Source organism: Poeciliopsis prolifica, unplaced genomic scaffold (genome assembly GCF_027474105.1).
Source record: "Poeciliopsis prolifica strain line A6 unplaced genomic scaffold, Auburn_PproV2 SCAFFOLD047, whole genome shotgun sequence".
NCBI classification, from domain to species: Eukaryota; Metazoa; Chordata; class Actinopteri; order Cyprinodontiformes; family Poeciliidae; genus Poeciliopsis; species Poeciliopsis prolifica.
In genome coordinates, this window is record NW_026562422.1 from 3,730,789 (window position 1) to 3,983,227 (window position 252,439).

General features: G+C 41.6%; 9 protein-coding genes, 2 long non-coding RNA genes and 18 gene segments (V, D, J or C); 5 read left to right on the plus strand and 24 right to left on the minus strand.

Moving 5' to 3' along the window:
• The first annotated feature begins 6,724 nt into the window (after window positions 1-6,724).
• Window positions 6,725-46,475, plus strand: galnt16 (UDP-N-acetyl-alpha-D-galactosamine:polypeptide N-acetylgalactosaminyltransferase 16). Of its 2 annotated transcripts, none has more exons than XM_055057139.1 (15): window positions 6,725-7,101; window positions 14,429-14,610; window positions 16,717-16,815; window positions 16,903-16,970; window positions 21,655-21,720; window positions 26,799-26,920; window positions 30,995-31,082; window positions 31,630-31,714; window positions 33,379-33,482; window positions 34,666-34,792; window positions 36,039-36,131; window positions 36,667-36,750; window positions 38,085-38,214; window positions 40,161-40,277; window positions 45,614-46,475. In XM_055057139.1, the coding sequence occupies exons 1-15, from the start codon at window positions 6,901-6,903 to the stop codon at window positions 45,755-45,757; spliced, it is 1,710 nt and encodes a 569-aa protein (XP_054913114.1). In that variant the 5' UTR covers window positions 6,725-6,900; the 3' UTR covers window positions 45,758-46,475. The 2 variants fall into 2 exon arrangements, with proteins under 2 accessions (XP_054913114.1, XP_054913115.1); XM_055057140.1 differs by having other exon boundaries at window positions 38,088-38,214.
• Window positions 46,476-51,270: 4,795 nt separating this feature from the next.
• On the plus strand, window positions 51,271-102,345 carry numb (NUMB endocytic adaptor protein). Of its 7 annotated transcripts, XM_055057037.1 has the most exons (12): window positions 51,273-51,564; window positions 73,196-73,324; window positions 80,321-80,457; window positions 86,137-86,211; window positions 91,466-91,498; window positions 92,183-92,257; window positions 94,017-94,157; window positions 94,317-94,521; window positions 95,454-95,753; window positions 98,294-98,437; window positions 98,764-98,910; window positions 100,850-102,345. In XM_055057037.1, the coding sequence occupies exons 3-12, from the start codon at window positions 80,332-80,334 to the stop codon at window positions 101,590-101,592; spliced, it is 1,989 nt and encodes a 662-aa protein (XP_054913012.1). In that variant the 5' UTR covers window positions 51,273-51,564; window positions 73,196-73,324; window positions 80,321-80,331; the 3' UTR covers window positions 101,593-102,345. The 7 variants fall into 7 exon arrangements, with proteins under 7 accessions (XP_054913016.1, XP_054913017.1, XP_054913012.1 ...); XM_055057035.1 differs by lacking the exon at window positions 73,196-73,324; XM_055057038.1 differs by lacking the exon at window positions 73,196-73,324 and having other exon boundaries at window positions 51,274-51,564; window positions 95,457-95,753.
• A 1,126-nt stretch (window positions 102,346-103,471) lies between these two features.
• Window positions 103,472-110,510, plus strand: exd2 (exonuclease 3'-5' domain containing 2). 3 transcript variants are annotated; one of them, XM_055057043.1, is made up of 10 exons: window positions 103,472-103,627; window positions 105,113-105,177; window positions 105,255-105,707; window positions 105,916-106,172; window positions 106,247-106,373; window positions 107,046-107,356; window positions 107,436-107,542; window positions 107,906-108,041; window positions 108,117-108,485; window positions 109,353-110,510. In XM_055057043.1, exons 3-10 carry the CDS (start codon window positions 105,297-105,299, stop codon window positions 109,567-109,569), a joined length of 1,935 nt encoding a protein of 644 aa, XP_054913018.1. In that variant the 5' UTR covers window positions 103,472-103,627; window positions 105,113-105,177; window positions 105,255-105,296; the 3' UTR covers window positions 109,570-110,510. The 3 variants fall into 3 exon arrangements, with proteins under 3 accessions (XP_054913018.1, XP_054913020.1, XP_054913019.1); XM_055057045.1 differs by having other exon boundaries at window positions 103,473-103,627; window positions 105,255-105,602; XM_055057044.1 differs by having other exon boundaries at window positions 103,474-103,627; window positions 105,255-105,692.
• A 63-nt stretch (window positions 110,511-110,573) lies between these two features.
• On the minus strand, window positions 110,574-125,040 carry si:ch211-168d23.3 (BRD4-interacting chromatin-remodeling complex-associated protein). The gene is made up of 14 exons (XM_055057034.1): window positions 124,955-125,040; window positions 123,845-124,020; window positions 121,231-121,276; window positions 120,972-121,014; window positions 120,611-120,676; window positions 118,934-120,463; window positions 118,182-118,442; window positions 116,777-117,338; window positions 115,989-116,107; window positions 115,815-115,876; window positions 115,599-115,747; window positions 115,333-115,427; window positions 115,079-115,181; window positions 110,574-114,310 (listed from the first exon to the last, which is right to left on the minus strand). Exons 3-14 carry the CDS (start codon window positions 121,269-121,271, stop codon window positions 113,610-113,612), a joined length of 3,732 nt encoding a protein of 1,243 aa, XP_054913009.1. The 5' UTR covers window positions 121,272-121,276; window positions 123,845-124,020; window positions 124,955-125,040; the 3' UTR covers window positions 110,574-113,609.
• A 909-nt stretch (window positions 125,041-125,949) lies between these two features.
• Window positions 125,950-128,658, minus strand: LOC129377345 (enhancer of rudimentary homolog). The gene is made up of 4 exons (XM_055057227.1): window positions 128,555-128,658; window positions 127,860-127,947; window positions 127,250-127,370; window positions 125,950-126,186 (listed from the first exon to the last, which is right to left on the minus strand). The coding sequence occupies exons 1-4, from the start codon at window positions 128,555-128,557 to the stop codon at window positions 126,084-126,086; spliced, it is 315 nt and encodes a 104-aa protein (XP_054913202.1). The 5' UTR covers window positions 128,558-128,658; the 3' UTR covers window positions 125,950-126,083.
• Window positions 128,659-129,467: 809 nt separating this feature from the next.
• psen1 (presenilin 1) lies at window positions 129,468-141,540 on the plus strand. 4 transcript variants are annotated; one of them, XM_055057376.1, is made up of 11 exons: window positions 129,468-129,591; window positions 131,343-131,427; window positions 133,737-134,056; window positions 135,024-135,165; window positions 135,662-135,729; window positions 135,838-136,058; window positions 136,729-136,827; window positions 137,562-137,654; window positions 137,733-137,909; window positions 139,559-139,677; window positions 139,913-141,540. In XM_055057376.1, the coding sequence occupies exons 2-11, from the start codon at window positions 131,392-131,394 to the stop codon at window positions 140,066-140,068; spliced, it is 1,431 nt and encodes a 476-aa protein (XP_054913351.1). In that variant the 5' UTR covers window positions 129,468-129,591; window positions 131,343-131,391; the 3' UTR covers window positions 140,069-141,540. The 4 variants fall into 4 exon arrangements, with proteins under 4 accessions (XP_054913351.1, XP_054913354.1, XP_054913353.1 ...); XM_055057379.1 differs by having other exon boundaries at window positions 133,740-134,056; XM_055057378.1 differs by having other exon boundaries at window positions 129,468-129,587.
• A 6,787-nt stretch (window positions 141,541-148,327) lies between these two features.
• Window positions 148,328-171,942, plus strand: paplna (papilin a, proteoglycan-like sulfated glycoprotein). 2 transcript variants are annotated; one of them, XM_055057213.1, is made up of 27 exons: window positions 148,328-148,574; window positions 150,703-150,765; window positions 151,757-151,860; window positions 154,346-154,406; window positions 154,534-154,636; window positions 154,778-154,908; window positions 156,896-157,019; window positions 158,385-158,465; window positions 158,816-158,988; window positions 159,092-159,215; window positions 159,300-159,426; window positions 161,388-161,592; window positions 161,713-161,889; window positions 162,106-162,256; window positions 163,080-163,160; window positions 163,779-163,977; window positions 164,221-164,305; window positions 164,403-164,526; window positions 165,213-165,621; window positions 167,593-167,751; window positions 167,829-167,956; window positions 168,774-168,828; window positions 168,948-169,094; window positions 169,686-169,813; window positions 170,021-170,129; window positions 170,773-170,945; window positions 171,366-171,942. In XM_055057213.1, exons 2-27 carry the CDS (start codon window positions 150,715-150,717, stop codon window positions 171,527-171,529), a joined length of 3,573 nt encoding a protein of 1,190 aa, XP_054913188.1. In that variant the 5' UTR covers window positions 148,328-148,574; window positions 150,703-150,714; the 3' UTR covers window positions 171,530-171,942. The 2 variants fall into 2 exon arrangements, with proteins under 2 accessions (XP_054913188.1, XP_054913189.1); XM_055057214.1 differs by lacking the exon at window positions 163,080-163,160.
• Window positions 171,943-174,203: 2,261 nt separating this feature from the next.
• Window positions 174,204-184,162, minus strand: LOC129377239 (M1-specific T cell receptor beta chain-like). Its single transcript, XM_055057054.1, has 7 exons — window positions 183,860-184,162; window positions 181,622-181,630; window positions 178,593-178,635; window positions 175,237-175,566; window positions 175,126-175,158; window positions 174,910-175,016; window positions 174,204-174,811 (listed from the first exon to the last, which is right to left on the minus strand). The coding sequence occupies exons 1-7, from the start codon at window positions 184,160-184,162 to the stop codon at window positions 174,785-174,787; spliced, it is 852 nt and encodes a 283-aa protein (XP_054913029.1). The 3' UTR covers window positions 174,204-174,784.
• A 1,631-nt stretch (window positions 184,163-185,793) lies between these two features.
• On the minus strand, window positions 185,794-186,342 carry LOC129377240 (immunoglobulin heavy variable 6-1-like). The segment is given in 2 exon segments: window positions 185,794-186,164; window positions 186,291-186,342. Coding segments are annotated over 2 exon segments (414 nt in total).
• Window positions 186,343-187,301: 959 nt separating this feature from the next.
• Window positions 187,302-187,676, minus strand: LOC129377376 (uncharacterized). Its single transcript, XR_008607904.1, has 2 exons — window positions 187,453-187,676; window positions 187,302-187,382 (listed from the first exon to the last, which is right to left on the minus strand). It is a non-coding gene; the product is annotated as an uncharacterized LOC129377376 (long non-coding RNA).
• Window positions 187,677-192,683: 5,007 nt separating this feature from the next.
• LOC129377375 (T cell receptor alpha variable 13-1-like) lies at window positions 192,684-193,216 on the minus strand. The segment is given in 2 exon segments: window positions 192,684-193,006; window positions 193,082-193,216. Coding segments are annotated over 2 exon segments (357 nt in total).
• A 3,200-nt stretch (window positions 193,217-196,416) lies between these two features.
• Window positions 196,417-197,060, minus strand: LOC129377241 (T cell receptor alpha variable 20-like). The segment is given in 2 exon segments: window positions 196,417-196,823; window positions 196,945-197,060. Coding segments are annotated over 2 exon segments (453 nt in total).
• A 1,308-nt stretch (window positions 197,061-198,368) lies between these two features.
• LOC129377242 (T cell receptor beta variable 18-like) lies at window positions 198,369-198,858 on the minus strand. The segment is given in 2 exon segments: window positions 198,369-198,703; window positions 198,787-198,858. Coding segments are annotated over 2 exon segments (393 nt in total).
• Window positions 198,859-203,009: 4,151 nt separating this feature from the next.
• On the minus strand, window positions 203,010-219,379 carry LOC129377391 (T cell receptor beta chain MC.7.G5-like). Its single transcript, XM_055057282.1, has 8 exons — window positions 218,878-219,379; window positions 218,556-218,722; window positions 216,080-216,218; window positions 207,013-207,075; window positions 204,171-204,521; window positions 204,051-204,080; window positions 203,851-203,957; window positions 203,010-203,268 (listed from the first exon to the last, which is right to left on the minus strand). The coding sequence occupies exons 1-8, from the start codon at window positions 218,921-218,923 to the stop codon at window positions 203,242-203,244; spliced, it is 930 nt and encodes a 309-aa protein (XP_054913257.1). The 5' UTR covers window positions 218,924-219,379; the 3' UTR covers window positions 203,010-203,241.
• LOC129377382 (T cell receptor beta variable 7-4-like) lies at window positions 208,314-208,908 on the minus strand. The segment is given in 2 exon segments: window positions 208,314-208,753; window positions 208,829-208,908. Coding segments are annotated over 2 exon segments (462 nt in total).
• On the minus strand, window positions 214,236-215,079 carry LOC129377389 (immunoglobulin kappa variable 1D-13-like). The segment is given in 2 exon segments: window positions 214,236-214,803; window positions 214,903-215,079. Coding segments are annotated over 2 exon segments (357 nt in total).
• LOC129377390 (T cell receptor beta variable 20-1-like) lies at window positions 215,249-217,188 on the minus strand. The segment is given in 3 exon segments: window positions 215,249-215,727; window positions 216,753-216,943; window positions 217,028-217,188. Coding segments are annotated over 3 exon segments (306 nt in total).
• A 330-nt stretch (window positions 219,380-219,709) lies between the features above and the next one.
• LOC129377378 (T cell receptor alpha variable 36/delta variable 7-like) lies at window positions 219,710-220,568 on the minus strand. The segment is given in 2 exon segments: window positions 219,710-220,288; window positions 220,451-220,568. Coding segments are annotated over 2 exon segments (510 nt in total).
• Window positions 220,569-222,250: 1,682 nt separating this feature from the next.
• LOC129377243 (T cell receptor beta variable 18-like) lies at window positions 222,251-223,843 on the minus strand. The segment is given in 3 exon segments: window positions 222,251-222,293; window positions 223,284-223,647; window positions 223,766-223,843. Coding segments are annotated over 3 exon segments (459 nt in total).
• A 358-nt stretch (window positions 223,844-224,201) lies between these two features.
• On the minus strand, window positions 224,202-224,736 carry LOC129377245 (immunoglobulin kappa variable 3-11-like). The segment is given in 2 exon segments: window positions 224,202-224,599; window positions 224,685-224,736. Coding segments are annotated over 2 exon segments (450 nt in total).
• Window positions 224,737-226,143: 1,407 nt separating this feature from the next.
• LOC129377246 (immunoglobulin kappa variable 3-11-like) lies at window positions 226,144-226,664 on the minus strand. The segment is given in 2 exon segments: window positions 226,144-226,460; window positions 226,586-226,664. Coding segments are annotated over 2 exon segments (363 nt in total).
• A 10-nt stretch (window positions 226,665-226,674) lies between these two features.
• LOC129377247 (immunoglobulin lambda variable 2-23-like) lies at window positions 226,675-227,810 on the minus strand. The segment is given in 3 exon segments: window positions 226,675-226,679; window positions 227,375-227,683; window positions 227,754-227,810. Coding segments are annotated over 3 exon segments (363 nt in total).
• A 675-nt stretch (window positions 227,811-228,485) lies between these two features.
• On the minus strand, window positions 228,486-229,070 carry LOC129377249 (T cell receptor alpha variable 23/delta variable 6-like). The segment is given in 2 exon segments: window positions 228,486-228,907; window positions 228,985-229,070. Coding segments are annotated over 2 exon segments (471 nt in total).
• A 1,399-nt stretch (window positions 229,071-230,469) lies between these two features.
• On the minus strand, window positions 230,470-231,453 carry LOC129377250 (T cell receptor beta variable 29-1-like). The segment is given in 2 exon segments: window positions 230,470-230,795; window positions 231,335-231,453. Coding segments are annotated over 2 exon segments (384 nt in total).
• Window positions 231,413-232,079, minus strand: LOC129377381 (Ig kappa chain V region BS-5-like). The segment is given in 2 exon segments: window positions 231,413-231,900; window positions 231,980-232,079. Coding segments are annotated over 2 exon segments (468 nt in total).
• A 1,432-nt stretch (window positions 232,080-233,511) lies between these two features.
• Window positions 233,512-234,394, minus strand: LOC129377386 (T cell receptor beta variable 29-1-like). The segment is given in 2 exon segments: window positions 233,512-234,191; window positions 234,288-234,394. Coding segments are annotated over 2 exon segments (378 nt in total).
• A 672-nt stretch (window positions 234,395-235,066) lies between these two features.
• On the minus strand, window positions 235,067-235,598 carry LOC129377384 (T cell receptor alpha variable 7-like). The segment is given in 2 exon segments: window positions 235,067-235,458; window positions 235,550-235,598. Coding segments are annotated over 2 exon segments (435 nt in total).
• Window positions 235,599-236,104: 506 nt separating this feature from the next.
• LOC129377388 (T cell receptor beta variable 29-1-like) lies at window positions 236,105-237,058 on the minus strand. The segment is given in 2 exon segments: window positions 236,105-236,523; window positions 236,998-237,058. Coding segments are annotated over 2 exon segments (378 nt in total).
• A 7,472-nt stretch (window positions 237,059-244,530) lies between these two features.
• LOC129377392 (uncharacterized) lies at window positions 244,531-250,484 on the minus strand. Its single transcript, XR_008607905.1, has 5 exons — window positions 250,319-250,484; window positions 248,942-250,070; window positions 248,773-248,841; window positions 246,560-246,657; window positions 244,531-245,140 (listed from the first exon to the last, which is right to left on the minus strand). It is a non-coding gene; the product is annotated as an uncharacterized LOC129377392 (long non-coding RNA).
• Window positions 250,485-252,439: the final 1,955 nt, after the last annotated feature.

The following is a 252,439-nucleotide window of genomic DNA, read 5'->3' on the forward strand; positions in this document are numbered from 1 at the left end:
GAATTATGTGAGCAATCAATAAAAAAAGGTGGTTATGGAAAATAATGAGGTGGGACTAGATTAAAAAACATTAAACGAGTTGGTTTAATTTTTATTAAACTATATATCAACAAAACATTTTCAATTCAAAATTATGAAATAAAAAGACGTATATAAGCTCAACAAATATTCTGAATTGTTTTAAATCTGTTTAATGTGTTATAACAGATTTATATTCAGTCATCAGATTGGTGCGGAGTGCTCTTAGCGTTTCAGGAACGTTAGCACTGTTGCTACATGTTTAGCATTGAGATGCACTTTTAAACCCAGACAGGCGAACTCCTTTCAGCGTAACTTGAACACAACAGTAGCGTTTTCCAGCGTCCCAGGACACCATGTTTTGTGCCCCTCCCCCCTTTAGCGACGGACCCTAAATCCTCGGTTGCTTGTGCGTCCGATTTAGCGACGTACCAGAAACAGCCATATATATGTTCCGGACAGAACAATTCTCCTAAAATAAAAATAATAAGGTAATATTGTCAATCATATTCAGTAAATTAGAACATATCGTCTTAGCGAATAAATATAATCTTAACTGACCACCTTAAGCTGCCACCCTCGCGACCCGACCCCGGATAAGCGGAAGAAAGTGGATGGATGGATCTCAACGGACCTAAAACAGGAAACCTTTATTGATATTATTATTATTATTAGATACAAGAGTAAATGTGATCATTTTTCCCTTTCCAGCTGGGGTGCATGCATTGCTCGATAAGAACGTTCTTACTGTTTGTTGTTGTCGACTCTTGAGCATCTTGTTTTTGTTAGCAGGGTGGATGTGAGTCAAGCTCTGCCTCATTACCTTCACACTGGGCCCAGAGGCTCTGATGAATTCCTCGCAGTCAGTATCTTGCACAACAGACTCTTGCAACACGTACAAGACTAAACTTGCACGCATCAAAGGCTGAGGATTATCGGCTCCTGCAAGATGTAGGATAAACTTTCCCCGATCATCACTCTGGTATTCCACTGACTCCTGTGACAGTGAGTGTCTCTGTGGGTGTCTTTGCTTCATAATTTAACCATCGCGATGAGATTTGAAGTGTGGGGTGTGAACAACCGGATCCATACAAAGCCTTGGGGAGAAAAATCTGCCGGTATAAATTTGAAAGTGTGCCACGCTTTTCACACTCTGTAGAATCACCTTTCGCTGCTCCAGGTCTTTGGAGATGCACTTCTACCAACTTTTAACATCTACAGAACAAAAGATAGCTTTTTACATGCGTCGCCCTCACTGTACATTTGATTTGCTTTTGTTTCGTCTGCGCCTTCTTGTCCAGGAAACGCACAGAGCTCATGAAAATATTGAACAGCTTCAGATTTCTGCTCCATTTTACAAACAAAATCCAGTTATTTCTACTTTCTGCATGATCTGGCAGTTGCTGTGCAACACTTTTCCCTTCAACCCACTTAAAGACAGAGGTCGGGGGGTTACGGTCAAAGCAGAAGGCCGCCGTCTTGTGACGATCTCTGCTCGAGTGTAGGCAGCAGAGTGCTCACACACACACCCACCTACACACACAGATATCTGCAAACCCTTTAAATGTCTCTGCGTTGCAGACTTGATGCTCTTTTTGGGTGTTTCTGGGCAAAGATTGACTACTGGAGGTTTGCACTTTTTTGTGTTGGTGTATAAGGAATGCTTGCACAAGTAACGAGTCATCTAACGCGTTGCTATTTCAAATCCAGTAGTCAAACTGCAGTTACTTAACGAAAGCACCGTGAATTACTATTTCCTTGGAATTTTACTTTATTTCCGCTACATCTTGTCGAGTGACAAGATGCAACAGTATCAGCAGCAACAGAAATGTAAACAATGGAGGGAGGAGGGAGATGCGCATTTTGTTGGTAGAAAACAGAAACTATTTTGAGTGTCTGTCGCCAAGTCCGATTATTACAAGCTGCTTTGAGCTTTTTTTTTTTTTTTTTTTAAGTCGCTTAAAATTTAATGAGTCGCGGGTTTCTCCTCTTTGGGCTCGTTTTTGAACCTGAAGTTGCTCATTTGGGCTTAGATGCTATCTACTGAACACTCCCAACCACTTGGTTTTGGAAGTGATGTGAGCCCAAAAAAAAAATCCTACCATCACAAACGTTGTCTCTGAAAAATGCCCCACCAAAGCATCCTCAGACCTCCACACACACACTCCTCCTGTCATCCCCTCAGCCATTAAGGGAGCCTCCTTGTCCGGGTCCGGAGGAGAGAAACGAGGCCACACCATCCAGAGTTCCCAACAAAGCTGCCAGTGCCGCCGCCTCACCACGACTGCTGTGCGCTTTTCCTCCTCGCCTCGTCGGAGCGTGTCGAGACTTTCTCCTTCCTGCTTTGGGGTGTCGCTGTCTTTCCCAAAGACGTCAGCGGAGCTGCGAGAGGCGCAGGCCTGTCCATACGGATGAAGACGAATGTCTGCCAGCCTTGGGGCCAGATGTGGCTCCGACCCCCTCGCGCCTCTTCCTCCTTTGTCGGCGCACGCAAGGCGTATTCGGGGCAGATCTCATCAGCTGACGGTCTCTCTGTGACAGGACCGAGAATAGATGGCTCATCGTCGGCGCAGTGAGATTCACCTCCGAGCCACGGAGATAAAAGGTGCGAGTACCACTGCCTGAGGCCTGCTAGACTTTTTTGAAAATGTTGTTTTGATTTACAAAGGTTATTTTCATGCCCATGATTAAATGAACAATGACAGGAACATGCTCGTGAGGAACAGAGGGCAGCGCACTGCGAAAGGCTTCCCACCCCTTGAGCCTTTCTCTGTTTGTCACGCTGCAGAATGAAATGTCAAACATTTCATTGGGATTCAATTGGAGAAGCAACCAAGAGATCCACGGCAACTTTGGAGGAGCTGCAACGCCAAATCTTGTCAGATTTCTACTTACAATCGTAAATTTTCTTTTCCCATTTGCTATATATTTATGTTCTGCTTTCGTTTTGCTCTACGGCATACATTTTCAATCAAATAGTTTGACATAAAAATATAAATACCGATATACGCTTCTGAAAAAAAATTGAGACCACTTGAATTGATCAGTTTCTCTGATTTGACTTTTTATAGGTTTATGTTTGAGTGAAATGAATGTTGTTCTTTTATTCTATGAACTACTGTCAACATGTCTCCGAAATTCCAAACAAAACTGTAGTATTTATTTGCAGAAAGTAAGAATGAAACAAAGAAACAGATGCGGTGCTTTCAGACCTCTAGTAATGCAAAGAAAACAAGTTCATATTCATTTAGAAACAACAATACTGAGGTTTTAAGTCGGGAAGAGTTCAGAAATCAATATTTGGTGGAACAACCACCAGGTTTTCAACGGGGTTCAGTGCAGTGGGCTCTTCCTTTTGTCCAGAAGACTTTATTTTTATGTCTTGATTGAAGATGAATAGTTAACCTTTCAATGCTCTATGGAAGTCCACGGGGATGGCCAGCGATTTTTAGGACTGGGCCACGGCCCCCCCTGGCCCTTCTCTTGGGGTCACCACTGATTTATGACTGTAAAGACATAAAACACAGCTTGTTGAACTATAATACCACTTACACAAACAGAGGAAAATAAACGTACATTAAGTCATTTTGAACAGGACACAGCTGGGGATTTCATTGTATTTTTTTTTTTTTTTTTTTTTTTACAGTCAATGATTTCATTTTACTCCATGTTTCCTTCCCCCTGCTGCTTCTGGATCATGTTTCTTCTTCCTTGCGCCTGTGACGATGAGAACTTGGCCCTCCTGACCCGTGATGCTGTGTCGGTGGGCCCAGCTGTGGGGAAGCTTCTCACTCAGTGTTTTTGCTCTTCGCTGGGTTTGGATGAGCTCACACTGTTAGCATGTTTCTTGTTGCAGAGGGAGAGCGAGAAGGGGGGGTAGCGGGATGAGAAACTGCAACTTTCTCGGTTCTGCCATGCCCCGGGGCTGTTATCACGCCTCCTCTGTTGTCTCTACTGGTGAGCAGGTTCACGTTTAAAGGTGGGGAGACTGTTTTTCTTCTCTTTTTTTTTTAAAGCCAGAGGTTGTAGTCCAGAATAAACTAACGGGTTAACGGTTCTCTTTCTCGTTATTTTAGTCGCAGTGCTTAATTTTCTCAGAGAGCTGGAAGCTGTTAATTAAAACGCATCGTTTAAAACGCACAAGCGGAATAATGAGGAGCAACACGTCCGCGGGAGAAAAGGCGCAGATTATATTTAGATTCTGCGGCCGGATTGACGGCTCGTAACCGGGATGACAGCTTTTGTCTTGCTTCTTCCCCAGATAATTTTGGCGTTTATTTGAGAAAAAAACAAATAAATAAGATTCAGTGGATCTGCCAGTAAATGAAGGGAAAAGTGAAGTTGAACTTTTCCTCTCCTTGTCCAGTTTCTCTGGTTTCCCGGCCCGGCTCCTCAAGGCGCACTGGCCTGCATGCTTCAGATGCTTCCCTGCTTTAGCACACCTGATTCCAGCTGAGGGCTGATTAACAGGCTTTTGCTTGAAGTGCAATCATGTGAATCAGGCGTGCTGCAGCAGGGAAACATCTAAAGCATGTTGAGCACCAGGGCTGAGAAACAGACGCTCTCTGATCCTCCACTTTTAGGTCTGAAGACTGAGATGTTGATCTGTGATGATTCAGCGACAGGTTCAGATCGTCATCCTGTTGAAAACCTCGTCAGAGCTCACTTGAAATTTCATTTTCTTACAAGTTAATGATGCCGTGCTCTGCAACTATTCGCTGTCGCTTTAAGAAGCTCCTCTTTCTGGAAGTCACCACAACGTCTTCAAACAACGTTTCCACCATCGTTGAACTGAGAAGTCGCTCCTACAAGAAGCTCAGCAGATGTGCCGTTCCACCGCCTGTTTGCTGATTGCTGCAGGCTAGTCTGAAGGAGCTGAGAGGCGGAAGCTTGTAAACTGCAGCTCGGAGGAGGAGCTGCGTCTCAAAGGCGGGGCTAGGTCCAACCAGGCGTTTTCCACAGCTGAGTGGTTGCTATGAGAGATTCAAGGATTTCTCAAACATGCATGAAAGAATGGAAGAAACACTCCAGGCATGTTTTTGATGAGGGAATAACGTTATAACACGATGTAAAGCTCAAAAAGTTGATTTTACGTGACGCCACCCCTTTCACAGTGCATGAGGTGAGTTTTCACACCAATCCCATCTCCACATCTGACCAGATCACACAGATTTAGAGTTAACAGCCATGAGCGCAGTAAACTGCACATGCTTACGTTTGTGATGGTAGAATAGACCAGGATTATTTTTTTCCTTTTTTCACATCACTTCCAAAACCAAATGATTGGCAGTGTACAGTAGATCGCATCTGATGGCTGCTATGGACACGCAGTGATCCTAAGAGGATATGCTTTGCTGAGATTGAGATTCTGAGATTTATTTGTTTTTTTAATTCCTCTACCAAAGTGCTCACTGTGTGCTGAAAAATGAGAACAGGTCCTCTGACATGTTTCAGTTGTTAGCTTTAAGAATAGTTGTGCAACTTGTGAGTTTTTGCTAAATAAGCGTACTTGAAATAATAATTTTTAAAAAAAGTAAACTAAATTGCATGTCACCAGCATCATGCTGCCACCACCATGCTCCACAAGTGTGTGTTCTGGGTGTGTCAGACATGCATTTTTTTAATTATGATTTTTAAATTCAGATTTATTGTAGTGATTTGGCTCCATTTGCTACGTGATCAATCAGAGATAGAGGAATACCTGTGAAACGGCGACAACAGAAACAGATTCCTGAGTTATTCAGCGACTTGAACTTCTCCATATTGTGTCACAAACACAAATATATTTCATTAGAATCTCACGTGAAACACAGAGTGGCATGCAATTAAAATCTGACACGATTCAAAGCATTTTTGTGCAAATAAAAAACTGAAAAGTGTGGTGTGGTTATTTACTCAGCGCCATTTTTCTCTGAGTGCCCCCAGCTGGAGTCCAGCAGTGTGTGAGGCTGGTACAGACCAGGGGCTGGTGGAGACGGTGTTGGGGAGCAAACGGCATGAGGTCCAACTCAGCCGACAGGACGGAGATAGAGTTATGAAGTTCAAAGATGTGAAAGATTTCCCAAGCTTTGAACGTCCGCAGCACCGTTCAGCCCATCATCTGGAAACGAAAGAGCCTGGCTGCACTGTGAACCCTCCAAGACAGACCACCCGCCTGAACGCACAAAGATTCAGATTAATCTCAGGAATTTTCTAGGGAAAGGTTGTTTTTTGTTTGTTTTTTTAGTTCAAAGGTCAATTTTTTTTCTTACTTTTTGAAATTTTCTGAGTTTTACTTATTTTATTTTGTTTACATTTTCTTTTTTCTACAAAATAAATTTATTTTATTTTATTTTTTTTTTGTGGAAACTGACTCAAATAAAGTAGTGACTCAAATCTGCTCTCATCTGTCCTTTGATTCTATTTGTCACCAAGGCGGTTCACGCCATTTATCGATCTTGGTGGATCGATAGAAAAAAAAGAGGTTCGTTTTATGATTAATCTCAAGAATTTACAAGAAAAAAAAAATCAAAGACCAAACATATCAGTTTGTCCCCCGATAAAGAAGAGAAGAGCAGCAGACGTCCTCCCCTTTCTTGTGCGCGCGCGACGGTGTTGCGTGTTTACAGGAGGGGTGTGTGCGCGTGGAGGGAGGGGAGAGTGTGTATGCGTGTGGAGGTGGGGGGGGGGGGGGGGGCGCTAGGACCGTGCGCTTTAGTCGGTGCGCAAATCCCGGCAGAGCGGCAGCAGCGTCTCCGGCGGACAGGAGCGACAGAGGCAGAGGCTGCGCGTCTCCTCTGCAGGTTCAACCCATCACCGGCGGGGGCGGCGGGCTGCACCCTGCGCCAGGCGGACCTGAACCAGCCGCGGGCTCGCCGACGGTGCCCTCCGTATGGGCTCACCATGCGCAGGATACGGGCCAACGCCATCGCCATACTGACCGTCGCCTGGATCCTCGGCACGTTTTATTACCTGTGGCAGGACAGCAAGCCCGCGTCGACGCCGTCGTCGTCCGCGTCGCAGGCTCGCGGCAGGGGCCACGGGCAGAAGCTGGTCCCCGGTCGGCTGGAGATCCACCGGGACGACAGGACCATCCCGCTGATTGTGAGTGAGGGGAGGGGAGGAGAGGAGCCTGTAATGAAAACGATGAGGAACGGCGCTGTGGCTGGAGGCGACGGGCTGCAGGGGAGTGTGTGCTGCATGTCGATCCGTGTGTGTGTGTGTATGTGAAACTTGGACTGATGGTGCGGCTCTCAGCGGGAATAAGGCTCAGCTCGGCTGACGTGTATGTGGAGCAGGAGCGGCGTCCTCCTCCAGTGCAGACAGCGTCTTTGTTGCAGAGGCTGCCCGCCGCTTTCTGAGGTTTCTCTGCCGCTTGTTCGCCAGAGGAGCCGCCGGGGACCCGCTACCCCAAGAACCTCGCTCCCTAAGCCCAATGCGTCACCAGCAAATGGCTGGGAGACAAATCGCCCTGGGAACTTTCCCCAGACACCTCCAGAAAGTTTTATGCTTGGCGCACAGATGGGGCCCAGTAATGATCATGATTATCATTATCACTAACCCTCCCACCCATAAACCAAGAACAGGATGTCAAGAGGTTGTTGTATAAAATCGGAGTCATTATTAGGGCTGGAACTAATGAATATTTTATTAATCGATCATTCCGCCGAGTAATCGGATCGAAAAATTGCCACATTTTGCAGATTTTGCTTTCAACCACTTAAGCTTGTTTTAGACAATATGAGGAATATACATAAAAAAATATCAAATAGCTCAGTTCATTTGTTTAAATGAGAAAATAAACACCTTACAACCTAAAAATGCCAGAACCTGATTCCTGCAGTTTGATCTTTTGTAGCAAGGATGCATACAGCTAAAAATCCTTCCAACTTTAGGGATGCAACAAACTCTTGTTTCAGTAATTAATTATTCTGACAATTAATCGATTAATCACATGTAAAAATTGTCACATTCTGCAGATTTTAAATTAGACTAATGAAGAAATGATTCAACTCCTTTTTTTAAAATAGGAAAATAAACATCTTTTTGATTAGACAGTAAATGCTGCTTTGCATGATATATAATTTTATTTTGCAGAATTTGAACCAATTAAAGCTAAACCAAAAGCCACTTGATGAATTCTGGGTGTGGGCCATGTTTATAGTTAAAATAATAATAATAATTCACTTCTAATGCAAAATTCATGTATAATTTTTTTTGTGCAGTTTTGCCTTAATAACTGCTTTTTTGAGTCTATATAATCCAGTTAACGATTAATCGGCAATTCTTTAAGTAATCGATTAATCACAATTCATCGTTTCAGCCCGACAGCACTGGCATGAGATCTGGGATCGTTTGAATGTGGGGGGTCAAAGGTGAGTTTCAGGCGTTCAAACCGGGTCTCTAGAAATAAATACAACAGACTTCGCCAGCCAGCGGCTAGCTAACGATCGTTTGTGGCACGCTGTGAGGTCAGAAAAGCTCTGTGTTGAAACGCTTGTGTCCAGCCGCCTCCTGTCTGCCGCCACAGACTCACCCTGGACTCTGAGGTTCTGCCAGCTCACATTGGACCGTGTGGCCTGACAGGCATCCTGCTGCATTTGGCGTTAAGAGACACAAGCGTGACTTTACAGCTGCAACAAGAAACTCAGAGTGACCGTGCAATGAAATATTCCACCGTTCAGTTCTAAATCCCAGCACGGTTTAAGCATACACAGAGTTCCTCCCGTCTGCTTTTTGCATCAGAGTTCGAATACGTGAGGCGAGGTTGCCGTGGCGAGTCGGAGGACGCACAACGCAATGCCCTCGTCCCTCCGGCGGACTTTCCGGGGCTCGTGCCGAACTCGGGTATCAGTTCTTATCAGATCGTTCTTTGACCTGAAAGTGAAGCTCCCTCTTTTGTAATAGCTGTTTTTGCGTGTGTGTGTGTGAGTGGGGTCGTTGGCCTGTCACCACAATGAGACGTCCCTGCTGTTTGTTTTGGTAATCTGACCTGACGCCTGCCTGCTGCCAGCTCCGGCCTGCTCTCTGGAGCAGAGCGGAGGCCTGCTGGGTGGCTCCGTCATAATTGAATCCTTGTTTTGTGTGGTGTTTTAAATTGACGCTTACTCTTCCTCTCTCTCTCCGCACGTTGGCGGTCCCGGAAGCACCTTGCAAAAAAACATTTTTCAAACCCTGAACGTAATGTCAGAACCGCCATGAACTGGGTTTAACGAACACACGTTTAAACGGCCAAGTTCTGAATTCAACTCAGAGTAAAACGTAAGACTTGAAAGTTGACGCTCACCGACGGTCGATGTTCGATCTGACTGAGCCATTTTGCAAAAAGGAATGGGGAAAATGTACCTGGCTTGACGCTCAAAGCAGGTAAAAACATCCTGAAGCAGAACCGTTTCGTATCGGGGCGAAGCCAGATCTGAGCTTTGGCCTCATACGAACTCTTCAGGTTTCATAAGCATCACAATAATGCAACACGTAGTTGATCCCGGCTCAGACGTTGCTAACATTTAACACATTTAACCCAGTTCTGTCATTAAGTTTTTACACGGTCACATGCCAAATGGAAAAAAAAAACCAACTTCTAGCCCAGCGTATCAATGTAACTACTGTACATAAAGCAGCAGCTTCATCCGAGCCTTTGCACAGGAATGCATGTGGAATATTAGATTAAAACTTAAGGAACCCAAACCTTCCTGACACACATAAAGCATTTGGCAGCGGCGACATCGTCTGAGGCCCGTAGGCGAGCCGAGGTCGGGCGTTTTGCGACGTGCCCGGCATTAACGGCCAGGCGACAGATGTGCAGGTCAGCGAGGCCGGTGATTACGGGGAATGCTGCAAATTTAATCAGAGGGAGTTCACATGCGACGTGTTACTCTAAGCTGAAGCACGGCGTTGGGGAAATTACGAGGGAAACGGGCGAGGAAAGTGGAGCCAGCTTTCACAAAATGATATCATTACCTGTAACGAATGCAGCTAATGAGCAAGCCGAAGAGAGGGAGACAGGGGAAGAAAGGCCAAGAACAGCCACTGCATTGGATTGCGGTGGAAATTAATCCTCCACACATTTTTCACATTGCAAAAAAGAAAGTCAAACTTCTGTGTCAACCTTTAGCTACTTTTGTAAACTGTGGAGCAGTTATTACTGTTGACCGACATTTAGTTTCATACGTCTTATATCGGGGCGAGACCTGGAGAAACTCCTGTTAGTTCACAAATCTAGAACAAAGTTGGAAAAGGTACCATCTACTTTAATGAATCAAACATGGAGAACCAACATCTATTAATCCAGAGAAACACCCACTTTATACGGACTACTGTCGGGTTTGAGTTTTTTTTGAAGGATTTCTACAGAATCAGAGTCTGTATGTGTTTCAGCTGCACTATTGTTAGTTTTTAAGTTTTGGTCGAAGGAATCAAACATCATTTATCTCGATAAATATTTTATCATGACAATTTCAATAAACCTCAGTTAACGACGTTCATAAAACCCAGAATCTGTTCGTGTTGACGTTGCTGTTATCCTCTGTCTGCCGTTTGCTCCAAGAAAGCATCAATAGAGTTGAAAATATGATTAAGTGCTGTTACAATTTTCATTTTGAGAATACAAATCTCACTTTCTGGCTTTAGCAGAAAACTAGCACTCAGTTGGCTGTGAGGCAACAAAGCAATGTTACAGTTTTAGAAGTGACCTGCAACAGAATTATCTCCTAATTGCCACATTTTCACAAACGTCAGTGAAATGCAACTCAAAATAATTCAAAGATAAAGAATGCAGTCTCAATATTTTCAGTGTCCTTCCGTCTGGCATGGAAGTGAAAAATGAAAACTGAAGCCACCGCAGCGAGATAATCTGACAGCCTGCAGAATATCTGGACCCGCTCATCTTCCAGACAAAAGCTCATTCTTAATTCACGAGACAAAGCCTCAAAACGTCTGCTGTTTCTTTTTTTTTTTCTATCTCTCTGTCATCTGCCTGGTTCAAAGAGTATCGATGATTAATAGGTTATCGTTTTTACAACTCATCTTTCTGTTTGAACGGCTGAAAAAGGGGCCATTTAAAAAAAACAACAAAAAAAAACTTTTTGCCTTTTCAGTTCCTGGTACCGGTTCCTGAGGGGTGATGGATTTGTCATCGATAGTGCCTCAGTTTGCTCCGAGCTCGGTTGGGTATTTCCAGCCGTGGTTCGCTTTGGGCTTTGTGAAGCTTTGTATCGGCCGTGCGCCGATTCTCTCCCGCTTCAGAGACGTTTTAACGGACCATGCACCAATTCGTACCAACCATACGCCGATTTCCACCTGTTTAGACAACATTTCATACCAAGCAGGCGTCGGTTTCATCCCCGTGATGAACGGAAAGCAGCGCATGGACCCGGTCCTCCTCACGTTCTCACTCCACAGAATGTTCTGAAAATATGTTCACCGGAATGCATGAAGTCTGAAAGCATGGCAGCAAAAAAAAAAAGAAAAAAAGGACAAATAAAACTCTACAGCCACTCCAGATCCAGCCTCATTTGGCTGCCCTAATGCAATAAAACAATAATTGGATTATTGCATCATTAGATGTGATTATAAATCCCACTGCAGACAACAAGACCCAAATACATAAGCAATAAAAGCCACTGAGTTCACTTGATGTTAACTAATCCTGCTGACGTCAGCAGGTGATTTCATTTTATCTGTCCATTGGTTACAATTATGGTCACGCATTCAGACAGTAACTGTACCACCTCATCACCTCTGCAGAGGTGGGAAATAAACCTTTGTGCGGCCGTTAAATGGTCAAATGGAAAACAGTGTTACGGCTGTTCCTGTTAAAGCCAGTTAGACTCATGTATGCATTTGTTCAGTGGTTGAAAACTGTTGGTGCTCTGATGGATCGGCCTCCATTTTGGGAGCGCGTCGATCCGCCGGTGCTTAGATGTGAATCTGCTGCTAGTCCTGGTGCTGAACCGTGACAGAGAGATGGGAAAAAAATGTTAAAAAAATGAAGGACTAATTGGGACTAATAGCTCTAAACTATTTATTTATATTTGAGACCTCATGTTCGGTTAAAATAGGTTTGTATTGCTTCAGTCGTATTGTTTATAGTTTTTCAACAGAATGAGATTGAAAGAGTTGCGCTGTGACCGTCTGACAGCCGACAGCAGCTGCGCAGTCACCGTTGGCGGTAACTACGGAGACAAATTAGCCTAACGGAAACAGGCCAATTTCAAAAAACTAAATTTTTGGTTCAAAGGTTCGTCAGACGTGATCAAAACACTTTTTTCACATGCACGAGTCACAGCCGGATGTTACTACAGGCGGAAACCACGAAGAAGCCGACGACAGGAAGTGGCAGCAGGATGATGGTTTGTTGTTGTTTCAGTCTGCAGCTCGCTCCACTGCGGCTCTCACAGCAACGGCCGTTCATGAAAAGGTTTCTAATTCCAACGTGTTGAATCTTTTCTGTAAAAGCACCAACTACAATTTTCACAAAATGTAGGCGGGGCTTGTCGCTCCGACACCTGACTAAAACGCTGACGTCACCTCTGATTGGCTGATGGAGAATGACGCTAGTGCCATGGCTGAATTATGAATATGTTCCACGTTTACATCCATTGCTGCCATGAGTTTTGATAACTTATCATGTGAACAAATGTATTTCTGTGTGATTTTAATCTAATTTCTTATCTAATGTAAACCCCACGATTACCAAATTATGTTTTTTTTTAAACATTAGCAGGATGTCGACAGAGATTTGTGCACATCCGTAGTGGAAGCGCAGCCAGCGTCGGTTATTTCAAAAATCGATATCGGCCAAAATCAGAATCGGCAGGTCAGGTGTTTTAGATATCGGTGATCGTACAGGACACTGCGATCGGTGCATCCTCAGTAAACACACGATAAATGTCCAGCAGCTACCAGCTGGTCTATATTCCCACAATCTGCTGATCATACAAATAACATTCATTTCTAGCAACCTGCAAGTCTAGCGATGTCACTGTCAGCGGTTCACTTTCCTCCAGCTCAGTTCTTTTTTTATTTTTCTTACTCTGTTGGGGTCACGCTGCCTCCCTGGGGAGGCTGGAAATGAGGTCAGTCTCACCTCAGCCTGTTCAGTACTTTTCCTAACCCCCTCCAGCAGCAGCCTGGATCCCTCTGCGTGTCCGTCATGCATCTGAACCTCTTCGACGACGGCGTCTCTCGTCTTCCTTTAAGGATCCGTCAGCTGCTGAAGCTCCTTGAGGGGAGAATCCATTTATTGCCGAGGATTTATGGACTGTATTCTGATCTGATGGAGGCTCGGACTGTGCTGCCCGGTTAGAATCGACGCGTCCGCCCTAATGGGAGGCTAACATTTACATTTTTGGCTGATGATGGTATTCGTAATGAATTAGAAGTCAACCCGATTGATTTATTTGTTGGCATCTTGCAAGAAGACATAAATAATCCCAGCTGCAAATGTGCCGGGAGTTTGCCAAGAGGCTGCGTTTGCCCTGGGAGAACTTCAGCAAAGTCACCCAGAAGAAACGACAAACACGTTTTGACGAGGATGGTTCTGACCCGGAGGGACAGCGCTGTTGACGCTTTTCTCTTTTTTTTTCAAACTTATTTTCTTTAATTCGCCCTCCAGGATGGATGACTTCGAAATAAACTTGAGGAAGAGCAGAGACAGTGACTGAAAGTCTGTTATTTCATTTCCGGTCCAGTGTTTTGTTCTCGTTGAAGTTTTTGCTTTTCACCGTTTCTGTGAAAAGCAAATAAATCTTTCTTTTTTTATTTTTATTTTTTAAATCCATCAAAAACAAAACTAAATGCCAGGTCAAGAACACAGTTTTGATCGGCTGCGTCTGACGAGGCTGTTTTCCTGTGGTTCAGCTGCTCCCGCTCTTCAGAAACACAAAGAACTGGAGCTCATAGCAACCATTAACACCAGTCAGGTACTCGGACTGGTTTGGAGGAAAAAGCCCCAAGCGGGCTTCCTTCAGAATATCCACACCAAATCCAAGTTCCCACACGTGGGCCTCGCAGCACAAGGAAGTTTTGTTGCTGTCTGGTGTTGGAGGTAACCGACCAGTTGAGAAGCTTTTAGGTCTAAATGATTTGAATTATATAATATTAACACGTTACACTTTTCAGATCAGACAGTTTACGTTCACAGCCTCAGTTCTGACTGAGTTTAGCCACTACATCAATGAACTCCAGTTCCTGATTACGTAACTTAAACTGAACAAATGCATGCCACACTTTTCAGATTTATATTTCTGACAACCTTAAATGCGTGTCCTTCCTGTTCACAAATTCACACCAATGCGTGGCAGTTTATCACACGTAATCCCAATAAAACACGCCGCGGCTTGCGCTTGCAGCAAACTGAACAGCCACAGGACTGCTGCCTCCGCTCTCCATCGTCTGTGGGCTCATGGACTCCGCTTTACCTCCTGTGTAGGTGACTCAGCCCCCCAGAGGCGAGCAGCAGAGCCAGCTGCTGGGCGGATTCGACGAGAAGGCTTACCTGGCCGCCAAGCAGCTCAAACCGGGGGACGACCCATACAGGGAGCATGCCTTTAACCTGCAGGAGAGCGACCGTCTGGGCAGCGAGCGAGCCATCCGGGACACCAGACACTACAGGTGAGTGACGGAGCGGCTGGAGTTTGGTCACCATCACTTGTGGTGCAGCAGCGATGAGAGTAAAAGTGACGATAAGAGATATGTATTTAATCTGAATTTATTGATGCAAATTTACTGAAGAAACGGTGGAGAAAAATACAAATAATTATTACTTTTGTTTTTTTTTTCAATCCCAACACAGACAATTTTTCTACTGAAGGGACAATATTATTTAAAAATCATCGTTTTTTTGTTTTAAAGCTTTACGTTATGATATAATGTTATTCCATCATCATAGACAAACGTGGAGTGTTGCCGTCATTCTTTCATGCATGTTCAAGAAATCCTTTAAACTGCCATGGCAACCATTCGACTGTGCAAAACGCCTGGGTGGACCTAGCCCCGCCTCCGAAGACGAAGCTCCTCCTCTGAGCTTCCGCCGCATTAATCCGACTATTCGTCTCAGCCCTACTGAACACGACATGTTTCTGAAGAACATGTTGTAAAATGACAAAGCTGGGAAAAGTAAAAAAACCTTTGAATGCTTCTGCAAGGCAGTGAAAGCCAAGAGTTACAGGCCAAGGATAGCAGTTTACTGACGTTAGCCTGACGGCTGGCTAACTCCAAACATCTACCCATTAGCTAAGGAAGGCGTAAGAAAAGCTCTCTGATTGGTTAATCGCCCCTAGGAATTGCTTACTCATAAACTGGACCCACGGTAGCTCAAATGAATGACTCACTCATTCCAAGGCATCCAGACTGATGTGTGCCTTTGAGCAACGCGCCGGATCTTTGTGGTTGTGTTTGCTGGACTTAATGGGCCTGGAAGTTTTCTCCGTTTTTCTCAAACATTCTTTCTGCTGCTGTAAACAACTTGCACTCGATTCCCGTGGGGGCGTGTTTATCGTTTTTTCCGTGTCGGGTTTGAGTTGGGCCCCAGCCCCGATTTATTTTAACCATCCGAGTAAAAGTCGTCCGCCGCGATCTCACTAAGAATCGCAACAATCGCGGTCGAGCGGCGAGTCAGAGGAATCGATTTCAGTCATTTCTGAGCAAATGACATCCTGAATCAGCAGGATGTTTTTGGGGCGGCTTGACATTTGAAGGAACAAATTGTTTACAAAACTTATAGGACATTTTTAAATTGTCATCTTTACATCTTTATTATGCATTAAGTGTTTTGTTTTTTCTTTTAATAAGAAGTTGTAGTAAGTTTGTGAAAAAAAAAAAGAAAACCCTTTGCCAGTTGCTTTTGTGGCATCTTCTCTCTTTTGCATTCTGTTGTTCACACACATTGGAGTCAGACTTTTTTATAAAAACATTGAATTTATAACAGAATTTATTTATTTTTTATTATTTCAAATGTGCTAGCAGAAATTCACCTTGAAAATTTCAAAATTTTCTTGCAAAGGCGATGGCCCAATCATCAAGCGGTTGGCTGGTTTTCTAGCAGTTAGCCAATTGACTAGAAGAGCAAACTGTTAAGACACACATCTGGCCCCGCCCAACACAGTGGGCGGGGCACAGTTGGGATCAATCAATCTAAATAAACACACAGGAAAAACTCAAATCCTTACAGCGAAATCTGATTGGCTGAAAGCTGCTCCACTCCATCCAGTGCTGACTGCTCATTTTTACAGGTGAGGGTGTTTGCACATTCTGATGATGATTTTTCTGAAAAGAATAAAACTCATACCTCCATATAATTGTTTTTTGGACTCTCACTCCCCGCCAGCCCATAACTTCCCCTTCCGACCCGAAATTGAAACACAATTGATATGAAACATTGAGACACATTTCAAAGGAGATAATTAATGGATCACCACATAATGAGTAAGGAGATGCTTCTTTTGCTGTAAAGGTTTTGAAAAAGTTAATATTTGTGTCTCCTGACTTGAACTTGTCAGAAGCAAAAGAGGAAAGCGGTCCCAAACCTGTGTGATTGTTGCCGGGCAACTGGATATTTTCATGTCGCTAATGGCAACAATGAGGCCACTTCTGCTAATCGCCACGGCTGGCTGAGACTCTGCTCAATATGCGTCTGCTCTGTGATCGCACGGGAAGCTGACCGCACGCGGCGGACTGAGCGCACAGACCTGACCTCTTCTTTTCATTCTGCCGTTGTAGATGCGCGTCTTTGACCTATGACGCGGAGCTTCCCTCCACAAGCATCATCATCACGTTCCACAATGAAGCTCGCTCCACTCTGCTTCGCACCATCAAAAGGTAAAGAGGCCGAACGCAGACGGACCCCGCGCCGCGCAAGACCGGTGTTTTCACTTTGACCTCCCTTCTCTTTGTGTTCTGTTTCAGTGTCCTGATGCGAAGCCCCCCGTCTCTCATTCAAGAAATAATCCTCGTAGATGACTTTAGCTCTGACCGTAAGCTTTGTCTTTGTTTTGTCTTTGTTGCTATTACTAGGGACACACTGCTCCGTTTTTTTCAATTCCGATACTGATATCTGAGGCTTGGTATCGGTTGATACCGATCCGATACGCAAAACCAGAGCAGAATTCACCTGAATTGCTCCTTTTTTATTAAACCCAGAAATAAATGTGTGGAATTACACATTCTTCTCGTAACGCTGCACCACTGAAACACACCGACAGATTCCCAGTGTTGGTCAAACATATGAGAACAACTTTCATTTGTTCAGTCGGTGCAATTAGGAGTAGAACAGCTAATGTGAAGGAAATGAAACTGACAAATACAATAAGTTGACTACCACGGTCAAACGTGTGATGATTAACTGCAAAAAACCTTTCAAATGTTTCAGAAAGTGCAATTAGGAAATCGAAATGTGTCGCAATGGAAACGACAAAGCATGAGATCAGAGCTGCAGAGAATCAGACTGCATAGATATGCCCTTATGCATCATGCACAATGTCACTAGATTTTGTTTTCTCAATATCTCTAGTTACTACTAGTTACTACAGTGATTTTGGCAACGCAGCCATTGATTCTATTTTTACGTTCCATCTATTAAAAGCAGCAATAACCAATAGTTTTACAATAACAGTGCACCGCTCAACTATTACATGACGGGTTTCAGTGATTCTTCATTTAGTTTGTCGTTTTGTGTCATTCAAACGCAGCATCGTCTTCTTCTTCGTGGTTTGCGGCAGCATCAGGTTGTTGATCACGTGACTCCAGAGACGCAAAGAAGTTGGTGTCAGAAAATGATGATGACATTTCAGCTTCATGTTTTCTGAAGCCGAGTTATCAGGGTTACATTTTCTTCCTATATTTTTTAGAGTTTTTTTTTCCTAAATTGCCATGTTTCTATTAAGCAAATAAATTTTTATGCAGCTACATGTCCATTGGATGTGCAGCAACTGTGCTGTAAAAAGAACAAGTAGCACTTGCTTCTATTTTTTAAATTTTTTTTTTTGCGTTCAGTAGCTCCACAAACTGTGCAAATAAGGGATAACCAGGTCTTAGCAATTATTCCTCTTTGACGGCATTAGGTAGATGAATTACATGAGCTCATGCTTCACACCGTCTGCTGGGCTTTCTGTAATTTCCACCACATGCATCTCGTGTCTCTGGGAACCGCACGTTGACCTAAATTCCCAGTGTGCTCAGACCCACAGAAGGACACACTTGAAAGTGCCAGAGCTGGCCAGACAGCTAAACAGTGGTGTCTCAGCGGATGTCTCAGCAGGAGCACTTTAAGCTCCCTAATGCCGTGATTTATTCTCCCCGTGGGCCGCCGGCCTACCTGCGCCCGTCCTGAACGCGCATTGCTCTCCGTATCCGAACCGGCCGAAAGACTTCCAAACTTCAAGCCCCCTCCCTGTTTTTAATTACAATTCCCAGTGTTGGGTATCACATGAAACGCTTTCCTGTAGTCCTTGGTTACAGTTTGAGGCTTTTAGTTTCGCCCCAGTCTGACTTTAAGCCAGTGAGCCTCTTTGAGGCACTCCTTTTTTTTTTCTTTCTTTTTTTTTTATTTTTATGGGTTTAACTGGAAAGATGGGAAAGCCCACTGAATGTTTCTCCACTTAGAGTTAAGGCAGTTGTGGCTGCATCAGGATTAAGCTGAAATAAACAACGATCACAAACAGCATCAATAACGACCAAAGATCAATCAATGATCATCTCAGAATTAAACCAATGGGTTTTTGTTCCGATTGATCGGTCTTTGCATTGTATCCAATACACTTTTGTGGTCTAATAATCTTTTCTTTCTCAATTCGACTTGTCTAATGCAAAAACAATCAGACAGAATGTTTTCGATGATTGTCATATTACTTTTTTAAGCAGTCTGCATACATTTCCTTTATATCAGAGGTTTGCGTATCGATCCGGAATATTGATAACATCGATACCAAACCTGTATCGGTATTGATAGAGTGGTAAGATTCCTACTTGAATTCAGTTTCAACTTGAAATTCTTTTTTTTTATGTTCATGTTGTATTTTATTTTATCAAGTCTGCCTCACACAATGTTCCGTTTGGATTTGCTGTCCGATGATCGTTTTTGGAGCTTTATTTATGTAGGACAAATTGACAGAAATCATATTAATGCTGACAAAGTATAAACGGCAAATTTTGCTCTGATATTGAACTGAATAATTAAAAGGACATACCACAAAACACTCAAAGAATTTTTATAGTATCTCAAGCCTAAATACAAATTAGTGGCATCATACTGGCCCTGTTATTAACTTGGTATCGAAACTATTCTAGTAAAGTGTTTCTTCTTGCCTTATACACCATTTTAGTTCATTTCAACTCAACCTGTAAGACGCATGTGAAAATGCAAAGTGACCCGTCAAAACACACACAGTAATTCTAAATAGCTGTCTGACGTCGAAAGTCGAGGTGCTCATCTTTTTCTGACGATTTCACCGCCATAAAACTCAAAAGGTTTTCCATGCGACCTTCACCCAGGCTTCACAGGGTTAATGAGCCCCTGGGTCACCAGAGAGCACCGGAGGTTTTCAGCCCTGGCAGTGAGAGTGTGAGCTTGTTGGTCAATAGATGGGAGCTGGCGGTCAGACGGGCGAAGAAGGTGGCGGAGCACGACGACGGTCAGCAACAGCATTACGGCCCGTCCTGGCCGAGGGTAATCCCATCAAGGCTCGCCTTAACTATGTGCACTTTGTCCTCAGTCAAGGACGCTGATCTTTACTCTGCGTGCAGACAAGCTCATTTGCGTCCAGTTTCACTGGGACAAGAATAGACTGCGCCAAGGTTGCTCAGGAAAAATAGCAGTTTACAGATCAAGCAAGAATATAAAACCATACGATTATTCAATACCTAGATCAAAGTTGAGAGTTGTTGAATTTGACAAGAAATGATTTTTACTCAGATGAGGAAAACCTCAACTCGTTTTAAGGTGAAATAATTATAAATCTATGAAAATTTGTGGATGATATGCAGAGGAAATAATTATAATTAAAATAGCGCCTAATTTAGTATATAAGCAATAAACAGGACAGGTGTTTTGTACAACCCGGAGTAAAATGATTACCTTTCTCTTGATTGCAATCAAAAATATTCCGTGGGAACTTTTCCAAGCAGTGAACATTTAATCTGCAAATCAGTTTAATTCAGTTTATTTACATTGCGGCAATTCACAACAGGCAAAAACAGTTTAAAAAGTCGTTTCAACTCCAACACAAATATGTAAAACGGTAGCAGAAACTAATGCTAAAGGCTTAAAAGGCCACCCTTCAAAATGGCCGTCGACCTGAAATTCAAGTGGCGAATGCGAAATACCAAAAGCATACGACATGAGGAGTTAGCATGCTAATTTCTCTGCTTCTCTCCACGCTTGAAATACTTTCACAGTAAGATGCTGCACTATCAGGTTTCCCACGTTGCAAGTTAGGAAAAAATTGGCTTTGCTAAATGTTGTACATGCAAAGTGTTATCACTGTGAATGTGACTAATCTGATTACAAATAAACCATCAGAAGTGCTAATAAGTCACAGATACTCCCACATTGACCTCCATGTTGGATTTTAATGTGAGGCCCCTCAGGATAGCCAATTAATTTAGGAAAAACAGATCTGTCTTTAATTACATGAGATAGCTTGACAGTAGATGTTACCCAACAACCTGATTTTGTCTCGTTTCTGCAGAAAACGTTATTTGTGACCGACCTATAATAGATTTTATTTCGGAAAACCTTTAAAGACACATATTTATCTCTTTACGTTCCACTATCCTGAACCATTTGTAGCGTACGATCCTCAAAAATGTGGTATGCAGTTGCAGCATGGCAATGTGCAAAAAGGTATAACTTGTATGCAGCATCGACGAAACAGACACAAGCACTCAAAAACGGACGCTCACACACACTTAATCTGTCTGAAATTCAACATCTGCTCTGTGGGTGTGACCCACGGCTTTCCTCTCATCTTCCCTGAGTGATTAGTTCTCCATATAGACATGTTTACACACACACACACACACCTGCTGTTCCACGCTCAATCTCTCACACACACGCCCGTCCCCTGCGACACGACCGTGTCCTGTAAATACAAACAAACGTGTTTGTACGAGCGACGTTGTTTAATCAAAGAGGATTACAAGTTGTCGAGCTACAGTCTGCGACCATAAGGCTGAGATGGGAGGGGGAGGTGTGTGTTTATGTGTGTGTATGTGTGTGAGTGGGTGAGAGGGGTGCCAGATCTACCCACAATCCCTCAGTGAGATCACACTCACTCTCCGCTCCTGATACTAATCCTCAAAAGGGCAGGAGTGTGCGTCGGCGCCCGTGTTTGCAAAGCCGCTCGTCTGCGGCGGCTTCTGTCCAGTCAGAGACGAGTTGAGTTTGTTTATGGAAAACAGCAGAGCGAGGCGAGTGATGCAGCAGGACGAAACTCTTCTGTTCGTGCACACGGTTATGTCTTTCTGGGCATCGAATTTTCACCAAGAATGAATGCTTTGCTGGTTGCGTGGCTTTGTGCGCTGTGCTTGTGGGACCGAGTGACTGACAGAGGCAATAAAGAGAGATGTGTTTTCCTCTGTGTGTGTTTGTGTGTGTGTGTGTGTGCGCATGTGTTTGGCCTCCAAACATAACATGTCATCTCCTCTGCTCTCCTCCTCCAGCTGAGGACTGCCAGCTGCTGTCCCAGATCCCCAAAGTGCGCTGCCTGAGGAACAGCAGGCGAGAGGGTGAGTGGGAAGACTGGGAAGACTGGGACGAGACTCCAAACTCTGCAAAAGGGTCCAGCGGGGAATGTACAGACAAGCTCATTTGGGAGCTGGTGGTCAGCAAAAACACAAAATATCATCAGATAAATTCGGTCCGGTTTCCCGTGCAAATATCGTAGCACGCCTTGAAATAACACAAGTGTGATATTTCAGGAAATAAAAGTAAATAATTACTGAATATCGATGAAAAAGTACTAGATTACCTCACTCACAACAAGATCATTTTCCCATGTTAGAAATTAAATAAATTGCCTGAAATAAATCAATAAAGCAAAGATAAGATGAGCCATACGAGACATACTTCAGAAAACAAAAGGAAGAAATATATAAAAACATGAGCTATAAATGAAATTGCCACAATTTAAGTGACAGCGTGAAAAATGTATGTTTTGTTAAAAACAAACAAACAATGGCTGTAAGGAGATTTTCGATGTGTTCGTCCTAGAAGATCAAAGCACATTCATGTGTAAATGATGCAGATCTAAATCCAAATGGATTCATGGCAAGACATAAAAACTGATGTTCGCGGACGTTCTCCACTTAATCTGACTAAACCTGAGCTAAAAACATGTCCGCCTTTAGGTGGACCAAGCCAGCAGAGATATACTTCAAAAACCTCAGTTTTTCATCAGCAGTGTGGAAAATGTTTCTGTTGATCCATGACAGCATATGACTGGAAAGTGAAAAAAAATAAAATAAAAGGACAACAGTTTTTTGTGTGTTTCTCATTTTGAGGCTGAAGCTACCGGCAGTGACCTCATGTTGTCGCACAGCCTCCTTTCTGTTTAAATAAGTGAAAAGCAACCTGGCTTTTGGTGTCATATGTACAGTACCGAGAGGTTCCAGGTCTCCTCTTACGTGTCCTGCTGCATTATGGGAGTCGCTCGGATGAATTAGTTGAGGTCAAACGTTAAAACCGCTGGAGCCAGGAGGAAAGTTTCTGGCTTTTTTCCTTCTTTTTCTGCCTGTGCTGCCTGCTCACAGCTAAACTGAGCATTTGTTTCGGCTTATGAAGCACATGCTGACGAAGCAGAAGCACGTCGGATTCGGGCCAGAGCGCCGTCCGACCGGCGGTCACGGCCGACCAGATCAAGCTTATCTTAAAGATTTCCTTTCCCGCCAGCTTTAAAAATCCGGGGCAGAGAGCTAAAGCTTCGAGCATGAGCTGAATCTTTCACAGCTCTTCTCCGATGAAAAATGTTCAAGGCAGATTACTGTTTTCACTTCCCCCCCATAACAGAAGAAGAAGAAGAAAAAAACATGGTTACGTCATCAGCCGGTGAATTGATTTGAGCTTTAAATAGCTTCACAGCTTCAGGCATCATTGAGTTTCTCTCGTTTAATGCGTCGCACTGTGTCAGAGGTCAGCGAGCGCTAACACAACAAGGCAGGCTTTTGTCAATGAGATACAAACCAGCTGCTGAGCACAAAATGAGTTTCACTTCTGGTGTTGGAGCTTAAAAAAAATGCTTTGATTTCGTTTCCATTTCAGCTCTCAAACTGTTGAAGCTGCTCCAACGTGATTAAGTTCTTGCTAACGTAGATCCTGCTGCGCGTTTTAGTCGTCTCTAGCAGAGGTTTCCTCCAGTGAGGCCCTGTTTAGCTTCATTCATCTCCCCCCTCTACTCTGACAACAGCTCGGCAATTATTGTATCGTTTAAAATTTATTGTGATACATTTTTTTTAATCATGATAATAATTTTGATTTGATTCCATTTAATTGTGTTTAAAAACCCAACAAACTGCACGTACTGTCGGGATCGTTAACTTGACTGTTTTTTCCCACTTTTCGCGAAGATGAAACAAAGTCACGATTTTCATTTTAATGATACAAATTACACTTCTTTGTGAATCACGTGTTTTTCAAGCAGCATTTGTGTTTATGGGGCTATAAATGCTAGATTCACAGCCAGACAGTTACCTAAAAAAGTAGCAATCAATAGTTCTTATTGGTCACTTTTGTCGTCATCATAATAGCGCCACGAAATATTGTGATAAAACCTGAAGTCCATTTCTCCTTAACCAGCTTCCCTGTCTCTGCTGCAGAAAGGTTATCCCCACAGCATGATACCGCCACCGCCATCGCTCATTACGGGAATGTTCAGGGAGCATTTTTTCATGTAGGCCAGAAAGTTTCCCTGCGCAATCATGTGCTTGTTCATGTCCGACTGCCTCATAAAATCTGAAATAACTCCACGGGGTAGAGAATCTGGTTAAGCAGCCGGTTTAACTCTGCACCATTGGACCAAGATGGGACTCATTATTTTGTAAAACCCTCATTAGTTTGAGTAAAAACCAAATCTGCCAACCTGCTGCGAGCCATGCTGAGCAAAGCTCCCTTTCAGAAACTTGTTTCTGTTTTTCTGCTTAAATGATAGCAAAAATAAAATTATGTGTCAATAGAAACAGTTAAAGAATCGTTTTGCTTTTAACTTGATGATGCAGAAAAACATTATACATTTATTTGACGAGTTCAAGATTTTACGAGCTTATAAAAGGATCACTAGTGAACTTCATGTGTGAGACGTGGACACACAGGAAGCGCACAGTATGTGAAGCGGGGACATTTTCATTTTGGGCCATATGAATGTTCTTAAAGGGCCGGTTGTGCCTGGATGTACAATACATGTAAAATCCTTTTTTTAAAACAAACAAACAAAAAAAACTGCTGAGATACAGCGGAGCAGCTGTATCTGCATTCCATAAGTACGTCTTAAAATCAAATAATGTTGAACAAATTTTCACATTTGTTCAATATTCCAGGATTTCACAATTGATTTTGCGATTTTTTTATTTTCAAAGTAGCACAAATTTTGAAATATTTGCCAGAAATCTTGCCTTTTTATGACAGTAAATGTGTCTTTTAGCGACTTGCCAAATCGATCACGGACTACAAATTGACAAATAAGGTTGAGAAAGAAGCACTGCCACCTGCAGGTGGGAGTTAGCAGTCACTTGAACCCGACATTTTTGACCATTCTTGCTTAAAAATTTGCAGTGAACTGTTAATTTAGTGGAAATTTCTCCAATGGAAAAAAAAAAAACCTGGAGCGACTGATCAATATAATTCCCCACTAAACAGATAAAAACAGCTTTGATTTGATTGATGAAATAATATTTAAGCCTATAGTTGTCCTTGAAGGTTTTATTTATGCGTCTCTCAAGGTCACATAAAAAGTTCTGGTGGTCCGGAGTTGGCCCGCGGGCCCTGAGTTTGGTGTAAAGCGTTTCAGTACTCAGGGAAGACGATCAGCGGCGCACCGCCTCCGGCCTCCCATGTATTGTGAATAACCAGTCAATGTAAACATGACAGCGGTTTAAAGGCGGTTTAAAGGGTCACAAACGTCACACAGGTCTTGGTGTCTCTCACACTTCAATCATCTGGGACTAATCCAGTCTGGATTTACTCTGAAAGTAGAGGCCAAGAGTTTTCCTATCGATAAGATATGAACTATTTACAGCCTTTTTACAAAACCTAACTGTACCGCTCTGCAGGGAATTCCACGTTAAAATAAATGACCATAATCAAAGATGCAGCTTTAATAATGTCTTGTTTTTAACATGACATCTTTTGAAATACATTCCCCCCTCCCCGCCAGCTTAAACGACATCTTGTTAACAATCCATTTATTTCACTGCCTTGGAAAAAAGGGGAGACATTCTGGTATTTAGCTCGGGCTAATCCAGTTAATCGCTTTCATGTCTAAAGGCTGTTTAATCTTCAGAGTTTGTGCCAGCTTATGTAATGCGTAAATATCACAGAAATGTTTTCATTTTTAATTTTTTTTTCTCCAGAAAGTCAATTAAGTTTAATAGGAACTGACATGAGGGGTTTTTTTAATTTTCTTTTTCAATAAGACGTGGTGGAGATGGTTGATTTGGAGGTCAGCAGTTCGAAAAAGCTGTTTTCTGAGAAAAACAATTTTCTGTCATCGTTCCTGGCGACCCAAATCTGCCGGGCGGCTTGAGTGGAGGACCTATGGAAAGAGGGAAGGGTCAAACTTTGTGCACTTTGCAAAACAAAGTGCCATCTGGAGGATTAAAAGCACAGTAGCTAGGTGAGGGTTTTGTTTATTCCGTATTTTGTCATACAGATACTTTCCCTACGCTCAAGTGTCACTCATGAAATATTCTCTGTGGGTTTTCTGAAAAACACATTTTGACCAGGGGGAGGAACTGATTTTCTGTCTTCAGCGTGAAGCCATCTGGATATTTCTTAACTTGGCGTCCATTTTCATCAACTAAACACGAGATCCATTCCTGCGACAATGAGTTGACACTGGAGAGAAAGTAAAAAGATGGGAAGAATTAAAGGTTCATTTTTTTTTTTTTTTTGTAATGGGGAATTTATACCAAACATCCTAAAGCTTACCCACGGAGATCCTCTGAAGACACTCGTCTAATTAACAAACAAAGTTTTAGGCTTTGTGACAAATTCGCTGAACACAACATGATTAATTAGCTCTGAAACCGCTAAAAAGGCTGCTAACATTTCCAACTTCTTTTTGATTCATTACAGACAAAAATTTTGAAGTTTAAAGAATAGGTCCATTAGCTTTGCTAGCTCAATAACTCAATAATCCTTTGGATGATTGGTTTTTCTCTTGGCTCTCTCTCTTTTTAAAAAGGTTGGATGATAAAAATCTGGTGCGTTTGTCTCGACCAGCTCCTTTCTGACCGGCTGTCTGTTTACAAAGACTCCAAAATTCGTTCAGTTTGTTTGTTTCTGTTTTGTCTCTTAATTTGGATATTTAAAACATCTTCAACTTCCAGTGCTTAATGTCCCTTAGAGTTTGTTGATCTTTGAGAGACTTGCGTTATTATACAATTAGTATTACTTGAAAATGAATTCAAAATGACGATATTATCATTTATCGCAATACTTTCTGGGACGCTATATCGTCCGACAATACTTGGCTTTGTGACAGCCCTGTGTGTGTGTTCAAGTTTGCTCGCCATGTTTTCCTCTGTGTTAATTATTAGTAACTTGCTGGAGAGTTTCTAACCTTTAAGTGTCTGCGTCATGTGTTTTCCGGCAGGCTTGATCCGATCACGAGTGAGAGGAGCCAACACGGCCTCTGCCACCATTCTGACCTTCTTGGACAGCCACTGCGAAGTCAACGCCGACTGGCTGCAGCCGATGATCCAGAGAGTCAAGGAGGTACAAAACCAGATTCGTTCGTTTCTGTTCGACGTTCTTTACACGCAGGATGAATTCACCGTCACTCTGCCCTCCCGCTGTGTCGTACTTTAGCTGCTTTTCAGGATAGATTTTTAACGGTTAAAATCTAACGGGCTGATCTCGCACATAGATGTCGATTTGTTTCTCAAAGTTTTAATTTATACCGTATTTTTCCGATGCTATTTATTTGCTACGTTTGTTTTCGCACCAGCCTTGCTTAGTCAGTTTCGTCAAACTCGAGTTTGTTTCCCAAGAAAGTCTGCTTCGTTTGGGGAGGTATGAATGCTGATGCGGACCAAAAAAAATGAACTCTGGTCTGCCTACAATCCTAGTTTTCGGTTCAGATAAAGTCAATTCTGGTGCAGTTGTATGTAAGCGCCGCTCCAAAAGCAGGAAGTGGACTACAGCGCATGGCATTCTGGGTAAATGCCACTTAAACAAACCCAAGTCTAATGCCAGCATAAGAAATCCTACAATCTGGTTGCATTTCTGTTTACATTTTTTAAAGAAGAAAGGTGCCCTTATGTCTTCTTCTGAGGTTTTTGTGTTGTTTTGTTTTGTAGTTTTTGGTATAGCGCCTCCACAGGTGAGGAGGGAAACAGGTTTTTCACTGTTTGTTTGACACAGTGCAGTGAGAAAGTAAATCCCACCAGCTGAAAATGTAACAAATGTTGCAGCTTTGGTCCCCAGTTGAACGCAGTCCACCAGACTGTCAGGAGTGAAAACACCCCAGGTGCAGTAAAGTGATGCTCAGACTTGCCAATGTTCCCTTTTGGAAGCTAACAGATGAAAAGAAGAAGCTAAATGTTAGAAATCTGGAAGCAAAAACCTTCCCAGCGTGAGCTTACTGTTTGTGCCGCGTTGCACTGCGCTCAGTCGGTGTTTACTCTTGCTGCTGGCAGCTCGCCGGCTCGTTTTGAGATCAAAACCAGCCTTTGTGAATGCAGCCGACAGATTCTTCCAATTCAATGCATCCTGCAAATGAAGTTATGCAGCCCACCAGGGACACTACCATCACATCCAAAGTAGACTACCCAGATTACACATTGAAATGCAAGACCAGCCACTTTCCATTAAGGAGTTGCGTTTTATTTTCGCTGTCATTTCAAATGTGACCCCTCAAGGACATTTGGTCTGCGAGTCGTTCCCTCTTCTACGCTTAGAAGAGGAAGTCATTTCGTCGTCTTGATGGAGAGCGATGTAACCATGGAGTGAGAACATCGTTGCTTACCTATGAGCTGGATAATTTAATATTCCTTTCAATTCTTTTCTCTCTGTGCATGGGTTATTACGGCCTTCTCCATTTATGGTCGAGGGAGATTGCTTCTCATATCCATCTCACAAGGCAATAAAACCAGTTACTTTTTACCGTATAATGTCAGAGAAGTTCAAAAAGCTGTATTTATTCGCCCTTCTTTGTGCCAAAACATGTCATTTTTACATAGATATATACTATATATTATAGATATATACTAATCTATTGATAGATTTGGCATTTTTTTCCTCATTAATGTATTTACCAGTTGGTTCTTGCATCATCTTCAATACTCAAAGTGTTTCTGCTGCAATATGAGGTCTTTCTGCGGCGTTTACACTTGTGTTAATGTCACGTTTGTGATTTACCTAAAGTTTTTTCCTCTTATTTCTTGAGGATACAAATGCACCGGAAACATATGTGCAAAATGCCAAACAGCTCAAACATGGGCTCCCCATCCCTTCTCTAAGACATAAACGGAAAATTTCCGAATGAAGGAAAGAAAAAAAAAAAAGAAATTAATCAGAACTATTTCGATTATGTTTGCGCCACGTCCACCAGGAAATGTGCTGGTGTTTTGGTTGTGTCTTTTTCATGTGCCGTCCCATCTCCGCCTCGCACAAACAAACACGGACAGGCATGGATCGGTTTCCAACCAGTTTCCACTCCGACACGTTTTCACCGAGACTCTGTAAAGTTGAACATATGTGCAATTTTAAATTGACATTTGTGACTGGTCACTGGTCTTATTTTGTGCACAAACTAGACCAGTGTGTATTTGGCAGTTTTATTGCGAGGGAACACAATATTTATTGGAGGGTAACACAAAGGAATCCATGTTTTTCATCATCTCTAAACAGATTAACTGCTTTCTAAACCAGCTGAAATGTGTTACTTTCCAGCTGGATAAATTCTCCACCTAACACGTCCACGTATTGCAGACCTTCGTGTGTCGTAGAAGCGCTTTTAAACACAAAACGCCTTTTGTTTTAAGTCACAGCATGGGTGCGTTCACATCGTTTGCTTTCGGTGAGCTCGTCTTGTGCTGTGAGCTGATCTGACTCATTCAGCTTTCGTTACGGACTCTCAGCTCGGCATCCATGAGAGCTCAGTGATAATTCACTACATCCTCATATTGACTCCATCTGGTCCTGAAGCCCATTTGTTCCCCTGAAATTACAGCTCCGGGTTTAGAGTGGGAGCCAACAGACATTGTTTGTCTCCGCATGGCGACCGCTGCTGATTAATAATTCACCACAATGACTCAAACGGCTTTAATTTAATTAAATGCCAGGAATTAATAATTGCCCACTTATGTTATGAAATTGTGGCAGTCTCTGCTTCCCGTAAATGAAGAGACTTAAGGCAGTGAAGAATCATTTTGAAGCTTAGTAGTAAATTTGCAGGCAGATTAGTTTTCATTAATGCTTTTCTTTGACTGTGTGCTTTGCACAGATTAAAAACTGATAAATTGTACAGCTGTATAATTTCATTTTTGATCCAGTTATCTTCCATACAGTGGTTTTATAAACCCGGTTTGGGGACAACTTGTGAAACAATTCCAGATATTTACATTTTTGCCTAAAAACAAAACTAGTAAGGACATTATTATTCAGAATTTGATAAGAAAGAGGAAGAATTGTAATATTTACACTTCAAATGTCCTGCTGGAATTATAAAATCTGCTCACGAACACGGTTATGGTTTTGTGTGGACGTATCAGGGTAGAGACAGTTCACGTCTTCATACAGAAAATATCCAGTTTTCAGATCTTTATTCCCCCCTTACCTCGCCATCCTCCCGTCGCCTAGACACTGTGACAAGCTGGCAAAAACGGAGCTTGAAAGCTATGCTAACAAAAGCCTAGCAGCGCGAGCGATGCCTTCGTTGAATTTTAATTGGTTGGAGTCCAGCAGGAGGCGGGAGGCGTTTCAACACGAACCACATCTGCATGCATGTTTATATGTCAAAGTTAGAAAATCAGGCATGATGTCACTAGAGTGTAATTAACAATCTAATTACATTTTTTTAAATTGATGGACAACACTACTAAAAACTTCTAAGTGTGTCTATAATAAGAGAGTGGACAATCAGGGTGCTTTTAACAAAAAATTAAAGTCGGCTCTACTGAGTTCCACATAATCTACCAAACTTTGCCGCCATAAAGTGAATTGGTTGGTCTTGTAATTGAGAAAGGCTCAGCTGATCCTCATGCTCACTACAGGTGGTTTCAGAGAAGCTGTGCGAAAGGAAAAAACATCAGCACTCCTCGGTACCAAGTGGTCCACTTCATGCACTGGGTTGCTTGTGACAGAACGAGGCGGACAGCTCGAATTGGGAGCAGCTGTTTGTTCGGAGTCGACGTTTAGCTGTTCAGTCAAACACACACCGACGCGGCCCACCTCTGCACAAACAACAGCGCGTGCACGTCGCCTTCACAAAGACTCGCAGAACCAGCAGGAGCCAGCGGTTCCCTCATCTGGCGCGTTTACTTTGGGGATCGGGTTGCCTTTGCAGCGGGAGGTGGTTTAACGCTTCACAGATGTGACTCCGAGAATAATAATAAAGTAAAATGTTTCAGTTTTGTTAACAAATCGCTGTGAAAACCAGTAAAAAAAAAAAAAAAGAACTTGACCTAATCCATTCCTGCTGTCCTCCTGGTACAGAGTATTGCCTCATAAGTTGGAAAATGAAAGCTTTGAGAATGTGTAGTTTGTGTGTTGCTGTCGAATGTAATATTTCTCTGGGTTCTGAGTCATCTCAGGAGCTCTCTGTGTCATTTCTGCTGTTTCTTCCAGGATCACACACGAGTGGTCAGCCCCATCATCGACGTGATCAGCTTGGATAACTTTGCCTACTTGGCTGCATCTGCTGACCTCAGAGGAGGTCAGAACCCAAAACAAGGCAACACGCACAAAGACGGCAGTACAGCGGCTTCTACCCTGTTTATGCTATATTACCAAAAGCATTGAATCAGAACTCGAAGTTGTAGAAATAAGGTGTCCCAGTCTCTTCTGGGACCACTTGTTTAAAATCTGGAATTGGCCCAAAACAAGGTCAACATGGTTAAGAGTGAGCAGTGTTGGTAAGTTGACCACAAACCTGAGAAGAGCTCTTTTGGAATACATTAGACCCCAAGCCAACATCAGTGTCTGACCTTACAGATACTCTACTGGAAGAATTGTTAAATACACCCAGAAAACCCACTTCCAAACAGTCTAGGTTCTTACCAGATTTGGTGCGCCAACATTCGGCTCTGATAGACATGGATGATGTTAAACACAATTTACCAGGTTGGATCAATTTGCTTCTGTTGTTACGATCGAGTCATCATGAGTTACAGGATGTGACTAAACACTGAATATTTTTCTCCTTTTATTTATTGATTTATTCTTCGCTTCCCTCTCCATTCATGCTGCCTCTTTCATGTCAGGGTTCGATTGGAGCCTCCACTTCAAATGGGAGCAGATTCCCATTGAGCAGAAAATGGCGAGAAGCGACCCGACGCAGCCCATAAGGTACCGCCGTCTCTGGTGTCTGCCTCTACGTTTTTAACTGATTCAAACCCAGAGATGCACCATGCACACGTTCAATCGTTTTAAACGGATTTACGTTTTGAAACTTCAGGTTTTTAAATATCAGATTTTGTTTTATTTTTTTATTTTTTTAACTTGATCGAAGTCGAAGGGCACAGCCAGTTTGTGAGGAGCTAATCTCCTTACTGATTTTTAAGGGTTAACTAGCATCAACCAAATTTAGCAGGTTGCTGCTCTGGAGCGTTCAACGCACTGGCAGGGAGGGGAAACCTCAGCAATTATCTTTGTGAAGAAAATGTCACCGTGGTAAAGTTTGTTAAAGCCATTTTGAGTCGCACTTTTCACAGTGAGAGAAAAATATATATGTTCTATTCAAGACGGCTGCCGATCTTTCCAGTAATTCCTGTCCCAGTTGCTATGAGGTCACTCTGTGCAACGCTCAGCAAAATATATAAATATATATAAAAAATACAAAACTGAAAAATTCCCCAAAAACTCCCAACACACATCTGAGTGTCAGAGGGTCATTTAACATGTTCATTTAGTTGGAACAAGCAGAACGTTTGTGGAAAGAGGTGATGCTTTAACGGCCCCGTGTTTGGTTAGCAGCAGTTTGGCAGCAGTCGTTTAATTTCTGCTGACGATTAGGGAGAGTTTTTTTTTTATTTCCTTTCTTTTTTGAAGCAGTCAAATGCTAACAAAGCGTAGAGAACGAAAGCAGCAGCGTGTCAGGGTGTGGGCCAAAATCCAAAATCCTCCACGATGACGCAACAGACTGGTAAGATCCTGCAGAGAGGGGCCACTTCCAGGCGTTGCTGCTGGAAGGGCTGCATTGTGGGTTCTTTATTGTAATTTAAATACAAAGAAATTACAATAATGCACGTTTTTTCAGACTGTGTCTGAATCACTTTGGCAATTATGTCTGGCCAAAATGTCAGTGCTCCACAAACGTTCAACAAAATACACCAGCATGTTTTGATTTTCCTGAGAGAGGATGTTTTGTTTTAAAGTTAGTTTTTAAAGTCACATTTTAAAAAAGTCATCCCATGCTTTGAGGATTTCACTGAACGGTGTTCAATCCACAAACACTAAAATCGAAAGACTGCAAACCTCAAGAAGTATTTTTTTGCATCACATGGATCACATGACCAATGACCAGATGTTGCCGCTGGTGCAACCCATGAAGAAGAAGACGACAGGAAGTAGTTGGAGCGGTTTAAATTTTTTTTTTTTTTAATTATTGTCTAATATCACAGGTGAATTAACTTATTCACCTGTGATATTAATTGCGATTCTTGTTTTATGGACCTACACACCTGCAGCTATCACCGCAGCAAAATGAGGTTCTAGAAAGTGTTGATTCAGGAAGGCTGAAAACAAATGCACACCACACTTTTCAGATTCACGTAAAATAGAAAATGCTTTTCTATTTGCTTTAAAGCATGGCACTATGTTCATAAAAAAACAAAAAAATCCCGCTAAAATACCGCAAAGATGTGGTCGTGATTTTTCTTTTTTTTTTTACAGCGTTGAAAAACATAAGTACCGTCAATATTTTTGTGAAGTTCTGTTTTGGTAGCGATTCCAAAACTCTTTGTTGACATTAATAAAGGTAAAAACTTGTCCTTGTCCTTCTGTTTCCACAGGACTCCAGTCATCGCTGGTGGGATCTTCGTCATGGACAAGAGCTGGTTCAACCATCTGGGCCAGTACGACACTCACATGGACATCTGGGGCGGGGAGAACTTTGGTGAGCATCGCTTCAGCCGTTGTTTGTTTTTTGTTTTTCTTTATGTGAATCTTTTCCAGTGTGCAGATTTAATTTTAGTGGACCTTTTTTTCCCTCTTTTTTGGAAAAACAAAAAAAGAAATAGCCGAGACCAAAGAACCAGGCAGAAGATTTTTACCAACCATTTTTTGGTCAAAAAGAGAAAATGATAAATTATCCAAATGGGAATTTTGAACTCATTTTATTATAATGCAATTAATCGATTTATGACTTATTACCTATACACTGAGTTATTATAGGCAGAAACAGGATGCTACATTTAAACTCGCAGAAAATATCATTACTTCAAAAGCGTCACTTTGACATGTATTGCTATGCATATAAATCAATACTTTGTTGCACAATCATTATTTTAAGCAGAACAGATTACAACTCAGCGAAATGTCTGCAGAAAGGTCAGAAATCTGTTGGGTTTATTTCTACACATAGGCTGCCACAATAACTAATTTTGCTGGACGATAAATTGCCCCAAAACTTATTGCGATAAATGATAACATTGATGTATTGAGACCATTTTCAAGCAATATAATAGTAATAATGTCGCAATAATGCACGGATACTTTCCTAAGGATCAACAACTATTAAGTTCTAGTGAACATTTAAACACTGGAACTGGCAGATATTTTAAATATCCAAAATAAATGGAGGAATACAGTAGAAATAACAGATTAAATGAATTATGAAGTCTCTGTGAACTAAATTGTTTTCCAAAAAAAAAATCTCTTTGAGATCAAAATACCAAGCTGAAGACTTTTGTCATCCAGTTTTTGGTAAAAGAAAAAAATGAGAGAAAAACATCAAGTCAAGCAAATGAAAATGATTTAGTTTCTTTTAATGCATCACGTGATTAATTGATTAATTGTTTACGGTGGCAGGCCTTGCTACATAATGAAGCATGCCTGCAACGCATAAAATGATGACCGAAAGAAAAAGGGGAAAATGCCTTTCAGTCTTGACTTGCCACCTCCACTCATTTGGATGCTGGTAAAAGACAAAAAGTATCAACTGAGATTAACTTCACAACGCTAAAAATCTGTCTTGCGTCTCGCTGGGGAATTCGGCCAGGGAGATTTCACCACGATGCAGTCTTTGGTTGTTGGGTGAGATGAATCAGATTGATAAAGCCGTGCCCGTCCTCACGCAGAGCTGTCGTTCCGGGTCTGGATGTGCGGAGGAAGCCTGGAGATCCTTCCCTGCAGCCGCGTGGGTCACGTGTTCAGGAAACGCCACCCGTACGACTTCCCAGAGGGCAACGCTCTTACCTACATCAAGTGAGTTGAGCGGGCTGGCTGTCTACCTGTAGCATCGCCTGAGAGCCGTCAAGGCGCTCAATTCTGTGATCCTCTCCCAAAGTATTGCACGACACATGGAGTGAGATGTGAATAGATACGTCCGCTGACACATCTGAATACTTTTGACACATTTTAAGTGCGTTTTCATGATGAATGAGCTGTAAAACCTGTTTATCCCTCATCTTGAATGTGTTGTTTTTGATAGCAATTGAAGGCAAAGAGGGAAAGACGGTAAATCTTTTGAGAGAAAACCGGTCTGTAAAAGGATAACTAAGTAAGACGAGAACGTTTCGATCTTTGAACATTGTGTCCAATTATTGGTTTTATTTGACTCCGAGTGCCGGTGTAATTTTGTCTAGTCTTGTTCTGTGCAACACAGTCAATCTAATGCAGTCAGACAATTTTTTATTTGAGCAAATGCTGAACCTTCACCAGCCAGTTGCTTTAAATATACAAAACCCTTTTATACATTTGCTGACCTGTCATACGTAATACGATGTCACTTCCACTCCGATCCTAAATAATTAATTGTCAGTCAGAGCAGGAACACTAGGAAATGTATAGAACAACAAATGACAATCTTTTAATAACTGTTCACACATTTACAGATAACACAGGAAAAAAAATACAATGTTTTTGTAACAAGAGTTTTATATTATCCATTTATATGTAATATAAACTCTTTAAACCAGAAACTTTAAATAGTCTAAAATCAGTTTTGGCGGGTCAAAACTTGACATATGTGAGAAATTTGCCACCTGACTCTGATTGGTGCATTCCTACTTCTGTTCTTCCTGCTCATTTCTCATCTGCTGCTAATATAAACCAAAAACCTGAGTTCTCAAAGTGAAACGGAGCAGACGACACCAACAATCAAGTCCGCATGGATGATTCTTAGTTTTTCACCATTTAGAGTTAATGTAAGCATGAAACATACATGGCCTCTGGACGCCCAGATCCACATGTTGGAAATGGACCACAAGATGTTTGTTCTGAAAGCGTCGTCCGAATTACACCGCTTGTTCTATGTTGCTGAAATGCCCGCAAATCTGACATCGTACAGCAAGATTTTCTCTCTGGTGAAGCCGGGGGGGTTTATAGTTTATTTATTTATTTATTTTACGTCCGGAAGCTCCCCTGTTCTACACTGTCATTAGAGCTGACTGCAGGAATCCAGCAGCACTCTAATCATGGCATCTAAGCAGGTGTGTCTGTGCCGACGCAGGAACACCAGACGGGCCGCCGAGGTGTGGATGGACGAGTATAAACAGTACTACTACTCGGCACGGCCGTCTGCTCAGGGCAAAGCCTTTGGCAGGTTTGTCTCTTGGAATCATTCCCCCTCAGTGTGTGTGCGTGTGTGTGTGTGTGTGTGTGTGTGTGTGTGTGTGTGTGTGTGTGTGTGTGTGTGTGTGGGTGTGTGTGTGTGCGTGTGTGTGGCACAGCGTGAACACAGCCGCCCAAAAATAGGACTGGTGATGTTTCACACAAGTCTAACACATTTTAGTCAGGCGAGCTACACTTTGAAAAAAGATGCTAACATGCTTTTTAAAAGGGCTGACTTAAATCTGATGTGCAATGAGCAATTATTTACTATATATATGTATGTATGAGCATGCGCATATTTTTCAGAGTAGTTACCAACCTCAGCTGTTTCTAAAGACAGACTGAAGAAAATCTTTCTCCATATTTGAGCGTAAACGTCTGATAATGTGAAGTCGTCTTGGTTGATTTGTATTTTTCTGTTTGCTGGTGCTTTCCCTCATGTCTCCCTGTCATTGACCATGATTTTCCTTGTTTCTTTTCTCTCTCTCTCTGTTTTTTTTTTTCCTGTCTCGCGTTTCATCTCGAAGCATTGCAGACCGCTTGACGCTGCGGCGGAAACTGAACTGCAAACCTTTCCGTTGGTACATGGAGAACGTCTACCCGGAGCTGAGGTGGGGTGATTTAGTAAAGGAAAGATTTCGTCTCGTCTGCATTTGTTTTTGCAGGTGGAAAATAACAACAACAACAAAAAAAGAACAAGAGTTGAACTAAAGTCTATGAGCTAAGTAGGAGTTAAATTCTGTTATTTTTTTAAAGACGTTTTCTGAGCTATGAGAAAAAACCCGCCTGGGACTAACAACCTTAGGATTTTCTCTGCTGAGAGACGTGAAACAAAAGAGAAAGGGAGAGGCTTTACTGATTTATTTAACATGTTAAGTTTCTTCTCAGTGTTTTTTGCTCTATTATATATTTCTTTCAAATATCTTGAGAACTCCAGCTAATGTCGGCAAACATACACCACAGCTCTGGAAGAGCCCACTGCACTGAACCCCGTTGAAAACCTCCTGGTTGTTCCACCAAATACCGATTTCTGAACTGCGTCTTTTTTCTTATTTTGACCATTTCTCATTCTATGCAAATACATATTCTATGTTTGCTTGGAATTTCGGAGACGTGTTGTCTGTAGGTCATGGAATAAAAGAAAAACGTTCATTTTGCTCAAACATGTACCGACAAAAAGGAAAATCACAGAAATTGATCATTTTAAATTGTCTCTTAATTTTCTCCAGAGCTGTATGTATTCATGACGGTTTTGAGCAGTTCTACCCCCACATAAATATAAATGGTTTCCTTTTTGCAGCAAAGAATCAACATTTACACGTCCTTGCAAACGAATTCAGTTTTTGTCACGGTAGAATGTATTTTGTTGGAATTTTATAGTGTGTTAAAGAATAAACATACTTAATTTTGCTTTAAAATCCTTCCAAAGGTTTTTTTTTCAGATTGTCACTGAAAGCCTAAGAGATGGTGTGAGCCAAATTGACCATGTATTTAATTTTGGGAGATAAAAAATCCAATACAGATGTAGCTGAATTTCCGTTGACGCAACTTTAATTCTGAGATCAAAAGCCTTTATTTTTACTGTCTGATATTTTAAAGATAATTGAGTAAGCCTGGAAAAAGTCATCATTTAACTCCAAAGATGTTAGCATCCCACCAAGTTCAAAATCAGTCACCGATTTCAGATGTGAACTTTTGAACTGATTCATGTCGGGATCTCGGAAGCTTATGCTGCTGACCTCTTCCCCACTGCATGTACTCCAAATGGCTGGACTCTGACAGAGTAACCGTATATGTCCAGAAGAGCTGGGCTGTAACAAGACACAATACTTACGGAGCGAAGCAATTACTCTGTACAGCTATCCATCACCGGAGTTGATCTGCTCTTTATTGTTTGTAATAAGACCGTTTCATCAGCCTTCCGACTCGCCGTCTCCGGTTCCAGCAGGGTCCCTGAGCAGGAAGCCGTGTCCAGTGTGCTGAAACAAGGCGGCATGTGTCTGGAGACCCGTGGGAGGGACGGCCTCGGACTGGCGGAGTGCCGCGGCGCCGGAACCAACAGGCCGCAGTCGCAGGTCAGGACACCGCGGATGCTTTATAAAAGTACTTTGTAGTTTTAGTTTCAGCTTCAAAGGGATAGAATAATTGACTTCTGTTCCCTCATCAAGAACAGACCTGGAGCGTTGCCGTGATTCTTTCATGCATGTTTGAGAAATCCTTTAATCTCCCACGGCAACCATTCAGCTGTGCAAAACGCCTAGGTGGACCTAGCTCCGCCTTCGAGGACATAGCTCCTCCTCAGAGCTGCAGTTTATAAGCTTCCGCCTCACAGAGCAGCTCTCTGACACAACTCCCCAACTCAGCTCCTTCAGACTAGCCAGCAGCAATTAGCAAACACCTGGTGGACCTGCACATCTGTTGAGCTCTTGATACTTCTCAGTTCAACACTGGTAAAAATGCTGTTAAACGGCTAATAGAGGAGCCATGTTGTGACAACTTCCTGAAGGCGGAGTTTCAGAAAAAGCAGAAGATTGTAAAGGGACAGCAAACCAGTTTTGACATGTTAAATTACAAAGTCAAATTTCTTTTAAGTCATGTTTGATATGTACAGCATTTTTATAACTAACATAGTTATAAAATGGCACTGTGTCTGGAAAAGACATAATACTGCCCGTTTAAAACAAAACATATGGTTCCAGTGAAATTATTTTCATTTTGATTATTTTTTCACACATTTTCAGGTCAAAATGTAGAACGTTGCTGCATCATCATTTGTGATTTTTCTGGGTCTCCTTAATTGATCCTGTTGGGCTGTTTTCTTTTGCCTGGTATTCCAAAACAAAATTTCAATTCTAGTCTCTTTGCATAAAAAATGTTACATTATCTGACACAGACAGATAAAATATTAGCTGTGTAGGTGTAATTCACTTTTATACTATGTCAAATCATATTACTAACAACAAAATACTGAAATACGTGCAATTTAAGCTAATTAATCACTCATTGAAGGTGTCTTTACTCATCTTTAAGCATTTAAAAAGATGCAGCATTCATTCATCTCAGATAATTCAGTTTGTTTCAAAAAACGGAGAGTAGCAGCACTGCTGAACCGTATTCATGTCAGTTCAGTTCGGCTGATTGATCTAAGGAACCTGCTGCGCTCAGAGTCAATATTTCCAGGACATTTCTGACACTATATTTGTCAAAGGTCTGCTTTGGGAGTGAGTCGGCTAAATCAGCCCTCCACGGGTCGCTAACGAAAGCTCTGGACCAAGAAACGTCCTCGCAGTTCTTTCACAATAAAAGATCCGATCCTATACATGCAGCACTGTAGCATACACAGCTTATGGATACATGCAGGGCGACATGTTATTTATCACAAGTCAACAACAATAGACATGTGATCAATGTCATTGGATTATATGGGTGATGGAATATTGATTAATTTCACTGAACTCCGATCCAGAACCACACGGCATTCTGGGGGATCGACCTCTCACAACTTTAGTGAGTTAGTTGATGCTAACTCGCTGATGCTAGTTGTTGCCAGGGAAATCTTTGGTTACCAAGCAACAACCTGTTGAGTTAACGTGCGCAGCAGCTCTTTCAGGTTTTGCTACTGTGCCTCAATTGCTTGAAAGTAAAAAAAAAAGCAAATCTGGGGAGTGTAAACTGTGGATTAAATAATATGTCAGATATTTGAAACAAAAAAAAAACGAATCAATAATTATTGATCTCAATAAATATATCGTTTTTCTGTCATATCATCTAGCCATACGGAACATTTTGACATAAACTCTTATAGGAAACTGACAGCAGCTTTAACTTCATATAAGGTCTCTACAGTACATTGGGAAATTTGTTAGTTTTTTTTTTAAACTTCAATTATTCTTGGAATTTAAAATGCAAACTTGAATGTCACCCTTAATGTTTTACTTTAAACGATCCGTTTGTGAGAAACACACACATTCCTCTCTGAACTCAAGCTGACATCGGCTCAACTGGTTTCTGGGTTTTGCAGAAGTGGGAGCTGGTGGAGCCGCTGATTCGGCAGCAGGACCTGTGCCTGGCTATTTCTGCCTTCACAGCGGGGTCAAAGGTCAAGATGGAACTCTGCAACTCCAAAGAGCCCAGACAGGTAAGGTGAAGAAATAACACGATGGGTTTTTCGCAACTTGCTCGGTGCGTATGGGCAGCAAGAGTTTTAAGATCTCATGTGTCATTCGGCATGCAAATGAAAGATAACTGTATAATTTTTGATAAAATTATGCCTGGAACCTCTTCTTCTTGAACAATATTTATACTAACCAAGTTTCAACTTATGCCCTAAATACTTGAATCTTGACTTAAACTCATGGTCTATTAGTCTTATGCAAAACCTCAAGTATTCTGGAGTAAAAACTATGGAGCAAATTTTACTGGACAGATCGTAACAACATTGGGCTGTTAGTCGGGTGTGAAAATAAAATGCTTCTTTCAGACCTGAGACTTGACTTGGACTTTCCCTTTAAAAATGTCACGTCTGGCTTCGGAGGAATGACTTGCGAACGTCTCTGGCGTTTTCCTCAAAAAACAATTTTACTGAGTTCGGTAGTTGTTTTATGCCGCCTAGTTGAGGACCTAAGTACTACATGTGGCAATTAATTACTTTGTCCTGTATTCCAACATGCATGCACCTGAATGAAAACAAGTTTTTATTGATGCCAAAGGTATTTTTTGTGAAATGGTTTCAGAAAGTGAAGTCGTTCTAGAAAACAAAACTGCCAATATTGGGTCAAAGATAATCTGCTGGACACAGCAGTGGTGTTAAAATGACAAACAACAATTAGATGAGAATTGGCTTCGATTAAACAAATTGTTCTGTCATCCAGTGGAAACTTCTGGAAACTTTCACAGGTGTTGAATTGCTCCGTTACAATACATATAGGCCGTCGCAAAGGAAGCCAGAACAAAATTTAAATCACTGTAAAGCCAGTTGTTAGTCACTACAAAACCGTTCATGACTAACATGAACACCAAGTCCAGCCAATGGTACAGAAATCAATTGTTCAACAGATTGTTTTTTTTTTTTTTGCCAAATGGACCAACTAAACAAAACGAAAAATAGAATTTTCTGACTATTTTCTGATCAGCAGGGAGTTTAAACCATGAAGGGGTTTTAGAAAAGAGGAGGTTTGAGATCAGACGTGGAGCTGCCAAAGGAACCGTGTTGAACCCAGTGACCTTATTTTGCTAATGCAGATCCTGGCAGAGTGATTTTATAAATGCGGCGGACGAACGAGAGCTCTTAAAAAGTCCAGCCCTTCCTTGCTCATTCCTTGTTCTCATTTCCTTCCTTTTTTTTTTCTAAATGTTGAATGTGAACTTCCACGAACAGAGAGTTTGATCTGTTTGTGATGGATAGACGACCTAACCGTGTGGGGGGGGTGGACGTCTCCGGACTCCCGCCAGGTCGTCTTCTTTGGTCCGTCTCGATCCTTTCACATGTTTTTGGGAACGTCTCCCCATCAGCAGTCAACCACTCAGTGCTGATGGAGACATTTGGCATCTTTGTCTCTTATTTCCTTGAAAGAAAAGGGGGGGAGGGAGAAAAATTCTACTCTCGACTGCACTGATCTTTTTTCTGTGCGCCAGCGGACATGTCATCCATCACCGGCATTACTCGGGCTTTTCGTAATCTCTCTCCTGGAAAACGGGCTGGAACGTTTTTGGCTTTTCTTTCTCGCTGTTAATAGTTTGTAGCCACTTTCTGGTTTTTTTTTTTGTTGTTTTTCTTGCAAGTACCAGTCCGTTCTGGGAGGTTTTCAGAAAATATTGTTTATTTCTGCTTTGCATAATGAAAGGCTGTGCATAAATGAAATTGTTATAATTAAATCCAGTGCTGTGTAAAAGTCAGTAGACACAGTCCCCTCCCTCCTCGTCTCTCTGCGTTTTGCTTCCAAGAAGTCACATTCTCTTGTAATCTATTGAAGTGGTTTTCCTCAATAGATCTCTGTGCTGTCTCAAGGTCAGTTCAAGTTTTTCCTTTACAAATTTTTTGCTACTCCTCCCCTGCATCTGACCCATTTCTTAGGAATATGCTTTTGTCTGTTAACCCTCCTGACACCGACCAATGAAGTAAACACTTCAGTAACTTGATAAAGTATTCATAACTCTTGAACCTTTTCACATTTTGTAATGCGAAACCGCAAACTTGAATGGTTTTTGTTTTTTCTGAGGATTTTTGACAGGCTAACTAAAAGGAGAGCGCAGTCATAAAGTAGAAGCAAAATGGTTTTCAGTGTTTTTGAAAAAGGTTTTCAAGCAGAAATTTGAAAAGTGCGGGGTGGCGGGGGGGTATCTGTGCTATAAGCCAGCACCGCAAATCTTCTTGGGTGTGTCTCAACTGGCTCTTAACATCCAGAAACTGACATTTTTGACCGTTCTTCTTCCGAAGTTATTACTCTGTAGAAAAAAAAGGGAGCATGTTTCCACTAAAAAAATGTTTCTAGAAAAACAGGAAAATTTCCAAGCTCCAAAAGCAAAAAAATCTGCAAGAAAAAAAACAGAAAAATGTTGAGCTAAGTTTTTTTCTAGAAAATTTCCATATCAAAATTTCTGAATTCTCTCTTGCAATTATTTTTATTTTTCCAACTCTGAACTCTGATGTTTTTTTCCCAGAGCGCTCCTAAGATTAATACCAAAATTTCTGTTTTTTTTTTTTTTTTTCTTAAAAATGTTTAACCTTTAAGGCTCAGAAATGTTCTTATGTTTTTATTTATTTATTGTTTTTTTTTTTTAAAGAAAATTTCTGAGATTAATCTCAAAAGTAGGCTTGAGTTACTTTGTCGGAATTGTTTGTCGAAATATTGCCTTTTTTTGGACTCTTTGCGCTCCAGTTAACGGTCAACCGATTACTACATTAGTCAGCGAGTAATTAATCACGATTAATTGCACTAATCGTAATTAATATGATTAATCATGGCTAGTATGACTAATTGTATTAAACAAGATTAGTTGAGATTAATACGATTAGTCGTTTCATCCCTCGTCATAACAGTTCTAACTAACTGAAGTCAAATCATCAAATCATTCAATAATAGACTTTTAAAAAAAATATATATTAGTATTGGTTTTGGTATCGGCAACCCTAGCCGTGACTTTGCTTGGTATTGGGTCGATACAGAATTTCCCAGTATCGCTCACCTCTATTACATAACATGTTATTCCACATGCTGCGTCCCCCAACCTGCACTGCATGTTCCATCATGTCACCAGAAGTCACAGCAGTGTCCCAGTTAAAGTTCATTTCCGTCTCTGGTTCTGCTGTCCAAACATGCCCGCCCCTTCAAGCGGGTCATCCCACCTCCCCGTCCGCCCCTGCAGCGCTACATATTTACTCTGACCGACGCCCAACCTCAAATCGGGGATTTTGAGGTTAACCCCTCGCTCGGCTGCAGGCGTCCTGCACGTGACTCCATAAACCTGTCCTTAACACTCTCGTGCCTCCAGTTCAGCGCCTCTATCCACTTATCGATTGAGCTAAAAACAGGAGGCAGACGCTGCGTCCGTTGTGGTCTGTGGGCGTGAGGAACAAACTGTCTCACTGCTGCTTCTGGCTAATTTTCCCCGTCCAACCTGCTTCGCCGCTTTACGTCCAGAAGCTTTAAGGGGGAGAAACAGATTCGTGAAAAACTGAATTGTGTGGAGTCGAAGGAAAGTAATCACTCAGGAGGCATTTTTAATGCGTTGGTTGGAGCCACTCTGAATATTATCAAAGACGTCTGGTAATGGTGAAAGCAATGGCATCGAGTCCCTTGTAAGGATGAGTAAAAACCTTAAAATAAATACATATTTTATTGAGTTATTTCACACCTTTAAAAAAATGACAGCCCATGTTGAGAAACAAATGTTGATTTGGGGGGCGGAAATAAATCACCAGCGGGAAAAGTATTAATAACCCTCCTACTGCTGAATTCACGTAGTTAAATGAAATGAGTTTATTATCATTCTTTTCTAATTATGATTGAGCACGATTTGCACCACATTCACCCAGTCACATTCACACAGCGGTACGCAGACCAAGGGGAAATTTGAGGTCCGCCTTTTAACAGGAGGAAGCAGGAATTGAACCCAGAACGTTGGGATTGCATGACACCTTGACTTCTGCTATAACCCACTGACCCAAGAGTCGCCACTAAAGCAATAAAAAGTCAATAACGGCCCACTGTGGAATGCTGTCGAGCATCGTGGCAGCATTGAGCCAAAGTGGACCGTAGAAATTACTGCCGTATTACACAAATTTAGAATTTGGAATACCAACTATCTTCAAATTCTTTCACCTAATCAGTGAAAAAGATTTACATACAGATCAATAAACGTTTAACTCTGGAACTGGAAGACATTTTAAATATCCAAAATAAGTAATAATAATAGTAATAATTTAAAAAACACACACAAAAAATAAAAGGAGTTGTGAACTGTCTGTGAACAAAATTGTCCTTCAAAAAATGGGCTAACTGAGCTGAATGGAAAGACAGAGAGAAAAGAGAAAAACGAGTCATGAAAATGATCAAGCTCCCTTTAATTCATCATAAAATTAACTTATTTATTGCTTATTATGACAGACCAATTTGTAGTTCTTTATCATGTTAATTTTGGGGTTTTACATGTATGTATTGATTGGGGTGGCCCACAATTTTTCCAGGGTTGGCCGTGGCCCCCCCAGGCCCACCCTTTTGGGTCGCGACTGCCTCCATAAAAATAAAAAATAAAATCAAGGACACGGTTTGATCCCAAACACTAGTTTTTGGAATAAAATATGCAGGCTAACATGAACCTTTTGGAACAATCCTGCCTTTAAGCTTATTGAATACCTACGAATAATGCTTAAGAGCTGAGTCTGTACCACTTAGCCAACTAATTTAGATGAGTTTGTCCAATTCTGATAAGAAAAATGCAGCCAGAATGATCCCAAAAACGTATTGGCGTCCCCTAAAAACCGCTTGCTCCTGAACATATAACCAGATATTGACTGTGGTATCTGTAATTAAGCTTTCTTGTACATGTTATGCATACTGTAAATGGAATAGTGAGAAGCAAGGCAAAACAAATAAGCAAATCACCACATCCCAAAATGACAATTAGTATCCACAGATGTCATCTAAAACAAACTGTCCCCTTCCTGCTGCTGCTGCTGCTGCTGCTGCTGCTGCTGCTGCTGCTGCTGCTGCTGCTGCTGGCGGCACAGCTGGATGCTCTGTGACTTTTCCACTCCGCAAATTGTTAGTCAGTAATTCACGCGATTACTCTAATCCAAGTCTGAGTCAGGCTGCATTACTCACTACTAACATGAACCTCCTGTGCTTACACACACACACATGCATTCACACGCACCATGGAAGACAAGTCAGGGAGGGTGCGTGTGCAGACTGAAACAGCTTTCTTTTTTTTGATTTGGTTTTGTTTTGTGTTTTTTTTCTCTCGTCTTTGCAGAAGTGGAAGCCGAAAGGCCCGGCTCTTCAGCACATGGTGAGCGGCCTCTGCCTGGACAGCCAGAGCACCAGCGGACCCCTGGTCATCGCGCAGTGTCGCCCCCAGGTGGCCGGACAGTCTTGGGAGCCGCAAGTTGTCGTCTGAGCATGGAAGATCTGGAGTTGCTGAGGGACAGAAGAAGTAAAAAGAGAAGAAGAAGAAGAAAAAAACTTCACTTTTCTGATGTCAACCTCCGACTGCTCATTTTTAAGGCCTTGCTGAGGGGGAAAAAAGAAGAAAACCACCAGAGGTCTTGTGTGTACAGTGTTCTCCGTCCTTTCCGGGATACTGCAGATCTATGTATTCTTATCTTTCCACTGAAAATGTTGCACATTTCACTTCTTTGTTTAAGTTTCAGCGATCTGCTTTCATTGGAAGCGATTTGACGAGTTCAAACCGTTACTGTAGCAAGTGCGCCGAGCTGCACCTTCGATCATAGTCGCTGCTTTCGTAAAGCGGGGCAGTTTTAGCTGTGTACATAGGCTCTACAACAATGAAATAAAGAAAATAAGGAAGAAAAACGGGAGCTTTTTATCGCTGATTAGCAAAGCACTGTCAGGACATTATTTATTGTTTTGCATGGACACACCCAAAGAATGTTTTATTTTTATTATTTTTTTTCTCTCTTTGGTTCTGTCTCTATTAAATAAAACAATAAAAAAATTCTGTAAATATCTGAAGCAGGTTATTGTTTTTTTGTGTAAAGTAATCTATATGTGGTTTTAAAATGAAAACGTGGCTAAAGAGACAGCAGCATTGGAGCCGTTTGTAAAATAAGTTCCTTTGCTGCATAATTATACTGTTAATATTAAAAAAAACAAAATCACAATCGTGTGCTGTATTTTTAATTTTTTTTATTAATTATTTTTTATTTTTTTGCAAGTACCACATCTAACATATTCTCGCTTTCCTCCATGTCTCTGTCTAAGACCGGCATCCCCACAGCATGATGCTGCCACCGCCATGTTCCGCTGTGCGGCTCCCCTCTTCAGCTTTCTTCCACGCATAAGCCGGACATTTCTGCAGTGTCCTGTTATGCCAGTACAATTTTAAGAAAACAAAAATGTTGCAATAAAGTGCAAAATTTCTTCCCAGTCATTTCATAAAGTGAAACGCACTAAATGACGCACGACTATTCTGAAATTTTAAAAAAACAGACGATATTTGGGGTGTTCCTGACTAGTGGGAGGAGCTGTGGATCAATGCAGCTCCTCCAGAGTCACCTTAGATTTGATTCAGGGGTGCTATGGCAGAGTGGGCTAGATACAGATAAACCCTCCCAACCATTTTAATTGGTGAAAACTTTCTGAAAAAAAAAAACAAGGAGAGGAACAAAAACTTTTTAAAGGTAACATTCTTGATAAGTACGTAAAGACTAAGACTGGCTTTGTGTTTGCTTTATCTGGTCTGATCAGTTAGCCTCAACAATGAACTACTTTGTTCCAAATTAGTCAATAGTTGCTTTTTCTCAAGATCTTGGAACAATTTTTGTGCGTTTATTGAGTTTGGGGGTTAATCTAATTTTTTTTTTCTTTTTACTGTTAAATATCAGAGCTTCCCAGATAATTAATGGAGTTATGTCTCCATTTTCTTTTGGTTCCACCAGGAGCAATGGCTGCCTCGCTCTGATTTATCCCCCTGTTTGTAATTTCAAAGCTCCTGCCGTCAATATTCAGAAGAATTGAGACACAGAGGGAGTTGGGTGCGGTTCAGGAACACATGTTGGTCCCGTGGCGCTTTATGCACATTGTTTCGGCTGCAGTGACCTGCTGACTTGGCGGGGAAACTCTTCTGTCACCGACTAATTCCTGGTGCTATACCAAATCAGCTGCAGCGAGTCCCAGACCGGTTCCTGGAGACAAGATGGCTGAAGCCTTGGAGACGTGCCCTGACCAAACAACCACTGTCATCAAATAAATAAATAAATATAAATTAAATTGTGAAGATGAAACAGCTGGTGAAGCGGGCGGCTCGATAAGATGATGAATGGCTGAGTTTATGAATTTGATTACACTCTTAATAACCGCTGCGCCGTGATCTGTCGTCTGGATGAGTAATGGCGGCAAGGTCAGGCTGAATTCATGGAAGGTTTGCCAGCTCCCAATTTGTTTTTTAGGGGAGCCAATACCAAATGATTTATTTGTTTATTTATCTAGCATGTTTCATTAAAGCGACGTGTGCTTCTATTAGAACGAAAAAGGAAAAAAAGCAAGCAAGAGTGAGGCCAAGACTCATTGAAAATGTCTCCTCGAGGCAATTAATCGCCTCTGACACGATTATCGAAACGGTGTTTTGATATTCAATGGAAACATTGTTATCAACTTTACAGGAATCAAAATTAAAATCATTGACCGAACTTCCAGTATTTTGATCATTTATGTTCTTCCTGCCACACACAAAAAAAGCCTTGGTTCTCAATTATGAGATGTAATCTTGAGTTAGCTTTGGAAGGATCATGTCAAATTAAGCCTGTGGAAATGAAGGAAGTCTACAAAAGCAATTCATCGTCTTTGGTCGAGCAAAAATAATCGACGGATGATCCAGCAGCTACAAGGATCCGATTCTGAAGAAACTATAACCATGTTATCATAGACTTATGGGTTATTGGCACATTTAAAGCAGAAGAAGAGGATGGTTGACTCTAATAGTACCTCGTTATCTCATTATAGCTGAGTTGTAATTGTGAGAAAGAGGTTTTGTTTTTATTTTCATCAGAGTAGCAGAAATGGGCTTCCATGGTGATAAGCTCCAAGTCTGTGGGGTTGGAAGTCCTCCATGCCATCACCGCAATCTCCCTCCAGCGACCCAAGTCAGAACCGCTACAGAACCATAATATCACTTACAGCCAGAAAACCCATTACAACAAAAATAATAATAAAACACAGACAAGAAAAGTAATTAAAGGATTATTATTATTATTATTATTATTTAATTGGACCTTTCCAGGATTGTTGCTATAGCCATATATAGTTGAGAAGCCATTCTGGATTAAATTAGTTGTGGCTCATCTGTTACCACTGAATGGTGGTTTTCCAGATAGTGGCATCTCTCTAGTAAAAGTATCCATGAACCTTTTTTATATAATTTTTTTTTTTTTTTTTTTTTTTTGATGTTCACTCATAAAAACAAATTTGAATTTTTTTTAATGATTTCTTGCTGAGGCTAATTTTTACAGTAAATTTCAATCCTTGTTGTTGAACTTACCATTGTTGACCACAAGAGGGCAGAATATCCTAATAAATAAAGTGTGTGTATGAGAGAGAGAGGCACGGCGCCTCTCTCTCTCATACACATCCGCACAAACTGTCATCACTTTGAAAACTCGGTGGATGGGCTTTTTCACACAAACCAAAATGCATACACTTTATTGAGATTAAGGCAATAATAAGGCAATAAAAAGAAGAGACAGTGTAGGTATTTCACAATGAGAAGTAGGATTTGCTGTTGAGGTATTTTGACACACATTTGCATGACAGTCAACATAACAGGCTTGACAACTTTGTTGCCTTGGTTTGTGTGTGTTTGTATCTCTCTCTCTCTCTTTCTCTGTGTGTGTGTCCTTTGTTCACTTTGTAACCTTTGCGGCCGCCAAATATGCTACACTGCAGCTTTGTAGACTTCAAAACTATGTGAGGAATGCTGATAAACTTGTGGCCTTTATGAGGGGCCAGTGTGTCACCATCATCACCATCAGGGCGGAGGGGTTGCACGCACACTGGGTAGAAGATGAGGACAATGCAAAAGGGGTGAGGGGTTTAACCTGGTTGAGAAAAAATATATAAAGTAAATAATTTAAAAAAATAGTTTAAAACCTCTGTCTGGAATTTGGAAGACTTGAGGGGACAGTTCCTGAAGTTTTGCGAATGAACTCACAATTTACATCAGGTGGATACATTTCATTTTCTTCTGCATTGATCAGGCTGGATTGCAGCACAGAAATATACCAACGTCATCATATGTCATCAATGAGCAATGATTGGTCTATTTAAAGCCTTAAACTAATGCTGTTTGTGAAACATGAATCAAGATCTAAGGAAAAAAAAAGAAGAAGCTTTGCATAACCATTTACAGTACATCTGGAAAGTATAATCACAGTGATTAGTAATCACAGCGCATCACTTTTTCCATATTTGGTGATGGTGTAGTCCTACTCAAAAATGAACTACATTATTTTTCTCTAAAGACAAAAGCAAAACCAAAAATGTACACAAAGGTTTTGCTGTACACCGCAATGAACAACTGCTCCTGTTTTGGGTTGTTTTCCCCCATCCTCGTATTCAGATTCTTTCAGATTCAGTCAGGGTTATGGCTGTGTCGATGTTCCGTTTACGTTTCATTGCAGTAGATGAGCGTCTTTCTCCAGGTGCTCATTTTATTCAGAATTCAAATGTTCGTAATGCCTATCTTGGCACCATGCCATAAAGCTCTGATTGGTGGTGAATATTAGCAAGAGTTGACCTTCCAGGTGGATCTTACATCTCCTCATGGAAACAGTAGTGTTAGGGTTAGGGAGTTTTTTTTGTGTGTGTGTCATCTCTCTGACAGAGGAATGTTGATTACTCTTCGATTACTCTGGTTGGTTGGATGTTCAGTGCCGGTGATTATTCTGGTACTCTTTATCAGCTTTGTGCTTTGACACAACTTCTTGGAAATCTACAGGCAGTTTCGCTTAACTTTGTTATTTGGTTTCTGCTCTCCTGACCATACGTTTTGATCTTTTTCTTGCTGAATGATGCAACGAAGATCCATTTTCAGTCGACCAGGAGAATCTGCATGATTTTTAAAATGGGAACGGGGACAGAAAAAGAAGTGCCGTGCACTCTAATAAGGTTCTTCGGGTGTTTGAGAGAGAAACACAGCAATACCGTCCCAGATCTTTTATCACACTCAAAATGGGGATTAAAGTGGGGTTTATTCAGCCTTTTCTTCCTCGCCACATGGAGTGCTTGTTACTGCAAAGTTACATTTTTGCCTCATCTAGAGGCAAAAATGCCTCTAGATGAGGCATGGTTCAGGTTAAATTTCCAGAAAGTTTCATGTTTGCGTTTGAACCCTCACCTACAGGCATGAAATTTGGAAGCGCCTAATTAGAATGACAATGGGCTTGTCAGGTTTAAGGTTGTAGATTCCCAAATATATGAGTGGATTTAGCTGTTTCTATGACGACCTTAAGAAGCTGCACTCATTTTTGCTATGCTTATACCACTTTACCTATTACTACTGAAGTGCTGACCCTTCCAACTTTCAATGGTCCCTTTTTGGGGGGCAGTAATATTTCCTTTCCTCTAACATGCCACGTTAAATAAAAACTTACATTTCTGTTTCCAAAGTTGAAGGCTTGCACTGCTGCATTGTCTTTTGAGACGATCCTCGTCTCAGGAGAAAAATATCAGAAATGCCCTGGTTTTTAATGAAAGATCATTTTTAAAACTATTATACAAAACAGGAATGGCTGACCGTGTGACATTGTTGTGTTTCAAAGCCCGGTCCACACCCCAACTTTGTGCAGGAAGAGTCAGATCAGTCACACAGACACGTCAGAGGAACGCATTAGTCACCTGAAAGAGCCCGCACTTCTTCCTGCAATCAGTCGTTTCCCAGCGTCTCCATCCTCATTGCACCACGGAGAGCGTGACCCAGCCTCCAGTACTACCGACTATCGATCACCTCAGAGCTGCGCGAGCGCGGTCCAATGAGGTCACGCGGAGGAGGGCCGTTGCTAAGGAGGAGGTTTGGTTGAGTCTCTGCGTAGCACCCATTCAGCGGCGGTGGCTGAAGCGATTGGACTGCGAGGGCTTCTCCGAGACTTTCTGTGGAATTTGAATTATTATTATTTTTTGGACTCGGCACGGCTCGCGGTTCATAGGTGACGGCTTCAGGGGACGGCTTGCAGGTCGCAGAGGTGGTCACAGGTAAGCGAAAGTAAAAATACGTAAAGAGTCCCGCCGGGACTATCATGCCCGGCGAAAGCTTGCGTTAGCTTCGCCGAGCTAAGCACCGCTAGCCTCTCTGAATGCGGCACACGCAGCTACTTTAGCTCCCGAATTTCAGGGCATTTGCTTCCCTTGCTCACTCGAGTGTTGGACAGAATGAGGTGGAGGGGGCAGAAAAGAAGAAGCTGTAAATATTTCCACTACTCTCGAAACGTGTTGTCGCCTGAAAGTGACCGGTGAAGGTGGCAGGTTTTTTTTTTTCGTTTTTTTTTTCGGTTGGTTCCATCCTCATTCTGGTAATTAGCCAACGACTCTCAAGTTACCTGAATAACTTCGAGAGGAAGAGGAGAGGGGGCGGGGGAGGAAGGTCTGTCAGTGCAAACGAATGGATGCGTCCTCGACTAAAATATGCGGTCACCCCAGCAGCGCATGAGCTGTCACGACTTGCTTTCACACACTGTCACACGGTTCGCTTGTGTGACGCCCGTCGTCCCAAACGTTGACCGGAAAAAACAACAACAAAACAACAACAAACAACAACACGGGGGTTTACGCGCTGCGAAGTTCGTGGAGCAGTAGGGTTCGGGTTGGGTGTTGCAGTCCGCCTCCTTCGTACCGAAACATACGTTTGAAAACGACACTGGCGAACCCGCCGGGCAGGCAGGCAGCTTTAAGTCGTGACTCATAGTCTTAACACGCGGGATGTATATATATTTATTTATTTTTTGTAAAGTGTGATAATGCGTCTGAGTGTATTGTGTGTGATATCTTGTTTTTGTGGGACGTCTTTGGTCAGATTACTGTCTGTTGGCTCACTTGATCGAGGTAAACACAGGAAGACAGCCAGACCGCTTTAAACGTCTTGTTTACTGAATGAACCCTGCTGGGGTTCTCTGAGTGTTTTAAACGTCACGCCCGGGAGTCTTGTGGCAGTGAAAGTGTTATTTATTTATTTATTTGTTTGTTTTCTGCTTGAAATGCACCGATCAGATATTTTGTTGCCAATATCTGAGGGTTTAAACCGCATGCAGGGATTTCAGGTCCCATTTTTAAAGTTCAACTGTTTAATTGATAGAATTTGTATAGGAAATCAAAATGTTGATTTTTCAAAATAATAATACTAAAAAACAACTAAATAAAACTGTTGCATATCTTTACAATATTGCAGGTAATGAATGAAGTGAATATAGGTAGGCCTATGACCGTAACTAATTTTGCAGGACGATAAATTGTCCCAGAAGTTATTGCGATAAATGATAATATTGTTGTGTTTCACGCTGTTTTCAAGTATAACAGCATAACAGTACAAGATCACATTCTCAAAGATCAATACACTTTAAATTCCAGTGAACATTCCACACTGGAACTGGAAGACATTTGCACAGAAACAAATAGATAAAATAAATTATGAAGTCTCTGTAAAATAAAATTGTTTTTAAAAGAAAGTTGCTGGTTGAGACCAAAGCACAAGACTGAAGAGTTTTGTCATCCAGTTTTTGGTAGAAAGAAAAGAGAAAAACAATAAATCAAGCAAATGGAGATGATTGAGTTTGTTTCATCTGTCATACAATTAGAAAACTTTTTTTTTTTGTATCAGATCATATCTGACCTCTGACGGTTTAAACTGCACATCACAAGCTGGGGCGATAAATCAGTTTTAGTGATTAATTTTACATTTTGTTTTTGAATATACAGTTTTAGGAAAATCAGATTTTGTTATTCACTTGTGCACTTTTGGGGTTTTAACTCTAGAGAACCACCATATTTCTTGAAAAGCATGTTTTCTGGCTTCTGTTTATTTTTTTGTGCTTCGAATTTAGATCAGCTCACAGAAGGAATAATTGAGATAACCAGCTTTTTTCACAATATCTTCAGTCATTTGTAAATTTTTATAAATGGGGGCGGGGAAAGTGAGAAGATTTTAAAAATTGTATTGTATTTTTCCGCCCCATCGCCCAGCCTTAGTGCATCCCCCGTCAGTAAACTACTTTATTCATGCTGAGGCTAGGAGGTAAAGAGTGCTGGTAGTTTTCAAACATCTTGAAAGTAGCTCACAGCTTATCTCATCCCAAAGAATGAGGGAGTCCAGCTTGGCTGCCTGCCACTAAACCCACTGTCTAAGTATGTCAGCTGTTGGAGGGATGAGGAGAAGTCTCTCTGTCCGCAGCTTTGTTTCTCTCTGCGGGAGAAACTCATCATTTTTTATTCTTTTTTTTATTTTATTTGGCTCCGTCCTCAGAGGAGAAGCTTCTTTTTGGCAGCGAGTTATGCATGTGAACTATGAGAAGTGATGCAGTACAGGTAGATAAACCTGCTGTTTAGTGACGACACAGTCGGAAGGCTTCGCTGGCTCTGTGTTTCCCGGTAGCAGGCCAGATTGTCGAGCCTCTGGTTGCATGTGTCGGAATCACTGTCGCTGTAAGCTTAGCTTCAGCGTTCGGCTCCGTGTTAGCTAAGTTATTATAAACAGGACACCAGAATAGTGCTTTTTCTTAAATTCTCTGCCTTTTTATGCTCATCACAACCTGATTAAAGAACATTCTGGTGAATTTTTGCTTCAGACAAAAATGTAAATAGTAGGAAACTTTTTTAGAGTGTCAGTGTCCCTTTAAATTGTCTTGTGTTACAACCAGACCTGTCCCAATAAACCAATCGCATAATAAATGAATACCAAAAACTGGTAGAAACTGGTGTTTTGTTCTCAACGTTTCTTTTGGCCTCAACCTTTTATTTTGATGGACGAGTTAGTTTAAAGAGATTTCATAAGTATTTGATTTATTTTGGATATTTAGAATGTTAAGTGTGAATGACAATTTAAAAATGTGTTATTGCATTATTTTGCCATTATCATTATATTGATTAAAAATGGTCTCAAAACAATAATACTATCATTTATCGCAATAACTTCTGGGCCAATTTATCATCCAATAAAATATGTCATTGCAACAGGCCAGTTACAACTACAGACCTCATCGTATCATAGTATGAAAAACAAACATAACCCATATGTTCCTGAAGAACTGGTTTGTGTGATGAACTATGTAGGATACTGCCATCTCTACTTCTTATGAATGGTCAGACGAGATTTCTTTTTGTGAGTTTGACAGGAACACTTCTGACTTCCGTCATCACAATGTCTCACAGAGTGTTATAATTTAGATTTCAGGCAAAAGTGGAAGTTGCATGTATTTTGCATGCACAGAATCTGTAACATTCCAGTCTACCAAATATCAGCTCTTCTTAGCTTCAATATATAGTTCATCTGTAATTTAAGCCACAGTCAAAACACACTCTGTTGACAAAAAGTTGAAGCGGCTGAAAGCAAAAACTGTATTTTGTTCCATTTTTTGTATGCATGTATACTATACATTTTTTGTATGCATGTATACTATACATTTTTTGTATGCATGTATATAATACACATTTGAAGGGTGTGAATATTTTTGCAGGGCACTTTTGCATGTTATGTTAACACAAGTAGTAATTTATCAGATGATGCTACTGCTGAAAAGTTTAAAATTAAGTTAATACTCCTTATGTATTATGTAAAGCAACTTTTTCAAGCTTTATTATGTTGTAATGTTATTCACTCATCAAAAACAAACAGTGTCGCTTTGATTCACTCCCTCACTCAACTCCTTCAGACTAGCCAGCAGCAATTAGCAAATACCTGGTGGAACTGTGCTCTAGCTGAGCTCATTATAGGAGCTACCTCTTAGTGAAATGCTGGAAAAAACATTGTTAAAGGGTTAAAAGAGGAACCATGTTGTGATGACTTTCTGAAGGCAGAGTTTCTGAAAGAGTAGGAGCTTCTTAAAGAGACAGAGGTTCAATTTCAAGTTGTTAAATTACAAAATCAAATCTCTTTCATGTTTAATACATGAAAAAAGTAAAGTGTCTGAAAATAGGTTCTGGAGCAGGTTTAATGTGTTTTGGTGATGAGTACTGTTGTGCCCCATCACAGATAAAAGTCATTGCTCCTTTTTGTTTATTTATTTATTTATTTAAAATATTTTTTCTCCCCACAAAATCAGTCTCCATAAAGTAGATCTATTTTTCAGGCAAACTGCGAACAAATCTAAATAAGCGTGCGTTATGATTGCCTTGGCTGATTTTCAGCATTAGGACTGGTAAAGGAAGATGTCGTAAAACAGAAGCTAAATGATGGGTTCTCTCTTTACAATGTTGTTATTACTGTCAACCATAGAGATTATGAAAAGGCAGTTCAGTACACCAATGGTTATGTCATGTGGTGATACTTTGAACTGCATCAATGGCCAAAGGTAGCTAGCTGTACCTTTTTTTTTTGTTTTCCATTTTTCTTGTTTCTCGTTCATGTTTAATGCATATAGCGTTCTAACAACAACTAAAGGTTACTTGATAGTGCCATTTTATAGCACGTGTCTGGAAAATATAGAATATTGCCCCTTTAAATATGTAAATATACTTTGCTGCTCTTATTTAATTTATTTGTACATAACTTTACTTATTCTTGTGTCATGTTCAATATACTCAAACTTTTTAGTCCTAAACTTACTTAATTTTTTTTAAGTAGGTCTAAAACAAAGCACAAATAAAATACTCTGAATTATTTAAGCAAAGAAAAGATTACTCAAGACCAACTTATAAAATCTATAGCACTTAGAAAAACTTTGGGAAAAAATCCTACTTCCTTTAAAAGCCCAACTAGCGCTTCAAAATCTCTGCATCCTCTAAAAAGCCTCCATCCCGTCCACTCATGCGAGGCGTGCGCATCTCCTCGGACTTAGCTGGCCTGGGACCGCGTCCAGCAGAGACACTCGCTGGCAAGTTTCTACCAGAGGGCAGCTCTCAGAGCCGCGATCTCAAATGTGCAGCTGACCCCATTTCAAAAGAAGTGTCTGAAAATAGGTTCTGGAGCAGCTTTAATGTGTTTTGGTGATGAGTACTGTAGTGTCCCGTCACAGATAAAAGTCATTGCTCCTTTTTGTTTGTTTATTTATTTTTTAAAAATATTTTTTCTCCGCACAAAATCAGTCTCCATAAAGTAGATCTATTTTTCAGGCAAACTGCGAATAAATCTAAATAAGCGTGCGTTATGATTGCCTTGACTGATTTTCAGCATTAGGACTGGTAAAGGAAGATGTCGTAAAACAGAAGCTAAATGATGGGTTCTCTCTTTACAATGTTGTTATTACTGTCAACCATAGAGATTATGAAAAGGCAGTTCAGTACACCAATGGTTATGTCATGTGGTGATACTTTGAACTGCATCAATGGCCAAAGGTAGCTAGCTGTACCTTTTTTTTTTTTTGTTTTCCTTATTTCTCCCCCTCTCTCCTGTCAACTAACTTTCATATCTTTAACTTAATTGCACAATTGCATACAAGCATGAAGTCTCTGCAACCATTTTCATGCTAATCAGACATGTTACAGCTACAGCTGCCTGATTGTTTTACTCCTGTGATTGCAGTTTCTTTAATTGTGCCGGTCGGGATAATAATTTTAGCTTTTAATTGGCACCAAAGGGGCTGTATCTTCTCCTTTTGCACTGCCTGTACTATCTCTGTATTAGCTAGAGCAAGCTGGGGGCAGAAAGGGGTTATCACTGTATGCGAGGAGTTGCCTTTCAGGTTTGTGCCGGTGCGACTCCTCCCTGGTTATGCTGTAAGGCTCAGGGACTCCTTTTGTCTTTGAAGGCCCCTATATAATGTGATACCCGAGCCTCCCGGACTGGAACAGCTCATGCTTTATTCAGCTCTCTGATCTCTGCCTTAATTATGGCCGACCCAGGATGAAATGACCAGTGGTTGGATCTCCTAGGGTGGGAACTTTGTGCCCAGCTTCCAGTTGCAGTCAAGACCGTAGATGTCTCTTTTAAAGTTGCGGCTCAGGTGGCTGCTCACCACACACGGACATCTGTGTGAATGTGAAACAACTCTCTTGTGACAAAAAATAGCACTAAATATTAGGAGTTTTCCTGTGCCAAACGTTTCCACACATTCAAATTATTCTGCAAATGTAAACCTGATTAATTGGTTTCTCTAAATTCTCCCTACGTGTGAATGTGAGTCTGTGTGTGTGTGTATGTCCAGGTTGTTTGTCCTGTCTGTCTCTGTGTTGCCCTGCGACAGACTGGGGACCTGTCAAGGGTGACCCCGCATCTCACCCAGAACGTTAGCTGGAGATAGACACCAGCACCTCCGGACTCCACTAGGAGTCCATTATTGGTCAGGCTTACCATGACCAATGATGGAGAGCCTAGTCGGTAGAGTACATGAACATACTTTTCAGAAGGCTTACCCTAATGCATTTCAAATTACATTTTGTAGATCTCTTATGACATCTGATTTGTGATTTGAGTTACAGAAAATAGACACCTCTGTAATATATAAAATATTGAGATGCACCTGAACTTGTACATAATAGGTGAGAAGGTGAACTATATGGCCAATTTAAATAAGTACATTTCTGCATTCTGCTGTTAAATTTTTTTTCACTTAGTGTTGGCAGTAGTAAGGTGGGTGTAATTGCTTGCTGTGAAACTAATTGTCATGCACGGACATGTTTTGACAGAATCTGTCCAGAGCATAAGCGGCAGCGGTACCGTTCCCCAACACAGTGTGCGCGTCCTCCAGCCCTCCAGCTACTTCCTGTTCAGCTACGTGTGATGTGTAGTACCTTGAGGCCACCTGCTGTCGTCATGCTAGACAAATGTCATGGTTACCTTGGCACCAGTTTCCACCACAGAGCAGTCTAGACAGTTTAGAAATGAACAACAAAAAATATAAGGACCAAGTGACACATCAGTATGTTCAGTTCACAGTGTCCACAATTGAAGTAAAAAGACATGATGGTGACTTAAAGGTATTTACAGAAATAGCAAAGTTATGACTTTTTATTGATTTGTAGTGCAGTTACAAACACATTTATTGTTTTCAATGTGTAATTAATCCACAGTTTTATAAACTTAATCTCTGATCGCAATATGTTTTTTGAGGTGTAGTTCCAATGTGTTTTATTTGGATTTCATTTGATAGACCTCTGTTGAGTTGTGCATAGTTCAGAAGTGCGAGGGGGAAATTTTTGAGGGGAAACAAGATGACCTTGCATGTGAGAAACATATCACATGCAAAAAATCTATGAGAGGCTGGACAGATTAAGCTCACAGTGGGACATGGTGGCATCATGTTTGGGAACAGAGAGGTTTGTGAACGTTAATGGGAAGATTCACGGAGCTGAATACGGGAGAAAATGTGCAGAGCCTCACGCTTATATATATTATAAATTATAAGTGTAAGTGAAAATCTGTAGCAAGGAAATACAGTACAGATGCACCTCCTGCACTCCTCCTGCGGTTGAGCTTTTTTGTGTTGGATTATTACATTAAAGGTGCCTCCACACCAGCCCTGCTTATACTGCTTTCATCAAACTTTGACTAGAAAGTGGTTCTAATGCCAAAAAAATTCATTTATCAATTGTGGTGTTCCCATTAAATAAATCACATTTGAATAATTTTGTTCGTGAAGTGAGCCATTGAAAAACATGCAGTGCCGACATCCTTCTACCACTTCCTGCTGTCTTCTTCATCTTTTCCGCTAGTAGTACCATCCAGGTTGTTGATCACAATTCATGTGGAAGTTGCTCTTATGTGTTGAGAGGTTTTCGTGTCGTTTCCTTCAGTAGTTCTTGGTGCAGTGTCACCACAGGAGAGGAGGGGAACAGGTTTTTCAGTTAGTTTAGTTTGTTTGACCAGTCCAACCAAGTCTGCTGGATTATCAGACGTGAAAACACTCGAAATCTCAACAATGAACTCTCAGGTTTTTGGTGGTAATGTAACAAGGTGTTGGGGTGTCGCTTTAGAGTGATTTCTGTAGATATAGGCGAGAGAAATAAGAATGAACATTTGCAAGTATATATTTTATTACTATTCTTGGTGTCACATCATGTTTAATGTTGCCATCCAAGAAGATGACTGTTCCAGCAGCCCTTCACATTGTGAGTTTCAAACAGAATTAATATTCTGCAGTGCATTTGTATCTCTACTCCTCTGCCTTTTAAAAATGAATTCTTTATCCCACTGGAAGGAGTTTCCAGGGAAGCTCCTTCTCGCTCTCGTGGGCCAATGTTTACCGGCGCTCGTTGCGTAACCGACACGAGTCAGATTCGTATTCCTTTGGCTGCAGTTTATCTGTTAGATAACCAGGTCATGAGTAGGCAAGAAGACCCAGTGATGAGAATATCGAGTTTGAAGGTTTTAATGAAATCATTTTCTGATTACGATGGTGGATTTGTGGCGGTGAGATGGAGCATTCTGGGTTACGGCGGAGGGAGGACCTGCACGGCAACTGGCGCTGAAGCTTTGCCCAATCAATGATGAAAGTTCCCCTCTGCCACAAAGAGTCAATTATTAATGAGCTAAATATCATGTTGTGCCTTGAGTAAGAGGGGTGTTTTTTTCTTTTTTCCTTGTTTATGAATCACTGCTGCTCCTTTTGCATTTAGACAAACGGCAAAATGAGAGAAGATGAAACAGTTTAGATTCCTCTCTGTACATAAAGCAATTCAGAAAAAGTGAATTTAACTTTTTATTTCAGAAGATATTAGAAAGGATATCGGGAAAAAAAAAGTTTTCTGTTTGCATCAGTAAGCAACTAGTTTAGGTTTGGTGACGGGTGTCTGCTTGTGTTGTTACAATACGAGACATGTCGAACAGCAAGTTCACACACGGCACAGCCTCGCAACCGTTCCTCAACAGCGAGCGGCCTGCAGAGAGGGAACGTCTGGCTCGAGAGATGGCCACTGTGCTGAGTCGACAGGAGGAGGACAATGCCGGCTTGTCGGCTCGGCTGCCTTTGTGCCGCATTTCAGACAGGCCCACCATCGGCTTTTGGCTCCGCCGACATGTTGACTGGGCCCTCGCCTGGTGGTTGCTGACCCATTGTGCCCTAGGTGCCTGCAGCTCGTCAGGGCTCCGAAGGCCGCCGATTATCCCACAGTAATTGGTGCCTGGGCCCTGACTGATCAAAGGTGTCCAGCTGATTGTGGGGCCCTGGTAATTTTCCATTCTCTGATGCTCTGCAGTCGTTGCCTATTTGCCTGTTCGCCTGACCCACTTACTTGCCTGGCTGCTCGTACTGTATCTGGATAAAGAGGGTTGATACTTGCCAGGATAATTAAGCCTATTTTTATATTTTCTTATCACTAAAAAAAAATAGATAACTATTATTATCCAGCAAAACAACATGGAGTTTAAGAACAGTAAAAATGTCAAGTCTTGTTTCAGTTAGGCTTAAGTACTAGAGCCTTGGAGAGAGCCCAGCAGCCATGTGACTTGGCAAAGTTTTTATTAACTTGTACACCTAGGTCATGTGCTTTTTAGGCTTTTTATTAGTCAGGACTTTGCTCTTTGTCTGGTTTAACTTTATTAGTTTATCTCTGCCTCTCTTCATGAAGGTATGTAGCATCCCATCAAATTTAAACTTAGATAAGCTACTAATGGATCAGATATACACAGGGGTCATTTCAAATCTCCTGGATCGTAAAGCTCCGATCTGCCAACTTTTGGTCAATTTCTTTTGCAACACTTATAAGAACAAGTATATCCTTTTTCATGTTTTGGCAAAAAAAAAAATGTTGAGATTTTTTTAAAATCTCAACAATATTTATAAAAAGTTTTAAATGAAACAATGATGTTTCAGGAAAGATAGCAATAAGTTTCAAAATTTTCAGTTTTTTTTCTGCATCAACTAAAAAATCCAAAAACAAAAAATCCAATTAGGTTATGAGGCAGCAATATTTATCCAAATAAAACGCAACAAAAGAAAATGTTTTTTTTAATTTTTTTTAAATCAAAATTGTTTATGGGATAACAAATAACTTATGAAAGAGAACAGTTGATGTTATGCAACTCTGCACTTAACCAGAACCTTAATATGTCAAAACAAAGCAAGATTTTAAATTGTCTTTAGCGGCTCATATTAGCATTTAACACAATTTGCAAATATTCTATTTATAACTATCACTCATCTGTAGATTTAGCAGACCATCCCTTTCTCATTTTGTAACCTTGTTATCTCAGCTGTAACATTTTTAGTTTTATTTGAATTCATAAGTTGTGGCAGCCGACATGCGTCTCTAGAAGTCAGCTTAATTTCTAGAAGCTTCTTACGGCTTCTGTCTCGCTCGGTTCATTTCAAAACGGTGCACTAACTCTGAAACTAGCTGAGTCTTCCTCACCGAGTTAAAAGCAGCCACATCAGAGATTTGTTGTCGGTGCATCCTAGACATGGTGCATTCACTGTCGGTGGGGAGAAAACGGGATATATTTTATTTACAGTTCATCACCAATTAGGACCTGATCAGAGTGAAATTGGTTACCGGCCAATTGTATTATTTTGAAGAAGTGTCCAATATTTTTGAGGAGAAACTACTGGATCAGCTGAAAGCAAAGGCGAATATATGCTAAGTTGCATATATTAGCCTAATAACTGCTAAGAATGACTTAACTGAGCCTTCTAATGCATCAGTGTTTAAATCTATGTAGAATCAACAAACCGCATATATAATGATGTATTTTATCTCTGAGTTAAATACAAATCAGTGTTGTCTTTTCTTGGGACATCTATAGAACATTATTTTCTTCTATGACCAGTGTTTGCTACATTTGACTGTTGAAGTGGCGTTAACACACTTTCTTCAGCAGATAGCTTGAGTTTTCTGGGTTGCGGCGGGTAATAGTAGATACAGGGTTCATTTGTATCTACTTGAAATTCTTGAATATCCTTGAATTTCAATAAGTTGTTTTAAAGGTTTGGGAAGTGCTTGTATGAAGACCTTGAAAGTGATTGATATTCAAACTGCACAGTTTTAGAATAAAATGCAGTCTGGCGTTTGTTGGATTAAAAGACGAAATGTGAAATTTTGCAGTGGGAGAAGTGTGCGAACCCCGCTAAGTAAGGCTCATCACCATCAGTTTCTGAAAGCATCCTCTTTGCTTCACACTTGCTTTATCTTTACTGAGAAATCTGCTAGGTAAATAACTTGACAGATTTGCTCAGTCTGCTGTGTGTCTGGGTATTCAGTAGCCATTTTTTGACAAATATATCCAGCTAGAGCACAGAGGGAGCTAGACTCAGGTATGTGCAAAGAATCCCTCATGTGTGCAGCTCGACAGCTGTGCTGAATTTTACATTCGACCCTTTTCAATTGGCTTCTTGACATCAATGTAACCTGCTTTTTATTGTGGGGATTCCTGCTGCTTTTGTGGGCTATCTCTTCCTTCCTTCTTTTCAGCAGACCATGACAGGCAGCTTTTACAGGTGATAAAAGGTTACTGTGTGGTTTTAATTGTACTTTCTCAGCCAGGTTAGAGGGCAGGTGTAGAGAGGAGAAAGGTATTTGGCCTTGACGCGTATACTGGGAGCACGCGTGCGTTTCTGTGAGTCATAGTCTTGTCGGACAGCCAATGTGGCAACCGCATGTCTGTTCGCTCAGCAGGAAGTTCCTGTTCCACTCCGTCCTCTAGTCACTCATGCTGCTAGACTAAATCTGCCACTGATACACAAACATGCACACACAAGGTGAGCGCCACCAACCCATGGTACAGTGTTGCTGTTTAGACAGAAATCTATATCACTGTCAGCACTCTGATGCAGTTGTTTCTATGTGGCATTTATCCTTTTCCTTCCCCCAATTTTGTAGTTGTAATCTGTCTTTATACAATAATGCAGTGCTTTACATAATTGTGAAAACATTTCAAACAAAAACATTAACATGTTTTATTGGAATTTGATGCCATTGACCAACACAACATAAATAGCTACATAGCTATTTATAGATCATGAAACTGCCTTTACCCATGATCAGGTAAAGGTAGTCAGAATCCATTCAACTGGCCAAATATGTTTTTGCCCAACAAAATTTGAATTCAAAACACTTAAAATATCCTAGCTTAAATTACCGTCATGCAAGCAATGAATTTGCAGCAATGTTTACAATCTGATATTTTGTGCAGCTCTAGAACATCAGAGGAAACTAAGGTTATGGATAAAGTAGAGGCGTTGTTTAAAACATGGTTAGGTTCTGCAGCAAAACCCCAGGCTTTGAACATCTCACTTTGCTGTTTGGCAAAAGTGTGTGGCAGAAAAACTGAAACGCTAACACCGTCCTCCCAGTGAGACATGATGGTGGCAGAAGCATGGTGTAGGTATAGTACAGCTGGTCATGGTTAATAGGAAAGTGGATTGAGCTAATTACTGGATGAGAGCGTTTTAGTTAGAACTGATTTGTTAAATGTTAATTCAAACTGGCTGACATGAACCAAGAATTAAATATTTACCATCTCAAGCCACGAGGAAAGCTAAACCTGGGCTGAAGGAAGATGGCCAGAGCTGAAGCAATGACTCCACAGTTGGGTGCTTAAATATCACTGTCAGGCTTTTGAAAGGCACTGTTACGTCTCTTATTCCTGGTACTTATCAAGGAGGTGATCTCTGCAGGTGGGCATTCTTGGTGCCACCTCTTTGTCATCCTGGACTTACCTCAGGCATTTCCGCTTCACTGCACACTTCATCGGCTACGGTAGAAAAATTTGATGAAGTAGCACAGATTGTCAGAACACCAGCAGAGCAGAAGCATTCCTGACCAAGCTGATAAAGCTCGGACATCGGTGTGTCAGAAACCGCCATGTCACTGGAACCTTTCATCAACATGGATGAAGTCAACCACTCGTTTGAAAATTTCTAAATAAAGTTGACTCATACTCCGGAGCAACTTACAGTCCGGAAAATACGGTAATTAAGTGTTAAAAAACAATGATTGACAATAAACCAGGACTCACATTTTTCCTTCACTGACTTATCAAATTCTTTTAACTCTATCATCGTTATTGATCCCCCTTCTTCACTTTTCCGTTTGTGTGTTTTTCCTCCTCTGCATCTCTGTGTGTACAAACTTATCTGAATCTCATTCAAACATTAGGATGTTTATCTGATTTATTAAAACGAATCAAAATGAACAGGAAAAAAAGGTTCCCAGCAGAGTTTTGGAGGGTAAATTTCCCCCCAGAAGCAATCTCTAGCCAGTGATGGGGAAGTCACTGAAGAATGACAGGCCTTTATCTCAACGTGAAGACCATTAACCTGCACACTGACACCATTCCTCACTGCGATGCGTCCAGCGCCTGACGCATGCTCACCCAGCCAGCTCAAATGATCTTTCCCGACACACAAACTAAAACGTGGAAACAAATTCAGAATGCAAATGTTTATCTCAATCAATTATGATAAAAAAGAAAATGTATTGACCTATTCTTTTTTTCTTTTGTTTCCCTCTCTGCTTTGCAAATCTGATGTAAATTATAATGAAATAAATTATGCTGCCTGGTCAGAGGAACCACATAAACGCTAAATTTTTATTAGCTTTTGTAGAAGTCGTAGCCACAGCAGTTATACTTTTCAGTTGACGCCATCGCAGGCAGGATCAACCAGTCATGTCTGTGCAGTGAAATTCCCCTCGGTTTGGTTCAGGAGATTATTTGGGGAATGCATTAATTCGTCTCTAATCACTGAATCATTTCTTTTTCTTTGTGGTTTTGCTTTGATGCCCAAATGAACACTACTTTATGGTTTATGATCACATAAATGTTCTTATTTACTGATCATTTATCTTCAGTCGATGGGCAATTCATTTCACTTTAACCTCTCTGTACCCTCTCCAGGAAGATGAACTTCCTGGAGAAGTGCATTTAAATGCATTTTTAGTCAACGCATTTTCACAGGAAATTAGTTTGAAAATGAATCTACTAAAAGCTTAGTTTCAACTCAAATTCAACAGTTTTATTTTGGCTGAGGAATCTCTTTTATTCACTATGGTACCCTATCTTTATCTTTACCACTAACTGATGAGTTGTTTAACAATCTGGATGTTCGTTATGTGACCTTTATATTCAGATGCAGGAGGTTTATGGTTGCCTGACTGTCGGTGGTAACGAGTGATGTTTCAAACAAACTGGTCTCTCTGCAGTGTCGGTGTTAAATCAGAAGCGACGGGGCTGCTGTCGGTGGCTCGAAGGGAACCGTGGGAGCTTAGATGAAGGATCGCTAAAGCACAACACATCTGTATAAAATTTACCACAGATTGCTTTAATCAGGTTGTGTTATCGCTGATCATCCTGTGCAGTTTATGTTTTTTGTGAGTTAGTGGCTTAGCAGGAGTGTACTTAGTTGTCATGGTTAGGTAGGCTTTTCAGTGTCAAACTTAGACATTTTGGGATGGAACGTTTATGTATTTTATAAATTTTCTAGGAACATGACTTCATTGTTGTGAAATAAAAATATTTTGTAGTTGTCCTCTTAACCTAAAAAGTTTGTAATACATAAAAACTCAAAAATTCAATCTCTTACATTTTTCTCCTTCGGTGATTGTTACTTTTTTCCACCTCTGCAATGCTTTCCGAGCCGATTATACTGGTAGGTTATAGCAGACCCGAGCCTATAAACAAAACAGTCCTTAAGTCTGATTAGCAGCCCACAAAACGTTTGGTTTGAGGCAAACTACCTCAAAGTTTTCATATGCCATTGTACACGAGTTATTTGCTGAAACAAACATGATTGGCTCGCAGTTTACTGTGTACTCTGTCAGCAGGAGCTAACATTACTAGCAGCAGCTGACCAAAAGGAATTGGAAGACAATGACTGAGTGTTAGACAGTCACAATCACAAATTTCACTGGACAATTAATTGTTCCAGAAATGATTGCAATAAACCCTAACGTTTTTAGACCGTTTTTAAGTAACATTGTATTATAATTAAATAATACAATTTTGTCCTCTCAAAGATTAATAAATAGTTTTATAGAAACACATTACACTTGAACTGGAAGATATTTTAAATATCCAAAAAATAAATGGTAAAAAAAAAAACACACTGCAACTGAAACTATAAATAAAATGGATTAGGAAGTTCCTGTAATCAAAATAGCCCTATGAATCAGAAAGGAAGTTATTGAGCTTTTTTTTAAATAATCATAAAATGAATTGATGTATTGCGACAGGCTTAAAGTGACAATGAAGCGTCTAAGAGTCTTTGTAAAATTTGAGAAAATGTTTTCATGCCAACGCTTTCTAACTAGAACTTGATTTCAATGATGTCCAGGTGAAATGGCTGACTGTTACTTATGATAGCACCGAGCATATGCCATCTTCCTGGAATGTACTGCAACATGGCAACATCCTTGAGACAATACTTAAATTTATAAAAACTAAGTTGCCAACATTAATTTTGCTTTGTTGATTTTACAACAGAATTTGATGTTTCTCAAATAAAAGTTTTTGTTACAGGGTAATTGTGAATTCCTTTAACACCTCCTCACTACTATTAAAAATGGCTAACTTTGCGTGTTTCTACAGTAATAACGTCCACAAGAAAGAGTGTCCTTAATAACCACCTAGCACTTAGATATAGTGCATTCACAGGTCAGAAAAGATTGTCAATAACTTGAGTTGTTGCAGTTCAAAGCAGTAGGGAGTGGCTAAATGCTATTAAATGCGAGCAAAAATATCTAAACACATAATATGACAAGAAAGTAATGAAATAACGTCACATTAACTTGATGTCTAAGTGTTTGTAAGGGAAAGTTTGGCATTATGAAGTCGATGTAGAATAAGTATGTTTGTGTTAAATTGCTCACTGTATTTGAGCATGGCAGCAGTTTAGCTTGTTTTAAGGATTGGCTTGTAAGGGAACGTTGACATTTGTGACTTTGACCAAAGTTCTCATAATAGTAGAGTTCCCACCTCCTCACGTGCGGTGTCAGCTTGCATCAGTTGTTTTGACCCAGATGGGGGTATTTTCCGTGTTTTTGATCGCTACTGCTTGGACTGGATTGGTTTATTTAACATCTTAGACCACAATGCTTCCTCTGAAACTTGTATAAATATCTTTCAGCCTGTACTCTCATAGCAAGGCTGCCATATGAGGGAGTAATGGATCACATATTAATAGCACCTGGTGAATATGTAACTGGCGGTGTTTCTTCAGGTCACTGCTGTGTGCAGAGGAAATGCTCTGTGTGCACAATTCAGCCTGGTTTCTTCTGATTCTTTCTCTTTTTTGGCTGTTTTTAGAAAGCTTTTGTTTGGTTTTTCCTCTGCTTGCTAGTGCTGCTTCTTTAATTTATATGGGAAATGCAACTTATTTGGGGAGAAAAATGAAAATCCGGTCTTTGTGAGATGCTTTTTCACTCACATTTCTTTAAAATTCTCACAAAAAGTTTAGCATTTTTTACATTTTGGAGGAAACAATGCTGTCAGCAGCTCCAGTCCAGGTATTGTCTAATTGCAAGGTGGCCATAGTGCCAGTAAAGCAAAAACATTTTCAAGATCCCTTGATGGGTACTGATTTTTTTTTTATTTTATTGGCATGTCAATTTTGTTTCTTTTCTCTCTTCAGTTATTACATCAATAAATATATGCCTTTTTCTGTCTGTGAACTCTCCCACCAATAGTGTGTACTTTGAACATCAGATAAAGGTTATGGTCATTTGCTTTCATGCATAGTTAAGGGTCACCATGGATTACCTTGATTTCCTTTTGGATTCAAAATGACTTCCTCTAATGAAATAATGGTGGTAAATATAGTTACGAAATGTGCCATAGTTTTTAAGTCAATTGAAATCCGCCCAGATTTCCTTAATTTTGGAAAATTGGTGATAGGCTTGAAAGCGAGCCACCGTTCCTTTTGCTCTGTGATACTGACTTCACTTTCACCAAGTTGATCTTCTTTTTCAAAGATCTTCTGCTTCGTTTCTATTGCAAACCTTGTTGATATTTTCCTAATTTACTTGATAAGTCATTGAAAAACATCCCACATTAACAACATCAACATCCAGTTGTTGCTCGCATGCCTTGTGATGTGTAAAAAGTATCTCCATTGCAGTTTTACAAAATACACCAATTTTAGAACATCTGAAAAAGCAACTCATCCAGCGCAGAAAATTGTGACTGTGAAACATGAGTTTTTATCAAAATTGTCATGTTTCCATTACAAACTTTTATGTTTGTAATTCCAATTTGTGCCCTTAACCAGTGGTGGGCAATCCTGGTCCTCGAGGGCCGGTGTCCTGAATCACCTCCGACTGCAGTCAAGTTCTCCAGAGTCGTGCTAATAATCTCATCATTTGACTCAGTATGCAGTTGAAGTTGCAGGAGACCGGACCTCAAGGCCTGCAGTTGCCCACCCCTGCCTTATACGGTCAATGGGAACACGGCTAAAAGAACGGCTTAAAGAAAAGGATATCTGTTTCCATTCAACCAGCAAAGAAAGTAAGATCCATCTGGTTGGGTACGACACTGAGGCATGAATCACACAATTACCTTTCGGCTCCATGAAGATATTTTTCCACGGTTGCCACATGAGTTAGTATCTATTGTATTTCCAATAAATAGAAAGGAGAATCGATGGACTCGGATGCTGGGAACACTACATCAAACTGCTTCTGGCTGACCGTTGCTTTTAGTCCCCTACTTCTCCGAACGGCACAACGGCGGTGTTTACACCTTCTTCTAGTAATTGAAACACCTCTCCATTTGAGGTCTTCCCTGGTGAGATTCTTTGGATCTATTGGGTGAAAACAAGGATTAGAAATCTTGAAGATGACTTGTCGACATCCTGTGTCAGGAAACATCACAGATCGTGATTGATCTGTGAATCACAACCGGGGTACCCCTGTTGGGAGATGATACAGTGACGAGTGGTTTGTGAGGATTCTACCCTGGATGAATCCTCATCTTCTTGATGATTATGAGCTTCTGCTGCTAACTCTAAGTGAAGTGTTAGCTGGTCAAGTTGCTCTTCTTCTGGACTGATCACTGCACCTAGAGAGAGACAGTTACACATTGATGTGTAACTGTAAGATCCGGTCCACATGTTTTATTCATTTGTCTGTCTTTAGCTTAGGAAAAATGGTCACTGTGTCATTCTGAGGGCAAAGAACAGATTAACCCTGTAATTATTTAGTGTCGGACAGTGAGCTTGTCAGCAGGTCAAACAGTGGCTAACACTCCTATTCCCTCCATTTCCTTCCTCTGTCGCATTCCATCCATCTACACCATGGCCTTATCACTTGCTCTCTTGTAGTTGAGGATTTAGCTTGGCCTGATTCAGAGAATAGATGTTCTACCCGGCCTGGGTCAGTACTTTAAGTATTACAAAGAAGAATAGGAAATTATTATTTATTTAAAAAACACTGTCTATTTGAGGTCATTCTTATACGTGATCTTGAGCCAAAAAATTGAACAAACTTCGTCCAAATAGATAAGTTGTGCAGAATCTTTACACCTTTTGTCTTTCTGCTCTACATAGAGCGATACAAATTAAACAAGATTTGATTAGCTGATTGGGTACAACCTGAAGTCAACTGTATCAGACATGCTGCTTGTAGTTTGTCAGCAGCAGTTTTACTGTCTTAAATTAAATAAATTCACGTATCTAAAATTAAGGCCTTACAATGACTTAAATTCAATTCAGAAAAGTAAGTTGGCCTTAAATACAATGATCACTGGCCTTAAACTCTTAAACTTTGTCTTGGCAGGACTGCTTAATTGTATTTTCTACATTCTCTTTTCGTCAGGCAAAAGCTGGAGTCACACAGACATCTTCCTTGCATTCTGTTTCGCAATACTAATACCTTTGCTACGTAGCTCGCTAGCTTTCTTTTTGCGTCTGTTATGAGTAAATGCATAATTATCACCAGTTGACTGGATGAAGTTTGTATATGTCATTTGAAATACAGATATTAAATTCAATTGTTAATCTTTGTAGAAAAATTGTAAAAAGTTTTATTTTTGAGTTGCTGAAATAGCGTAGCGTTGAGTTGCTGAGGGTGTCTGCTGAAACCTGCAGACACACTATGATTATTTTATCGATTATTCTGACGATTAATCGGACAAATAAAACAGCACTTTCTACTGATTTTTCATTTAACCACTTAAACTTATTTTATACATTAAAAATATGCCAAAAATGCATATGAACAATTCAGTACATTTGTCTAAATAAGAAAATAAACATTTTATTGCTTACTATGTCATAAGATATATTACTTTATAAAGTAAATAAAGTGTTTATTCACTTTGCTTAAGTAAATAAATACTAAAACTTTTAAGTATTTATTTCTTTTCTGCTTCACTTGACATCAGTAAAATCTGAAAATTTCAATGAACCTGCAATTAATAACTGGATCACAAAAACTCCTTAATAGGAGAATTATACAGAATTTAAATCAGGTGAAAATAAAACTATAGCACTTGAAGAGTTCTGTGTAGAACATAGTCAAAGGCAAAGAAGGTTTTTTGTTTTAAATCTAAAATACAAAATATACTTTTGGTTCAGTTTTGGCTTAATTACTTAACTGACTTTTTTAAAAAATTATTATTATTTCAGCAAATAGCCTTTTTTGAGCCGCAATGTTGTTATCAATTAATTGATTACAAAATTTCTTGATGATTATTTCAATAATTGATTAATCACAGTCGCCTCAGCCCTAATATCTTGACATAATCAACCCATATCTACATTTAACAGTTAATAATACTAACATCTTTTCCCTCACGTGTTTATCTGGCTTTCAGAGAGAGCGATTGTTTCCGTTAGCGTGCGTATTCAGCCGATCGAACCAGTCTGCAGACGAGCTCTGTACCTGACAAAAAGTGAGGTACAGAGCTTTTCACTGCAGTCTGCTGTGCAGAGCATGGTGAAAAGTGTGCTGATCATCAAAGCAGAGCGCGAGTGTGCTGAGCCCGGAGCTCAGTGATCGGCTGCTGATGACTTCCAATTATTTCCTCACAGTCTGCAATAAAGGGTGGGATTTTTTAATTTAGCATTTTTCTACTGATTAGTTTACAGCAGGGAAAATAAATATTTATACTGGTAATCTTTCATGTTTCCCACTTGAGTACACCTCAAATGTGAAAGGCAGAATCTAGAAACAAAATCGGGAAATCAAACTGATTTTAAAATACATAATTAGCATTTTGTTGCATGAAATGAGTACCTCTAAGACAATACGAAAACAGAACTTAACGTGCCGTTGCAAAGCTCAGACAGATTCCCCGCTGCTTGTTGGACTGTTGTTAAATTGAATGAAGAAGGCTCCAGAATACAAAGATATTTAGGATTTAAAAATGGCTTTGACTTGCATAACATCAACACCGCATGATCTCCTTACATACATTTGCATAAATGCATTATGTTTATAGAAATGTCTTCAAATGCCTAAAAAGATGTCTTTGCATGCGCCCACATATTAGGATGCATTTTCAAATGTGTGTTGTATAAACATTCAATAAGATGCAAAGGAAGAATTGATTCAAGTGGCGCAGTGCCTGCATAGCAGATCCGTTTCTGAGCTAGCGTTCAGTTATTTCGGCTTCTAGTCATGCCGCTATCGCCACTTCTTTCTACACTGTCAGAGGAAATGTGGGACTTTTTGATTTTATTCAGATCATTCCAATATCAGGGATCTCACTGTGTTAGAAAAAAAGACCCAAATCATTGAAGTTTAGCTTTTGCAGTAAATGCTTCTGTTCACAGTAATATCGGTTTACTTCTCATGAAGACATCATGTCATCTCTGGGGTATTGAATGGCCTCAATTTAGGTCAGTCTTCCCCCAAGTGTCGATGTGTATGACAGTAATTAATTTTGTGGTTTAATGTGACCCAGAACAGTTCATTTTGAGGAGTGACTTTGCTAATTAAGTGAGCCATTGGATCTCTCATGTCTGAACCTGGAATCTCAATACTGTACTATTTATAAGTGAGTGTAGAGTAGCGCCGTTTTTGTGTATCTGCTTCCCTAATTCGTCATGTTTTGTCACCACAGACTTATCGAACCAAAACCACATTGTTCTATCTAGAGCTGCGGCTAATGATTTTGCTAGCTGACTAATTTGTGAATATTTTTCAAAGTAGCTAATTAGTCAATGGTTATTTTTAATCAACTTCTGCTTCGTGTGGGTGCATCCTCTCTTACTAAGTGCGTTTGTCAGGTCAAAAAAAAAAACCCTGCTAAGAATAGCTGCTTAATGCTGAATAATTCAGGTTTGACCAATTTGATTCTGACATTTTAAATTAGAGCTCAATTGGGTTGGTCCAGACTTTTTAACCTTTTTAATTCAAATTCAGAATCACATGGTAACTTCCTGTTTGAAGTTTATTGATCTTGCCATTAGCATCATATCACTTAAAAAAATGGTCTCAAAACGACAATATTACCATTTAACGCAATAACTGCTGGATCAGTTTATCGTCCTGCAAAATGTATTATTGTGTCAGACCTAGATATTTCATGTAATAATAAACAAGCTCTCTGTCTCAGTTTTGTTCCATTTCCCAGAGGAGACATCCATCGATCAATTTTGATTTGATGCATTTTTAGTGCAACAGGCACAAGCCATGTCTATAGCAAGGAATAACTTCCTGCTCCTGTCAAATTAAGCTGCTGTCCATGCAGGTCGTCACCTTTTGTTCACCCATCCACAGTTGGAGCACATTGTGATATGAGATACTTTATTAGTTTTTGACCCCAAATGGTGGGATTCTTATTACCCTTTGCTTATGTGTCCCTTGTTAGCTTTGCGAAGCCGGGATTCAACATATCCCCCTCACCCACCTCCAGCTCTTCCTTCTTCTACATTACAAAACTCAAAGCACACAGCGCGTCCAGACATATTTGATCTCCACAGTACCGGCAACAACCAGGGTAAGTCCACCCTATGATTGGAGGATGTACAATATCACTGTTGATCTTTAGGCTATAAACGCACACAGAACAGAATTTTCTGAATTTCCAAAGTGGGATAAACGGTATCGGCTGACAAAAGCTGTGGGAAAAGTGGAGAAAGGAGATTGTCGGATTGTTTTGTGTTGAACTGCCCCTCTTTCTCTCACTCTAACGCTCCCTCCCACTTGTAGCCTCTCACTCCCTCCTTACTTTGAAGCCCAACTGCTTTACTCATCCCTGGGATCCTTCTGTGGGGATTAATCAGTTTTCCTGGAGAGATTATTCAAATACTATTACATCTGCAGCCGACTGCACCACAGCCCTCCCTCCTTCCTTCGCTCCTTCCTTCCAGGCACATCACAGACGAAAGGGAGTCGACAAAAGTCTTACTCCAGCTATTTTATTTGTATATTCTGTTAGTTCTCTTTCTCTGTGTTTCTCTCTCTCTCTCTCTTTTTTAAGTATTGTAATAATTTTCTGGTTTCAAAAAGCATTGCACAAGGTGAGACCTGATAGAACTTTCCACCTTCTCCCGTTTACTCCGGAGTTGTGTATGTTCCCATGATTACAGAGTGGGTATAAATGGTTCTTATGTAATTGTTCTCATTAGTGGTAACAGTGGAGAAGCCAAGGGTTCTCACAGCACCAACATACTGGAGCTCTGACAGATCCATCAGGGTACCGATCCCTTCTTCTACCTCCCCACACGACCGCTTGACTCCAGCCCAATGCCTTTTAACCTTTCTGTTAGCCCTTTGTTCTGTTTTAATTTTCAAGTTTTAAAATGTGACTTTTGATGCTTGAGATCATTTATTTTGGGAAACAAACTCCAACCGATTGTTCCAAATTGAGACTGAAAACACAAATTTAAACAGACATGTTTAAGCAATTAATTTGATAATGAGCAATTAATTGATTGATCTTGTGAGAAATATTTTTGAAGGGCAATTTTGCTTAGAGGCTTCATAATCCATTTTGTTTTTTAGGTTTGGTTGTGTTTTACTTTGGATATTTAAAATGATTTCCAATTCCAATGTGGAGTTTTTGACAGAAAATTAAAGTTTATTAGTGGTTGAGAGAGTGAACTTACATTCTTTAAAATGGTCTCAAAATAACAATATTATCATTTATCCCACTCGTTTCTGGGACAATTTATTGTCTGGCAAATTTATTGTGACAGACCTATTGTCAGTGTTTAGTCTATTGTTGGGAACAAAACAATTTAGGACAGTTAAAAAAATCCATTTTGTCTTACGAAAATCTTCATAAACCTTCAACTTTTTCAAGTTTTACTCATAATTTCACCAACTAAATTTGATGTAAGTAGAGGAGCAGAAAGTTGAGCGTAATTTAAGTGGAAGAGCTGATGTATTTTCTGGACCAGCTATCGACAAAGTACTGGATACGAACTTATTCATAAACTTGACACATTTGAACTTTTTTTTCTTCGAGAAAGATGTCGATTGCGCATCATGTTATAATTGAACAACCTTTCTGTAATCCGTGGAAGCCGTTTTTATTTCGCTGCACTAGCCGACACTTTTAGTGTCTGTTGAGTTCTCCTTGTGGTTTGTAGCTTTTGCAACGCCACGGCGCTTCTCAGAAATGCACACAAGACAAGCTGATTTCTTGTATTTCTCCACTTCAAATGGTCTGTGGAGGACGTATCAACGGTTGTTTCAGTGCCATTTCTATGTAGTAATAACAGTATGGTATTTTTTTGATTTGCGTATCTAAAAACATATGACAGTAGGTGGTATAAATACCAAAAAATCTAAACATACCTACTTTTCTAGCTCTCTGTGGTTTCGTTCATCAGCTTCCATTTTTGTAATCTGCAGTTATTAACTACATCTTGCCTCATTTCTCTTCTCTTTTTATTTTCCTGCCATTTTGTTTTTCTTTTAAGTGCTCTCCTGCTTTTCAATTTTCACCACGTTGCTTTTTTTTTTTTTTTAGCTTTTTAGGTAATCAAGGAGCTAATTGTACCAAATATGATTCAAGCCTGCTATTGTGCAGCACTAACACACACTGTACTCCACTTCTTTGTGGCATGTCCTTTTGATTTTCTCTTCATTTAACAAAAAACACTGTTTTCTGTAAGTCTTTCATATAAAATCTTGATGGAATGCAGCAGCTTTTAACCACAAAACTGTACCTCATACTGAAAAATCCCTGGAGAAACCACCTGACAGAGTGATGCAGTAATGCAGATTTATTACACAGTGCCATTGTTTGACATTAGACTGTGAACATATGTTGCACCTTGTTGACCTCCTGGTTTGTTTTCACAGTTCAATCCCTGACTCTTAGTGTTGACACAGACGTCACAGACGTCAGATTGAGTAGTTGCTAAGCACTAAGGACCAAAACTGGTTCATAGTGCTGAGTTTTGTATACGCCTGTTTATAATGTTTAGTAGAAAAAAGTGATACAAATCTATTCAACTCATTTTGTAATTATTGTAGAACACACACACACACACACACACACATATATATATATATATATATATATTTTTTTTTTTTTTTTTTTTTTTTTTTTTTACATTTTTTGACTCCTCTTTCTATCCTGTGTATTTATATACTGTGTTATTATGGTCACATCCTCTAAAAACTCTTCCAAGTGAAGAAAAAGAATCACTCAATAGAACGACTCTATGACACCATATTGGGGCCGTTGTAGATCGGGAGGGGGGGAGTACATTTCTGTCCAAAAACTTATGAAATTTCAGTATAATGTTTTTTTTTAATGGTTTCTTTGCTACAGTTGATAAAGTGCACAGAATTGGAATTTCTTAATATATGTTAGGCCAAAAATAAAGGCTTATTTTGTTAATCAAAAATGTACAAAATTATTAGATTTTATGCATTTCTTTATGTGGAGCATTATATAAAACAAAATAAGAAAAATCTGCAGACTGTGCCAGTTTTTTAAACTCATTAATTGACAGACTAATTAATTACTGAAATAGTCATTATCCGTAGCCCTAGTTCTCTATTTCCTTGTTAATTACGTATTTTTTATCTGGGCTAACCGGAAGAAGAAATGCTGACTCTCAACATTCAAATATAAGCTTTAAATACTTTTCAGGTTCATAATTATCAATCATAGGATTCACTCATGAGCTGCCTTTGTGTGTAAAAACATTGAGCACAAGTGAGTAATGAAAGGTTCATTATCAGAGGCTTGAATTGAAGCCCTTTGTTGGGTTTCGCTCCTCGCTGTGTGTCAGAAACTTCTGGCTCAGATCACTGGTGAATGTGGATCCTTTACGGCTCAGTGCTCACTTTGTGCCCTTACCCTCTTGACCTCTTTCATGGAACAGTAGGATCATCGAGTTGGATTAAGAGTAGCAGAGTCATAAAACTCTGCAGCCGGAGTTGGATTTTGCCCTTTCCAGACACGTAGCATTCTGACATCTCAAGGTGTATGCAAACGCATGTTGAGTTCTAGTTTCTTATTTGCATAGGCTAGGCTAGGTCAAGCACCAGCGTACTTCGCAGATGCATACTTTGCAAAAGAGTGTGGTCTTTTCCCACCCACAGGAACAAACAGCCTGTTTTCACCCAGATTCCCTCTCTATCTAATATCTCTTTTGCAGACAAGATTCTTTGGAGTGTGTGTGTGTGGTGTGTGTGTGTGTGTGTGTGTGTGTGTGTGTGTGTGTGTGTGTGTGTGTGTGTGCGCGTGTGTGTGTGTGTAGGATGGAAACTGGCAGTAAGGTGCTAAGAAATCTGGAAGACGAGTTAGGTCAGTAGCTCTGTTTTACCACACACCATAATTCTGGGGAATTAATAAGCAAATATGTTTTTTTTCCCCATGTGTTTTAGTCTTTCTTTAACTGTGTGTTTGATTTCTGTTTTGTATTGTGCTAATATTGAGCCGATCCCATCCCGATCAGAATCATGCATATTTTTATTCCTTATTTTGTAGTGTGGAATGTTAGAAAAGGCTTAACTCTGTTGGATTACTCTAATAGTCCACAAAAAAATTGTCAACAGTAAGTATGAGAACTGATCCATTGTTATTAACCAATGGTTCATTCAGCATGTGGGATACGAGTGCTACTGGATGGAAATCCTGGACTGGACTACAACCTGGAGTGGAATGCTCCTACTGAAATACTTATATCAGAGATTTTAGATGAGGACTGATATGACACTCTTTTTTTTTGACAGAAATTGGACTGGGACTCCTGTAAATGAAAGATTTACAAAACAAAATATCTATGAGTCAAAGCATATATTTCTAAGCCTTATTTGATCAAAGAAAGTGTTTCAAAGTACATACTGCTGGTTGATTTGTTGTATGATGGAAGTACTTCATTTTCATATTTTTAATCGATACGAGGGCAGAAAAATCACATTTTCGATATTTCACCTGTCAATCACTAAACAGTCGATTAGGGAAATATTGATGGTTTAGCATTGAGGCCACTGCTTATGGCTAACCCAGGTTTCGTCTCATTCTTACTGAGTTAAAACAACAATGAGTCAGAACATATTTCCCAGAGCTTGCTCTGTGTAATATCTCATTTGGTTTTCAGATGACTGCGAGTGTTTTCATGTCTTCATGGTAACAGATGCATTAATTTTGTTAAGCCAGAGACTCGACGCAGACGGATCTGTTTTCCTCCAGTCTGCAGTGTGGAATCATGCAGTCTGTCACATGCACTGCACTGAGCCCAAACATGATATGACCTAAATAAATGAGTTTAATAGAGGAGAGCAGGAGTGAGCCATGGAGCAATATTTATCCCCCTTGCGTGTCGTCTTGTTTTCAAACGCAATACCCGCCTGCAGGCTACCACTTTTCCAATATGCTCATTGAAGGTTAAGCGTTTGTATGTTACTTGGAGCTGTACTGTCACTCCATTTTTCCTTCTAAGCACCTGCTTTGGTGTCCATTTTCCTGCCTAATTTTCAGGTCCATGCTTAGAACATTTTCACTTTTGTCATGTTGCCACTTCAAATTTGTATGTATTTTGGGGGGATTTTGTTTGTTATACCAATACAAAGTATATATACTATGGTGAAAGAATTGGTATACATAGTTGACCTCTTTTTTACTTATTTTCTTTTCCAAATTAAAATTAGAAAACCGTGTTGTGCATTTATATTTAGCTGCCCTAAGTCAACTTCTCTGTCCTGGCAGAAGAAAAGCTTCCCCGCTCTGAACTGCTGACACCACATTTCACACCATTTTTTTTTTCCTAAAATGACTTCTTATGACTCTTTTCTAAAGGCCAAAGTTGTGGAGTGAACTGCTAATAGGCAAATATATACATTCTTACAGTTCCTATAATTGCCATAGGTTACCTTGTGTGTAGACTGTTGGCCATATTTTATCTCCGTTTTGTGATGATGGATTGAGCATCGCTAAAGAAACGTTTCACATGGAATCCAAATCAAATTCGCTGAACTTTGTCATTGTGTAGCGACTAGATGTTCAGAAAAAGTTTCAATCAGAATAAATTTTTGCTTCGCAGGACAAAAAAAATAACCTTGATCGTTAGAAAAATAAGTTGTTTTTTTTCCCCTTCCTCCCAATGCCTCCTGGGTGTCATCACAAAATCTTAGATTACATATTTCAAATGAATTAACTGCGTTGCATTTTGACTCAAGTTGTACATGAATAATGTGTGAGACTCACTTCCATAGCAACTCCGATTCTACTGTCTTCCTGTCACAACAAGAGGTTTTGTGGCGTGGAGACTGTGTGCTTTGGCGTGATCGAACCAGGAAGGCTTTGTTGATGTTCTGCCTGCAGAACTGGAGCCTGGCATGGACAGATAGGAAGAAAACCTCAACCTGAAGCTCACTGTCTGCTCCCAGTCACTGCAGGACACGTTTCATTATGCAAGCAGTCAACCAGAGAGTGTGTGTGTGTGTGCGCGCAGGTGTAATTCTGCTGCTCATTCTTGCTGGTGTGTGTTCGTGGACGGTCGGCTCTCCGGGATTACAGACCTTAATTCCCGACCGATCCTCATCAGTTCAGAAGTCGGCGGGTACAACTCGTTAGTCCAGCAGTTTGCTGTGTCCGTGTGTTGGAAGGGGGATTTCACTGCCGAGTGACTTTTGATTCCCCCCAGTTTTCTCGCTGACCTGGGAGATTTGAGCCAGGCTTGATGGATGAACCTCTCACTTCTAATTTGGATCAGCAACTTTTAATTGGGCCTCTGCTTTTCTTGTGTAACTTAATCCATGCTCAAAGAAGAGAATAAGTCCACATGGCAGTACTGTCACTTTAATTAAATGTGCTGGGGTTTTGTTTTTGTTTTCTGTTTTTTTTCATTTATTTTATTGTTTGAATCTCATTGAAGATCACAGTTATTCTCAGAGAACATTCCTTATTTTGCTTATTTATTAATGTAATAAAGGTAGAACAAAATTAAGGATGCATTTAAACTTTCTTTTTTGACACACCATTGTTGAGCAGGAGAGCTAACAAAGGTCAAAGTGAAACCAGGATGTGCGTTCACAAACTGTGTTCAAGTAGTAAATGTGCTCTGCTCTTCTCTGTAGGTGTATTGTCTTCCAAATAAAGGTGTTGACCTATAAATTTATATTTAAACCAATTTTTTTAAACTGCTTCTTGAATCATATTTTCTGTATCTGGTGAAGTAATGAGTAAGCAAGGCTGCAGTTGATGCATGATTTCTTTTAGTTGTCTGATTTCTCATCGTTTTTTCTCGATTAGTTCAGTAGTCAGAGATTATTTTACCTAAAACATGGCATATAACCATTTATTTAATCTTAAATAAATATTCCTGGAACTTTGAATTTTACGCACAAACCTGTTTTTGTTTCAGTATAAACTGATGGAATTTGATAGAATATGGAACCTTATTAAATTATTAGAAATAAATGTTCTGTTTGTTCATGGACTTTTCCTCTTGTGTTAGATTATTATTATTTTCCTTCCAAGATGGTGGAATATTCTTTAAATTAATTCCCTTTCTGCCATTCACAGGGAGCGACGCGATGAATAAGCTACGGCAGAGCTTCCGGCGCAAGAAAGACATCTACGTGCCGGAGTCGAGCCGGCCTCACCAGTGGCAGACGGATGAGGAGGCGGTTCGCAGCGGCAGATGCAGCTTCGCAGTCAAGGTGACTCTCCTCCTTCCTCGTTACTCTCCCCTTTTGTAGCCGGAGTACAAACACACCTGAAATCACTCATTTTGCAAACCCTAAATCAGCGGCGCTGACCTTAAAGCGTGAGACAGCCGAACCTCAGAGCTTCTCCTCGGTGTCAGACTCCGCTGCAATTAATCAAAAGCTCTCGGAGGACGCGAGCGCAACTTCAATGTAGCTTGCAGCTCCGTTAAAGATGCACACAATGCTTCCTGATCTCTACAGCTTTTTACCAGAACCAGAATGAAGGTGCACTACGATATAAAAAGTTACGTTTGATCAATATTGGCAACAGTAGAAAGGCGGGTCTGTGCGAAAAGGGGTTCATCCATGTAGCAGCACTCTGACCTGCTCTTCTGCAATTGATGAAGTGGAGAGTTGGTCTTATTTTGGCAACAGAGTCTTCCACTTTTGCAAACAGAAGTGCAACGGTACGCTTCCTCTCATCGCATGGGGCCAAATGGTCACCTCATCTCAATAAAAGGGAGAACTGAAGACCTGGGTTTAGTGAGAGGGAGGTTTTTGGAGGGGTTTTTTTCCCACATAGCTGACATTTGTAGATTTTTATTTGATAAAGAGCTCTCTGATTTACTGCAGGGTTGAATTAATGATGACGTCTAAGGCCTTAGGGTTAAACTAAGACAATGTAGACATTTATGTAAACGCAGATTTGCATTTAGATCGTTTAAATCAGACATGCTGAATCGTTTCCTCTTTTTTTTTTGTTTGTTGATGACAAACAAATTTTGATGACAATTTTGTTTGTCATCAAAATTGTGGGAATTAAATCGAGCTTCAGCAGCCACAAGATTCCATGTATATTTTCAGCTTTAAAATCAAGGATTCCCTCAAAGTACATGAAGCAGGATTTATTTATGAGCAATTAGTGACGCACCAATCACGCTCCTCCAGGCAGATATTTGCAGTTTTGCTTGGCTGGACACAGAAAATGTTTGCAAATCCTTTGATAAGGGTTATAGTTTTAAATCCAACAGAAAACAAAAACATAATTGCAACTTTATCACAAGTTATGCATCACAGAATGCATCTCAACATCCAATCCTTGTTTAATTTGTGGATTGTTTTCAGTTATTTACGGTCTTGAACAGACATTACGCAGTGCAGTGATGGCAACATTTTCTGGTTTAGCTAAGACGTTTACATAAATAGAAAAGATTAAACAAGAACATTTCCTTTCTTCTGCTCTTCCTCTCATTATGGGACAATGCAACCTACCATGCTGCTCCTCTGTGTCCCTCCTCCCCTTCCTGTTTCCAGACTCCCTCTCTAGGTGCCTCAGAACGAGGCGAGTTGTGTGTAAGTTGTTGCTGTGAAATTATCACCAACTGCGGCGGCGTGTAGCACACCGAGAGCAGGAGAGGATGGTCGACTGCATGTGATTTTATTTAGGGGTAAAGGATTACGAAGACAAATTCATTCCACCTTTTTAATAACTGTATTAGTGAAGAGGTTAGAAGTATGTTTAGCAAATTTTTTAACTAATTTGAACTTCTGTTGAGTCGGTCTGTTTCATAAAATCCCTGAAAGTTGTGTTGAAGCTCATGAATTTAATAAGACAAAATGTGAAAAAGTTCAAGAAGTGTGAGTACTTCTGCAAGGCGCTGTGGTACACTCTTTATGGTCCTTTTTAAGGTGTCAGTGGATTTATGCTAAAATCAAATTAAGAGTAATTTGCAGCAGCGCTCTGTGAAACATGTAAAACCAGAGTGTTCACGCATCCTTAAGTCTTAAATTCAAGCATGTCTCAAATTCACTTGATATAACGCATGTTGGACTTAGAGACATTAATTACAAGTCTTTAAATTCCATTTAGTCTCAGTTTTTGTTTTTATTTGGGGATTTCCTGCTTCATTGCATTCTGTGACTCCAGGCAGTTGAGGCTACCAGTAACTAGGTAGTAAAGTACCCTTGCTAGCTTGCTAGCTTTTTTATCTCTATCATGGGAAAGTGAAAATATATTGCCAGCTTGTTGTCTTTTGTGCATTTCTTCCACAACATAAGATAACAGTCTTAAAAAATGTTAAAAGTGCAGAATTATGTGAATTAAACGTTTTTGAGCTTTACATCCTGTTACAATATTTCCTCATCAAAAACATACATAGAATGTTGCTTTGATTCTTTCATGCATCTCCAGGGCAACCATTCAGCTGTGCAAAGAGCCTGGGTGGACCTAGTCCTGCCTTCGAGGACGAAGCTCCTCCTTGAAGTTGCAATTTCCAAGCTTCCGCCTTACAGAGCAGCCTTCCCCCACCCCTTCAGACTAGCCAGCAGCAATTAGCAAACACCTGATGGAACTGTGCATTTTCTGAGCTCATCTCCTTGTGCAACACTGTTAAAAACATTGTTAAAGAGTTAATATGTGATGATTTTCCTAAAGGCGGAGTTCAGAAAGAGCAGGAGCTTCTTAAAGAGAAAGAGGCCTAATTTTAAGGCTTTAAATTAGACAAAATGTGTTTTTAGTCATATTTGATGAACTCAGCATTTTTATAACAAGGGAAGATAACAGTTTCTTGATTGTGCTATGTTAAATAACTGCTGCTTTAACATGCACAATGCTGCCCCTTTAAATTTGAGTTGGTGAAACCTGAAGAAAGCCCGAGAAAATTTTCTTTATGCCATTTAATATTTTTAAAAACCCTAATATACGGCATATTATTTACTGCCACTCCTTAAGCCGTCTCTGTGTTCTCTCATATCCGCTCCTCCCTCATCTCCCGGCTGATCCCCGTTTGGAGACACTACAGTTGCTTTCATGGTCCCAGCTACCCACGGCCGCCTCCTCACATCAGCTTTGTCCCAACATCCTACGTTTGTAGTCTGCATCCGCGTAGATCCGATGCATGTATAAATGCACACGCGTGTTCTAATATGCTTGACAGGGTGACTCACAGCTGTTACGTCACATTCTTAAAATAGCAGAGCCAGAGGGTGGGGTGACAAGCATGGGGCAGCAACACTTGCTGTGTGTGTGTGTGTGTGTGTGTGTGTGTGTGTGTGTGTGTGTGTGTGTGTGTGTGTGTGTGTGTGTGTGTGTGTGTGTGTGTGTGTGTGTGTGTGTGTGTGTGTGTGTGTGTGTGTGTGTGTGTGTGTGTGTGTGTAAGGAAAGGGTAAGGACTTCCTCTCTGGCCCAGAATGTACAATAGCTTCTGAAGAGGTCAGGGTTGTGAGTGGAGAGACACATAATGATGCTGTTTGGAGTCCAGGAGGAGAGAGAAGGAGATATTCAGGCTAGAGGCAATATTTGTTCTGTTCAGTTGCACTTTAACCCAGATTTGTGAATACATATACATATACTGTTGACAGAACACAGAGGCTCTTCTGCTTTGCCTTCATTTCATGGCGTTGTTGTTTCACCCTTGTCTCAAATGCATGCAATTAGAAGGGCCTTCTACTTTGCAGAGTGTGTGAATGTACAAATGCTGTGTTACTTTCAGTTTTGTGTGAAACTCAGCTCATGTGTGAAAGCTTTAGTGTCACCAGAGATGGGTTTATTATATTTGAAGCAACCCTCTTGGGTATCATGAGTCTGGGAGTGAAATATAGCTTTATCACTTGCCATATTACGCCTGAAGGATTATAGGATAACCAAAATACTTTGGAAAGGTTTGCAAGCATTATGCTAGTGTTTTTTTTTAATGAGTGTCTGTGGTCACACAGTCCAGAATCACAAAAAAAATAAAATAAAATGTTTATTACAGTAGATTTTCACTCCCTTTTCTGAGATTTCTCAGAAATCGAACTCTGATTTTTCATTTTGGTAAACTAGCGAAACTGAGTTTAAAAAGTTTAAAACTCAATCCCTATATTAAGAACAATACTTGAGACCATTTTTGGTACAATGGAAACAATTTTGGAAGGTACGAGGTTCTACCTTGTCAAGATCAAAATCTGTGATCAAGACTCTGGACTTGGTCTGAAAATTATAACTAGAAATGCAAACAATTAATTGACTTACAATTTATTGCCAATTAATAGTTTATTAGATTAAAGTAGGAGGTAATTAACTAAGAACATTCGCTTAGACCTTCTTTTAGTGTTGTAGTTTGGCCCCCATCCATCAGAAGGCATCCCTGGTCATCCTTAAACAGAGTCAATTAATAGAGAAACAAAGATGGCGGGTGCATCCCAGAACAGGACAGGGAAACAGTCCAAACAGACTCCGGTGTGGGATGCAAAATGCTCTTTATGTGGTTCTGCTTTGAAATTTAAACACTCGACTAGTTCCTTAAATTTAGTTTCAACTTAGTAGCGCTCGTTCAACTGAGCCGCATGACAGAGCAGCGCCAACTTCTCATTGAAAAATGACTGTGAATGCAAGAACGGTGTGATAGAAATGGAAAGGGTAACTCAGAAAAATTATAACCTGATTGCCAAAGACATGACGCCAAAAAGCACGGTTGATTTTGTTCCTGTTTTATTATGTTTTAGCTGGAGAATAAGCACCAGCACCTCCTGACCCCACTGGGGACAAGAGTGTAAGAGGATGGATGGATGGGAGGAAAGAAAATGTAGCCCTTGATAGTGTGAAAAGATGATCGGTCCATTTGATGCAAGAGTAAAAATGTCTGCTTATCAATTAGTCATTATAGTCTATCAATAAGATCAATTAACTTTAGTTTAAGTCGTTCATCGATAACTTGCATCCCTAATTTGAAGACATCTAAACGTTGACTATTTGGAAATTTTATTATCTTGGGGAACATTTAACCAAAATAAGATTAAAGAAATAATCCTATTTTGAATCTGGCAGAAAGAGCTGAAGATGATGGCACCAATGCATCTGAGCGAGAGCAGAGAATGACTAATAGACAACGCCTCAGTCAATGTGCTTTAACACATCGACAAAACGCTCTAATCTTTTCACAATCTAGTTTTGTCTTACTGCCCACTCTGATGTCAAACTTGTAATATTAAGTTTTCTTGGGAATAGACCTGAGACTGCTGTTTGGCAATACAATGTGGATTAACTGTGGTTATTGCTAAAGACAGTTGTAATTATAAAGTCTGTTTCTTTTTATTTATTTTTACAATAATAGTAAATCCGTTTATGAAAGCCGTTTCCTCCAATAATCTAAAAACATAAGTGATTGACCACCGTCAGCGGGAAAGTAATTTTTCAGTTGTGCTTTTACATTTTCTTGTAGCAAAATCTGACCTGCCAAAACATTGAACTCTAGTCCGTTTGCCTGGAAAGTTTGGGGAGGTGTGAATCCGCAATCCCAAAAAAATCCAGGGGGGAAAAAAACTGATAAGTCTCTCACTAACTGGTCTTTTACCAAAGACAAAGAGAAATCCTACAACTGCTAAAAGCTGACAACACTCGAATTTTGTTTTCATTTCATGAAGAAGGAAGTTGATATTACTTTTGTTTTGCTGTCGTTTCCTTTAGTAGCTCTTGGTGAAGCGACACCACAGGCGAAGAGGGAAATGCCCTTTTCAATTAGTTTGGTTCGTTTGACGCAATGCGCTGTGAACGCAAACCACAACATCGGAAAATGTTACAAATGTAACATTTTGTGGTCCTCAATAGTAAGGAGTCCACCGAACAATCAGTAAAATATAAAAATGAGTGTTTGTCACTAATAGAAAAGGTTGTTACAGTCTGAGTGAGCTTCTTTCCATCTCTTTCTGCAGTACTTGGGGCATGTGGAAGTGGAGGAATCGAGAGGCATGCACATCTGTGAGGACGCAGTGAAGCGGCTTAAGACGGTAGGTATTACAACACGACCTCTCTGTACCTCCAGGAATGTGGCTACTAAGCACCAGATATTCCATCTTCTCTCTTTTACTCTCTACTCAAACTCTTTCACCTTTTATGGCAGCTCTCTCTCTCTCCTATCAGTGTGTGTGTTCTTCCATTGTTTTATCTTGCTTACTTTTTCCCCCTATCCTGAAGAGGTTGAATTAGGTTCTCCACCCTTGCCTGCCGGCCGGCCCTTAAGCACTCCTCCTCCTCCCGTCCTCTCGATACGCTCGGTCTCGGCCGGAGCAGCGAGGTCGGCGTGTACTTCCTGCTCCCGTAGGACCCGGCAGAGTTGCGCAAAAAAAGGGAACAAATTCCAGAGAGGAGGGGGAAGAGGGAAGCAATTTCTTTTGCATGTCGTCAGTTGTTTGCCAGAGCTCCACCCAGGTCATAAACTCCCAGCCGGTGGATGAGACTGATTCTCTGAAGTCAGGGCCAAACCTGAGTTGGCAGGTTTGGCGGAGCTCTCCGTCTCTGTCTGCGCGATCGGGTCCCACCTAGACGCATTAACGGATTGCGTCTGAGTTTAAGCACCGGCCGGGAAAACTTTTTCGCCACATGTGCCGTCAAAGTTTCGGTTTTAGACTATACATTATCTGAAGCTCACTTCAGATAATGTATCCCTGTCATCTAGTTTGCTCCCCATCAGACTTAATTTATCCTGCAGCTGCGTGAAGAGTCTTTGAGTCCTGCTGCATTTTCTACTCAAGCTGCTGAAGACTTACTTGATCCTTGCCTCTTTTGCTAGTGCAATCACACTGATGATCGTGTTCATTCAGCAAACTGCCAAACACCAAGCATTCTCAGTCTATTCAAATTAAATAGATACGAGTTAAACATGCATGTAAAAGCAACCTTTATTAACATTTAAGCACCATTCTTCTTAAACTAAAGTTTAGTCAGCACCTCAAACTTGACGTCAGTGGCGTCACTAGATCTATTTTAGGGGGTCTAAAACCCCTTAAATATTCTAAAGCCTTGCTAAATAATTAGATTTTTTCTTTGTTGTTGTTATTATTGGTTTCTTTTGTTTTTGTTTTTACAAATAATACAGATAATGTGACCATTTAGTGAGTTTAAATAATCATAAAATATCAGTTTTAACAAAATATTAGGCTGAATACTCCATAAATGTTCTCAACCCCCACTAAATAACTTGGTGGTTTTTGTTATTATTAACAAAAAGAAAGCAACATAATGTCACCGGAATGAGTTTAAGTAATTACATAGAATATCATTGTAACCGATGGCCCAGACTATTGTAACTCAAAATGTGATCATATTTTGAGTTACAATAGTCTGGGCCATCGGTGTATCACCACAGGAAAATTATATTTATCTTAGCAACATTTGTTCGGAAGTTATCTCATTACATTGATTAACTGTTTGCAGTCTTTTTTTTTTAGAAATAGAGGTTTCTTTTACCCTTAACATTATTTCAAACATGGAACAGCAACTTCTCCATTTTCATTGCTTTCATGTTTGCTCACATCCTCTGTGTCTTCTCAGTGCTGGTCATTGGCAACAAATAAACACACTACTAAGAGTTGCTGAATTTCTCTTTTGTTTTTTTACAAGACTAATTTATAGATCACCTACTTCATTGGGCATTCCTCCAAATATGGAGATGCACCATATATTATAATTTTTTTCTCTTAAAGTTCCACTTGCAAAGTAATATTTGAAAGAAAAAAATCTCTAAATTAGATTCATTTTATTATAAGTATACAGTCACCAATCATTAATTACAATCATGCCTAAAATCACCTCTAACAAATGTAGGTTTACAGTAGTCATTTAATTTTACCAACATGTTATTGCTGACAGGAAGTACTATTGATGTTTAGGAATGAACCTGCGAAACTCCAGACTTGAATCTGATTAGCCTGTTTGTTTGCTCATCAAAATTATAATGGATAAATTTCATCTACACCTGATTTATTTATTTATTACATTTTTATTCCTTTTAAATCGCTCTTAGATGGGTCATCCTCACTCCGTCTCCTTATGCCAGACGGTTTTGTTAAAGCACGGCTGTCAGACCAAGGCCAGCCTTGAACAAATACAATTAGCAAATCCTTCCACGTCTTCACTAAGTCTTTAATAAACTGACTGTTACCAGGCGACACACGCAGTCGCTGCATTTCCTCTGAACTAACATTAACGTCGGACAGGAAGCTGGCTTCTGAACCTGAGCCTTGCTCGGTCCTAAACTTGCAGCTTGAAGCAGGCCGAGGCGAGCAGCAGGATCGCCTTCATTCAGGCTGCTTCACCGCTTCCAGTGAGGAAGAACAGTAGCGGTGAACCGAAGCACGCATGAATAAGTAGAAGTCGAAGCTGGAGTGGATGTGCCCGAGCGTTGAACCGAGCTGGAAGGAGTTGGCCGGGGAGCTGTCAGCTTGGCGATGTCGTCAGCAGCGTTCGGGAGCGTAATAAGGAGTTTTCTCACAGCTCTGTGATCCGTGACTCAGAGGGGAGGAGGAGGAGGAGGAGATGGAGATGGGGGCTGCACTGCGGCACCATCAACCTCCAAGCTGCCCTCTTCTGCTGTCATTATGACATCACTTCCTTTTGTTTGCCGACTGGGGCTGTGAGTTTTATCAGTTACTCAGCTCACAGTGACATGGATTTTGTTTTTCTTCCTTTTTGTCTGTGTGTGCTGCTGGGTGTACACCTTGAAGATGCTGACATGGTGAAAGATTCTTTCTAGTCATTCAGTCAGTAAATCAAGGTCTATGCGCTTTCAATGAAAAGTCCGCCATTTCTGAATTGAATGCTAAATTTGAAGAGGTCCTCGTCTGCTTTGATGTTAAAACATGTCCTGTGGTCAGGAACTCTGTCTTGTATGTTTGATTTCTACTGCTTGAGCAAAATTTTGTAAAGCGTGAAACGGTTTCACAAAGATCTTGCACAACAGGTGTTCAGCGGTTCTGTGTGTCCTGTCAGGGTTTGCGACTCTTCAGATGGGAGAAAGTCTCTTACTCAGCAATAGACCCGATCTGGGATGATAACCTTCCATAAAACCTTCAAACATTCGAAACTGAAAAGTAGCAATTATTTCTACTGCTGCCAACATAACAAGCGTTGATTACCACAGTTGTGACATTACAAATAAAATGCATTAGCTTTTGTAAGCCAACCTTCTGTGCACCTGTCAGAGTTGACCTACAGTAGATTGACTTTGGTGTTAGCCTGCTTTGTTCAAGCATTATTGTGATTCATATCATTGATGTGTATTGGATGAATTTCTCTTTCCTGTAGACTATTAAAAAGTGCAGCCAGCTGACCAACAGTGTGCAGCCACACTACCTAAAACTTTGCTTCACTTTACTGGTAAACGGCCCACACTTGTTCACCAGGTGGTTTTGTAAATCAATGTCTACAAAGTGGCTTTTCTGTCTAGATCATCTAATTTTTTTCAGACTTTGTTGACTCATTGTGACCTTTTTAAAAGTTTCTTCTCTCTTCCGCTTGGAAATGTTTTTGCTTATGATGGATTTATGAATGCTGATAAATGACCTTTTTCCGTGTGTTATACTTTCTGTCCTTTTCAAGCAGGTTTAAATTGCAGAGAAATGCCTCCAGATCCAACTTCCTCCTTTTCTCGAGATGTAGCGCTCTCTTTGTTCTAAACTCTGTTCCCCTAACCATATCCTACTAATACATTCACTGCTCGTCTTTGTGGCTCCCACAGAAACACCACATGCACTAGCAAGAGCTCAACTCACAACCAAATGCACGTCCATTTCTGGTTGACACGTTTAATCATGCGTCAACGTGAGCCGTCTGCACCGCGGCAGTGTAACAGGAGCCAAACGGCACTCCTTTTCAGAGTTTTGTGGGACGGAGAACAGCTCGCCGCAAGCATGTGAACGCAGAGAAGGGATTAAGGTCTGGTCTGGTTGGAGTGTTTGTTTTTTTTTTTTTCTTGTTTAAAGTGGTTGCTGCAGTTTGAACCCGAACCGCCTGACTCAGCAAACAGTCACAGGCTTGATCCAGAGGTCAGTCTTCCGTCTGCTGCAGTCTGTTTCTGTCTGCTGAACAACCGCAGACGGATCGGATCTGTGTCTGAGCATCAGAGGAGAAAGAACAAAAATTGGACTTGAGGTTATCTTTTCCCAACAGGCTAAGAGGTAGAGATGGATGACATGGGCTGCTGACAGGAATATGTTGTTTTTCCAGCTTGACAGGCTCTGACCAGAATTATTTGACAATGTTTTGTTTTTTATCTGTGTTTTAAGATCTTTCGCTTAAATGCGGTTTTAGAATCGTTTAGATATACTTTGGTTTTGTGGGGAACCTCAAGATCCCATTGATGATCATTAATAAACCCCCATTGGGGGTCTTTACCCCAACTTTGGAAACCAGAACTTTAGGAAATACATTCATTTCTGGGTATATTTAGTAAAGCTAAACATACCAAATTTCTAATATAACATGCTACGTTAAGTTCAAACTGTACACTCTACAACTGCATTCTTTTTAAAATAATGAGTCTTTTCAATGTGGAAGCTGAATCTACATTAAAGTTAGCTCTTTTCCCCCCACATTGAGTAAGACATTTCCAAATAAAATCAGATAAACATAAAAATGTATGAAGCAATTTTACTGTAAACTGTATTTATGTGACAGGTCGGCGGGTTATTCAGATTTTTGGCCGATCCCAACTATTTTTCTTTTTCTCTGGTTAAGTTGCTAAAGACTGTTTAAAATGTAGGTTGTCTTTGTTTTCACAATAGTAAAACTGTGTTTTAAAGCTCTCACCCAAAGAGTACGTCTTCTCTCATACCAATATAAATATGTTTTAAAAAACCACCAGCAAGCTATCTGTTTCCGTACTAAGTGGTGTCACTTCCTGCTGTCAGAAGGGTTCTGCGGTGAGCATTAACTCTTTTCGGGATTTTCCTTCACGGTTCTACTAACTCCAACAAAGTGTCCCTCTTCCACCCCACTCCCCCCCCCCTCAGTCCATCCATCCATAACTCTGAAGTGAATTTATGTGGCGCTAACTGAATAAAAGCATCACTCACCTCACTCATAACCCCAGCTTCAACTTCACCAAACCAAACAAGCTTCGAATCAAACCCCCTCAAAGCCCTCTAGTCAATTCTTAGACGACTTAGGTAACATTTTCATGCCTTGTTCTCCCCCCGACCCCCGTCTCCTCCAACCCTCTCACCCACCCTCCACCCTTTTTTTTTTATCCACATCCACTTCCAGGACAGGAAATTCTTCAAAGGATTCTTTGTGAAAGTAAGTTATTGCTTTGTGACTCTGAGTGTTTTTTTTTCCTCCTTTCCTTCTCACTAGCTTTATCATTTTCTCACACTTCACTCTTTGATCACACCTGATGGCTGGAAGAAGCACATGGACACATGGGGGAGCTGAGGGGTGGACAAACAACGATGCATGTTTCTGAGCAGGTGGGGTGGTTTAGGCTGGGGAGGGGCATCTTTAAGTCACCCATGTGTTTGTGTTTTTGGTATTAACAAGCGTGCCTTCTCTACCTTCAGCCCTTCTCCCATGAAGCAGCAATGGAACAGCGGATATTTCCCTTTTCATTGTTGCTGTTCTAACCAATGGGGTCATCACTACCTGCTGCATCAATCCACAGAATCTCGCACCAATCCCTCTTTGGTTTCTTGATCAAATTTATTTCATCCTGTGTGGCACAGATCTTTGAAAACACCTCTTGACTTTTTTTTTTTGTTTTGTTTTTTTTGTTTTGTTTTGTTTTTTTTTTTTTGCCTTTCTCACTAGTTGCTATCTCTTTTATTCACAGGTGTACTCTGTTTGTGTGCGTGTGTGTTTGTCCTAATATTTTTTATGAATAGGTGCAGAGGATTGTATTAAAAAAAACTAATCCTGTGGGATGTTGGAGAAGCTCTTGTTTTGTAACCCATTGCTTTGTGTGTGTGGGTGTGTGTGTGTTTGCAGGCTGGGAAGAAGGCAGTGCGAGCTGTGTTGTGGGTGTCGGCTGATGGTCTTCGTGTTGTTGATGACAAAACAAAGGTAAGCCAATAGAAAACCTCATAGGAGAAGCCTGGAGAAGCAACTCGAGACTTAATTCCACTCAAACAAAATCTCTGCCAAGGCTTCAAAAATTGCTGTTAACCAATGCTCTTCTTCCATATAAAGAAGAATCTGTAAACATTAAGGTACAAAACCTCCAAGAGACGAACCCTCCAAAAGACGCTGCAGCTGTAATCGCAGTGGGACGTTTTTCTGGATTTTACTGGCTCTGAGGGACTGAATACAAATCCACACTTTTCAAAAGATTTAGCAAAATGCTTTAAGGCCGTATATAATTTCACTGAAATCAATTCTGAAATTCATGTATGTAAAATCAAGGCCTGGAATTGTCTTACATTCATTTTAAAAAGTGCTAGTTGGCCTTAAATGTGTTAATCATAGGGCTGCATTTTGTTGTAGCCATTTAATTTCTTATATTTTATGTAGTTTGTTTTTCTCATGGGACTTTTTCTGTCAAGCTAAAGTTTGAGACATATTTATTGCGTTCTGTGACTCGAGGCGGTTGAGGTTACCAGGTTACCCTGTGAAAGCTAGCTAGCTATTGTTTACATCTGTTATGGGTAAGTGTCAATTTATTATCTTTTGTACATTTCTGTCAATATACAGGTCTTAAATTTTATTCATATTGATCTTAAAATGTATCAAATTTGATTTGGTGAAACTTTCAAAAACCCTATTAATTGTATTCTGTGTTTTGGTTTGTCACATAAAGCTTTGGTGAAATATAGGAATATCTGACATTTAAATGCTGTGGAAAAAGTTCAATATTTTTTAAGCTGGTCATCTTGTATAGAGTCATTACTTAATCTGGATCAGTAGGTTACAGAACCAGATTTTAGACGAGACTGATCAGCTTAGTTGGTCTTATGCAATGTTTACATTTTCTGAAGCACTGAGTTTTGTGTTTTCCTTACCTGTAAGCCGTAATCATCAAAACGGCAAGAGATAAAATCTTGAAATATATAACTCAATGTGTAATGCAAATGTGTTTTATGACTTTTGCCTTTTTCCTAATTTTCACATTTCTTTGAGGTGTAAACAAAACTTCCTTGTAAGTGGTAAAGTAACAAAATGTGAAAACATTCTAGGTGTATGTTTATGCTGTAAATATTGAATACACTGACTGTATCTATTAATTACAATAATAATTTTTAAAAAAATCTATGGTGAAAAGGCTCAATTGACCTCCAAAATGCCCTTTTTTGTCATTATGTACCCTGTGAACCTTTGTGTGGTACTAATGACTTGTTTATGTGGAATTAAATAAGAAGTCATACTGACACCTGCTGGAAGTATCTGGTAAAGACATTAAAAAATATCCTAGTTTTTTGGGCTCAGCTGTCTGAGTTGGGTATATAACTATATATTTGAGGGGACAATGTGAATGAAAGAATAAAAAGATAAAAATAAACTATATGCAATTTATAAAAACATGTATTATAGTTACAGTTAATCACAATTTTGACAGCTGTTGACATTGCTGGTCCAATTTGGTTTTTCAGAGAAACTGGAGTACTTGTAGTTGATCTTTCAAACATGTCAGGTATTAATAGGCATGTTTAATTTAAGATGTGTATTTTGCCTATATGTTTTTGTTTTGGAATTAGAAATAGTTGATGAGATGTAGTTGGATGAGAAAACACCGACTTAAAGACCAAAAAGAGCTCACGTTTTGATGTTGCTCCATTTCCCAGCTCTCAGCTTTGACCGTGCTAACGATAGAAACTGCTTTCCGCAGGACCTGATCCTGGATCAGACAATAGAGAAGGTTTCGTTCTGCGCTCCCGACAGGAACTTTGAGAGGGCGTTCTCTTACATCTGCAGGGACGGCACCACGCGACGCTGGATCTGCCACTGTTTCATGGCCATTAAAGACTCAGTAAGAACCAGCTCAGTTACGGCTGATGCTGTGCTTCACAGGAAGGCCTGCTCAAACGTCTATTCTCTGAGAGTTTGAGCCGTCGCCTTCAGAAATAAACGACGCGTGTTTCTGACTTTTTGCGGTGAGAATCTTCATCCTTTGTGTCGTCCCTGACAGGGAGAGCGACTCAGCCACGCTGTGGGCTGCGCGTTCGCTGCTTGTCTGGAGCGAAAACAGAAGCGGGAGAAGGAGTGCGGCGTCACGGCAACCTTTGATGCTAACAGAACCACTTTTACTCGGGAAGGCTCATTTCGTGTTACCACAGCAACGGAGGCTGCAGAGAGGGAAGAAGTCATGAGACAATTGCAGGATGCTAAGAAAGGTGCGTACTTTAATTTACTTTGGAGAGTTAGATTTTCAAACTCGTTATGAGTCTCTTAGTAGTTGGTGTGAGAGCTGTGTTGCTAGTTTTACTGTATCTTTCTGTCTCTATCTTCCTGTAGCTGCCTCTTTTTGTCTTTTTCTTTCTGTTCCTTTCTCTTTTGGTCTTTCTTTTCATTTCTTTATATCTGTCATTATGCCACTACTTTTTTTCTGTCTTTTAGGACACAAACTTACAAAAAACTTAGCATTGTAAACGTGTTCTTATACTCAGTTACATTCACTCATGCACTCACCATTCAAACCTGCATTTATTTAGTTCTAAAAATATCCAAAACCCTTTAGATTAAGACAGAGAAAAAAATCACTAGATAATATGTAAATAGAAACTGTAGTTAAGACATCCATCCAATACACCCATTAAGAAGCTCCGCCTTCAGACCCTATAATCCTCATATATGGCTCCCAGAGGTTCTCAAAGTCCCGTTGTTTACCCTTGGCGGTGTATGTTAGTTTTTCCAGTCTGAATGAATTTGCAATTTCTTTCTTCCAGAGTCCCAGGGAGGGACGTCCATGCTCCTCTAGTATAATGCAATAGATCTTCTGGCTTGAAGTTATCTGTAATCTATCAATTTAGTTTTAATCTGTGACCGTTTAAATTCCACTGGGTGCTAGAACACAGATTTTAACCTCTAATGGCACTTACACCTTAAACAATTCAGATAGACACCGAATAACATCCTTCCAAAACTTCTGGATTTCAAGACATTCCCAACTTTATGGATTCATAAAGTTGATTTCAATAGCAGCCTCTTGAAATAGCAGCCTCTTGAAAATAATAACTTGCCAGAAACTTTCCTCCGAGCTGTACCACCTGTAAAAGTCTCAGCTCTTCAGCAGGTTGTTGCCTCATTGTCTCCTTCTCTTTACCAGCAGAGTCAGACGTGACTGTTGTCGGGAACTCTGCCAACAGCGTGACAAACTCCTCGGTGCTCCAGCCAGGAAGCTCCCCGTCCCCCTCGTCCTCTCCGCCTCTCTCTGTAGCGGCGCTGGGGCCTCAGGTGATACCCCGCAGACACGCGCCGGCCGAGGCCCTCGCCCGCCAGGGCTCCTTCAGGGGCTTTCCGGCCCTCAGCCAGAAGACCTCCCCCTTTAAACGCCAGCTATCGCTACGCATGAACGAGCTGCCCTCCACCATGCAGCGAAAATCTGACTTCCCTATTAAAAACACAGGTGATGATTTAAATCACATTACTGAATGACCTTAGTGTTATAAAGTCTGTGCATTGTTTCTATATAGTGTTGGGTAAAAGGATTCGCTATGGAGCAAAGATACTTTAAAGCCTTTGAAAGTCCTGAAACGACTGGAATACACTGACTGATTAAGCTTATTAGTGGTTGGGAATTTAATTTGTAGCCTAAGATTTCTGGTTTCTCTGAGGTTTTAGTAGCAGGTCTTCAAAATGGGAAAGACATGAAAACATTGCTGTGAAGTAAGGCAGCTATGGGTCGGACTGCATCAGGAGAATTCCTACAAGTTACTGAAATATGAAAATTTGACCTCAACTCCAGTGAGGGCAATAATTACATTTCATCTTTGCCATCATGCACTCAGTGGGGGAAATGTTAGTGAAGTTAAAAAGCGTGCCATATTGAGGTCACCACGTCTCCACAGCAACTATCCCAATTTACAGGGAGGTATGGAGAAAAGGTAGAAAACGGCATCATGAACTCCTGGAGATTTTGATGAATAACTTCATTAATTCCTGTTATTCAATTAAGAAGGACTCGCTATACTACAAAGAATTATGTATTTACTAGCTTCTGATTTACATTTGAATAATAAATATCCGTCTTTTTGTTATTTTTTTTTTTAAGAATAGGGAAACAGTTGATCAGTATACAGTTAGGGCCAGAAATATTTGGACAGTAACACAATATTTGTGAGTTGGGCTCTGCATGCCACCGCATTGGATTTGAAATGAAACCGCTACAACAGAATTCAAGTGCAGATTGTAACGTTTAATTTAAAGGGTTGAACAAAAATATCTGATAGAAATGTAGGAATTGTACACATTTGTTTACAAACACTCCACATTTTAGGAGCTCAAAAGTAATTGGACATATAAACATAACCCAAACAAAAAAGTTTTTTCTCAATATTTTGTTGCGAATCCTTTGGAGGCAATCACTGCCTTAAGTCTGGAACCCATGGACATCACCAAACGCTGGGTTTCCTCCTTCTTAATGCTTTGCCAGGCCTTTACAGCCACAGCCTTCAGGTCTTGCTTGTTAGTGGGTCTTTCCGTCTGAAGTCTGGATTTGAGCAAGTGAAATGCATGCTCAATTGGGTTAAGATCTGGTGATTGACTTGGCCATTGCAGAATATTCCACCTTTTTGCTCTCATGAACTCCTGGGTAGCTTTGGCTGTATGCTTGGGGTCATTATCCATCTGTACTGTGAAGCGCCGTCCGATCAACTTTGCAGCATTTGGCTGAATCTGGGCTGACAGTATATCCCGGTACACTTCAGAATTCATCCGGATACTCTTGTCTGCTGTTATGTCATCAATAAACACAAGTGACCCAGTGCCATTGAAAGCCATGCATGCCCATGCCATCACGTTGCCTCCACCATGTTTTACAGAGGATGTGGTGTGCCTTGGATCATGTGCCGTTCCCTTTCTTCTCCAAACTTTTTTCTTCCCATCATTCTGGTACAGGTTGATCTTTGTCTCATCTGTCCATAGAATACTTTTCCAGAACTGGGCTGGCTTCTTGAGGTGTTTTGGGCAAATTTAACTCTGGCCTGTCTATTTTTGGAATTGATGAATGGTTTGCATCTACATGTGAACCCTTTGTATTTGCTTTTATGGAGTCTTCTCTTTACTGTTGACTTAGAGACAGATACACCTACTTCCCTGAGAGTGTTCTGGACCTCAGTTGATGTTGTGAACGGTTCTTCTTCACCAAAGAAAGTATGCGGCGATCATCCACCACTGTTGTCTTCCGTGGACGCCCAGGCCTTTTTGAGTTCCCAAGCTCACCAGTCAATTCCTTTTTCCTCAGAATGTACCAGACTGTTGATTTTGCTACTCCAAGCATGTCTGCTATCTCTCTGATGGATTTTTTCTTTTTTTCAGCTCAGGATGTTCTGCTTCACCTCAATTGAGAGCTCCTTTGACCGCATGTTGTCTGGTCACAGCAACAGCTTCCAAATGCAAAACCACACACCTGGAAACAACCCCAGACCTTTTAACTACTTACTTGATTACAGGTTAACGAGGGAAAGGCCTTTTGAGTTACTTGCAGCCTTTGGAGTCCATTGTCCAATTACTTTTGGTCCCTTGAAAAAGAGGAGGCTATGCATTACAGAGCTATGATTCCTAAACCCTTTCTTTGATGGGTGGGCTCTCATATTGCAGCTGGTAGTGTGCACTTTCAGCCCATACTATATATAAATTGTATTTCTGAACATATTTTTGTCAACAGCTAAAATAACAAAACCTGTGTCACTGTCCAAATATTTCTGGCCCTAACTGTATAATAAGTCAGGTGTCAAAATTTATGGCACATCATTAAACCCTTTTATGGATTCTTTTTATATTTAAGAAAGGACAAAAATACAGTGTTTTTATGTTCTTTATAAGCAAATACCTCCTTAAAAATTATCAATTTGAAACAAAAGCACAATTCACACCTAGACAAATGTGACATTCTTGTGTACCGGGATGAATTCTGTATTTGAACTCTCTGCATGCTCGTCCCTGCAGTCCCTGAGGTGGAAGGAGAAAACGACAGCATCAGTTCGCTGTGCACTCAGATCGCCAGTGCGTTCAGCGGGCCCCCTGAAGACCCCTTCTCTTCTGCTCCGATGCCCAAACTGGCATCCTCTCCTCAGTCCCCCGTGGCGCCAGGTAAAACCTGTTCCTGTCTGCTCTGGGGCACACACTCTGGACACACACTCCATTTTCAGTAGTTAAAATTATAAGTCAGATATAGACATTTTGTTTTGAGATCAGATTATAAACAAATTTAACTGGTTCCACACTTTTAAACTCCATTTTGCGTCTCCCTTTATATTTTAATGCCTGCCTCTCTGTTCGCTATAAAGTCTCTAACACTTGTGTTAAAGAAGCAATTAACACCTCAAGCTACCTATTAACAGCATGACAGCTTTGCACGTCTAAGGAAAGATCATCTTTCAGAGCTTGCGTCAGCGTTTTTCTCTTATTGGCTTTAGTGAATGGCACCATGCCTGCCTTCTCCATTGCTGCCACTGCCGCTGCTGCCGCCTCCAACCCCGCCGTCCTGCACCCCGCTCTGCCTACGCGAGAGACTAACCCCTGGGCCACAAACCCGCCGGGGCCCACCGCTCCAGCCCTCCCAGGTAAGCAGCTCCGCAGGGGAGACTTGAGATTTCTGTTCGCTGAGAGTGAAGTCCACGTCTGTCCTGGGTGTTTCGTTTCGTCACTCTTTTGATTTTGGAAAAAAAAAAAAAAATTTAAAAAGCGCCCTTTTTCTTAGTTTCACAAAAAGGTTTGTTTTTTTCAACACTCGCTTGAATCATCTCAGTCACTGGACAGTCTGTGCCTTACCAGAGGCATGAAACGGGAAATCGATCAAGTTTATTCTTATAGCATGCTTCAGCAACAGGGCAGTTTAGAGTGCTTTACCTCATGAACACACAAAAACATCATAAACATGACTTGCAGTCAACAACTGTGAAAGCCAGTACCAGGCGTTACATTTTGTCAAGTCCAACTGGGAGGTCTGGCTGTCAGCCTGGAATGACCGCCTGGAGGCACTCCAAGCTGGGATTGGAGGGATGGAGTGCTCCCATCCTCTGGTGGCGGTGGTAGACTAAAAAACAAACAAAAAAACACTTTTTTTTTTCTTTTTTGACAAATTTTAAATGTTTGCTCAATATTTGCATGACAGTTAGATGGAAACACAGCTACTGAATAGGATTGTTAAGTAGAGCGCGGCTTAAACACCAATATTAGGATATTTAGTGAGGGAAAAAAAGCTTCTGAGTTCAAACATTTCAAGTGTCTTTCACTTCTTAAACTCTTTTGCATTTTCCTCAAACATAAATAGATTTGGAGGTTTTTAGATAAGCCACGTGCATAATTGTGAAATGGCTGGAAAATTGTGCATGGCTTTGAAAAATTTAAAAATAGAAAATTTGGCATTCATCCATATTCAGACCCCTTTAATTTGATACCAGTAAATATATTCCAGTGCAACCAATTGCCTTTTTATTTCTCTGGAGTTTTACTGCAGCATGGTGTCCTATTGTCGCACACCAAATGGTAAGAAGTTTGGATCAGGACAAAAACCAGCTGTGGTGTTCTCTATCAGCTCAGTTACTTGAAAATAACATCCAAGTGCCTTCAGAATATATTTATAGACAACGGAGTTCAGGTCAGATGAAACCAGAGCAAAACTTTTCATGGTCTTTATGGAAAACACTTTATTTGGTGGAAACCTAACATTTAAACATGGATGAAGGCAAATGCAGGGAGAGAACACAATTTCAAAAACCAAGTATCATTTTCTTCACATTTTTGCACTAATTGGTGTTGCTTTATTAAAGGGGCAGTATTATGTACAATTGACTTCATTGAGCTTTTAATAATGTTACGATGTTATCCCCTTATCAAAAACAGATCTGAAGTGTTGCCTTGATTCGTTCATGCATGTTTGAGAATTTCTCTTAGTCTTCCATGGGAACCATTCAGGTGTGCAAAGTACCTGAGGGAACCGACACACAGGTCCTCCTTAGAGCTGCAGTCTCCCAGCTTCAGTTCTTCCATCTCTCAGAGCAGCCCTCCCCCTGCACCTCCAACACTGAGCTCCTTCAGACTAGCCAGCAGCAATTAGCAAACACCTGGTGGAACTGTTCACCTGTGGAGTTCATTATAGGACCAACTGCTCAGTGTAACGCTGGCAAACCTTTTGTTAAAAGGTTAATAGAGCAGCCATGTTGTGATGACTTCCTGAAGGCGGAGATTCAGAAAGAGCAGGAGTTTTTAAAGAGACAGAGGCCCAATTTTAAGGTGTTAAATTCTGAAGTTAATTTTGTTTCAAGTCATATTTGATATATAAAGCGTTTTGATAATGACTGAAAGAAACAACTATCCCCCACAAACCCTTTCTCCACCGACTGTGCCTGAAAAATACATTATATTGCCTCTTTAGATAAAAGAAATTATCCAGTGACAGAATTTGGAAAAACATCATGTGGTCAAGCTCTATTGCAGGGCATTGTTGATGTGCTAGAATCATCTTTGTCTCTTTTTTTTGTTTCTTCTTTCTTACATCAGGAGGAGATTGGACATCAGCGACGCCAGCGATGGTAGGCCCTCCCACTGCCTCTCCAGTCATGTCCGCCCACAAACGCACGCCATCAGAAGCCGACCGCTGGTTGGAAGAAGTCACCAAATCAGTCCGCGCGCCGCAGTCTAAACCGATCTCAGCAGGAGGCACGCCTCCCCCACAGCCATTCGCTGCCCCGGTGCATATGCCCATGGCTCCAGTCCCCGTCGTTCCCGCAGTGCCCTTTATGCCTTCCTTGCCCCCTTCCGTCCCCTTGGTGCCTCCCCGCCAAACTGCTTTCCAACCCCCAGCGGTGGCCTCTTACCCGGTATCCAACGGTCTGCCGTTCCCCCAGCCCAGCGTTCCAATGTTTGGCATAACTCCCTCGCAGATGGTGGCCAATGTGTTTGGCTCCGCCACCCAGCCACAGCCGTTTCCCATCCCGGCCGCCGCTGCCGCCATGCCACAGACTGGTGACGCTCAGGCCGTCAATAACATCTCCCCATACGCCAAACCCCCGGCACCCACCGAGGTTCACATCCAGCCCCCGAACGGCAGGGCCGCCTTCAACGGCGCCGACGGCTGGGCGGCCTCGTCTTCACAGTATGGCCAGCCTGCACCGGCACCGCAAGAAGACGCGTTCGAAGCCCAGTGGGCGGCGCTGGAGAACCGCCCGCACCAGCGCACCTCCCCGTCCCCCACAAACCCTTTCTCCACCGAGCTGCACAAGACTTTTGAGATCCAACTGTGAATGCAGTGCCATCAGAAAGCACCAGGTAGCTGGGGACGGACTCGACGAAGTCACCCCACCCCTTCCTGCTGACGTTTCATTGGACACCCACTGCAGGGGTGGTCGGGGCGAAAAAGCAAAACAAACCCTGTGCAGCGTCAACGGGGGAAAAAAAAAAAGTAAAACAAAACAGGTTGTTGTGAAGACATTCACGGCTCCTCAGGCATTTTCTTTGTATTATCTGTATTGTTTTGTTTGTGCTTGTGGAGCGCAAGGTTATCATTACCCTGTGGAGCGCAACTCTCTTCTGCCAGCTAGCTTTGCTCACCGAGGCCCTCTGCTGGCAGGCGAGCGACGCAGCACTGAGAGAACTCAACTTCCAGATGAGAAATCCTCCATAAAAGCCACCCAATCAGAAGACGAGAGCCACACAATGCCAAAATCTTTATTTTTATGCATCAAGTATATTTGAAATAGCTTTGGAATCTAACAGAAGAGTTGTAAGTAATCTTGCCAAAGGCACGGGATAGTTACAATGTTCATGTGTACAAGAAAAGATCATGTATATTATACATAAATATATATATATATATATCTAAAGAATCTATACTGTACACAAAGCTCACAGCAGTGCAAATTTTTAATGTGATGTAAAGAGATTTTTTTGTGAAGGGATAGCTGCTTTTTTGAGTGTGCATTTTTCCCCTAATTTTTAACAAAAAATCTTGATGCTGTTTGTTGCATCGCCTAACTGAATGGGGGAAAAAAAAACAATATCTCACCGTGAAATAGGGTATCTTTGCACCAACAATCAGCTTGAACTCGGCCATGGCAGTGGTGCCTATATGGTCTCTTGCTTGTCCTTAATGTTTGACGATTTGGGACAAACTAGTACCTTGTTTTGTAGCACCAATCTTGTTTTATATTATTCTTATTTAACAATCTGGTTTTACCACCTCCTGCTGGGGGATTTTTTTTAAGAAGTTGATTTTTTTTTTAGTTTTGTTTTATTATTTTTTCTGCACATGCACTAAGCCAGATCATTTGTGATTAACATGGGCTGGTCAATCATGATGCTGCGCTAGCTGATCCGGCCCGGTTTCCGTTAGCATGCTGTTAGCTCTGACGGGCAGCAGAACCCCCACTGGGAGGAAAAGATTTTTTTTTTCCATCCGCTCTATTTGATTTTCTCTTCTTTTTTCTTTTTTTTAATCAAACCTGCGAATACGATCAATTCTCTGATCTACTTTTCCATTTTGTAAGTATTTCATTTCTTTATTCCAGCTCTTTGGAGGAAAAAACTGAAGCTAATGGGGTTGAATAAATTTATGGTGATAAAAGAAAAAGCAGTCTGTGTTCCTGATTTATTCTCATTCAATGCCTGGTTAAAAGTATTTCTGCAAATGATTTTTTTTTTTTTTTTACATTTTGCCACATGATTTCTAACACAAAGTGGAGAAACAGGATACAAGCGTATTTCTTTTTTTTTTTCCACAAATAAACGTTTGAAAAGTGTGCATATGTTGCTGTGACTTTCAGTTTCCATTATGTTTTTGGCTTTTGGGACAGGTTCTACCATTTTGCTCTTCTGCAGTCTGTTTCCTAAATTTTGAACGATTTTAATTTTGAAGTTGCAATGGGAAAAAAACTAAATTCTGTAGTTAGTCCTTTTTTTCCCCCGGTGGTTCTAATCATCTTCCATACATGTTCAAATCCTGCCCTGAGAAAGTGCTGTCCTATGTTACAGCTAATGAAATTGTTCACATTTCATTTTTTATGCAATACATCTCAATGGTTCTGATGAAAGTCCGTTAATGTTTACTTAGTTTTACACTTGAGGCATAAAAATCAAGATATAACACGTTTGGCTCGAAGATAAAGACCTGGCAGCGGTTGTTTCGTTAGTCGCTCATCCATCCAGCAGGCGGCGGTAGCTGCCGCGCTGCTCCCCGTTGCAGCGACGCAGTTATAAATGCAACGCAGAAGAAATGGCTTGGCGCAGCAAACAACTTTACATGCATGTGGAAGGGGCGTCCTGCTGGCTAGAAACATAAAGGTGAGGCTGTCTTATCAATCGATTAGCCCAGCTGGCCTGTCGTGAAGCAACGCTCGCGCCGCCGCTGCCAGGCAAAGTGTCGCGAGCTGCTCTGGCTGAAGCTATTTGACTGGTTAGCTCTTATGCTAACTAGGTTAACGTATGTCGACTTGAAGGGAAAACGGCAAAACTATCAAAAGTAAACTGTAGTTTCTCTGACGTTTAACACGCGCACGCTTCAGACATGAGACCGTGTTGACTGCGCAGCTTTTCGGCACGTAGAGCGGTTGCTAGGAGGCTGCTTGTTTAGGTGTTAGCATCCGATTCAGCGCTGGAGTTAAAGGGCTATTTCACTGAAGTTAGGCACTTTAGATGAGCTCCGCTAAAACTCCACAAGCTTAGTGTGGTCTAATATAATGAAATGTTCAACATGGTTAACTATCCTTTATGACAATGTTTTATATATTTGGTGTGTAACTTAATGCGCGTCTTATCAGAATATTTAGACTACATTCGATGGAGTTTTGGACTTAATCTGTTTAAATCTTATACAAATGGCAAAAAAGATTTGTGTATGTATATATTTTTTTCATTGTCAAATGCTTGATTTAATTTGATACATTACAAAGGGGTATTTTCGTACTTTTTTTTGTTTGTTTAGCTTTTAGTCCATATGTCTGTACACTTGAAAGCAGCAGTTATCGATATGCTGCGCAGCTGAAGCAGTTCGATAAGACAAAACATGTTTAGCAATCTTCCACTCGATGTACATTTCATACACCAGCTGCTCAAAAATGGGACTTTTGTCTGGTTCTTGACTGGCACTGAACATGGTGGCAACATGTGGGATGATGATACTGCGCGATATTGCGGTGCAATAACATCGGCGAATTCTGCGATAACCGTGGTATTGTATATATTTAAAAAATCGTCAATTTCCTTTTTACTTTGAGTTCAAACATAAAGACACCAGATAAAAGGTAGTCTACATAAATTCTGGAGTTATGAAATGAGTTGCAACCATCTCAAACAGATTTAGTGGAAAAGTTGTTTTTTGCCATTCAGGGATTCAGTTGCAGTGTGGTCCTCATTTGACCTCTTCGCCTTATGTAAAACTATTTACGCTGCAATTTAAAGAAATACCTGTCGCCACACAGTGCAGTCATAGAGAGCCTCATGCATGTTTGGCTAACACTTATTGCAAACCAAGCTGTCTTTTGCGATTACGATAAATTTGCGATACATTTTGCTGCCTTCCTTTGGGTCAAATGAAGGATTTTTCTGATTGATTTTTGAGTTTTTCTGAGACGTTAAACGGTAAAGACCTGTGGGTCTTTGTTACCCCACATTCTGGGAAAAGGTTTTTTCATTTCCACATAACTGACTTTGCTGACTTTGATCCAGTTGCTCTGTGTGGAGTTTTGACGTCCGTTTTTGACCTTCGGTTTTTAAGGCTGCAATATGATGGGCAGTTTGTGAAAGGAGGACATTGTTTTCTTTCTGCAGAGATGCACCCAGTCAACTGAGAGAACGGAAACGAGAACTAAATGGGAACTCGCTGATAAGGGAGGGTAAGACTCTACAAACTGGTGTATGTTTGCTAATAGACCTGCTTACGAAACAAAACTCTGATTCTTTCTTGTCCTAGGCTCGAACTCTTCAGTCTGTTAAAAAATCAGGGAAGGTCAACATGTCTCCTCGAGGGCCTTTAACCACCGTCATAACAACCGTTGTGGGGGCAGCCTTAGGCGGGCTGCTGGTATGGCAGGTGTATCGAACGAAGCAGAAGAAGCCGTCTTCTGTCCGGGAGGCTAAGGAACCGACTGTCCCCCTGCATCCCGTCGAAAATGCTCCGGCGCACGCGGAGAGTCGACAAACCCAGCCGCCGCGCCTGGCTGTCGACGAGTTTAAAACGGCGGAGTGTCAGAACGAAAACGTGCCCCCCGCTGTCCGGATCCCGACGTGCGAGCAGCTGCTGGCGGTGAAACCGCTGACGGTGAGCTCCGAGGAGGACTGGCTGGAGACGTGGCCGCTGATGCAGAAGGAGCTGTCGGTGTTCCCGGTTCTGGGGCTCGACTGTGAATGGGTAAAGGCCCAACGCGTAAGAAATATGTTTTGCATGATTTTGACTTGATGGTAAAAAGGAAAGAAAAAATCCTCTTGATGGCACAGATAATTGTATTGCCGAAGTAGAAAGAAAGCAGATTGACGCCGATGGGATTTTTTATTTTTTTTCCCATAAATTCCTTGTTTCAAGTGGGCTTGTCTGATCTGACTCCACCCCCTTTTTTTTTTTTTAACCCCCGAAGGTGTCGGTGAAAGGCAGGACTTCGGCGGTGTCTCTGCTGCAGATGGCCACCTACTCGGGTCTGTGCGTCCTGGTGAGGCTGCTGACGTTCCGCCGCGGCCAGCAGCCGTTCCCGCTCAGCTTCGTGGAAGTTCTCAGGGATCCGCACGTTCTGAAAGTTGGAGTGGGTTGCTATGACGACGGGAAGCGTCTGACGCGCGACTACGGCCTGTCCCTGGCCGCCACCGTCGACCTGCGCCACCTCGCCTTCAGGGAAAGGTTTGTTCTGAGGCGAAGTCCTGTCGTCATGAATACCTGCGGATTGGATTGCAAACCCGTCTTCCCTCTTCCAGGCGATCGTCTGTCAGTAACGGCCTCAGTCTCAAGTCCTTGGCTGCAGATCTGTTAAACGTACCTCTGGATAAGTCTCTGGAGTTGCGCTGCAGCGACTGGGAAGCGGATCAGTTAACTCTAGAGCAGGTACGACGCCACCAATTTATTTAATGAAATGAGTCCACCAGAGTTTTGGACTTTATGTCCAGCAGTTGGTTAAGAGATGCTCCCATTGGGGTTTTCTGTTTTTTACTGTAAATCTGTCTGTTATTTATACTGGAAGAGGTGACATCAAAGTAAATGTGACAGACAGACATTGTAAAATTGATTCACTGTTTTTAAAAGGAGTGTATTATTGAAGAAAAGAAACATGCTAAATTGAGTTCTTTTTATTATTCCCTCATCAAAAACATACCTAGAGTGTTTCTTTGATTCTGTCAGTCATGTTTGAGAAATCACTAATTCTCTTTTGGCAGCCATTCTGCCACTCGGCTCCTGCAGACTAGCAGCAGCAGGAATCAGCAAACACCTGCTTTAACTGCTGAGCTCCTGTTGCTCACCGGTTGCGTTCATGTTAATCATAAGATTGGAACTGGGAAAATAAAGTTGCCTGATGGAAACGAGGCCATTTTGAAAAAACAAGGTTTTTGGTAAAAGTTTTTTTCAGCTGTATCGAAATTGGTGTATCTTACAAAAATGCATGAGAACTACATTTTTTACAATGTGCCAGCAAGACGTATTTCTACGTTTCGCTCACATTCGTGATTGAGAAACTCGTCTACCTTCTTCCCTGAACGCTCCCCCGGCTGCCTCCACCAGACGACGTACGCCGCCAGAGACGCTCAGATTTCCGTGGCGCTCTTCCTCCGTCTCCTCGGCCTCCCGACCGAAACCGGTCCCGCCCTCTCCAGCGGGAGCTCCTACTCGGAGCTGGCGTCCCGCTGCCAGGGCCTGGTGGACGTCCCCTTCAGGGGCCGCGGGGACGGAGACGACGGCAGCCCCGAACGCGAGCGGAGGCGGAGGACGCGGAAGCCGGCGACGAACGACAGCCCAGAGTCTGGAGATCAGCAAGTCCCAGACCCTCGGAAGAACAACCGGAGGAAAGCGCTGGGCGTCGGCTACTCCGCCAGGTGAGACGGAGACGAGGGTGACCTGGTTTCCCGTCCGTCGAGAAAAGAGGTTTAATTGTGTCGCCTCGGCTCGTTTCAGAAAGTCTCCGCTCTACGATAACTGCTTCCTGTACGCGCCTGATGGCCAGCCGCTCTGTACGTGCGACAAAAAGAAAGCCCTGTGGTACCTGGACAAAGGAATCGGAGGTAATGCAGGCTGGGCGATGACTCACATTTTTATTTGAAGACTTTCTTCTGGTAAAAATGGCATCTTTATCACTATATTCTCATATGAACCAAAATTCTCCTATCCTTCCCCTAATACTCAGTCGTTCAATTCAGATTATATTTAGAAAATATTTTTAAAAAGTGGCTTTTATTTCTGTGCTTTGTAGTTTCTTTTTTAGATTAGAAAGCTAGATGGGGGGACAGGGGATATTTACTGTAAAATCGGATCTGGTATTAAAAAAAAATCAGATTTCATTTCTAAGCCACCTTGGCTGGCCCTGGTTCAGGCTAATAGTCATAATAAATGAGTCACTGAGTAAAATGTTGCTGTTTGTGACGCAGAGCTGCAGAGTGAAGACCCCTTCATCGTGCGGCTGCTCTTCGAGCCGTCGGGGCGGCCCGACTCCCAGCAGGACTACTACCTGACCGCGAAGGAAAACCTCTGTGTCGTCTGTGGGAAAGCAGACTCCTACATCAGGTGCGAGTCGGTCCCGAGCAGCACTCGCTTCATATTCCAAATTTATCTTGATCTCCTCCCTCCCAAAAATGTCAGGAAAAACATCGTACCGCACGAGTACCGGCGACATTTCCCCACGGAGATGAAGGACCACAACTCCCACGACATCCTGCTGCTCTGCACCGGCTGCCACGCCGCCTCCAACGTGCACGACGGCTTCCTGAAGCAGCAGCTGGCCAACGAGTTCGACGCCCCTCAGGGCTGCGAGGAGGGCGTCCGGCTGCTGGAGGACCCGGACCGCCGGCGGGTGCGCTCGGCGGCCCGGGCGCTGCTCAGCGCCAAGGACGGGCTGCCGCAGCAGCGGCGGGACGAGCTGCAGCTGCTCATCAGGAGCTACATGGACATGAACGAGGAGCAGGAAGTGACCAATGAGGCGCTGCAGGAGGCCGCCGCCCTGGAGACCAGGTGAGCCCCCGCCGTTTGTCAACGTCTGGGGGGGCAGAGTTCAAGTCACAGAGCGACCGTGCAAACAAGTGTTGATCTTTTCCGCATCCTGTCTTAAGTTCCCGTGGATCACATCGTACGCCGACGACGCCGTGGTTTATGTTGAGCTTTCCGTGCCAGATCTCTGGATGTAGTAGAAGTTTCAGTGATTCTTTAAACAAAAAGTAAGAACCAGGTCTGGGTAATAAGGCTTAAAAATGCAATCTAAAAAAAAAAGCAACTTTTTTTCTGGTCAAAATCATCAGTGTCAGATTTAGTTACTTGAAAAACACGTTCCGAAATGCTGCACAAAACGCTAGTAAAATAAGTTGATGAGAAGAAAAGAGAAATATTACAGGACAGGAAATGATTGATTACTATTGTGAAGCTTCCAGCAGTGATGCGGTAGCTTTGAAGCTGAAAAAAATTGATTTACCGTAATCAACTGAATCTGTGAAATTTACGGTCAAATTCGTCTTTGAAGTCGAACATCGATTTGCGGTTAAATTTGACAAGAGCAAAAGTAAAAACTCAACTTCTGAACGCAACGTCTAAAAACCAGCCGCCGCTTTCAAACTTCACCCACATCTTTGTGTCTGTGGGAGAAATTTTGGTGGGAATCGCCATGGCAACCACTGCACACAGAGAACAAAACGGGGCAAAAAGTTTAAACTTAAGTTTACAGATTTTTAAAATTTTTTAAGCATGAATTGTTCAAGTTGTGGAACATTCAGGTAAAGAGAGAAACTGTCTTTAATTTAAATTAAATGAACTTCTTCCTTTCATTGTCATCAGTTTCTCTCTCTCTCTCTCTCTCTCTCTCTCTCTCTCTCTCTCTCCGTCCTGAAGGATCCTGAACGAGGCCTACGTTCCTCACGGCCTGAAGGTGGTGCGCGCCCACGCCCAGCGGGGCCTGCGGGGCCTCATGGAGCTGGAGCGGCGCTGGAGGCGGCACTTCCTGACCAGCATGCAGCCTCGCCACCTGCCCCCTCTCTGGTCCGTGGACCACAACCACGGCAAGTTCCTGCGCAAGTTCGGAGAGGACCTGCCCATCAAACTCCACTGAGCCGCGGCGCCACCACCTCCTCAGAGAGACGAGCCAAGAAACACAAAACAAACCAAAAAAAACCCAACAACCTGTGGTGAAGAAGTAACCCGGCAATTTGAAAAAACACTAACCTTTCAGCGTCTTGGTGGATGTCTTTTTTTTTTTATTCAATTTAATTTTTGAATAAAAAATTAAATTTTTTATTCAAAAAACTTCTTTTCATACCAAGTTATGAAAAGAAGTTATTAGATTTAAAAAAAAAGAAAAAAAAAACAATCATGATCTGATTTTTAGCTAAAAGCTGCTGCCTGCTCTTACTTCCCTCTCCTGTCGATAAGTGAATCTGTTTCCCCTCCATGCAGGCGAGCAGCAAAAAGAGCCAACCGGTTATGAGATTTCTCCTTTAGTCTATTGTCTGTTTTGGGTCAATAGAAGATTCCTTAAAACGCCTTGAAATCAAATGAATCGCTTTATTATTCTATTTTTTTTCTATCTGTCTGTACCAGGAGTTTGGTTTCCAGATGTTTTTTGGGGGGGCGGGGTTTGAATGTTTTTGAGCAGATCAAAGCTGGCATCCATCCAATCCGTCCTTCACGTCCCAGGCGTCTCCGTCCCGCCGCCGGGTCTCCGATTTGTCGGGCGTCTTCATGGCTCATGTTTTAGTGCGCCTCTTAACCCGACCCGGGCCGATCGGAGACTCGCCCGGGGGCGCGACCCTTCGTCGCTTCTCTTTCTCGTTTGTTTTTCAGCAGCGTCAGCACGACGTGGTTTCGTCCGCAAGTAAAAGAAAAAAACTTTTTTTCCCTGGACGTGACCGGGCGAACTTGAACCCCTCACCCCGTCTTAACAGGATCATGAATTATGTGAGGAAAATGTTTAAATCGCTCATAAGCGTCAAAGCTTGGGGCTTCTTTTTTTTTTTCTCTCCAAAAAGTGAAGAAATAAATGTTTGTAATAAACTGCTCAAATTCTCTGTTTTCCATTTTGCACACACATGAAAGAATAAAACAGTAGAAGAAGAGAAGACAGGCTTATTTCTTACAAAATCACAGTTTAATAAATAGTTTGTAAAAATGAGTACAAAAGTGGTCTTAACATTTCTTATATGAACGACTCGTTTCAGGTCAAAAGAGTCTTCAGTTGAACCTTTTTTTTTTTTCTTTTTTTTTCGTCAACATTTCTTTTATTTTTACAATCTAGTTCTGCTGAATTAAGGCCTCTTGATTTTGGCATCAGAACAATCTGCTAGTCGAATGTTTTTTGTTTTCCTCTCTTTTCCTTTTCTTGTCTGAAGTTAAGTGTGAAAGCGATGAGCTCCCCCTGGTTTCACAGTTCAGTCAGAAACGCTGAATAAAGCACATTCACAAAGAAATTAAAAACGGCTCAACATGCAGAATCCTTTTATCCGATGACCCGGACGGACGGACGCGTCTAAAGGGCAGCGTTTGACACTGCGACCAGAACAATGGCACACGAGGCTGCTTTCTTTAAAGGGGGATTCCGTCAACGGTGGAGTTTCTCCCAGAAGGAGAGGCCCGGAACTGTAACGGAGAACTTTGGGAAACATTTGACCCAAAACAAACAAACAAAGGAATTCCCCTTAAGGAAGCGTAGCAGTGACAGAGTGCAATCTGTTGTGAAAGACACTGACATCTTTACTGCATTTTTGCTGAAACCAATGGAGGTTGAGACACTATAAGACCCAGAACGTCTGTAATTTGTTTTTTAGCTTGATTTTGTCCTTAAGAGGGACCCATAAGGGATGCGAGGGGGAAATAATCGAACTTGATATTCGAACACGGCTACAGGCTGTCAAATGTACCAAGTGAATACAATAAAATTCCAGCTTGTACAACCTGGATTTTTTCACAATAATAAAAAAAAAACTACTCAAGGGATATGCTGACGTTTTTAAAGTCACTGTAGATTTTAGAGAGCTAAATTTAAAGCTCAAGCCGGCAGGGGAGTGACTGCAAACTGTCCGGCCGAGCAGACAGACGTGTCTGGCGGCTCTCCTGAGCGTCCAGCAACACCCGCACATTCAGTTCCAGCGCTAAATTACTGCATATTAAAACTTTTCGCTCAACGTGACAGAAGACCATTTGAACACGCACACGAGAAGAGACTCGCACAAATCAAAACGATGGTGGAAAAGCAATTCAGCCCCAAATTTCTGGATGTTTTCACCTTTTGGAAATACAAATGTGGGGGGAAGAGGATACGCTTGAGTGAAATTTCACATTTCAATTGCTTTAACTTAAAACAAAAGAGCAATAATTGTTGGGATTAATACGTCATCGCGGTTATAGATTGTAAGGTTAATGCCGTGCAGTCGTTATGAGATTTCTGTCGCAACTTTTAAAGTGAACGGAAAATCAGCATAAAGCTACAAGTTGTGCTTCTTATTTAGACATTTATTTATTTACTTACTTTTAGATCACATTGTCATAGCTAAGAATCTCTGTAAATCGAATAGCCGAATATTTGAACATACATTCTGACGATGTATTATTATTATTATTATTATTATTATTATTTCTTAACTGCAAAATGGAGACACACAAAAATGACTCCATACATGGCATCCAAATTTCTGAAGCGTGTTTTCGGTCCGTTTGTAAGCAGGACTGTTCTTTTGCGTTTTTCGCCCATATTTCGTGATGAGTTTGCGAAGATCGAATGCAACTGGATTCACATTTTCATAAGGGCCGATTAGATTGTCACAATAACAAAAGAAGCTGCAACAATAAATAAATAAATAGCTTAAATAAAGTTTTACGTGAAGCAGATGATTCGCTGTGTTTTTGGTCAAAAGGCTGATGGCCGAACGTTTCTTATGGTCATCGACGCCAATAAGTCAAACCTCGAGCCCTTGAGACGCATTAGAAATATCTTCTAAACAGCGAAGGCCTTTGTGACGATAAAGCATCTCTCACTTCTGCATTTCTGACTTGGGGCCCAGTTATTAAACGGGCTCCTTCCTCCTGGAACCTGGCGGCTCCCGGCGACCCTCACCTATTATTGCTCGCATGTTCACACACAGGCTACATACAGCAGGGCAAACTGTTCCAGCCTCCGAACGCAGATGCAAAGTTAGCCGTATTTCACAGTTCGACTCCCGATGGTGGTCCAAACTTTCCCAAAAAACAAAAAATGGCAACAAAACACGACTGCCTAATGTGTTTCACCAGGTTCTTTTTGTTTTTGTTTTTTTTCCCCATCTCCTATTTTAACGAGGACAGACTCCAGCTTGTGGGAAGAGACACGACGTGGACGTTTGCTGGTGTATTCAGGATGTAACAAGTCACAAAATCTTTGGAGTTTCATTCATTAAGCCAGGATGAAGGCGCGCGAGGGATTTCTATTTATTTATTTATTGTGTGTGTGTGTGTGTGTGTGTGTGTGTGTGTGTGTGTGTGTGTGTGTGTGTGTGTGTGTGTGTGTGTGTGTGGGTGTGTGTGTGTGTGTGTGTGTTCCATCCCGACGCACGGAGCCGATGCTTTCACGCGCGCGCGCAGCCTTCCGAACCCACGCGAACCAACCCAAACGAGGACGCACGCACACCTCACGCATTCGCTGCATTTCTCAATGCAAAACGCAATTGGCACAAAGTATCAAAATAAATACCCTGGAAGATTGGCACTATGCAAAAAAAATAAATAAAATAAATAAATAAAAAAAGAAAAAGGAAAAAAAAAAAAGCTTCACAATTTTCAAAGAAATCTTATAAAAAACTATTGAATAATCTCAGTCTACTCCATGTTTTATTATCCTCACTATTACTTATATACTATATGCTGATGAAGGTTACACCAGTGTCGTAAACCTCTGAAGGACTTAACTACCACTGAAACAATATAGCTCCTATTCAAATAGATTTTTTTTGTTTCCACAAACGTACATCAAAAATGAAGTATCTAACATCTATCCCACTATAGATAGTGCTGTTGTCTGGTGTGCATTTCTTCATAGAGCCTATTCTTTGTTTTCTTCCTTCACGCAATCAGTTCGAGCAACACCGCTGACAACATTTGTGTACTGACCCCTGCAGGGTGACCTCACAGGTGTCCCTCCAGGATGCTGGTGACAGGCTGGTCCAGCGAAGGGCCTGGCGCCGCCCTGCCCGGGGCCCCCGAGGGGCCCTGCAGGCGCTGGAGCTCCAGGATGCTGTCTATGGCACTCTGTAGATGTTCGCTGAGGATGTTGTCCTCCTGGAAAGGCAGGGACGCGGGGCTGAAGCGCTGCTCCGGCTGAGGGGACACATCCACCCGGTAGCATTTCAGCTTCGGAGCGCCGGTGTCTCTGGTGGCGATCTCCAAGCAAACGTCCTCCGGTTCCGCCGTCGGGAGGGGAATCGGAGGCTTTGCTTCGGAGTCGGGCACCGTCTGCGGGGCCTGTTCTGCGCCGTCGGGCATTTCGTCTCCGTACTGGGAACGCCGGGGAGCTCCGTTGGTTGCCTGGGGGTGACGTTCACTGACGCCTCCGCCGCCGTTCGTCAGCTGCCCCGTGTGGTCCCTCTTGAGTCCCGGATCGCAGGCTGAGTTGTGGATCACTTTGCGAGAGCCCGACTCCTGCTTGATAGTGAGTCTTAGAGCCCCGCGTGAGCTGGAACGGTAGGTCTTCAGTCCTGGGGGTCTCTCGGTCAGTCGTGCCCAGGCTGGCGGGGAGGACGGGCTAGAAGAGTGAGTGTGAGAGAAGCCAGAGGACTGGGGACTGTGAGGGGAAGACGCTGACGTCACCAAAGATGTCATAAACGTTTCTGGAAGGCAAAAAAAAGACGGGAGTGATTGAACATCGCAATCAGTTAGTTTCGGGTACGGTAGTGTTCGCCAGACCACATCCGCAAAGTCTTGGACTTGCTGGATTTGCGATTCTTTCTCAAGACCAAACCGTCAACATGTACCCGAGTTTGAAATTCTTGCTGTATTCAAATGCAACCAATAACAATATATCTTTTTTTTTTTTTACTTTTTGCAAATGCAGTACTACCTCCTGTCCCTCTACCTGCAGAGTGACCTGCATCCACCCAATCCCTGATTCTGGCTCAACTCCCGAACTTCATTCCTCACTCTACTGTGACAAACAGGACATGTGAAAATGTCTTCCAGTGGTTCCAATTCTACGTGAGATTTTAGGCTTACATCAACAATGTACTCTCAAAAACTTCAGAGCCGATCATCAGCCAGGCCTGACATTTAACAGCTTTCGAGTCCCCTTCACGCGTTCTGCTTCTTAATTACCAGAAAAACACCTTTGATTTCTCCTTAACTTCATGTTGAGGAAAATTACACTCTCATGTGTAATTTTCCCTCATCATGCAGCCCTCCTCATGCTCCCCACTGACACGTCTTAATTACTCATTCACACCTGGAGGAAATACGGAGGTTAAGTGCAGTGCCCTGAGGTACCACTCTGACTCTCTAGGAATTTTAATGTTCTCATACTAGTTGGACACTGTATCTTTTTTTTTCTTCGTCTCATTAAGACATTCCTTGGAATCTTACGAGCCCCTTGTGGGAACACTGACCTGGATCTTTGCGAGCCCGCCGTCTCTCCTCGGCCAACGTGAATCTCTCGGCCTGGAGGAAGAGACGCTCCAGCATCACCATCTCCGCCGACGGACTCTCCTGCTGTGGAGACCGCAGTTCGCATGTCAGCAATCGTGGCGGTACGGACTTGTCTACAACTCAAGATCTGAATAGTGTGGTGGAGTTCGTTGAAACCCTTTTACTGGTGTTGCGGCATCTTGTCGTGCTTGTCTGAGGTTGTGCTGCGTCTCACCTGGGTTTCCTTAACCAATAGCTGCCTGTATTTGTTGACCATGTCCTTGGTGCGTTTTAGCAGGAAACCAGATACGGAGTCAAACTCCTGATCCACTGTTGACAAAAGAAACATGTCATTTCCAGGTGAACGTGGAGTGTTCAGCGTTTTTACTGAAAGCAAGAAAAACAAAAAAAATGGAGAAAACGTCTCGAAATAATGACTAAAGAAATGACAAACGGTTACTTCTCGACATTTTCCGACTTTACAAATCAATGCTGGTGAACCTAAGCTGCAGTCGTCTTGCGTGGGCAGGTGACCGGCGCAGGTGTGGTACGGCAGCAGGCGTCTGACGGCGTCTTTCAGAGTGGCGAACGCCGGCCCCGTGGGCGGGTTCTGCACAGCCCCGCGGTCCAAACAGAGCTGCTGCTGGAATCTGCAGAAGACGACGAGATCTCAGCGTTGCCGTCCGCGACCGGCAGCTGGTTGGTGGAAGTTCTTACCTGTGTCGGCGCATTGCTGGTGTGAGCCTCTCCTCTCGCTGTAGTTCCAGATTACCTGCCGGCTGATCAGCACGTTTTCAGATTAAAACGACAACAACAACAAAAAACTCAGACTCAACTGAATGTGGAAGGATTGAGACTTTGCTGTATGTCGTGTCATATTAAGTGTTGCACCTTTGGGCCACTCTGCTGGTCGGGGCCACACTGGTTGGGAGGCCCCTGAACTCGATCTGCAGGAGAGGGTGGATGTATATTGAGAGTATAGCTCTTACTCTCCAAGGCAGCTGTGGGCTCTGGAAAACAACATGAGGACAAAGACGAACAAAGTCAGCGGAGAAATATATTTGTATACTTATGGCCTCCACGCCACCAGGGGGCTCCCGAGAGCACCAAGCTAGTGTGATAACATTGTTATATATACTTTTTAGTCTGTTGTTCCTGGACAACAGATTTAGTTAAAAGCAAAGGCTCAACAAACAAGGTTATAATAACTTCACTGCACAAATTTTGTGATTAAATACAAAACAAGAAAATAACAATGCAATTATTTTTATAAATAATTCAGCTGTTGGCTGGACAGAACCCCTCCTGCCCCCCCCCAAAAAACATCCTGTTAAATTGTTTACTGTAAATTAGCTGATGTTAATTTCAAATAGTTAAGATAATACAATGTAAGTACTACTCTGCATTTCAAAACCCAACTCTTTTGTACTTAGCGTGCTACTCCTGTATGGTTAAAATCAACAGCCATAATAACACTGACATGATGCAAGCTAATTACAAATGATGCTAATATAATAGCAAGTCTTCACACAGGAAAGCATCTGGTTTGGGGGACCCCAAATGAAAATCTACTTAGGGCCCCAAAACGTTTTGGGCCCTGACACTATTTCTGAGCACGCTATTTTTATCAATTAATTAATTAATTAATTTTTAATAGGAAAAGCTGCGGTTGAACTCACTGTTTTGTGTGTGCTGTTGGACAGCAGAGTCGTCTCCCTCTTTCGAGAGAAGAGCGGAAGCAGCTGCAGTCTGCTGCTGAGGCACCGGGACGCTGACACGCAGAGGGGACGGGCTGCGGGGGCCCGGGGTGCAGCTCGAAGACCGGGGCTGGGAAACGGGGGGCTGCACCTGTCCGGGAGGCTGGGGGACACTCTGGACACTCGCCTGGGTCTTCAGAAATAAGCTCTGCGGTACTTGGTACTGGACTGGAGCCTTCGGGTGGGGGTGGGGGGCCGACGTCTGAGGCCCAGCCGGAGGGGAGAGCGTCCCTGGAGCTGGTCTCGCGGCGTCCGGAGCCAGAGACGGGGAGCAGATCATCGTCGTGTCTTCCGGTTCCGAGGGACGCGGGGAAACTTCACAGCGCCGGCCAGAGGTCGCGTGAGTGTCCGGCTCAGACGCGGCTCCGCTCCGGGGTGGACTGTCTCCGCCGCTGCCGGCCGGGGAGGTGAGGGGCTCCATCGGAACCACTGGCAGAGATCCGACCAATAATTCAGACGGGATGGGAGAACCAAGAGCTTCCTGCTGACAGAACCAGACCAGAATCTAAGCCAACGTGTGACATAAGACACTAATACTTTGAACAAGTATTAGTGTTCCTTCTAATTTAGCTTATTATACACAACACAATTTCATTTTTATGTCATATTTTCATTTTTCTAATTTAATGACATTAGAAAAATTTTATATAAAACGTGTTGACAAAACACTTCAAGTGTTTTTGTTCGTTCAGGGGCTTGAAATCTTTGAAAATGCTTGAATTTCATTTCAGTGTCTTAAAGGTTGAAACATTTCCTGATTTCTCCATAAAGTCATTGAAACCACTTAATATTTAAACTGCACGGTTCTGAAACGCAAGTGCTAAATTTGACTAAACTCCAGAGAATGTATTTTTAGAGATTTTTCTTTTCATATTGTTTTTCACTGAATATTTTAGAGTTTAAACACTTTTTTGCGTGAGAATTTCTGACATTTTTGCCAATATTTTCTAAATTTGTCCTGCAAATTCTTTACATTGTTGTCATAATGTCTCTCTCTTATACCATCGTAAGAGACAGACATTTTGAAACACAAAGTGTTGCTGCATTTTGGTTCACCTGAAAATAACATTGCAAGACATTATAAACGAGCAGCGATAATTGTGTCCTGTTATATGACAATGATGTGATATAATAGTGATCTGAAACTGTATTTTAATTCATTTGTTCTGTTCTTATCTCCAAAGTGTAGTACTGGTAACGGCTTGAATATTACTGTGGAAAAACGAAGCCTGTTCTTAGGCACTTCTTTTTCTTCATGTGCTGCTTTGTGCTGGTCTGTCACACAGAATCCTCCCCACAAAACAAAATCCACAGGAGACGCGCTGACCTGTGGCATGTGTTGCATAAAGTCCTGGCTTTGACTCATCGAGTGGGTGACCTCTTCCACAACTTGGCTGAGGTCTGCTGAGGGCATCAGGAGCTTGGGCATCTCCACGGCTGGTTCAGGGGCGAGAGGAGGCTCAGGTGGAGGCTGTAAGACTGCAACCACCTGAGGAAGAGCATGAGGAAGAGGAGGAGCAGGGGGAGGGGACTGGAGCCCCGCAGAGCCGGGCTGCACCGAGACGTGCTGGACCACGTGTCCAAAGGGCTGCGGGAAAGACGCGGCAAAGTTAGGACCCAATTCTCTTCAGTTCAAATGCAGAATAAATGTCGGGGGAATGTTCCGATACGCTACTGATATCGCAGCTTTGAGAATTGGCCGATATCAATACCGACCCATTATGCTGTCACCATGAATCCTACATTATTTTGTAGTGTGGAACGTTAGAGAATGTCTAACCATGTGATATTACTCAGAGAGCAAACGTCAACAATAACAGGTATGAGAACAACTGAGCCATTTATTGCTAACTAGTGGGTCTGCATGCGGAATACAAACACTGGTGCACAGAAATGACGGGGCCTGAGGACTGGAGTGTGTCTAACGGCCTGCTTTAGATGCAGGCTGATGTAATGTGACGCTGGTTTTTTACATTTTTTTTAAAATCCGATATCAGGCTAATTTCTAATATCAATATTGGATTGGAACAGACCTGGGTAGCCGTAGTGAAACACTATGCATAGTCATGTTTATCTCACCTGTTGTAGCTGGTGGAAAGCCTCCTCTGAGCCGCTCCTCTCCTCCTGAACAGGCCTCTCAGGCAGCAGCACCACAGAGGCCCGCTGAAGGCTCAGCTGCCCCTCTGTCACTCCCGCCTGTGGAGCTGTGGCCTGAGCGGCGAACGGCAGTCCCTGAACAACCGAGGGGCCGTTGACAATCGAGATGGAAGTGAGATCCTGGGGAAGCACCCCGGAACTGTTGATCAGGGTGATGTGGTTCCCAAGAGCAGGACTGTGGACCAGGGTGGCTTGTTGCCCCTGCCCTCCTGCGGCGTAAGCTCCAGCCAGCTGTGCCGGCATCTGGAAGACGGTGGCAGGGGCCGGCTGCAGCTGCAGAGATCCTGAAAGCACAGTGGCCTGGCGGAGAGCGAGCTGCCCTGTTGGAGTGGCGAAGACCGGGCTGAAGTTCAGCTGTCTCTGGGGTACGGTTAGGATCTGAGAGCCGTCCACAAGCTGCCCGGTGGAGGCAGCCACGCCGTGAACGGAGGGGCCTTGATGACTGGGGGTCAGGAGAGGTTGCACTGTTCTGGCAGGCTGGGAGATTGTGACGGGACACTGGCCCGGAAGAAGAAACTGGTTCTGGCCTTGGAAGAGTCCCTGAGGCTGGAGCACGAATGAGCCGCCCTGGTTGACCAGCTGGAGGCTGACCGGCTTGGAGAGCTGCTGCGCCGGCTGCGGCTGTGGAGCTACGGTCTTTTGGCCCGGAGCTTGGGACAGTAAGATGTTGGACGAGGCGGTCGCCGGGACGAACGTCAGACCAGAGGTCGCTTTCTGCCCCGAGGGCTTGGGGCTGATTTGCACCAGCCTGGGCTGGATGCTGATGGGCAACTTGGGCTGGATGGGCAGCGGGGCACGCTGCAGGACGATGCCCGGCGCTGGCGCCGCTGCGGCTCTGAGGGCCGGGTTGATGAGGGGCCGGGCGGCGACGCCAGACACTGCCTTGTGGATGATCATGCTGGAGCCTTGAGCGGGACTCAGGGAGAAGGAACTGTCTGGAGACGGAGCAGGAAACACATTCCCAGGCAGGAGTCCCATCAGCTGAGCCGGAGCGGCCGGTTTTAGAGACGGGCAGCCCGGTCCCACTGCCAGCAGGGAGGGCTGAGGAGGCTCCACCGCAGCTTGGGTGTCTCTGGGCAACGTCGGGGCGACGGGCAATGTGACGGACTTGGGTATGAACGGCACCGCGGGTGGAGAGAGGAGAGGAGTGGGGGGACAGAGGGACAAAACGTCTCCTGCTTGCGCCAGTCCTGCTTCCAGGGCCATGGTCTGCTCGGTGATTTCAGCCTCCTGCAGACTCTGCTGGAGGATATCACAAGCCACCTCCGCCTCCCCCACTTCCTCCTCCTCCTTCGCCTCATATCCAGCCTCGGCAGGTGGCTGCACGGCCTCCGGGTCCTCTGCGCCCTCCGGAGAGGACAGCAGAGCCTCCTCCAAGAAGGACAGGTCCACACAGCCAGGTGGAGGCGTGTCCGTGCAGTCCCTGCCATCTCCCAGCAGAGAGACGGGACTCTGGAGGAAGAGACACAGACAGAAAGAGGGTTATTGTGCGATTAGTCAGCATTTAATAGCAGTCACGAAATGGAGAGAAAGCCATCGATCTCAAGGGGCATGATGCTGGTGGTTTTGTCGCTGCTCTCTGCGCGTACAGACACTCACCGGGGCATCTGTGAAGAGGGAGGGCTCCCCAGAGGAGGAGCTAATGAGCAGGTCTTCAGTCTGCAGCTGGCGAGACAAAAACGAGTCAATTTCAGGTTCGGTCGCCTTGATTGTTGGGGGTGGGGGTGAAATGATTCAGCTTTTCTTTCTGACTCTCTGTTAACCATCTGCCCTCTCACAAACACCTCCCAAATCTGGCTCTTCGTTAGCAAGACTGCTGCCGCTAAATACCAGTGCACACCACACTTTTCAGATTTCATTCTGAGAGAACGTTTGAGAGCCAGTTCTTCCACACACAATCCTAGAAGAGTTTGAGGGCTTGGCTGCAGGACTCCAGCAGTTTCTGTGAATCACTTCTTACCTCACTGGTTCCATGAAGGAAGTCATTCAGGGCTTGGGGGTCACTGCAACAAGAGAAGGAGAACAGAAGCACCGAAACGAATGAGATCTATGCGGACACTTGTCATTTTGATTCAGGATTTGCACGGGGAGTCAGTAATGCATTTCGTTGTAAAATGTAGCGTCTCTATTTGTGCTTTTTTTCCTGTGTTTGTTTGGAAAGGCAAAGCGAGCGAGCTGGTTGGCTGGCTGCAGGATGTAAGAACAAACTGGAAACTCACCACAAAACATCAAGTAGACAAGTCCCATCTTCATCCTCCATGTCAGCTGAGAGAAAGATGAAGAATCATTAACACAACATTGTTCTCAATGTTTGTCCAAACAGTACTTCTGACATCGGGGTGAAATGCATTTGATCCAGGCTGATGCCGCGACTCCGTCCACATTACCTGACGATCACACACTCGTCTCTTCGAAGCGCCCCGCCCGCCGCGTCTTGTGTAATTGTAAATTGAACATGGCTAACCAATTTCCTTCAGGCACAGAACATCCCCAGCTTGGGATTGAAAATAAGATGCAGAACAAAACAAAAAACGCCGGCGCTGCCGAGTTTTGTCTTTCGTAAAAGATGAATGTTCCGAATCATCATCATCATCAACAAAAAAATAAAAATGTGTTAAAATGAAAATCTGAGGAAATACAAAAACATTTTTTTAGATAATTATTTTGTTTATGAAGAGGAAAAAAGCTATCCAAACCTACATGTGCCACCCTTGAAAGAATTTAATTTATTTCATTTATTCCCTTTTTCTGATTCACATTGGCTGGACACACCCAGAACTGAATATAGTGGTATTTATTCTGGCTGCCACCGTTTCAATTCTAAGGACTGCTACATGTTAGCAAGTCCATTAATGTGGAATAATCCAGCTGTTCTGTAAACAAGGAGCATCGAGAACATCGAGGCCCAAAGCAGGGACATCGGGAAGGACGTACTGGAAAAGTTTAAAGCAGCTGAGCAGATCCAGTTCAGGGAGAAGGAGAGGCGACAAAAGTTGTGCGATAGACAGATTTGGCATTTATGGAAGAGCGGCGACCTGAACAAAGTCTCGTTTACAACTTTTTATGAGTCCTTTAAGTTGGGAGCGTCATCGAGCAGGGATGCGTTTCTGGCACGTCACATTGTTCCAACAAAATCTGATAAATGAAGGCCCCCCAGCAGGTGCTTTCTCTGCGCTAAAATGAATCATTTTCCTCACCAGGAACAATCAAAGCACCTGGGAAGATAGATGGAACCTAACACAGAGAGGAAAGCTAATACAAATAAGCAAAAGACCTGCAAAATCTTGCCTTACAGCAAGAAATTACTAAGAACGTGCGCCCAAAGCGGTGGAGCGGTGTGGATCAGAGCACGTCCACGCGTTAGAACGGCCCAGTCAAACTCCGGACATTGAATCCACTGGGGGAAATTGCTGCAACCCGCTGTTCGCAAATGCTCTCCGTTGAATCCTTTGGCTTTATTTGCAGGTGGTTCGATAAGAGTTTGACTAACTTCACACTTTTAAGGTGTAACATGAAAACGCTAAACGATTTAAAACACTGTAATGAAACATTGACAGGAGAAATTGTCTTGATGTATATCTTGTTCCTATTGTGGCGTCTTTGCATCAATTGTATCTTATTAATGCTATTAATAACACATGGGAAGAGTTTACCACTCACTGTGTCATTGTATGTGTAATTTATAATGTTCTAACATCGAAATCAAATTTTTATTGATAAAAACAGAAGAAAAAGTGCAAATATGTACTATATACTATATATATATATATAAAAATTTTCCCCTCTCACCCACCGCGGGTGGTTCTTATCCTCTGAGCTCGGGTCCTCTACCAGAGGCCTGGGAGCTTGAGGGTTCTGCAGTATCTTGGCTGTGCCAAGGACTGCACATTTCTGGACTGAGATGTCTGATGTTGTTCCTGGGATCTGTTGTAGCCACTGCTCCAGTTTGGGGGTTACTGCCCCGAGGGCCCCGATGACCACAGGCACCACTGTGGTCTTCACCTTCCAGGCCCTCTCCAGTTCTTCCCTGAGGCCCTGGTATTTTTTCCAGTTTCTCGTGCTCCTTTTTCCTGATGTTGCAATCGCTTGGTATTGCTACATCTACCTCAACGCTTTCCTCTGATGTTTATCCACTACGACAATGTCTGGTTGGTTCGCCATTACCATTCTGTCTGTCTGGATCTGGAAGTCCCACAGGATCTTATCTCTGGTGTTCTCCACCTTTGGGGGTGTTTCCCACTTTGATCTTGGGGTTTCCAGTCCATATTCTGCACAGATGTTTCTGTACACTATGCCTGCCACTTGGTTATGTCGTTCCATGTACGCTTTCCCTGCCAGTACCTTGCACCCTGCTGTTATGTGCTGGACTGTCTCAGGGGCCTCCTTGCACAACCTACACCTTGGGTCTTGTCTGGTGTGGTAGATCTGGGCCTCTATTGCTCTGGTGTTTAGGGCCTGTTCCTGGGCGGCCAGGATGAGGGCCTCTGTGCTGTCCTTGAGTCCAGCTTTTTCCAGCCATTGGTAGGATTTACTGATATCAGCCACTTGGGTTATTTGCTGGTGGTACATCCAGCAAATAATATAGGCTATATATATATATATATATATATATATATAAATGTGATCATGTGCGTTTTAAAAGGCAAACAATGGGGTTGTCTGGAGGAAAATCAGCAAGAAAATGTAAATAATTTCAGTGAAATGAACATATTTTGATTCCTGAATACTTTTCTACGTCACAGGGTTTGGAAAAACCCCCAACAACAATTGATTATCCCAACAATAACAACAAAAACAAAGTCTGCATGTGGAAAAAGGATTCACCAAACATACTTTACATGTGAGAGGCCCCATGCAGAGCGGTCGAGCTGAGTTCCGGTGGTGGCTTCATGGGAAGCTGTGGTCGCTCTTCGGCGTCTGGGGGCGGGCGGGCATCAGGCCGGGGCGGCGGCGGGACGGAGCCGAGACCTCTCTCTGCTGGGGCATCGCTGCGGGGGGAGGATGGGGAGCTGCATGTGAGCAGGGCACAGACAACACGGCACACGCCGCCGGGTCACTCCGGGTTAACACAAACGACGCACCTTCTTCGTCTCGGGAGAGAGGCGGACGTTTTCCGAATCGATGCGTGATTCATCGGTTTTCATCCAGATCCATAGCCCACAACAGCGTCATATTTCTGATTATTGATTACGCCCGAGGCTGATCGGGAGGAGGGAGGAGGAGAAGAAGACAGGAGCTATTGTTGTGGCAGATCAGAGCGGCTCAGCTGTAAATAGACGGCTCCCCCCGCGCCGTGGATGTGATTCGTCCTCTCCTCATGGCTGTGGGGGGGTGAGAAGAAAAAGGAGCAGCGATGTGGAGCATCTCCGCACAGCGCCAAGCCTGCTCTAAGTCCCTCTCCCTCTCCGACGATCGCGTTTGTTTACAAGCAGACAGCCGCATTAACACCCCGTCCAGGTACCGCAGCGCCCCGCGAAGCCTCCGGCGCGCCGACCCCGTCATCCCGAACCCCGCGGGCGGCAAGTTCCCCCCCCCCCCCCTCTACCCCCCAATTCTCCGGCCATAACCGGGACCCGGGATCCGCTGGTGTAGGTTACGTAAGGTGATGTGGGTTCATGTTAAATTTATGTCCGAGACGATGCAGGACGCCGAGCCCGCCGCTTCCTCCCCTTCATCATCACCGCCACCATTATCATCATCATTGTTATTATTATTATTGAAGACGCGCATATTAGCTCAGCGTGAGTCCACGGCAGCTGACGCCTGCTGTAAATCATATCGCGGTAACAAAAGATGCCTTGTGTTAAATATCTGCTCTCGCGGTCAGACCCGAGCGGCTCGCTTCTCGTCGGGTCGCTGGAGGAAATTCCGCTATTACAAGAATAACCGGGAGAGACGAAGAAGAAGCAGAAGCAGAAGAAGGAGAAGAAGAAACACCCTCACCCCTTCTTTGTGGTTTATTGTCCTGTCAAGCGGGCCTCTGCGCCATCGATTCTCACTCAGCGGTCTTTTCAGATGCTAAAAGGAGGAGAGGGGGGGTGGAGGCGGTGGAGGGGGGGTGGGGGTAGGACAGGGTGGGATGAAGGAGGGAGGAGGAGGAGTGTGGTAGGGGCGCCGGAGTGGGTGTGAGAAAACAGCCTGAGATCACAACACAAAGGTAGGGGGACAGGGGGCTAAAAAAAAAGAAAAAAAAAAGCACACGCGCGAGGAGGAGGAGGAGGAGAGGATCCAGCTTCGGTTGCGCGAGCGCAGGAGAAAGTGTGGCCGACTGCTGCGCCTCGTGAGGCGGACGCACGCGCTCCGGCGGTGCCGGTGAGTTCCTTCACGAGGCTCGAGGGTCTATTTTAGTTCGTTCATTTTTATTTCAATTTTTTTTTACATCGTCGTTTCCTTTTCTTCAATCCCCCTTTACGACGCAAAACTTAAAAACGCACACTGCCGCACGCGGAATGTGTGGAAAAGTGATTTCAAATGAGTCCACAGTTCACTTAGTACAAACTAGCGCTCACAAAATGTATTTCGCTGTCATTTCTAGGATGTATTAGATTTCAGCACACTTTAAGTGCATGCCAGTGTACTTTTCTGCTTTCAGGAAACTGCCTTAAAACACCGAGAATGAGTCGAATCAGAATCGATAGAAACAAAGGGAAAGGCTGTCAAGAATGTATAAAAAATATATTTAACTTGAACCATTTTAAGTATCAAGCATGAATTGAATTTTTTTTTGTAGGTAACATGCAGTAGTACTCTGCCCACATCTAATCCTGTTGCTGCATTTTGCCCTTTATTTTTGCTCCTTCCATGCAGCTTCCCTCTCTCTGTTGAAAAAACAAAACAAAAGCAAAAAAGCCTCCGCACAGCTTGATGCTGCCACCACCAAATGGGCCATGCGCGATGTGCCTATTGTTTGTATGCAAATTATTGAGCAGCATAAGAACTGGTGTTTAATAGGAATCTTTATTAATAAGTCAAACAAGGATATATAAAATACACTCCCCATGTGAAAAGAACTCCAAAAACACAACCTTTACACGCCCCTCCCCAACCCGCACCCCAGGTTTTCTCGTGGCCTTCACTTGGCTGCCTGCTGGGCTTGACGACGAAGCAGCACGTAGATCTTCTCTTTGATCCAGTCCTTGTTGTACGGTTGGTACGTCTGTGTGTCGGCGCGATACCTACGACGGAACGGCAGGTTTAGGTCTGTTTGCACCTGACTCCTCACAACAGGACGCCGCAGTTCATTTTGAAAACATACGACTGTTTTCATATTGACCAAAGTCTTCTTGTTCCCCAGAGGATGACCCTTTCCTAATTTTTAGAATAGAGCTTTAAAAGTTGCTCAAATGGTTACATTTGATAGGTGGACAGCTCTATGTCTCTATGAAGCTACTAAACTATGCAAATACAAATGCAGTTAACAAAAAAAAGGCATGTTAGGAGAGACCTTTCTTTTTCAATATCAAGTTACGGTGCTACTTTCTGTTGTGATAAAAACACTGTAAAGATCATACGTAAAAGAAATTTGACTGTTATTTAGCATCTAAAAATTGGTACTCTGTCTCTTTAAGAAACGCCTGCTCTTTCTGAAACTCCGCTTTCAGGAAGTCATCACAACATGCCTCCCCTATTACACCTTTATGAACGTTTTTTTGCACTGAGAAGTAGCTTGTATAATGAGCTTTGCAGATGCTCAGTTCCATCAGGCCTTTGCTAATTGCTCCTGGCTAGTCTGAAGGAGCTGAGTGGGGGAGTTGCAAGTCCGGGCTGCCATGTGAGGCAGAAGCTTGGGAACCGTGACTCTGAGGAGGAGCTACGTCCTCGAAGGTGAAGCTAAGGCCACCTAAAGAGAATTTTTGTGACTTTGTGAATGCTTCTATTTGGCTTATAAACTAAACAATTGAAATGATTCCAGTGTGGAACACATTGATCTCTTTCATGTTAAAATTCTGTTATAATCTTTTTGCAGCACTTGAAATATTTGTGAATTTTTCTGCCTTAAACCAAAGTCCTGTTTACTTCCCTAAATTCTTGAGTAAGTATCAGGAAATGTTCACACATCATCTCTACATCAGGGCTGTCCAAAGTCTGCCGTAATATTCAAGTTACTGGTTTTGTGTTAATTTTCAGACTAAGAATAACACTTAAAGGTAGCATCCAAAAATGTAAAAGCTTTGTTAGTGTGAAATGTACTTCTTTAAAGATTAACAATCAGGAAGGAATTATTTTCCATCGACTTACACCAAACAGCTGAGGTCGGCAAGGTCATCGATGAAGTCAAACAGTTGGCTGATATCGTATGTGATGGACGGACTGTTGGGGTTCATTCTCTTTAAATGCTCCTCATACATCTTGCAAACACCTGCAGGATACGAAAATACAATAAATTGCACTGCTATGGTAAGAATAGACACATAATGCGAGTTCAATGTGAACGAATGACAAGACATTTGTAGAAATGTCTTCTCAATCTTTTGATCACAGATTCTGACTGGAAAATTGATGAAAATGTGCTGCCGGTTGTGCATTGACCAACAATATTCCACTCCATGAACAAGTGTTTATACCAATGTTTTGATACAGACTTCGTCATTTCGATATAATAGTGCTGATGTTCAGGATAAAGAAAATTGTGTATTTGCTTTTTTGGTTCGTGACCCACGATAGAGCATAATATGTTGCGTACAGATTCACTCCATTCAACGTCCGCTGGCAAGAAATCTTTTGATGCGTTAATGGCGTTGAGGTTTTGGTTTGGCAAATGAAAAAAAAAAAGAAAAAAAAAAAACAAAAGAAATTTTGAAAGCTTCTTCTGCGATTCTGTAAGTGGGCAAATTGTTTTCCAACTTACCTTCCATACATTCATTGACTGATTCATAATCGGCGTACGTCCGACCCTCTGGCCTCTTCGTGGGCTGCACCAGCAGGATGGTGTGAGACTGAAATTCACATTTATGCTGTTACACAAAATCATTGTCTCATTCAAAGTACGCTTGTTTTCAAATAAACAAAATCTGCTTTATATATAATTGTGTGTGTGTGTGTCGTTTGCTTTGTGATGTTATAATCACAAAGCAAACGACACATTAAATAACATTTTAAGACCATTAAATAACATTTATGACATCAAACCGAGGTGTACGTTTATCTTTATGTGGTTTTGTCAATCTTAAGTTGTGTTGTGGCGGATACAGTGTATATATCTCACACCTGAAGTGACTGACTGTCTGCTGACTTCCACACTGTAACTCACATGTTTTCAAATGTTTCAAGTGTTTGAGGAAAATAAGGTAAAACAACGAATAACCACTGAAATATGTTGCTAAAGCTAAACTTGCACACACAAAAAAACGTTGTTTTATCGGTTAGCTTTGTTGTTGCGGCAGTTAAATACGTCTCGGATGTTTCACGCTAACGTTAGCTGCTGTATTTACCGTAAGTTTTTCGTTTAAGTCGCTGAAATTAATTGGACATAACGCGTCGGCTTCGGTTTTCACTGGAAGGTGTGAAACGTCATTTCAAGAACTAACCTAACGTTAAACATACCATGCTTTTGGTGGCTTTCGTAGGCTTTCGGGGATACCTGTTACGTTCGAGCGAGCTGACCTCTGGCACCGGAAGTACAATTAAATGACGGGAAACAGCATGAAAGAGAGGAGAATCCGGTGGAGCTCCGGCGGAAGCGGAAGCAGCTCCGCTGGTGGGCGGAAATACTCATCTTTCACCTCTGAGAAAGTTTATCCAATGTAGTAAAGGCATTGTTTTTGTGAAAGGCCTTGTAGATGTTAATGGAAAAAGTTTTAGAGCCTTCAACTTCTTTAATAAATATAACCTTAAAAGCACTGACTCACAATATAACAAAAATATGAAAAGCCACACCACAACCTTTTATCCACTTAATTAAGAATACTCTTTCAAATTTGACATTTACATTTTTTTTTCTAAAATGATGACATACATGTGATAAATAATTAATTAATAAATCAGGTCTTAAAATTAACTTTACTCAACTATAAATTTATTAAGTAATCCAGTTCTCTAAAGGTAAAAAAAAAAACCTCAATATAAAATAAGACACCAAATATACCCCAAATATACCCTGTTGTAGATTTTTAAAATGGTTTTAAATTGAAGTAGATGCATATGTATTCTGTAAAACAAATGAGAAAACATATGATAAAACCCATTTTCTTGTGCCTGTTGGTCTACTTTACACAACTGGTTGTCACTCAAAATTCTCAAATTTTAATTGTCACCAATACTACTTTACATTGAACGTTTAGAATAAAAAAATATTTAGGACTCATCCAATGTAATTCTCCTGTTGGGTATGTATATTCATAGCTTGAGGGAAGTTAATTGTGAAGTATCGAAGGAGCTGTTTCCGGTTTCCACTGGAGCTGTTTCCGCCTGCCGCCGGAGCTCCGCCCCTGCAGCTCGATGAGAGCCGAATCGACTCGAGCAGGAAGCGGACGGATGTTCTGGGAGGAAGGCAGGAACAACAAAAAGGAGGAGGAGTGACTGTCCGGGTTTCAAACCCGTTAAACACACTTTTTAAATAAAGTACGCAACATTCGCTGTAGGTAAGTGCGGGTTTTCATGGAGTATTGTTAAAGAACCGTGTTTAATTTGAGCTGTGGGGTTTTACCCGCTATTAGCCGCTTAGCTCCGCTGTGCCGTAAAGACAACACTGGCTAGCATTGACTAGCCAGTGTTGCGTTTACCTAATGGTAAAATGCCCATGTGAGCATTAAAACAGGCTTTACAGCTTTTATCTCAGGCTTTCTTCTCATCATCCAGCATGAGGAAATCGTTATTGATTTCGTAGCATCTCGGCAAAAATATTAATGGCGTGCATTTCTAGGGATTATTAATAATCACTGTTGCCACTAGTGGAAGTTATATGGGTATTCTTAATATACTAATGTATAATATTCAAAAATTTATTTAGGAGTTTAGGTCTTGTTTGGCAGGATAGGATTTTAGGATTTCAGACACTTAAATAACAAAAATCTAGACAAATATCATATTAAAGAAATGGCAAGAAGCCTGGAAAATAAAAACCCTTAAATTACATCAGCATTTAAAATAACAAAAGTTCTTAAAATTACCGACTTAATGTGAGGTAAGTCAAAAATCATTTTTGACATAATTTTTGGCACATCACTTTTAAATAAATCTTGCTGAAGCTTTTTACTTTGTGTTCTTTTGAGGTTGTCCAGAGTTTCAACAAACTTTCAATTAGTGAAATATGACTTTATGTCATTGTTTCTTTTCATAGTGTCAATTTTACCCTGGACTGCCAGTATGTGTTTGGTTACAAACATACGCATGACATTGAGGTTTTTCTTCTAAAACGAAGCCGTGAGCAGAGTCTGGTAGTCTGTTTTGTGCATGACACTTCCTCACAGTTGTTGTGACCCAATACTGGGAGGAAGTCTTGTCACATTTACCGTCTCCACTTGTGAACTTCTTATAACACGTGAACAAACAAACAAACAAACGAAAACCAGAGTGAGATTATGTGATTACATTAACTTGACTCATTTTTAAAGCCTTTATTTGATTTGTGAATTTGCATGGAATTAATGCCAAAATGCATAAATTAGAGTATTCATTTTCTACTGCAATAAAGATAAATTATTTTATGTAGAAAGCATTATTGTGGTATTCAGAGGCGGTCCCAGCTTTATTTGGAGTCTTGACCCTTCCATTGCAGGCACACTCAGTTTGTTTTATTATTTTACTTGAAAAAATGTGGAAGAACCTGGAATAGTGCTATAAACACACCTAGCAAGAAGCATACAAACTGTGTGCCAGGCAGTTAAAAGCATACAATGATACAAAAAATTTATTCTGTAGAAAATGCAATTAAAATAAGCTGCACCATCTGTCAAACATATCTTTCTGTGTGCTGCAGTTGCATTTTAACCAAAACACAAATTTCAACACATAACTGTTAAGGAACCTCTAAAAAAATATATCTTTTAATAAGACAATATACATTACCACACTTCAGGAAACATAAGAAACATTTTCTCAAATGTTTTTTTTTTTTTTTTTTAGTCCTACCTTATGTTAAAACAATTAGTTTTTAATCCAGAAGTAGGCCACAGATTTAACTGTTTTTTAATGTGGCCGCCCTTGAGGAGAAGCCGCCCTGGTCCGCCTCCCACATTTCCCATATTGGAAATCGCTACTGGTTGTGCTATTTTGCTCCTATTCTCCCAGGTCATTTGAAACTGTTTCAATCAGGCTCTTTCAGCAAAGAATGTACTCTTTATTTGTTTCTGGTGGTCTAATCATGATTGTGTTTCTTCTTCTCTTGCATCAGGGTGAAAGAGGACTGTTTGCATGTGAGGGCAAGTGTCGGCTGAGCCAACATGGCGAACAACGCAGAGGATGTTGAAAACAATATGGTCAGTATGAAGCCTCGGTCACAGCAGTTAGACGACTCTCGCTCTGTGGGGCAATAATTGCACCTCATATTTTATTTATTTTTTGGGTTTCAACATTTTCTGCGTCAAAGCACTGAGTCGGTTTGATGTCATGCAGAGTGGAGAAGTTTCTGTAACGTCAATAAAGCTCGATTGTTGTTTGGCCATTTTCTATTGCGACTGTATATGGTTCACATCTAAGTTCTAGACTACAGTGAGTTTATTAAACAATACATTATGGTGCTGTTCAATAGTATTCACAAAACTTTAGCTTTTTTATATTTTTTCACATTCCCATCCTAAAAACTGTATTTGTGTCCTGGACCTGGACTGCTGTGGTTACCAATCTGCTGTTGCTGTAAATACAGGTGTTTACTTCACAGCTGAAGGACGGAGTCGAAGGCTTCTATATCCTTGGCAGAACATTATTCACTCTAGATGTCAAACTGTAAAACATCACCTGATAGTATTACACTATCGTCATAATAATTATTAGACACATTATGACTATTTTTGCATACCATGTCATTTTTAGTAATAATTTCTGGCCAGATTTCTGATTCAATGTGGAAATGTCTCCCCACACCTGTTGGAGTTGCTGCTAAATGCTGTTTAATTTAACACCAGTTGACTCTGCGTCGTGCGTCCTTGGCCTTATTCCCAGGCCTGAGAAACAACAGACGATAGTTCACATAGCTCTCTCAGCGTTTTCACCTGATTTCTGGCAATGCCCCAGAAATCATTGCCAGAAATGATTTCTGGCAATGCCCCCTGCCGTGCTCTGTCTGGTCGAAGTGCTTCTTGCTCTCCCAGACCACAAGTATCAACTTGCCTCACGGTCTTGAATCTCAAAGACTTATTTTACCTGCATTCAGATGTTTTGGTGTTTTTTTTTTTGCTCAAGGGGCTTTACAGCAAGTCTGACATCACTTTTTAGCACCACTGCTGCACCCTGTTTGGTTCTGAAATGCCATAAATTTAGCGCTGAGGTCAGCGATTTATGTCTTGTGGTTATGAGAAGCCAGCGTCTCTCCGGTTTTCCCTAAAAGGTGAAGAAATGTACATCTAAATCTGCTTTCCTTCACAGTTTAGTCTTCATCCCGCTCGAACAATAATTCCCCCCGACTGTTGCGCAACAGCCGAGCCCGAAGCAGCAAGCTCTGCCTCTGCTTGCTGCCGCCGACGTTGCAACATGTTTAACTCGAGAAGAACTGCTCCTGTCAAACCTTTAACAGATTAACTTTGAAACCGGGTTCCCATTGAAAAAGGACAGGTGGCGCTCCTTCAGCTTCAACATCATCATTTTTGTCATGCCTGGAAATATTTTCAAACAGCCATTTTTGTCCTCCTTGGAAGTGAGGGAACATTTTTGAGGTTTTTTTTCAGCCAGCTGCAAGGCAGTATGCAGCGGTGGAGAAGGTAATGCACATGAAAACTCCCATCTACCCCGTGCTTCCTCTGAACTCGCATCAATACGAGTTTAAGCTCTAGAAACTTGGGATGCGCCGATTCCAATTTTCAGCAAAAGCAATTTTTTTCTGTGTGAAACTAAATGTAGCAAACAAAGAGAAAAGTTGCTAAATTGGGAAAAGTGGGGCGACTATTGTTAACCACGCATTACATCAATCAGATGTAAGGTGATTGACGACTTTTGCTGAGGTAGATAAGATCAGTTTTACATGCAAGTATCTCCCAAAGTTAAATAAATCGGGATCCCTAGTAAAAATCGCATGATCAGTTTCAGAAACCCTCCGTGTACTTTGACGATTAGTGGCCTTCGTCTGCTTTTTGGATGTTTTAAGTCGATTTGCAAATTTTCCTCACCTGTTAAAATAATAACAGAGGTTTTCGCTCACTGATTACTTGACAAAAAAAGTCTTGTGTGCCAGAATGAGTACAGCTTCCTGCTTCAGTCACTCAGTAACCGGAGCAGAACCGGGTGCAGTGTCGATGATTGCCCCTTCCTCCTCTGCTCTGTGTTCAACTGCAGCAGCAAACATCTTGTGCCAAATCTGCTTTAAGTGAAAGAATCTTTAAACCTTTGCGCTCAGCCGATGACTGAATCTGCTGGTAATTACAAGGAAAGAGAAGCAAAGCTCAGAGGTAGAATCTCCCAAACACAAAAGATGCAAAAGAACAACCTTCCCAACTCTTTAAGAGCTTCATTAAGAGCAGTGGGAATTCATCCATGTGGCCAGATGGATTATGGAAATGTGACATGTTGTATCCTTTTGAGTCTCGCATCCGAATCATCCAGTCCGACTAACGAGGTTCCTTCTGCTTTTTGCCAGAAGGACCAACAGCAGGCCAACACGAACCCAGAGGCCGTCCAGCAACCCCAGGAGGCTCCGGCGACAAGAGCCAGGTCCAGGGGAGGCTCTGGCGATGAGGGAGGGGGCGACAACTCCGGACCCGAGCCGAACGGCCAGCCCCCGGCCGCCCATCCTCCTCGAGTGGTGGAGAACGAAGAGGAGGAGGACGAGGAGATGACCTTGAAATACGGGGCCAAGCACGTCATCATGCTCTTTGTTCCCGTGACGCTGTGCATGGTGGTGGTGGTGGCGACCATAAAGTCCGTCAGCTTCTACACCAAGAACGACGGCCAGAGGCTGTGAGTGCTTTATGAGCCTTATCGGGCCCTGAACGAGGACGGAGCTGTGGACTCTGACCTCATTTAAAACCAGTCACACCTCTGCTTGATTTGGCGTGTAGTAGAACAGAACTACCACTAGGTGGAGGCATTGTGTTTTTCTTTTTTTTTTTTTTTTTTTTTATTCTGTCAGCAATTGACAGTATAACGGGTCATTTGGACCAAGCTTTGTTTCTAGGAAACAGTAAAAACATTGATCAGATATCTATGAGGAACTCTTTAATGTAAGAACTCCATTAGCAACGTGGTTAAACTTTTAACTCTTAAAAATATGTTTTCATGCTTGAAAGTGAATTTGGTCCATCATGTGTTTTAGAATATAACGTGTACTTTTAGGTATTTTTTTTGTATCAGTTGTGCCATATATAAGCTACTGCATGAAGATACAAACTCAAGGGAGAAGTGAAACACTTTTTTAAAGTTGAAAGATCGATTTGGGGCAAGTTGAGCTCAGTCATGATTCTGTCCTCCTGCTTTACCCCCCTCTCCAATTATTATATTTTTAAATAAACAACAATTTATCTGTAATTTACAACATGAAAAAAAAGTAATTTCACCGGTTGAATCGTGTACATCAAATAAAATACACTTGATGGAAAAAATTAGATTCATGTAGAAAAAAACCGGGGAAACGGAGAGCGTGTTTCATATTTCCTAAATATGAAAAGTGGTTGATCTGGCGATGATGGAGGGGCATTTGTGCTATAACGACTATAGTTTTCGCGATCAAATCTGTGTGTGTATATATATATATATATATATATATATATATATATATATATATATATATATATATATATATATATATATATATATATACCTTGTATATATATACAAGGTATATATATATACACACACACACACACACACACACACACACAAGTTTTTTTAGATACTTAAACAGCTTTGTATCCAACATCGTCTGCAGGATCTACACACCATTCCCTGAAGAGACGGACACCGTAGCACAGCGAGCCGTCAACTCCATCCTGAACGCCACCATCATGATCACTGTGATCATCGTCATGACTCTGGTGCTGGTGTTGTTGTACAAGTATCGCTGCTACAAGGTATGTTCATCTTCAATGACATAGTGCATAAATGTGGAGATTTTTTTCCCTTTCTAGTTCATGCTACCTTTGCTTTTGTTACCATTTTACATCTTACATTGCAAAAGAAAAGTCTGTCAAGATAATGGTACCCAACTAAACTGGTTCCTGAAAAATATGTTTTCATTTTCTAAATGAAAACATATTTCATTTAGGTCTATGGTTGACATATTTTGTCAACCATAGACTTCAGAGTATGCAGCTGCACCCATCTTTGCGCTTTTTCTTATTTTAGAAAGAAATATAATACTTATTTTAAAAAAATTCTGAGTGAAGCTACAATAAAGCATATTTTTGTGAAAACTTTCACAGATGTTTGATTAAATTGGTGAAAAAAAAACAAAACAAAAAAACAATTAAAACCTCCAGCTGGTGACAACACTGAAACAAACACGTAGATTAATCAAGCTGCTCTAGCCATGCTACATGCTAACCAGCCTCACGTTTCCTTTTTCAGGTGATCCAAGGCTGGCTGTTTCTCTCCTCCCTCCTCTTGCTCTTCTTCTTCTCCTTCATCTACCTCCAGTAAGTCTCACTAACGTACATTGAAATTCATTTTTCCGAATGTACCAATGGTTTTCCTTGCGTGCGGAGGAGTCTGCCACTCCCTGACATCCATGCTCTTTCCGTTAGGGAGGTTTTCAAAACCTACAACGTAGCCATGGACTACTTCACCCTGGCAATAGTAGTGTGGAACTTCGGCGTGGTTGGTATGATCTGCATTCACTGGAAAGGACCTCTGCGGCTCCAGCAGGCCTACCTCATCATGATTAGCGCCTTGATGGCACTGGTTTTCATCAAATACCTGCCAGAGTGGACCGCCTGGCTCATCCTGGCAGTCATATCCGTTTACGGTAAATCTTCTCGTCCATTTCCTAACCCTTTGAAAGCCCAGTGTTTTTTGTTTTTATTTCCCTTTTACCAACATCTTCAGTTCATACAGAGGCTGCCAGACATGTGGTTTTTATTTTAACCTCATAAACATGACATGTCGGGATACAGCTTACAATGTTTTTCCTTTGTGTTGACAAAAAGGAAAACACAAAGAATCAAACACGGTCTTTATCGTCATTGCACAGAAGCACAACGAAATTCATGCCAGTACGACTCATCCAAAGACAAACAACATAAGACATGGGTAGACGGTTGCCTGAGGCGGCCGCCATCATGGGACAAGCTGTCCTTTTGTTAGACGAGAAAAAAATAACTGGAGGGCAGATGAGGGCAAAAAAAATTGTATCTCTGCACATGAATAACAACGTATTGTCAACATAAAAACACAAAGCATGTGGAGTGGGAAAACAGGTCCCAGATTTGGCATATTTTGTCACACTACAACCACCAGTGTTTTGGTTTGTTTTCTGCCATCCCGCTCAAAATTTTCTCATGGCCGATGAGAAAATTTTGGGAAACTGGGCCAGTTTAGATCGTAGGAGCCAGAAAAGCTGCAGTTTCTTATTTGTTGTTGTCAGTGACACCTTATAAACATGATATTTCTGATTTTCTTGGTCTCTCCTATCACAGACCTGCTGGCTGTGCTCTGCCCCAAAGGACCACTGAGGATTCTTGTAGAAACGGCTCAGGAGAGAAACGAACCCATTTTTCCAGCTCTCATCTATTCTTGTAAGTCAGACAAGATAAGATCTTCAGTCTGTTTTGTTTTTTAGTTATCACACAGTAGAGACAACATTAAGGCTGAGATAAACTAGCTTGTTCATTATTTTGAAGAGTCTAGGAAAGCGTGTGTTTGATTTGATTGCTGAATAAATATGGAAAAATGTAATATGGAATGAAATTTGAGATTCCACATGTAGCATCTGAATCCATTAGTAAAACATAAAAATCAGGGTTTGTTGGAAAATGAAATGTTTTTCTATTGTGAATATATTTAGGCCGTAACCTGTATTTTCAGCTTAGCATATGACAACCAGTGATTTTTGTCATTTATCATACTGATTTTTAATTGCTAAAAATAAATAAAAAATGAGAAAACAACTACTTCACTGTTTTTTGGTGTAAAGGTACTTTAGTGTGTATTTAGAACTGGAGGTTTCTAACATTTTATCATTGCAATTCTCACGTATTACTAGTAAGAGTAATACTAGTCAATCAGGACACTTATTAAAATGTCCTGATTGAATCAATAACTGATCACAAACTGACTTAAAGAGTCAGTGCTTCATATGATTCACTTTATTTAGTATTATATATTTTATGTGATCTAAGTTTATCAAGGTGCCAAATAAAATGGCAAAATTAACCTTAACCACACAGCTGAAATGGAAGCTTCTTTTAGACTTTGTGTTTGATTTCTTTTTCTTTTTCTCTCTTTTTTTCCTCGTTCGCTTCTTCTCCAGCTACAATGGTATGGCTCGTCAACATGGCCGACACCGACAGGCCAAAGAGGAACTCCACAGAAGCGTCTCCACCTCAACAACAGACTCAGGACTGTGAGTAGGGATTCAGATGATTGAACAAGTTCAGTCCCAGACGATTTTTAATATTCCAAACTCATGGCTGTTCGCCAGCCGCCGTAGAGTCTCCGGCGCCGTCGAGTCCCTCGCAGGACGACGGCGGCTTCACCTCCTCCTGGGTCAGTCAGCAGGAGCACCGGTTGGGGCAGCTCCAGTCCACCGAGGAGACCAGGCGGGAGATCCAACAGATGCCGTCTGCGCGTCCGCCCGTGGAAGACGACGATGAGGAGAGTGAGTGCTTGAAATGGAGTCTTTTTATTTTCATTTAATCTTTATTTTACCAAGATAAAAAAGGCAAAAAAACAAAACATTGACTTTAAAAACTTGCCTGATTGGCTTTAAATGAGTGATATTGGATATAAAACTAAATATTTACATGAGTTCATGTGAGGCTCCAGAGTGTCTTCATTAACTTTAGCTACGTTTCCATTAAACGTATTATTGTGCAAATTGGAGTGTTTCTTCATGGAAACACGGCAATTAAGAAAACAAAATGTTTTTTGATAAACGGTTTGACAAACTGTTTTTGTCTGACAGTAGCTTAAAAGAAACAGGATCACAAAAAAGCGACAGGTGGCCATTTCCGTGCCTCTTTATCTAAAATGATAGATTCACTTTTGTGCAGATAGTTGGAATATTAATCAAATTTGCTAAATGATTACAACATAAAAGGTAAAGAAATTTGGGCATTTGGAACAAAAATCTAATAGATTGACAGCGTATAGGTAAACCTTTTGTTCATTGCGTCTTTAAATAACTTGGAATTACTTTTTTAACGTGGAAGCAAAAGGGCTGAGATGATTAATTGGCTTAATTGTAATTGTTTAAATTATGGTCAACTAATTTAATAATTAATTAGTTCTTAACTGGAGTAGATAGTCGCAACAAAAGGCCATTTGGTGAAATAAAACAACATATTCTGAAAATCAATTACACCAAAAAATACGTACGTTTTGCATTTAGGACAAAAAACACCTTTGTATGTAAATATGCTATAACCAAAATTTTTCCAAGTGTCACAGTTTTAGCTTCACTCGGTCCAGATTTACTAGCGAGATATTATGTTGTTGCTTTTAGGCAGTAAAATCAAAATGAATCCAGTTATTTGTTTGCATATTTTGCATATTGCATTTCTAATATTGTATAAAAAAAGGGTGAAGTGAGAAAATGAAAAATCTGCAGAGTAAAAAAAAAAAAATCAATTAATCGTCAGGACAATTGATTAATCATTAAAAATCGATTAATCGCCAGAATAATCAATCATTGAAATGCTTACCATCTCCTGTATAATGACGATGCAAAACTAGGCAGGTTTATTTCTGAAGCCCAAGTCTCACACATGGTCGTTCAAAGAGTTTAGAGGCGACCATTAGGCCCAAAAAGGAAAGTGTTCAAACATGGCTACCCTTGTATTCATAAACAGCCGTAATGGTTCATTATGAATTCTTTGGCTTTCCTCCACGGCTTTAACATGAACTTGAGCTTTGTAATCTTTACCCCATTAAATCGCAGATTCTTTTCTGCTTCGTCGCCTCTGTTTCCTTCTCGGCAAACATATAAAACATTTTTGGAAAGTTTCTTTACCCGTCTTCTCTCTCTCCGTGCCGCAGTCACTCCTCCTTTCGGTTGAAACAGATTAGAAAGTGATCATTTATGGCAATTGCTAGTTTTTATGTCCTTTATCCATCTGGACACGCGGTGCTCTTTCTAACTTAAATCTTCTGTAAATATGGGGTCGGAGCTCTTTATTTTTACTTTTTTTCCCCCACAGTAATTACAGCTGTGAAAAGCAGAGGGGTGGGTGTTTTCTGACTGAGCTTGGAAGCGTTTATAGTCGACTACACCCTAAAAAATGTGGCGACCTCCTCCTGTGTTCTCAGGGGGCGTCAAACTGGGGCTCGGGGACTTCATCTTCTACAGCATGCTGGTGGGGAAGGCCTCGGCCACGGCCAGCGGCGACTGGAACACCACACTGGCCTGCTTCGTAGCCATCCTCATCGTGAGTGCCCAGCCGCTTATTTTCACGTCAAGCGCACGCCACCGCAGTCTGCTCTTTCTTTTTCAGCGCCATATGTGTTCTTAATTTATGAAAACCGCTTGGCTTTTTTAAAAAAGAAAGAAAAAAAAAAAAAGAATCTGTTTGGTTGCAGAGATGAGTTTGTTTGGATCATAATCACAGAGTGTGCTATGTTCGTCTCTCCCCCCCGCACACACCCTCTCCATCCCCCCTGCAGGGTTTATGTCTGACTCTTCTCCTGCTCGCCATCTTCCGGAAAGCTCTCCCCGCTCTGCCCATCTCCATCTTCTTCGGCCTCGTCTTCTACTTCGCCACGGATAACCTGGTGCGGCCGTTCATGGATGAGCTGGCGCTGCACCAGTTTTACATTTAGCAGGACCGCGCGACCCCCGAGACGACCCTCAACCCGCCCAGCACGAGAGCGCTCCCCCACCCCCACACACGTACTCCTTTCACCTTCCCCTCTGCGGCCCGGAAGAACAAAGAACGACGCAGCCGTCCGTCATATAAACACTTCCTCACGATGCTGGAACACGACGACGGCTGCTCTTTAAGGTTTTACGTCCATTTTTTTTTTTTTTAAAGTGACATTTTTTCATCTTCTGCTTGGCCAGCAAAGGAGGCTCTTTAGTTTCCGTCTCTTTCATCAAGGGGCTTTACAGCAGGTGCCTTCCTCAGGGACACCTACACAGTCGCTGTTTCAAGAAGAGGGAATATTCTCTTTAAGATTATAGCAAAAAACCCTCTCTGGTCCATTTCAGCTCCAAACCTTTACAGCGCCTTTCATCAAAAATAACGAACGGATGGACGGCGCCGCCGACCAGTAGATAGTGACGTGTGATTTGAACGTGTACGAGACGTCAGAGCGCGCTTCGCTCACCGCTGTTAAAGAGCGAAATATTAATTGCGTCATTATCGTTTTGCTTTACTTAAGGAACAAAATTCAAACTTGACTGATTTTCACACCCGCGAAGGCGAAGCGCCTCATCGGACAAGAGTCTCCGACGACGAAAGCGCGGTGCGGGGGAGGGATCTGAGTTTTCCCGCGCGAGCCACCGAGCGATTCCGCTGGAGCACTCTGAGAGTTCAGTGCCTTGCTCGAGGGCATTTCAGTAGTTGTTGTTATAATTGTGTGACAGACATGTGCTTTGTTTGTTTTTTTTTGTTTTGTTTTTCTTTCCTCCCCCGAAATCTGTCCAGGGATTGTAACCTGTGATCATCCGGTCACAAACTCTAAACCTTTAGGCTACAGCTGCCCTCATGACGCTCGCCTGGTGCTGTTTGGAACTATGCTACATCAAACACTGAACTTTACTGCGTCACATGGATGCCGTTGGGATAAATTTTCTCCTTTAATTGTGCTGAGAAGAAAATGCGTTTTGCTTTGTTTTGGCTTTTCTTTTTTTTATCGGGGTAAGTGTTTAGACACCTAAAATTGTATGTCTGCAGCATTTGGTGCTGCTAAAAGACAGAATCTGATATTTTTGGAAAACTATTCCCACTTTCCTCCTGTATCATAAGGTGTTTCGGCCACAGAAAAAAAAAATCAAACCTAAAATACATAGTCTGGTTTAAATAAAAAAAAAGTGAATTATGAACTAATATTGAACATAAAGGAGGACCAGCTGCACTGATTGCTTCTTTTTTGCACCCAGGTTTTGTGCTTATGAAGAACCCCGGAGGGAACAAAATTGTAGTACTTGCTATGGACAGATTTTACTCCCGGTTTTTGTTAATTGGGAAACTCTTGGCTTACTTTAGTTTTCTTCACAGGCTTTTGTGTGTTATGCAGGTTGTTCCGATTCCAATTTTTTTTCTTTTTTTAATAAACAGTGAAACAGGAAATGTTTCCTTTTTAACGCTTGCAGAGTTTTGTTGTGCATTACACCACTGACTGGATACTAAGATATTATGTTAAACCATGTGGGGGGACAGTAGTGTGTCGTTTCATTAAAAGGGCTTTTATGACAGAAAAAGTTGCTAAAATATTCTCACCACATGCTGACGTACACAAAATCATCTGATAGATAGGTAATATCTATATTTTATGGTATTTGTTAAAATGAGTAACGATAAGAAGTCTTTTTAGTTAAAAGTATGGCTGTTACTGCCAAATATATATATATATATATATATTAAAACAGGTCTCTTTAGGGCACCACTTACATAAAGAGTTTCTGAAAAATAATTTCACATTCACAATCTTATGGTGGCAATAGTAGCCACAGCTACCGTACATAGCGACACTGGAGCTTTGAAAACCACCAGCAGCCAAGTTGGGTGAAGCACACAATGACCTGCAAACCACCATTTTGGTACAATCACCCAAGGCAAAACGGTGTCCAACCTTGTACCAGCAGGACGTACCTAATCCAGTGGTTGGTGAGTGATTTTTATTCAGCTATCATTTATTTCAGAGATTCATTCCTTGTTCTCCTTTAGCATCCAGACAGTTGGTCAGGCTGCGACACGACTCAGCGGCCTGTAGGCCAGTTTAATTGTCATATTGCACAGTTACAAAATGAAGTGACACTTGGAACTGATGCTGAGCAGATTATGTGGAAGATTGTGAAAATTCCTTGGTAATTTGTCACAGCAGCATTCCTCACTCACCTTCTCCTGTGCCGGTTGGCTGATGGGAGCGTTGGCCTTCTGCCTGTAGTGCTAGCCACTTTTGTCATCTCCATGGGAACTGTTTAGCCTCATTGGCCTGCACGCTGGCAGCTTAGGGCGGCTTACCCACAATGTTTGGGCTCATATTGTGACTGGCCTAACAAGTACTCAGCAATTCCTGTGTGGAACGTCAACTCTGAAGATACACGGTTCATTTCTAGACTCCTGGAATGCTTTGAAAGCATTGTAGCAAAATCCTCCCACTTCTTTCACTTTTAGCAGATGTTACGCATATTTGGTACGTTTTCATTCTTAATAAATGGCTAAAGAAAACCTTGTCAAGACTTTGCACTTCAGTCACAGTTGCGATGTCTCTACCAGGTGTGAACACAAAGCGACTGTAATCATTCTTTCCCGTCACTGCAAAGTAGCTTCTAGCTCAGTCAGATTCAACTATAAACACAAACTTTGACTGGACCATTCAAACAGAGTGGCTTGTCTGGGTCAGCGACTTGGTCCTGCCCCAAGTGGAGGAGTTCAAGTGTCTCTGCGTCTAGTTCACAAATTGGATTTTCCGGTTGATCTGTCGTGAAACAGGAAAGAGTCTGAGGATTTTAGTGAGTTTCCTCCAAAGGGTTTCTGGGCTCTCCCTTTGAAATAGGGTGAGACGTTCGGTTTTCCGGGAGGCACTCAGAGTCGCTGCTTCCACACATTGAGAAGAACCAGGTGAAGAGAATCTGGCATCTAGTTAGGATGCCTGATCCTGGAGGCATCCCTGCTGAGGATTTTGAGGACAGGGAGAAAATCAAGAAGAAAACCCAGTACACACGCTGGAGGGAGTATGTTTCCCAAGGAAGACCTTGGGATTTCTCCATATGAGCTGGCCCCAAAGAGAGGAACGTGTGGGCCCCTCTGTTTTGGTCTGCTGCCTTCGTGATCTGACCCTGGATTAAGCGGCTGATAATGGATGGCTGTATGTAACTCTTGTATGCATACAGTTGTCATCCTGCTGAAAGATAAACCTTCACCCCAGTCTCTCACATAAATACCCCATATTTATGTGCACCCGTTGTCCCCTTCAACTAAAACCATCTTCCCTGTTCCCACAGAAGAACAGAATCCAAACAGAATGTTCTGTTTGGATTATGTGGTATAACAGAGATGGGCAGCTCAAGACAATGGTGGCATTACAAGGTTTTCCACACATACACACACACAGACGCAGCTCTTTATAATGTCTCATTTCGGGCTCATTTTACCAGTTTGCAGACTTTTCTTACAAGCTATTCCAAACTATAAACAGATTTTCTGATGGCTTTCTTGCAGCAATGTCTTTGTTCTCGCACCTCTTCCATAAAGGCCATAGTTCCCCACTTGAGCTGTGGATTTTTGTTGCTCCCCCAGAGGTACCGCAGATCCATAAGCTGCTTCTTTGATGGCTGATGTCAGTTTAGGCGCATGGCCAAGTCTCGGTAGGTTTGCACACTTTAATTTTCTTTTCACTTCACAATTATCCGCTACCTTAAATGTTAGTCCATCGACTAAAAACCTGACACCCGACTCTTAATTTTGCTGCACGTGAAAGAAGTAAGATTGACAAATACAATGGGAGAAGGAAGACTTTTCAGCCGACGTCACATTTCTTTGTGGGCCTTTAAGCTCGTTTGAGACTTGAGGGAACTGAGGTAATCTGCCCATCGCTCTCATCCTCCATGGAGTGGACTTATGCACGAGATGCTGTCGCTGTGTGGAGCTCTTATGCGCGTTACGGGTTTCCAGGGATAACTCTGCTAAGGGGATTACCGAGCAGGGAGGGACGTCTGTTCCATGTGAGGCCTGCAGCCAACCTGCAGCGAGGATTAGGTTTTACCGATCACTGCAGACAGGCATTGAGCTCAGACACCTCAGAACAACCCCGGGGGAAAGCCTTTCCGAAAAGAACAAAAACACCTCCACGTAAAAAAAAAAAAAATTAAGATGTCTAAAGAAAAGCTGGAGAGCCTGGTGAAGCGCATGGAGGAGACTCTCTCGGAGATGGAGCAACTGAAGCTGCACTGTGGGAAGCAGAGCGAGGAGCTGAGCCAGCTGGTGGTGGAGCTCCGACGGGAGAACCAGGAGCTGATCGAGAAGTACAACCAGCTCACCGTGGAGATGAAGGAGGCCAAGGAGATCATAGAACAGCTGCAGGACACAAAGTACGCCTTTAACGCCAAGGAGCGGCAGGCGCAGAAGCTCAGCCGGCAGCTTTGAGGGCCGGCGCGCTCCGACAGAGGCTTTGACTGGCAGGGAATATGAAGTTGGCATGACGAAGACCGACAACGGAAAACAACTAGAGACGGAGGACGGGAGGAGGGGAACCCATGTTGCACAAGGTTTCAAAAGACTGGGTGGCCAAGGAAGCTAAACTGAGTGCAGCTGTTTTCTTTAACATGTAGACGGTTTTCTTTGACTCAGTGTAAGGATGGATGTAAAGCTTAGTAATTTGAACCTAAATCCTGTGGCTTAGTGCTGTTTTTAAACCTATGGCTAGACTTAACGACCTGAAATCAAAGCAGAAGTCTGGTTGTGGAAAGTGTAAACTCTGGTTAAAAAATGTTTTTTGTTTTTTTTTGTCACTGTCCAAAGCTTTGTACTCATTAGGCTTTGGTAATAAAAACACTATTCCTGGAACATATGATGCAAAACCTTGTAAAGATCTTAGTAAATGCCAACTTGGATTTTTTTTTTCTTTAAGTGGGTGGTCATCTATTTTTGGTCTTCTGCAGATCTGAGCACCAAAAATACCTGATTATCCGTCCTTCCCCTCAAGCATCTCGAGGTTTGAGACCGCAAGTCAACCACACTTTGCTGAAACGGAAGCCATGTGCAAAACAAAAACTGTAGACATGATTTCATGCAAATCGTTTGCGCAACATTCTGCTGTTGCGATCTTAAAATGAATTCTCATACATGTGCAATAAAGTTGAAAAGTAATTACCACGTATCTTTTTGGATGTACGCCTTTTGTCGTTTCGATCTTCGCCTACAAATGCATGAAATGGGTTCTAGTCTCACGTGGGGAAAAGCGTCAGATCCACGAATAACAAACTAGATCTGAAGCATCAAGTTTGGTCTCTCTGTCATCAAGATGTGAAGGTGGTTCTGCTGTATTTTTGTTGGAAACCCTTTAGCAGTCACACTGAGTGTGCTATGGGATTATCAGACGCATCTGTGCAACTGAATTAATCCCACACCCATGCCAATTTGCTCAACAGTCCAAATAAGGAGGGCATTATGCAGAGAAGTAGCCAGTAGGGCCGTCACAACTCTGGAGGAGCTGCAGAGATCTTAAGCTCAGGCGAGATTATCTGTTGACTGGACAGATATTCGTCACTCAACAGATCTGGCCAATTTTGAGAGGAAACTAGACGATGTCCGTTTGTCGCTCGCTAAAAAAACACAAATCACAACTTTATGACTTTTTGCCTACATACTCCAAGCAAAAGTAAAAAAAAAAAAAAAGGAAAATGAAAGAAAAGTAAAAAGCTAAAAATGCACACCCCATGGTTGGGGCATTGTTGTTTTGTGAGGATGCTTTTCTTCAACCTCAGCATGCATGGATCTACCTCTGTGGGAATTCTGGTTCACCTTTCAGCCTGAAAGTCACACCAAATACAACAAGATTGACTTTTAAAAGAATATTTGAGTGTTAAGATAACACACCTATTCAGTCACTAGACGTCCAAAAACAGTTCACCCCAAAAGACTTGAAGTTGCAACTAAAATAAAAGTTGGTTCTATAAAGTATTGAGTCAATAGGAGTGAGTACACAGTCATGATTCACCTCACATTTCTCAGTTAGTCGCTTGCTCTGACTTTTGAAATTTACTTTTTTTCCTTTGATACTTTGTTTCAATAATCATGTAATAATACCCCGATATTAATGTCAGAACCCTTGAGACGCGTCATTTACAAAAGCAGGGACTCACGAACTTTCACCCGATCGAGGCCGATCATGTAAAAATCTAACCCAGCCCGTTACTACGAGTCGCTCAGCTGAATCGAAAAGGGGCGAGGACTGAAGTAAAACTAAAATCTCGCATCGTGAGAAGCACATCTCACTTGTCAATGAGAGGTTTTAATTCGACAGTTTTCATTCGGCTTACCGATGTCTGCAGAGTCTCAGCAAGGCCACGCTGGCTCGCCACCGCCTCACCAATCCCTTGTACATTTATTTCTGAAAGTGTTCCAAGCGTAAACATATCGCAAACTAAAAAAAAAAAAAAATTGGTGAAAGATAAATACATATCAAACTCAACATGTAGTTACTTTTGAAGGCGTTCCTCAACAGATAATTTTAGATGATTGAGGTGTTGAAGGGGGGGGGGAGAAAAAAAAGCCTCACGACTAAAATGAAAGAAGACATTCTTCTAAAGAAATATTTTGGCAGATATATAAAGACGGCTTTGCTGATGTGGTTTCCCTTTAAAAGCTCCAAAATAAAAACATTTTTTCTTGTTTACATGTTGTCCTGACATGTTTTTTCAGATGGCCATGAAAATATCTATTATAAGCACCACTGGGTTGTGTGTTGCCTTTAACGAGTCGTTTTAAGTAACGTTTGAAAAAGCACTAGATGGAGAACACGTCTTGGCTTTGATTATTTATTGGTTCCCTTTTTCCTCCCAACAAACTAATGTAATCAGAAGGTTGCAGCCTGTAAATCAGTCAATATTGGTCGCAGCCTGCCTCCCCGAAAATGTTTGCCTTCCTTCCAGATTTCTTCTGCTTTTTCCATTTTTTTTATATCACACTTAAACAAAACCGATTGTCAGGCTGCACAATCTCAAAATGCTACTGGCGGTCGTGTCATCTGTCCTGTGTTTTTCCAGGTTCTGAACGTCTTGCCGTAATTGACAAACTCTCTGTGACAATTCACTGTCAGGTAATCAGTTCAAGGCCATAAACACAAACGGTGTTGTGGTGCGTAGTGAAGGAGCGCACGTCAGATTACATTTCATAGGAAGTTAATGGAGCAGCTTTCACTCAAAGCTGCAGAATGCAGCGTTGTTTTTTTACGTATTTGTAAAAAGAGTCACCATGTCGTGACACCTGCTCAAAAGCGACATATAAGAGCCAGAAGGAGAGCCTTGGCGCTGTCAATCCTGCTTGTGCACACGCTGCTCAATGTGCGAATTATGAATGAGAAACACCTTAGCATTACAGAAAAACTGTTTATTCTTCATCATCGGTGGCTGGCCTTAGCATTGTGGCAGGCTCCGTTAACGGGAAGCAACTGTTGTGCAGCGAGGAAGGGGCAGGATGAGAGCAAGGGGTACACAAGCCTGATTGGTAGCGCCAACACCCTCCTCCCAGCTTTGGTTGTTCTTGACGGAGTTGTGAGAAGGCAGAGAAGCTTAATTTTTTTTGTCTTTTTTTTTTTTTTTTTTACAGATCATCTGTCTCATACTATGCTGTCACGACAGACAATTGTAACAAGGGGTAGTAATGCGAACGTTGTAATTTGTAAAATTTGTTGGAGGTACATTTTAAATATTGATACATTTTTGGAGGAATAGCTGTAATATCAAACAACTTTTTGTTGTAATATTAAACAACCTTTTGTTTTTGTTGTGAAATATTACAACAAAAAGTTCTATCCATCTATCTAGACATATATCTGTACATAGGGGCTTGTTAATGATGACGTATTTAAAAATAAAACATGACCGTAAAAACGGTTCCGGGTTGTCAAGTTAACATTTGGGGCTCATTTGCGGCTGAACCTGTAACGGAGCCTTAGCATTAGACCCACATGGGGTTGCATGATTGCCCTGCTATTACATAACTCCTATTCACTGTTACCCCCCCTTCATGTCTGTGGCATACCTACGGAGAGCCAAACACAAAACGAAAGCTCGCGCTCACTGTTATTTGTGTAGTCTAAAATTACACAGTGGGCGTGAAACATCCCCGCGTCTGCCAGGAGGGGCTGTAATTGGGCCGCGAGGGCTGCGGGTTAAAAGGCGCGGAGCAGACGCCCCGCAAGGAGTTTCAAGCAGCGCCACTTTCTCCGCTTTACCTGCTGGCCTCCCGCCGGGACACGGAGGAGGAAAGAGGCGAGCAGCTTCCGGGCAGACATATCCCAGGACACCGCGACTCTCTCTCTTCTTTTCTTTTTTTTTTTTCTTCCCTCGGACGCCTCGAGCCAGCTCCCCCCTGCTGTCAGCTGAGCCGCGTCCACGCGACAAGACATCTTCCTTTAGAAATAAATAACACTGAACAGGGTGAGTGGATATTATTTTTACAATCCAAAATCTTTCAACACATCTTTAATTAGCATTTGTTGTTGTTGTTGATGTTGACGAAGTAACCCCCCCCCCCCCAGTAAACTCATAAGTTAATGACATCATGTCAGTTCAGGGGTTTAAAGGATGTAAATATGTAGCATAATAATAATAATAATAATAATAATAATAAGTACCCAGCAAATCTATTAATAAAGACTCCTTATTAAGTTCTGGCTAGCTTCAGACTTCTCAGCTGGTGCAAGACTCTGCTTGTCCTGCTGACTTAGAGCAGGATAATAGGTAATTTAGTTTGATAAAAGCGAGCAGGTAGTGACCTGAGGGCTCTGTGACCTGGTGCATTGATGACACATGAACCTTACAAGAAGTTTCAGTGATTCATCAGTCTAGCCGATCAGTGCCTCCAAGGGATTTTTTTTTGTTCAGGATCTTCAGTCAAACTGATGTAACTTTCCTCCTGGTCTCCAGGCTTCCTGCAAATTTAAGGAGCTGATTGTTTTGTGTGACCTTCCTCACCGTGTCACAGTGTGGATCCGGATGTGTTCGGACCCACTCTGGCCCGGTTTCGTCATGTTCGTTTGTTGTTGAAGTCTTTCTTTGAAGCAAATGGCCACACATTGACTGATTTCACTTTTTCTTGTGGAGAGGGGCACTGGAGCAGTGGTCCAACCAGTGGAGAGAGTTGAGGGTGTAATGGCCCTATAAATTTTCACTTTGGTTTTGATCATGGGCAAACACTCAGGATCAGCCATCCTTCACAAAAAGGTCGATGGGGGCGTTTGGTGGTCAAGTGGGGTTCAGCAGCCCCAGCTGATCCTCATTCCTCATCTCAGGAGAGGCAGTAAACTCTGTTCAGCCACAGATAAGCAAACAGTCCTTCCTGTTGCAACGAAGAAAAATAAGTTTAAGTCATTTAATCCGCTAAGCAATAGTGTGAGAAACAATGAACGAGAGTGTAGATGCGGCTTTGTTAAAAGTGTCTCAGTTCAACATGTGGACTGCTTTAATGAGCTCTTAATAGAAACGGTGGAACAAAGTCCATGTTGGCTAAATTCAATTTTGCTGATGAAGATGGCAAAAGTGAAACCCACACGGAATCACCAAAACTCCAAAAACAAGACAAAAAATGAGTGACAGGAGATAAAATACTACCAGTGATACTTGATTTCAATTTCTTCTGCCATCATCGTCTTTTGGCGCGGCAGTGATAGAGTAGGGGACTTAGAAGCCAGGTTTTGTTCTGCTGATTACTCTGTACATAATCAATCAGATGGAGAACAAAGTGTCTTCAGTCAGAGGCGTGGTTTCACACCGCTGTAGTACAGACTGCTACAGGAGCTCCTTCCTGCTCACAGTCATCAACCTCTTCATTATCTCTTTGAAAAACCATGGATAATATGAGTTACAACATTTGGTTTCCCTCCAGACTTGATAAAGTATTTATTTTTATTTTCATTTAATGAATCTTTCTATGCATTCATGTCTGATTTAATGTTTCACCTGGATGTAGGACACTGTGGACTAAAAACTAAACAAAAGCTAAAATGACTAATTGTAACCAAAATAAAAGACATTTGCAGCTTCGTCACCCTTCTTTAAAAGTGACCAGTTCCAAATATTTTGACCCGAATTGATTCATTTCACCGCCATGTGTTTTTGAAATCCTCTTATTTAGTTCTTATCAGATTGTTTTCAAACCTCTCCGGATGCAAAACAGACGCAACGTTCAAGATTTCTTAAATTTCTTTTGCAAATCCTAAAGGGAAGGATAAATATGGCGTAGCAACCGTAGAGTTGATTAGATTTAGATGTCCACTCGCCAAAAGTGCAGCTTCTCATCCAGTTCGGTGATCAAAGCTGCGATAGCGCCGCTGAACATGCTGATTTACACAGTTGGAAAGGGTTTGGGAAACGCTGCAGGGCAACCAAAGCTGTTTCAAGGACCTCATGCAGTCTCTTCTCTCTGGTTTCATTTTGAAGGAGTTGGACAGAGACTCATGTATTACGTCAATGTCTGGGATGCTTTAGTTGCTCTGGCGGACATGACAGACTAAGTAACTTTAAATCCTTTGTGTGTTTTTTTTTTCTTTTTTTTTTTTTTTGACAGGGTTCAGCGAAGATGCTACTTCCTCTGATAATCCTGCAGCTGCTTCTGGCTCCAGGATTCATGGTAAAGTGGTTCTGTTGTAAATAAAGGCTCAGTAAGACAGAGGAGGTTTGGATCCAAAGTAGCAACGTGTCCAAAACCAAAACTCCCTCTTTCACTGGTTACATTTAGAAATCTTCTAGTGTGGTATTCCTAATTTTGACACATTTTGTCCCAGTGTATGTTTTTAATATTTCATGTTGATGAACCAGCCAGGCCTGTCACAATAAATTGTTCCAGAAATTATCCCGATAAATTATAATATTGTTGTTTCGAGACCCTCTGTAATACAATGGCAGCATAACGTAGGTTTGCTTTCTCAAAAAACTAGTAAACTTTAATTTTGTAAAGAACACTTGACAGCGGAAAAGGAAGACATTTTACACATTATCCAAAATAAAACACAACAATCAAAAAACATTTCATGAAAAGGAAATGGAAAAAAAACCACTTACAGCAGAAAACATTAAATAAAATTTCTTATGAAGTCTGTGAACAAAACTAAACCTTTAAAAAGTATTAGTCGTCAGAATGGAAATGATCAAGCTCATTTTAATTTGTCATGCGATTGATTTACAATCAATGCAAAGCCACAGCTGCCAGGTGGAAGGAAAAGAATCAATGTCATTTTGTGATTTTAATAAATAAAAATGGTGTGGGATTAATATGTGATCATGTGGCTTGTTTTTCTTCTGTTTCTCTGCTATGCAATGCGTTTTGTTGGTTTCTCACCTAAAATCTCCATAAAAACACAATAAAGTTTATGGTTGACAGCTTTGATAGCTACTGTATGATTTATTCTGTACGGCACTGAATCGACCAAAGAGTACAATAGCAATAAATGCATTTTCAAGAATAAATAGGATTTTATTCAAGATCTTTTCTGTTGAATTTTAGTAAACCAAAAATCTGTTATGTAATTAATGCAAAATAAATAAATAAATAAAAAATAAGCTGCAGAAATGTTTTCATCTAGAATTAGTTGTAATAAATCCTTGTTTCTGAATGCATCCAGCTGCCCAATGTGGATTACTGGGACTCCTGGGGTCCTTATGGTGAGTGCAGTCGTAGCTGCGGCGGCGGTGTTACCATGAGAACAAGAACCTGCATCACCCAGAGGTAGGGCCTCTTTTTTTTAATCTTGTTTCTGAAGTCCCACATTGCAGTTTAGCTCTATTGAGATGCCCACAGTACTAAGGCCATCCTCAGTCAGTATTCTGATGGGAAGAGAGTGATGCATGAACTCAGCAGAGATGCTTGTCCTGAGTTGGGCGTTGGCTCCTGAGAAGGATCAGTTTGGCGTCAATATGCACTTTTGACTTGCACAAGTTTTCTCCTGAATGGGTCGTTTTTGGCCTTTAAGGTATCATTTTGATAATTTTAGGTCTTGTTTTCGTTTGTTTGTCAAACTGCTTCTCCTCATTCTCACTGCATCTGTATATGTTTGGTGTATTAATTCATGATGGGTGTTGTTGCCAGAGTGTCGTTTTCACAGCTTGTTATTGCTGGCACCCTGCCTCATCTAATCCCTAAAGACGTCGGTATTCATAAGATCAAGAATGTGCTTCTTCTCAGTAATTCACCCTACAAAACGACAAACACCACAGTATGTCTCTGTTAGAAAGACCCAGTCAAAGTTCAGAACTAGACCCTTCTGAGAAACCGTGTAACGGCTTGGAGATAAATGTTTGCTGACGCTCTCTCCATCCAATCTGATCTGTTTTGCAGAGAATAATGGAGAAAAATGTCGACTTTTAGATGTAATTGTCGAAGCACTCAACTCTGGTTCCCCAAAGCGTTGACTGAGCGGGTGGAGCGCAGACTCACGTCGCACTGCTCAGATGTTATTCATGCAAATTTTTTCAAACATAAATCAATCCGAATCACATTGTACGTAGTGTTGGCCTGCCGCCGCTTTGGGCCCCGCCGACGAGATATCAAGAGCGTTGATGCGTCTCAGCAATTGAGCAATCCGTTTGTGTGGGAATTTTTTGATAAAACCAACAATTTCACTGCTTCCCAACATGTCCGTGCAGCCAGTCAGTGAGTCAGACCGTCTGTTAAGTGAGTGACTCCCCTCTATAACTCAGTGATCACACAAAACAAGGTGCCCTGCCCATCTGCTCGCATCCCAAATGGACTTTGCCATATCTTGTCTGGCATGTTGGCCTGAATCACTCCTTTAAAAACAGTGATTTGGTACGTTGACTCATTATGTGCTCTATAACAGCTCCCGTTTTGCCATACGTTCATTTCAGGCTCGTCTGTGAAAACAAAACTTTTCCTCCACAATTTCAGTCGTCTATCATGTCTAAGTGAAAGGTCCCGTTTTGAGCCGCGCGAGTCGGATTTTGCATTCTTCAGTGAAAGGCTGTTCGGTATGGTTGTTTCGACGTGTCGTAGTCTTAGATCTGGCCTGCTGACAGGAGCGTGCCTTGTTCATGCCAGCCTGAGGGCAGGAACTTTAAAAAAAAAGGATAGGTGGCCTAATCATGCGCTCACTGCGCAGCGGGAATGGAGGCCTTGCAGATGATATTTAGAGCTGAAAGTAGCTATTTCTGCACTTTCAGACTGCTTGAACTCTGCTTTTATATGGCTTCTGCAGCTGGTCATTAACCCATTTGCCTTGCAGTGATAAATAAGAGAGTGCTACCAAAATTTGCCAAGCTAAGACAGAAAAATGGACTTGTATTAAGTTGGTAGTTATCTTGTGAGAACCTCTGAACTTTACGTTCCTTGGCTGATTCAAAGATCGCCTTTGTTTTGTTTTGTCTCTTAAGATTTGAACTTTCAACCCCCTGTCGCATCTGATTTTTAAAAATGTCTGTAAAACAACCTCAGAAACTCAGTTTTAGTTTTGGGACCACAAATCCCCAAACCAGTGGTTTGGGGATTTGTAACTTCCCTCTAAAGCTCAGTGATCACACATTGCGGTATGTGTGTGATATAGAGAAACATTTTTTCTATTTCAATATTTATTGAACATTGTGGCTTACAAATAGTGTACTCCAGTGGCATTAATAAAAATAATAATGTTAACGTTGATGCTAATAATGATATAATATCAGTAGTGAAATATATCAAGATAATTTTGAGTAATTAGTGTCGTTTAAATTGTTTGTTTGGACAATTTTTAATTCCACAGTCAAACTCTTCCATAGTTTCACTCCACAGATTAAAACAGAACAAACATTTTGTTGTTCTGATCTTACAAGTTTTGAATTAGAATTTTTTTCTGGGATGATAAAGTCCTTCTTTGAAAGAAAAAAACAAAAAGCTTTTATTTTTGATATGAATGTTTTTCCAAGGCACTGTGCATAATATCGGTCAGTGTGAATGACTTGCTATGTTTAAAAAAAACCCAAAACACATGGTACTGGTGCAGAGTCATAAATAAATTTACAATTCAGTGTGTTTAAAAAAAAAGTTTTAAGTCAATTCAGCGCTATTTTTCTGTATTGTATCGTATCGGCCGATACGAGGCCTCAGATATCTGCATCAGTATCAGAAGTGAAAAAAGCAAACCGGTGCCTCCTTATTATTAAGCAAACCATTTTCAAAGTATCCGATGGTCTTTCTTTTTTTTCACTTCCTATTCTCACAGGACAGATGGTGGACACAACTGTGTGGGACCAGACAAGTCTTATCGCATCTGCAACATCCAGGTGACCAAAGAAAACTGACAGGAGGACTGATAAAAAATTTAATATCGATATAATGTTATTTGAAGCAGAAATTATTTCTGGATAATTAACCTTCAGCCTCTCTGTTCCCCTTCGTTATTCCAATCAGGATTGTCCAGAGGGATCCAGGGACTTTCGGGAAGAGCAGTGTTCCCAGTTTGATGGGACTGACTTCCAGGGAAAACGCTACAAGTGGCTCCCATATTACGGAGGTTAGAGTTACTCTATTTGGGACATTATATTGAAATGAAAACGACAAATGTTAGATGATGCTGGACCGAATTTCTCAGTTGTGATGTGAAACTAAGTTCTCTATTTCTTCCTTCCTTCTGTTCTTTTTCTTTTTGTAACAGCGGAGAACCCCTGCGAGCTGAACTGCATGCCGAGAGGGGAAAACTTTTACTACCGCCACCGCAGCTCCGTCGCTGACGGTACTCCATGCCACCCGGGACGGAGGGATATTTGTGTGGGCGGAGTCTGCAAGGTAACTTCCTGTACAGATCAAACAGATGAGCAAATCAAAGAGGAAGACGGGAATCTTTTCTTCCCAATGTTAAACGTTATCTAAAAAAACATTGCTACAAAACTTCTGCGAACATTTTAATCAACTGAGAGCTATTCAAAATTATACAAACACCTTTCAATTTCAGAAATTACAAATGGATATCCACAGCTGGCCCAAAGCATCCACAAGTTAAGCAGCTTCTTAGGACCCCCACACCACCAGAGGGACCCCAAGAGCACAAAACCAGCTTGATAAAATACATATATATATTGAATAATACAAACTAAATGCCAGCCCACATGAAAAAATTATTTCTATATTAATTGTATGGCAGGTTAAAGCAAAATATCTGAAACAAAACGGTAAAGGGATTTTAGAAGTAATTAATTTTTTTGGGCTTTAAACTTTTTTTTTGTTTTTAAATATAAAAATGGAAATGTATTTCAGTTTAATTTCTTTATCTTTCAAAATAAAACATTTCATTTAGTACACATTAATTTATTCTACCTTTTTTGTTTTGCAGCGGAGAAAAAATAAAAGGTTGCTAATCCTCCATGTATCACATAAGCTCCATAAATACATTAAAGATTGGAGTTTAATGAGACAAAATGTGAAAATATTCTAAGAGATGCATACTTTTGATCAATTAAACACTACAAAAACAAAACTTTACCAAGTATTCTGCTGCCACTGGTGGGGAAACACAAGATATTAAACTTTCAGATTTAAACTTGTAAAGCCAAATGAAAATCTCTCATCATTTTCCTTCTAAATCAGAATTTTGCTCTCTTTCTTGTTTTTGTTTGTTTGTTTCTAAGAAGCAAAGCCCATCTGATGAGAGCCACATTTTTCTCTCAGCAGAGGTCATGTTCACGTCTATAGCTCACTTGTGATTAATGTCTTCAGCCAGAGGGGCATTTTAGCCAATAACAGTGAAGTGCTGCCTTCTCCAAACTATGCAGGAAGCTCAAGTTTCACGCTTAAAAACCCCCATTACTCTCTATAGTTTTTATCTTGCTAACAAAAAAACAAAAAAAAGGGTAACTGTATAATTCTTAAATAATAATTATGAAATAATTCACTATATAAAATATAAAATCCTGCTGGGGTTTAGAGATTTGACAAAAAAATCAAACAAACATCAAACTGTCTAATAGCGTCACAGTTGCTCCTCCGTGATGCTTTCAGTGAATTAGTCACAATTTCAGAGTCACCATCCTTCTCATAATTGGTTCAGTTACACTCACTTAGTTCATGGATTCGGGGACATTTTTGAGGTATTTGGCTTGTCGAAGGATCAAGAGTTTCTTCCCCATATTTGCGCCTTATTTTCGTAACCTAATCCGTAACAGCGCCCCCTATGTGAATCAAGGAAATACAGAAAGTATAATTTCTGATTTCTGGGGATGGCTTTTTTGGCTAATTGTTTTTCTTCAGTTCGCAGTGCAAAATACAAATTACAATTAAATTAACATTCACATTAACTCAGACATTTACTATTACTGCAAAATGTAAATTCATGAAAAGTGATAAAATGAAATAAAATTTCATTGAAATTTAAATTTAGAGGCATAGATTAACAAATGAAGTCACGGGCTTCACTCGATGTAATGGACCCATTCATAAAAACGTTTGAATGGAGACCACAGGGGACCCACTGGGGCCAATGTGTGCACTGGGCATGCAACTAAAACTGTGAAGGAGAAAAAAACCCCAAACTGCTAATGAATGTCTGTCATTTTACGCCTCATTAAAGCCCAGGAACGCATGTGACCGGCCGTCCTCAGTAGTGTTTGGACACATGCTGCATGTTCAAAGATGTGGGTCAAGTTGTCGGAATCCATTTTTCGGCCACTCGGTTACCTAATCTTTGGTAACTTTGGGCAAAGTTGAATCAGGCTAAGGTTACGACGTCCATTAAGTTGGTGTTAATTAATTAAGTTGGTGTTTTTTTTCCGTTTTTCAGCGCCTGGGCTGTGACAACATGCTGGAGTCTTCCCTGCAGGAAGACCCCTGCCTGCAGTGTGGGGGCAGCGGCCAGTCCTGCCACCTTGTCAAGAACACCTTCACCGCTCGCGACCTGCCGGCTGGTACGATGTTGGGATTTCTTATGCGAGCACTAATTTGCTTCGTGCATCAAAAATTTTGTGAAAATCTAAATTTGGGGGTCTTTGTTGCTCAAAAGCCAATCTGATTGTGTTATCACCTAATTGTAGCTTGTCCTGATTTGCCAGACCTTCTTCTCCATGTAAAACATATAACTAACTCAAACTTTCTGCCTATTTGCCCCCATGCCTAAAAAAAAAAAGACTTGTTGACTTGGGTGTACCCCGCCTGTCGCCCGGAACGTTAGCTGGAGATAGGCACCAGCACCTCCCACTAGGGGCAAGTGTCAACAGAAAATGGATGGATGGATGAACTTGTACGGCGAAAAGCTGCCCTGTCGACAAATATTTCCACCTGGTGTTTGGGTCTCCTACTTGAAAGAAATACCTCACTTCCGCATTAATTGAAGTGAGACCAGCTGATGACTAGCTGCTGCCTCTCCTGCTGTGTTTGTTTAAAGGTGCGGGGCGCTTGCTTGCTTGTTTGTTTCGGGCAGCTGTCATGCCGAGGTACATCTGGTTCCTCTGTGCCTTGAGAGTTCCCTTGGGTGGAAGGCCAGCGCGCGTTCGTTCACCCTGAAGGGCTCATGCAGAGCCTAAATACTGTTTTTGTAGATTTGCATGCGTAAGTAAGTACAGTTTAGTGGACTCACAGTCCAGTCACCCAGAGCCAGGTTGCTATTAAATTTAGCCCTGTCTGTATGACACAGAAAAGAAAAATGCAATGCAAACGCAAGTGAGGTTGAAGGCAGACAAAAAATTACAGTCTATTTCAATTGGATATTGTTTTCTATTTATGTCATGATAAGTACTTAAGCTAAAGCCTAGTCTGTGAACCCTGCTTGTTTAGGAGGCAGTAGCTGAAGCAACTGTTTGTGTGTGTTATAGATGGAATCCAAATCTAAACGTCCTTTTGTTATGTTTTATTTGGGGTTAATGTGAGGCCATGGCCAAAGAGTGAGGACAGAAGAATAAAGTGAGGAAGAGGTTAGGGATGAATAAGCTGAAGGTCAAATAACTCAGATTACTCTGTTTCCTCCCCACAGTTCTGTAAACTCAGTCAACCAGATGTATTTGTTGTACATTTTTGTCTCAATAACTTCTCAGACTGTGTTGTTCTTTCATCAAATTGTCTTTTTGGGAGTTTGTTCTCTCCCGTTAAAACTGATTCCTAAGTTAGTCGGCAGTTATTTCCGTAATCGATTAATCGCGATTAATTCAGTGAGTTATTTCAGACCTGTGCCGACTGGAATGAGAGGAAAAAGTGAATTTGTCTCTGAAAACATCTTCATGGTGAATTCTCTTCAACGTGTTTGCGTCTGAGTCCTCAGCTTGTGTTTCTCGTCCCAGGTTACAACCAGATGTTCATCATCCCCGTCGGAGCCACAACCATCAGCGTCAGAGAGACGACGGCCACGCGGAACTACCTGGGTCAGTCCGAGCTGACTTTTTGGAAAACAAGAGAAAAGGCAGTCATAGGAAATACTTCAAACCGTTTGATGCCATCCGGAAATTAATTCAAACAAGTCCTGCAAAATAACAATTATTTTAGTAACTGATAAATCTATTGATTTTTCTGACAATTTGTTGATTAATCAAATGAAACAAAAGACTCATTCTACATATTTTAAAAATGGAACCCCTTTAGCCTTTTTTTACTTAATATTAGAAATACATTAATCGATTACTAAATCAGTTGACAATTATTTCAAAAATTGATTAGTCATGATTAATTTGATTAATCTTTTCTAACTCAAACCTTTCTTGCTCTGCATGATCAGCCATCAAGAACCTGCGTGGCGAGTACTACCTCAATGGCCACTGGGTAATTGAGTTTTCCAGGGCGACACCCATTGCCGGGACCATGCTCTATTACCAAAGAGGCGCTGAGGGCGAAAACGTACCTGAAACCATCATCGGCCGCGGCCCTACCACTGAACCACTAGTTGTTGAGGTGATTTCTTTTTTTTTTTTCTCTTCCAGGAATTTTGTCGCCACCAATAGTCTTTAGTGATTGGTTGTTTGATCCTTATTTATGTGCTACTCGACCTTCTCAGCTGATCAGCCAGGAGCCTAACCTTGGCATCGAGTACGAGTATTACCTTCCAAATGGCCGTTCCAGGCAGGGCTACTACTGGAGCTTTGGATCATGGTCTCCTTGCAGCAAAGAGTGTGGATCAGGTCAGACAGGACACACAACTTAGATCGATTCCCGAGCTCAAATACTCTGAAAGGAAACAATTCATCCCTTTGGTTCTCCATCAGGCTATCAGTCCCGCTTGGTATTCTGCTCGATCGACAACGAAGCCTATCCCGACTATCTATGCGCTTCTCTGCCAAGGCCTCAGTCAAACCGCACCTGCAACCCCCATCCGTGCCCACAGACCCAAAGGTTAGTGGACTGAAAATATGCCAGGCACATTTCTGGCAGCGGATCCCAGATGAATTGTCATCCAGATTTCAACTACTAATTTCCAAGACAGCTTTTTGACTGTTTTTACTTTGTCACTATTATTATTACTACGGCTGTCTGAAAGGATGGCATACCTGTATCCACCACAGTTGTGGAGATCCTCCATCAGACCCAGGGTGCTCAGGTAACTCAGGGTCGGTAGTTGTAGCAACGTTCAAAGTGACTGCAAACCCAAGAGGGAGATGAAACTAGAGCTGGGCAATTATCGCATTGTATCATCATTTATTGTGGTAAATTTCTTATCATGATGATAGTTTTGATTTCTGGTTGTCATGATAAACTCCAATTAATGAAGCCTGAAGCTCCACAAAACTGTTCTGTCTGTATTGATAGTTTTACTATTATCTCCACTGCTTGTCAAATAAAAGCATAAACACCAATTAATCAGTATCATATTTCTTATCGTCACAAAATATTGTGATAAAACATCATAGCCCATATTGCCCTCCTCTAGATGAAACATCTCCTTTTTGGCAGTCTTATTAGTTAGTCTACATTTTCTTTGTAAATTTGAGATACCCTGGTTAATATTTGGCTTCAGCTCTACAAAATGTGCTGAATCAGCCAAAGCAGATTCATAAATCTCTCAACTATCCATTCAGAATCACACTATCTCTCTCTTCGCTCCTGTTTGCATGTAGTGCAAAAGCCTATTCCTGCATGTAGAGTAAGAACAAAGTTACAAAGTAGCATCTGTCCTGCTCAGAGATCCTCTTTCCCTTTGGATCTGCTTACTTTGCCTCTTGAGGAACATACAATGGAGATCTGACACCTCTGACCTTGTTACCCCCCCGGCCTGCAGCCTCCACAACTGATTTCAGAGCTGGACTGATTGCTACAATAAATCACGCAGCTTTTTGTCCTTGTCCATTAACGTAGCAATGTATTGTGAATTGTTCTTAGCTCATAGTTTGTCTTAAAGTGTTGCTGTTTTGTCTGTCTACGTAGAATAGAGCAATTTTTGTCAGTTTGCTAATTAATCCAACCCTGAGTTGAGTTAACGCGTCATACCGGGTTAGGTATTTAACCCAAACATTGGTCAAAGTGGCTGATAGACCTTTATTATGTAACAACACCTTTTGCTGGACGATAAATTGTTCCAGACGTTATTGCGATAAAACAATAATACTGTTATTTAGAGATTGTTTTTAAGCAATATAAAGGTAATGGCAAAAATAATAATGCAAAAACACATTCTAAAAGATAAGTAAACTTTAACATTTGATAGTACAACTGGAAGACGTTTAAATATCCAAAATAAATAAAGTGGGTTTTTAAGTCTTTGTAAACAAACGTGTCCTACAATAAAGGGCTAGTTGACACGAACGCACCAAACTGAAGACTCTTATCATTCAGTTATTAGTAGAAAGACAGAAAAAAAAGATAAACAATAAATCTTGCCAATGGAAATAATTGAGTTTGGTTTAATTTATTATTCAATTAATTAACTTATTGATTATTGTGACAGCCCTGGAGGTTGATGTTTGGAGTTAAAGCTAAACATTAGCTAAACATTGATGCAGATTTGTTAAAGCAGTCACTATTTCCTGACAGTTGAACATGGGGAAAAAAAATCGATTTCCTCTGCGTCCTCCCTGTGGCCCTACTGCCATCTGCAGAAATGCACCGTCGAGGTCAGAAACGGCCAATCAGATCTAGGAGGAGGCTCTTAGTGCTTATATCATGCTTGAATACGCACTGCTTATAGATAGATAGATTATAGATCAGTTTTGCATGAGAAAGTGCATTTTATAATCAATCTCGTATTTCTGCAATAGCTTTAGTTAAATCTCTTTTAGCAGTAGATCTCCAGTGTTTTAGTAGCTACACATGAGGAGTGACTGAGGCTAACTTGTCCATGTTTACGACGGCTTTCCCAGCTGGAGAACTGGGGAGTGGAACGCCTGCTCTGTGACCTGCGGTGGGGGCTCTCAGCTGCGCTCCGTGCACTGCATACTGCACGACGCGTCCGGCCCCCAGGTAGTGGAGGACTCCGTTTGTGCCGCCTACGCCGACGCACCTCCCTCTCTGCGGACCTGCAACATGCACAAATGCGCAGAGTACCGCGTGACCGGATGGAGCTCGGTGAGTAAAGGGGGAGCAAACAGCAGGACAGACCTTTAGAAATGAACATTTTTAAATAAGTTCTTTTGTCCGCAATATATATATTTTTTAAATATAGATGATTGATGTGTTGCTTTGCAGTGCTCAGTGAGCTGTGGGTCAGGCGAACAGACCAGGGAGGTCACCTGTGTGGGATCAGGTGGCACCATGTTAGAAGAAGCGTCCTGCAGGACTTTGCTCCGGCCGCCTTCCGTCCAGTCGTGTGAGATGCCTGCTTGTCCCAAACAGATCCATTGGCATGTGGGAGCATGGGGGCTGGTGAGTCGGATGCACACATTCTCATAGATATTGGTCGTCTGAAATTTAACTGTCTTGTAAAGTTATCAAATGCCAAATGAAATGCCAAATCGCGCAGTTTGGTTTTTCAAAAATGAATTTGCTTAATGGAAAGATTCCAATGTCAAAAAACTTTTTTCACAATCAAAGGTTTAGAATACTTTTTGCTAATTACAATCTGCGTTTGTCTTCCTGCAGTGCTCCAGAAGCTGTGGTTCTGGCTCACGAGAGCGCCAGGTGATCTGCTCGGATCAGGAGCGGAACCTCTATCATGTGGACCAATGCGACGCTCACCCCAAACCCTCCACAATGGAGCGCTGCAACACCCAGCCATGCTTCAGTCCACAGGGTAAGCGCCTCCAAAACGTCCAGATTGGACTTTTACACCAAAACACCTCAAATTCTGTCACATGCGGTCATTAGCATGTTGCATTATGTTGTTAATATCCATTTTACTTCCTGTTCCAAGGTGAATGCACAGTAGTATTTTCATAATCTCAGTTTTTTTCTGGAAGCGCAGTACTTTAATGGGCACGCGTTCGAGTGTAAGGCACGGCTTACACTCGTTTGCCGTGACTAATGGTTGGAACCATTAGTCAGCTTTGTAATAGGAAAACATGTGTTTCTTTCCTGTCTAAACATGATGTCAGCGCTTTGGTCTAACTGCTTTTTAAACTCCAGTCTATAAAACATACAAATTAATTCGTGTTAGAACAACTCCGCCGATCCAGGTGGATGAGCAATCTGGGGACATGTGCGCTGCTTCCCAGCTGTGGGCAATACTTCATGAGGAGAGCTGATGTTTATATGGACATGGTGCTGTTTTGGTCACTGCGAATTTGCCAAGAGTGATGCAGCAACTCACTTTGGGCGTTGCCAAATCACAGTGAGCCAGTGGGCCTCATTATGACCAGTTCTCCTATGACCAATCGTCATCATTTACTAGACGTAAACCAGGCATAACAGACATGTTGGTGATGATAAATCACTAAGATATGTCTGAATCTAAGTGTCAATGTTGGGGCTTTTTATGTTGATACTCGCCCTACTCATAAAATCATTTCAGTTTGCATAATCGTTGCTCTCTCAGGGTGACTAAAGGTTGTGTTTTCTAATAAAAAAATGGCCACACCTCAATTCCCCTGAATTGTTTTTTTTCTTGTTGTTTTCAGTCGTCCCCAGCATCCAGAACCCGCAAGGACACGACAGCGCTCAGAGTAGCTTCCAGCCATACGTGCCAGATTTTTCAACCGGTGACGATTCTTTTTTTTTTCTAAGATTTTCCGTTGTGCTCTCATGAATAAACTTTTTGAACCAAACAGAAAACTGTAAAAAATAAAAATAAAAAAATTGGTTTCTACCTTTAAAGTCAACATTTTCCATCTTGATTTAGAGTGATGGACAAATGTGGGATGTTTTAAATTTCAGCCCCACTGCCTCTTCATCTAATCCCTTTGTGCTGCTATGGCAACTGTCCCCAACTTTCCTCATGCTTTTGACGTCCCTCATCCACCCGTCCTCCCCCCGGCTCTAATTATCCAGGCCTGATTGGCATGTTTTCGGGACTCAGTGAGCGTTGTTGGCCTGATTAAAATATTTCAGAAGCGGTGAACTGTGCCGTTCCAACCATAGTGGTTCTGGAATGTTTTCCGCGATGCCATGCGCTGCCCCAGCGCTCGGGGAATTTGAAGTGTTTGTTTTTGTTTGTGCCTTTCACGTTGTTTCTGATCACTGGAACTGATTGCTGGGTTGTCACAAGCATTGTCGGATCTCATCAAGTACTGTGTGAGCCATTAGAGGGTGTAAACACGGTGAACTGTGTGGCGTCTTGTTTGCTTTTACATCGAAGACATTCTCTGGTCTGGTCTCAGCCCGCAGGCCAGAGACCAGAGACCCCACCCAGAGGAACACGGTGCGGGACCCTCACGACTTCTCCCCGGTCCTCCACTGCAGCCAGTCCAACTACGGGTGCTGCCCAGACGGACGGACCTCAGCCAGGGGCCCCCAGGGCCTGGGCTGCCCGCAGACTGCAGCTCCCACTCCTGCCCCGTCGTCCTGCGACCAGACAAGGTATGCGCCCTCAACCCACCGTGGTCACAACGTCGACGGAGTCCGTTTTTAGACTCGTTCTGTGGGTGTTACTTTTATGACTCCGTTACCACACTAACCACACAATGCATGGCAAAAACAAAATCCCCCATATACCACAATTGGTACAAATCTGTTTTTCTGCACATTTTTCTTTATTTTTGATATGGACATTCAGTGCTTCTTGCTCAATTGTTTGTGCTTGTTTCCTGTTTTATGTTTCAGTTATGGCTGCTGCCAGGATGGTGTGAGAGCTGCTCAGGGCCCCAACAGAGAGGGCTGCTTAGAGAATGTGGCCCCTGCGCCTACAGTAATCAAAAACCGTTTTACTTGTTAGCTTAAAAAAACCCACTGTTTGTTCTTAAAACACATTTATAAAAATGATAACAATTATCTCGTATCCTCAGGTCGCTTCTCTTCCAACTGAGAACGCCGTAGAGTGCCGCACCACCACTTACGGGTGCTGCTATGATCGCAAGACACCAGCAGGGGGCCCTAACGGCGAGGGCTGCCCCAACCCACCCAACCACAGTAAGAAGATAAAGAGTTGTTCTCGTAGAATGTATTTAATAGAAATTGTCTGATAGACGAACAGCAAGTCATGCATGAATCAACACATGGTCCTACAAATAAAAATCCATAATTGTATTTAGGCCCCCTTACTCGGATACCACTAAATAAAAGGCAGTGCAACCAAGTGACAAGTCAGTAAATTAGAATAAATTTGTGACTTAGAATCATAATAATTATAGATGTTCTATGAAGGCCCCTGTTTTCTTAAAGGGGAAGCATTAAGTAACATTTCCTTGATTCTTTCTTTCTCCCGAGGTAACCGTTAATCTGTACAAAACGCCCGGGTGGACCTAGCTCCGCCTTAGAACTGCAGTACTTTGAAATACTGCCAAGATGGTGGCGTGTCCTTTCTTGTTTTTCCACAGTTTTCACCACAGTTAATTATTTTTAAACAATTATGAGGTAAAACCTGAAATTGCTGCTGCAAAAGTTACTCAACATGTTGTTTCTAGGAAACCAAACAAGGCTGAGTTACCAAATTGCTCAGCTGATTGTCAGAGGTTTCCTCTGCCTACATTTTCCAGAATGTAGTGCGATTCTGGATCCAATTTCAGTGAAGTTATTGATTTCAGACACATTATCTACCGCATCAATTGCGATAGTTATTGATTAATAACTCTGTTATTTGTGGCTTGTTGTTGCAGTCGAGCGGTCCATCTGCTCCCTGCCTCGCGCCGCCGGCTCCTGCAGCAGCTGGGTGTCACGGTACCACTTTGACGTCGTCACCTCCAAGTGCGCCCACTTCTGGTACGGCGGTTGCCACGGCAACAGCAACAACTTCATGAGCCGGGCGGAGTGCCAGCGGGCGTGTCAGGTGCCGGCGCCCAGCCAGCCGCGGCCTCAGCCAGTCACGCCCGTCGGACGCTCGACGCCCGCGAGGGACTCTACTCTCCAAAGAACCGCGCCCAGAGGGTCGCCCGACATCCAGTCGCCCAGCGACTCCGGCAGACACGGCACTAGCGCCGCCAGACACGCCCACAGAGCTCGGGTGTATCTGAGGACGCGCCGGCCTTCGACTGGAGCGCGGGCTCAGATGACCGGGCCAGCTGCCAGGTAAGAAACCCGCACTCCGATCCCACCATCGCCGCTGGCTTCACAAAGCCGGTCGACAGCCTTCTAGACGCTGCTGAAGGAGCTCCAATTCACTTGGTGCTATAAAGCCAAGGAGTAAACGCAAGGAGATTGGAAGAAAGTTTCCAAAGTCACGTGTGGTTCTGAATTAGAATAAGGAAGTTTGTGTTTTATGCATGTGAAGGTCTAAATATCCTTTAAAATGTATTCTTGATCTCAAATAAAGGCCAACTATAAAGAGAAAAACGAAATTATATGAAAGTACTAATGATAATGTTAGTTATTTTAAGTGAAATTCAGAAGTCACTGTTGAAGTAAACATCAAACACACAAGAAAAATTAAAATAGTACGCAACGTTTGAGGCAAATATTAAAGTGGTAATTCTACCACTTTCTTATGTCTCTTTCTTATACGGATAAAGGGTTGGTGTGGATTTTTTTACTGTAGAAATATTAATGGTAATGGTTATTTTGCCAGTGATAGACTGATTTTTTGTTTTTATTTTGTTTAAAAATACGTAAAGAAAGTCACAGAACAATGGAAGTCTAACGGCTTGCGAGACAGACTGATATTGGTCATTCAAAGGCAAAATAAAAATTCTTCACATCCATACGATGCGATGTTATCTTAGCGAACAGTAAATGCCCACACTTTGAAATGAGTCTTGTTAATTCAGAGTTTTATGTTTATGCAGCTAAACTACCCCAAGTTATCAGGTGGATTAAAAACTTTAGGATAGCAAAACAAGACATTGGTTGGTTGTGGAAAAAGCAAGAACTAAATTCTAAATAGCTAAGATAAGCTGAAATGTTAGCTGTTAGTCTTCCATCTTTCTATTGATTTCGTCCCTTTTTGTGACATCTTTCTACTGTTTGATTAGATAGCATCTTCACAGAACATAATATAAAAAAAAATCCTTACCATCCCTTTAATTCCAGTTATCTAAACATCTCAGAAACACAACAGATATTTTTGTTAGAATAATGATGAACTGGCCTGTTTCTGCCTGGTATTAAATCCACTTACTCAGTGAACTGAGGCAGGAGTTCCCACAGATTATGTTGTTTGCAGATAATATTGTGATCTATATTCAGAGGGATACAGTATTGTAGAGATACTCTCCTGTTTTATATAAAGAAAATCAGTATATAAATCAACTGTACCTCCATTTTATGCACAATATACTCCTGCAAATCCTGTTTTGTACATTGTTTTATACCACTTTCCATTTTATGTGTTTGTGACGCTAATATAATCAGCACTCGCTCTTTCTAGCTGATCTTTAAAATCTACCTGCTGGGTTTTTTTTCTGCTTACACAGCGGCGCCTTATTTCTTGCTGTAGCCCGAAAGATATTGCGGGACAAAACTTTCTTTGACTCTACGTCTAAATGGACTGTTCAGGTGTTCGAGTCTTTGTTGATTCTTTGCTGTTTGTCTGATTTAATGTTGGTGTTTCTCTGTGTCTGCTAACTCACCGTGTCACTTGTTAGCACCTCTGGGCTCTGTTTGTTTGGACAAAAAAAAAAATCAAACTAATAAAGCTTTAATTGTGATACTGTCATCATATGTGTGTGTCATGGTGTCGTGTTTGGGGGCATTTGGGAGTTTCAGAAAGATTTTTGTGTTTGCGTTCATGTGGGGTGTCATAATTGTTGGTTTTAATGTGTTCAGATCTGTTGTCTTAGATTGTTGGACCGCAGTTCATGTCGTGGTGATTGTCATGTTGCATGGCTCCTTTCTGAACATCTTCTTTATGTTCATTCCCTTGCCTTTTTTGTTTCCTGACGCACCTGAAAAGCCAGGCCGGGGGCTCTCTTTATGCTTGCTTTGTCCACCAACAGTAGAGCATAAAGTGAATTTTGTTCTCTTCTCCTCAAACCTCTCTCTGCTTCCTTCATTTCTTCTCGTCCTTTCTGTCGTCCTTCCTCGTATCTCCTCATGTGCCCTCAGTTTGACCCTGGCAGGTGTTAGCATTGATAAGAGCGACCCAGACAAAGTGGAGGCCTTAGTCGGCCAGACGGTGGTGCTGCCCTGCAGAGTCAGCCCCCCGCCTTCGTCGACCGTCGTCGTGGAGTGGAGAAGAGATGGGATCCCCCTGTCGGCTCATAGGTCAGCTCCAGCACAGATTCAATGGATTCGTTTACGTCTCATTCTTCTGTGTCATGCTTTGTTTCTGATCTCCTCAGACATCACCAGCAGCCCAACGGCTCCCTGTTAGTCGGTCCTCTTACGACGTCAGACTCTGGCTGGTTCTTGTGCTTCGTCACTCGAGAACGGGAGAGAGATCACCGCTACATTTACCTGTCTGTCTCAGGTATTCAAGAATTTGACACAAACCTATGGCAGAGTATCAGAGCCAACAACAAAACATAATTATGAGAACAAAGTACTATATTACCTTGTAACAAAACAGGAAAAAGCCATGACAAGAATAAAGTCATAATATTAGGTGAATGAAATATCAATTTTATAATAACTAAAATTCAAGTGAGAAATACTGAGCACCTTGTGACCTTTTACTTTGGCATCGGTTTTACAAACAGGACATACTTCATATTTTAACACATCATCATCAAATTTGTATCAATAAAAAGACTTTGAAACTATTCTGCAAGCAACTAAAAAATCCGACTAGATGGGTAGGTCAAAGTTTTGCTCTCATTATAACAACTTTTTTTTAGTAATTTCACAACTTTTTCTGGTAACTTTATTTTTTACTTATATTATGACTTTATTCTCCTATTTTTTTCGTAAAGGTTTTATCGGCTCTGCCAGCCTTTATTAGTGAATGATTGGGAAGGTTGGAGGTAGTGAGGGACGGGGTAAAACGTGGCAAAGGTCATGAGGTGAAGTCGAGGACAAAGTCCTCCATATGGGGGTTGAGCTTTTACTCCTACGCCACCACGGCAGCCCTGTTTTTGTCATTTAGGAAAGGTTTGGTGGAGGTTCATATTCTACTGAAAACGACCTTTAATATAAATCCAGAATTGCAGTGGAGCATTTCAATTATACGTTACAGGTTTTAGAATTGCCCAGTCAAAGTCCAGGCCTTTGAATGTATTGTAGTGACGATATTCAAATGCGAGTTTGTTCAAGTGCTCATTCATCGTCAAAATGTGTGTTTTACACAGATGCCCCACCTCAGCCTTTCCCAACGTTGCTGCCTAAGGACGGTCCGAACCCCAGGTGAGAACATCCGAACTCAGAATCAGTGTCCCTCAGTGTTCTGCTGTACTTCTAATACCTCTCCAGTTTCACATTTGGCGTGTGAATGACAAGAGATCTCTTTCTGTACCGTTTCTCAGGTTCAGCATCGATCAGTCGAGCCCGTCGACAATAGAAATGCGAGCAGGTCAAGCCGTGAGCCTCCCCTGCACCATCGTCCCGGCTGCAGCTCTGCCGTCTGTCAGTATTCAGTGGACCAAAGATGGAAAAACCCTCAGTGACCCCAGGCATGTAGCATAGATCCGATATCTGGTCATTTTTAAGCAAGCTGTAGCGTTCTTACAAGTTCTCTGATTATCTCCACAGTTGTTCCTTTAAAAGCGATTTCCTATTTGTGCAGCCTCTAAAAAAATTGCACTCTAAATATAGTGAGTTAAAAGCTAAATGTATTTTTGTTTTTATGAAAAAAATTACGACTTGCAGATGAAGAAAGGGAATTATGGCAGCATCCTAATTATGGGGTTGATATAAAAGAAATCTGTTGCATGACAGTGAATTATCTGACCTCAGAAACTTGGACCAACTCGTAAGTAAAATACAGAATCTTGCCATAGATACATTAGGAAAAGAATATATTACAACCTGAAAGTAAAGGCGGTGAAGGTCATACTTAATTTTTGCAACCACATTTTTAGACTTGGTTACAATCTAAATGCATCAGAAATCACAAAAAAATCAAAACGTATTTGACAGATCAAATACGTTTCTTTTTATTTCTTCAATAAAAAGAAATTGAACCCAATTTCTTTTTTATTAATCTCACCAGCTTCAACAAGTTGGCAGCAAACAGATTTTCTGACTGATCGGTGTCGTTTCAGGATCAACAAGCATGCTGACGGCTCGCTGATGATCGGCCCTCTGAGGTCTGACGACTCCGGGGTTTACACATGTACAGCTGCCAGCCAGCAGCAGCTGGAGCAGAGGCAACTGCAGCTCAGGGTGCAGGGTAAAAATGTTCACATGTTCACATGCAGTTCTGACTTGCTGATCATACTCAAGCACCAAATGTGTGCAGTTTGGATTTTAAACACGCACCACCAGGAGGCAGGAGATGCCATTTGATACTCCAAACATTCTCAACCTTTTTAGGACATGTGTTTGTGAAGTTGATCTGAAAAGTTCTGTTTTTTTTCCTATTTATTATTATTTTTAGCCGACTTGAAGATTACCACGGCTCCCAACAACATCCAGGTGTCTGAAGGCAGCGCAGCTCTGCTGCCCTGCGTCGTGTCCGGAGACAACGTCAACATCGGCTGGTCCAGGTAAAAGTTGCCGTTGTTCTGCTGAAAAGTTGAATTTCTAAGTGGACCTGATTTTTAAAAAAATGCAAATTATCAACGGTTTTGCTGCAATTGAACCCTTTTTGTAATTGTTGACCAGTCTATATATGTGTACTGGTTTATAGACAGTTGACTTTTATTGATCATTTCTAAGCAGTAGCAAGTTTTGACCGTGTGGCTCACTACCCAGGGCGTCATGTCATGGGTGGAAGTTGCAGGTTACCTGTTGTTCTTTGCACAGTGTAAGGCAGCCATTTTGGTTTTGAAAGCTGGTATTGAAACTTTGCATTACATCATATTAAAGGGCCATTTCTCAGATTTTTCAGGCTCTAGACTAAATTTTTCTAACTCTGTCGTACTCGTCCAGGCTGAACTTGATAATTCACTGAAAAGAGATTCCCTAACAGATAGTTGGAACCTTTGCTCTGTTCTTTTCCTCTGAGTTTGTTAAAACAGGCCGTCGCTCAGGGTCTCTCTGGGTTTATTAGGTTGAAATGCCTCATGGCCATCACCCTAATATTAAGCTATCTCCATAAATTCACTATCAGATTCAAGCCTGGACTCTGGCAGCATCTCCCCAAGGATTTACTGTAAAAGGGCATTGAGCCTCCGCTTGTGTTGACAGGAACGGAGTGCTGGTGCGTCCGGACGGCCGCAGCATCCTGGTGTCGCCGGACGGCAGCCTGATCATCAATAACGTGAAGACCTCTGATGAGGGAACCTACACCTGTAACGCCTACACAGGGATTTATTCTGTGAGCGCCACGGCTGAAGTCAGGGTGATAAAAGACTCGCAAGGTGAGAATTAATGACTCTATTAATATGTTCCGTGATCTGATTTAGATTATATTCCAGTAGATGCTGATTTCCCTGTCAATCAAAGAGTAAATACAAAAATTATGTAAATTTTTGAAACAAATACATGATTATAGTACGTCAGAATAAATCAGAAATATTTAAAAACAAAGTATTTTACTTTTCATCTGTTTTAAACCTCGTACTAAGTGCCCGTCAGTTGAAAGTTTCTCAAAAGACAAACAAAAGAATAATATATTTAAATGAAAACTGTTCTTGCTGTGATTTTTTTTTTTATCCATAAAATTTGGCTGTTGCCTTTCGGTGAGAAGTTCTGACTTCAACCTATTTGTTAGAATCAAGCTGTTTAAATCTAATGATGTTGTGGATAATAGAATAATCCCACCGAATGTGCTGCTGCAGGTGCTGACGTGCCGCCAGGCTGCGTGGACCAGCCTGAACTCGCCAACTGCAAACTCATCGTCTACGCCCGCCTGTGCGACCATCAGTACTACTCCAGCTTCTGCTGCGCCAGCTGCGCCAGGCACGCGCCAAAGAACGGCAGGACCGGTCGGCATGTCTTTTGATACGCTGACCTTTCACCTTTGAACTTCTGCATTTGCCAAACGGAATCAAAAGGGGGGGACCGGACTGCACAGAATTATTTTTATTTTAGAAAAGACCCGACGAACGGGGACTTCTACAGGCAGCACTTTGCTCAGATTGCCTTCTGCATCAAGCAACCATGAAACTTTAACATGAAACATCCCATAATATGATCTGTGGAGATGAGGAGGCACTGAAAATAAGCTATCTACTCACTGGACTTATGCTTTCTCTGTTTTTTAGAGAACCTAATAACCTAATATAATGTAATTTTATTGTTCACTTCATTATGTTTCTTTTTTTTTGTAATCAAAATGTGTACAAATTCTTTATTCCTCATTGGTCTGTAGTGTTTTTATTGTATATTTTTATGTAAATAAACCTATTTTGCTAACCTCTGTGTAGCTTGAGTAGATGTTCCTGTTTTCACCACCTGGGGGCACTCTGCCCAACTCAACTGGTAATACTGGGCTTCAGTTTTTTATTGTGTCCAAATGTACAGAGTCTAAGATGTTTTCTTTTTCATTAGTGTGTAATGAAAGTCAGAAAAACCCGAAACCAACCAACCATGCAAATAGTGTCAAATTTTTTTTCTTTTTTTAGAATTTCTATTTGTAGTTTTTGTTCTGTGTAACGACAGAATGCGGGTTTCTCTGGAAACTCGGCTTTATTCAGCCGAGTTCTCTGCCAGCGTCTCTTCCAGAGAAAGTGATGGATCATCACAGTTATTATTGGTTGTTGCACACACGGTTTTTCAATAAATCAATAAATGAGGTAGGTGTAGTGCAAAAAAAAAACAAAACAAAACAAAAAAACACAATCTTGCCAAGTAATTTTGTCCAGTCTCCAGTGCAAATATCTTTAAACTTAAAACCAAGTCACAGAATCAATATTTAAACTGTGATAAAGCGAGCGGTTCGAGAGCTTGTGCTCCACATTCCCAGGTGTTTCGTGTTTCTGTTGCTAAAACATGTCAAACAGATGTTTTCTGTTTGTCTCTGACATGTTTTAAAGAAACACGGCCGAACAAAGCTAAGCGTGTTCTCTGGGCATTTAAACTCATGTTAAATGCTGTGAAGTAACACAAATCATTTACTGTCTGAGGTAAATTACAGGGAATCTGTTGTTGGGTAGTTTACATGACAAATCCCATGGAAACCAACACTCGGATGTGAAAAATCATTTCATTCCTTATAGCTTTTCTCTTTTATTTATTTATTTTTTGTGGCCTGATTTTTTTTTTGTTGTTTTTTTGTGACCTTTTCCACACGGATCTGGTGTTTTTATTTTATTATTTCATTTTTTTTTAAATAATTTTTTTCCCCTTTGAATCTTTTTTAAGGTTGCTGATCCTCCCAAAAGATATTATTAATAATATATTATTCTGCATGTCTGGCAGAAATCAGATGGAAGTGACTCAAAATGTCCCTAATTAGTTGCTTCATGACTTCACAGGAGCTTTTATATTTCCACACAGAGCCAGGCTAGTTAAGACATTTCACATCGAGTATGATGATCTGAAACAATGTAGGTGTAGTGCAAAAAAAACAACAACACAACCTTGCCAAGTAATTTGGTCCAGTTTCCAGTGCAAATATCTTTAAACTTGAAATAAAACAAAACTAACATTCAAGTGACTTTTCAGCAACATATAGGAACTTTTTTTTTAAGTCAAATATTTCTTAATAGCAAAGAAAAAGTACTTCACTTAAAACTGTTTCCCTTGTTAGAACAGGCCAATCTGAATCCTCAGCGTTAAAAGAATCATCAACTTAGTTTTGTCTCATTTCATGTGAACCAAAATATTTGCACTGGAAGCTGGATTAAAAATAATAAGGAAACAAACGCTGGCTCAAAGTTTAGTTTTTTGCAGCGTCTGACAGAGCAGCAGAAACAGAAGAAATTTTTTGAGAAATGACACTTTTTCCACACAACTAAACTCATTTCACTCGATCTCTGCAAAAACAAAACAAAACAGAAAAAAACTCTTTCAGCTCCAGATCACAGCAAACAGCTGCTGTTTGTCATTTAAACAGTTTTTAGCTTCAGTTGACACAGAAACTGAGCGTTTACCAGCTGTGTGTGTGTGTGTGTGTGTGTGTGGGTGTGTGTGTGTGTGTGTGTGTGTGTGTGTGGTGTGTGTGTGTGTGTTGGGTGTGTGTGTGCGGAGGTGTTGTTTTTGCACAGACGCAGGTGTGATGGCAGAGCCGGATGCGGCGGTAAAGGTTGAAGGTCGTTTCTCAGCAGAGAGAGGCGGCGCTGCAGGCCGCCACGCGACCGCATCCTGCTTCTCTGCTCAACGTCGACTTCCTGTTCTCGCGCTCTTCCTCTCAGCTTCGGCGTCTCGACCCGAGAGCGAGATGTTTCGCGCAGATGCGGGGATGAAAATGAGCTGGCTTTTTAGAAAGCAACTAAAAATACCTGACGCCGGCTCTGGAAGAAGTGATGGAGGAGCAAAGCGACGGTTGCTGTCAGCGTCACGTTCTCGTTTTCAGTCAAACTTTCTGCTCTCACGGCTGATTGAAAGCGCTCAGTCGTGCAACTTTGTGGTTTTCGTGTGCACAGAGAAACAAGTTTGGCTGTCAGAAAAAGACTTTTGAGTCGTTTCCCAAACGAAGCGCGGGGAGAAACAATGAGCGGCCATGACGTCAGGCGTGATTTAAAACACTTTTATTGAAGATCGTATGAAGAAATACAAGCACACACATTTATATCCAGAAAGTATCTGAAAAAATACAACAATGCACTGAGAAAATACAAAACTGCAATCTTACATTTTGATCTGGTTTCTATTGCAAATATCTTTTCAGGGAGAAAAGTCAAATGTAAGTTAGTTTTAAGTCGTAATATTGATGAAAAGATTCTGACTTATAACATGGAGAAAATGTTTTCTTAAAAGTTAAATAATCTGCCAATGGAGCTAGTTTATCACCAATAAAGGATTATTGATTTAAAATGATCTTATAACTCGATGAAAAATTATTTGTAAGTTACTTCAACATAGAATCAACAATCAAAAATTAACTGGGTTAATAAACATGAACCTACTTTATGCAGACAACGCAGTCAGTATTGAAGTTTCCTAAGATATTTTCAGTAGAAACCAGACTCAGAATATGTTTGATTGATTCTGTAGGATAACATGAAACAGCCAGAGATTATTCAATCTGTGCAGATTAACAGCAGATCAGGTTCGTTATGTACAAGGAGGAAGATTCTCAGCATCAGCTCTGCTCTCACTTGGTCGGCTTTTCACGTTTCCCCTGAAAAAGACAGAAAAATAAAATAAAATATCCTCCCTCAGCATCAGAAGATCACAGGACAGATAATCAGAACCAACAGGGACGTTTTCTGGACCGACCTTCAGCTTCCAGACCAGAAAGCAGACCAAGGCGGCGTAGAGGCAGCTCTTCACGATCAGGACGGTGTAGGACAGTTTGGCGTTCTGAGTGATCTTCACGTATTTCCCTGTAGGGAGATCAAGTGTTTACAGTGTGAGGAAAAAGAAAACATTCTAAGCCATCAATGTTCTGCCAGCTGTTTTCTGTGCTTCTAAGAGTGAAATGTTGCTGTTTACCTCGAGTCATGTCAGGGATGAGTGGAGGTTTTACTGCAGGAATAAAGCAAAGTCATTAGGAGAGCAGCTACAAGGAGCAGTTTAGGATACTTGTTTAAGAAATGAACGTACTTGTAAAAACATCATCTTTAATGATGTGTTTGGTGCCATCAAAGAAGTTGACGATGCATTTAAATTTAGTCTTCGCCTCAATCCAGTCTTTGTTGGAAACCGTCAGCCGGCTGGTGATTTTGTAATATTTGTCTTCTCTGGTGGCGGCGGCGTCAGTCGACACCTTACCAATATTGTCGCTCTCCCAGGTCATGTTGACATGATCTGGGTAGAAACCAGACGCCATACAGACCAGGGTCCTGCCCTTCACATTCCCTTCTTTGTCTTTACGTATTTCTTTTGAAGGTGGCAGAATTCTCACAGTCGGGGGAGTGACGTAAAGGTCATCTTCTAAAAGAAGAGAAAAAACAATTCATTGAGTCAAAACTCCGTCACCTGAATCTGTCCATCTGGACATGGGGATGTTTGGACGTTTCTTTGATGTTATCAAATTTAATTGTTAACAAACCTTCAAGAATCTAGTTTATAACGTGCAAAACCTGCACTGGTCATGGACCTAACCAGGGAATCCCACCAAGAAGTTCTTGTTCCTAAGACAATAATCAGTTTCGACCGTCTCCTCTGGCCTTGTGTGTTTAGAATAAGTGTGAAAAGTTGCACAAAGTTTGGACCAGAAAAAGATTATAGTTGATTAATGTACTTCACAACATGTGACAATCTCAAGACCAACAGTTGTTTATGTGGCCCCAAAAACCACTGATGGCTTCATAAGTCCAACTTGAATATAGGTTGTGTGCAAAAATAGAATTTCATCACTCAAATCAAATCAGCGTTTATTAGCATCGTCTCAAATTCCATCAATTAATTTTCAGAAATATGTCCTGCTTGGAGAGAAAGCTGTAATATTTGGACATTTTAACAGGTTTTATTAATACATTCAACCCTTTGAGGACATTTGTGGTCTTGATGGCGGATGAAATTAAAATGAATTTGATGCATCGTTGCTTTGTGTGATTATTGCACAAAGTGTGGCTGAACCGAACATGTTTTACTTTAATTATCAGGTTTTTCTTTTCTCATCTTTCCCTTAAATCAACCTCATCTGCCCAGAGTTTCACATAAATAGACTTTTACACTGAAACTGAAAACAAAGACAGTCTTTTCTAGTACTTACATTTATCCTACTAAATGTAACATCAATTAATAAGCAGCAAAAACATTCTATATGACTCGTCCTAGTTTTTACATTCCGGCGTTCTGATCGGAAACTTGACGTTACTTTCTGAATGTTTTGACTTTGATGTCCAATATTTATGTCTATTCTAAATCTTTAAAGGAAACATATAATATATTTTATGGACACAGAATTTTACAGACTATTGCCGGTCTAGTTGTTGGTGCAAACATTTTGGTGCACTTGAATAAGACAAAACTGGCTCACAAGTAGCTTTTAAGCTGAAAATAGGAGTTTGTTTTAAGTTTAAAAAATGTCTACGGAAAAGTCCAGATTATTTTACTTATGGGCAAAAATGTCTTGTCATAAATGGAACTAACACACTTTTTTTAAAAAAATTAATATTAAGGAACTTAAAACAATCTCTTAAATCTTACTGAAATGTTTGTCATAATTTAGTACATCTGAACTGAGAGAAAACAAAAGATATTTTCACCAGAAACTGGACCAAAATTACTTGGTAAAGTTTTTTCACCCTAAAGTTAAAAAGTGAGAATGTTTGGCTGTGCGGAGATAAAAGCAAGCAAGCAATTATAATATTTACGCCGTCAGCACATTAAATCCGTGGTTACCATAAACTTATTTGTTATTATTATTATTATTTTTTTAGATGCTCTTACCCAGGACTGTCAGCTTGGTTCCTTCTCCAAACTCAGCAGGGTACGAGCCGGAGCACAACGCTCAGTCGCAACAACAAAACCCGAGCTCAGACCTGCAGTTCTCTGTATCATAATGTTTCAACAACACAATAACTCCATCTTAATTGGTGATAGTGACCTGCTGTATAGGTTATAGTCACTAAAAGTTGAAAAAAAAAAAGTTTTTTTTGTTTCTCAACTTCAGTTCCCAAGATCAGATATTAGCTGATCTTCATTCTAAGAAATTACTCGACCTCAAAGCAGTGCGCCTCGCAGTAGTTTTCTAAAAGTACATTTTTGTAAAGAAATAAGCCGTTGATTTTTTTTGTTTTCTCACCTAAGACTGTGAGTTTGGTGCCTCTGCCAAAGTAAGCAGGTTCGTAGTTGGTCACACTGAGAAGCAGCTGCAGGAAAAGCTGCTGAACTCGACGAGCTCAACGCCAACCTGGACTGGTTTTAACCTCAGCTGAACCCATGCAGAGCAGCAAGAGAAAAACCCACTGAATCAGTTATTTTAAAAGTCCAAAGTTTTGGTTCACAACCTCTTTTGTGACGATATGTTTGAAAACATGAAGCAGAAACTCCACAAGCCTCTGAGCTGCGGCTCATTTTCTGCCCAGTAGTTTCCCTCAAAGTGAATTTTACGGTGCAATGATTCTCAAGAGTTTTTGTTTTCTTACCCAGGACTGTGAGTTTGGTGCCTCTGCCAAAGTAAGCAGGATCGTAGCTGCTCACACCAACAAACAGCTGCAGGAAAAGCTGCTGGGAGCCAACCGTCTCATTTTACTGGCCTTATTCCACTAAACCTGAAGCCTTCAGTCACACAAACTCACTACTGAGGCGACTGCACTGAAAACGACTCATCTCGAGTCCAGACTTTGGGTTTCTGCACTTTTTCAGACGCTCAATCAAATACTTCCTGTAAAGAATCAAACGTAGATTTCACCTGAGCTATTTCTTTCCTTTCCCGTTAACACTGGGTGTTCATTTCATTCCAAACAATCTGGGTTTTTCTTCTTTTCTTACCCAAAACGGTGAGTCTGGTGCCTCTGCCAAAGTAAGCAGGGTCGTACTGGTTCACACTGACAGACGGCTGCAGGAAAAGCTGCTGCTATTGAAAGCTAGAGGCAGCCTTTTAAATTAGAAAGTTGTTGGCGAAGTAGACAGACTGCTGGCTAAAACGCTCCAATATGGACAGATTTGTCCCGTTTCGCGGTCTTACCTAAAACGGTGAGTTTGGTTCCAGCTCCAAAGTAAGCGGGATTGTAGTTGTTCACACTGACAAACAGCTGCAGGAAAAGCTGCTGAAAGCTGCCACCGTCTCCAACCACTTTGACACACGAACTAAACAACGTCTGGAGCAAAACTAAACCAGAAACTACTTCTTTCACCTTCTCCTGTTAGCTTTTATTCCTTTTTTTACATTTATACTAGAGCTAAAGATGAAATACTTTTTTGTATATATATATAACATCCAAACCAATTGTCCATTACATCTGATCTTTCATGTTGATTTATTGTGAATATTTTTTTGAGTTTCTTACCTAAAACAGTGAGTTTGGTTCCAGCTCCAAAGTAAGCTTCAGACTGGGAGTCACAGTGTTTAACCCACTGACAGACTGATAATCTGGGCTTTGAGCCAAACCTGGTTTAACTTTGACCGGCGAACATTTGAGACGTCCCTCACACATTATGTCTTCTACGGTTCAGAAAAAGCTCAATCGATGCTCTCATGCTCCTTCCAGCTTCTACTTTAGTTTTTTTCTTACCTAAAACGGTGAGTTTGGTTCCAGCTCCAAAGTAAGCTTCGCTGCCGAAGGAGCACAGAGACTCCAGACTGCAACACAAACTGTCCGCTGCTACTAAACCTTCCCAGCTTCACTTATTTTCCTGGGACGTTTAAAACGTTTTCGGTCACCATCTCAACGTGTTTTTGAATTTTTGGCAACATTTTTGTCAAAGTTATTTGACCAGGCACAAGCACTGTGACACCTTTCACACCATTTTTTTGGGAGGATCTTTTAGCTGTAAACCAGATCATATTAGTTATTCATTTAGATTTAGATTTTTAAAACAGTCAGTTTGGTTCCTCCACCAAAGTAAGCTTCAGACGTACTGAGCATAGTGAGCAGGATCAGAGCTCAAAGCAGCCAGACAACCTGCTCTCCTGTTATGTCAGTTTTCACCGAGTTCAATTTTTCTTTTAAAACCAGCAAACATTTCACACAAAACCTCAGACTCACAGAAATGTTCCTTTTAGTGTCGCGAAATGACCTTATTTCTGACAGTTTTGGTTAATTGGTTAAAGTTGAACCTGTGTTTGTTTTTCAAGCGGATTTCTTACCTAAAACCGTTAACTTGGTCCCTGCTCCGAAGTAAGCTTCAGCTCCAGCACCAGAGTCACAGTGAGCACCATCGGTGCCCAAAACAACTTCAGCCTCTTCTGTCTTTGCCACATTGCATTTTATATTACTCCTGGCTGTTTTTCAGTCTTAAACTGCTCTTCATATTCGCCGCAACGCAAACGTTTGACCTTTCTTTTTCTTTTTTTTTTAAACTTGTATTTTATTTAAAATAAAGCTGAACTTTTCAACTTAGTGAAACAGCTTTCACTGCTTTCATGAGGATCAAATTTCAGAGTTTTACTCACCTAAAACAGTCAGTTTTGTTCCCTGGCCGAAGTAAGCTTCATAGTTGGCACAGAGGTTAAAGTTCAGAGCAAAAAGCACTGAGCTCAGGCAGCGAGCGGCTCAACTTTCACTGGAAATCTGTTTTACGTATGCTCTCATTTTTAAAGTTTTTTTTAAAGACATGTCCGAGTAACATTTATATTTTTGTATTTCTCACCTAAAACTGTTAACTTTGTTCCTCCTCCGAAGTAAGCTTCATAACCACCAGTGGCACAGTGAACACATCCGATGTGCAAAACACGACAACGTGCAGCTTTATATTTGCTTTACTTGTCCTATTATTAGTCGATTTTTCATCAGAGATAGTTAAAAGGTTGCAGATTGTAGCCAGAAGATCTGCTGCATCAGTTTGTCTCTCAAATTGACTTTCTATGGACTTTTACTCACCCAGAACAGTCAGCTTAGTTCCCTGGCCGAAATAAGCTTCTCTGTCATCACACAGCTTCAGCTTCGTATCAAAAAGTGCCGACTTTGACTGGAAACGCCTGCTTTCTAGCTGCTTATTCAAGCATCATTACGGCTTCAAATTTGGTTCGTTTTTGCAAACCGTACTCACCTAAAACTGTGAGTTTGGTTCCTTTTCCAAAGTAAGCTTCGTTGAGGTTGTCACAGTGCAGCAATACTCGACAGATAACTCTTCGACCGTAATATTTACGTGAAAATGACTCTAACACAACGTCAACCTCGAGGCGTTGTTGAGTGCAATCTGTTAGATTTGAGTATTGAAGCGAAATATTTACCCAAAACTGTGAGTTTGGTTCCTTTTCCAAAGTAAGCAGGATCTCCGTAGTTCACAGTGATTTGACTTCAGCTCAATAAGCCAAAACGTTTCATGTCACCAAATTTTACTCAAATCCAAGAATTAGTTTAGTTTAAATTGGATCAGATGAGCTGAACATGTGAAAAGTTAAACTTACCTAAAACTGTGAGTTTGGTTCCTTGGCCAAAGTAAGCTTCAGCATTGTCACAGTGCAGTGATATTGAACATGAACCTGTTTTTCTACCAGAATTAACTTTACAAAGACACATCGGTCTGTACAGACGTCCTAATCAAAGTATTGCTTATTAAAACTCTGTAATAAAGTGAAATATTTACCTAAAACTGTCAGTTTGGTTCCTTGGCCAAAGTAAGCAGGATTTCCAGAGTTCACAGTGTTTTGAGTTTGACTCAATATGTCAGAACATTTTATCTCAAAACAATTTTATTTTACTTCAATTTAAGAATTACTTTAGCTTGAATTCGACCTAAACCTGAACATGTCAGAAGTTTAAACTTACCTAAAACTGTGAGTTTGGTTCCTTTTCCAAAGTAAGCAGGTGTGTTGGTCACAGTGCTTCAACTTCAGGTTAATACATCTGAACTTTTAAAATGTAAGACTTTTTCTTTATTCCCACCTGACCTTTGTGTTCACTTTAAATCAGATCTAAACCTGAACATGTAAGAATCCAACTTACCTAAAACTGTGAGTTTGGTTCCTTTTCCAAAGTAAGCTTCGGTTCCAGTGTCACACTGAATCTCTCCTGGACCAAAAAGTCTCTAAACTTTCCAGAATCTTCTCCTTCAGACTGGCTGTAAAAGCCCAGATCATCAGGAAGGTCAAACCTGCAGGATGAGCTTCATAAGGTTTAAAGAAGTTGTGATTTCTGACCCTGAGGATCACACGACCCAATGGCTCCATGTGTAAACTCAAACATCTGCTAATAAAAGCTGTTTCTGCTTCACTTTCTACATATTAAAGAGTTTCTTAAGGCCTGGCTGAGCCTCCACCCTGCCCACCTCCACCTGCTTCCCGCTGCTGCTCTCTGACATCCACTCAGCCGTCCACATGATGGATGTTAGTGGCAGGAGGTTTTTGTACGGCGGCTCTATGGGATTGTATCACCGTGGCCCCCTGTCCCCACGGTGAAAAAGCATCACACAAAAACCTGCCTCCTCCGTCTCTCCCCATCCCCCCAGCCAGCCTCTCTGTATCTCAGCCTCCATCTGTGAGTCTCTGTGGGAGCAGCTGTGGAGGTCGGGCCCACTTGACGCTGGAGCCGCTCCAAGCTGCCTGCTGCTATTTCTGGGTCGACTAAGAAAAGAAGGCAGAGCAGAGGACAGGAAGCTGCTGGCTGCTTTTGTTTGTTTGGAGGTATAAACAGGAAGTGACACGTCAGTTGGTCACGACTCTGCAGCCAATCAGTCAGCAGAGAAAGAGAGAACATCCACTGATGTGTGTATTGAGTTTAAGGTTCTTATGTTAACAAAAGATAAAATTGGAACGATGACAATGAAACAGAAACTATGTTGAAAGTTGAAATTAGTTCTTCGATAAGAGCCTTTAACCTGTTAAGTCGATGTGTAGACACTGATCAGTGTCGACAGAAAGTTTGTTTGTCTTTTCTAAAATAGCTCAAACTCAGTCAGAACTCCCAGTTGGATTAGTCTCCGAACTTTGACTGGGCCATTCAGACACGAGAAAAAGCCACATAAGCATGTTTGGGGTTCTTCCTCCACAACGTTTCCTACCAGGGCCGAATTCATAAACTTGTGGCAAAACTTGTGGCAAGATACAAAAACTTCACATGTGTTTTTATTTTATTGCCATTCTTCTGTCAAGGCCTTTTATGTAGAGTGGACAGTTGTCACAGCAACGGATTCTCCCACCTGAGCTGTGGATAAGTTTTCACTGAAGGCCGAACTTCTTAAAATCTGTTTCAGTCACATCAATTGTTACTTCGCTGGCATCATTTTATTTGAAGTGTGCAAAATAAACAAAACGCCCAGAAGCGCTAAAGTCTGAGGACAAAAACCTGAATACACTTTGCATATTTAACTTCATTCATCCTGATGGAATCCATCTTTCTATCAGTAGATGTTGAAAATGTAACTCCACTGGAAGTTGAGTTTTTGTGAATCGATCCACTTGTATTTTTCACACGTGGCCAGTAGAGGTCAGTGTAAGATGAGAATTTTAACTTCCTCATCCTGTAGCAGCTCAAGACATGTAGATAAGTCACCTGAAATGCAGTTTTTTGGAAAAACTCATCTACATATTATTAGGCTGCAAAACTGAACTAATAACGTGTTTTCTTGTGTTTTCTTAAATTCTGCTGCAGCGGCGTCCAAAGTTTTTCCCTTTAGGGCCAAAAATGTCAAATTGAGAGGAGACCAGAGCCACATTTATTGCTCAACACAACAAATGTGTTATTATGCATTAAAGGAATAAATAGATAATCTGAATAAATTGAATAATCTAAATAGACAATATTTTAATAAAGTAGTCTTGGTAGAAAATGAATATGTAAATCATTGCTGATTTAAAAAATATGAACAGGGCCTTTGACAGTTGCTGTTTTAAATACTGATTTTATTTTTTCACAACTTTGGTAATTAAACAAAAACACTTTGTCTTGTACCTAAGAAAATATGTTTTAAGAAGATTTGATATGTAAAAAGAAAAATTAATAATTAATTGTGAATTGGCTACATTCATGGAAAGAGGGGTCAAACAGGGTCGACCACTTTGGACCTATAGTTTTGTAATTACTGTCATTTCCTGGAACACTTTGACCTCTTGGCTGTGATTGGTTCTTTTCCATCTAACACTAATTGGAGGAAAACTTCCATTGCAGTTGATTTCTATTTAGTAACTTTCTTTGCATATGAAAGACACATGAAATGTCACATCTTTTTGACCTTCTTGCTGTTCCATATGTGAGGAGGTGTGAAGGCCCACACACACACACACACACACACACACACACACACACACACACCCCCACACACACACACACACACACACACACACACACACACACACACACACACACCCACACACACGGCTGTCGGGTTTATTATACGCACACATGGGTTCATGGGAGACGGAGGTGACACAAAGGAAAGCAGGTTTACAGCAGAACTTTATGAAAAGCGAGGATGTTAACCGTTAACTGCGACACCCATACATGATTCTATGGGTTTCTAAAAGTTTGCTTTGCCTCAGGCCAGTAGTCTTCAAAATATACCTCGTGTCACACCGCTATGTTGATGTTTTTGCCAGTGTTCTCCCTCCGTAGCCTCGTCGCTGCCTCCTCCTGAGGTTGTTGTCAGGCGGCTGAGGCAGCCTGTAGCACTGTGCCAGACTGGAGGCGCAGTAGTACACAGCAGAGTCTGCAGCCTCAGGAGAGTGGATCTGCAGGGAGGTTCTGAGCACTTCTGGACGGGTCATGGTGTATTTGGTCTTGTTGAAAGGAGCTTCGATGGACGCGGTGTCTTGACCTGCAGAAAATGCGACCAGCTCCATTTTCCCACTGCCTGCCGGGTGTCTGTACCAGAACATGTAGTAGTTCTGACTGTTGTCCTGGTCGCACCGCAGGGTGACGCTCTGATCGCCGCCTCTGACCAGCACAGATGGAAGCTTCTGGAAGTTCACAGCAGACATGGAGAAATCTAGAAAACAAAATAAAAAAAACCCCAACAAAATATAAAAAAAAACACAATGAAATGTTTTTTGTTTTTTAATTAAATTAAATTCCTTTCTCCTAGAGTGATTTTCTTACCAGGGAAAAATAAAACTGCAATCAAAATCAAGTTCATTTCTGCACTAATTTTGCTGCTTTGACTTGTGAAATAAGAAGGTAACAGAAGATGATCTGACCTCCTCCTCTCCTCTCAAAGATCTGAGAGAGTTTCTCTCTGCAGCTGCTGGAGGCCGTCTTAAAGAGACAGTACTGAGATCTGTGAAGTGGGGTTCTGTTAAAAAGTTGACAAAATGAAACTTTTGCAGGGTCAATAAAAAAGTTCACCCCCTCTCTATTGCTTTTACAAATCAATAATTATTATTTTATTATCATAATTTTTTATTTATTTTTTTTATTTTATTTTTTACAAAAATACTAGATTATTTCTATAAACATCAAATTAAAAATTAATTTCTACAAATTGAAACATTTAACATAAAATAAGTGATTAAAAAATACCCACACCCAATTTGTGCTGGTCGTCTCACGTTGCCTAAATTGTTATATTTAACTCTGGTTCACTTTTTTCTACTATTTGTTGCATTTTCCTTTTTTATTTTGCCACTGTGTTGCAGATCGGATTGAAATGTCATCAAAACACACAGCAGTGTAAAAACACTGCAATGGTGTTGAATGTTTGTTAGAATTTAAATATATTGATCTTTTGGGATGTTTTCTTGTGTAATTATACTATTACAATCCTATTACTTGAAAATGATTTGACACGAACAACATTATTTTATCACAATAACCTGAGGGACAAATGAAAAACTGATTATGAACATAATTTGTATCTGCAAGAACATACACTTTTTTTTCTTTCTTTATTTTACAGATGATTCAACTTTTTTGTGAACTTCAACCACAAAAAAACATCCAAAAAAAACATTTAAAAATCTATATTTGGGATTAAAATGACTCGTTCTGTCTGTCATTTCAGAACTGGATCCAGTTGAAGTGAACAGAACCTTGCAGGTTTCTTTCAAAGAGCCTTAAGTCCCATCAATACTACAAGACTTTAGCGACTGATGGGAACTGAATACTTTGGTACCCAGATCCGTTTCCATGGTAATAGCTTTCCTCAGCAGATCTCTGCGTTCCTATTGGCCGTCAAACGGCGCTGTGTGATTGCGGCGCGTCCAAACCGAGCGGATTGTTGCTCAGAGGTGGAAGTGAAGCAGAACATGGAAGAGTTTGAGTCGATGATCATTTTGGTTAAATTGACTGAGCTTAACATTTGGGCGTTTTTATGGGAATGTGGATCTTTCTGATCAATTTGAGAAGTTATTTTGATCAGATTTCACATTTTATTGCTGGTCTGGGTCTTGACTAAAACACTGATAGTGTTACACAGATTTTTTTTCCTGGTCCTGCACTCATAATAAGAACGTATCACCCAGCCCCCCCATCCCCCAAGACACTTATTCATGTAGCCTACAATAGCAAAAAGCCTTCTTCCTGTTATATAGATATCTAAAGTCCATGTGAAACTGCAGTTCAACTTCCATTCAGGTGAAATTAGCTATTTTCACCATTTTTGTCACTTTCTCTGCTAGTCAGAGAAGCCACGGCTCCTTCCTGCCTGCGTACCACAGACCGTCTCCTTATTTGTATGACTGTCTGATCTGCATGCATCACTGTGACTAGCGGCACAGTAGTAGGTGCTGCTGTCATTCGGGAACAACTTTGGGATTTGAAGAGAGAACAGATTTTTCTGCGGTTCGATGGAAGACCGGTAGCGTCCCACAGTTTCTTCGTACTCTTTGAGGATGAACTCCACTTGGGCCCCGGGGCTCCTCTGCCGGTACCAGAGCATGGTTTGGCTGCTCATGCTGTCGCCTGCTCCCAACCTGCACTCGAACGTCACATCGTCTCCCGGCGAAGAGATTCGATGTAGAGACTGAAGGACTACAACGGAGAAACCTGCAGAGGATGTGCAGAGCAAAGTTTCAGATTGTTCTATTCACAGACAAACCGACGTAAACAAACTCGAAATAAATGCTTGGATCTCGGCAATCCTTGCCATTTGCACGTTTTTCAGAAATCTACCTGAGTGCATCAACAGTGACAGATAAAAGACAGTCGCAAACATGACAGCAACGGCCTGGGTTCGGGTGAATGGAGGAGGCGATGGAACAACGACTCTTATGAGAAACAAACCAGGAAGTCACATGATCACCTGTCGCTACAGGATGTGAATTATTCATTCACAAAATCTCCCATTACTTGAAGTCTCATGTCCTAAACTCGCATACTGTTTGTGATTTTTTCAACATGAGGAATATAAAGCTATGAAACATTCTGATCAGGCTTCGACCCACTTCTGCTGTCCTGACACCGGCTCCCTGTAGACTTTGAGACACTCGTGCTGGTTTATTAGTCACTAAACGACTCGGCAATAAAGCACATTAAAGACCTGCTGTTGTTGTATAAGCCTTCCAGAACTCTCAGGGCTTCTGGTTCTGGTTCTGGTTCTACTCTGCATTCCCAGAACCAAAACCAAACATGGAAAAGCACAAATCTGGAACAAACTTTTAGAAAACAGGAAAACAGCCGAAATGCTGAGTTCCTGTAAGTAAAGGCTAAAAATCCACCTTCTCAGCGCCGGCTTTGATTAGTGCTAAGTGAAACACTGATCAATATCTTTGATGTGTATTGGTGCGACAATTTAGATGATTGCATTTGTCAAAATGTAAGGTTTGTTGCTCGCTTCATCATTGAACTCATGGTTCAATGATGAAGTCACCTTGTCTTCACTTATGGCTGCTGGGCTGCGTCTAGATTCAGAGAGGAGATAACGTGAGGCCAGAGGTTGGAGGTTTTTGTTCAGGGCTGCTGGATGTTTGGCGCAGTGTGCTTCCCTTGCAGCGCAGAAGTAAGTCGCCGTGTGTTCGGCTTTCAGACCGACGATGGAAAGAGAGAGGTTCTTCTTGGCCGCCACCAAATCTCCACCTAACCTGAAGTGTTTCCTGAACTTTTCCTCCACGCTGTCGTTGCTGATCTTGTCATGGTGTCTCTAAGGTTTCGAACCCACATGCAAGGACACAATCAGGTAAGCGGTTAATGAACAATGATGATTTATTGAGTTTGAGGGAAAAGGAAAGAGGGATGGTTTCTGGAACGGGTCACCGGTTCGTCAGACTGTCAATGAGATGGTTCGGGTTAGTTAGCGGGTAGGAGAGACTCTCCGGATAAACAGATTGGATCTTACTTTGGAGGGTGTGAGTATGACGGCTGGCAGAGCACTGGAGAACTGGGCTGGTGGGAGGCCGGACAGGTAGAGCGATCAGAACGAGATTCGTCAAGGCCCAGGCCAAGGCACCTCCAGGTGGATCCAAGCTCGGTCAGGGAGTCCTGCTTTCCTGGAGAGGCGTCCGAGGCGACCGAGTAAATCTGGAGGCTAAGGGTTCCGGGGCAGACGGCCCACTCAGGGAATCAACAGGGACGGCGGGTTCACCTAATGTGAGAAAACAGAGGTTAAATCGACGTAGATCTCGGGGGGCCTATCATGTAACGATCGTTACCGAGGTAAAACAAAACACTCAGGCGGAGAGGAGTCGTTCCGCCGCTCCTATAAACACCCAGGCTGAGCCCTCCGAACAAGCTGCAGGTGTGTCGACGGGGTTGACATGGCACAACTCCAGGGGCTCTGCATCCTAGCGGCACCTGGTGGATGCCATGAGAAGCAGCAGGTGCTCCAGGGAGACACAACAAAAAAAAAGGAAAAACTAAAAGAAACAAAAACACAGACCCTGACAGTACCCCCCCCTCAATGGACGCCACCCGGCGGCCGAGCAGAAGAGGAGGGCTGGGAGTCCCAAAAGTCTCTAATGGGAGGGATCCAAAATAAACGATCCAGGCACCCAGGAGCGTTCCTCTGGACCATAACCCTCCCAGTCAACGAGGTACTGGAAACCCCGACCCCGCCGCCGGGAGGCGACGACCCGGCGGACGGAGAAGGCCGGATGGCCATCGACGATACGGGCGGAGGAGGGGGTTCGGCCGGAGGGCAAAGGTCACTAGAAAGGACAGGCTTAATCTGGGACACATGAAAGGTTGGGTGAATGCGCAGGGACGGAGGAAGACGAAGACGTACGGCAGATGGGCTGATAACTGACGACACCTCGAAAGGGCCTATGAACTTGGGAGACAACTTTTTGGACATCGCCTTGAGGGGATGTCGCGTGTAGACAACCACACCTTTTGACCTATGGTGTAATTAGGAGCAGGAGTCCTCCTGCGGTCCGCCAGGCGTTTATTGCGTGCAGTGGTGTTGGTGAGCGCATCTATGGTGTCTTTCCAGATCTTTCGACTTTTACGAATGTGGTGTTGAACAGAGGTAACAGAGATTGTCGTTTCATCAGAGGGCAGGAGTGGTGGCTGGTAACCCAGCACTATTTCAAAAGGAGAAAGACCTGTGGCTGCAGAGATGTGACTGTTGTGCGCATACTCAACCCAGGGAAGGTACTGGGCCCAGTCGTCAGGATTGGTGGAGGTCAGGCACCGCAGGGTAGCTTCTAGTTCTTGATTCATGCGCTCTGTCTGTCCGTTGGTTTGAGGATGGTAACCAGAAGTGAGCATCACCTTGGCCTCCAAGGCAGAACAGAATTGGCGCCAAACCTGAGAGACAAACTGGGGACCACGATCTGAGAGGATCTCCTGAGGAATGCCATGGAGTTTAAACACATGTTTAATCAGAAGCATGGCAGTCTGGGTGGCAGTAGGCAATCTACGGAGAGGAACAAGATGACAAGCCTTGGAGAAGCGATCGACGATGGTGAGAATGGTAGTCATACCTTTAGAGGTAGGTAGTCCAGTGACAAAGTCGACCGCGATGTGGGACCAGGGTCGTCGGGGTATGGGTAGTGGCTGAAGGAGGCCTGCAGGATGATGGTTCGACGACTTATTGCGGGAGCAGACCACACAGGCCGAGACGTACTCCTTCACGTCCTTGTGTACCGATTCCCACCAGAACCTCCGATTTATTAGCCCAATGGTGCGACTGATGCCAGGGTGGCCAGAAAACTTTGAAGCGTGTATCCACTGGAGGAAACGGGATCGAACCGATAAGGGTACGTACATTTTACCTGATGGACAGTGTTCAGGGCAGGTTCCTTTTGCTGTGCTTGGCGAATAAGGTCCTCGATCTCCCAGGTGACCACTCCCACTGTGCAGGTGGGGGGAAGGATAGGAGCCGGATCTTCTTCAGAGTCATCTGAGGAATAAACTCGAGAGAGCGCATCAGGCTTGACATTCTTGGAGCCTGGGCGATATGAAATAGACAGGTTAAAGCGAGAAAAAAATAAAGACCAACGCGACTGGCGTGGGTTGGACCTCCTAGCGGATTGGAGATAGGATAAGTTTTTGTGATCTGTCCAAACCAGAATGGGTTGTTCAGCTCCCTCAAGCCAATGTCGCCATTCTTCCAAGGCTAACTTGATCGCCAGGAGCTCTCTGTCCCCAACGTTGTAATTTCTTTCCGCCGGTGAGAGTCTGCGGGAGAAAAAGGCACAGGGATGAAGCTTATGGTCATGGTCGGTGGTCTGGGAGAGGACAGCTCCGACCCCTGTGTCGGAGGCATCAACTTCCACCACAAACTGCTTCTTGGGATCGGGCTGGACGAGTATGGGTGCATGAGCAAACCGGGACTTGAGTTCCGCGAAGGCAGCCTCTGCTTGAGGGGTCCAGGCAAATACCCTCTTGGTGGAGGTCAGAGCCGTTAGGGGAGATGCAGTTTGGCTATAGTTGCGTATGAATCTTCGATAGAAGTTAGCGAACCCCAAGAATCGTTGTAGTTGTTTACGGGTCTCAGGCTTGGGCCAGTCCAGTACTGCTTTTATCTTGTCCTCTGACGCTCTTACCTGTCCGCCCTCCAGTACGTATCCCAGGAAAGTTACTGATCGACGGTGAAACTCACATTTTTCGGCTTTTACGTATAGTTTGTTTTCAAGCAACCGCTGGAGAACCAAACGGACGTGTCTTCTGTGTTCAACGAGGGACTTGGAGTAGATCAGAATGTCGTCTAGGTAGACAAACACAAAAACGTTAATGAAATCTCTGAGGACATCGTTCACAAGTGTCTGAAAAAAGGCAGGGGCATTAGAGAGACCAAAAGGCATCACCAAATACTCATAGTGCCCCATAGGAGTCTTAAATGCCGTTTTCCACTCATCACCTTCTCTAATACGGAGAAGATGATAAGCGTTTCTGAGGTCTAGCTTCGTGAAAATGGTTGCGTCTTGCACAGGCTCGAAAGCTGAGGACAACAGTGGTAATGGATATTTGTTCTTTATTGTGATTTGATTTAGTCCCCTGTAATCTATGCAGGGCCGTAGGGACCCATCTTTTTTTTCCACAAAAAAAAACCCTGCACCTAATGGGGAAGAGGACGTGCAGATTATGCCGGCAGCGAGAGATTTGTTTATGTAGTCCTCCATTGTCTGTCGCTCACTTCTGGAAATGTTGTATAACCTGCTGTTGGGTAATGGAGCTCCTGGCAAAAGGTCAATGCTGCAGTCATACGGCCTGTGGGGTGGTAGAGATAACGCCTTGTCTTTGCTGAAAACCGTAGATAAATCATGGTACTCACTGGGAATGGAGGATATGTCAGGTGGATCGACCTCTGCCTGTTCAGTCAGGGAGGTCCTGCCCGGAACGGCGGAGAGAAGACAGGTGGAATGACACCTTGTGGACCAGGACTCGATCTTGGCTTCAGCCCAATTGATATGAGGGTTGTGTGCGTGTAACCAGTCGAATCCCAGAACTAAGGAGGAACTGGTAGCAGGGAAAACAAAAAATGCAATCTCTTCGGTGTGATTACCTGAGATCAATAGGCGTATGGACTTCGTACGGTGGGTGATTTGTGGTAGGTTCCCTCCGTCCAGGGCTGAAACACGGAGAGGGGTAGGCAGAGGTTCAACCTTGATGCCCAGTTGCTGGACTATTTCTGAGTTTATGAGGTTTTGTTCGCATCCCGAGTCAATGAGTGCTGACAGGGGAAAAGATTCGTTATTGCTAAGGAGGGTGACTGGAATGATGAGACGGGATTTAGTTGACTGTGATGATAACGCCGACAGTTCCCCCGTCTTTACTGCCGGACCTGCGGGTTTAAACGAATGGGACAGTTAGCGATAACATGGTTAGGCTCACCACAGTAGAGACAGAGCCGGGAACGCATCCGCTTCTGGCGTTCCTCTGGGGTTAGGCGTGTGTGTCCCAGTTGCATAGGTTCAGGTTCAGGGGCAGAGGTAGGGGAATCCTGAACTTCGGACCGGTTACTGTGTTGGGAAACACCTGGGGAAAAAACCCGGCTGGACCGCTCCCTCGCCCTGGAGCGGATTCGGTTATCCAATTTTATGGTTAGGTTGATGAATTCGTCTAGAGTCTCAGGTTCATCTAGAGTTGCCAGTTCATCTTTAATTCGCGCATGGAAAAATGCACTTTTAAGTGCAGGGGCATTCCAACCAGAAGCTGCGGCTTTGATTCTGAAATCAATGGCAAAATCAGCCACACTCCTCTGGCCCTGCTTCAAACCATGCAAATCACGGGAGGCTGAAGTCTTTTCAGTCTCCTGACAAAAAACTTGTTTCAACTCCCTTAGGAACTCAGGAAACGTACATCCATAATTCAAGGCGGATGTAAACCTGGCTTCGGCCCACTCTAGTGCTCGACCCGTCAACAGGGATAACATGTACGATATCTTTGAATCATCATGGGGAAAGCTCTGCGGTGAATGATTAAAGATTATATTACACTGGAGAATGAAACCTTTTACCTTCTTAATGTCTCCTTAATGTCTATCTATCTATCTATCTATCTATCTATCTATCTATCTATCTATCTATCTATCTATCTATCTATCTATCTATCTAGATTGCCAGTTTGTTGGTATCTGGACTGACAGAGATGAAAAAGTAAGAGATGTTTTTTGTGACAGTGTTCTGAAACATTCAGTAGATATATGCACAAAATAAAAATCAAAAACAAGTCATAGAAATCCCTCTGCTGTTGAGTGCTGTAATTGCACTGAATGATTTTTTTGGGCTGTAGAATTTTTTTTTTTCATGTATAGTTTTATAGATTGAGTAATATGCACACAATCCCAAGATTTTGGAAATTGATCCACTTCTTTATTGTGAATATTCTATTTCTTTTCTTCTTTTTTTGCTGCATTTATAGAGTGAGATGGTGAAGACGAGCCTTTGTTTCTAGGATGGAAGCTTTCACAAAACCTTGTAAATGAAAATTGCTTAAGGACCTCTGCCTGGTTGTCTTCCTGATTATTTAAATAGGACCAAATGCTAAAAAGAAAAAAAAAACAACTGTTGCCTTAGAAAACACCCTCATGCACACATCCACCACAAACAGGCTGCACGGAAGACTGGAAACCACGGATGATAAAACCATTGAACGGTTTTTGTACCATTCAGACGTGTCTCTTTGTCATTGTGCTTTACTTGCTGCACAGAAGTAGAAAGCACTGTGCTTCTCCTCTGCAGCACTGATCATAAGAGAGGCGTTTTTCAACGTGTTCACGCTCAGATCTCCAGAGATGTTGAAGTCCGTCTTGTGCGTCTCCTCCATGACGGCGTCTTTGTAGCTCAGGTACCCCAGCAGGTTCATGGCCGTGTCTCCAGCTGGGCGCTGATACCACAGCGTCACCCTGTAGTCGGTCTTATCATAGGTGCAGAAGATCTGCACTTTATAACCGGCGCGGGTGATGAGACTGGAGGGAGACTGATTGACCTCAACACACAGACTGACGCCTAAAAGTTAGAGACGATGTTTAGTGAAACGTCGTAAAATGTTAACTCACCTACATTGTGATAATTTTTGTTTACCTGCGAGGTAAGAAAGGATGAAGATAGGATTCATTGTACCTCTGTAAGTTAAGCATTTGCTGACAATCCACCAGCGCAGGGCAGACAGACAGACAGACAGACAAACAGACACCGTTTAGGTTTTTGCAGCTGGAATCGAACCAGCGATGAACGTGAATGTGCTGCTGATGGTGACGAGGATTTAACTGAGCCCTGCAGAGGAAAGGGAAGTGACGAAGAAATGCAAAGCCTCAACGCAGATGTCTGAAATCGAAGGTTTCATTTGAGTTTCAGCTGCTTTCTGTTCAAATAGTTCATTTTAAGCCTTGATTTTTTTTCTTTCCTTCCATTAAAATGGCAGATTTTAATGTTTGAAATTGGGATTTCATGATGGAACAACAAAAAGTGATACTGAAAGATGAAAAAAGCCACAGGACGTCCAACTAAAAGTTAACCAAAAAACCATGTGGGGGACAGAGTGAAATATAAATGAATGCGATCTGGTCAGGTGAGACCCGAACTGAACTTTTTTAGACTGCAAATACTTGGATGGCAGAAAACCTGTTTTTTCACACAGAAACATGGATTTTTTGTTTCTGTGTGAACAGCTGGTGACTTTACTGGAAGAAAACAGCTTAGAGACGTCAAAAGACTTGAAACCAAAGCAAAGGTTCACCTTCCAGCCTCAGGTGCAGCTACTGAGCCACAATGAGATGATTTGGATCACAGCATGTTCAAGTGTTGGTATGGCCTAGTCAAAGTCCTGACCGAGCATGAGCTGAGATGTGAACAACCTCAGAGCCTCACTTGTTTTTGTAAAGTAAAAACAAGTGAAGTCGCTATACGTATAAAGCTTGTCACTGTTTTTGCAGCAAACAGCTCTCCTTCAATTCATTACCTGATTACAAATGCAAGCCACACTTTTCAGATTTTTATGTGTACATTTTTTTTTCAACCCATAAAAAATTTACATCCACTTCACAATTTATATCACTAGTGTTTATTGCATCGATCCCTATTAATTAAATCGAATTAAATAAAAAGCACTAAATAAAAAAATACTTCATTTATCCGAAAGAAAAATAAAATATTTTAAATAATTTATTAATAAATTTATTTTAAAATAACATTTTTAAATTAAGGTTTCCTACAGCAATGGACCTCCTGTGTAAATCACTGGGCTAAGTGAGTAACACGGCTCCCTGCCCAGGGTGCTCTTACACTGCGGGGCGCCAAAACCACCAACAAAGAAAAAACCACTAACTGTGCAGCACTGACCAAGACTGACTGGTCAACACCTGTACGTGCATTAACCACAATAAAGCAGCAGGGTAGCTAGCAGAGCGGATTAACCAGCTGCTAAAAGATTATTGATCGACAGTAATATCCGATAATAATCATCATCTGAGCAGCAGTAGGACCAACAGTTGCTTTTCTGTTTGAAGCGATCAGATCATGTTATAGATTCTGTAAAACCCTCCAGTGGGTTTTGTAAAACCAATTTCTAAAACTGGTTTCTGTTTCTACCTGAAGCGAAACTCAAACACAATCTGTGACCAAACTTTAGAGACGACGAATCACTGATCATTTTTTGATTCCCAGCTCCCCCTAGTGGAGACTTTTACAAGTGCAGACGTGGGTTTCTGATGAACTCTGTCTTATTGGCAATCGGGTTTTTGTTCAGCTGTTGTGTTTCCTCACATCAATGTGTTTTGCTGACAGCACAGAAATAAACGCCGCTGTCTTCAGGCTGCAGGTCCTTCACAGTCAGAGCTCCGGTCTCTATGGTGTCTTTGACTGCCGAGTATTTGCTCTGTAGGTTCTCTCCGTAGTCTGGCTGCCCACTGAACGGCGTGTACACGACGAGGGTCATGGCCTCCCCTGGCCGCTGCCGGTACCAGTACATCTGGGTATAAGAAATGTCTTTTTTGTGGCTGCATTTCATCTCAGCCGATTCGGCCTTCAGCCTCCAGTTGATGACGGGATCCTGGATGACGTCCTGGCAGTGAACTGTCAAGAGAAGAAGAAGAAAAAATATTTTACTTAAAATAAAATCAAGTTAATTTACACTAAATTTCTTTATTAAAAGACTAAATTCTAAAAAAAAAAATCAATTAAATCCCTCTTAATTTACCTTGAATCCTCAGTGGAGGGAGTAGAAGGACGATGAAAACTTGCCACATCGTTTTTATTTTCAATGTTCAGAGTTTAGAATCTGTCATGTTGTGGTCCATCAGAGACGTGCTGAATATTTCTGGGAGGACAAATAACGTGTCGCCTCACAGAAGATCCTCCCCTTTTAGAGAGAGGAACTAGAGCTCCATCAAAACGAGTCGGTCCTGGCGGAAATCCGTCAAACATGAACCGAGCAGCAAAGGAAACGTTTTACTCACAAGAGTTCTGCATCATAACCTGCGTAGTTGTGTTCCACTCAACCTACGTGTAAATTAAAACCTATCCGTGCAAATTTCAACTAACTTGCAGGACGGTTTGCTCGGTTCGACAGACGGTGAGGTTTTTGCGCTGATGATCCGTGGCTGTGCAGCACAGAGGTAAAACCCACTGCTGCTCTCGTTCAGCCTCTTCATCATCAAAGTGCAGGTCTGGTCTCTGTCGGCGCTCCCCTGCATCTCCACGTCCACTCCAGGTTCTGGAAAGCTTTCGCCCAAACACCCATACCCCAGCAGCTGCAGCTGTTTGTCCTCCAGTCTCCTGTCCCAGAGGATCACGTTGTAGTTCTGGATCCTGTGAGAGCAGCTGATGCTGGCTGCCTCTCCTCGCTTCGCCAGAATCGTCCACGGAGTCTGGCCGACCTGCACAGCGCTGAAAGCGGTTATCAGGAGTTTGGCTCTCATTCTGTTGGTTATTGTTCTGCCGCGTTCTCAGCAGCTCAACCAGTTGCTCTACGTCTTTTCCTTTGAGGCAACAGCAAAAAAAAAAAAAAGAAAATCCGCTAGGAGGGCGTTAGACCAGACCTGAATATTATCGTATTTGTATTTGTCTTCATTTTGAAGATATAAAGAAACGTTTCTAGAGGTCATCAAAGGTCAACTAGCCCCTCCCTTACACACTTTGATGAAATCAAACAAAATTGGTGTCAAACATTTGTGCTACATTTACGTTTGTGCTGGAACAAAGCACAAACGTAGCCGAGTTGATTGACACCTGCTTTGTTTGATTTTATGAAAGAGGGGGGGCTGGTTGACCTTTTGACCTTTGAACTTTAATTAATATCTTCAAAGCCAAAGCAGCTACAGACAAAAAAATGTTGCTGCACAAACGTAGCACAAATGTTTGACACCAACTTTGTCTGATTTGAAGAAGGGGGGGGGGGGAGGGGGCGACTTCACTCAGGTTCACATTAGTGGTGACACGCGGCCTCGCCTCATCAAAGGAGGTAAAACAGCTGCGCAGGGAGCATGAGGAGGTTTATGCGTTGAGGAGCAGAGACATGCAGCACTGTGGTAGCGGGCGGCACAGAAGTAAACCGCGCTGCTGTCTGGGCCCAGTCCCGTAATGGTTATGGTGCATGTTTTGTCTCTGTTGGCGTCCCCGTCTATTGACACGTTCAGCTCCTTTTCTGGGAACGAAGAGGTTCCGTACATGTATCCCAGCAGCCGCAGCTCGCGGCCGTCCGTCTGTCTGTACCAGAGGATTTGGTCGTAGCTCTCAATGCTGTGGGAACAGCTGATGGCAAGTGTTTCGCCGTGGTCTTTGAAAGCGTGGTCTGGAGTTTGGGTGATTTTGTCGCTCAGGGAGGAACCTGTGGAAGAGGCGACGAGAAACAAGAAACGACCAGGAAGCAAGAGTTCAAATAAAAAAAAACTTTTATTCTTTAAAAAGGAAAAAAAAGTCAAAATTCATCCTCAAAATCAGCAGTTTACCTGAAACCAGTACGGCCTGCAGGCTGATGCAGCAGAGGAGGAACATTGCTGGTTCTGGTTGGGGCCACTTTGCCCTGAAGCTCTGTTGTAACCACAGAACTAAACTAAAATGGGAGGAGCCTCCACGCCTCCTCTTTCCAAAAGTCAAGCTGCTCTGATTTTGCATTTTTGCATTTAGAAAAACAAATACAACCAAGGTTTCCGCCCGGAAAACCATCGAATTCAGCCTCCATCGTTGATCTGTCGTACAAAGTATGACCGACTAACTTCAGGGCAGAGCCGCTCGTCGGCTTCTGGTACCAGAGAATCACGTTGTAAGAGCTGACTGAGTGGCTGCAGGTGATTGTTGCAGGACCCTGAAGAGTTCCCAATATTGCTGGTGGATCCTGCTGGACATCACCGCTCAGAGAACAATCTGTGTTGAAAAGAAAAAGAAAATTTAGAAAAATGGATGTGAAAATATACTTTTCTATGTAAACGTTTGTGGAGTCCAACCTACGGCAGCAGCAGAGCAGCAGCAGAGCGATGCTGCTGAGGTTTCTTCTCATGGCGTCTACAACTTCCTGTTTGTCTCCACACCAAGGAGACAAACCGAGATGCTCCACGCATTTTACAGGTTGCGATGGGCTGTGTGCTGAAGGCGGAGTTTCAGAAAGAACAGGAGCTTCTTAAAGAGACAGAGGCCCAATTTCAAAGCATTAATTGGCTAAATAATTTTTTTTGGTCATGTTTTAATATAGTGGCATTTTTATAACAAATGAAAGCAACATAGCTGCTTGGTAGTGCTACAAAATGGTTTTATGTGGCTAGAAAATACATAATACCTATGTACGTACGTAATATGTTACGTCTCCAAACAGACGACCTCCAAGTCAGTTTATTTTTATCCTGAGTCTTAATGTTTACCCAATTATATTTAAAGTAAGTATAGAGACTTGAAGTGTATTCATATAGAATTGAGGAAGATCCCATGGAAAATGTTTTATTATTATTAAAACTTGAAATTTCGAATTTGCATGTTTGATAAGTTCAGAATCAGACATGATTTTAACATGTTTTTGTTTTTTTAATAATACTGTCTAAATATAAAGTCAACTCTTTATATCCATTTAGTGATTATGTAAATTTCCGCACTTCAAAACACAATTTACCATCCTCATTTTTCTGGACTTCTCACCAAATTCACTTTGTTCATTGATTGAGTTTATAGAAGTAATAATAATAAAAGAAACATCTCACATTCAGCAGACGTTTCCAATGAGACGGAGACAGTATGAGTAAAAAACCAGATGACTCTTTTAGGGTGACTTAAACTCAGAGTGTAATGCGAGATCTTCTCTGGAGATGTGAACCATCGGATACAGGAGTGTGTCGCTCAGACTGTGTGGTTCCAGCTGAGGTGAGAAGAGCTCAGAGGTTTTTGCTCATCTCTCCCATGCGGTTCCATCACTGTGTTGACTCACAGCGCAAAAGTACAAGCCTTTGTCTTCTGCCTTCAGGCTCTTCACTGTGAACGATCCTCTCTCGGCTTCAGTCTTGGATGCTGAGAATTTGTCTTTACTGAAATCCCCGAAGTCGTGATCTTTCGAAGCCGTCGACGTGAACACGACGAGTTTCATTGTTTCTCCAGGCAGCTGTCGGTACCAATACATCTGGTAATAGCTAGCACCCTTGGTGTGGCTGCACTCCATCGTTGCATCTTGACCCACAGACTTCCACAGCATCGGGTTTTGGGAAACATCGCTCCCACCGACACCACCTGGGTTGAACAGAACTGAAACATCTCGCAAAAATGTGGATCGAAACTGAATTTATTTTTAATCCAAGTTTCTTTTTAATCACCTGATGTCCACAGGAGAAAGACGGAAAACGAGACGAGGATGTCTTGCTGCCTGATCATGGTGTGGAGCTGCAGTTATGAGCTGCAGGGAGGCGGACCCCGAGGCATTCACCTTGCAGCTCTGTGTGATGTGGATTTGTGGTTTGCTGTGACTCTTCAGTGCTGAATCTTCCATCCATTCTAATGACATTTGTGTCAGTTCAATGATGTGCAGATAAATAGAGAAAGTTGACTTTTAGCTATCATCTAAAAATTTGTTTTGAGAGTTTTTTCAGACTCAGAGTAAAAATAAGTTGCATATATAGGCATTACACAACTAAGCAGGATTTGTGGGCAAGTTAAAGTCCTTTAAAGGGGCAGTATTATTTATTGTTCAAAGAATGCAATTTTAAAGCATGATCAAGTAACTATTACCTTCATTTACAAAAAATTATATATATATATTTATATCACGTATGACTTAAAAGAAATTTGGCTTCATTATTATTGCTTTGAAGTTGGGCCTCTGTCTCTTTAAGAAGCTCCCTCTCTTTCTGAAACTCCACCTTTAGGAAGTCATCACAACATGGCTCCTCTATTAACCCTTCAACAGCGTTTATACCAGTGTTTTATAGAGAAATAGCTCCTCTACTGAGCTCAGCAGATCCTCTGTTCCACTAAGCAACCAAGTGTTTGCTAATTGCTTCTGGCTAGTCTGAAGGAGCCGAGTGGGGGAGTGGCATGGGAGGCCTGCTCTGGTAACACAGGCTTATCCCGAATCCAGACTGCTGCATTTGACCACACGCTACACGACATTAAACCCCCTCCATGTATTTCAAAAGAGCACTTTCTTCCAAAGAGGTCAAAGGGCAGGTGCGCTTTGCTGCCTTTGCTTCCAGAATTTGCAAAAAGGTACCTGTCAGGAGTAGAGTACCAAAGAATTTCCCAAGCTTCCATCGAAATAAAACTCTCACTCTGATAGATTCAGTGAGTATTTCCAGGCCATTGAGAACTTTAAGACAAGAAATGACGTTGCAAACTTAACAAACAAAAGCTCACCGAGTATTTTTCCCCTCCTTTATTCTAATGCAGATATCAATACACTTGGAATAAAACTAAATTAATCCACAAGAAATTCATCAGCAAGATATAGAAGCTCAATTTAAATGAATAATTCCTTAATATTAATTTTTAGAAAAATACTAACAGGTTTGTTACCCTTATCACAAGGGAAAATAAATGTCAAAATGTGTATTTTTTTTAAACTGCGAAACATCGAAGAATAACGTTGAAGCGAAAAAAACAAAAAACAAAAAGCACTTTTGGTCCCAGACTGTTTTTTTCAATTTTGGATTTAGAGGTTGAATACAGCTGAAATGAAAACACGTGATAGAAAGCAGCAGAGCTTTCATTGGTAAACAACCACATAATAAAATAGTATTCTTGGTGCTTGCAGATACTTTATTATCTGCTGATGCATTGAATTCCCTTTTTGTGAGTTTGTTCACATCTAAATCAAATAAGCTTCACCTAAAATCTGTTCAAGTTCAGAGATTTGCTGCTCTGATTGACAGCAGTATTGCAGGCTGTCCAGCAGAGGACGCCGGTTGTTCTCAATGGACGCTGATTCAAGGAAGTAGAGAAAATCAGAATGCATGGAACACCAGTTCACTTTATTTCCTGTTTTGTTTTTGTTGTTTTCTTCCTGAAAGCTGATCTGATTATTTTACACAAGCAACATCCGTCCAGTTAAAGTGCCGTTCTGCAAAAGTGAGGTTTAATAGTATTTTCAAAGATTGTTCCAATGGTTTTATTATGATGTGTCACCTGATCAAACTGATGGATTTGCTGCTTTTATACCATGTTAAGCCGCTAGGAGGGAATGTATCACATGCGTTAATTAAAAATAGATTTATGAAACAAATGTGATCTTTTTGAGCCATTAGTAAGTGAATTTATTTAAGCCACGCCGATGTTTCATAAGACTGTCTTTTTGTTGCTGTTGTTTTGAACAAATCGGCATTAGTTTCACCAAACTTTCATGATTTATTGTAGTTTGCTCCGTGTCCAACATGTGAAACGTCTCATTTCTGAAGCCGCAACAGGGTTCAAATTCAAAACTCTTTTATTGATCCCAAAGGGAAATTCAATTCAAAGTCCTTCAGCTCATTTGGAACTATTAAAATTTCAATCTGTTGTGTAAGCTTGGGATTAATTAAACTCTTAACTATATAACTGTATTATTTTAATCAGATGTGACAGACAGCAGCGATGTTATAAGAGCTCAGAATTACAATTGAGGCTCGTAACTATTTAAAATGTATGTTAGTCACATGCTGAAAAATGTCTTTTAATGCATGATGATGTCTATCAAACTACATAATGATTTATAATTATTATCTATACTAGCTTGCAGAAATATTAAAACCATTAGATTTTGTATTTTACAGGAGTTTACGCAACAGGCCGACACAAAATAAGACATTACAGTGAAATGGAAAGAAAAATGATATATGATTTAAAAGGTTTTGTACAAAAAACATGATTAGCATCCATCCTTAGCAAACGGTTTGCAGCTCCACACTTTCCTGCAGTCGCAGCTGCAAGGCTTCTCTTTACGCCCACTGTAACTTTAACCCATTTTTCTCAGAGACGGTTGGTGATCTATAAACATCGGTTCCCAAACTTGGACTTCGACTGAGAAATTCAAACACATAGATGTTGTTGTTTTAAAGTCACTGTCCAGCCGTTTTTCTCAGTGCTTTTGCATCCTGCAACATTTTCGAACCGGCTTTCCTGTCAGTGTGGAAGAAACTTTTCAGTTAGTTTCTGTGATGTATCAGGGGTTTGTATGCAAAGCAAAGATCAAATTTTAATTTCATCTGATCAGAGCAACTGAGCCAGTCCAAAAAAAAGATTTTTGTGTATGCTGTGCATGTTTTACAAATGTTACACTTCATATTATGTGACAAAAAGTGAAAAGGTTAAAGGGCGATGAATTATTTCGCATGGTATTTGAACAAAAATGATATTTTGCAATGGAATCTGTAATTTAATGAACAAAAATGTAACATGTATTGGTTGTTTTTCAAAATTCTTTTTACCATATGATGTTTTTATGTGGAGGGGTATGTTGCGACAGCTCTTAGTAGGAGGAGTATAATCAGACAACAGATGTCACAGAAAACCTGAGTCTGTTGCTGCCTCACACGTGTTTCCTGTTGTTTCTTTTTTCCGAACAAATGTGTTTTTGTTCAAGTAACAGATATTTCCTTCTCAGTTTGACTCGGAGCGAGAATAATTAAAATTTAAATGTTTGAGGATGATTCAAAGAAGATGCACTGTTAAAAAAAAGAAGAGTAAATAAATAAAACAAAACAACAGTTCTAAATATATGGTAAAACACCAAAACTCCACCGAAAAATTACTGGTAACTTTTTTTTCTAGTAGGCATTCTGCACACACAGTGAAAAAAAAAAAAAGAAGAAAAAAAAAAAAAATATATATATATATATATATATATATATATATATTTACAAATTACATGTAAGATAAATGAACTCATTTCAAGGTTTCACCCCAGATCACCTTAAGCAGCAGCTGCTGTGACACATATAGAGACACGTTTGGTTTTGAGCTTCAGTTGAGACAGAAATGCAGCCTGTGCCAGCTGTTTGCTCCAACACACACAGCGTGAGTGAGTGTGTGTGTGTGTGTGTGTGTGTGTGTGCGTGTGTGTGTGTGTGTGCGCGCGCGCGCGCGCGTGTGTGTGTGTGTGTGTGGGTGTGTGTGTGTGTGTGCGTAGGCGGTGCAGGTGCAGTCATAAAGCCGGAGGTTGCGGTAAAGGTCGAAGGTTGCGAGGCTTGTTTCTCAGCGGCTGCTCTGCCACCGCATCCTGTCGCTCTGCAGCAGCTCACATCAGAACCCTGACTTCCTGTTCTCACATGCAGAGCGCTCTCTCTGACAAAGAACGGAAACCATAGCAACCATCTCACCATATGCAAAAAAAAAAAAAAAACTGGAATATTTATATGTAACCTGAAGATAATGTAAGATATTTGTCCTTAAGTAGTCAAAAAGCTGATAACGTTTTTTGTTTTTTAACTAAGAATCTTATTATGACTCAGTTTCAGGTTCATGCCAAGAAAAAAAAAAAGATTTCTCGGAAAACAGACAAAATAACAACACCGTCTTTGGAACAAGTGATGAGAAGAGAGAGAATGAAATCATTGCAAAAACGAAAAAATTTGCTTGCGTGTCTTTATTGAGTAAATACATGAAAAGATCACATGGGAAGCGCTGAACAAAACACAGAGAGACTATTTGCCTTTCAACAAGAAAACCTGCATGTTTTTAATATTCAGATTGTTTGGGTCAGGTTGGACGTCTCCACCTGCCATTTTCACGCGTTTCATTTACAGAAGCTAAAAATAACAATAGAAAAAGAAAGAAGATGTTTCTCCTGAAGATGTCGGCTCTCACTGCTTCTGTTTTTTTGGTGAACTCTGCAAAAACAAACAGGAAAAAAAATGATCACAGTATCACACCAAAACCAAAAAACTCAGATTAGAATTTCAGAATCTGCGTCACAAGATGAGTTCCTACAGCGAGAGTCAAAATGGCCGTCGACTTCGAAATAAAAGTCTTGATTCTCTTTAGATTTTCTTTTAAAAGTTTATTTATTTTTTTACCTGATTTGAGATATAAAATATATTTGAAGCTCCAAATTTTGCCAGTTTTTTCTAGTTATCAGCTCTATGGTAAACTGTACTGATACTGCTGCCCTTCCACCAACCTGGTGGTTCCACTGTTCTCTTTATGTCATTAATTTATTTTGACCGTTTATACAAATCAAATCATACAACAGCTTTACATGAATACACTGAAATAGTGTTTATTTTACTCTCATCAGCAGTTAGTTATACTTGTGCTGTTTTTGTTCTTCTTGTTGCCTTTGCTGTCACTTTCCCACAGCTGCTTCCACGTCTGTCCTGCTGCTAATCTAACCTGGCTGCATCCGTTTCAAAATAACACCAGGAACAGATCATTTCAGGTTGTAGCTGGGAAGTTCAGATAAAGCTGCAGACCTGAAGCTTCCAGACCAGAAAGCAGACCAAGGCGGCGTAGAGGCAGCTCTTCAGGATCAGGGCGCTGTAGGAGAGTTTGGCGTTCTGGGTGATTTTCAAGTATCTCTCTGCAGGGAGATGAGGAAACGTTAGAGCTGTGAAGGCGAATGACCAACCTGTTGGCAAGCATAAACATACTTAAAGTGATTTGTATTTTTTACCTCGTGTCATCCCCGTGTCCGATTCATTTGCTGAAAGACAAAAAAGAAAGAAAATGACGATTACTAAACCTGAAGCATAAAAAGTTACTAAAGGAGGATTGTTTTCTGAAAATAACATACTGTAAATGGAATCTGTGTAGTTTGTGTAGCCCGTTCCATTAAAGAATGCGACGTAACAACTGAATTCATTGTCAGGATTGAACCAGGTCTTGGCGTCCATCCTCAGCCTGCTGGTGATGGAGTACAATCCTGAGGTTTCATTCTTGGTGGCGTTGGCGTCAGTCGCCACGCCATCAGTGATGTTCTGGTTGTTGCGCTGCCAGAACACGCTGACATGATCCGGGTAGAAACCAGACGCCACACACACCAGGGTCTTCCTCCTTTTGCCCTCTTCCTTCTTCTGGTCTCTGCACTCATCGGGCGAAGGTCGAAGGATTTTCACCTTTGGTTTAGTGACTTTCATTCCATCTTCTGTTTATTAAAAAAAGACGACATAAAAAGAGTTACTCTGATCTGCATGGTCAAAATCTGAAGCACTATCAGAAATCATGACTGAGTTTCTTTTTTATTAGTATTTTCTTCTCACCAAGAACTGTGAGTTTGGTTCCCTCTCCAAAATAAGCAGGATAAGAATCGGAGCACAGAACTCAGTCACAGGCAGAAAACCCAACAAACGATACATGAACCAGAACATTGACAGAGGCAGAATTTGTCTCCCTTCGATGTTTTATTTTCAGGTTTTGTTTTGACGTATCCCTTCACATCTTTGAAACTTTAAATACATCAAAACTGAAACGGATGCCGTTTTATTAAATGAGAAAACCTCTCTCTCTTTCTCTCTTTCTGCACTGAACTGAATTATTTTCTACCCATACAGAAATACAAAAAGGAAGAATTAAAAGTCAAACAATTTGATATCATTTGCACACTTTACATCCATCTTTTGGTCATTTCTCTTACCTAAAACAGTGAGTTTAGTTCCAGCTCCAAAGTAAGCAGGATCGTAGTAGTTCACACTGATAAACGGCTGCAGGAAAAACCTGCAGTCTTTAACCTCTTTTACACCCAAACAAACTCTTTATCACCAAAATCTATTTTTCCCTTTAGATCAGAGTATTTTCTAAGTGCCTTTGGAACTATTTGCCACTGAATTATAATTATTTATTTTTTTTACCAATACATTTGAGTTTCTTCCTTAAAGCAGTGAGTTTAGACCCAGTTAGACCCCAAGCTTCCCTAACCCTAACAAAACCTCTTCCTGCCAACTCTATAAATCCCTCCAAAACTTATATTTCTCTCATCTGAAGACTCTGATTTAATATAAGTTGCATTTTTTGGGGGGGGGGATTCTGAGAATTAGGAGCAACAATTTCATTTCTAAGCATCTCTGAATAAACTTTAACATGTTTTTTTTACCTAAACGGTTCATTTTGTTCCTCTGTGCTAAAAACTCATCAGCTGTGTGAATTCATAGCTTTATACTCTCCTTCATGAAACAAACGTAGCTTTTTGCTTTGCATCAAACAACTGGTCTGAATAATGTTGGTTTTGCATGAAAACATCTTTTTAGGATTTGAGGAGTTTCACTCACCGAGAACAGTCAGTCTGGTTCCCTGACCAAAGTAAGCTTCGTACTGACACAGTGTTCAAGCTTCATGGCAAAAAGCAGAGCTGAAACTTTCCTCAGCGCCGGATCAGCAGATTCTTTTCATTCCTATTACTTCCAGCCAAACAGATTTCTATACTCACTGTGATTCTTAAGTTTTCACCTTTTAATTGACCTTGTCCAGGATGGTTCTTACCTAAAACGGTTAACTTGGTTCCTGCGCCGAAGAAAGCTTCATAACCAGAGTCACAGTGTTGAGCGTCGGTACCCGAAACCGCTCAGGTCTCTTAACCTCGAGCTTTTATCTAAAGCTACGACGACCTCATTTTTATCAACTGGATACAAACCATCCAGCGAGCAGCATGCTTCTCTTTATTCCATCTCTTCTAACTTTGTTCTGTCAAATAATGTAATTTGAACAACAAAAACACAAAGTTTCAAATCATATTTACCCAGAACCGTTAACTTGGTTCCTGCTCCAAAGAAAGCTTCGTTGTAACCAGAGTCACAGTGAAGCAGATCAGTGCAGGATGTCACTTTGGAAACGGATTCAACTGTTTATCTCACCGACTAACATTTAAACCTCCCTTCAATCTGAGACATATATTTCTTCTATTACTACTTTCTGATCTTTGTTTTGAAAAGTAACGTTTCACTCACCCAGAACAGTCAGTTTGGTTCCCTGTCCGAAATAAGCTTCGTTGTTGGCACAGAGCTTCGGCTTGATGTCAAAAAGTGCCGAGTTGGACTTGAACTATGACTAACAACACTGTCACTATGCTAACGTTGTAGAAAAATTTGGATTTTAGTTGCTTTTCATGCATCTTTTACTCACCTAAAACTGTTAGTTTGGTTCCTTTTCCAAAGTAAGCTTCGTTGGCGTTGTCACAGTGAAGAGATACTGAACATGAACCTGTTTGCCTCTCACATTTAACTTAATAAAGCATCCCGAGGGTCTAGTCAAAGTATTATTCATTGAAACTCTGTGATGAAGTGAAACATTTACCTAAAACTGTCAGTTTGGTTCCTTGGCCAAAGTAAGCAGGATCTCTGTTGGTCACAGTGCTCTGAGTTCAGCTCAATATGTCAGAACTTAAACTGGACAGATTCATTCTTTACTGAACTGTTCAGTTTCACCATAACAAAGAGAACTGAACATGTCAGAAGTTAAACTTACCTAAAACTGTGAGTTTGGTTCCTTTTCCAAAGTAAGCAGGATCGGTGTAGGTCACAGTGCTTCAACTTCAGGTTAATACATCTGAACTTTTAAAATCTAAGACTTTTCTTTATTCCCACCTGACCTTTGTGTTCACTTTAAATTTGATCTAAACCTGAACATGTAAGAATCCAACTTACCTAAAACTGTGAGTTTGGTTCCTTTTCCAAAGTAAGCTTCGTTTCCAGTGTCACACTGAATCTCTCCTGGACCAAAAAGTCTCCAAACTTTCCAGAATCTTCTCCTTCAGACTGGCTGTAAAAGCCCAGATCATCAGGAAGGTCAAACCTGCAGGATGAGCTTCATAAGGTTTAAAGAAGTTGTGATTTCTGACCCTGAGGATCACACGATCCAATGGCTCCATGTGTAAACTCAAACATCTGCTAATAAAAGCTGTTTCTGCTTCACTTTCTACATATCAAAGTGTTTCTTAAGGCCTGGCTGAGCCTCCACCCTGCCCTCCACCTGCTTCCCGCTGCTGCTCTCTGAGATCCACTCAGCCGTCCACATGATGGATGTTAATGGCAGGAGGTTTTTTGTACGACGGCTCTATGGGATTGTATCACCGTGGCCCCCTGTCCCCACGGTGAAAAAGCATCACACAAAAACCTGCCTCCTCCGTCTCCCCCCCCCCCAGCCCCTCTCTGTATCTCAGCCTCCATCTGTGAGTCTCTGTGGGAGCAGCTGTGGAGGTCGGGCCCACTTGACGCTGGAGCCGCTCCAAGCTGCCTGCTGCTATTTCTGGGTCGACTAAGAAAAGAAGGCAGAGCAGAGGACAGGAAGCTGCTGGCTGCTTTTGTTTGTTTGGAGGTATAAACAGGAAGTGACACGTCAGCTGGTCACGACTCTGCAGCCAATCAGTCAGCAGAGAAAGAGAGAACATCCACTGATGTGTGTATTGAGTTTAAGGTTCTTATGTTAACAAAATATAAAATTGGAACGATGACAATGAAACAGAAACAATGTTTTCAGAGTCCGAACAAAACTTTCTCAACGTTGAAAGTTGAAATGAGTTCTTCTATTTTTAAAAACTTTGTGTGTGCGGCTCATCGTGAGGTGTGCTCTATAGTCCGGAAAATATGGCATATAGAAAAGATTCCCTGTGGCACAGACTGCTACAGGACTGCCAGCAGCCATCACAATCTACTCTTTGAAGTATCTTAAAGTACTATGAGTTATAGCCACATTTAATTCCTCTTTGGGATTAAAAAAGTATTTTTGAATCAAATCGAATGAGAAATTGTTTCAATATGGCATTCTAGTCTTGGTGCTTTGCTGTAATTACACATAAAGCCAGAAGAGGGCACTGTGAGATAATCTATTGATCTTAATCTCCTGTCAAACTGAGGAAACAATCAAAGCAAATGAAAAATGAAAGGACGTCTCAGGAGATTACTGAACCTTGGAGTTGACGCCTGCTGACTTATCTGATCTGCTTTGTGGTGCTGCAGAAACATGACGCTGTGCATCAAGGAACATGTTTTTTTTTGCCCTTCCTATTCTGAATCCACATTAATAGAAATGTTCTGCTGAGGTTTTTGCATTGCTCTCGATGCTTTTTGAAGCTCTGTGCTTTGCTGGAAGCGCAGTAATACACAGCCGAGTCTCCAGGATCGACCCTGTTGATCTGCAGCGTGGAGCTGAGCGTCGACGGACGGGACATGGAGTACTTGGTGTCCTTAAACGGAGCTTCGATAGTTGAAATGTCTTTACCGACGGAGTATGCCACCAACTCCATGCTGCTGCTGCTGCTTAGTTGCCTGTACCAGTACATGTTCAGGTGCTGACTGTCGTCTTGTTCACATTTCAAGTTCACAGCCTGTTGCCCGACTTTGGGCAATAAAGATGGAGGTTGATCAATTATAAGACCAATGGAAACGCCTGCAAAAACAAAGAAACAAAAATCATCATTACTTTGAAAAATCACAGACTCTTTGAGCTGTTAGATGTTCTTACCCGCGCAGATCATCACTGTGACCAAGACCAAATTGTTTGCTGGATTCATTATAGATACAAAATTGGATGCGACTGCTTCAGCTTCAGCCTCTGCTGCTCTGACTCTTCTTATTCCCTCCCAGAGAGACTTTATTGATCTCAACTGCTCAGCTGGAGACACCTGGTGGCCAACGAGCTGCAACTGCAGCGAAAGCTTTTCACCACAATCTCTGGGATGTTGGTTCAGAGACTTTCGTTACACTAAAATCAATTTGCTATCTTCATTAATTGGGGGTGTTAAGAAGTCAGAAATAGCGTGACAATCTGGATTCACAACATGAGATAGTTGTTACATCTCCAGAACAGAAGTTTGATCTTCTGCAGCTATTTGATTATTTGAGAATATACCTTGATCTTGCAATCCCAGTCCAAAATGTTCAGAGCTGGGATTTCATCGGACAGCACTGGCATCCGAGAAGATAAACAGACATTCAAAACATTCATTTATGAATGATTGTCCCGATCCGTTATCGGAAATTGGTCCGATATCAGCCAAAAAAAAAAAGAGGATTTAATTATATCAGGCTGCATTAAAATCTCAGTTACAAGCACTTCATCGTTTTCATACCTACTATTAACTATTGTCCTCTGAGTAATATCACTTGATTAAAGCAATCCAGACCACAAAATCACTGATAAAAGTATGTCTGATTCTGACTCAAGGCCAGATGCTGATATCACATCGGGTCCATATCAGTATCGGTCGACTCTCAAAGGTGGCAGCATTGATATTGTGTTGGAAGTGGAAAATTTGTCAGGACTTAAATTACATAATAACGTGAGAACTGCTTTGTGTATTTAGTCAGGTCATTGATGTTTTTTTGATGATCTGAAACACGTAAGTGTGACAAAATTTTAAACAAAAAAAAAAAAAAAACATAAAAAAAGCGAAATATGAGGTTATCTGTACGCCAAGTGAAGGTTGGCTAATACTGTGTCATGCAACACTTCTCCCTAAAAATATACAACAAAGCTTGAAGTTAGTTTACAACGTGGTGAGGAAAAGATCATCCTTTATCACATCCTGATGTGGGAAACCTGATGAGTGGAGCCACAGCTCCTTCCTGCCTCTGTCGCAGTCAGTCATGTATTTGTACGAGTGTTTGGTCTGAGTGCCTCACTGTGCCTGGCAGCGCAGTAGTAGGTGCTGCTGTCGTTCACTGTCAGGCCCGGAATGCTGAGAGAAAATTTGTTATTCGCGGCTTCATGTGACGAACGGTAGCGCCCGGCCGTCGATTCATATTCTGTGAGAAGGAGCTGGATTTCGGCCCCGGGGCGGTTCTGTCGGTACCAGAGCATGGTGTAGCTGATCATGGAGTACCCGGCGCCCACGCTGCACTCTAACGTCGCATCAGCATTCGAGGAAACGACCTGATCTGCAGACTGGAGCACCGTAACAGAGAAACCTGCAGCATACGGAGAGGAGAGTTTCAATGTGCTGCCATGTTCAGATATAGAAATGTATAAATGTATTTCAATTCTTCAGTGAAATCCAAACCTGCCACCCACCGGAGGACACCAACAGGGACAGAAAAACCCCCCTGAGAAGCATGTCACCGATGAGCGGCCCTGACCTGATCTGAGTGCAGCAGCTGCAGAGATCGACTGAACAAGAAGTCATGTGACCACGTGACAGGAAGTAAAATCTGTCCCTGTCAAAATATCAGCTCAGTACTTCAACAAATACTTCATCTTAACCAGCATGAACTGAAACATTTACTTAATGCACTTTTGCAAGTTTTCTTCTCCTACAAAATTTGAATCTTTTCTTCCAAGCAAAATGAAAATGAAGTTTCGTGAAGCAACATGCCACCGATGAAGTCGACTGTTGGATTTTAACCAATAATATTGGCGATAATTTGGATTCCTTTTGTTTTGGTGCAGTTTAATCAACATTTTGGAGTGGAAATGTGCAGCTTTAACAGCTGAAATTCAAACAAATCTCATATAGATACATTTTGAAGTGTGGTCAACAGAGATGAAGAGGAGAAGCTCATCTTTTCATCTTTTCAATCCACTAGAAACCTACAAATTATTTTCATTTGTTTGTGTTTTGAATGTCTTTGATTGCAGTTGAAGTGTTGAGTCAATGTAACGACTATTATTATTATTATTATTATTATTATTGCGTGTGTCTGTGTTTTAGAGTGTGTGAGTTACTAACTACTAAAAGAGATATTCGCAGCTTAAATCGAAAAAAAAACCCATTAAGTTGCAGAGTTTCAGTGAGTAAATCAGTCGTACATTAATGACACAGAGCATTTCAACCATTGTGTTTGGACAGGAAAGTGAGTTTTACCATCTATTTTCTAAGAGGCAGGCCCCAATAACAATGAACAAATGTAGCTTTTTATTTACTGATTTTAGGGTATTATTAATACTCAAGGCATGAGGTTTTTGTTGTTTTTTTTCCCCTCCAGCTTTCATTTGCTGTCACATGCCTCTGGTTTCCTGCTGGGCTGTGGTTGCTGTCTGGATTACTCTGGAGGTTTTTTGTACGGCAGAGTCTCTCTCTTTTAATACTGTGTGTTGACGTGCAGCCCCGAAATATTCTCCGCTATCTTCAGGGTGTCTCGTGTTCAGGAGTTGAAGATGAGCCATCTTCTCTCCATCTCCGCTGATCTGAAAGTGCTGTTTAAATTCCGACTCCATATTGACGTTTGTATAATAGATGTAGCCGATCAGCTTCAGGGCAGTGTCTCCCGGTGAGCGCTGGTACCAGAGGATCGTGTCGTAGCTCTGGATTGAATGAGTGAAGGTCAGGCTGACGTTGTCGTTCGATTGGACCAGAACGTCCGCCGGGAACTGAGACACCTGCTTGTCTTTGCTGAGGTAGACTCCTGAGAAAAGATTGATTTTTAGGAGTGAATTCAATCGACGGCACTTGCAAATCTACAAATTCACCTTGCTAGGTTAAAACTGTAAAACAAACTTTGATTAATAAACAAGCTATACCTTCAATCCAGAAGGCGATGGTGATGAAGACAAGCGATGGCTTCATGTTGAATGCCAGAAACCAGCTGTGTCTTTACCTTGACAGGAGAGACAGGAAGTGATGAGCTTTTTGTGTTGGACTGAACTCCAAAATACACCAAATACATCAAATACATCACACAGTGACTCCGCCTTCCAGTCGATCAGAACCTGGTCTTCTGCTGCTACGTTTTCAGCCCAATTCAAACCTGGTGACCAAGTAGAATCAAGCTGAGTAGATACAAGTGGAGAAGGAGCACGAATGGTCAGCAGGGAACCATAAGAGGTACAAGAACTTGTTTTTAAAAGGAAATGTATTGTTCACAATACCTGTGAGGGAACAGAGAATTAAAAATGAAATCATTTTGCTCCTTTTCTTAAAGTGATTTAGCTGAAATGATTATGAGAGGGATGAGAAACAGGAAGAGACTTGAGGAAATGACATCAGAGTCACATGACAGACCAGGAGCAGACGCTTTTATGGTTCCCACTTTATAATGAACGAAGTGTTACTTTAAATAGTGTTCCATATTTTTATCAAAAGCCTTTGTACGAAAACTTGAGGTTTAGAGCGCCCCCTGCTGGCGTAAACACGTGTAAACAGAAAATGAAACAAAGGTCAAAGGTAACAACCATAATAATTAGACATTGTAAAAGAAAAAACAATGAAAAAAGTATGAAATGGAAAGAAACTGGATGAGAAGAGAACAGAATCAGGAGGAGCTGTGGTGATGCACAAAATTGAAGCAAATAAATACATAAGCTGTGGCTGGAATGTTGTATGAAAAAACGCCGTTATTTGGTTTATATTATTTCTAGACGTGTTTGAGAAAAATGGACATTTGTTTATACTAAAAACTGCTTCTGACATTTGTTTCAAATCCTTATTGAACATAAAGCTTTCATTCGCAAAATTATTTTTTTAAAGTCACATAAATACAGTGATGTTGTTGTATATAAATGTTTGTATGTATTTGTGTGCGCAACGGGCAACAGCAGGTTTTCAGTCGGTGGTAAAAATGTTTAATTCCAACAACACGACTCAGATATTCAGTCTGTGTATTGAATCCTCCGTCTTCCCAACCACAGGAGCAGGTGCTGGAACGACGTTTAATCATTTGTCTATAAAAACCACAGATGATAAAACACAGCACAGTTTTTGTTAAGGTGCAGAAAGCATTTCTGTCATTGTGCTTCTCTTGCAGCACAGTAGTAAACGGCAGTGTGACTCTGATTCACGGTTTGGATCGTCAGGGATCCGTTCTTTGCCGTATCCCCTCCCAGATCTCCAAAGATCCCAAAGCCCTGTTTATACTCTTCTTCCATAGTCGCATCTTTGAAGTACAAATATCCGATGAGCTTCAAGGCCGTCTCTGCAGGTCTCCGTTGATACCAGAGAATCTGTCTGTAGTCGGTTTTTTCATGGGTGCAGAAAATGTGAACTTTATCACCAGCTGTTTTGATGAGTTCAGAGTGGGACTGATGGACCTCCAGCCCCAAACTGAGACCTGAGCACAGGAGAGAAGTTGGAGAGATATAACAACTGATTTCACCTCCAAAGGAAACAATCATTTAAGACCACGGTGTTCTGAAGCAAAATTACTTGCAAGACATGAGAAGACAAAAATCGGGATCATGTCTCCTCCTCAGTGTCAAGGAACTTCTTAGAAACGTCCCGCAGCACTCGGGTCGACTGTCGGGTGTGCAGCCAAAAGATTTCGACAGAGACAATCATCCTCAAGAGGAAATGGAAGTGACGTTGAAACGCCACCCCTTAAAGTCAAAAGACTCAAAGCTCAGCTTGCGAGCAGATTTCTGTTTAAAGTTTAATCTCAGATGCTCAGGATTTTTAGAAAACAGGCTCCAGTCAGTTAATCTGGACCGTAAGGAATTTCCAACCAGTCAAACTCCAGAGAGAGATGCATTTATGGTCTGTACCTGCTTGTCCTTGCAGAGTTGGAGGATGCCTGTCTCCAGCAGCCATTGGACGACAGTAGAGGTGAGAGTCTGACTGGCAACTCCGGCTGCGTCTCCATTACAAATGTGTGCAAAACTTTGTCGACATTCTGCTGATCTAAAAAAACAAACAAACAATTTCCCACTCTGGTCTTTGCATTAAATAAGAAACATAGTTAAGATGACGCGTACAGAAGTCTGTTCAGGCGACAAGTCATTATCATCATTATCCGACCACTTTCTGTTGTCTTCTTTGTCGTTTCTGCCAGCAGTAATGTCTGGTTGTTGATCATGTGACTTGTGTGTCTTGAAAAAATTGCAGCTTTACGAAATACACAAATTTTGAAGCTTCTTTGAAATTGTAGAATCATAATCAATGCTAGAGAATGCAGGGATTCAGGTGTGCAAACTTTTATTTTGAAGGGATAGTTGAGTTATAGTGTGTGATTGTGGTTGGGAGGCTCCTGATTCATGTGCAAACAATGCTGATTCTTTTCTAAAGCTGTTTTTATTTCTGTTCTGCTGTTTTTATTTTCTCTCTGAATAGGAAATCTAAATCTTCTGCTTTCACACATTTTTCAGGAGTTTTCTTTACAACCACAAACAGGTGTCAGTTTTCTACAATAACCACTGGTGATATAAAGACACAGCACAGTTTTTGTTAAGGTGCAGAGAGCATTTCTGTCATTGTGCTTCTCTTGCAGCACAGTAGTAAACAGCAGTGTGACTCTGATTCACGGTTTGGATCGTCAGGGATCCGTTCTTCGCTGTATCCCCTCCCAGATCTCCAGAGATCCCAAAGTTCTCTTTATACCCGTCTTCCATAGACGGCTTGTCGTAGTGCAAATATCCAATGAGCTTCATGGCCGTGTCTCCAGGCGACCGTTGATACCAGAGCATCACTCTGTAGTCGGTTTTTTTATGGGTGCAGAAAATGTGAACTTTATCACCGGTTCTTTTGAAGAGATCAAAGTGAGACTGATGGACCTCAAGCCCCAAACTGAGACCTGGGAGTGGGAGAGAAGATGCTGATTATTCTGGTCGGGGAAACAAATCCTTAATACTTGCTGTTCTGGGGTAAAAATAATAATAATAATAATAATTACCTGCAAGGAAAAACAAGGTAAAGATTGGGTTCATTTTTCTTGCTCAAGTGAACATTTGTTGTTTGGATGATTCTTGCAGCAGACTGAACTGTTGAGGGTGCAGCTGATGATGGAGTTTCAGAGGTGATGATGAATGACGTGACGGGGAGTCGGCCTGCAGCTCAACAGGAAGCGGAAGTGATGAGTCCCGCATCACCAAGTCAAAGGAGTCAATCAAAGTTCATCAAAATTCAAATCATAATGCTGACAGTTCTTGAACAAAGTACATTGAAATGTTTTTTTTTATGACACATTTTACAATGATAAAACTGAAAATGGTGGTTCAAATCCACCTTAAGCCCTTTCTATTGAGAGTCTGTGTTTGTAAAGGTAATTGTCTTTAGTATAGTTCAGGCTGCTCATTTATTGAGCCTCACTGCCACCTACTGGAGAGTCACAACAGTGCACAACGTCGGTTTCTGATGATCTCTGTTTTATTGGCAGTCGGGTTTTTGTTCAGCTGTTGTGTTTCCTCACATCACTGTGTTTTGCCGACGGCACAGAAATAAACGCCGCTGTCTTCAGGCTGCAGGTCCTTCACAGTCAGAGCTCCGGTCTCTGCTGTGTCTTTGACTGCCGAGTATTTGCTCTGCAGGTTCTCTCCGTAGTCTGCCTTCCCACCGAACATTGTGTACACGACGAGAGTCATGGCCTCCCCCGGCCGCTGCCGGTACCAGTACATCTGGTTATAAGAGATATCTTTTTTGTGGCTGCATTTCATCTCTGCGGACTTGGACATAAAGCTCCAGCTGATTGTTGGGTCCTGAGCGACGTCCTGGCAGAGAACTGTGAGGAGACAGAAGGACATTCAGCAACTCGTCAAGTGTTTGAATCAACAAACAAAAAAGCCCGATCTGATGCTTTGGGGTGATACCTCGCTTCTTTGATAGAAAGAGTAGAAATGTTATCATAACTTGAGATATCATTTTTGAATCACGTCTGTTGGCTCCCATTGGTGTGGTCTAAAAATGTTGCACTGAATTTCTGAGGGAGGTTAAACACTGTGTTGCTTCAAGAAGATCCTCCCCTTTTAGAGAGAGAGACAGCTCATTAGACTGAGCTATGTGACAGCGTGAGCCATAATAATAATAGAAACAAAGGGGAGGTTTTTGCACTGAGGAGCAGTAAGGTGTAGCACTGTGGTAGCGAGCGGCACAGAAGTAAACCCCGCTGCTGTTTGGGTGGAGAACTTCGAGCGTTAAGGTGCAGTTCTGGTCTTTTTCCGCGTTCCCACCCAGCTTCACACCCAGCCCGGCTTCGGGATTATACATGTTTTTGTACGTGTGTCCCAGGAACTGGAACTGGGTCGACTGTTTGTACCACAGGACCCGGTCGTAGGTCGGAATAGTGTGTGAGCATTGTAACACCAAAACGTTCCCATAACTTTATATTTGAGGATGCAATTTTTCAAATATCAAATCAAATACTTTCAACTGTTACCAAACATTTTTTCTTTAAACTCTTACTCGGATTTCTTGCAACTTTTCACTTTTATTTGAGTAAAATTAGGTTGAAGTAGTGCTACTTGTACTTGAGAACAATTGTTTTTGCTCCTCTACACGCTTCTGGCCTTTATTAGCTTTAACAGTGTTAGCTGGAGGTGATGAAGCAGCTGTAACAATCAGTAAGCTGCTGGCCTCAGATGAAAGAAACCTGCTGTTTGGAGGTTTTTGCACTGAGAAGCAGAGACGTGCAGCACTGTGCCGACTAGCAGCACAGAAGTAAACGCCGCTGCTGCTCGTGTCGACTCCCTCTATCGTTAAGATGCAGGTTTTCCCTTTAGTTGCTTCCCCCGTTATCTCCACACTCACTCCTGTCTCTGGCTTGCCGTCGTTGACGTTCATGTACCCCAGGAGCTGCATCTGGTGGTCCGTCGACTGTTTGTACCAGAAGATCCGGGTGTAGTCCTGAATTTCATGCCTGCAGCTGATTTGGGGTTTATCTCCGGTTTTGCAGAACTTTTCAGAAGGAGTCTGGTGGACTTGGTCACTTAGAGAAGAACCTGTTGATTTTATTTAGTTTTTCATTGATAAAACTGTAAATGTACACATAAAATCATAAGGATTGGAAGCAGAAATACAACTACCTGAAACAAGCAAAACGTGACAGATGAAGCAGACGATGAGGATCATGATGTTTACTTTTCTCGGTCAGTTTGATCCTAATAGCTCAAACGGTCTGGATCACAACAAACCTAGAAGACTGGTTCCAGTCTGAGACGGAGTGAGAGGACTTACTGTGGCTCCTCCTCTGTCACATAAGGAAACCAATCACCCATCAACAAGTCAAGTCAAAGTTATATGTGTTTAACATTTGAGCAAAAAGGCAGTTTAAGTCCTTTACACCATGAAATACAATCACCAGTTTTGAAACGAGCAATAAATGTTACATCTGGTCAAATGTCAATGTCAAAATTAAGAAAATATAGATCAAATATATGTTGACCAATGTTCTATTCATCATGACTCAAAAGCAACAAGTGTGTTAAAGCCTTGGTTTAAAGTTTTGTTTGTTTGTTTGTTTTGCAGTTTTCTGGAAGTTTGTTACAGATTTGTGGGGCATAGATGCTGAATGCTGCTTCTGACTCTAGGACTCAAAAACTAAACATATTGAACTCAACCAGCACATAATATGCTTATTTATTTTCTTTAAAAAAAACATCCTAAAACCACTTTCATCTGCACATAAGAGAACCTCCAGGGAAATAACTCGTCAATCTGAGATGAAACACCAAGTTACAGTTATTCTGGGTTTCTGTGGTTTGAGTCTGGAGACACACATGCAGGCCTGGTTGAGAGGTTTTTGTACTGACTGGTCTGTGGATTGTGTTACTGTGGCGACTGGCAGCGCAGAAGTAAAACCCGCTGCTGTTAGAGTCGAGCCTTTCTACTGTCAGCATGCACTCCTGGTTTGTGTCTGCGCTCCCGGCCATCTTTACGTCCAGCCCTTTCTCTGGGTAGGTGCTCGTGTAGAAGACGTATCCCAGCAGGAGCAGTCCACTGGATTGTTGCTTATACCAGAGGATCAGGTTGTAGTTTTGAACATTGTGCGAACAGCTGATGTTGGCCGTCCCTCCTGATCTCCTGAAGATGTTGGCAGGAGTCTGAAACACCTGCTGGCTCCGAGAGGAACCTGGAAAAGTTGAAAAAGAAGAAACTTGATACTGAAATGCACTGTTGGAATCAATTGATCGTATAGAGGTGTAGAAGTTAAAATCGTGAAATCACCTGGGAGCAGAACCCAGTTGAAATAAATGCTCAGGACGACAGCGATCAACATTTCTTTATTGTTTTGCGGTTCCTCTGTTTGAACACGCTACTGATTTTGGGTTTATCAAACCATCTTCAAGAAGGAGGAGCTTCGGTTCCTCCTCAGCGCCGAGGCAGTCTGTGACGACACAACGCCACCTCATGAAAGGAAACAACGCAGCTGCAAAAAGATTAATCTCGAGGTTTTTGTGCCGGGGAGCATTAATATGAAGCACTGTGGTATTTAGCAGCGCAGAAATAAACGGCGCTGCTGCTCACGTTCAGGTCCTCCAGAGTGCAGAGCTCGTGTTTGTTTGAGGAGCCATTGATTCTCACGTTGACTCCCGGCTCTGGAGTTCCAAACATCACGTTCATGTATCCCAGGAACTGCATCTGGCTGCGGCTTGAGTGTTTGTACCAGAGGATCCGATCGTAGCCATCGATAGAGTGTAAACAGTTGATGACGGCCGCCTCGCCTGGTTTGAGGAACATCTCAGCCGGAGTCTGATGGACCTGATCGCTGAGAGAAGCTCCTGTTGAAACGGTCCAAATGTAGAATATTACTGTTAAATTATGTAAACAATTTCCTTTAAAGAAACCACTTCAACCAGGTTGTTCAGCGTGGTCTTAAAATAAAGATAAAGTGCATAAAAACGCCTTTTTATATGAACAAAGTCGACAATCTTACCTAAAGCTGGAACAACTTTGGCCATTAACCAGAAGATGATGATCATTGTCTTTTCTTAAACTTAGAATGACAGTGATTTGGTGGTTTATCTTTGTTTGGTGACTGATTTCATTGGGGGTCCTCTTATATGCAGATGATATTGTGTTTCTACACTCATCATATGCTGGTCTGTTCAGTATGAGAGTCTGTAGAAACTCCCACAGGAGGAAAACAGTGACGTGTGTGAAGTACTTCCTTCTCTTCCAATACTCTCTCTGTATCTTTCTCTCTCTTTTTCTGTGTTTGAATATTCTTCATTCTTGCCAACAAAGAGAGGATGTTTGTGGAAGGTGATCTTTACTTTTTTTTCTTTTTAGTTCTGTATCAGTAAGATTTAAACCATATCCTTACAGTAAGGATATGGTTAGGAAGTGGAAATCAATAGTACAGGGATGAAAGTGTGTCTGTGTGTGTGGCTTTGTTTTCGATACAGTTTAAGGATAATTTTCTAGCAAGTACTATGTTTATCATTATGGGGGCCAAAGCCTGGGGTTAGAGTTATAATATAGGTTATATATAATCTTTAGTGTTACTTTCATACATATTTTACAGGAAACAGAGTAGCCTCTCTGCTGGAGTTTTAAAATTATACTTTCATGAGAAGATTTTTCAAATTTGCCGCAACACAGACTGCTACAGGAGATCTGTCCTGCCAACCCACATCTACATTAACTCTTTAAAGACTCTTGTGTTACCTTTATTTTATTTCTCTTTGGAATCAAAGTGTTGTTTAATTTGAAATTGAATTGAGCTGTTAGAAATTTTTATTAAAATATATAAATCTCTTCTCTTTCTCTATCAGCGTGAATTTACTTATAAAACTGATCCTGATACTCATGATTCCACATTGACTTTAGTTTTCTTGGTCAGACTTTATCTTTGCTGTTTTCTAATCTCACTCTCTGATTAAACTCTTAATCAAAATTGAAAACCTTTGAATGAACTGCAGCATAAAACCCAGTGAGGCGAATCGCGCCGTGTTCTCGCGGGTGCAGGATGAGATGAGCCGCGATACTGATTACAGAAACTCTGATGTCGGGTTTTTGCACTGGGCAGCAGTGAACCGCAGCACTGTGCTGACTAGCAGCGCAGAAGTAAACAGCACTGCTGCTCACGTTCAGCTCTTTGATTATCAGAGTGCAGTTCTGGTTTGCATTCGCGCTCCCCGCCATCTCCACGTTCATTCCCTTCTCTGGAAGCGGACTGGTTCCTGTAGTGTATCCCAGCAGCTGCATCTGATGCTCTGTCTGTTTGTACCAGAGGATCTGGTTGGAGGTCTGGATGCTGTGAGAACAGCTGATTCTGGCCGCTTCTCCGGTTTTCTGGAACATTTCGACTGGAGTCTGGACGACCTGGTCGCTCTGGGAGGAACCTGAAGAAGCAGACAACAGAAACAGCCGACAATGTCATTCTGATGAGCCGAATTTTAACTCTGAAAGGCAATCTAAAGAAGCAAAACTAATGAAAGAAACTGGCAACATTACTTTAGAAAGAAAATACATGGTTTTAATTGACTCTTCCTGTCATTTTTTACCTGAAATGAGTAAGATGTTTGAGCTTATCCAGCAGAGAATGAACAGCATCATCTTATCTCACTTTGAAAAACGGTTCTGCTTCTGTTTTCCTCTCTGCATATGAAGCCAGGAAAGTGGGCGTGGTCGCTTCGCCTCAAGCTTCTGCCAAATTGATAAAACTGAGACGACATCTGAGCCGATCAGCCGGAAGGGTAAAAGACACTCCATAAACTCTGAATTAGACAAATACAAAACTTTAAACAGGCAAAAAATATTGAAAATATTAATTCAGTTGAGTTTTCTGTTTGTTAATGGTTTTGTGCTTTTCCATCATATGGTAGCGATGCAGCATCTGCCATGAATAATCTCTGAAAACGTTCTTGCACTGTGTAAAAATATTGATTAAGTTCTTTGTGAAACTGTCAACAATAAAGCAAATAGTCTGCAGATCATTTTAAGTGGAACCGTGACTGTCTTAATGTTAAACACTGACATGTGCCTGTTGGTTATTTAATGTAATTTTGTGACATGTTTGCAAATGATGAAGATCATTTCATTTTGTTTGTGATAAGTTTCATTATTTATTCAGTCAAACTCTCACCTGTTTCTTGCAATGTGTTGATTATCCATGGAGTGAAACTGGTTGGGAAACACCGCCCCCTTGTGGACAAGATTATACTATCTGAAAAAGGTTTGTTTTTTTAAAAAGGTTGGAGGGTTAAAAATCAGAAGAACCTGAGCAAAATGAACTTGGCTAGAGGTAAATGAAGAGAAGCAAACATTATGGAGGATATTGATCATCACATTATGCATTTTTGAGAGTTGTAATGAAATAATTTTTTACAATAAACTTAGTGATTAGTTTTTAATCAGTCGGTTTATCTTCTCCCTCATGTTTCACCACTTTGATGGTGATTTGACTTTTAACACAAAACCAGATTTCAGACTCCTGCACTGAGAGTTGAGTCTTTAATTCAATTTTTATCTCAAATAATTTGGGGTAAAAGCAAGCTGGTATGTAAGATTTAAAAAACACTAAAACGTAGAAAAACTGATTCATTTGATCTCTATTATTATGTCTAATGTACTAAACATTGGAATATATATTTTTACATATAGTCTAAACACCTGTTGACGGCTGAAGTTGCAGGTGCAATAATCTGATAGCTGCTGGCATCAGATGAAAGAAATCTGCTGTTTGGAGGTTTTTGCACTGAGAAGCAGAGACGTGCAGCACTGTGCCGACTAGCAGCGCAGAAGTAAATGCCGCTGCTGCTCGTGTCGACTCCCTCTATCGTTAAGCTGCAGGTTTTCCCTTCGGTTGCTCCTCCGTCTATCTTCACTTTCACTCCAGTTTCTGGATAGCCGTCGTTCACGTTCATGTACCCCAGGAGCTGCATCTGGTGGCCCTCGGTTTGTTTGTACCAGAGAATCCGATCATAGTTGGTAACTTGATGTGAACATGTTATTACAGTAGCTTCTCCAGAGTTTTTCAGAACGTTTGCCGGTAGCTGAGTGACTCTGTCGCCGAGCGAAGAACCTGGAAAAAGATTAAACAGCGAGAAAGTTGCATTTGGCGTGCGACCGAGAGAGAGAGAAAAACTTCAATTAGGCATCCTGCAAAATTACAGAAAACATATTTCACCTGGAAGGAAAAATAAGCAACAGCTTATATAAAGTAGGAGGATCATTGTCAGAGTGGATCTCACAGCAGTGTAGGTGCGTGAGCTCAATCCACCTCACATCGCTCTGTGACTCTGAGGAAAGCGGCTGAAAGTTTCAAAGTGGGCTGTGTTTAAGTGCTGCTCTCCTTCTGAACGTCACTGGAATCCCAGCATCTCCTTAGTGAGGCTGTGCTGCCACCTATTGAAAATAAGAACGCGGACCGTCTGTCCTTCTGTTCATCATGGTGGCGACAGCGTCACGTTCTGGCACCAAAAACGTCGAGAGAAATTACTTTCCAGCATGATCCACATAAATCAACTTCATGCAATAAAAAGAAAAAGAAAATTGCTTTTCTAATGTCCAAACCAGAGTTCTGATTTAAATTCAACAGAAAAAAAAAAAAATCAGAGTTCGCCTGAAAAAGATTGTTTTAAACATAAAAAGATCCCCACAACATAGATTTGGGCCACTATTGTTAAATCGAGCTAACACTCATTTTAAAGACGACAGAAGATTAAAATTAAATCAGAAGTTGTTTCAACAAATTAATAAGTCAAGTCTATACACTCTTATGTAATATATATGGCATAAAATTGCATTACTTTAATAACATATTAACATTATAAACAGTGAAAAAAAATCTCCTGAGAGAAAATCAAAACATTTTTCTTGGGTAGAAATGAGAATCTATAGTGCAATAATAAAATAGCATTTCAAGATGGAATATAAAGCTGAAGTATCAATCTTACCATATTAGAATCGATCTGATACTGATACCTACTTGGTATCAGTAGGTACTTGCTGATATTTTGGATCGATCCACCCACATCTAGTATAAATATCACATAAAGACATTTTATGTGATATTTTATGATATTATCATATTTTATGTGATAAAAGAAAAGACAATCATCACATATGTGTAAAACGAAACCAACTAAATCTGTGACGAATGCTAGAACGCTGAAAAAGGCAAGGCATTTCCTGTCGGAGCAACCTTTTGAGATGTTTTAAATACCTACGTTGTCTGCAATCAGTATCTACAAAATGCACGTCGACCATTAGAGACCAGTGGACCTAAATGATGTTTTTGGACAGTGGGAGGAAGCTCCATTCTTCCACTTTGAGAATATGCAAACTCCTCGCAGAAAGACTCTAATAAAATGATTCAAAGTGGAGAGTTCACACAGGTGCAGCAGGATGGAAGGAGGTTTTTGCACAGAGCAGCAGTGATATTCAGCACTGTGGTAACTAGCAGCACAGTAGTAAACTGCACTGCTTTTCTCACTCAGCTCTTTGATTGTTAAAGTGCAGGTCTGTCCTTGATCTCCACTCCCATCCATATCCAGCTTAACATCGGTTCCAGGTTCAGGATTTGTGTTTTCTTTAAATCTGTACCCCAGCAGCTGCAGCTGTTTGTCCTCTAGTCTCTTGTACCAGAGGATCACTTCGTAGTTCTTTATATCGTGAGAGCAGCTGATTCTGGCTGCTTCTCCTCGCTTTGCCACAATGTTGAACGGAGTCTGATGAACCTGATCGCTGAGAGAAGATCCTACGAAGAACATGAACACTGATTACACAGGAACTGATCAAATATTATTTATCATCAGAAACACGTCTAATACGGAAATGAGAACAGAGCAAATGACTGCAGGAACAAAACTGTTTACCTGAAACCACAACAAGGATCTGAGCCATCATGACCAGCAGGATTAACATCATGCTGCTGCTTGTAGGTTGACTGTAATGTCGACTGTAGACACTGAAGGGGTTCAATGTTTCTGTGGCTCCGATTCTCGTAAAACCATTAATCAGCATCACTGACATGCCCTATGTGGGCGGAGTCACAGCGCCCCCTACATATTATTATGATTTTCTCCTATAAGATGCTGCTTTTTGTTATGGAAGGAGCTGACCAAGATTACCATAGTTAACTAAAACTAACAAAATGGCAACAACTGAAATAAATAAAAAGTATGAGAAAACTGAAACTACTGGTATGACTAATAAAAACTAAACTGAGTAATATTTAACAAGCAAACAAATTCTAAAAACTAACTAGAACTAACTGAATTAGACAAAGACTCCCAACAAAATAAAACTAATCTATAATGAAAAATCTGAAAGGATCAGAACCTCAGAGTTCACACAGCTGCACCTATGAGGAGGTTTTTGCACAGAGCAGCAGTGATATTCAGCACTGTGGTAGCGAGCAGCACAGAAGTAAACTGCGCTGCTGTCTGGGCCGAGCTCTGTGACGGTTAAAGTGCTGTTTTTGTCTCTGTTTGCGCTGCCGTCTATTTTCACATCGAGCTCCTTCTCTGGATATCCGTCGTCTCCCAGCATGTATCCCAGGAGCTTCATCCCATCAAACTCCGACTGTTTGTACCAGAGGATGCGGTCGTAGTCTGGGATGCTGTGAGAGCAGCTGATCTTAGCCATCTCTCCAGGGTTTTTGAACATGTCGGCTGGAATCTGGACGATTTGGTCACTTGGAGAGGAACCTGTGAGGGGACACGAAATCAAGTGTGAGGAGTTTTAATCCTTTTGAATTACAGACCAGAGGACATTCTGAATGACTTTTCATACCAGAAACAAGTGTGATGTGGAAGCTTAAGCAGCAGAGGATGAAGAGGATCATCTTGTCCCAGTCAGATTGTCTTTGGTTTTGTTGCTCTGGCTGCGTATGAAGTAATCCAGGTGGGTGGAGTCACTGTAGCTCCACTTCTTAGCATAAAGTATCACACCAGTGATTTATAAAAAAAAATTAATAAAAAAAAAAAGACTCACCTTTAGAGGTGAAAGGCATTCTGTCAATTCTTAGAGAGCAAATATTATCCTTAGTGTTAAAAATTCAGGTTAAATTCAGCTGTAAACTATAACCTGTTATCATAACTGTGTGATAGAAAACACTGCCACCTAGTGGACAAAAATAAAGCTTCACAGTGAAGCTGATGAACTGGACGTTCTGTAAAGTTAAAAACAGCAAAAATAAAAATTATAATAAAAATCTGAGGAAATTAGGAATACATTTCCTAATTTATTCACATTTTTTCTGAATGGAGTTAAATTTAAAATAATAATTATTTCTTTTTTTTCTCAGACAGACGTTATTGTTGTGCTCTTTAAAATAAAATAAAAAAATGAATTCACTTTTCTTTTAAAGAATAATGTGATATATTACTGTGCATTCACTTGCATGAGAAGTGCATTGCAATAGAAAGTGCCTGACAAAGTAAATTTGATTGAAGCATCAGAAATTCACAGGTCCCTTATTGACAATTAGAATTTTTTTTATTATGCTGAAATTCTTTCTATTTGCAGTTTTCTGTAAATGGGGAACAACGCATATTTAAAGTCTTTTGGTATTTTCAGCCCAAAACCTTCACACGTTGATGAACAACGAAACACGATAGTCATAAAAACAGTGGATTGAGAACTAAGCCTTGGGGTACACCTATTGTTTCAAAGGAACGCTATTGTTTTGTCACCTAAGACTAAAATTAATGAACTAACTGCTTTCCTCTGCTCAAATGATCATTTGAATTATATTCAGTAAAGAAGAAATTTGAAATCTTTGCAGAAAATATGGACAAAGCCAAACTCTTCGGTGTTTCATTGTTTATTTCAAAGTATCTCAGCGATCTGTTGGCTGCAACCTTCTGTAAAACACCCAATACTACAGGAAACAACTCACAGGACTTTAAGTATGGCAGGTCAGCTGCTTCTTATTTAAACATTCGCAGAACTCTGCCATTTTGCCCCCAATCTGTTGACAAAACCCACACTGATCATGGAATGTGGAAGAGCGACTTCAATTGCAAAGATAATTCTCAGTGTCCATCTTTTAAATGGGCTGCCAGTGGATCTGAGTGGACTGATGATTTTTGCAGTATCAGCTGTTGCTTTTATCAGATCATCATGAAGGAGGAGGAGCTTTGGTTCCTCAGATGACACGCCGCCATCTTTTGAGAGGCAGTGGCGCAGCTGCAAATAGGAGACATGCCATCAGAAAAGATTAATCTCGAGGTTTTTGTGCTGAGGAGCATTAATATGAAGCACTGTGGTATCTAGCGGCGCAGAAATAAACGGCGCTGCTGCTCACGCTCAGGTCTTCCACTGTCAGAGTGCTGATCTGGTCTTTGCTTGCGCTGCCACTGATTTTCACATCAACGTCCGGCTCTGGGTATCCGTTTGCAGCGTTGTTGTATCCCAGGAGCTGCATCCGGCCGCCCGTCGAGTGTTTGTACCAGAGGATCACATCGTAGTTGTCGATGGTGTGTCTGCAGCTGATGATGGCGTTTCCTCCGGGCTCATGGACCATCTCGGCTGGAGTCTGATGGACCAGATCGCTGAGAGAAGAGCCTGTTGAAACATGGGAAATGTCATGAGTGGAAATTGAATGAAGTGAAAACGCTCCTTCACCTAGAATGATTAAAGGAGTAGAATTAGAAAAACGAGGTTTTAAATGAACCAAAAGGTGATTTTACCAAAAACGTGAATCATGTTGAGCATTAAGCAGAAGACGACGATCATGTTGTTGAGTTTTCTGGATTATCAGTCCAGTTGAAGTGACTGTCTAACCTTCACGCAAGGAACATGAACAGTTGTTAACATCACACTTCCTCTTGTCGTCTAAACCAATCAACTCACTGAACACTTTTTAGCCTGTAGCCATATGCTGCCCTCTAGTGTCTCTTGAAGGCAACTAAAATATTTAGTTTTAGTCACGATTTAGCCATCAAAATAATTGGTCCAGCTTTATAATGTCGTTTTAGTCGATTAAATCTACTGTCAACAAAGTCAACAAAATTTTATGTAAAGTATAGATACTTTATGATCAATTGAATTAACACAACGTGAGTTGTGGTTTTAACCAGCTGTGAATGAATGTGCAACACATACAAAAACATCTTTAGATAAAATGGCACGCATTGGTATTAAGTTTTCTAAATACAAACTAATAATTATTAATTATTAAAATACTTATCTGACCCTCTGGATGGGAGTTTAGTGAAATTATTGAAGGTCCTATCAGATGTATTATCTATTGATATTACTGTCCATTGAGTTATATCTGAATTTTTTGTCCAGCCGTCCTCCAAAGCCATTCTAACAAACACAAGCTAGGCTTCTGTCCAGTATGGTAAAATGTCGCCTCCATAACAAACATCCTATTTGGACAAAATAGTCCCAGATAAAATGACTGAAAGTGGAGAGTTGACGCAGGTGCAGCAGGATGTGAGGTTTTTGCACCGAGCAGCAGTGATATTCAGCACTGTGGTAGCTAGCAGCACAGAAGTAAACTGCACTGCTTTTCTCACTCAGCTCTTTGATTGTCAAAGTGCAGGTCTGTCCTGTATTTGCATTTCCTCCTAATTCCATCTTCACATCTGTTCCAGGTTCAGGATTTTTGTTGTCGATGTACATGTACCCCAGCAGCTGCAGCTGTTTGTCCTCCAGTCTCTTGTACCAGAGGATTACATTGTAGCTCTGGATGTCATGAGAGCAGCTGATTGTGGCTGCTTCTCCTCTCTTTGCCAGAACGTTGAACGGAGTCTGATGAACCTGATCACTGAGAGAAGATCCTGTAGAGAAAAGTGACACGCAATGATAAAGTGTATGGGGAAGGGGGGAAGTGAAAAAATATATGATTACCTAAGACCAGCGCGACCTTGAGAGAAAGTGTGAACAGCTCTGTGATCATTCTGCTGTTGTGCTTGGAGCGTCTTGTCTTAGAAAAAAAAATCTGATCTGCAAATGAAGCAGATACCCTGTAGGAGGGCGGAGTCACAACAGATCCAAAATAATGGAAGAAAAAAAAGAAGTTTTTGTACTTCTAAGAGGAGGTCGGCAAACTGCAACCTGATGTTTTGTCACACACTTCTGGAGTGTTATTAGAATTTTGCATGATAAAACTTAAAAAAAATAATAATGATATGCATTTATAATTTGCCAGTCTGAAGTAGCACATTGCAGAAGACACTTTATAATCCCCAGTCAGGGGAGTTGAATGATGTTTGAGTCTTGAATGGCGAGTCAAACACAAAAATCAAAGATGGAGAAAATCCACAGAGCAAAATGTCCTTGTTTTTTTAGCTACACAGCAACTGTTGATTGCTGTGTAGCACATCACAACAAATTTGACTGTCTGAGTATAAAATTTAACAAGTTGCTTCAAAGGGCAAAATAAATGTTTTTCCGCCTATTTTTGTCTGTATGTAAAATTCATTAAACTTATTTGTGGAGTTATGTTCTAATAACTCAATGTACATTCTGTGGAATCATTTGTATTGGTTGACTGTATGAACAGAAAGAACAAGAACTGCTACGGAATGAGGGCATTTTGTGAGAAACATCGCCTCCTAGTGGACGGTACAGCTCCTCAGATCAGTCTCTCTTCTGAGGTTTTCCAGTATCTCTTGCTGCCATCAGCAGGTGAATGATGGCTCCTCTGGTATCAATGAGGGTTTTTGTTGGAGTCTGAGGCTTCATGCAGTGCTGTGCATCACTGGCAGCACAGAAATACACGGCGCTGTCCTCAGACTGCCTCAGCTTTGGAATGACGAGAGATGACAGACTACTGCCACTACCCGTCACATTGTAGAGGTTTAGAAACTGCTTTTCAACAGTTTGTGAACTGAAACGAGCGAAACCGAGGAGAGTCATGTCGCTTTTCCCAGGAGGCTGTTTGTACCACTGGATCATGTCAAAGTTGGTGTTTGAATGATTGCAGCTTATCTGGACTGATTCTCCTGGTTCTTTGATCAACGCAGTTGGAGTCTGATGAACGCTGTTTTTTGATTGGTCTGCTGACAACAAAAAACAAAAAACACACATTCAGATTCAGAGAATCTACTTCAAACACTGGTTAGTGATTTAAATATACCTGTAGAGCAGAAGTGCAGAGAGACCAAAACAATGAAGAGTTTGAACATGATCCTGGTCAGACAAATCTACAGCTGCAGTGATGCTGCCAGTCTGAGTAAAGCTGTGTACATGAAAAGAAGGAGGCGGGGTCAATACCATGTGGCGTCATGATCAACAAGACATCGACTTCCTGCAGGAGATCAACACAGGAGATGGACCTCTAGAAAATCCTTTATAGAAGACCAGACCAGTAACAATATGGAAGATCACAGCTCAGAAAAACAACTTAAACAATAAATATAAATTAGCTGATTTATTTATTGAGTTTTATATTCATGTCTCAATTAAAGAAAATCTACAGAAAGACATAGAAATATGTCTTTCTATGACCTGAACAGGATTCCATTGAGGGTTCAAGATTTTTCTAAAGAGCCCAAGGCCCCCCTTGCCCTCCTTTTGGGGTCACCACTGGTAGAGACAGTTTAATGCTGATATCTGATGATTTCCTGCTGTAGTTTGCTGCTCTCTGCAGCAGCTGTGTTCCTCTTCAGTGTGTGTTTGTGTGCTGGATTATCACAGAGGGTTTTTGTAGCAGGGAGACACAAATTGAGTCACTGTGTTTACTAGCTGCACAATAAAACATGCTGCTGTCTTCTGGCTGCAGTTTCTGCACTTCCAGCTCCGATTTCTTTGATCCGTCTCCACTTATTCTGAAGCGATCTGTGAATTCTTTCTCCAGTGTTGGGCTTGTGTTTGCAATATAACCAATTAATGTAAGAGCGGAGCCACCAATCGGCTTCTGGTACCACAGAATCACATAGTATCCACTGATTGAATGGCTGCAGCTGATTGTTGCAGGACTCTGAGGACTCGACAACATCGATGGTGGATCCTGATGCACATCCTTGCTCAGTGAAAGATCTGTGTTGAGGGGGAAAAAACAGCTATTTTAATAAATATTAACAAAGTTTGAATCTTGTAGATGGAATAGTGTTTAACCTACATGAGAAGCAGAGCAGCAGCAGCAGAGTGATGATGCTCATCATGTCTTTATCTTCCTCTCTGTCTCTGCAGCGACTGACGAGCTGAACTCATGTTAGAGGATCAACTATGAGAGGGGAGGAGACACAAACCAGGATCATTTCAAAAGCATGTGGTTTAGGGCGGAAACGAGGAATTTAATTAATTGTTGATTAATCAATTATTGGAATGGTTGTAATTTAATGGTTGAATAATTGTTCAAACACAGACCCAAAAAATGACATTACCCGACTGAACAACATAAAAAGACGAGTATTTCACATTTTTCTGTTGAAATAATCACTGCTATTGTATAAACAAACTTCTTTTTTTTTTCATTTTTAGAAGAATATTTATCAAAGATTAAATACTCAGCACTTTGTAAACATGCTGAGATGGCGCAGTTTGAATTGAGAGCGCCCCCTGCTGCTGATGACGAGTAACTTCACTGTGTCTGCAGCAGCTGGGTTTTTGTGCAGCTCTGTCACTCGGCCTCATCACTGTGTTGACTGACAGAACAGAAATACACTCCGCTGTCGTCAGGCTGCAGCTGCTTCACCATCAGAGATCCGCTCATCGCGTCCTTCCTGTCCGCTACAAACTTCTCCTTACTGAAGCCTTCTTCATACTGGAACGGAGGAGAAGTTGTTGTGAAAACTATTAGCTTCATGTTCTGACCCGGCAGCTGCTGGTACCAGTACATCTGGAAGTAAGAAGCGTCTTTATTGTGACTGCAGGTCATGGTGGTGGACTGACTCTGGTTGACCCACAGCAGAGAAGTCTGATTGACGACACTGCCATCTGTCATACCTGCACATATAAAGCACATATTGAATGAGCTGAAATTCTCAGCAGTTTAATCAGAGACAGATTCTCATATTACATGAACCGACCTTTAATCCACAGAGCAAAAAGAACCAAACTGTGTCTGATAGGAGTCATGTTCTCAGACTGAACATGCATGAGATCTGAGAGTCACTGCAGGATGTGACTCCGCCCACTGGGAGGATTTAGTTATGGGAGCAACCATGATTATTTTAGTAATCGATTATTCTGATGAGGAATCAATTAATTACCCCTAAATATGACACGTTATGTAGATGTTTTATTTAACGTCCTCTGCCTCTTTAATGCGTTTTTAGAAAAAAAAATCACAAAAGCAATTGTGAAATTGTGCACAACAGCTCAACAGATATTTTAAAACTAATGAGTTTTTCCTTTGCACATTATTTTAAAATCTCTCAATCCATCATCTTTGTCCTTGAAGGTCACAGGGAGATCTGGTGCAAATCTCCAGGAGCCACTATGTGAGACGCAGAATTACATCATAACCAACCACACATTGATACCTGAGGAAAACTGAGAGACCAACAAACAGAAGTCATGTGTAAGTCTTTCTTCATCCATGAAGACTTCATGCAGGGATTTTAGCTGCTTCAGATTGAGAGCATTATGTGAGAAACATCGCCTCCTAGTGGACAGAACAGCTCCACAGATCAGTCTCTCCTCTGAGGTTTTCCAGTATCTCTTGCTGCCATCAGCAGGTGAATGATGGCTCCTCTGGTATCAATGAGGGTTTTTGTTGGAGTCTGAGGCTTCATGCAGTGCTGTGCATCACTGGCAGCACAGAAATACACGGCGCTGTCCTCAGATTGCCTCAGCTTTGGAATGACGAGAGATGACAGACTCTGGCCGCTACCCGACACATTGTACAGGTTTTGGAACTGCATTTCAACAGTTGGTGCAGAATAATAAACGTAACCGAGGAGAGTCATGTCAGTTTTCCCAGGAGGCTGTTTGTACCACTGGATCATATAGAAATTGGTGTTTGAATGATTGCAGCTTATCTGGACTGATTCTCCTGGTTCTTTGATCAACGAAGCTGGAGTCTGATGAACGTTGTTTTTTGATTGGTCTGCTGACAAAAAATAAACAAAAAGCACATTCAGATCTAGAAAATCTGCTTCAAACACTGGTTAGTGATTTAAATATACCTGTAGAGCAGAAGTGCAGAGAGACCAAAACAATGAAGAGTTTGAACATGATCCTGGTTCAGACGAATCCAAAGCTGCGGTGATGCTGCCAGTCTGAGTAAAGCTGTGTACATGAAAAGAAGGAGGCGAGTCAATACCATCTGGCATCATGTTCAACAAGACATCGACTTCCTGCAGGAGATCAACACAGGAAGTGGACCTCCAGAAAGCTTTTATAGAAGACCAGACCAGTAACAATATTGAGGAGCAAAGCTAAGAAAAACAACTTAAATAAATATACATTAACGATCATTTATTTGTATTAAATAATCAGGTTTTTAAAACTTATTTTTATTTATAAGTTTTAAATATTTATTTATTGGGTTTTACATTTATTTCTTAATTTAAGAAAATGTCTAAATATTTTCTTCAATATTTTTCTAGAGGGCCCACGGCCCCCCATGTCCTCCTCTTGGGGTTGTCACTGGTAGAGACAGTTTAATGCTGATATCTGATGATTTCCTGCTGTAGTTTGCTGCTCTCTGCAGCAGCTGTGTTCCTCTTCAGTGTGTGTTTGTGTGCTGGATTATCACAGAGGGTTTTTGTAGCAGGGAGACACAAATTGAGTCACTGTGTTTACTAGCTGCACAGTAAAACATGCTGCTGTCTTCTGCCTGCAGTTTCTTCACTTCCAGCTCAGATTCCTTTGATCCGTCTCCACTTATTCTGAAGCGATCTGTGAATTCTTTCTCCACGACTGGATTGGTATAAAGAATATAGCCAATTAATTTAAGATCAGAACCAGCCGTGGGGTTCTGGTACCACAGTGTAGTATCATATCCACTGATGGAATGTTTGCAGGTGATTGTTGCAGAACTCTGTGGACTTCCTAGTATTGACGGTGGATGCTGATGCACATCTTTACTCAGTGTCAGATCTGCGATGAAATACAAAAATGGGTCAAAGTAAGACAGAGAGTTAAATTTGACTAAATTTAGAGTCAAACCCACCAGAGAAGCAGAGCAGCAGCAGCAAAGTGATGATGAGGATCATGATGTCTTTATCTTCCTCTTCGTCTCTTCAGTGACTGACGATCTGAACTCATGTTAGAGGTTAAAACCGAGGGGAGGAGACACAAACTGAGCTACAAACATCAAGATCACCTCACATTCTGGCCACATGCATTCATACAGCGTCTATCTGAGCTTATTCTTTTATAATAAATTTTTTAAAAAGTGTCAAGTGGCTGGGTATTTCAGAAAATGTTCTGATCCAAACCTTTTCTTCTGCAAGTGGATGAATTTTAAGGAACTGATAGTTGTTTGTTGAGATGGTTTGTGTAAAACTAAAATGTGACACAGAACACAAGCCGTTTTTGGTTCCAGTTTTGTGGAACAGAAGAACTTAAGCAACCCGGCAAAGTAGAATGAACTTAAATCATTCAACTCTATAAGATATACTTGTGGGTTAAAAGTCAATAGAGTAACATGCAAACATGCACCTTTCACAATACAGAAACAATTCATTTATTCATAAAAATAAACGGAACTCATGTCCAGATAAGAAAAACAATTCTGATAATCATTCAGAATTTCATTACTTTAGTTTCATTGTATTTCAAGTAATATAATCACCACCTACTATGAGGTTTGTTTGTGGTTTTAAAGTTATAATCTTTACTCAAACATCACCCCAATAGAAGTGATTTATTCATTGATTCAAATCCAACATCTTGTTGTATCAGTGTGTAGATTTATTGTTCTCCATGTATCTTTTCTCTTCTTTTTTCTTTATTGACAAAACAGCCCAATTTTATGACATAAACAGTCTACTCTGCTCTTTAGCTCCATCTACAGGTTAAATTAAAGAAGTTTTCTGTCGCTGTCTCTGGGTTTTTGTGCAGCCCTTCAACCGGCTGCATCACTGTGTTTACTGACAGAACAGAAATACACTCCTCCGTCTTCAGGCTGCAGCTGCTTCACCGTCAGAGACCCGGTGTAAGGGTCCTTCTTCTCCACTTCAAACTTCTCCTTGGTGAAGCCCTCTTCATACTTGGCAGCGCTGTACGCCGTGGTGAAAACTATCTGCTTCATGTTCTGATCCGGCACCTGCTGGTACCAGTACATCTGGTCGAAGTCAAAATTTTTGGAGTGACTGCAGTTGATGGTGGCGGACTGACCCTGGTAGGCCCACAGCAGAGGAGTCTGAGTGATATCACTGCCGCTAGTTCTACCTGCAGCGGTCAGATGTGGCATCATGTTACAGACAATCCCAACAAAAATCAAGACAAGCGGCGACGTGACGGCGGACGGTGACGTCCGCGACGTACCTCCAAGCCAGAGCAGAGCAGCAGAGAGCTTGATGAGAGCAGCTGGGATCATGACCGTGCTGTGAGCCGACAGAGTCCAGAGGGATGGAGCTCTGGCGTCACTAGAGATGGTGGTTTGGTTACTGTCAGACGGCGAGCAGACGTTTGCGTTCAGCTCCTCCCATTTTCAGTCACAAGACAGAAATGCTTTTTTTGGGGGGGGGAGGATATTCTGCATACAGGTATGGCTGTGACTACATGGCACAGCAGTAACAGCCCCACAAAAACAAAAACATTCCCATTGTAAAACATTTCTTTATCACGCCAGTGACATGAAGAAGTGTGATTTGTACCACTTTGATGTGCACAGCAGCAGCATTTAATCATATTTGAAAAATTTATGATATTCTTATAAACAGTGGAGAAAACACTGACAGTAACAATCCCAGCAATAGAGGGTTGCGGGGGGTTAAAAATTAATTGGAATTCATCATAACAATAAATCCAAATTATTATCGCAATAAATAATAAACGATATGGTGGATGCTAACCCCTACTACTAACTTGTAGCAAAAAAATAAAAAATCATCTTTGCGTGATGATACTCAGTCAACCAGCAGTGTCATGTTTGAAACTTAATGCTTCACGCAGCTCTGAGCTTCACGTTGCTTAAGATTATGATCTGAACAGGAACAGGATTATTAAATCTACTGGTCCAACTTTGTGCCCCAACAGTTGGCACAGGAAGAGTTTTTTTGTTTTGGGTTATTTTGCTGCCGTCTTTGATTTGCTGCTGTATTTCAGTGCTCTCTGCTGCAGCTGTGTGTGTTTGTGTGCTGGATTATCACAGAGGGTTTTTGTAGCAGACAGACACAAACTGAGTCACTGTGCCGACTAGCTGCACAGTAATACACGCTGCTGTCTTCTGGCTGCAGTTTATCCACACGGAGCTCAGATTCCTTGGTGTCGTCTCCACTTATGTTGAAGCGATCTTTGAATTCATCCTCGAGAATTACACTGGCGTAGTAGAGATGACCAATTAACTTGAGGGCGGAGTGACTGGTTGGGTTCTTGTACCACAGAATGTTATTGTATCCGATGATTGAATAGCTGCAGCTGATTGTTGCAGAACTCTGAGGAACTTTCAGCATCCATGGAGGATCCTGGTGTACGTCTTCGCTGAGAGACGCATCTGAATTAAAAGAAAAACAGATTAAGTTATGTATAGTTGAACAAAAGTATTAATTTGATTCATACAACGGCAAGGAAATAAAGCGCTCCACCCCAGAGGCAGAGCAGCAGCAGCAGAACGATGACACTGATCATGACGTCTTCGTCTTCCTCTCTGTCTCGGCTGTGACTGAACACGCTGAACTCATGTCAGAGGATCAAGGGGAGGAGACACAAAACGGGATCATCATGGCGACATCTGCTCCAAGGTGACTCCATGTCATGTGACCCACGACATGGTCTCTGCATATTTTGCAATGAGTGAAGAAAAACCTTCATTTTATTGTGAAGATGTTTCACAATAAAATCACAAGACATGCTTTTTAGCCCGTTGCATCCTGAAGGTGAAATTTTATTTGTTCAGCAATACAACTTATGTTATGAATTTCATTCTTAAAAAAGAAATAACTCCAGCACCAAATGAAGCAAAATCTGGAAAAAATAAAATAAATAAATAAATAAATAAAGCACAGGTTACAATCTTGCAAAAGACATTCATAATCTAATCAACTTGGTCAATTTTGTCACGTTGAATGTTATTAGCAGTAATGCATATTTGATAGCATATAGAGTCAAAATAAACCCATTTCAGTAACTTTTACCTGGAAGGTATCGGTGAGGTGCAGCCTGGTCTTTAGCGCCCTCTACCGTCAGCTCAAACCAATGTGGTTCCGTTCTCTGGGTTTTGTTCGGCTCTTTAACCGGCCGCGTCACTGTGTCTCACTGACGGAGCAGAAATACACTCCCGCGTCTTCAGGCGTCGCATTCTTCACCGTCAGGGATCCCGTCTCCGCATTCTTCTTCTGCGCTGGAAACTTGTCCTCTGCGAAGTCCGGCTCGTGCTCCGGCGTGCTGTACGCCGTGGTGAAAACCACGAGCTTCATGTTCCGACCCGGCAGCTGCTGGTACCAGTACATGAAGCGGAACGTGCTGCCCTTCGTGTGGCTGCACTGCATCGTGGCGTCCGCGCCCCGGTTCGTCCACAGCGTCGGAGTCTGGGACACCGGCTGGCCGCTGGCGGGGCGGCCTGGGCGGACAAACAGAGTCAACGTGAAGGAGCTACGGGGGCCCATTAGGGCCAGTGAAGATTGGGGGGGTTCAATAAATGATTTTGAAAATTAGCTTGAAAAACACTTGGAATTTGAGTTTGAAAAGTCACAAAATTTCAACTTTTGAAATCTCCAAAAGTCAAAAAATGACTTTTCAAAATGCAAAAAGTCCTCCTTTTTTCTTTCTCCAGCAAATTTGACTTTTGAATGTATGAATATATGAATAGCCATATAAAAATCTGAAAACAATTTCAGTATTTCTGAGTTGTTGTTTTTTTGGGGGGGATGTAAATCTAAAACAGCCCTAATACGCAATCTTAATTAAATTTTTCTTGCTTTCTATTATATTTTTTTCTTCGACAAAATGTAACCTAAAAAAAAACAAAAAACAGCGTAAACACAGAGCTCTGATCCAAGCTTGAAACCTAATTTAATGGATGATTTTTATTTACCTGGCAGCCAGAGCAGAAAGACCGAAAAAATGAAGAAGCCGCATGAAGCTCTGACCTCCATGTTTTGTGGTGATCAGAGTGTTTAGTAGTTATGAGCTGCAGGAGGGAGAGTCATGTATGACATCACTGTGTCACTGAATGACACAATTGTGTGTGTGTGTGTGTGTGTGTGTGTGTGTGTGTGTGTGTGTGTGTGTGTGTGTGTGTGTGTGTGTGTGTGTGTGTGTGTGCCATTTATTGCATTGGGAACTTGGTAATGGAGAGCCCTCTACAGAGCACAGAACCAACATGTTTCACATGCAACACGTAGAAAATACACACTACATGACTTGTTTGATCACCAAACTCACAATTTCAGATTTAATATTTTGACCTCAAAATGTTGAGATTTTTTTCAAATCAGAAAATCACACACGTTTCTTTCCAGATCACAACAGTATTAAGATTGACAACAGTGACGACTGGTTTGCATGATATTTAGGCGCAGGTCACATCTGTCCTTCAGGTGCAGCAAATTCTACTGTGTCACTTTTTATATCTACGAAAGTGCCTTAAAAAATAAAAATAAAATAATCAAAGTTCAGAGATTTTTAGCTGTGATTGACTGACAGCTAAATTGCCGGTTCAGCCAGCAGATGGCGCTCTCACCTGTTTCTGATCATGATTTTTTTTTTATTTAGCTCTAGAAAAATGATCTTTTATAGGATGCAGGTCAGTTACATCAGCAGTCCCAGCTCTTTGACATCGTGTTTTCATAAAATTCCAATATCAACGCGATCGAGATGCCTGTTGATGAATCTCACCATCTGTTAGTCAGAACATGAACATGTGGATTTTATGATTTCTTACTTTACTTTAGGTTATATTTTGAATACAGTAATAACGTACCAGAGTGGAGTCAGAGAGTTGTACTTTTATCTTAAAGCCCTTTTAAACATACATATGAGACTGAAAAATGGGTTGATTTACTATGATGTACAGCAATGTTTTTAATTTATATATATACCCAAAATTCACATTAGGACTCTCTACTTCATAGCAAAAGTGGAATTATGTTTTTTTTTATATGAATATATTAAATAATACAGTTATATTTAGTTAACAGCGTTTAATGCTCTTTAAGTCTCAACTTAATCTCCTCTTAGTTATTATTATTTATTTTTGGGGGGGTTTAAAAATTTAACTGATTTGAAGTTTGAGAACCAACTATGTGACGCAACACACAGTTTGTACCGCAAGGGGTCGCTAAACATGACAAATATTTCCAACTGCTGGCTGAAATGACTGTGTCCCTAAACTTGTTGGTAGCCAAAGGTAAAAATGTGTCACAACCCTATAAAATGATCTCATGTATTATTAAGCTTAAAGCCAGAAACCAAATGTTGGATCGGCTCAGAAATGGCGACTAACTTCCCAACAGTTTTCTGAACATCGACTGACATCACATTGTTTTTCACAGGTAGTTTTAAATTGGCTGAATGAGCAAAAGCTGAGGGATTTGTCTGACTACCCTGAAGATTTCTTCACTTTTCACAAAAGTGTAGCAGCGATAAACCACTGACAATTCTGACATTTAACAAAAAAAAAAAAAAAAAAAAAAAAAAAAGAAAAAGACCAGCTTCTCTGTTTGGATCAATAAAATGACTAAATTGACTTGTTGGATTTTTGTTTATTTCGCTTAAAATTTGTTCAACCTGATAAGTTGATTGAGAACAAAGTCTGATTTTCAGAAAACATGAAGACAATTTTAGTTTAAATGGATAACTTATTTCTCACAAAGGTACCAGTCAGGGATTTTTAGCAGCAGCTGTTTTTACACCAGTAAAGACATTTCCATGTTGCCACATTAAATAAAAACTTTTTTACTTGCGGATTTATGACAACATTAGAATTAAAAAATTTTAATTTGGGAATTTGTCTGTGTGCATCCTTTCATATACTTATTACAGAATGTGTGTGTGTGTGTGTGTGTGTGTGTGTGTGTGTGTGTGTGTGTGTGCGCGCGCGTGTGTGTGTGTGTGTGCGTGTGTGTGTGTGTGTGTGTGTGTGTGTGTGTGTGTGTGTGTGTGTGTGTGTGTGTGTGTGTGTGTTTAAGGAGAAGCAGAAATATGTTCAAAACACAGATGTTATCAACACTCAGGCTGGTTTTGCTTCACAGTTGCCGTTTCCTGTTTGTCTAACTGAGTGAACAAAAAATATTTTCAGAGAAATTGAACAAAACGAAGAACTTTGCATTAAAGTTAACTTCTCATTTTGTCTTTCTGTAAATTGTTTTTATATATGCGAAGAAGGTAACTAGTGCAAAAAGTTACCATTGCTATAAACATTCCTTCTTTATTATTATTATTATTATTTTTTTGGTTTTTGAGCAGGTACTTTTTGAGACCAAAAAATAAATGGAGCTTAAAAACATAAATACTCATAACTGCAAACGTTCTGCTCCAGATCACAGTAAGCAGCTGTTGCGTGTTGTCAGACGCACGTTTGGTTTTTAGCTTCAGTTGACACAGAAATGGAGGCGGCAGCAGCTGTTTGTGCTCGGATGAGGAGCGGTGGGGTTAGGGGGGGTGATGCAGGTGAGGTGGCAGAGCCGGATGCTGCGGTGAAGGCCAAAGGTTTCGCCTCGGTCGCTTCTCAGCAGAGAGGCGGCGCTGCCATGCGACCGCATCCTGCTGCTCTGCAGCAAGCTCTGCAGCAAGCTCTGACCTGCTCCTCTGCTCGGATCAGAACCCCCGACTTCCTGTTCCCCGACTTCCTGTTCTCACACGCAGAACGCTCACTGACAAAGAGCCAGAGGATGGAAACTGTGACAACCATCTCTGTTTGTTCACGTAAAGAGGATTAAATAAATAAATAAATACTACTATGAAAGTAAAGCCAAAATCATTCCATGTAATTTAAATTCAGCTTTTTTGTTTTTTTTAAACATTTTAAAAGATTGAAAATGGAAAAAAAAAAAAACTCATGGAAAACCCTATGACTCAAATCGGTGTTGAGTTGTTTCAACTTTGTGATTGAAAAAAATAAGAGTTTCCAGAAAACACATCTGAAATTGTAATAAGTGCTGAGAAGTGTGGAAAACGCAGAAAACAATGACAAAGATGCTAATTCTAATACGTAGTTTATACATCTTTATTGAGAAAGTTGTAAAATAAAATTTGAAAAAAAGCTTCACAAAAACCAGTGAGATGAAACATAAGCACTTTTACAGCTTGACAAGAATATATGTGGATGTTAAGTGGATTTAGAAGATTTTTCAGCTCTTCTAAAGTCAAGCCGAGGAATCTTTACAGAGCACTTCATCATCACAGTGGTAAAATTATGGCCCAAGTCATTTTTGTCAAGAAGAGTTGGTAGGTTTTTTTTTTGCCAAAAGATTATTAAAAAATAAAAATAAAAATGTTGACAATATGATGACAATCTCTGTTTTTCAGACTAATCACAATATTTAGAAGCGAATCATACAGCACACCACATCAAATCACATAAAGCACAAACACAGAGAGAAACTGTGTGTTCTGTGCTCCGGAGATTTTATTTACAGAGTTTACTTAAAGAGTTTCTCCTGAAGATTGTTACTTTGCTCAGGCGTCAGTTCGGCGCTCACTTCTTCTGATTTCTTGGTGAACTCTGCAAAACAACGAGAACAAAAAAACAAACAAACAAAAAAAAAAACATATTTAATCCCACATTGATACTGAGCTCCTGACATTCATCTCTTTAATATAAATGGAGAGGATAAAGCTGCAGACCTGAAGCTTCCAGACCAGAAAGCAGACCAAGGCGGCGTAGAGGCAGCTCTTCAGGATCAGGGCGCTGAAGGAGAGTTTGGCGTTCTGGGTGATTTTCAGGTATTTCTCTGTTGGGCAGATCGAGAAACATTAGAGCTGCGGAGGCTCCAGATTCACCTGTTTGAGCATAAAAATACATGGTGTTTTTTTTGTTTGTTAGTTTGATTTTTTACCTCGTGTCATTCCTTTGTCCGTTTCATTTGCTGAAAGACAGAAAAAGAAGGTGATACGATTACTAAACCTGAAGCATAAAAAGTCACTAAAGGAGGATTGTTTTCTGAAAGTAACATACTGTAAATGGATTCTGTGTAGTCTGCATAGCCCGTTCCATTAAAGAATATCACGTGACAACTGAATTCATTGCCAAGCTTGAGCCAGTTCTCGGCGTCCATCCTCAGCCTGCTGGTGATGGAGTAAAATCTTGAGTTTTTTTTCTTCGTGGCGTTGGCGTCAGTCGCCACGCCATCAGTGATGTTCAGGCCGTTGAACTGCCAGAACACGCTGACATGATCCGGGTAGAAACCAGACGCCACACACACCAGGGTCTTCCTCCTTATGCCCTTTTCGTTCTTCTGGTCTCTGCACTCATGGGGCGAAGGTCGAAGGATTTTCACCGTTGGTTCAGTGATATTCACTCCAGGTTCTGTTTGTTAAAAAAGACGACATAAAAAGACTTACTCTGATCTGCATGGTCAAAATCTGAAACGCTATCAGAAATCATGACTGAGTTTCTCTTTTATTAGTATTTTCTTCTCACCAAGAACTGTGAGTTTGGTTCCCTCTCCAAAATAAGCAGGATAAGAATCGGAGCACAGAACTCAGTCACAGGCAGAAAACCCAACATGAACCAGAACACGGACATTATAATTTTATTCTTGTTACCCTTTTTCTTTTCTTTTTAACAACAATTCACTTTGATTCTAACGTCGTTCTTTTGGGACAAATCATAAATCTGACATCTTTTAACCAACTCCCTGACTTCTTAACAATGACCGATCAAGAAGATGACGTATTATTTGATCAGAAAATGAATATTTCACATTTAGGCCCAATCAGGAGCTACAATTTTTTATTTTTATTATTATTTTTGTCTTACCTAAAACGGTGAGTTTGGTTCCAGCTCCAAAGTAAGCAGGATCAAAGTTGTTCACACTGACAAACAGCTGCAGGAAAAGCTGCTGAAAGCTGCCACCGTCTCCAACCACTTTGACACACGAACTAAACAACCTCTGGAGCAAAACTAAACCAGAAACTACTTCTTTCACCTTCTCCTGTTAGCTTTTATTCTTCTTTGTTTTTTTTACATCTGCTCTGGAGCTGATGATTAAATGATGTTATTGATTGTTCATTACATCTGATCTTTCATGTTGATTTATTGGGAACATTTTTTGGAGTTTCTTACCTAAAACGGTGAGTTTGGTTCCAGCTCCAAAGTAAGCTTCAGACTGGGAGTCACAGTGTTTAACCGACTGACAGACTGATAATCTGGGCTTTGAGCCAAACCTGGTTTATCTGAACGAACGTGGAGAACACCTGTCCCTTCCCGCACAAATGAACGTTGAGAAGTTCACCCTTTTTTACTCGGCAAGTCTAATTATTTACTTTAATTTCACCTTTTTTTTTTGTGTGTAATCATCGCAATATCAGTCAGGAACAAAATCACCGCCAGGTTGTCGGAGCGCTGGCTTCGTTTCTCCAAACTTTTCTTACCTAAAACGGTGAGTTTAGTTCCGGCTCCAAAGTAAGCTTGTTCGTAGGAGCACAGAGACTCTGAACGGCGACAAAACCTCTTCCTCCTGCCTCTCTGTGTCCCCCACATCCTTAAGTTAACTCTGCATTTGTCATTTCAAAACGAGCCAAAGAGCCGCTGTGACTGTTTTTGCAGTTTCTCCTCTGTTACTTGCAGATTCTCTTACCTAAAACCGTTAACTTTGTTCCTCCACCGAAGTGGGCTTCATAACCACCGGTGGCACAGCATGAAGATCACTGCTGGTAACGGCTGGTCACTCAGCTTCTACCTTCTCTTCTTTTGCTATTTACTCATTTTATATCTAAAGTGAATCCTGGTTTTAACCAGTGTACAGATATTTCAAGCTAGAGGGTTTTTATTCATCAATTAAGGCCATAAAATGAATCTTTGTTGGATTCGTTCCAACAAAAACAAGCAGAGCCTGCTTTCTTTCCAAAATAGCCCATTTTTCCCCACTCATAGTTATTTGAACCTGCTACTCACCTAAAACCGTGAGCTTGGTGCCACTTCCAAAGTAAGCTTCGCTAACACCAGAGTCACAGTGTGGCAGATCGACTCTGAAAACAAACTGAGCCGCTGCTTATCCTACACTTCTCCACTTTAAGGGTGTTTCATCTGAAACACTATTTCCTCTTTCTTTAACTCTAAAGCTTTACTTTTATAACATATTCATTACACTGACAAAACAAGACGTACTTTGAGCCACTAAAGTGAAGCTTTCTTGTTTCACTCACCCAGAACAGTCAGTTTGGTTCCCTGTCCGAAATAAGCTTCAAAGTTGGCACAGAGCTTCGGCTTGATGTCAAAATGCCGAGTTGGACTTCAGGTAGAACTACGAGACTCTCTGTGCTAATGTTGTCATAAAACCAGTGATTTTAGTTGCTTTTCATGCATCTTTTACTCACCTAAAACTGTGAGTTTTGTTCCTTTTCCAAAGTAAGCTTCGTTGAGGTTGTCACAGTGCAGCAATACTCGACAGATAACTCTTCAACCGTGATATTTACGTGAAAATGACTCTAACACAACGTGAACCTCAAGCCGTGGTTGAGTGCAATCTGTTAGATTTCAGTATTGAAGCAAAAATATTTACCCAAAACTGTGAGTTTTGTTCCTTTTCCAAAGTAAGCAGGATCTCCGTAGGTCACAGTGATTTGACTTCAGCTCAATAAGCCAAAACGTTTCATGTCACCAAATTTTACTCCAATCCAAGAATTAGTTTAGTTTAAATCTGATCAGATGAACTGAACATGTGAAAAGTTAAACTTACCTAAAACTGTGAGTTTGGTTCCTTGGCCAAAGTAAGCTTCAGCATTGTCACAGTGCAGTGATATTGAACATGAACCTGTTTTTCTACCAGAATTAACTTTACAAAGACACATCGGTCTGTACAGACGTCCTAATCAAAGTATTACTTGTTAAACTCTGTGATAAAGTGAAATATTTACCTAAAACTGTCAGTTTGGTTCCTTGGCCAAAGTAAGCAGGATTTCCAGAGTTCACAGTGTTTTGAGTTTGACTCAATATGTCAGAACATTTTATCTCAACACATTTTTATTTTACTTCAATTTAAGAATTACTTTAGCTTGAATTTGACCTAAACATGAACATGTCAGAAGTTAAACTTACCTAAAACTGTGAGTTTGGTTCCTTGGCCAAAGTAAGCAGGTTGAGTGTTGGTCACAGTGCTTCAACTTCAGGTTAATACGTCTGAACTTTTAAAATCTAAGACTTTTTCTTTATTCCCACCTGACCTTTGTGTTCACTTTAAATCAGATCTAAACCTGAACATGTAAGAATCCAACTTACCTAAAACTGTGAGTTTGGTTCCTTTTCCAAAGTAAGCAGGTTGAGTGTTGGTCACAGTGCTTCAACTTCAGGTTAATACATCTGAACTTTTAAAATGTAAGACTTTTTCTTTATTCCCACCTGACCTTTGTGTTCACTTTAAATTTGATCTAAACCTGAAAATGTGAGAATCCAACTTACCTAAAACTGTGAGCTTGGTTCCTTTTCCAAAGTAAGCTTCAGTTCCAGTGTCACACTGAATCTCTCCTGGACCAAAAAGTCTCCAAACTTTCCAGAATCTTCTCCTTCAGACTGGCTGTAAAAGCCCAGATCATCAGGAAGGTCAAACCTGCAGGATGAGCTTCATCAGGTTTAAAGAAGTTGTGATTTCTGACCCTGAGGATCACACGACCCAATGGCTCCATGTGTAAACTCAAACATCTGCTAATAAAAGCTGTTTCTGCTTCACTTTCTACATATCAAAGTGTTTCTTAAGGCCTGGCTGAGCCTCCACCCTGCCCACCTCCACCTGCTTCCCGCTGCTGCTCTCTGAGATCCACTCAGCCGTCCACATGATGGATGTTAATGGCAGGAGGTTTTTGTACGGCGGCTCTATGGGATTGTATCACCGTGGCCCCCTGTCCCCACGGTGAAAAAGCATCACACAAAAACCTGCCTCCTCCGTCTCTCCCCTCCCCCCAGCCAGCCTCTCTGTATCTCAGCCTCCATCTGTGAGTCTCTGTGGGAGCAGCTGTGGAGGTCGGGCCCACTTGACGCTGGAGCCGCTCCAAGCTGCCTGCTGCTATTTCTGGGTCGACTAAGAAAAGAAGGCAGAGCAGAGGACAGGAAGCTGCTGGCTGCTTTTGTTTGTTTGGAGGTATAAACAGGAAGTGACACGTCAGCTGGTCACGACTCTGCAGCCAATCAGTCAACAGAGAGAGAGAGAACAGGTTCACTGACAGATGTGTAACGATTTTAACTTCTGGAAATTTGAGGAAAAGTGATCTTACACCATCAGGACATAATACAGTCCTCAGTTATGAAAAAGGAAATAAACAATACATTTTGCCAAATGCCATCATTAAAGTTATCAAATAAATATGCATAAAATACATTGATCAATATTCCAGTTATTATGAATCAAGTGGTTTTTAGCCTTTATTTTAAGGAACTCAGTGTTTCGTAGTTTTTGTAGTTTTTTAGACGTGTGTTCCTGATTGGAGGACTCGTTGAAGATAAATGCAGCTTTTCCATGTTTGGTTCTGGTCAACAGAGCAGCTTTACCCTTACAATAATATCAACGATCGTTCATATTGTCATTAATTCATGCTTCATTCTTGAAATCTCCAAGGACATTTTGTTGTTCTTCCTTTATTTACACAGGAACATTTCTTGAGACTCGTCATCTTGGTCACAAGAGAGACCTGTTATGTTTTTTTTCAGTGTGTATATAGTCACACCATAAAAACGCGACGCCGCTAAATGATGAGAGCCGGTCCAATGTCATCCAGGGCCCCGGGCAGGATGTGGGAAGGGAACCCACTTCATGTCTAAAACCGTCAGCCCGATCAAAAATCACAAAACATTTGTTTTGTCCATGTTTGAGTTTTCTATTTATATATTTTACGCATTTATTAAACTTGTCATGCAGGTATATATGGAGAATAAATAATTCCTTTAGGACACAAAACACAGGACATTTCCCCAGATGTTCAAAATCAAAATATTATTTTCTAAATGTGAGATATGAGTCCTTTTTGGACAGCAGTGGTTTGACCTGGGAACTCTCCTGTCGAGGCCTTTTTTTCTCTTTTATTGCTCTGTCATGAACACTGCCATTTTATTTGTGTATCATTAGTTATTAGTATTAACCAGGAAAGTGCCATTGAGATTAAAAACTTCTTTTCCAAAGGCGTTCTGGCCAAGAGGCTCCAAAGTTTCAACAACAGCTGCAAGCAGTTACACAGTTACAGTAAAATGTTGTTTTAATAACTATTAAATAACTCGTCTTCTTTTGTAGCCTCCTGCCTGAGCTCATTTTGTCGTCAAGTTTCATATTTTCACTGTTTGTGCTTAATAACTTTGACTTTCTCTGCATTCTCAAAGCCTCTGAAATGGATTTGTGATCCTTTTCCAGACTGTTGCGCTTCAGAAGCTCAAAAATCTTTGAACAAGTTTTGAATTTTTTTTTTAGCTGGTAATCAGGTGCGAGTGGATCTCGTGAAATTAAACTCACCACTTGGTATTACTTATCCTCACATTGTGAATAGCTCGCGGCTATTTGGTGCGCTCCACACTCGTCCGTCTTCTCTAATGTCGTTCTTGTTTTGTGGCCTGAAAGAAATATGATTGGTTGTCCTGTTAATTCAATCAGCAGACTGTCAGTTTCCCCCCTTTCTGTAAAGCTAAACTGTCTTGACATTTTGGGGCAACCAGACCCACCATTCTGTAAGTTACACAGGGAAGACAGCACACATTAAAAATATATACATGCATGATAGATGCAATTTGTTTTGTTATAGTACTTCATTTAAGTGTAATCTCTCATGAACCCTCTAGAGGTCAGTGTGTGATCACATCTGACATGATATCATCGACAGAAAATCCAAAAATGAAATAGTATTTAACCCTCTCAGGCTCAAATTACTTGCAAAGACTAACTAATTAGCACTTAGTTGTTGCAAATCTGCAACATCTGCCTGGAGAGGGTCAAAGCTGAAACCTTTTAAAGGAAAACTGATGAGACTCTGTGAGGCACGCAGTGTTTCTGTGTGGCCAACCCTGCAAACACCTGCAGCCTAATCAGAGCAGATCAGCTTTGTGGTGTATTAGAAAGTTGCAAAAGGCGGCTGAGGGATTTCAACGCAGATGGAGGAAGCTGCAAAACAAGAGGAAGAATGTCATAAAAGCATGCTTTCCACACGGTGAATGCTAAAGGACTCAATAAATTTGATTGGAGTAAAGAAAAATGTACACAAGATTATCAGAACTATCATTGTTGTCGTCGTCATGGTGGATTTTAATTCATGTCTGCAGTAGAGCTGAACAGCTGATCCTGCAGCTCCTGGTGTTTCTCAGAATATCTCGATCGACTCCCTCCGTCTTTTCTGTGCAGCAAACGTCTCCTAGTGGAGCCTGAAAGGCAACTGCACCTCCACGTCCGAAAGGTCTGAGCAGTTCAAGGGAACTGCTGTCGAACACATTTTAAGCTTAAATTAAGTGTTGAATAGACTTGTAAACATTTTTCTGCCAATATCACTAGATATCACAGCAGATAAAATTTATTTATCCAATCAATTTCAATCAAAATTCCAAGATTGAAATTGAATTTCTAGGTGGAATCAAGGTGTTGAGGGGATCCGTCTTGGTAGTTTTAGGATTGCATGTTTGTTTTTTGCGGATGATGTGGTCCTACTGGTTACATCAGGTTGTGGTTTGCAGCTGAGTGTGAAGCGGCCGGGATGAGGATCAGTGATTTAAAATCCTAGGCCATGGTCTTGAGCCAGAAAAGGTTAGAGTGCCTTCTCCGGGTCGGGGGGAAAGGTCTGCCCCAAGTGTTCAAGTAACTCGAGATCTTGTTCACGAATGAGAAAGAAGGGAGCGGGAGATCGACAGGCGGATTGGCGCAGCGTCTGCCATGAAGCGGGCGCTGAACTGGTCCATCGTGATGAAGAGAGAGCTGAGTCAAAAAGCAAAGTTCTTGATTTACCAGTCGATCTACGTTCCTACCCTCATCTATGGTCATGAGCTTTGGGTCATGACTGAAAGAACGAGATCTCGGATACAAGCGGCAGAAATGGGTTTTCTCCGTAGGGTGTCTGGGCTCTCCCTTAGGGGTAGGGTGAGAGGCTTGGTCATTCGGGGGGGGATGACCCTCCTAGTGGAGGGTTAGGGTTAGGGTTAGGGTTAGGCTCCTCTCCACATCGAGAGGAGCCAGTTGAACTGGCTTGGGCATCTGGCACTCCAGTTTGAGCAAATTCCTTAAACTGCAATTTGCTCAACAGTACATAATTCAATTTTTGACTAATATGCTTTTTTTTAAAGGATTTTTTTTTTCTAAAATGAGTTTCCATTAAAATTAACCTAAAACTGGAGCCCCAGTTTGAGCAGAAGACAAAGTCGTACTGCATCAGCTAAAGCATAAAGACTTTGCTAACCAAACCAGCCACAACTCTTTCTTACACATCTGGGACCCAGAGCCACTATTTGTACGAGGTTGTTGTTCGTCTGCATCACTGTGATGGGCAGCGCAGTAGTAGGTGCTGGTGTCATTCACAAACAGCCCAGATATGCCAAGAGTGAAGTTGTTGCTGTCATGATGGACAAACGACCGGAAGCGTCCGACCTTCTCCTGGAACTCTTTCAGGATAAACTCAATCTGAGCTCCGCGACGCTTCTGGTGGTACCAGAACATGGTGTGATAACTCATGGACCTCTGTGCCAGCTTACACTCAAGCGCCACGTTGTCTCCTTGGTCAGAAATGACGTCTGCAGGCTGGAGGACGTCAACAGTGAGACCTGCAAAAGGTGAAATATTTCGTTTTAATCGCTACAGTGAAATGTAGGTCGAACACATCAGCCTGATTGTGAACGTTCTTCTCTGTGTCACTGAACTCACTTAAGTGTAAAAGCAGAGACAGATAAAAAGCTGTGATCAGCATGTTGTCTGAGGAGGAGCGCTGGGCTGAGTGAGGTAGAGCCGCTCTGTTCAGAAGAGAAGAAGAAGGTCACATGACCACATGTCGCCAGTCAGTGTCACCATTAACAATTCCTGGATTTCTAGTCCAGGGATTGGATTAACAATCCGGTTGTTAATCCAATTGGAGTTCACACTGGTCTGTAATTTATTGATGTATGAAATGTGACACAGATTTCTGTTGTTTTTGCTTCCTGTCAGACCATCGGACAATCATTCACATCAGCCAAAGATAAATTCTGTAAATAAGTGCAGTTTTGAACGTTCAATTTGATTCGCTAAAGGAATTATAAACTATTCAAGCCAATTATGTTTTCATATGAAAACATAATTCCTCCCTCAGTCATTTTCTGTGCAGCATGTAGAAAATTAGTTTGCTCAATTTGGAGTTTGGAGAAAACATATTTTTTGACAAAAGTTTTTGGCGCTGGGATGAGGTAGGTTTTTAATTTTTATTATCATTATTATTTTTGGCCGAATTGAAATTGGTTCATTTCACAAAAAATAAAAGTAAAAATTTGCCTCACAAATCACATGATCAACAACCGGATGTTGTCACTGGCGCAAACCACGAAGAGGAGCAGTAATAGATTGAGCATCATGCCGTGAGCAAACTTATTCTTGTGTGATTTTAACTGTGTTTCTTATGTAATGGCAATAGAAATCGGTACTCATCAGACAAAGGCAACCCAACTTGAAGCTTGAAACCAGTAGGACTTTTAGTCATGAGGTTTCAGTAAACCACATCACTGTGTACTGCCGGCGCAGAAATACACGGCGGAGTCTGAGGCAGAGGCGTTGTCGATGTTCAAGGCTCCTGTCAGCATGTCTCTTCTTGTCATCTTGAACCTGCTTTCAAAGGCTTTCTCATAGACCGCTTCACTCCCGACGAAGTTATATCCTATCAGCTCCAAAGCACCAGTGTCTGTCTGTTGGTACCAGAGCATAACATTGAGATCGCTGCCGTTGTGACGGCAGTGGAAATCCACTTTATCTGCCAAGTTGACTATTCTGGGGTCGCTTGGTTGAAATTGCACGTTCTTAGCTTGATCTGTGGGGGAAAATGGATGATTTGTTAGGTCTGACTGCAAATGTACGGAAGAGGATTACGGCCACTGAAAAAAGCCAGAACTTTTCCGAGAAAACGTCAAAATTCTAACTTTAATTTAAGAATTTTGAGATTTGTCAGATTTTTTCCAGTGACCCTTATCTTCTTCCGTAGAAATGTGTACACCTAAAAAGGAAAGACAAGAAGTAAAATAGAAAATGTCTTCATATTTGAAATTGATCATAACCTACACTGAGGCAGGATGAGGAGGAATAGGATCATCATTATTTGCGGCATCCTGCAGGTTTTTGCCGCCGCTCCCATCAGGACCTGTGAAAAGACGCGACTTTTAGAAGCGAGAAACGACTCTGCCTCCTGCACAGGAGGAAAACTCATCAGGGTTTTTAGTGAGGCAGTCCCAATGAACCACATCACTGTGTGCTGGCAGCGCAGAAATACACAGCCGAGTGGGACGGATCTGCTTTGAGGATCCTCAGGGCTCCTTCAACCGTGTTTTTTCTCGTCAGCTTGTACTCCTTCTCAAATTCGCCCTCGTAGCTTTGGGAGTTTTCATATCCGTATCCGATGAGGGTCATTGAGTTTGTGTCCTTTTTGTTCTGATACCAGAGCATCAGTATGAGACTGCTATCGTCATGGCTGCAGGTGATTTCCACCTCGCTGCTCTCACTCACTATGAGCGGAGAAGACTGGCGAAAATTTGCAGCGCTTACCTGATCTGTAAAAACAAAACACAGACGATCAAGATCGGCCGTTTGCAACAAATGTCAACTCGAGTTCGGATTCTTACATGAGAACCAGACGAGGAGGAAACCGAAGGTCTGAGTTGGTGAAGACATTGTGAAGCAGTGAGGGTGAAGGGATGAGACTCCGCCGGGTGAAGGCGGAGGTTCAACCTGGGTCAAATTGTGAACACGCCGGATTGGAGGAGGCTGCATGTCGTGTGCTGTGGCTCCACCTGCTGGCGACATGAGCACAGGACAGCTTCGTCAACCGACTGCAACTGATTGTTGTGACAATAATGAGGCAAAATCGGTTCAGGGAGAAATGGATTGGGTAAACAGCATGTTCTGTGTCTCTGTTTTGTTTCTAGATTTTTACTGGAAAAGGAAAGCGAATCAAGTATCAAGAAATTAAAATTTGTTGAACATGTGCAAAGTGGATTTTCTTTAGAATTCAAAGTTTACCTCCTCCTCCTCCTCCTCCTCCTCCTCCTCCTCCTCCCCTCCTCCTCCTCCTCCTCTCCTCCTCCTCCTCCTCCTACTCCTCCTCCTCTGCCTCCTCTTTTTCTTTCTTCTCCTCCTCCTCCTTTTCTTCCTTCTCTTCCTCTTCCTTACTCCTCAGCTGTGTGTGTTTTTGTCACAGTCTCCGGGTCTGCTGCTGCACTGTGAGGCTGGCGGCGCACAAATACACAGCCTCGTCTTCCTGCTGAACGCTGGAGACGGTCAGAGACCACTGCTTGGTCTGCGAGCGCTCTGCTTGGAAGCCGGATTCAAAGTCTGGCTCAAAGTTCGCGTTGCCGGCCAGCAAATACACAATGAGCTGCATCCGTCCTCCTCTGAGCTGCCGGTACCAGTACAGATATTCGTAAGCGGTGTCGTTCTGGTAGCAGTGCATTTGCGCGCTCGAGTTGCTGATGATGTCTCTGGGCCACTGAGTGATCAGGACGCACTCGCTTACACCTGGGGAGAGAAAAGAGAAGAAGAAGAAGAAAAAAATCATCATTAACAAAGCTGGGTGGCTTTGCTCATCATTAATTATGATCAGAGACACTGACTATACCTGCAGTAAAAAATATGAAACATGTCCATGCGATGTCACCCGGAGACATTTTGTCTTCACATATGATTTAAACTTCACTGAGCCAAAAGGTTGACATTTATCAGGAGGAAGTGACGTCACTTCCGAAACAAAGATGGAGAGAAGTTGATTTGTGAATATCCCACTTCTTAAACACCTTCGCGTCTTCAGAAGGGAGGGAAACAAAAACAAAAAAAGGTTTGGCAATGCTTTATCTGAAGGGATGTGCATAAAAGTGACATGACGCTGATATAACACAAGGCGTCTATATGAATGTTTATGACTGGTGTCATGAAGTGTCATTTTATTGCTTCAGAAGTTGCATTAAAATTTTTTTTTTAAAAGCCCAGATTTGAATAAATAATGACACTTTCAATGCAAAGTTGATACTTTTAATAGACTTTTAATGAGGCTTTCAAAGCAACTTCGCATCACAAGCGTCATGAATGGCAGACTCCTCCACGCTCACCACAGACGTTATGTCACGTTTCGTGACGGCGGCGCGCCTCCTACCAGACGTTTGTCTCTCAGTCCATGCAGGTGTGACCTCGAGT

Excerpts from the sequence above, each read along its gene's own strand:
- numb (XM_055057037.1), top strand. The coding sequence starts at position 80,332 with ATGAATAAGCTACGGCAGAGCTTCCGGCGCAAGAAAGACATCTACGTG. Across the intron at positions 92,258-94,016 it reads TTGTTGATGACAAAACAAAG|GACCTGATCCTGGATCAGAC; the intron begins GTAAGCCAATAG and ends TGCTTTCCGCAG. Across the intron at positions 98,911-100,849 it reads CACCGCTCCAGCCCTCCCAG|GAGGAGATTGGACATCAGCG; the intron begins GTAAGCAGCTCC and ends TTCTTACATCAG.
- LOC129377345 (XM_055057227.1), bottom strand. Across the intron at positions 127,371-127,859 it reads AGTCAATGAATGTATGGAAG|GTGTTTGCAAGATGTATGAG; the intron begins GTAAGTTGGAAA and ends CGTATCCTGCAG. Across the intron at positions 126,187-127,249 it reads GCCGACCTCAGCTGTTTGGT|GTATCGCGCCGACACACAGA; the intron begins GTAAGTCGATGG and ends GTTCCGTCGTAG.
- si:ch211-168d23.3 (XM_055057034.1), bottom strand. The coding sequence starts at position 121,271 with ATGGAGGATGAAGATGGGACTTGTCTACTTGATGTTTTGTG. Across the intron at positions 121,015-121,230 it reads TGTCTACTTGATGTTTTGTG|TGACCCCCAAGCCCTGAATG; the intron begins GTGAGTTTCCAG and ends CTCTTGTTGCAG. Across the intron at positions 120,677-120,971 it reads TCCTTCATGGAACCAGTGAG|CTGCAGACTGAAGACCTGCT; the intron begins GTAAGAAGTGAT and ends TTGTCTCGCCAG.
- LOC129377391 (XM_055057282.1), bottom strand. The coding sequence starts at position 218,923 with ATGATCATCATCTTCTGGTTAATGGCCAAAGTTGTTCCAGCTTTAG. Across the intron at positions 218,723-218,877 it reads CAAAGTTGTTCCAGCTTTAG|GAGCTTCTCTCAGCGATCAG; the intron begins GTAAGATTGTCG and ends CCGTTTCAACAG. Across the intron at positions 204,081-204,170 it reads CTACACAGATTCCATTTACA|CAAATGAATCGGACACGGGG; the intron begins GTATGTTATTTT and ends TTTGTCTTTCAG.
- psen1 (XM_055057376.1), top strand. The coding sequence starts at position 131,392 with ATGGCGAACAACGCAGAGGATGTTGAAAACAATATG. Across the intron at positions 136,828-137,561 it reads TCCAGCTCTCATCTATTCTT|CTACAATGGTATGGCTCGTC; the intron begins GTAAGTCAGACA and ends CTTCTTCTCCAG. Across the intron at positions 137,655-137,732 it reads TCAACAACAGACTCAGGACT|CCGCCGTAGAGTCTCCGGCG; the intron begins GTGAGTAGGGAT and ends GCTGTTCGCCAG.
- exd2 (XM_055057043.1), top strand. The coding sequence starts at position 105,297 with ATGTCTCCTCGAGGGCCTTTAACCACCGTCATAACAACCGTTGTGGGG. Across the intron at positions 106,374-107,045 it reads ATCAGTTAACTCTAGAGCAG|ACGACGTACGCCGCCAGAGA; the intron begins GTACGACGCCAC and ends TGCCTCCACCAG. Across the intron at positions 108,042-108,116 it reads AAAGCAGACTCCTACATCAG|GAAAAACATCGTACCGCACG; the intron begins GTGCGAGTCGGT and ends CAAAAATGTCAG.
- LOC129377239 (XM_055057054.1), bottom strand. The coding sequence starts at position 184,162 with ATGTCTGCTGTGAACTTCCAGAAGCTTCCATCTGTGCTGGTCAGAGGC. Across the intron at positions 175,159-175,236 it reads TAAAGATGATGTTTTTACAA|TAAAACCTCCACTCATCCCT; the intron begins GTACGTTCATTT and ends TTATTCCTGCAG. Across the intron at positions 174,812-174,909 it reads TTCTGGTCTGGAAGCTGAAG|GGGAAACGTGAAAAGCCGAC; the intron begins GTCGGTCCAGAA and ends TGTCTTTTTCAG.
- galnt16 (XM_055057139.1), top strand. The coding sequence starts at position 6,901 with ATGCGCAGGATACGGGCCAACGCCATCGCCATACTGACCGTCGCCTGG. Across the intron at positions 7,102-14,428 it reads ACAGGACCATCCCGCTGATT|GTGACTCAGCCCCCCAGAGG; the intron begins GTGAGTGAGGGG and ends CCTCCTGTGTAG. Across the intron at positions 21,721-26,798 it reads GAGGAACAGCAGGCGAGAGG|GCTTGATCCGATCACGAGTG; the intron begins GTGAGTGGGAAG and ends GTTTTCCGGCAG.
- paplna (XM_055057213.1), top strand. The coding sequence starts at position 150,715 with ATGCTACTTCCTCTGATAATCCTGCAGCTGCTTCTGGCTCCAGGATTC. Across the intron at positions 159,427-161,387 it reads CCGTGCCCACAGACCCAAAG|CTGGAGAACTGGGGAGTGGA; the intron begins GTTAGTGGACTG and ends CGGCTTTCCCAG. Across the intron at positions 168,829-168,947 it reads AAGGACGGTCCGAACCCCAG|GTTCAGCATCGATCAGTCGA; the intron begins GTGAGAACATCC and ends ACCGTTTCTCAG.